Consider the following 288,358-nt stretch of genomic DNA (forward strand, 5'->3'; position numbering starts at 1 on the left):
TTGCTATCAATGTCTTCTATAAAACTTACCAGTCAAGAACACTGTTTTATTAGCCACTGTTTCCACCTGCTTCTCAGGATCCACCTGTTGCAAAAGTGAAGCAGGAGCCTCTTCAAGTAATACTGTTCTTTCTAATTTTCAAGTGGGTGTATCATGTAACCCTTCTTAACAGGACTCTTACAAAGTCAAAGGTTTTTCTATAAAAACAAAAAAACAAAGTCAAAGGTAAAATAATGTAAGCAAGGCCTTTTTTCATCTAGAAAATCTGGTAACATGTAACAGAGCTGTTCAGATCAAGACCAGTGTCAAAATCACGTCCTGTCTAGCAGTCAACAAGGTTACATGGTATTCCAGCCATGGTGCTCAGAACATGTCAAGACAAAACCTCTTGACCACACATAGCTGCCACCAGTAAAAGACCTAATCTTTACAGTTGCCACTTTGATCATTTAAAAAACTGCATTAGAAAAGTCATTTTATATTAACATATACATGCAGCCACTAGACGATATTAACAGTAAGGGAAATTACCTGCTGGCGGTTCCCTTTGAACCTTTGGAACCCAACTCCCTTTGGAAGTTGAAAGTGAAAGTCGCTCAGTCCTGTCTGACTCTTTGTGACCCCATGAACTATACAGTCCATGGGATTCTTCAGGCCAGAATACTGGAGTGGGGAGCTGTTCCCTTCTCCAGGGGATCTTCCCAACCCAGGGATCAAACCCAGGTCTCCTCATTGCAGGCGGATTCTTTACCAACTGAGCTATGAAGGAAGCCCTTAGGGCTACACGTTATAGTTCCCTAATTCCTCCACATAAAGTGACCTTTTCAAGACCTCAGTTTTCAGAGCTGAAGGTTTAGAGATGTTTTAGCTAAATTCTGCCCTTTGATGGGCTCCTAGCAGGTCAGGTTCTCTTCAAGGTTTCTGAGGAGGACTGCAGGCTACTTACGTGTGTTGTGATGGTCGTCTCTACAGAAAATATTGAGAGGCTGATAAATGATCCAGTTCTATTAAGAGCATCACTGAAGGCTGAGACATTAAGCTTCCCAGATCTTTCCACGTGGGCTCTTTTTTGCAGGCAGTGTAATAAGAAAGGTACCATGTGTTGATTCCAAGAGAGGCCCAGTCAGAGCTGCATGAATAGACAGCATTTTTCTGTCCTACCCGCTGAGTTTTTGCATATCTGTGTGAATTTGAGCCACAGTCTGTTCTTTGTGACTGACCATCTCCTGGGAAGCTAGGTCGGGGAAATACTTCCATAAAGGCCAATTTTACAGCATTTCAAAACACTTAAAGCCTTTTACCTGCTGTAGCAGAGTGCTGCATTTGACTAAGCTCTAGAGAAAAGAGGGCAAGGCTTTTCCTCATCAAGGAAAAATTTCCTGTGCGCTGATGAGTCATCTCCAAGGTACAGTCTCTGGGGAGAGCTTTCTGTATCCAGAGCCCACCTTGGGCTCAGCACGCACTGGGGCAGTGGCCCGACCAGTGCTATTAAGTGCAGATCTCTAAAAACAGATGTACTGTTGGGAGCATGCGGGTTGTTCATTTTCTTTTGTACTTCGTGTTCTAAAAGACTTCTTAAGCAGCTTGTACTTGGAATTATTTTATCAAAGTAGAGACGAGGGAAAGATGGTTTTGGTAACTTGAGAAGCCTTGATTATCTACTGAGCTGAGGGCTATTGTAGCCAAGTAAGGTCCACCCAGCCAGGTCCAGCTATATAGTTGGCAGAGCCCAGAGCCCAGCGAAAATGTTAGGCACCTTGTTCAAAAATTATTAAGAATTTCAAAATGGTGAGAGCAGGGCATTAAGCTCAGTGACTGCACAGGTAGCCTGCCTCTGAAGCTAGCCCTGCAGCGAGATCTCCCTTGTAAGCACCCTAGGAAGCTGATCTTTGAACAGTGGCAGTTGAAATGGTATATGGTGGGTTACATTAAAAACTGTGCGGTGTTGCCTAGCAACAGGCTAAGGGCCTGAATGGCTGACTTGCAAGTTGAGAAACACCAACTTGAAAGTCTAAATTTACAGAAATCTTCTAGCACTGATAATTTTCAAGAAAAAGTAAGACAGTGGGAGACAGAAACGGGGAGGGGAAGAAAGAACATATTTTTCCACTCTTACAACCCGGCAGCGTCTAGCTTGTCACTTTCCCTGTTCAATCTTCTAAGCAGATAACTCTTCATCAGTGAAGTAGAAGTGAGAAGGAAATTCCAGTTTTCTTAGAAGTATAAATAATAGTTTTCCTTAAAGGAGAAAGAAATGGCAACCCACTCCAATATTCTTGCCTGGATAATTCCATGAATTCCATGGACAGATTAGCCTGGCAGGCTACAGTCCATGGGGTCACAGAGAGTTGGACACAACTGAGCGACTAACACTTTAAAGGATGGTGGAAACATGAATTAATCAATGCATATTTTTGAGCACATTCCTTTGGCAACTCAAGGGTACAGTATAAGAAAATGGATTCACAGTTATGGAACATTTAATAGTAAGTACCTCCTATGCAGTAGATTCCAGAGATGAATCAGAGACCACTTTTATTTCTAAGAAACTTAAACAAGACTATGTGAGAACATGAAACTGAAATATAAGAAACCATTAGAGAGAAACATTACATTTTAAAGAGTATAGTCCATAATCTCTGCTTCTTCTCTCCTTGGTATTTTATAGGGTCCTTGTGCAGCAGAATCAGAACCAGCTCTCCTGATAGGGAGCAAACAGTTTGGGCTTTCGAGAAACAGTCACATTGCAATTGCATTCGATGACACCAAAGTTAAAAACCGGTATGATTTATTCTGAGATATTAGATAAGAACTGATAAATGGAAGTACTAAGCATGTGTTTATTCAAGTTTAATTAACTAGATTTATTAATATATGAGGTGAGATTTTTTAACTCACTGAGTACAGTAAAGAATAGAAATATATTTATCTGAGCCCAAGAAGCCCAGTTTAGAAACTCAGCAGACCTGGAAAGTCCTCACCTCTGAAAAGGTTTTGCTATGTTTTATGAAATGACTTCCCTGGTGACTCAGCTGGTAAAGAGTCTGCCTGCAATGCAGGAGACTAGGGTTTGATCCCTGAGTTGGAAAAATCCCCTGGAGAAGGGAATGGCTACCCACTCCAGTATTCTTGCCTGGAGAATTCCATGGACAGAGGAGCCTGGTGGACTACAGTTCATGGAGTTGCAAAGAGTCAGACACGACTGAGCGACTAAGCATGTGTGCATCCTTTATGAAAAGGCACCATGATCTGATGACACCCTATGCTAGAGTAAGAACGATATTATTCCTGTTTTATTTTGCATACTTTTATTTCACAGTCTCACCATTGAATTCGAAGTGCGAACTGAAGCTGAATCAGGCTTGCTCTTCTACATGGCTCGGATCAACCATGCTGATTTTGCTGCAGTTCAGCTGAGAAATGGATTGCCCTACTTCAGCTATGACTTGGGCAGTGGCAACACCAGCACTATGATCCCCACCAAAATCAATGATGGCCGGTGGCACAAGGTAATGGTCCCAGCATGCCAGCAGTGCCCGACAGCGGGGATACCGGGGGCAGCCATCAGCGTTCCCCGGGTCCCGCTACTGTTTTGCCAGTGCAGACCCTGACTCTGGTGCTACTGAAATGTGGCAGGGGCTAAAAATAAAGCAAGTGCCATATACAACTGCCCAACCTAGGAAAATGGGGTCAGGCCTGGATAGGTTTATAGTGGAACACTTACATGCCTCATCATGGTACCCCAAGATTCCATCATTGCTATATAGTTGTGGTTCCCAAACATCTGTCCACAAACGAGGGCCAGGCAATTGAAGACATCCCCAATACGCTAAGGTTTAGCACTTCGAGAAGGAAATGGCAACCCAGTCCAGTATTCTTGCCTGGAAAATTCTATGGACTGAGGAGCCCGGCGAGCTATAGTCCATGGGGTCACAAAGAGTCAGAGAGGACTGAGCAGGCGTGCATGCAAGTATTATTATGGGACAATGGAATGTGTTGATCATGAAGCTCTATGTATTCAATGTAAAGGAATAATATTTATTCTGAAATTCTATTTTCCCATTTTTAAGGGGCTAAAATGGCCTCTCTTTTATGAAATAATATTTGACCAACTCAAAAGCTAGCAACACTAAAATGAGCCTTAAAGCTCCCTTCTCCCGCTCCCACCCCTGCAGGTCTGGGCACACAGAGTTGAGAATCCGCCACACCGCGTTTAAAGTCCTCTAGGGCACTATTTCCACCAACAGTCATTTGGAACAACTTTTTAAATGTTGGCCTTACACCCAGAAGCTGGTACTGTTATGGGCACAGAAGGCTCATTTGCCAGCTTACTGTCCTCTTTGGCATGACTGCAAGTAGATAATATACTGCCTGATTAAAACAAAATTCACTCAGAATTTGTCTCTGCACCTGTTGTAGCCTATTAAGTAAAGCTTTCCTAGGTGGACCAATTAAAATTTTAGAGTAAGATATTATTAGCTATTGGATTTTACATATTAACATACTTGAACTTGTCATATCATATAGAAAGCCAAGGAACCTGAAAAAAAAATGATATAAACTCAAAGTCAACTAATGTGTTATCTAGAAATAAGAAATTTTCTAGGGAGCTTATGACTAGCAAATATTTTATGCAGGAGCTCTATTACAATTTATTATAATCTCTGGCTAATAGAATAATAAATATGATACTTGAGAAAGAGACATATTGTCAGGCCACAATGAGGCTGGGATTAAGAAAGATAGTTTAAATGCTCTAAGTAACCAAATGAAGGAGGGGTTTTATCCTAGAGGGTTTTTTAAAAATCATTTCCAAAGCCAGCATAGATAAGTGTAAAATAAGGTCTTCAATTACTCTAATCCTGATGTAGATTTGTTTTTAAACCATTGTTGTCCTCCAGCGTTTCACAGGGTTACATACTCCTTTTCCTAAATTCAGACTCAGGGATTTTATGCTCAAGCTAGTCTTCACACCATTTGCTTCACTCTGCCCCAGAAGATAAGTCACTCCACTGCTATAATTTCAGCCCCAGTCAGCTTTCCATCTTTCTCCCGACTTTGTACTAATCAGCGGCTGCAGAAACGTCAGTGCAACGTGGACACAGCGCCCATCCTCCAATTCTGCACAAGAAGTGCCTATTAAGCAGAGGGATGTAGCATATCTGAAATTGTGCTGGGGAGACCAGGCTTTGCTCAATCAAACTAATGCACTTTTGAAATTGGACATGAATTTTGCAGCCCACTTAATTCTTGACAGGACTCTCCAGGGGCAAGTTTCCTTACAACAAGCATACCTCTGGATGCATATGCTCACCCAGCAACTGTGGAAGGGTCTGCAATCCAAAACTCACCCAGAAAGACTGTGTACTCTTTTGGAGATGGTACTAATGGAAAACACAGACTTTGAGATATTCTTAATTCCACTTATTATCATGGGTTTAGCACATATTAGGCACTCAGTAAATTACTTCATTTTTTCCTAAGGAATACTCTGAAAGTTCTTATGTCTTATACTCTGCATATCTGAAATTATCTGTGAGTGAAATGAATGACTCCTCTTCTTTTGGTAGATTAAGATTATGCGAGTTAAGCAAGAAGGAACTATTTATGTAGATGATGCCTCCAACAGAACCATCAGTCCTAAGAAAGCTGATATTCTGGATGTTGTAGGAATGCTGTATGTTGGTGGGCTACCCATTAACTATACTACTCGAAGAATTGGTCCAGTAAGTATCTAATTTGTTTCCTTTGTTGCCTAAATAGATGCCTGAGTCATGAATGAATTTTGAATTATTAGATCACATTGACTCAGATAGATGAATAGAAAGTCATCTTTCCTGAAAAGTGACAATTTTTCTAGATAGATCTATGAGAGACAGTATTAAAAAACAGTGTGGACCCTGGAGCCAGACTCCCTCGGTTTGATTACATGCTTAACTGTTAAGTAGCTGTGTGCTCTCAAGCAAGTTACTTAATTTTTCTTTGACAAAGTCCCCTTTTATGTAAAATAGTATAATAATAATACCAAACAAACAAGGTCGCTGGAAAGATTAAATGAGATAGTATATTAAAAATGCTCAGAAGAATACCAAGTGTCTAGAAGGTACTAAGACAACAAAAGAGATGATAATGATGATATTGATGGTACTCTTTCAGGAATAGAGATTTAGCAAATCCTGAGAGATGCTGTATCTATCTTGTTCAATACTGGGTTCAGAATTTAAAGTTCCCAATTTTGTAAATCAATATTCACAGTAATTTTTTGCCAGACCACATATCCTGGTTTGCTTTGGAAAGCATTATTTTCTTTAAGAAAGGGATTAGTGTTTTTTTAAAAATGTGCTACACACACGTGTGGTTCATTTCTTTGCTCAGATTAGAACATGTGATGATGTGTGATTGTTCTTCATCAAAGACAGTTGTTCATGATAGTTACAATTCTCAGTGTTTAACTCCTCTTGTGGATAATCAGTATTCCTTTCCTTTCATAGCTACTGGCTATGATACCCAGGCTAATCAAAATGAGATTTTCTGAACACTCTCTTCTGAATGAGAGTGGCAAGAATAATTAACTTGCCTCCCTTAACCCAAATAAACTATAATGAAGCAGAGGATGACTGATTTATTTCTAAAGTCCCTAAACTTTGAACATTTCATGCAAGCTTTCAAGTTTCATGTATATGTGCATTTTCTTAGGAAAGTGTCCACTGTTTTCATTAGATTTTCACAAGGAAGAAGCACTGATCCAAACTTAATTATCTTTTTAAGTAGAATTTGAACACAGATTATGAAAAAAAAAAGTATATATAGTAAGGTTAATAAACTGTCACTCAAAACATGAAATAGAAACATTACTAATTACAAGTTACGATATCCAGAGGGGGCCCAGAGCTTTATCAAACCAGGCGTCCCACTAGAGATATAGTGTGCAGTATTTTAGAATATCAAAGCAGTCATGTTCCCCAGCTAGATGCAGCCTAGTAGAGAGGCAGGACATGGGATTCCTGCAGCCCTGCCCTGAAGCCTTCGGGGACAGGGCTGATCCAGGGAGTCTGGGGATGCCTCAGGCCAAACAGCTGATGATTGCTAACACAGAGCACCCTACCAGTGATTGCATTCCACATAAAGGCAGGCTTCTGCTAAAACCTGGCCTGTGTCTCTTCTGACCTGAACGTTTAGGTGACCTACAGCATTGACGGCTGTGTTAGAAATCTTCACATGGTGGAAGTGCCTGTGGATCTTGAACAGCCAACCTCCAGCTACCAAGTCGGGACGTGTTTTGCAAATGCTCAGAAAGGAACATATTTTGATGGAACAGGTTTTGCCAAAGCAGGTGAGGTGCTTCCATCTCCTTCCTGTTGAATATTAACTAGGTGCAAATATTGACTTCTGGTTTGTGTGGGAAGATAAAAGTCCCTGGGTTCCTAAACTAGCATCCTTTATTTAAACCAGAAATAAAAACTTGTAGGAGTAATTTTTTAAAATGCCTCTTAAAGATTAATGCATCAGATTCTAACAAAAACTAACAGAAGAAATAAAGTAAAAGGCTATTTGGAGAGTTTATTCTGTCTCTTTCCCTGGAAATCAATAATAGCAAAAAAAAAAAAAATGTAATTTTACAAGAAGGATCATATGTTTCTATTGTATAATGTATCTACTTTTCAGTTTTCCCCATCTGCCTTTCTTTCTGGAGATGAGATAGTATTTTTCTTTCTTTCTCTCTTCAGTTCCTTGCATGGTTCCATTTCTTGTTCTCCCCTTATGCACAGGGAAAGAAACCTTTCCCTTTCTTTTAGTATCTCCCTCTTTCCAGTGAGCATTTCTAGTCCAGATTTGGATCACTGACAGTGAATATACAATTTGGAAAGAAAAATATGAAATAACTTCTACATAATAACAAAAAAATCTGATATAACATACTTTGAGATACATTCAGTCCTATAGTTACCATAGGAACATGCATTTGTTTGTTAGGAAAAAAATTGAGTACATAATATGTAGCAGTTACATGGGAACAGAAATAATTAAGATGTCATTTCTTCTTTCAGGAATATATGATTAAGATTCTTCATGCTCAGAAATAAGAAAACAAGTTAAAAAAAAAAACTAGAAACTGTAGAAGACATACAAGCAAGGTTCTGGGGATATTTTAAAAAATGATTAAGTTAGGTTGAGAAAATCAGGAAAGGTTTTATGGAGGAATTGACATTTGAGGTTGGGTTTAAAAGATGAGTTGAAGATACATGCAAAGGTTGGAGATAGAAGAGCAGAGCTCTCCAATAAGTGAGAAACGTCCCCTATGCAGAGCAGAAAACAGAGAAACACAGAATGAGTTAAATATTGAAATGTTGGGGGTTATGTTAAACCCCAAGTTCCATGTTCTGTGAAAGCCCAAAGCTTTTCTCAAGTTTTCTACAAATTCAGATATCTGGCATTAGCTTGGTCAGATTAGATTCAGCTTCAGCTTCTGCAGTTAATATCCACAGATTGACTTGCCATCTTGTGTGGGCTCTTTGGGTTCCAGATCAGACTGGATTGGAAAATGTGCGACATCCCTAGTTTCTAATAACTCCTGCCATCACCTCAACATGTAGTGTAATACAAGCTATATAAGACTTGGGTGGTCAGAGGAGGTTACGTCACTGGAAAACATACAAGTTTAATTAAACCCTTGACATCTTTGTCCTTAGAAGCTCTCCAGTTGCCAGTATCTGGGGGTTCCATGGTTTCCTCACTCCCCCTGTCCTCTGCTGAGCTGCTTCACGTCACTCTTCTCTTTTCCTTATTTCTTCTTTTCTGGAACAGAAACACAATTGTTCTCTTTTTCAGGACAGTTCAGCTTCTTCTACCTTTCATTCTCAAAATCTGTTCTGAATCCACTTTTATTCATCCAAATCCATCAAGTTTCTCAGTAGGAAAAAAAAAGTATTTCATATAACAGGTGCCTCCCTTCATTGAAGATAACTGTGGTTACACATAGCCTTTATTTTTTGCTTAATAAATATGAGACCTGGAAAAAAATTTCATGAGTTTCTCCCTAATATTTCATGCAGGTGATATAGTCTAGCCTGATCTTAATGAATCACTTTGTTTCTAAGAAGCATGTCTTAAATACTTGCTAAAAGATGAAATAAACCAATGAATTAAATATGGAATATTACAAAGAAAAGGCTTAACTTGATAAACTAGAAAAGCCTATTTATGTCGAGAATCTTCTCCTTCAAAATTGCAATTGCTTTCTTTATAAATAAAATGTTTGGGGATATTTGAGCCTTTTCAGATTGTTGTGGAACCATTTAGAGTGCTGTAGCAAAACTTTCGGAGAAGGCAATGGCACCCCACTCCAGTACTCTTGCCTGGAGAATCCCATGGATAGAGGAGCCTGGTGGGCTGCAGTCCACGAGGTCGCTAAGAGTCAGACACGACTGAGCGACTTCACTTTTCACTTTCATGCATTGGAGAAGGAAATGGCAACCCACTCCAGTGTTCTTGCCTGGAGAATCCCCGGGACGGGGGAGCCTGGTGGGCTGCCATCTATGGGATGGCACACAACTGAAGTGACTTAGCAGTAGCAGTAAAACTTTAGTGAAAAATCATTGAAATGCTTGATTTCATTCAATAGCAAGACTTCTATCAGTCACACCTGGCTCTGAGATCTTCAGAGTCAATCTGAATGTACATTCATTCACTGATTCAACAAATGCATATTAAACCTCCACTCTGTGCGAGATACTATAAGCTTAGGAATAAAATGGTAAGCATTATAGACAAAGTTCTTGCCCTCACAGAATTTATAGTCTAGGAAGGAAGGCAGCCAAGAAAACAACTATGAGGTGTCGGTCATGTGAAAGTCTAGAACTTAAAATTGTCTAACACATGAATTGAAAGCTAGTAAAACCAATACACTGTATGAATTTGAATTAACAATTCCTAAACTTGAATACACATTTCTTTTAATTTTCATTTTACAGTTGATGGATTCAAAGTGGGATTGGACCTTCTTGTAGAATTTGAATTCCGCACAACTAGAACCACTGGAGTTCTTCTGGGAATCAGCAGCCAAAAAATGGATGGAATGGGTATTGAAATGATTGATGAAAAGGTGAGCATCATGTCTGCATATTTCTGCCTCTTCATGGTATTGTTGTTTACAAGTAGAAAGCTCTGTTTTGAAGCATTGCTCTGTTCTTTGTTGAGAGAAGGCTAATTTTATTCTTTTCATCCTTCTGGAGTATCTCATGTGTTCTGTGTTTTCAACATACTTATTCTGTGTTGTGGTTGTTCAGTCACAAAATTGTGTCTTCACGACCCCATGGACTGCAACATACCAGGATTCCCTGTCCCTCACAATCTCTCAGAGTTTGCTCAAGTTCATGTCCATTGCATTGGTGATGCTACCACAACCATCTCATCCTCTGTCACCCTCCTCTTCTTCTGCCTGCAGTCTTTCCCAGCATCAGGGTCTTTTCCTGAGCTACTCACATCAGGTGGCCAAAGTATGCTGGAGCTTCAGCATCAGTCCTTCCAGTGAATATTCAGGGTTGATCTCCTTTAGGATGGACTGGTTGGATCTCCTTGCAGTCCAAGGGACTCTCAGGAGTCTTCTCCAACACCACAGTTCAAAAGCATCAATTGGTGCTCCGCCTTTATGGTCCAGCTCTCACATTCATACATGACTACTGGAAAGAACATAGCCTTGACTATACAGACCTTTGTCAGCAAAGTGATGTCTTGGCTTTTTAACACACTGTCTATGTTTGTCATAGCTTTCCTGCCAAGAAGAGGAAATCTGCCACTGCTTCTATCTTTTCCTCTTCTATTTGCTATGAAGTGATGGGACCAGATGCCATGATCTTAGTTGGTTTTGGTTTTTTTATTTTAATACCTACTTTTAAGCTGGCTTTTCCACTCTTCTTCACCATCAAGAGGCTCTTTAATTCCTCTTCCCTTTCTGCCATTAGCATGGTATCATCTGCATATCTGGGTTTGTTGAAATTTCTCCTGGCAATCTTGACTCCAGCTTGTAACTCACCCAGCCTGGCATTTCACATGATGTGTTCTGTGTATAAGTTAAATAGGGTGACAATAAACAGCCTTGTCATACCCCTTTCTCAATCTAGAACCAGTCAGTTGTTCCATACAAGTTTCTAACTGATTCTTGACCCGCATACAGGTTTCTCCGGAGACAGGTAAGATGGTCTGATATTCCCATCTCTTTAACAGTTTCCCACAATTTCTTATGATCCACATAGTCAAAGGTTTTAACTTAGTCAGTGAAAGACTCAGGAGGCAGGTAAGATGGAATGGTATTCCTGTCTTTTAGGAGTTTTCCACAGTTTGTGTCAGTTTGCTCACCATGGATAATCTAATGCTAAACACCTTTTCTTTCCCTGCCTGCCTGTGACCAGTGACCTGCAGTGAGATGACAAGTTTACATGTACTTTGTGCTGTGATGCATAGGTGAAAAGAGAGAAGCAAAGTGAGAAATTACACAACTTTCCTATTTGATTCCTCAGCAGGAATCATACTTCATCCACGTTCACATTTCCACTCATAGGGTGCCATCCCTTCCCAAGAAGAAAAAACACATATTTCTCTGAAATATGCTTTTCTTTGCCTCTTCCCTCCTTCCTCTGTCTTGAAACCATCCTCAAGGCAGTAAAGCAAAAAGATGCAGGGCACAGAGGCAAACGGTGGGGAAAATAAGCAACACGTAATAGCTTGGCCAGATTTTCAAAACACAGTTTCACTGCATCTTGTTGGAGTAAGTCTTACTTCTTCACCTGCTTATTATAGAACCATGGTTCCCTTCAGCTCATCAGAGTATCAGGTTCCATCACGACCCACATGGATTTCTCACCAAGCTCTTTTTGTATGCAGAATTCCATTATTACGCATTCCACCGAATATAGTAAAATCTTAACTGATATCTACATCACTGTATAGTTGACAAACTTTTTACCTATTTACTTGCACTTTTAATCTTGTTTTCAAAGCCCTTGTTTCTATTTTTTAACCTTGTCAAATGTTTTGCCAAATTGACTGTATTTAATGTTCCAGTATGTTTCTTTTCTACATCAGCTTCAAAAGAATTCTGTCCTCTCAAGTTTCAGGGGCCATTCCATGTTACCAAAAACAGATTTTTCTCATTTAGACAAGAACTCCAGTCTAAGTTCCTAATTGTTAGGAATTTAACTGGCCTTCTGCCTCAAAGTCTTGTTGTAGTGGTTCCTAAAACATGGATCTTGCCCCAAAATGTAATTTATGTAACTCTCAATCGTGTATATAAAATAGATTCTGTGAAGGAAAAAATATACAATTAAAATATGAAAATCTTAAAAAAAAAAATCCCCTCAAATTAATTTATAAATCATCTTCCTAAGAACTCCCACCCTCTAAACAGATCTGTGGTAGGATTTTCCCCTATGTATACCATGTCTTTTTTGTTACCTGCCCTCAAATTGTATTTCACATTTTCAGAAAGCTGAGTTATTATCTGCTTCACACATCTTTCCTATTGCTCCCAACAATATCCACAAGCAAACAGCATAATTTGTGACTCCTGGTCATTAAATCTGTATTTTAATTTCTGTCAAGTTTTTTTTTTTAATTTAATATGCCTGAGTTACATTGATGTCAAACTATTGCATCTAATAACTTTCCTAGGGATCATTTCTACTTTGTGAATCACCATGATACCCTTCTAATGACACCATCTGTGACTGTTCAATATCCTACTTTCTAGCTCATGTTTCATGTGGACAATGGCGCCGGTCGATTCACAGCCATCTATGATGCCGGGATCCCAGGGCATTTGTGTGATGGACAGTGGCATAAAGTCACAGCCAACAAGATCAAACACCGCATCGAGCTGACAGTCGATGGGAACCAGGTGGAAGCCCAGAGCCCAAATCAAGCATCTACGTCTGCTGATACAAATGACCCTGTGTTTGTTGGCGGGTTCCCCGGTAAGTGTTGCCTACCCCACCAAGAATTTCTTTGCTCTATTTCGTTAGTGGTTTTGAACACATTTATATTCTATAAGTATGTCCAAGAATGTGTGCTTAAGTCTACTTGCATCCCAACTTTAGAATCTGCTCCAATAAATAACACCTTATCTGACATTTCCAGCATGTAAAATGAGCATTTTCCTTATATAAACCACATGGGACTGGACTTCTCATGATAGCCTCCAAACTTTCATTTGTGGGAAGTGGAGGCTAGAGGAAATGAATTTGGCTTATGAAAAATATGAGACATTTAACAGCAATCAGGGCCAGAAATGGTGTTCTGATTTTTAAAAAAATTAATATACCAGAGGAATCATAAAATGTTATGGAACTTATTTCCTTAAGTTCTGGAAATCATTGGGTTAAACATAGCTAATTTGCCCCTTTGGCTATTATAGAGTTTATATTACAAAGAAACCCAAGCAATAAATCTGCATTCAAAACTACCTCTCCAGCACATTAAATATAACCTTTGAACCAGAGTTACCTAAAGTGCCCATAAACAAGAGTGCTCAACTTGATGAGAAATAAGCCAAGAGCCTCTTAATAAAATACTGTAATAACACAGACTCCTGGAATGGTCTTTCAGTATTTTGGCAAGAGGAAACTTTGTCTACAGTTATATAGAGCTCCTCTCCTTAACAAACCAGCCAAAATGTATATTTAGCAGCAGTTGATGAAGGAAAGATACAGAAGTCATGGGGACCAATTCTGAGCTCCTCTTTTCAAAGTCGCTCCTGGCTTTTTGAAGATATCACCTTCTGGGACTTCTCTGGCAGTTCAGTGGTTAGGACTCCATACCTGCATTACAGAGGGCACAGGTTTGGTCCCTGCCCAGTTGGGGAACTAAGATCCCATATGTCATGTGGTACAGCCAAAAATAATAATTTTTTTTTGGAGGGGAAGAAAGGAAATATCTCCTTCTGCTTCAGTAAGGATAAACTCCACAGTATTATGAAAGAGATAATATACTTCTCCATTTACAGTCTACAAAATGGGATTTTAGTTAGCACCTAGAAGCCCTGCTAAAAGAAGGGATTGTCTCCTTGATAAGAGAAAGATTTTGTGTGTACTCATAACCAACTTAACCTTTGGGGATTTATTTTTATAATAGAAATAATAAAGTCACTATTAAAAGTCCATGTCCTAATTTAATATTTAAACTATTTCATCAGTTACTTTAGTTCATTAAATAAAATTTAATAATTTTAAGTCACTCCTGTAAACTTGTTCCTTCAAAACCAAATTTTTTGTTTGATGTCTTCAAATGCATCATTAATTGTAGATGTCCCCATATTTCAAGGGCTTCCCAGGTGGCGCTAGTGGTAAAGAACCCACCTGCCATGAATTCTGTCCCTAGATTGGGAATATCCCCTGGAGGAGGAAACAGCAACCCACTCTAGTGTTCTGGAAAAATTCCACGGACAGAGGAGCCTGACGGGCCAGACAAGACTGAGCAAACACTATATTTCATAACACATAGCTATAAAAAAGTTAATGTTTCTCTACCAGTTCAACTGTTGGCGAAGCTAAGAACAAAAGCACGTAACATTCTCATTGCACCTTAGGCAAACAGCTGACTGATATATCCTCTTAATATGTAATAAGTCACTTTAGTTTTGTCCTACTCTTTGTGACCCCATGGACTATAGCCCACCAGGCTCCTCTCTGCATGGACTTCTCCAGGTAAGAATACTGGAGTGGGTTGTCATGCCCTCTTCCAGGGAATCTTCCTGACCCAGGGATTGAACCCAAGCCTTTTATGTCTCCTGCGTTGGCAGGCAGGTTCTTTACCACTAATGCCACCTAGGAAACTCCACTCTTATCATAGTAGCTGCATTTCAAAATTGAGCTCTCTCTGCTTTGTTTTTCAGATGGCCTCACCCAGTTTGGCCTGACAACAAACATCCCTTTCCGAGGTTGCATCCGATCCCTGAAGCTTACCAAAGGCATGGGAAAGCCACTGGAGGTGAATTTTGCTAAGGCCCTGGAACTAAGGGGTGTTCAGCCTGTATCATGCCCAGCCAACTAATACAGATAAGTTCAACTCCAAGGAGGGTCCTCCAAAACAACCATTATCAAGTAAAACAAATACATTTTATTTACGTATGCTATCAAAACTAATTTGTGCATGCATGTTGAATGCTTTCTATATTCCAACGGTGCTAATTCAGATCCCAGACTGAATTTTAATTCAAGTTCTTTCTCAAGTCCATAACTATTAAACCATTTATTGCATTCTAAATAATTGCTTGTTTTGTGTGATTTGGAAGATAAAAGGCAACTGATCATAACTTGCTGTATTTGTAACATGCTCTGGAGTCATCTCAAGAAGAGCTCAGATGTAATTTGTGAAGGCAACAATTTTTTTTTTTTAGTTCTATTTTGAACATCTCTGGTGGCTCAGTAGTAAAGAATCCACCTGCCAATGCAGGAGACCTGGATTCAATCCTTGTGTTGGGAGGATCCCCTGGAGAAGAAAATGGCAACCCACTCCAGTATTCTTGCCTGGGAAATCCATGGGCAGAGGAGCCTGGTGGGCTACAGTCCATGGGGTTGCAAAGAGTTGGACACGACTGAGCAATTGAACAGCAACAAGTTAATACCTTTATCATCCTTTTCCCACAATGTCAGCTTTAGCTTTCTGTAGAAGTCACTAAAAGCAGCAGTGGATTTGGCGTGTGTGATTGGGAAGGGATCAGCTCCCTACTACCTATGTTTGTAAAAGCATTAGCAAATAATTTCCCTGATCCAGGTTCATTATTAGAGAGTTTAACTAGCCATATGAATGAATATCTTTTTATGCTGAAGGTAGAGAGTATAGATCAGATTCAGGCCAGAGAGCTTAATTACTTGATTTTCGTGTTTGATGATGATTTATAGGCTTTGGGGACACACCAGAACCAAGCTCCAGAATGACAATTAAGCACACATTTGATCCTACAGTATTGACACTCTCGGCTCTTTAGGTTTCCCGTGATTATCACCATCTATACAATCACAGAGGAATAATAGGAAAATGCATTTTACTTATGAGGAAACAATAAAGGCATACACCTTTGAGTCTTTTTTGAGTTGCAATTTAACCTCACAAATTCATTTCCTACAAAAATTTCTGTGTTCTTTTTTTTTTTTTTTTTTTTTTTTTTACTATTTCTATCATCTTCAAAAGGATCTATGAGAAGACAGGCCTAGATTTTACTCCTCAACTTAAGGAAATGTTTCATTTGCCATCTTCAATAGAAACAGAGATGAAATTGCTCAGTCGTGTCTGACTCTTTGCAACCCCATGGACTGTAGTCTGCCAGGCTCATCTGTCCATGGGGTTTTCCAGGCAAGAATACTGGAGTGGGTTGCCATTTCCTTCTCCAGGGTATCTTCCTGACCCAGGGATCAAAGTCAGATCTCCAGCATTGCAGGCAGACTCTTTACCCTCTGAGCCACCAGGGAAAATAGTTGTAGTCTGATAATGCCGAACATTTAAAAGAATAGGTTTTTCACACAGTGGTAATTTTAGCAAAGGAAAAATAATCCTCTTTGACAATGTTATCCACAGGGGAAAGGGAGGTGCTGTTTCTAATCAAGGAGATGGCTAATGCACTCAGCATTTCATCACTTACTGGCTGCTTGACACAATTTGTCCACACAACTTCATTCTAGAGCAATTCTCAGCCCTAGCTCTATTTTGGAATTACCAGTCAAACTTTCAGAGAATTAGTACCTAGTCCAGCGATTCTGATAGCCTTGAGCATGAGGATTTTTCAGAAGCTTCTCAGGCAATTCTGAAGTGCCATCAGGATTGAAAACCACTGTTCTAAAGAGAAAAGTTATTGACTATGCCAACAAAGAGTTGTGGAGTCATTTGAGAAACCTGCTATTAACTTTGTGTTGGCCATTTTCACACACACATAAAAATATATAATACTGAATGTAGAGACTACTCTGGTGGTCCAATGGTTGAGACTCAACCTGCCAATTCAGGGGAGATGGGTTTGATCCCTGGTTCAGCAACTGAGATCCGGAAACTAAGCCTGAGCATCTCTAGCCCACGTGCTGCAACAGGAAAAGCCACCACAATGAGAAGCCGGAGCATCACAGCTAGAGAGTAATCCCCTCTGCTGCAAGTAGGGGAAGCCTGCACATGGCAACGAAGACCCAGCACAGCCATGAAAAAATAATTTTTAAAAATACCAACTCTACTTAATGCCTTTGATCAACCTCTAAGCAATAAAATTATTTGAAAACCAATGTGTCTTGAAAGTGAAGATATTACTTCTATACAGAACACTGACATGACTGGAGGCTGATTCTGGATTGTCAATGGATAAGCAGGAATAAAGATGCTAGGCTATTGTATTAACAGCTAATGCCTTTCTTGAACCTTGAAACAAAAGATACATCAATTTGAAAGCAAAGGTACTTAATTGGCACTTCTATTGGAGTCAAGCCCGGCTGGAGTCAACTTGTAGGTAAGTGCCTTAGAAATGGGAGTTGGAAGGATCCTTTGAGATCAATAAATATAGTGATTTTTAACTCTAGCTATAAACATGAAAACTGCAATGGGTACTTGAAAAGAACTTCCTTGATGGTACAGTGGATAAGAATCTGCCTGCCAATGCAGGGGACACGGGTTCTATTCCTAGTACTGGAAGATTCCACATGCCACAGAGCAACTAAGCTTGTGTACCACAACTATTGAGCCCGCATGCTACAACTACTGAAATCCATGTGCTCTGCCACAAAAGAAGCCACTGCAAAGAGAAGCCTGTGCATTGCAACAGAGTAGCCCCCACTCATTGCAACTAGAAAAAAAACTCACTCCCAGCAATGAAGACCCAGTGCAACCAAAAAAATAAACTGGAAAGAAAAATCTGTTTAAAACAAAACTGACATCTAAGTATCACCTAGATCTTAAATGATAATCTCTGGGTAAGACCCTAGCACTGGCAGTTTTGAAACATCTCCACTTGTTTCTATAATGTGATTCTAAGGCTGAGAATTCCTAGTCTTCTACTGCCTCCATATTTTATGGGGAGGGACTGGAAGGAACCCTGGGAGACTTAGTGGTGTGCTCAGAGTCCCACATTAGTTAAGTTTCCCAAGTAGTCCCAAGAAAATCCATCAGGATCCAAAGAGCTTACACTGAATCAAGTGAAAAAGTGAAGATGTTAGTCACTCGGTTGTGTTTGACTGTTTGTGATCCATGGACCGTAGGCCACCAGGCTCCTCTGTCCATGGAATTCTTCAGGCAAGAATACTGGAGTGGGCAGTCACTCCCTTCTCCAGGGAATCTTCCCCACCCAGGGATCGAACCTGGGTCTCCTGCAATGCTGGGGATCAGGTAATGGATAAATTTGTCCACACAAAATCCACATTCCAAAGTGGCTCATGAATTTGTGTATACAAAGCTAGCCCAAATACTAAGATGAGAAATAAGGAAATGTTATGAAAGGGACAAGTTTCTCTACCATATTTTAAATTAATTTTCTACCTCAAAAAACAATTTTTATTCCAAAACAAGGTAAAATATATTTTTCACCCAACTTTATACCCTTAAAAATTTCCTCACCTCCTGCCACCTCTAGCAATCAAGAAGAAAGCAGAATACTTTTCATTTGATTTCTTTTCCAAACACCCATTCCTACCAGGTTGTCAACCTTCTTTAAAAAGGTGCTTTGCACTTTAGAAGAAAAACATTTGTGAGGGGAGTTTTATTGAAGTTGCCATGGTGAACACCACTGACAAAGGAAAGTAAGGAACAGAGCCGATTTCAGCCCCAAATCACCAGAACACTGGAAGACACTTAAAGCTTCAATTAGTGGTTTTAAAAATCATAACTATTTTCTTCTTTTTTGATTTAGCCTATTGTCTCCAGCTAGAGAACTCTTCTAGATTTTCCACTTAACAACAGAGAAAAAGACTACTTACACAAATTGAAAAGTCTCTTGATTTTATGTGCATTATTTACTGAATTATTTTGTATAGAAAATTGGTATCTACAATTAATGTGAAAACAAAACACAATAGTCAGTCTTGGCAAGTAGAGAGTGCTGTCTTCTTTTCCACTACCACTTACAAAGGACAGGACTTGCAATTTTTTTATCTGTTTTTCAATCTTTTCATCTGTGTTGAGTCGAGAGAAAGATGCGAACCTAGGCACTGTACTCGTTTGCTGGGCTGGCACTGGTAGATGGCTCAGACAAGGGCAAGCGAAGGTAAGGGGTGCCCCAGGCTGGGCCCTGAATTCCATTATTTTGGAGTTTTTCACTCACACGGTGGTGACTCAGATCACTATTTGGCACTCCTGCCCGTTTTCTAAGTGAACATGACATTTGGGCCACTACTTAAGTGAAAGTGTGGCAAGAACGATCTCCCTTCAAAATTCATGTGTTGAAGTTCTAACCCCCAGCACCTCAGAATATGACTGTATTTGGAAATAGGTTCTTTTAAGAGGGAATTAAGGTAAAATGAAGTCAAATGGATGGGCCATGATCTAACGTGACTGACCTGCTTAAGAAGAAGAAAATAGGACCCAGATGGGAATAGAGGGAAGACTGTGTGAAGACAGAGAGAAGAGGGCCATCTACAAGCCCAAGAGAGACCGCCAGGGAGGAAACAGCACTGCTGACATCTCAACTCAGACTTCGGGGTTCTCGGATTGTGAGAAAATTAGTATCTGTTGTTTAAGCCAGCCAGTCTGTGGTACTTTGCTATGGTAGTCCTAGCAAGCTATCACAGAATCTTTCTACAGACGCACATACATACACACATAGCTAAAGCATCAGTGCATTTCAGGTTCCCTGAAGAATGGCATGTGCATCAGAAAAATCAATTATTTTGAACAGTGACTATTATCACTTGTGTAAGCGAACAGAAAAAAATTAAAAGACTGAAAAATATAAAAGAATATTCACAGATTCCTCTGGTGGTACAGTGGATAAGAATTTGCCTGCCAGTGCAGGGGACACGGGTTTGATCCCTGGTCCTGGAAGATTCCACATGCCATGGAGCAGCTAAGCGCGTGCACCACAATTATTGAAGCCTGCACGCTCCAGGGCCCGTGAGCTACAGCTGATGGCCCCTGCACCACAGCTACTAAAGCTCACGCTCCGAGAGCCTGCGCTCCACGGCAAAAGAAGCGACGAGAAGCCCTGTAACCCCAGGAGGAAGTAGCCTCTGCTCGCCAGAGCTAGAGAAAGCCCGTGCACAGCAACGGAGGCCCAGCACAACAAAAATAAAAAATTCTGAAAACTCGTATCTAAAAAACAAAATATCCACAACATACTTCAATAGAGGAAGTTGGGTTATACATTCTTGGGGAATATTAGGATTAGCTACATAGTAATTATATAGCTATGTAGCTAATTTATAATTATATAAATCAAAGAAATAATGTCCTCCTCAATAAATTACTGAACTTTTCAGGAGAACAGGTTTTCTGGAGGGGCAGTTTGTCTATTCAGATTTAGAGAACTATTCCTTTACCCCTGAACAAATCAGAGCTCTGCTTTACTTGGGAAAGTTATCTCCCTGAAGCTCACTCCTTCTGCCCTGGCATCCCTAATGATGAAAAAGGTGGTGGCAGTGGGGAGGATAAGGAGATTCTGATATATGGACGTCATCAAAATGTTTATATAATTTATAACTGCAAGACCGACTAAAATCACTAAGGGAGTGAGTACAGAGGATTATGGACAGTACAACATTAAAAATAGTAATATATGTCAGAAAAATTATGTCAGAACTTGAAAATAGGCAAAAGAAATTGTAAAGTGTTCTTTCAGTGCAAAACTGGGGTTGGTTTTCTTTTCACTGGGCTATTTTACAGCTTTATCGGATCAAAGATTTCTTGTAGATTTTTGTCTAGTAGAGATGTAAATAATTTCTTTTGGTGGAAGAGATAACCCCAAAGGTAACAATTTTGTATCTAACTGAAAAATCTTATGCTTATATTGCTTTGTGTATGTGGGTGCTTGTGGATTCTCAAATGTTCTTTAGACCCGTTTTAGTATCTTACTGGTGTCCTCATTAATTAATGAGTTAAATGAAATTTTTGACATGGGTTCACATTATACTTGCCAGGGGGTCATAAACATCAAACCTTTTGAAAACTATACTGTAACAGGGGAGAATGAGGAACCAGCTAAACTGCCCAGCTTAATTAAAAAATAAAATCCAGGTTACACAATTTGTTCGTGTATGATTGAATTTTCTTAATTCTGTAACCCTGTCTCCATTGCTACATTTCTTGTGAAGTAACAAATGGTGGCAAGGATGTGGAGAAAAGGAAACCCTTGCACACTGTTGGTAGGAATAGCGCAGCCACTGTGGAAAACAGCATGGAATTTTCTCAAAAAACCAAAAACAGAACTATACATGACCCAGTAATTCCACTCCTGGGTATATATGTGGAAAAAAAACCAACACTAATTCAAAAAGATACAAACACCCCAACATTCATAGCAGCTTTATTTACAGTTGCCAAGATATGGAAGCAACCTAAATGTCCATCAATAGATGAATGGATAAAGATGTAGCATATGTGTGTCCACACATGTACAATGGAATATTGCTCAGCCACAAAAAAGAATGAAGTTTTGTCATCGGTAACAACATGGATGGACTTGGATGGTATTTTGCTAAGTGAAATAAGTCAGACAGAGAAAGACAAATGCTATATGATATATATGTAGAATCTAAAAAAAATATATATTGTAAAGAAATTATCCTCCAACTAATAAAAATAAATGAAAAAACTAAAAATAAAAATAAAAAAATATAACCCAGTGAACAGGAAATAAATATATAAGTAACAGAAAATCTGTTGATAAGTACCTTCTGTTTGGTCTCAGTATATAGAATGTACACTAATACTTTGAGATTTGAGTGTTATATCATTAAAAATGAGTCAAAACTGTGATCTGATATCTGCAGTTCTTATATTTTTGTGGTTTAAAATATCACTTGGTTCAGTTTGATTTTTTTTTGTTGTTTCTCAATGACAATTCCAAAGAGGAATTTTTATACTACTACACATAGGCACTTCTCAAAAATAATTCATTGCTCCTGAGAATAGGTTAGTCCCAGTAAATAAAAAGTAAATGATATAATTTAACAATTTATTTTCACTTATAAATTGGTTTCTAATGTATTAGAGATAATTATGCATTATATAAAAATTTTTATCAGATGAATATAAATTATACATCTCATGATGCAGATTTGCAGAAATTAATTGCATAACAGTCAAAACATCAAGGCACCCAGAATTGCTCTGTCGGGTCGTAAACCACTGAACAGCTGAATCAGGATAATATTTATCTGGTTTTATTCACTGCCATGTACTGCCACTAGATGTGCTCCAATGGGCTTTCAACTGTGTAGTTAAGGGAAATGTTTTAACAATCATTTTATTTTGTATAATGTCCTTTTAAGTGGAAACAGAAATATTTGCTATTTTGCTTTAGCGAAGACAAAACCCTTTTTAGTTCAATCATAAAACCCTGGGGCTAAAAACTCCTAGTATGTAAGTACCACTTTAGCAATAATTTTCAAGTTATATTATTGAGACACATCAGTGGACCATGAGGTCAAATTACAGGGTTATAAAGGAGCAACTTATATAATAAAGTTGAGTGGAATAGAACAAAACAGAACTGACAAAATCCAGCTGAATTGTACAGGTAAGTTGTTTTGTAAAACTTGTTTTATATATGTGTGTATGTGTATATGCTGGGTCATAATGTATATTGTATTGTGCTTAATCGCTCAGTCATATCCAACTCTTTGTGACCCCATGAACTGTATAGCCCACCAGGCTCCTCTGTCCATGGGGATTCTCCAGTCAAGAATACTGGAGTGGGTTGCCATGCCCTCCTGCAGGGGGTCTTCCCGACCTAGCGATGGAGGCCAGGTCCCCCACTTTGCAGCCGGATTCTTGACCATCTGAGCCACGAGATAAGCCTGTATATGGTATTAACATATACAAAGTGTAACTATTTCTGTAGGTTACAAGTTTAGAAATTTTAAGTAGCAATGATCAGAAATAATAAAATGAGAGAATAAAATGGGGACAGAGGAATGGGGATAATTAAGGAATTGTTTTCAGGAAGATTAGAATAACAAATCTGTAGAAATTGCTAATCTAAAAATAGTGTTTTAAGCCAATGTAATGTATACTATTAAACTGAATTCGTAAACTGCATTAGAACATGTTTAAAAGTGAGGGTTAATAAATAGCTTCCCAGATGTGATTCACTGCTTCTACCAGATGCCAAGAGGTTCAGTTGTATCCATAAGCTCATCTCTGAAAAGATGTGGTAACAAAAAGTAAGGGTCATGGGAGAACAAAGCTCTTAAAGGAATAATTGAACAGGAAAATTTTACAGGGACCAAAGACATTAGGATCCATCCCATTAAGATGAAGAGTTATTTTTTTGAATTAAAATTTTGCAAAAGTCCCATTTCCTTAGAAGATCTGAAAAGTAAAAACCTAATGAAATTTTTTAAAAAGGCCAAATAATAATAAAAATCAACCTTTCAATTAAGAATATTGCTTAGTACCCATTTCTAAACAACTACATTGAGGTACAGACTAATGAAAGTTATACAACTGTGAGAGCTCATATGTAATAACATATTGGGGAAGATAGTATAGTCTATTGTATAGGCTTTTTAAATTCTTCTGAAGGTACATTTGCTGAATTTATTGGGTTGAAGAAGACATCTGTATCCAATCTATCCCCTTCACTTTTGGGGACCTATCCTTCCTACGATCCCTACAGAAGAAATGGGTGCTGGTTTGGGGTAATTCATCAGTTAATCCCATCCCATTCTCCTCCCTATGTTGACTGGGGTAATAAGGAAATCCAGTGAGAATGAAATGGCCCATTTGAAAACAGACACCTCTCTCCTGAGCTGAGGCAGAAGGCTGTGACATCTGGGACTGTTGCATCCAATTTGCCACCACGCAGGGAGAACCCAGATCTGCCCAGAGAGCACAGGGCGGAATTTAGGGATGAGGCTAACATTGAAAAGAGCAGAATGGAGAAACCATATCGTCAGTGAGTAAAACCTCATCTAAAGGCTGTCATAACTCTGGTCTTTTCAGCTACATATAGCAGGATGATTTTCTGTTGTTTAGCCAACTATCAGAGTTTTCTCTCACTTGCAACCATCAATTCTAACAGACATGCCAACTACGTGCTGGGCAAAACACAGTCTCCAAATTAATTTTCTCAACAGCCCCTCATGGCAGTGCTGTCATCATCCCCATTTTAGGTATTTAAAAAAAAAAAAAGAGGCTTAAAATAATTAAGTGACTTGTCCGAAGTCACCCAGCCAGAAGTCTTGGAGCTATCAATTTTAAATTGAAAATATTCGCATTAGGTTTAATACTGTCTGAAAGCAAAGTCCTAGATTATTATTTTTCTTATATTACTTAAAAAAAAAGTAGAACTTGCAGAATTAAATTTGATTTGAAATGTAGTTATTGTGAGCCTGGGGGTGTTCTCACTGAGAAAAGAGATAAAAGTTATCATTCCTGATCTTTCCACAAATATTTTCAACTCCTAAAATATGCAGGCACTGTTGAGATGAGAAGCATATATCTTATCCAAGTTTCTGCAGTGCATAAGTATATCCGTCAAACCAGCCAAATCAACACAGGGGTGTATGTTATCAGAATATAAGGGGGTTTTGTTGAACCCAGGAAAGGAATAGAGACCTGGCCCCTCATAAGCATGTGCAAACAAGGACTAAAGACCCCCAGGTTCCGCATCAGCTATTCTGCCCTCATCTCTACTCCCCACTGTGCGGTCACTTCATTCTTACCTCTCTCCGGATGGGATACCTTGCAGTGGCTGCCTATAAAAAGACAACTTCTGATTGCAGAAGTCATTTTCAAGGACTCCCACAGGAAGCACTAGCTGCTCTTGATCCAAATTTTAAATTTCCTAAACAGAAAGTATGATTGGCTGAGCATGACTCCAGTGTTGAATACTTACGATCAAATCAGTGTGGTTGTGGAAAGAATCAGACAGAACAAATATACCTGTATAACCCTCCCTAGCGGCAGAGAGGTGGGGGTGGTCCCAGAGAAAAGGAATGTTGACTCATAGAAACACAAAAGACTGGCTAGAGCATCACAGCAAGACAAAAACAAGCCAAAGTCAGTGCTAACTCTAGAGTACATAGAGATTCAGGGGAGAAGGGGTGAGGTGGGGCCACTACGAGAGGTTTTGAGACCCTGGTGAAATTCTGACTCTGATCCAACTTCTGATCACCAACTCCGCACCCAGTTCCAGGGTATAGGGTTTTCCCCCATATCACCAGCAGGGTGTCCTACAACTGAATCAGTTCTAACACTATCTACCTGGAGATAGTGTCAGATCCCACAGGTTAAAGCCTCAGCCACACAAGACTACTCCTACCCCCTTAAAATGCCAGCCGCCAAGTCCAGGCCCTCACCTATGACCCAGAGGTTCCAACCACCTTCTCCTTGGGTTCAATTAATTTGCTAGAGTGACCCACAGAACTCAGACAAATACTTTACTTACTAGATTATCAGTTTATTATAAGAGGATATAATTCAGGGACAGATGGAAGAGATGCATAGGACATGGATGGGATAAGAGTTATGAAGCCTACATGTTCTCTGAACATGCCACACTCCCCAAATCTCCTAGGCTTCACCAACCTGGAAGCTCTGAATCCCCATCAACCCCATCATTTTACATTTTTAGTAGAGGCTTCATTACATAGTCATGATTGATTAAATCGCTGGCCATTGGCTAGTGACTCAGTCTCAGGCAAGGATGGTGCATATGAGACTGAAGTTTCATCTACGGTTATACCACCCTGAACATGCCCTATCTCGTCTGATCTCGGAAGCTAAGCAGGGTTGGGTGGTTAGTACTTAGATGGGAGACTGGAGTTTCTCTAGGCAACCTGCTCCAATCTCTATCCCAAGCTGCTCTCCACCCTCAACCCCCTCCAAAGTCATCTCATTAACAAAAGACCCTTTTTTATTGCTCTCACAACTGAGAGATTCCAAGGGTTTTAGGAGCTCTGTGCCAGAAATGGACAAAGACCAAATGTGTATTATATTTCTTACCATAAATCACTGTATCCCAGACTTGAATTTGGCCTTAAAGGACTTCCAGAAAAGAAAAGGTAATCCAAACAGGGAGATCTGAAACCTAGACTCTAGAAAGTGATCTGATGAATGACAGTATCATATTTTGATAAAGTATGTAACAACAGACATTGGAAAAAAAAATGAATTGGCATGCTGAAACTACAGCATTTTTTATATTCCCAAAGAGAATTTTACAATGTCTCTTAGAATCCGTCAAAAAGTTAGATGATAAATGAATTTCTCAACCAAGTATTTGCTTTGAAAGTTTTATTGTCACAACCAAAAACTATTTAGCCATTGATTAAATGTTTTTAAAATTCTTCTTTTTCTCCCTGCCTTTAAAGAACTTCACCTGCCTAATAAATCTAAATGACTCTGTAATTTAAAGGTTTACTCAAAATGTTTGGTTTATGTTTATTGCAGTCTACATAGTGCAAATATGAAAAAAATCTAATTATCTTAATGGAAGATCTATAATTGATTCAATCTAATATATTTCTGAAAGATTAATAAAGTACTTTTCTCGTGGTAATAAGTTCAGTGTCTGACTCTTTGTGACCCCATGGACAGCAGCACGCCAGGCTTCCCTGTCCATCACCAACTCCCAGAGCACAAGACAGATATTAAAAACCTGTCTCAAGGATGGATAGTAATCCCGTGACCTCTTTCTCATTATGAGCAAATGCTTGATGAACACATACAAGTGGATATGGTCACTGGACCCATAGCCTTCTCTACTGAATTAAAGTAGATTGTTTTCCCAGTCAAATGGAATAAAAATGGTCAAACTTGTATATTGACCTTCATTTATGATTTCTAGATCAAACATTCTAAAAATGAGGTAGTTAGATTCATAGGGTGACAAATTATTAAATGGCTTTTCCACCCTTTCCCTTTTCTCTTACTCTGATTACTTTCCATTTCTCTGCCTTTCCACTATGTCACCCTTTCTTTTAAAAAAACTAATCTTGATGAATGCCAGTTTAAGATCAATAGACATAACTATTAAAAATAAGAAAAAGAAAAGCTTATCACTCTTCTCATCCAGAACCTGTTACTGAGTGCCTCCTCTGTGGAACACATTGGCTAGGTGCTGGAGACCCTATGTTGAATAAAATGGATGGAATCCCCCATCTCTTCCAATCTTTCTGTGAACCTGAAGTTGCTCTAAAAATTGTCCATTAAAATAAAATTTGGGTTCTGCCAGTAAGAAACATGAGACAGAGATGTATAAGTGGCTAATAGTATCTTTAATTAGTGAGGGACATAACCATGCTTCTTTTTGGACAAACTGAATTTGAGATACGAAGAAGCACATGAATATGTCAGGCTGGCAGTTAGAGGTGTGAATCTGACACTTAAAAAAAAAAAAAATAGCAAAATCTCCTAAGGAGAAAGGAGAGAAAGAAAGAAAAACAGAGAGACTCAGGCCCAGGCTTGAACTACCACATTTATAGGTTGGACATGGAGGAGGTGATGTCAACAAGGCAGAATGAGAAGGAGCAGAAAAAGATTTCAGGAAAATGTGATGTCAGAGGAAAGTGCCCGGCAGGCCAGCGGTTAGGACGCTGTGATCTCACTGCCAAGGCCCTGGGTTCAGCTCCTGCTTGGGGAACTGAAATCCCACAAGCTGCATGGAGCAGCCAATGTGATGTCAAAAAGAGAAGAGAATGTTTCAAGATGCAGCTACTGTTGAATGTGTTTTTTGAAAGACAGAATATAGTCTTTAGGTAGACAATGTGGGCTTCCCTGGTGGCTCAGAGGTTAAAACGTCTGCCTGCAGTGCGGGAGACCCGGGTTCAATCCCTGGGTCAGGAAGATCCCCTGGAGAAGGAAATGGCAACCCACTCTAGTATCCTTGCCTGGAAAATCCCATGGATGGAGGAGCCTGGCAGGCTACAGTCCATGGGGTTGCAAAGAGTCAGACACAACTGAGTGACTTCACTTTCACTTTTAGACAACGTGATGACCTCAACAAGAGCTGTTTCTGTAGACTGGTGAAGGAAGAAATGGTTTGAACAGTGAATGGAAAACAAGAATTAAAGAGAGCTTTTATGAACATTAAATATTTCTTATTTTTCTGTAAAGTGATTTCGTGTCAGCCCAATGATTTGCATATAATTTTGCCTCTCACCAAAGAAGTAAAAGAACATTAAACTATTTGAACACATGTGTACCAACACAATTCTGATAAAAGATACTGGTTCATTAAACAAGCTTTTATGACTCCAAAAAAGGTACTGTATCTCAGAGAGATAGGCTTCCCAGGTGGCACAGTGGTAAAGAATCTGCCTGTCAATGCAGAAGACTCAGATTCGATCCCTGGGTTGGGAAGATCCCCTGGAGAAGGAAATGGTAAACCCACTCCAGTATTCTTGCTGGGAAAATCCTATGGACAGAGGAGCCTGGTGGGTTACAGTCCACAGAACTGCAGAGTCAGACACGACTCAGCACGCACACACAGAATGCTTCCAAGTTGCTACAGCTTAAGTAATTCAGTTAAATCACTCTCCAGCCACTCTCTTATATACGTAACCGAGTAGAATAAAAGCAAACAAGATAAAACATCAAAATACAAGATAAAAATGTAGGTAATGTAATAGAATCCAGCAGACACAAGGATTGTGTTGAATAAACTGCAAGCGCAGCTAACCACAACCTCCTCGCCATCTCCCGCCTCCCCCCCACACACAAAGTTAGGCAGGGCCATTTAAGATGAGGCTGCTGCAAAAAGCAGAAAGGCCACTGACACCGCTTTGCAAGCTGAGCTTCTACAGGCAAGAACACTTGGCAGTTAACTTCTAAACTCTGATAGGAACACAAAATCCAACAAAAATTTCTGTGGATAAATCCAGAAACCATAAATAAAATGGACTTTATAAGCAAAGGCCTTACCTGACATCATTTCCATTCCTTCTTGTTTCACTTCAATAGTAAGGTAATTTCCCAGGGAAGGAGATGAAGTGGATGCAGGGGGCAGCTTGGGGTACGGGGGCAACTGCAAAGTTCCTGCTTCGTGGGCAGCATTCAGAAGGCTGTGTCAACCAAAACCAGCAAGAGTGAGATGAGAAGACAGAGTGGAAAGGAAATATTTGATGGCAACATTTACTCTGAGGGCTATTTTGGAAGTATTCAAATATAACTAACATGTGTCAGATATTACAGACTCAGAAGTGAAGGAGAGACATTAAAAAAGTAGAACCATAACCTACCTGAAAGGCAGATGAGAGTTTGGTTCCTACCACTTAGGTGTCTGATTTTAGATAAATCACTTAAACAATTTGAGCCTCATTTGTCTCAACTGTAAATAAAAATAATAATACTTACCGGACCCTCGGGCTTTGGTTTTGTGTCTCTGCCTCCTTTCGTCCTGCATTATGTTGAATAAATAATTCTCTTATTTCCTTCTGGCTATGCAGTAATAATTTTTAATCTGTCTTAATTTTTAAAATGTAAGGTTAATTCTTTAACCTCAAAATATTCAACTCAAACTCTAAAGCTGATTTAGCAAAAAGAATAGCCTGAAAGAACTTGGAATGTTCCATCTTCATCCTTTCCACTTTTTCAGTTACTTTTGTATAGTGTTTTATTTCTACCTTGCTTTTAAATTCACCAAAATAGGTTGCTGCTGTTTTTCTGTTGTTGTTTTGTTTTCTTAAATAGATATTTCAGTTTAAAAACTTTTCTTTGTTTACACTTCTTCGTGGCTTTCAGCTCTTCCTTCTGGATTCTTTTGTCTGGTTTTCTTGCTGAGGAATATTATTTAAGCACTTCAGTGAAAGTCGACTTCTTAATTTTTAAATATCTGGAAATGTTTTTGTTTCTTAATCCTGAATGACAGCTTGGGGTATAGAATTCTATGTTAACATTTTCGCTCAGCACTTTGAGGACACAACTTCATTGTCCTCCTGTATCAGTTGTCACTGACGGGAAGTCTGTTTCTATTCTTATTGACATCTTTCTAAGTTTTCTGTTTTCTCTAATAATTTTTAAACTGTTCTGTAGTTTCACTGTAATGTACTTAGGTGAAGATTTGGTTTCTTTGTGCTGTTCAGAACCTCATGTACTTTTTAATCTAAAACTAGTTTTCTTGGAATTGAAGCAAATTCTCTAACATATCTCTTTTTTTTTTCTCCTTTATTTTTATTAGTTGGAGGCTAATTACTTTACAATATTGTAGTGGTTTTTGCCATACATTGACATGAATCAGCCATGGATTTACATGTGTTCCCCATCCTGCACCCCCCTCCCACCTCCCTCCCCATCCCTTCCCTCTGGGTCTTCCCAGTGCACCAGCCCTGAGCACCCTGTCTCATGCATCCCACCTGGACTGGTGATCTGTTTCACACTTGATAATACACATGTTTCAATGCTATTCTCTCAGAACATCCCACCCTCGCCTTCTCCCATAGAGTCCAAAAGTCTGTTCTGTACATCTGCATCTCTTTTTCTGTCTTGCACATAGGGTTATCGTTACCATCTTTCTAAATTCCATATACATGCATTAGTATACTGTATTGGTGTTTATCTTTCTGGCTTACTTCACTCTGTATAATGGGCTCCAGTTTCATCCATCTCATTAGAACTGATTCAAATGTGTTCTTTTTAATGGCTGAGTAATATTCCATGGTGTATATGTACCACAGCTTCCTTATCCATTCATCTGCTGATGGCCATCTAGGTTGCTTCCATGTCCTGGTTATTATAAACAGTGCTGCGATGAACATTGGGGTGCACGTGTCTCTTTCAGATCTGGTTTCCTCGGTGTGTATGCCCAGAAGTGGGACTGCTGGGTAACATATCTCTTTAAATACCACCTATTCCAAATTCTCCTATTCTCTCCACTTGAATCCTACTTAAATTGGAATTTCTCTTTTTATCTTCCACAGCTCAACCCATCTTTCATACTTCCAGGTTTTGGGAACCTGCAATTTGCACAACCTGGGAGTTTTTAAGAAAAAAAAATACAAAGTATGAATAGAAAATTAAACACAAATTGAATATTTATAATGAAAAAAAGTCACACAAAGTCTAAATCAAAACAAATACTACAATACAAACCCAATAAGCTCTGGGAAAATATAATTTGTATGTGAACTGCTAGAATATCTCTGTAATAATTATCCTTCATTTTTGGCTGCACATTGTTTTATGACAATAATTATGTAATATCTTTTTCAGGTGAAGGAATAGAAGGATATTTTGGTTTGTTGTTCTCTAGTTTGTTTCTTATTTGTTTTTAAAAAGGTTCCTTTTAGGGCCACAACTCATCATTAGTAATATCTGTGTTTAGGATTGTTGTCATATATGGGGGAAATGGCTAGCACATTTCCTTCATATGTAAACTGGAAGACCGCCATCTGACTCTACATATAGAAGTCTTGTTTCTTCTTCATCATCCTTACTGTTTTAGTGCCATGGGCTAGAGGATATTTTTCTATCATAAAATCATCTCTGGTTCTGTTTTTCAGTGACACGATGCTAGATACTTTGTCCCACTGGGGGTAGAAGTAATCCTGGAATGAGGGATGCCTGCAGTAACTCAGCTAGAAAGAGAGGTTACTGCAAACTACACAAATGTATCCCATCAAACACAAACCAAATATTCCCAAGTCGACTTTCTCAAAAATGTACGTAACTACCCAATATGAGGAAAGTGTGCCAGAGGTCTGATTGGAATGGAAAGACATAGCAGCATTAACCAACTGCAGTTTAAAATCATACTTTTTTGGACTTCCCCAGTGATACAGTGGATAAGAATCTGCCTGCCAATGCAAGGGACACGGGTTTGATCCCTGGTCCAGGACAGTTCCACACGCTACGGAGCAACTAAGTCTGGGCACCACATCTACTGAGCCAACTCCAGAAGCCTGAGCCCCGAGAGACTGTGCTCTGTAGGGAGACAGTCCTCCACAGTGAGCCACCCTGCAGCGGAGAGCGGCCCCCGCTCACCACGGCTAGAGGAAGGCCCTGGGCAGCTACGAAGACCCAGCACAACCTAAATAAGTGTTTATTTTCAAATCTCACTTTTTAAAATTTTACTGAAACATATAATAAAATGAACACGTTACTGAGGAGAGGCATATTGCTGGAAGGGGCAAGAGAAGGGCCTAGACATAAGCATCATTATTTCATTTACAATGAATTTTCATTTCATTGTAAATCCAGTAAATCTGTCTCTATACTCTCCCCATTTCTTTCTCTCTTTCCCACTGTATTCTGGCTCCTTCAGGTTCTATTTTGCATTTCATGAATTTCCTTTTCAATGAAGTTAGTCTACCATGTATCCCATCTGCTCGTTTTTCATTTCAATGACTTATTTCTGAAATTTTTATTTTGTTGTTCATTTCACCTTCCTGTAATTAAAATAATATCCAATTCTGGTCTTATGTATTCAACTTCTTCTTCTCAATCTGTAAGCCTGTTAAAGATACTTATATTTTTATTCTAAATATATATAATTCCTTGAGAGGAACACTCCCAATTTATGATCCAGAGAGCATTGGGAATGCTCCCAATTTATGATTAATGCTCCCAATAGTCTCAGGGTGGTAGAGTGCCTTGTGTGTTTTTTAGTTTCTGATTGATTGCTTATCATGATGAGAGTCTTAGGTTTAGGAAGTCATCCCTATCGGGCAGTTTCCCATTTCCCTTTATGACTAGAGCCCAGGTCTGGCATTCTGCCATGTAGGAGGCCTACAACCTCAACACCGTATCTGCTACTGGTATTAAAACCACATCCCGTTGTTGCAAAAAGATGTGGGTCAATTTGCTCATTCAGCAAATGGCAGATTTGGGAGGTAAATGCTATCTTCCTGTAGCTTGAAGTAGGTAGCAGCTGATACCACACAAACATACATATGCCACACAGGTATAACCTCGATAACACACGGTGTATCACAAAGCAAGGAAGTCATGAGCCAAATGCTGCTCCCCAGACTCCTGAAAAAGAGAAGGCACACCTTTATTAGCAGCGAGTAAAAAAATAACTACATGCTGTGGTCTTTGCCTTACTGCACCTTGCATGAGAACCTTGCTCCAATACAGAAATGATCTTCTCATAGAAGAACTACCTAGACTTATAGTCAGTTCAGGGGTGGATCCCCCAGGAACTGGAGGAACATAGGGCCAGTGATGCTATAGACCTGAAGCACTGTAGTAACTGTAGAAGTCTTCGGAGATACCTGGATTTTTACACCTTGAACTTATACAATGTTTCTAACCAAACATCTATCTTGAACATGACTCATTTCACCAAGATATGCTTCTAATGTCCCTTAAACTAATAACAATCTCTCTGATGAAGATTTTGAGAATAATTGAAGTGCTAAGCAGCCAGCTTTAACAGTGTGGATTCCTGGTGAATGTACTTCAAAGACTAACCATTATCTATCTCTGTATTTATCAGCTTCAGTCTTTCATGTTGCAGAAAAGTATCTTCATAAACTGGAAAGATAGATACCAGCAGCTCCCAGTATCACATCCAAACAAATTTCTGCCTGATTTCAGTTTGAGAACTCCAGTGTACAATGCCCCTCTTAAATATGATTTTCAGAACCAAATGACCTAATGTAAATCAAACATCATCGGGGAAAACATGACTCCAACCACTTTCCACGTGGCATTGGTGGTAAAGAATCGGCTTGCCAAAGCAGGAGAAGAAAGACGCGGGTTTGATCTCTGACTGGTTTGATCTCCTTGCAGTCCAAGGAACTCTCAACAGTCTTCTCCAGCACCACAATTCAAAAGCATCAATTCTTCAGTGCTCAGTCTTTTTTATGGCCCAACACTCACATCTGTACCTTACTACTGGCAAAAACATAGCTTTGACTATATAGACCTTTGTTGGTGAAGTGATGTCTTTGCTTTTTAATATGCTTTGCAGGTTTTTCATAGCTTCCCTCCAAGGAGAGTTTTCCAGGCAAGACTACTAGAGTGGGTAGCCATTCCCTTCTCTGTGGGATCTTCCCCACCCAGGGATCAAACCCAGGTCTCCTGCATCGTAGGTAGGCAGATTCTTCACCATCTGAGCCATCACAGAAGCTCTCTCTCTATATGTGTGTGTGTGTGTGTGTGTGTGTGTGTGTGTGTCCCTTTTTACATTTAATCTTACAACTTTCCCTCCACAATGTCCAAGGTTTTTTTTAGACTATTTATTCTGCCATCTGGGTGAACAGATGGATGGATGGATAAAAGATCCAACATTACTCCACTCAGTAGACCATATTTTACAGTCAGCAAACTACGCTGTCCTAAAACTATTTCAAGCTCTGGATCCTGCTTCTATTATTTCCCTATCATTGCCCCACTTTCTCTCTTTTTTGGATACTGCAAGCAGTCACCACTAGCAGCCCCGGAAATTGCAACCAAAAGAAAAGCTTACCATGAAGAAATAGTAATTTATGAAGTAGTACCCTGGTGGCCTGGACTATTACAGGTTCCCAATGAGTCTAACTCCCTTTGGGGGAGCAGTTTGTGCAGTAGTGGAAGCTGATTCAACACATTTCTGATTCTGCCTCCTCTCCTGGCACTGAGCATGCTGTAACCAACTCTGCTAAGTGATTAAGTTTCATGGCACATGCGATGATAGTACAGCAAGACTCTAGCAAAACAACAAAAATTAGAGGTAGCTAGGGAAAGCAAACAATTATGGAAAAGTTAAGGATCAGAGAGAGGCACTTCCTAAGGCAGAAAATTCTTCCTGTTTCAGGCTGGAGTCTAGGGGAACAAAACGTGATGGCCTATTGTACAAACGTCCAATTTTTTTTGTTTTTTAAAGTTTTTTTTTTAACTTTTTATTTTGTATTGCAATATAGTCAACTAACAATGTTGTGGTCAGTTGTCTAATAGCAATGGGCTTTGGTCAATACTAGCCTGGGAATGTTGTACCAGGCAACTAATTAGTTATTAATCTTTAAGCAGTCCTGTCATTCTCTGCCAAATGATCATAGCAATAATAGTTATTATTATGAAAGCCTTATAGCAATGAGCTTTTAAATATCAGCACGCTTTAATTCCTACCAAAATAAGACATGATAAGAGATATAATAACAGATTACTTATCTCTCAGAATTTCTTGAAGGATACTGTTATCCAGTTGGATATCTGAGATGATAATATCTATTAAATGAATTATCTCCCTAGAGAGAAGTTTAATGGATGCTTAAGACTTGATTCTTTTGTTCAACTTTTTTCTCCAAACCTTACACACAGGTTTCCTATGTGTATATTTAAATTCTAGAATTTGTTATATTCCCCTTTATATAATTGCCCCAAACCAAAAATGGATATAAAACCTACCAGACTTCTCTTTTGATTGTCTTCACTCTTGTTTATGTCCCTTCAATGTCTCCGAAACCTCCGTCATTCCAAACTTTCATTTTATTTTCATTTTATATTCATTTATTCGTATAAGGAAGATCTGTTTCTTGGTTTCCTGGTGGTGTTTAATCCATACTTTCTCTTAATAAAATGAATATTTAGAATAGAAACCATTGCAGAGTGAAAATTGCTGACAAGACCACAAACATCACTAAGTCCAGAAAAATAACCATTATGAACTGCCTGGAAATCATCACGATCCTTTCTTCTTTTTTTAGCTGTCTACATTTTGATCGCTTTCTTGGTAAAATACATATAGCATCTAATTTACCATGTTGTTAGATGCAAAAGACTACCATTTCTCCAATGCCACGCGCTGATAATTTTGAACAGCTCCCTTATAGGTCCATTTTCATGTTTGAAAGGTGCTAGCCAAATGACTCACTAAACAAAGAAGAAATTGCTTCTTCTGCTTTCATTGTGGACTACCTTCTTTATGACTCTCCAGGAGTCATGAAAGCAAGGAGGGTGGACAAGTCAATCACTGTGGGTAGATCAGAGAATCCCAGTTCACGTGGAACTATCATCTCCAGCTCTGACTGCCTCCTTGCTATCCTTTCTGAGCACTGAAGTATGCCGTCTGCTTGTGCAAATGTCTTATTGGGGTAGTTACTACTCGCGGTTTCCCTGATAGCTCAGTTGGAAAAGAATCTGCCTGGAATGCAGGAGACCCCGGTTCAATTCCCGGGTTGGGAAGCCCCACTGCAGAAGGGATAGACTCTACTGTACTGCTTTGTGAGCAAGTGAGTCTGTTGGAGCAGCGTGCATAGAGGGGGAACCTTTAGCTCAGAAAATAACAAACCAGCAAATCTACTCAAATCCGTTGAAGAAGTAATCTCTTCCCCAAGTAGGTGAAGAAGTATAGGTTCTGATTTGATTTCAATTGCTGAGAATCCTATTAAAAAGACCAGATTTCAGCTTTTCTGTGTTAAGACAAAGTGCCTTTTCTTTTGTGTTAAGAAATATACACAGAAAATAAATACAAAAACTATGTTGACCTAAATAACTTATTTGCCTTGTGGTCTATAGATGTGATTTGAAGGAGCTGATAAAGAAACTAGAGCTCCTTAGAGACTTCCATGTAATTACAAAGGAAACACTCCAGAAAACTAAAACAGCAAATATATTTAAGGTAATTCCCTGTAAATAGACTTTGGCCGCCACCATCCATTTTATTATTGCTTTTCTAAATTGCTTTCTTGCTGTTCTCTACCAGAGCCTCAGATCAATCTCTACGTATTGTTGTGAAGACTTGTCCAAAGTAATGACACCTGGCACAGAGCTGGAATTATTTTATGTGTGAGGCATGTTATGCCATGTACTAAGTCTTTTTCTTCATTGAGAGACTTTGAGTCTCCTACTGTGGGCTTTAAGCACAAAAGAGGGCGCCTTGCAGCAAATGTTTTAGTTTAAATAGAATTTCCCCAGAAAGCAAAGGGCACAGGGTCACCCTCATTAAGGGAATGAGAGGTGGTGGGGAGACATCCAGAGTGAGGTATGTGATCGATTTATTACCTCTTGGCTCCAAACTCACCTTTCTTTCCATTCTGCAATAGTGGAACTGAAGTCTATGCACCTCTCTCCACTGATAGCTAGCTGTCCCACTGTTCAACGCTATCGGGGGAGGGATGCTGGAGGAAGAAGAGGTTTCTCAGCCTGGTCCACTATGTTCAGCTTAGTTAGGCTCCTTCAGGGTGAGTGATTTTTTTCACCAAGGCCTAGAGCCAGCAGCATGTGGCCTCTATCTACAGCAGCTTCCCCAGCAAACTCTGTCCGGGAGATATCATAGCCGAGGGTCCAATATGGTGCATCTCAGCCATCATCTCAGAGACTGGCTTCTCAGCACACTAAGCCCTGACCTCCGGGAGTTTCCTAGCGGAGAGCCACTATCCAGCACCTTTTTGTGAACTGTTGATGGGCCTGGCATCTCCCTTTAACAGCATCCCCAGTCCCCCACAGCCTGCAGAGTTCTGAGGCCCTGCATCTCCTGAGGAGGCCCAACTCAGCACCTGGGCTGACAGCGTCTCCTATATTCACTATTCTTGCGTTTGTTAGCATTCTTGTGGCTTGAATTAGCCAATGGCTCATTCCTGGCAATTCTTTATGTTAAGCTTCCTCAATTTGTTGGTGTATTTTCTGTCTCCTGTTGGATGAATCCCTGACACAGCCTCTCAGTGGGAAGAAAGAGAAAGAGTTTGGCAGTGCTGCACAGACAGCAGAGTTGCTTCATCCCTGACTTTTCTCCCGTCTTCCTAACAACATCCTCGCCCCCAGTGGGTGCTCTCTACTGTGATATTGGCTTAAATCTACCAAATGCTGGCCCTCTAAAGGCTCCCCCTCCCTCACTCCCAGAGTTGCCCCAAATCTCTGCCCATCTTAGACACCTCTAAGGGATGTGAATAAGAAGAAATCACTTTAATTTCTACACAAATTGTACTGTGGTAATAGCAGTAACCTGACCTTTAAAAAAAATTCACAAGTTGATATTTTGCAGCAAATACTTGCATAAAATTCTGACTTGATCAATACTGCAAACTGGCAAGTTAGTGAAAGTCTTGGAAAATCATGATGAGAAACAGCAAGAATTTGTTCATCATGTGAAGGTCAATCAGGAATTTCTGAATGCACTGGACAGTATCACAACCACAGTGGCTTGATTTTGACACTATAATCCATCTCCACTATGGCACACAGAAAATCAGTGTTCATTAAATAATTTTCCAGTGCATGACCAGAGCAGTGACAAATTGACTTCCCATGATGACTGTAAATAAAGGAAACGCACTCTAAGACTCTAGTCTAGTGTACTGTAGTTGTCTATAGGTAAGTTAGACATTAAAGTTAGAGGATCTGAAAGAAGCACTAGCTATTTCTTTGATCTGATTTTTCTACTGACCTTATTCTGTTGGATCCAATAGAAACAGGCTCCAAATATTCCTCTAGCTGTAGGTTACTTTAATCTCAGCAAGTGATTCATCTGAAAAATTAAAATCTGAGCATAAAATATGAAAGAAATTACGGATTCATGGCCAGATTCTATTCCACAAGTATTCTGCAAAAGGTGCAAAGTCGCATTTTTATATTCGAGATGCTTTCACTTCATGAGTATGGCATAAAACCCAGTTCCTGAAGTCAGTACTGATATTATACTGAGGCTCAGTTTTGATACCGCACAGGCCCAAAGTACAGGGTCCAACCTGACATAATTGCAAAGCACACCATTTACAGAGGACACACGCAAGAGCCCATGGAGTTGCAAGAGGACTATGATAGTCTCGCAGAGGGGCTGATGGTAACTGAAGCAAAAGGCACAGGCTAGGGCTGAGAGGGAGGAGGTGCTGTGGCCTGAAACAGGGGTACAGGACAGGAGGAAGCAGCTGCAGCTGAGAAAGGTTAGGACAGAGGAGGTTCTGCCTTGGCTCCTCAAGTCAATTCACTTAAAAAATGAAGACTGGTTATTCCCCAATTTTTTGGCCCTCTGAATAATCTCATTCATGCTTAGATTAGCAGTGGACGGGTATATGGTCCTCCTTCCGTGAATCTACCCCCAAGACTCCATTTCCACAAGAGCCTCTGGACAGATTTGTTCAGTTAGCTTGTCTAATTCCACCCCCTTTCTGGGAGAGTTGCACAAAACAGCCACTCGATGTCCTCCCAACAAATGACCTTTCTCCAGCATGGAGAATGGAATGTGGTAGGAACAGATATAACAGCTCACAAGAATCACAGCCTCTGATCAAAGAGGCACTTCTTCCTGAGGTCTGGTTGATTCTTGCCCTGTCTTCTCAAAAATCTACTCTCTCCTATCACAACTTCCCATTCTTTCATTCAGCTGACCTAATATCTGTTCCCATTAAATAATAATTCCCCATTTTCCCCTTTTCCCCAGCCCCTGCAATCACCATTCTATTTTCTGATCGTACTGTATTTCCCAGCCCATTCACTCTCTACTCCCCTAAATGACTTTTTTCATACCTACTCACTTCTTAGACCCCCAGTACATCCTCATTCTCAACTGATAATCTTGATTTCTACTTTCCACTGGGAAAATGGAAGCATCCAGGGAAGAACTTCTCAGTGTCCTACCGCCACCACCTACAGTTGCCAGTGTCGGTACTCAACATCCTTTGAGGTCTCTCCTAGTACTACAAAAGAACCCCACGTACACAGCCATATACCAGCTGCTTGTTTTGTGAACTGCATCCTTTTCCTTCTGCAAAACGAAAAGAAAAACAACCTTCCCTTGACCCCACATCTCCTGTCAGCCATTAACCCGTGTCTCTGCTCTTCTTTATAAGCAAAACTCTCTGAAAGTATTTTCAGATTTTTTTTCCAGTTCTCTTCCCCATCTCTCTTAAACCTTCTTCAATCCTACTTTCCCCCTGCCATTCTATCAAATCCACTTTCCCCGATCACCAAGGATAGCCATGTTGCTAAATTCAACAGTTAACTGTCAGTTGTCCTCCTCCTTGTTAACATTTGCTAGGTTCTATCTGAAACTCAACATTCAAAACTTGAAGACCATGGCATCTGGTCCTATCACTTCGTGGCAAATAGATAGGAAAACGTGAACACAGATTCACATTTCATTTTCTTGGGTTCCAAAATCAGTACAGATGTTGGCTTCAGTCATGAAATTAAAAGACGCTTGCTCCTTGGAAGAATACCTATGACAAACCTAGACAGTGTATTAAAAAGCAGAGACATCACTTTGCTAGCAAAGGTTCATATAGTCAAAACTATGGTTTTTCCAGTAGTCATGTATGGATGTGAGAGTTGGACCATAAAGAAGGCTGAGTGCTGAAGAATTGAAGCTTTTGAACTGTGGTGCTGGAGAAGGCTCTTGAGAGTCCCTTGGACTGCAAGGATATCAAACCAGTCAATCCTAAAGGAAATCTACCCTGAATATTTATTGAAAGGACTGGTGCTGAAGCTGAAGCCCCATATTTTGGTCTCCTATGCAAAGAACTGACTCATTGGAAAAGATCCTGATGCTGGGTAAAATTGAGGGCAAGAGGAGGAGTGGGCAACAGATGACAAGATTGTTGGATGGCATCACTGACTCAATGGACATGAGTCTGAGCGAACTGAAGGAGATGGTGAAGGACAGGGAAGCCTGGTGTGCTGCAGTCCATGGGGTCGCAAAGAGTCAGACATGACTTAGCAACTGAACAACAACAATAAACCTGATACAGTGATATAACTGGTGATTCCCTCCTACCTAATACAATTTTTTCACTTAGCTGGTTTGTTTTTAATTTTTTCACTTCGCTTTTGGATGCCACACTCTCTGGGTTTCCCTGCTATCTCTTGGCTCCATTTTCCTTGACTTCTTAAAAGCTGAAGTGCACTGGCTGTGTTTCTGGCTCTCATCTCTTTTAAATATGAATTTTATGCTCATAATTTCTATGATCATATGCAATCTCCTGCCTCTAAAGATGGTGATGACTCTCAAGTTTACCCTCCAACCCAGACCTCTCTCCTGAACTTCAGATGCACTTTTCTTAACTGCCTAACTAATATCTCCCCTTGGAAGCCAATAGATATCTCAAATGTAACATAACCCAGAGTAAAACATACAATATCTACTACTCTCTATTCCCAGCCTTCTCTTCCTGAAGTCTTCCCCATCTTAAATGATGGCAAACATATCCATCTACATTCTCAAGCCAAAATCTTTGGAACCATTAGTGAATCTTGTAATTCCCGCATACTTCACAGCCAAGCCATCAGAAAATCCTATTTGTTCTGCCTTCAAAATAAACTCAGAGTTGCGTTTTGTCTGTGAATCTCTGCCACTGCGTATGTGACAGCTGCGATGCTTACCTAGAGCTTCCTCCTGACAGCTTCTCTCCTTCAACCTTGGTATTTTCAAAATAATAGAAAAAGAGAGAGAGCTAATGAATAAAAGGGCATGGTGTGGGTGTGAAACTATAATTGCTTTTCAGAAAGCCTTTGTTTTCAAGGAAGTCATGCTTAGAAACACAAACACTTAAGAAGAGAAATTAGAAACAAAGATCACATATAAAGGTTTAGCATTATGTTCTGAACATGATCTATCACGTTCAGTGCTTAATGAAGGCTAATTGACACAAATACTACTATCTTATAATACTAAAGTAGTAATACTACTATTTACTCTAGGGCTTCTCTGGTGGCTTAGACGGTAAAGTGTCTGCCTACAGTGTGGGAGACCCGGGTTTGATCCCTGGGTTGGGAAGATCCCCTGGGGAAGGAAACAGCAACCCACTCCAGTACTCTTGCCTGGAAAATCCTATGGACGGAGGAGCCTGGTAGGCTTCAGTCCATGAGGTCGCAAAGAGTCAGACACAACTGAGCGACTTCACTTTCACTTTCTATTTACTCTTTACAACAATCCTATCATTCAATCCATCTTGACGTCCTTGTAGGCGGAGACTGCTCTGCATCCCCAAAGGCTAGCACACACTGCTTGCCTAGGAGATGTTTGTTGAACTGGTTGACTCACTGACATAGGCTTATTATCCTCATTTTATAGATAACAAAAGTAAGACTCAATGATTTGGTCAATATCGTCAAATCAATAATTGGGAGTAGGCTGTTTTCTAATGTCTAAGTTAGTGTTCTCCCAAATATTAGATCTAAGGCTTAAGATTAGGTTTCTTGTTTCTTACAATAGAACAATTTTTTATGGAAATTTTGATTGCTACTGTTAGGTAGTTAGAATAGGAAACAGGAGTCCAGAATGGCGGTAGCTAAAAGACAAGGGAGGGAAAAGCCCGCAAAAATAGAGCGAAGGAAGGTCAAAGGGAGGTCCGAGGACAGAGGACCGGAGTGAGGATCTCAGGTAGAACAAACAGCACTCCTGGCTAGCCCAATTTACATAGGGCAGGCCCAGGGGGGAGGAAAAAACACGTAAAAACAGGAGCCAAAGGGCCAGGCTCTCTTTTGTCTTTGCATCTTTGGGTTGGCATGCCCTCACACCCCGAGGATGTATTTTCCTGCTATTTTCTAAATAAAACTGAGCTGTAACATGGAGCTTCAACACTGATCTGTCTAAGAGCTATAACACGGTCTGTCCAAGAGCTGTGACACGCCAAGGGCTTGAATGTCTGTCGCTTCAAATTTTTGTTGAGATGAGACAGAACCAAGGAGATTACACTCGCCTGACACTACCATTATCTTCTTCCACTGTCTTTCAACTTAACCTAAGAAACATTAGTTTTCCATTATTTTCAGTTGGAGATAAACCTAGGAAACACAGTAAAATAGGTGTAGACTTCTTGGTGACTGTAAGTGCCATGAAATGCCCACTTCATTATTTTAGGAATATTCTACTTTAAATAGAATAAATAGTAGCTTGCTATTGAGCCTCAGTTTCTTCTCTGTAATATGAAGTTCATATTATCAGCCTCATTTGGCTATTGCATTGAATCAATGAGAATACACATAAAGTACTGTGTTGGGCATATAAACTGTGCTGGCTACTGGCATTGTAACTCTGAATTGGATTTTAGCTATCCAGTGCTAACACAAAATTACAAAAATGCTTCTTAAAAGGAAATAGGGTTTCAATTACATCTAACACAAGTTGTTTAAAAAACCAATAAAACATTGACATAAACATTGACATAATCACACTGGGACAAGGACCTGGCCTCTGCACTGTCAGATTAGGTAAAGAAAACATGTCTGTAAATACCTCCTGGTAAAGGAAGTAAGAGATGACCATGAGCTCAGAGAGAACTTGGATCTCAGATTTCAATAATAGTGAAACAAGGAGAAACCAGATCACCACTGGGAATTTTGGCTGCCAAAGACTAAATATTTTGAAAATGAACAATGCTGAGGGTTCTCAGAAATGCTTCTTTTGTGTCACCAAGCGATGAGTTTTAATAATATTGTGTATAGAAGCACAGACTTAGGCAAGACTAGTGGGTTCAAGTCCTGGCTCTGTCACTTACTAGGTTTACAATTGGGAAAGTTATTTTAACTCTGAGTCTAGGCTACTCTTTCTGAAAGTCGAGATAATTATAGAAATATCTGACACATGAGTCTTAAGAATTTAATGAGAAAAGGTTTACAAAGTGCTAACACAGTGCATGGCACAAATTAAGTACCCAAATGTTTGTTATTGTTAGTATTAATTGTTGTAGCCTTTTTTTTTTTTTCTTATATGTTTATCAATCCAATATCTTTCAAGGAATTGCAAGTAGCATCCTGAAGGGTGAGGGAAAAAGGAAAGAGGCCATCAGGGAAACAGCACAGGGAATGTGAGGGTCAATACCAAGTCATCTATACCAAAGACATATTCGCCTATGACTCAAGCAAGGATTGACCTGGGTGAGCAATGAGCAGGCTAAGAGCAGGACAAGGAAGAAGTAGGCAGGAGCCAAGGGGAGAGAGAATGACAGTTTTGCTGCACCAGGAGAAGCTCGTCTGAAATGCCAGGCTCACTATCAGCAGGAATAAATGAGAACACTGCTCTCTGAGCTGCAGCTGCCCTCTAAGCAAACACACAGGCACATTAACCCTCTTTCCATGAAAGGTGGGAAAAAGCTGTTTGCAGCCTTCTCCAGAAGGTATTGTCAGAGTATGAAAAAAGACTGCTCTTGTCAATAAACACAACTCTGAAGACAATCTCAGATATTACCAAGACAGCCCATGTTGTTGAGCCCTCCCAGTGGATTTGGACAGCCAGAGTTTGTAAGTTGCATATGATCAAGAAAAAAAAAAAATAGATAATACAATTTTCCAAAAGCCAAAGGGAAAGCTCAGATCCAGGACAGGCAAATGAAGAGGTTGGGGGTGGCACTGAAAGTTCCCAATCACTAATTACAATTGCTTCTCCTGGCAACCAGCTCCATCCCTTGCTGAGTTCCAAATCACCTCATTAACATAACAAAAGATACCTTTATTGCTCTCATTATTAGGGAATTCCAAGGTTTTTAGGAGCTCTGTACCAGAAATGGAAATGAAGACAAAATTCATATTTTCTTACCATAAATCACAATATCACAACGATATTACTGAATTAAGAGTTGACAAAGCAATTAAGCCTCATGCATATTGTCACAGAAAGGCAAATAGTCAGGAGTGATCACTTACTTGTGAGCTACAGGGCCTCCAGGTACTAAGCATGACAGGCTTTGCATGGCCGCCTGCTGACCCCATTCAGGGCCTTCTCATGAGATCTCCTTTAAGACACCGCCAACCGGAAGCATTTAGGAAAGGTCAAAGGGAGACACCACGTGTCTGACCACCTCCCAGGATCCTTCTTGCTGGCCTCCATCTTGACTGAGCAATGTGTGTACTACCAGGAAGGACCTCGAGTCAGAATGATTGGCCAAAGACAGCCCGGAAACTATTCCCATCACCATAAAACCCACGACTGCAAGCCACAAGACAGCGTACTTCTCCTGGGTTCCCTTCCCCTCCTGCTCTCTGCCCAGGCGCCCTTTCCCAATAAAATCTCTTGCTTTGCCAGCACATGTCTCCTCGGACAATTCTTTTCCAAGTGTTAGACAAGAGCTCACTCTTGGGTCCCTGGGAGGGGTCCTCCTTCCTACAACATTCTTGCCTGGAGAATCCCAGGGACAGAGGAGCCTGGCAGGCTACAGTCCACAAGGTCACAAAGGGTTGGACATGACTGAAGCGACATGGCATGCACACACACGAGGCCACCAGAAGGGGGAGCTCTCACGCCTGAGGACAACAGCAGAGCCCAACAAGAAGACGTCCTTTTTTCTTGCTGGCAAGAGCTCAGCTAATGCAACTGTCAAAACGTAGCCAAAAATAAAAAAGCCACTGTACTTCCAAATCTCGGTTCCTCAATGGACTCTTTGCTGTAACCCTCTCAACTTATTCTTTCCCCTCTTTAAAAGAGTTCTCCACTCCATTTTCATTGGGAACTCGTTTGGGGTTCACCAGGATTGAGAATCCTGAATTACATTTTTTTTTTTTAAATATTCATTTATTTATTTGGCTACAACCGCTCTTAGATACCTTATGCAGAGTCTTTGATATTTTTATCTTTGTTGCAGCACACAGGAGCTTTAATTGCAATATATGGGGTCTGAATTATAATGCTTTGTTGAGCCCTAATAAAACCCATTTTTGCTGGAGAAACAACTGGCAGTCTATTGGGTTTCTTTAGGTCAACAATAACCAACATTCAGTGGGCACCTACCATATGTGAATTACCATATTAAACACCGCAGATACCAGATGAAAAAAGACTCTATTCTCAATGTAGAGACGATCTCATTCTTAGACACATTACCTACTGTAACAGTTTGATGCTCACTTCATGTTCAGATCTATGACTTATGATTTCGCCTCTCAGTCTTCACATTCACATTGAAGCATCATAAACTCTTCCAGCTGACAGCATCCCACAGGCCATCGCGGCAAGTCTTACTCTGGACTTGCTCTGGTTCCATTAAAACAGCATGATCACCACTGCCATCATCATAACTAATGTTCATAAAATGATGGGTACACCTTGAAGAGTTTATTCACATAACATACCTCACTTACTTGTATGCAGACTTCTCATGTGGGTTTGTTTACCAAAGCTCCACAGGGTGCCGTCTCTGTGGTTTTTTAGTATCTCTTTTGGTAAGTCTAAATGCTTAGTACCTTTTACTCACAACAGGTCACAGGGTCTTTGTCTCCATGGAACAACCTACAAAACGTCTAACCAAGCTTCTAATATAGGTTCATCTTAGTAATATATTTTACGTCTTAAATTTGAATTTAATGCTTCCCTCAAATCCTTGACTTTGTACTTATCATCCTTAAAAAGTACCTGCTACCTTTGCACCCATTCGGAGATTTGCAAGTTTGTCTTACAGTCTGAGCTCAGATGCCAAAAGATCCTTCTAGGCTGAGTGTATGTTGTCCTGGGACTGAAAGGTGTTTTTTTTTCTTTAATTTTTATTCACCAACCATAAGATCTCTGGAATCTTAGTCACTGAATTTCTCTACCTATATAGGTTTATTTTTCTTACTCTTTATTATTGCCTTCACATGTAGTTTCCTAGCCAAATGACTAACAGTTACATCAAAATCATACTTATAAGAATCTTGTACTTACGTACACTTGGTATAGAAGTTTGAAAACCACTTTTTCATCTCCAATACACATATAAGTTTACCTCCACCCAAATGCCTCTTCATCTTAACTTTGACAATACATGCAACAAAAGCTTTAAATATTCTTACACTCTCTGAGTCAGTAATAATTTTTCTGGCATACTTCTTAGAAACTGACAAAATGAATTACCAAAACAGTTGGGTGCCAAATCCATATACAAGTCAGATTGTTTCAAATTGTTTGCTTTCAATAAATGTAAGAAGGACCTATTAGTTGGTAGATCTTTACAAATAATCTGTTAATAGACCATTATGATTTTTGGCATGTGATACCCCTGGGAAAGGGAGTGGCTACCAACTCCAGTATTCTTGCTTAGAGAATTCCACGGACAGAGGAACATGCGGGGCTACAGTCTATAGTGTTGCAAAGAGTTGGACGAAGCAACTAACGTTTTTCAACAAACTTTTAAGGGAGTTAAAAAACTATCACTATTATAACTAATTTTTTTAAATTCCAATTTATATTTGTATGTAAACAGCTTCTCTGTTCATATATATATATATATATTTGAAAAATAGAAGATGCTAAATTTATTAGGGATAAGCAATATCTATACATAGATAATTAAGCTGAGAAAAAGCTAAAACTCCTTTTCTCATTAAGAGCCCCACTTTCAATAAAACAAACTTTGTATTTATCATCAAATTTTATGATATATTTTTGTTGTTGGATCAGCTATAACTTCAGTATATATAATTTTTTGTTGCAGAGAAATGCATTAATCTGTACCATTGACTAGATTACTTTAGGATAAATTTGTAAGGAGAAAGTACAATGGAAATAGAGGTTCAAAGAAAAAACAGAACACTTTAAAGTATCTTACCATTAATGTAGACATTTTAAGCAGTTCTTAAAATAGATAACAGGGTATCAAGTCACTATGGTATTAAAATTCCTCTTGAAACATTTTATTATAATGTCCTTTGCAGTTATTTACACTTATGAAAGATTTTGCATTTTAATTAAAAATATGCAAGACATTTTTTAATTCTATAGTATTTCAAACAAATACACAGTTTGTAAAAATTATTTTAGAAGGTGTGTGAATAAAAAAATTTGGAGAATTACAAGCACTTCAGTATATGCTGTTTACCTCTCCATAATCCGAATTTGGAAACAAATCTTATAACACTTGTCCTAAATCTTGTCTTACATAGCATCATATTTTCCACTTTATCTAATATATATTCCTCAGCTTTTGCTAGATACATTAAAGTGGGGAGAGCAATGACTCTTATTATACACGGCAATGCAGAAAGGCAGGGAGAGACTCCGAACCAAGGGTATTTTTGACAGAGCTGCTAATGCGGAAGAAGCTTTACTGTACCAGTGTCATCAGTCCCTTTAAGACGAGCTTCCACACACACTTACTTTAACACCATTTGATTTTAAACTTGGGAAAGAATCTTAAATTTAAAAATCATCAAAATTAAACAAAATTAATAATCTCTCTCAAGGACTGGAAAAGTCCTTGGGGAATTTTTCATCTTTCAATCAGTTTTCTTTTTTCTTTTTATTTAGCTTTTTGAACATATAGTGTTTTAAAGTTTTTAACTACTAATTCTATTCATCTGTAGTATTTCTTTTCCTTTTAAAATTTTTTTATTGAAGGATAATTGCTTTACGGAATTTTGTTGTTTTCTGTTAAACCTCAACATGAATCTCATACATGTATCCCTTCCCTTTTGAACCTCCCTCCCATCTCCTGCCCCATCCCACCCCTCTAAATTGATAGAATCCATTTGAATTTCCTGAGCCATATAGTAAATTTCCATTGGCTATCTATTTTACATACAGTAATGTAAGTTTCCATGTCACTCTTTTCATACATCTCACTCTCTCCACCCCCCCCCATGTCCATAAGTCTGTTCTTTATGTCTGTTTCTCCATTGCTGCCCTGTAAATAAATTCTTCAGTACCATTCTTCTAGATTCCGTATGTATGTGTTAGAATACAATATTTATCTTTCTGACTCACTTCACTCTGTATAATAGGTTCTAGGTTCATCCACCTCATCTGAACTGCCTCAAATGTGTTCCATTTTACGACTCTGAATGGAATATTATGGAGTAATATTCCATTGTGTATATGTACCACCACTTCTTTATCTCCATACCGTCTTCCACAGTGGCTGTATCAATTTACATTCCCACCAACAGTGTAAGAGTGTTCCCTTTTCTCCACATCCTCTCCAGCATTTACTGTTTGTAGACTTTTTGATGATGGCCATTCTGACCAGTATGAGGTGATATATCTCATTGTAGTTTTGATTTGCATTTCTCTAATAATGAGCAATGTTGAGCATCTTTTCATCTGTTTGTTAGCCATCTGTATGTCTTCTTTGGAGAAATGTCTGTTTAAGTCTTTTTCCCACTTTTTGATTGGGTTGTTTGTTTTTCTGGCATTGAGTTATATGACCTGCTTGTATATTTTGGAAATGAATTGTTTCATTTGCTATTATTTTCTCCCATTCTGAGGGATGTCTTTTCACCTTGCTTATAGTTTCCTTTGCTGTGCGAAAGCTTTTAACTTTAATCAGGTCCCACTTGTTTACTTTTGTTTTTATTTCCGTTACTCTAGGAGGTGGGTCACAGAGGATCTTGCTTTGGTTTATGTCATCAAGTGTTCTGCCTATGTTTTCCTCTAAGAGTAATAGTTTCTGGTCTTACATTTAGGTCTTTAATCCATTTTGAATTTATCTTTGTGTGTGGTATTAGGAAGTGTTCTAATTTCATTCTTTTCATGTAGATGTCCAGTTTTCCCAGCACCATTTATTGAAGGGGCTGTCTTTGCCTCCTTGTATATTTCTGCCTCCTTTGTCAAAAATAAGGTACCCATAGGTGCATGGGTTTATTTCTGGACTTTCTTTCTTGTTCCATTGGTCTGTATTTTTGTTTTTGTGCCACTACCATACTGTCTTGATGACTGTAGCTTTGTAGTATAATCTGAAGTCAGGAAGGTTGATTCCTCCAACTCCATTCTTCTTTCTCAAGACTGCTTTGGCTATTTGGGGTCTTTTGTGTTTCCATGTGAATTGTGAAATTTTTTGTTCTAGGTCTGTGAAAAATGCCATTGGTAATTTGAGAGGGGTCACATTGAATCTGTAGATTACATTTATTAGTATAGTCATTTTCACAATGTTGATTCTTCCTATCCAGGAACATGGAATATCTCTCCATCTGTTTATGTCATCTTTGATTTCTTTCATTAGTGTCTTATAATTTTCTGTGTACAGTTCTTTAGTCTCATTCAGTTAAGTCACTCAGTCGTGTCCAACTCTTTGCGACCCCATGAACTGTAGCACGCCAGGCCTCCCTGTCCATCACCAACTCCTGGAGTCTACCCAAACCCATGTCCATCGAGTCAGTGATGCCATCCAACCATCTCATCCTCTGTCGTCCCCTTCTCCTCCTGCCTTCAGTCTTTCCCAGCATCAGGGGCTGTTCAAATGAGTCAGCTCATCACATCAGGTGGCCAAAGTATTGGAGTCTCAGCTTCAACATCAGTCCTTCCAATGAACACCCAGGACTGATCTCCTTTAGGATGGACTGGTTGGATCTCCTTGCAGTCCAAGGGACTCTCAAGAGTCTTCTCCAACACCACAGTTCAAAAGCATCAATTCTTTGGTGCTCAGCTTTCTTGATAGTCCAACTCTCACAGCCATACATGACCACTGGAAAAACCATAGCCCTGACTAGACAGACCTTTGTTGAGAAAGTAATGTCTCTGCTTTTTAATATGCTGTCTAGGTTGGTCATAACCTTCCTTCCAAGAAGTAAGCATCTTTTAATTTCATGGCTGCAATCACCATCTGCAGTAATTTTGGAACCCAGAAAAAAAAAGTCTGCCACTGTTTTCCCATCTATTTGCCATGAAGTGATGGGACTGGATGCCATGATCTTAGTTTTCTGAATGTTGAGCTTTAAGCCAACTTTTTCACTCTCCTCTTTCATTTAGTCTCGTTCAGTTTTCTTCAAAAGTCATTCAATTATTTTTGAGTAATATTTTAGATAAGAAGGATCAAGAAGCTCTTGAACTAAGTATAGAAATATAGATAACATCAGAATTAGAAAATTATATGTGAAAACTATTTTATGATCAAGTTTTCTCTGTAAAATATGAAAGAAAAAGGAAACTTTGATAAAAAGTCTTCCTTTTCCCCCTTGTCTTAACTATCCCAACTAAATTCAGCAGCTTCCAAGTGCTGGCGATAGTGGTGATTTACTTGTTAAGTCATGTCTGACTCTTATGACCCCACAGACTGTAGCCCGCCAGGCTCCTCTGTCCATGGGATTCCCCAGGCAAGAACACTGTAATAGGCTGCCATTTTCTTCTCCACGGGATCTTTCCTGACCCAGGGGTCGAACTGGTGTGTCCTGCATTGCAGGTGGATTCTTTACTGACTGAGCCACCAGGGGAGACAGCTTCCAAGTCCTATTTACATCCAATCTTGGTCTCAGGGGTTCCCTGGTGGCTCAGTGGTAAAGAATCTACCACCTGCAATGCGAGAGGTGCCAGTTCGATCCCTGGGTCAGGGAAGATCCCCTGGAGAAGGAAATGGCAACCCACTCCAGTATTCTTGCCTTGGAAATCCCATGGAGAGAGGAGCCTGGTGAGCTGTAGTCCATTGGGTCACAAAAGAATCAGACAGGACTTAGCAATTAAACAACAACAATTTGGTCTCTATGAATCCATCTGGCTTACTTCTCTCAATTATTCAACATAGTTGACCACTCCCTCCTTACTAGACCAGCTGCATTCCCTGATGTCAATGACTTTCCCCCTCTGACACTACTACTGTGGTTTGAATGCTCTTCCTTAAGACCCTTTAAGTGGGAGATATACCCCAAAGCAGCCTCTCTTGTCCATATACCCTCAGGGACTATATATTCCTATGGTTTTACTATCACCTTCGTGCACACTTTCTAAATATACACCTTCTAAATGTGTTTAGATTCTTCACACACCTCAGCATTTCCTCATTTTCTCTCCCTTCCACACCCATAATACATACCTCTCTCTTGTCCCAACCCCTTCATCCCAAATTGGTACTTACCTTGTTCTAGGACTCAATATAAAGCACCACCATCTCCTCCTAAGGATCTTTTGGAGACCTCTCTCCTCCCCATACAATGGAATCAACAAGTCCTCTTGACCCAAACTCTGCAACATCAATATAACCCATTCTCATCCACTGTCATTGCCATAGGGCTAACTCTGAATCTTATCCCTTCAAGCTTGGATCAATCTGTGGTATCCTAACTGAGCTTTCAGCTTAGATAACCCTTTTCTCTATGCCCCCCAGTACGTTTTATCTACAAATAAAGTATTTAGTAGCATCCATTTCTGCCTCCCTCAAATCAGAGAGTCATTTTCTGAGACTACCTCCCCTAACACCAGCCTGTATTAATACTACCCACAAATCTAATCTCCTGTGGAAGATCATCATACCCTATGATTGGTTTTTACATCACCACAATAAAAACCATAGTGCCCTATGAACAAGCCCTTTGGAAAGCAAAGGAAAGAAAAAGAGTAACAAATAGTTATATTTCTTACTGAAGCTTTAAATTATTCCTTATCATAATAACATCTTCACTGAATTCATAGTATGCTTTAAGGCATTATCTACTAATGTCTAATAATTTCTTAATGATGAAGGATATGAATTCCTTCCCTCTCAATATGAAGACAAGAATGAGGATGAATGAAGCATGTTCATAGAATGTGTCTCAAGATTCCCGGACAAAACTGATACACAATCTCTCAATAGTTAATCCTTCTCTTTCTCAGTAGAGTTCTTAGAAGAAATGCTGAATACAAACTGTGTGACACAAGCAATCAAAGGCAAGATGCACCGAGACTTCACCCACAGAAACGAGCATTTTAAAGCCACAAGTACTGATGAAATCACTTCCCTTAAAAAAAAAAAACTTGTAACAAGGCTGCTGTCAGGTGAAAAAAGAACATTTTAACTGATTGTTCAGAATTGTGCCATTCTTCATAGCTTTCCTTAGGAAATTCCCTTCCTGGGAAATTCCTTGTTCACTTTGGCCCTGGCCAGAGGGGATCATGACTTAGGCAGAGATGACATGAAAACTGTCATTTTGTGAAGGAGCTGCAACAGAAGACAGAACTGAGCTGCCTCGGGGCAATGAGGGGTGAACATCAAGAGCAGTAAGGACAGCGGAGGGGGACTGCTTCTTCTGAAAGCTTACCTGAGTGCCTTCGGTTAGGAAATCAAGACTTGAAATCCCAAGGTAAAAAGCTAGCTTGTGTCAAAGCCAGAGTGTCTTGGCTTTAGCAGGAAAGACCACAGAAGCAGCTTTTATTGCAACCAACCTGGTTCTCTTACACAGTATGCAGGTATGTGTGAAAAAGCCAGTGGAACCTCTCAAAGACATCTTAAGTCTTAAGGAGTTTTAAAAAATAACTACATGGAGGGAAGTGCGTTCTAGTATTTCACATGAAACCCTTTCTAGCAGATCCAAGTTATCCCAGACAATACTTTAGGTCAGAAGAGGAGAAAAACCAACCAAACAAAAAACAAGCAACAACAACAAAACCACCCCCTCCCTCCAAAAAAAAAAGACCCTAAATGCCAAATCCAGATTTTAAGATATGAGACTAACTGGAATAGAAGGAAAATTCTTATTGCTATATTTATTAAATATGAAATTTGAGAAGTCACAGACTCAGGAAAGTAAAGACAATTTAGTGGGACCTCTGTCTGCTAGACCAGGGATTGCCAACTGAAGACGCCCATGACCATCCCAGGAGTGAAAAGGAACCAAGTATGGAAAATACATCGAACAAGAGTTTGCCTTCTTCCTGGGCCTCCTGGCCTGAGAGGCAGGGAGAGAACTCTGTCCCTATGTCAGTTTGTTTTTAAAGTTAAGCTGACCTCACTTGAACCAAGGAAAAGAAGTTCTGAAATTATTTCTGTGCTCTTTACAGTGCTCCATATGCCCTGAGGAAGAGTTACTGCTACTGATTTCTTTTTTTTTTTTGCCACACCACGCCACTTGCAAAGATCTTAGTCTCCAGACCAGAGATTGAAAGCACTGAGTCCTGCGCTGAGTTGCTCAGTCATGTCCGACTGTTTGTGAGCCCCTGGACTGTAGCCTGCCAGGCTCCCCTCTCCATGGGGATTCTCCAGGCAAGGATACTGGAGTGGGTTGCCATGCCCTTCTCCAGGGGATCTTCCCAAACTAGGAAGACCAACCACTAGGAATTCCCTAACCACTGAGAACCATCAGGGAATTCCCTCCTGCTCTCTTTTCAGTTTTCAGTTCAGGGCTCAGTCGTCTCTGACTCTGAGACCCCATGGACTGCAGCACGCCAGGCTTCCCTATCCATCACCAACTCCCAGAGCTTACTCAAACTCATGTCCATCCAGTCAGGGATGTCATCCAACCATCTCATCCTCTGTCGTCTTCAATCTTTTCCCAGCATCGGGGTCTTTTCAAAGGAGTCCGTTCTTCACATAAGGTGGCCAAAGTATTGGAGTTTCAGCTTCAGCATCAGTCCTTCCAAAGAACATTCAGGACTGATTTCCTTTAGGATGGACTGGTTGGATCTCCTTGCAGTCCAAGGGACTCTCAAGAGTCTTCTCTAACACCACAGTTCAAAAGCATCAATTCTTCAGTGCTCAGCTTTCTTTATAGTCCAACTCACATCCATACATGACCACTGGAAAAACCATCGCTTTGACTAGATGGACTTTGTTGGCAAAGTTGTCTCTGATTTTTAATATGCCGTCTAGGTGGGTCATCACTTTTCTTCCAAGGAGCAAGTGTCTTTTAATTTCATGGCTGAAATCACCATCTGCAGTGATTTTGGAGCCCAAGAAAATAAAGTCTCTCACTGTTTCCATTGTTTCCCCATCTATTTGCCATGAAGTGATGGGACTGGATGCCATGATCTTAGTTTTCTGAATGTTGAGCTTTAAGCCAACTTTTTCACTCTCCTCTTTCATCAAAAGGCTCTTTAGTTCTTCTTCACTTTCTGCCATAAGGCCTGTGTCATCTGCATATCTGAGGTTATTACTTCTCCCAGCAATCTGGATTCCAGCTTGTGCTTCTTCCAGCCCAGCGTTTCTCATGATGTACTCTGCATGTAAGTTAAATAAGCAGGGTGACAATATACAGCCTTGACATACTCCTTTCCTGATTTGGAACCAGTCTGTTGTTCCATGTCCAGTTCTAACTGCTGCTTCCTGACCTGCATACAGATTTCTCAGGAGGCAGGTCAGGTGGCCTGGTATTGCCATCTCTTGAAGAATTTTGCACAGTTTGTTGTGATCCACATAGTCAAATGCTTTGGCATAGTCAATAAAGCAGAAGTAGATGTTTTTCTGGAACTCTTGTGCTTTTTTGATGATCCACCAGATGTTGGCAACTTGATCTCTGGTTCCTCTGCCTTTTCTAAATCCAGCTTGAACATCATGAAGTTCACGGTTCACCTACTGTTGAAGCCTGGCTTGGAGAATTTTGAGCATTACTTTGCTAGTGTGTGAGATGAGTGCAATTGTGTGGTAGTTTGAACATCCTTTGGCATTGCCTTTCTTTGGGATTGGAATGAAAACTGACCTTTTCCAGTCCTGTGGCCACTGCTGGCATATTGGGTGCAGCACTTTCACAGCATCATCTTTTAGTATTTGAAATAGCTCGGTTGGAATCCCATCACCTGTACTAGCTTTTGTTGATGTTTGCTCTTGCCATCTCTTGCTTGACTACTTCCAATTTGCCTTGATTCATGGACCTAACATTCCAGGTTCCTGTGCAATATTGTTCTTTACAGCACTAGACTTTACTTCCATCATCAGTCTCATCCACAACTAGGTGTTGTTTTTGCCTTTGCTCCTTCTCTTCATTCTTTCTGGAGTTATTTCTCCACTGATCTCCAGTAGCATACTGGGCCTACTGACCTGGGGAGTTCATCTTTCAGTATCCTATCTTTTTGCCTTTTCATACTGTTCATGGGGTTCTCAAGGCAAGAATACTGAAGTGGTTTGCCATTCCCTTCTCTAGTGGACCACATTTTGTCCGAACTCTCCACCATGACCTGTCCGTCTTGGGTGGCCGTACACAGCATGGCTCATAGTATCATTGAGTTAGACAAGGCTGTGGTCCATGTGATCAGGCACATCATAATGTCTTGATAATTCAATGATTCCTTCTTTTTTTTCCTGGTTCCTTCTCCTTTTTCTCACCTCTAATATTGGGTAGCTCCAAGGCTCACCTCTTGGTGATTTTGTCTACTACATGCACACTCACGGCCTTGGCAATCCCATGTAAGTTCATGGTTCAATCCCATTTACAAGCCAGTAACTCCAACCCAGACCTCTCTCCTGAATTTCAGCACAGGTAACTGCCTACTTGACACTGCCACTTGGATGTCCAAAAGGTACCTCACATTCAACACATCCACAATGCATTCCTGAATCCTTCCTCCCTCAAAATGCCTGACTTCACCTTCCCTATTGATGTTGTTGGAAAGTGCATTCTTCCTACTGCTCACATCAGAACTCTTGTGCTTATGCTTGATTGAAAATGCACTCTCTCTCTCATACTAGAAATCCTTTAGGCTCTACCTTCACAAGTTTATGCAGAACCTGACCACTTCTTCTCACTCCGCAGCTACTGCCCTCAGCAACAGTGCCTTGATTCACTCTCAAAAATGTTTTGATTTGAATGAATTATGGTCACCCTAATATAAGGCCCTCAAAGGTCTCACTCCCCAGCCCACCCCAGTGTTACCTCCATTACTTTCAGGGGCTCTCATTACATTCCAGCCATGATGGCCTCCTTGCTAATCTTTGGTGAATTAGGCACATTTCTGCCTTTGGACCTTTGTCCTGGGTATTCCCTGTCTGGACTGCTTTCTTCCAGATATCCGTGTGGCAAGTTCCTCACATCTTTTTAAGCCTCTGCTCAGTTTTTAAATGTTCAGTGAGACCCCCAGTTTACTATTGGAATGAGCCTATTCCTCCATTGTTGTATTTACCCTGCTCTTCATTTTTCTGCCTCTATTGTACTTACAACCTTTCAACATACTATATAATTTTATTTATAACTGTCCCTTTGATCAGCAGAGGACACGTTCCAGGACTCTGGAAGATAGAAAAATCATAAATGCTCAAGTATTATACATTATATAAAACGGTGCAGTATTTGCATATAACCTATGTATAGTCTCCCATATATTGAGTTGTCTCTACAACACATAATACCTTCTACAATGTAAATGCTATGTAAATATCAATAGCTGCCAGAGCTTGGCAAATTTTCAAGTTTTGCTTTTTGAAACTTTCTGGATTCTTTTTTTCCCAAATATTTTTGACCCACAGAACCTCTAGATTTGGAGGGCTGACTGTATTTATCGATTCATTTGTCTCCTTTCATTAGAATGGAAGCACCTTGACAGCAGAGCTCGTCTCCTCACTGATGTGCCTCAAGGGTAGACCCTGCCTGGCACATATATGTAGGTACTCAGTAAATGAAGAAACAAACACGCATATACTAAAGACATTGGTCATTATGTCCCTCTTTATAATTTCCCGGTTCGTTGTCTTCCTCTTATTATGATCCTTCCGCTTGAAACAGACATTGACAAAACATTTAACTGTGGCTCAGAAACCACCCCACCCCTCCACTCAACAAGGACAAAAGCAGACTAACAGACTGAACATGAAAACCCTGGCATTAATCACTATTTACAATTTTCACAGTGATCCAAGAGATCCATGCTGTTCTTACCTAATTGTCTTGCAGATACCTGGCACTGAGTCTTTACCTCCTATCATGAACTCAGGTTCACTTTCAAAACTTCCCATAGTTGAGCTGCAAAGGAATTCCTGACCAAGAGTGCCACCTACTGATCAATAGGTGAGAAACCAGGACAATGAGGTAAAAAGTACAATGCAGTATGCAGTCTAACTTGAAAAGTAGGAAAAGACAGGAATGAAAAATCCCATCAAGTCAGTAAAATAAATTGCTTTTCCTAAAGAGTGTTAGCCAGGAGTTAACTCTGAATTCTACAGCAGGAGTAAGTAAATATTGTTCAATTGTAAAGAATCATAATAACCAGAGGGTTATTATTATCATAATAACCAGAGAAGAGGAAACATCTCCAAAATATTAACAGGGCAACTAGTTTTCTACAAATAACAGCAAATTTTCACCAGTAACTTAAGAGTTATGATATTTGAGATGCAAAGCAAATACATCTGTTGTTTTAATTCCCCCTCACATACAAATAAAAGCTAATCTAAGGAATTTTCTGTGGTGCAGTAAGAGTCTGCCTTCCAATGTAGGGGGTGTGGGTTCAACCCCTGGTTGGGCAGCTAAGATCCCACACGCCTTGGGGTCAAAAAACCAACACATAAAACAGAAGAAATATTGTAACAAATTCAGGAAAGACTTAAAAAGAAAAAAGAAAATCTAATCTAACTTGAGATTTAAAATTCACTAGAAAAAAATTACAGAAAAAGCATTTGAGATAATGCCAGAGCAGTTATATTGGAGGCTATACACTACACTTATTTTTTGGAGGGGGGAGGTCTTATTTCCCTGGCCAGGGATTGAAACTGTGACCTCTGCACTGGAAGTGCAAAGTCTTAACCACTAGACCATGAGGAAAGTCCCCGAGGCTATACATTATAAAGTTTCTCCTCTTTAAAAGTGTAGATAGACATTTCCTTGGTTATTTAAATGCAATATTGTTCAGTGTCAGTGAACACAGGTCATGAATTCTAAGAAGGGCTCAAAAAATAAATTGGCATTTTCATGTTTATTTGCCAATATCCGGTACTTCTTCATTATCAAAAGCCTCTCTGTCTCCTCTGTCTCCCGGTTTCCTGCCACGAGTACTATTTGTGATGACAATTGGTTGACATACGCCCTAGGAAGCCATTTATTTAAATCATTTATTCACTCCTAACTTACATTCTAAGCACTTGATTTTGCTTTTATACTGTCTTCATTAAACAAAAATGTTAATAAAATATCTCACTGAGAAATTAATATTTGTTGTTGCTGTTCAGTCTTAGCGAAGCTAAGTCATATATGACTCTTTGCGACCCCACAGACTGCATCACACCAGGCTCCGCTCCCTCGTCCTCCACTATCTCCTGTAGCTTGCTCAAATTCATGTCCACTGAGTCAGTGAAGCTATCTAACCACCTCATTCTCTGCCACTCACTCCTCCTCCTGCCCTCAATCTTTCCCAGCATCAGGGTCTTTTCCAATGAATCAGCTCTTTGCATCAAGAAGCCAAAGTGTTGGAGTTTCAGCTTCAGCATCAGTCCTTCCAATAAATATTCAGGCTTGATTTCTTTTAGGACTGACTGGTTTGATCTTGCAGTCCAATGGACTCTCAAGAGTGTTCTCCAACACCACAGTTCGAGAGCATCAATTCTTTGACACTCAGTCTTCTTATGGACCAACTCCCACATCCGTACATGATTACTGGAAAAACCATAGTTTTGACTATAAGAATCTCTGTCAACAAAGTGATGTCTTTGCTTTTTAATATGCTGTATAGGTTTACATTGTCAAAAATCAGAAAGAAAATAATAATAGGGTATTTTTAAAAACCCTAAAGAATAGAAATTTCATAAGGAAAAACCTAAGGAATGAAACAAGTTTACACCTCCCATGTGTCTTCCCACTTTAAAAATTACACAAGAGCAGTAAATAGGAGAAATAAAAGAGCAGAAGTGGCTTTTAACCAAAACAAAAATAGCCCATTATTATACTCATGAACAGATCAGGTTAAACATAATAAATTCCAAGAGAAGATAATTTAGAAAAATGCATTTAATTATAAAAAAAATTTTTAAATAAAAAAGCAATGGCACAAATCATCACAAAGGTATTTAAGTGATCATATCCACAGGCTGCTCTTAATTAAAAATTAAAAATTTGACGGTTCTCATTAGCAGCATTTTCCCCTCCTAATTAGAGTGACATCAAGAGCTTCTGAGAATGCACAATGTTTCCTAAAGTCCTACTAAAAAGTATCATAAACACAGTTTGTGCAACATTCATGTACATCACTTTTATTCACTACACTCTAAACTCATAAAATATGGAACATTTCTCTCTCACTTCATTCCTCTTATTTACAGTATGGAGGTTCATCTCTTATCATAATATGGTTTGTGCATTAAAATCTCTGGGAATGGTCTTCCCACAGCATTTTAATAAATTTGCTCTGACTAAAATAAGTACACCAGAAAAAGCTTGTTCATATGATGGTGTCATACTCAGAAGAATAATTCTTCCTGCAACTCATTTATGAGTAAAAAGAAAAAAAAAAAAGATTCCTCTTTCAGCAGAACACATTCTCAACAATGACGGGATCACACCACTGCACGTATTTGTGCTGCTAATACGACAATAGGGAAAGCCAGCTACGACTTTTTAAATTTCATTTAGGAGACTACAGCATACACGAAATGATCTTCCACTCTCTCATTATCCATAATCCAGTTATTCCACATGGATATATTTTATTTATTCTGAGTACGTAAGTCTCAAACAGTGCAGTAATAATTGGCAGTTTCTGACAGTTCTATTTTCTTGATATTGGATACAGTTCTGAGCACATATGTCAGCTGAACTGAAAAAAAATGCAAGTCTCTTCATGTGATACAGCAGTAAGAAGTGGGATGCCACTGTCTGAACAAATGACTCAAAGAGATGAATATTAATGTACGATAGAGACAGAAATATTGCTGAACTCAGTCTGTTTCCAGAGGTACTATCTTCACATCTTGCCATACCTGATCCCGGTTACCTTTCCAGTTGAAAAACAAACCCATCTGGGGGAAGGCAGGCGTCAGGAGGAGAGAAGGGTGAAAATCCACATTATTATTGTATACATCGTTTCAGAACAGAAAGAGAGCAGGAACAGAGTATATTTTCATATTAAAAAAGGATGTCGCATCTGGACACATTCCATGGAGTGGATGAAAATAGCCTGCAAGCTAATTAAGCGCCTTTCTTCTCACTCCAGAGATTTTTTTCTAATGTGAATAATAATAACTAACATAATCTGGCAGCAGCACAAATCTAGAACTTATTAAGGCTCAGTGTGTGACTATTCAAGAGTAGGGTATATCTGAACAATAAGAGTCCCACCATTTATTTTGTTTACACTCTTGACCCAGCAAGTATGATTAAGGGAGACCTTATGTCTATCTTCAGCTTAAATCTTCTATGACGGCTTTGACTTTATAACCCACTCAGCACTGGGGTTGAGCTGATATAAGTCCTTCATGTAAGTGTCGTCATCGAGGCAGCGTTCCCCTGGGAAAGAGATGTTACATCAGTTTAATACAGTGAGTGGGCAGATGGAGAGGCAATTTTAAATTTAAGCCTCATGGTTTAACTCTGGAGTCTTACACTTTGAAACAGTTATCATTTTTTCCCACCTCCCATAATATTAGCTCCCATAATAAGGCTTGGGCCAATAATGGAAAAATTAATTGAGTAATCCTTCTTCAAATGCGGCTCAGAGGTTAAAGCGTCTGCCTGCAATGCGGGAGACCTGGGTTCGATCCCTGGGTCAGGAAGATCCCCTGGAGAAGGAAATGGCACCCCATTCCAGTATTCTTGCCTGGAAAATCCCATGGACAGAGGAGCCTGGTGGACTACAGTCCACGGGGTTGCAAAGAGTCGGATATGACTGAGCAACTTCACTTTCACTTTCTCCAAATGCATAGGGTTCAAATGAAGTTAGGAAGCTGAAAATACTGTCTGTGATGGGCTTTTAAATGGTTCCTTAAAAGTTTATTCACCTTTATTAAGTAAGAAACCATGCTTAATTCCCAATATCTAATAGCAAAATGCTCAAATATACTAATACTTGATTAACAGAGTTAACAATCCAGATTTCTAGTAGAACTGTGGTTTATTTAAATTTTTGAAGGAAACTTCATATTCTTGTATTCAAGTTTCAATATTTACTAAAATTTTTTAAGTCCTAGAAAAGAATTCTACAAAACTTATCTTAAGGTATTTTCAATGACTATTTTGAATTTATTTGTTGACAATTTCACTCTTACCATTTGAAGGATCAAAAAAAGAAGGAAGTTTTACTTTAAATTTTAATAAGATGAGTACAACCTATTGATAGTTATAAGTGGGCAAATAAAATATAAGACATGGTCAAAACTAATCCATTTATCCTATTTCTATTTTATAAGGTACCAATGTGTGTATGTATACATATGTGTATTATGTAGTAGGCAATCAATAGTGGCAAAATAACTTCTGCTTTCACTAAACAATACCCAATACTATACCATAATAAAAGTATCATCTTGGTCTTAAATAAGCTCACTCCCTTTATTAAGATGTGCTCTCAGCACACACACACAAAAAAAGAGGTTTTGAAAAAATTCATTGACCATTTCAGCAGTTATTCCTATTTTAGGGAACTTGCCTTCGGCTCAGGGTCCACACAGAAGGAGCTCTAAAGAGCCAGAACAGAAGGGCCACACCATAAAAAAAAAAATCTCATCAACTATAATACTCATCAGCTGTCTACAGAGTGTTATATTTTACTTCAAATTCCCTTTTCTCTCCCGAAGATATAAAAAACAACCACTGGCAATGTCAAATAAGCATATGGAACAAAAGATTTTTAAAAAAATGTGCTTACCAATATTTCCTCCGATTTCATACAAAAAAACTTCCCCATTCTTGAGAGTCTGGGCAACTCCACTAGTAGGGACAAAACAAACTCATTAGTTGCATCATCAGACAGCTTGCAAGTAAACCACTTTAATGTGCTTGGGGAATTCTAGCTTGTATGGGAAATTCATAACTTAGACATACTGTAATTATCTACACGTTTGTATTTTCCCATCTGTTAAATGTGTTAAACAGTAATAAAAATGTCACACCTGTAAATTAAAATAAACAAATGGAATCGTACATCCAAAGGTGAAATAATAAATCAGTACCTAAATTTGTAAAGTTAAAAAGAAAAGTAACATTTTAGCTGTCTGTAAAATTATTAATATGGTCATCTATTTTGCATAGGGGCCAAAAAAGTCCTCATGAAACTCTAAGGAGAAATGTCTGCACATTGCATTTATTCAATAGTATTTCTCACAGGTTTGCTGTGCTGACCACTCTAATAGTGTACAAGATGAATATAAAGAATACAGCATAGTTCATAAGCCTCCCTGTGCTAACTGTTCCAATATGGGAGGTAAATGCTCTCAAAATAGAACCAAATACTCATTATGATGACTTTACAAGTAGAATGCATCTACAGGTTTACACTCTTCAAAGAATAAAGTCTCCAGAACATTAGGTTTAAACAGTGGCAAAATTAAGTGCTTTACAAAAATCTCTATTATCTAGAAAACTTGCCAAAACCAGATTCAGAGCTCTAGAAAATCTGATTTAATATGCCTAGATCAAGCCCTAGAATCTGGTTTTCAAACAGTCTCTGGTAGACTCTGATGCACAGCAGGGTTTGTGAACCACTCAGAGAGACACTGAGGACAGACTCCCTGGAACTGACAAGAGAAAACCAGGGCTGACTTTTCCCGAAACCATTAGAAAGATGTGATGCAGCAGAAGCTCTCCTAACCCACCATTCATGGCTCCTCTCGTTACCCAGCTCCATCTTATCTGCTGTCCACAGCACCCTGACCACTCAGGGCTACGGGCGTTCTCAAGCTTACGATACTCCCTGTTGAGCCATATCCTGACCAAGAGACAACTCACCTTGCTTCCAAACTGGTGTATGCTTATTTTTGAAATTAAATAATTTAATAATTACAGTTTCATTTTTAATATAGCATATAACCTGATAAACTATAATAAGAGTCATTATTTTTATGAAAACCAAGTGGAATGTTTTGGGAGACTAGAAAAAAATCTAGTCAGGTTATTGTTCTCAGATTGCTTCTCCAATATTTATACTCTTATTTTAGTTTAAAGAAACCTAAACTAGATTTCCTGGTATACATTAGCTTTCACTTAATACTAATCAACAAATCCATAATTAAAGAAAAGGCAACAGCTATTACCAAAGACTGGTGAATGAATGTGTAATTTATTGCATGTTTACTTTATGTCACTTGTGTGTTCTTGGCTTCAGTAGAGAAAGCAGGGGAGGAAAAGGATGGAGGGAAGTGGGGTTTCCCATTGTCCCTATACAAGTGGAAGGCAAAGAAGGAGGGCACAGTCATGGAAGAAAAGATACATGTAAGTATTTATTGAAAGCATCACTTATTAGATGGCCCAGACAGATAATGCTGTGTGCTTCACGGTCATTTTCCTACTTAATTATCACACGTCTTTAAGTAGGTCCACGTTTACAATGAGGACCTGAGACTTACAGAGATGATAAAAACTAGCCTAACATAAAACAGGAAAATCTGGTATTTGGATCTGTATTATCTGGTCCCAGCATCCCCAAGCATAAAAGAAAGGGCTGAGGACTGGAAGGAGAAAAGGCAAATGGACCAAGGAGTTTGTTAGACTTCCCTTTGGGTGGAGCAGGATGGGGAAAGGAGAGGAGGTAGAAGAAAGGATTCGGCTTTAGTGGGTAGCAAGTGTTTGCTTAATAAAAGCACCACAAGCAGTAAATCCAAATAGACAAAGGGCAATTGTCACAAAACTAGTACTTTCTTATAAGAATATGTCTACCATTATCCTCCATTACCAAAAACTCTGGGAGTTGGTGATGGACAGGAAGGCCTGGTGCGCTGTGATTCATGGGGTCGCAAAGAGTCGGACATGACTGAGCAACTGAACTGAACTGAACCAGTATCCTACTCTACCCTAACTATAAAAGTCACAGTGGAATGCATCATACAACTTTAGAGTCACACCTCGTATTACCTACAAGTAGAGAAGCACAACTGCAGACTAAATTGAGCATCTGGGTCCTGCAAGTAAACACTGCATAAATTAAACTATGTCCAGCCTGGAAGAGCCACTTATATCTGAAGTCTGGCCAGACCTTCAGGTACACGCTTTGGGAGAGGATGGGAAGCCATTCCCGGTGGGGAGAATGGCATCTACTTGGTCAGTTCAGGGAACAGAGAGGAAGTGGATTGATTTCCTCGAGGCAGAGAGACTTTATAGGGAGCAAAGACATCCAAGAAACCCCAACTGCTCCCAGGACCTAATCCCACTCCCCCAAATTCCAACTGGTCCAGGAATTAATCTCCTCAAAGTCCATCTACTGCCAGACTCTACATCAGTGGTCCCCAGACCCATGATGACCTCTTGGTTCCCGAGCCAGTAAAGAGAGGGATTAAAGAACTTCCTTTGGGGACAAACCCCAGATTTAGAATTCAGCTCCAACACCCAGGTGACATGTGACCGTGAAAGTCTCAAGTTTTCTTATCAGTAAAATGGAGGTAATGATAGTACTTCCCTCAGAGTGTGGTTGAGAGGGGAATTTAAGCCCAGAATTACCAATAAGCCTCTCTTTTATTTCATCACCATCTGTTAACTATACAGGCTCATGTTTTCTTCCAATTTACAAACCACAAGGGAAGACACTTTAAAATATTTTTTATACCCTTTCCAACATCTAGCAGAGGGCCATAGACACAGCAGAGACATATTAAATACATGCAGTTCTGTATTAAAACTGGAGAAGTTTTGACAGAAAACTTGAATGAAAGAATGAAGAGATTAAATTCTATGGGAGATGAAATCAGTATAAAGAAGCTAAACAGCTAATGCCTCTGAGGTCTCTGTCTTTAAAAAAAAAAAAGTTAGATTTGTTTATTTCAATAAGTGGAAATGAGAAAGGAGAGCATTAAAATATAATTTTAGCTAAAAATAAGAACTTGAACACTGAAATAGCCATACCCTGTTCGAACCTCCAAAATTCAAGAAAAGACATCTCAAACATGTCTCAAAAAGTGTGTATCGGGGAGGTGGAAGGGAGGTTTGAGAGGGAGGGGACACATGTACACTGATGGCTGATTCACACTTTGTTATACGGTGGAAACCAATACAACATTGGAAAGCAATTGTCCTCCAGCTTAAAAGGGATGCCAATGTCTTCCCTTTGGACTCCTCCTGCCTCATCAGCCCCTAACAGAGGGGAAGACTTGGTGGTCTCTACTGAGGATGGGGTGCCTGGTCCTGTGACTTCAGAACTCCACGGGCCAGTTGTCCCCTCTGAATTCTTTATACCTTCTGTCTTAAAATTTAAGCATTTCTTTGTATTCATTATATTTCATTGAAAAAGTTGTATCTTTTGTTTTAATCCCACTGTATCCCAATGAGTGGTTTTCCTAACAGACTACACATAGTAATTAACCTCCAATCACCATATTCTGGAAAGAATACTGAGTAATGTCATGCGCCAAGTCCATTGCAGACACAGTGAAGGAATGCTCAGACCTCCTGCCTGCAACAGACTCAACTTGAACACAAACTACACACAATGAACTCGACTCATTCCAACATTATTATTTTTAAGTCTCCTTTTTTCTTCTGCTAACATTTTAAGCCCTTCACACCAGCCATCGTTTAAAAAAAAAAACAAACAAAAAAAAAGGAAGACAAAAAAGAAAAAAAGAGGGGAGGGAGAGAGAGCAAGTGAGTGATACCATGGAATAATTAAAACAAAACAGGCCTCTACCTTTCTTGGCTGAGAAACCTGGCAAGTACATCACTGGCTTTGAGTTCTTCAGTTAGCTGTATTGCCATGGAAACTTTCGAGAGATGGGGAGCTTGTACTCGAATCACTCCCTGAGGAACGTCAGCCTGCAAAGCAATAATGACACTGGAACAAAGCTGGCAGCAGCTGGAACGTGTAACTCTGTACAATGCATTATACGGTAAGTGTGCTTAACTACTATGCATTTTACTTCACTACATAAAAACCTTAACTACTGTATAATGTCATTTACTAAATTACATCAAACCTCAAATATCCTCTTAATGGTGATAGGGGAACTTTATAATGCCTGTGCAGTAATGCTTAATTATTTTTAAAGATGTAAAGAATGACAGCAATAACCATTACTGCCATATTAAATGCTGATTTCTGAGTATTATCTACTGGAGGGTGCTTCTTCATGTAGCAATTTATGAAATTGAATCAGAATGAAGTTACTTTGCGGGCTATTGCAATGTATGCATTAAAAAAAAAAAACCTTCCTGCACATTCACAAAACTTCACAAAAATTCTGTCCCTGAGAGTATTAAAATAAATGAAACATTCCCAATACCTTTGTATTGTGTCAGCTGCTCACTCGGTTGATAAGGACTCACTGTGACTGCACACTTTGAACCTGAGAAGACTCATTCTAAATCCTGTGCCCACAGATGTTAAGAACATTTTATGTATTTGGGAGGCTATCAAAGAAAGATTTTGAGGATCATAATATCAAAACATCAACTATGGCATTCAAAAATATTAGGCTTAATTAACCTAATGGTTCCGCTAAAATAAATATTAACTTATTATTTATAACCATATGTTCTTGAACAAACCTTAGACCAAACAGCATGCACAAATTATGTTTAAACATAACGCTTTAAACACTACAAATACCCTGTTTAATTCAACCGGAATTTACTAAGCATCTACTGAGTACCGCATTGTGCTACTGGTGCTTAGCAAATTTATTTACTTAGCCAGTAAATAAATAAGACACAAGTCCTTTGGTGTACAATATAATTTTTGTGCTCACAGAATCATTTTTTAATGTATATGGTCTTGAATTTTTTTAACAAAGTATAAATATACCATACGTGGAATTAATGTGATACTTTCCAACATGTAACAAAAATAAGATGATTTTTAGATAAGGTTGCATAAAAACATAGGTGTCCTCAAAAGATATAAGATTGCTTCTCAGCAACATCTGAGATGTAGTATGGGAATAACAAAGAAAAGTGATACGGCACAGGACTATCAAAGGAGCAAAGGATTGTGTATGACGACAATGGTATTGTTCCCCCAAACGAATCCCAAACACCCATTTCACCCATAGAGACAGGCTGCGCCCTCATCTAACCACTCAGTGAAGCCCTAAAGGGTGCACGCCCCTCCAAGCCACACAAAGACAAATCGCGTGGGGTTGCCCACTGGCCATCCAGCTGGGGATGGACTGCATTCCTAGCACCCTGGCCTGAGTCCTCTCCCTGGGGATGCTGTGTCAGTCCATCCCTGATCCCAGCCTGTGCCTGGACCCCTCAACTCCTGCTCAATTTCTCCCATCCAGCCTGGACCCCTGCCTTGGTTTGTTGACTTCCAGCTTCTGGGGCTTGTAGTTTAACCTGATACCTTACCGAGTCTCTGACCTCCACCTCACCTCTCATTTACAAGGCTAATTTGCCGTTTTCCTTGATTCTATGACACATTTTTTCATCTGTAGTATTTTGGAAAATGAGCAGATTCTTACAATGATGGGGGCATTTCATGTGGTACTGTTGCCATCCTTTTCCAAAGCAGTTATTCAACCAATGAAGCATCTTATAACTCAAGGATTATGCTATACCCACTTCTCCCTTGGGGTTCATCTCTAGCTTCTATCCTGCTACGGTGATTTTGCCTGCTGGCCTGGCCTCAACTCCTGGCCTCACCTCCTCATAGGAGGTGAGAAACAATAAGCTAGGCCTGATAACTTGAATGTTGGAGTGATAACTCTAAGAGCAACAGCCGGAAGTACTGAGTCTGCATTCATAAAATCCAACTGACCGTGCCTACTCAGTGAAAAAAAATATTGGTATTTTGGTTTCTGTTAGTTTATTATTACCGTACTATAGGAGAGTCCTAAATGGCAGCTTAGGGTTTGTAGATCAGCATCTACTTTATGCTGATTTAAAAGTTAGGAAATTCCACTCAAGTCATAGTGCCAACTATCCTGACAAAGAGGGTTTCTTTGGTGAAAGTCATAGTCGCAGAAATTATTTCCATAATTACATCTTCTATAACCCTAGACTATCAAAAATGGCAGGAAAACCTATACTGACATTTAAAGTGAAGTAAGATGATATGATTAAGTTTTTAAATATAGAAGGTCCTACAATAAATGAGTTATAAAATCAAAATGACCCAGAAAAATAATAAATTTGCCACAGAGAGTTCAGGAATATAGCAACCTTCCTCTGCTCCCTGCCTCTCCCCACTATTCCTTGTGGCATATTCCATTCTTTGGATAAAAAAATGACAGTCAAAATTTGTTGAAAATACCCATGATTTCCTGTATTTATGTACATTCTCCTCCCCTTCTGAAATATCCCCTGGTATCCATCCATTTTTCAAGGTCAAGCTCACATACCTCAAACCCTGTGGAACACTCCATAGATGGTTTCTGACTCCACAGAATCAAAAGGAATTTCCTCTTTCCATCGAAATTCCCACTGAATCTCTTTTATAATGGAGATCCTAATTTATGACACTTGTATTCTAGTTACATGCCACACATCTGAGTCACATCTGTAGCCATTTATCAATGTTTATTGATTAAATGAGTCACTCAAAAATATTTTTCACTAGGGACTTCCCTTGGGGGGCCAGTGGTTAAAACTCTATGCTCCCAATTCAGGGGGCATGGGTTTGATCCCACGTCAGGGAATTAAGATCCTGCATGCACATAGTGCAGAAAAAGAAAAAGTCTCACTCAAAATCATATGCTAATAGAAGTAAAATTTCTCCAGAATAAAACTATAGCAATGAGCACTTTCCTTAATAGCAAAAAATAGTCTTAAGAATATTGTCTAAAAGAAAAAAGTTAAGTTGCCTCTGTCTACCACATGATACTACTATTCCCCTCCCTACTGAGAAAAGACAGGGAGGGAAAAAGAACAGAGGAAAGGAGTTAAAGATGCTACAAGGGATAATTCAGTTATCTGGTCCTGCAGACAGTAGCCAACATTAGCATGAGCCTGCCTGGGAACGCAGTCACTTTCCCCCCAAGGCATCCCATGAACAGCTGAAGACCCCTAATGATAGGACCACGGCTACACTTCCCCAATGAATTCAGGGATCATACTGTGGAGAGTATGGCCAAGTTTTCTTGCAAAATACAACAGTATGATCAGGATGGTGTGAGAAGTTGTACCCGACAGACAGCACCTATCTCTCACGGGCATCCAGGCTCTCTTTGACTGTTAGTTTAGAAGGAAGAGGCCCAGGAGCCAGCATCTGAAGGCACTTGAGAGTTCTCAAGTGTATGTGACAAGTCAGGTAATTGCTGTATTTTGGTTTTGCCAGTATATGGGAAGTAGCTTGTGTATAGGTTGCTTACGGCTATGAAATTAAACATTTCCTACACTTTCCCTCAAGTGTGTGTGTGTATGTGTGTGTGTTCATGGGAGGGAGGGAGAGACGGAATTCTCAAGAGTGTTTATTTCCATGGTAATACATCTCATCCAAATTCTCACTACACTACAATAAAAAGATTGTGAGCCTCACTCAATTTGAATCTATTCTGCTCTTTATTGTTGGAAGAGAAATGAGCTTAACTGATACATGTAATAGTTAAAAATGAAGCGTTTAAAAGTTGTTTCTGGAAAGTTTTTCCTGGTATCTTGACACGGATAGAAAAATGGTATTTACTAAAGATGACAAACAGTAAATGATGTCAAAGTTCTCATTTAAATAGTGCACAGCAATTACTATCAAGCTCCAGAATCATGGTGTATCAAATACTAATGATGTTAGTATACTAATTACACTGAGCTGCCACGCTTTGAATGGACACAACATGCCTGATCATTGGAGAAGGAAATGGCACCCCACTCCAGTGTTCTTGCCTGGAAAATCCCAGGGACGGGACCCTGGGGGGCTGCCGTCTATGGGGTCGCACAGAGTCGGACACCACTGAAGCGACTTAGCAGCAGCAGCGGCATCCTGATCATTAAGCCAAACTGTTTGCTCTTAGCTCGAGCCACAATAAGAACTAAACCTGTGAGCAGTAGAATCTTTGTAACCTTCCTAGTTCACATTTTGTTTGTCTAAGCAGCTGACTCTGTCCCTTACTTCTTAGAATTCGTTTGGTGTGCTTGTGAGGTGAAGTTTTATAATGCACAGAAAGACTGGAAAAGAGCATTATTTGACTAACATGTGATTAAAAATTAGTCACAAAGGATTTTACAACTTACAAAACATTAGTTAATTTCTTACGTATGCAAAGGCTGTTAAAATAGAGAAAATAATCTCATATGGTCCTCACATGTTCTACATATTGAAGTCAAGTATATTTTTAAAAACAGGATTTTATTTCTTACTATTTGATAAAATAAACAATGATTTTAGCATTTTTTTCAAAAGGTCTAGACAAATACTGTGTTGATCATATTTTTATACCCTAGAGATTAGAAATTTAATGCCAGACCCTTAGAAGAAACATTGATTTCCTTTCTTAAATTAAAAGATAATTTAAATGTAAAGATGACATCTTTTAATACTACCCCCCCCCCAAAAAAAAACACACAAAACCCCTCTGTCTTCAAAAGGGCAAATTGGAAATACAACTTTCTCAAAACAAGGCCAGATATAATATGTATTTTGGAAAATTTAACAAGGACATTTTAGCAGGGTATCTTCAACTAAAATGACATATTTATCACTTTAGTCTGATTGGAGGTGGAGATACAAAAATCATTCTCTGTTATCTTAAACTGTCTAATTTTAATTGGGCTTTTGTAACCCATATGCTTAAACTTTTATCCACCTGACAGACACAGAGAATTTTAAAGAAAGGTCTGAAATAAGTTCTATCATTAATAAGCACTTAATTGACAATGAAATAAATTCTGATATTTTTCACTTTTAATATGGTATTTTTTTAGGCACTATAAAAAATCAGAGAACATCTGAAAGAAATAAGATTTTATGCTTGATACTGTGATTTGATTTTCCATCTGGGTCCCCCCAAGTAGAGCTGGACACTATTTCTAGACCCAAAGCAGACGCTTGAAACAATACCTGTGACAATGCTCTGGGTCTGAGCTGTTACATGAAACCACAAATGGGATTCTGAACAGAGTTGTGATTAGACACACAAGCTCAGCCGTGAATGACCCAGAGTCGACACCACACTGCTGCCAGCTCCAGGATTCTTCTGAAATGGCAGAAGATGAGAGTAACAGATTTCTTTGTGTCCAAAACCCCAGAAATGTCACAAGATCATTTTGGAACTTGTAGCAAGTCATGTAAACTCTAGAGCTCAAGTTCCTCAACTGTTAATTAAGGGTGTGACCAGCAGATCATCCTGAGTTAACACTGAAACTCAACCTCAGGGAAGAAAATTTTTGTTTCCTCTATAATGATGGCAGATGGAATGAGCAGCTTGCCTTATTTCACAGAATCTCACAGAGCCCTGCTCTGTGCTCATGCTCTCTCATAAATGCAGAGTTTCCTTTTACTTTTAGAGGTATACTTGACTGATAGAAGAAAAATCACACAGATCTAAGTCCACAGTGGACTTGAAGCCTGTGTGATTCAGCAATTCATAACCAGATGCTCATCAAAGTTGCCCAAGATCCTTTTTAAACAGAGATGCAAAATAAGGTAATTACAGGTGAAATGATGAAAGGTCTGTGATTTCTCTAAAAATACTCAAAGGAAAAATGGTGTGGAAGACAAGATGGAACAAGATATAAAAATGTGTTTGATGGTTGGTGATAGGTTGATGGAAGTTCACATACTATTCTATTTTTGTGTATGTTAGAAAAATCCCATAATAAAATTAAATATATATGCACACAAACACATGTACACCAAATGGGGGGAAATTACCCTGACAGTTTTTTTTTAAAACCCTGACAGTTTTTTAATACAAGACACATGTGCATGCCCTGTGCTGAGAGATTCTGATTCACAGGGTCCAGGAAGTGGCCTAGTCAGGATTTTTTGCTATTTACTTTTTTAAAAAAATAATCCTACAGAGGCCCCTACTGCATACTTCTGGCTAAGCACCATTAAGCTGTTCTTACTCTCATTTTATAGAAGAAATTGAGACCCAGAGAGAAAGTGATTTGCCATTAACGTCTCATTAATGGCAAAGCTAGGGCTATATCAAGCCATGTGACTTCTGGTGCTCGATGCAGTGTGTTTATATATATATGCACATGTGTGTGTCTGTGTGTGTGTGTGTGTATGGTATCAATCCTAACTCAAGTTGAAGGTAATCAGAAAATGGTTCTTTTCAAGTGGTCGATAATTATGTTATTTTTCACCAAGTGTTTCCTCCTGTTGTAATTAATAGATAAGTCTCCTTAGTACTTGGAAATTCACATTTGTACCAAACAATTAATATGCTGCAGCCATTATAAACATTGGTCTTGCTAAGTAGATTGAGTGTGTCCCTTACAATCTGGTTCAGACTATTAATCCACCTAGTCCAGCATATCTTAACAACAGGAATACCTTGCTATATACAGTTAGCATTAACAGTATACAGAGGGCTTTAAAAAATATATATATTACCTTGATAAATTTTCATTGTCTACAATCTCTCATCTTTCGCTTTCCAGTCCCTAGCAATCATGGATTCTTCTACCAACAGTCACTGACAATGCTTTGGGGAAAGTCACAACTAACCTTTCAAATGCAAAATCCAGATGATCTCTTATCCAAGGCTAACCTTATTCAACCTCTCTGTAGCATTTGATACTATGCCCCAGGGCAGCTACAACACAACCTTCAACTTTTTCTTACTTCCTATTACTTCCTGGCCTCTTCTACCAGTTCCTTTTCCATGGCCCACTATTTGAATATTTGCATTTTTGCTTTTTTATTTTCTTTTTCATTTCTTACCCCATGTACCCACTTGTGTAACAAGAATCACTCTATGGCTTCAAGTACAGTCTCTATGTTGGTCCCAAGTGCATGTCTCCAGTTCTGTCCATCCCCCTGAGCTTCAGGCCCATGTAGGCAACTTTTACATAGGCATGTCAACCCCAAATGCCAAAAACTGACTACCCCAGAGTCTGTTCCTTTTGTTGGATGTTTTATCTTAATGGCAAAGTCTCCCAAGGTAAAATCAGCAAGTTGTTCTAGATTCCTTCTTCTTCCACATTCCTCACATCCAATCAGTTTTACCATCTCACTGATAAGGGTCTTATAGGCTCACAGTCAAAAGTCACCTCCCAAAGCTGGGACTTAGCTCAGCCCAAGCCTGTTTTTAAAGCTATATATTAAACATATGTAATAATGGCAGTAAAACATGTTCATTTTATTACTACACCTAAGCCCAGGATTTGGGATACCTACATATATATATGGGTGTGTGTGCATCCGTCTCAGAATTTTTCTGTGCTCTGTGGGTAAGGGAGGCTAACAGTAAAGAGACCTGGATTTAAAGTCCTATAGACTTGGTTTCAAATTCCAGCTCCACAACTTCCTATCTAGATAACCTTAAGTAAATTATTTACGCTTGCTAAGCCTCACTTTCCTGATCTGTTAAAAAAATGAGACTATTTTAAGAGTAAACTCCAACTAAACCGCAGCAGCAAACTGCAAGGAATACTAAACAGAATGTGGGTAAAATGTTTAGCAGCATACCCGACCTCTGATAAGCATTCGAAATGATGATAATTATTATCCCTTACAAATATAGCAATAAACGATTCACTGCTTTGTAATTTCTTCCTTCAACATATTACAAATATCTTCCAATGTCATATACACACTTTTCCACTTTCATGTATTTCATTAAATAGATACGTCATAACATATTTAACTGATCACCTCTCTCCTTTTGGATTATTTCTAATTTTGACCCATACAAAGAAAAAGGCAATGAACTTAAGCATAATTATTTGCATGTTTTTGAGGATTTTGCCACATGCTCTCCAGAGAGATTTGACCAATTTATTTATATCTACTCCAGTTAACAATGAACTTAGCTGGCATCTCCTACCTAATCTTCTCTCACATTCTTACCACATATCCTTCACCTGCCAAGCATAACAGCTGCTCTAAAACAAATACAGTCATGTTATCTCCTGGGGGGGTCACAACTTTCAGCAGTCCCCCACCATATACACAATAGAAGCCCAGCTCACCCTGGAGCCCCATTCCTACTTTCTTTCTATCCCTGCCCCTCCGTGCACCTCACTGGCCAGGATGACTTAATTTTCCCTCCAAACACCCCCAGTCATCCTCACTTAGATATCCAACACACACCTTCCACTCAACAGACCCTAAACTGAAATTGTGATCTTCCCTAAGTGTCAATCCCATTCTTCCAATTTCTTAGGCCAAAAACTTCTAAATTATTCTTGATTTTTTTCTTTTCTTTTCTTTTTTTTTTTTACAACTCATCATTTCAGCATCAAGATATCCCAGTGGCAGAACCCCTTGGCAGTCAGTGGTTAGGACTCTGCGCGTCTACGACAAGGAGCACAGGTTTGATCTTTGGTTGGGGAACCAAGGCCCCGCATGATGTGTGGTGTGGCCAAAAAAAGAAAAAATAAATAAATAAATAAAAATCCCAGTGGTCTAACTTCAAAAAATATCCAGCATTTTACCACCTCTCAACCTCCTGGTCGGTCACTCAGATTATGACATGAACCTCTTAGAAGGTCTCCCTAGTCTACCTTCACTCTCCTAGAGTCTGTTTTCAAAACAACAGACCAAGGGATCATTTTAAAATAGATTTTCAAGCCTTTCTTCAAAAGCCTGAAATGATTGTGCTTCACCCGGGGCAAATCCAGATTCCTAACAATAGCCTACGAGGCCCTGCATAATCTGGTCCCACTGACTGCATTTCGTACACTGTCCCCCTTGCGGGCTCCACTCCACTCCAATCACTCCCTGCCAGTCCTCAAGTGCCTTCAGGCTTTCGTGCAGTCTATGCCTCTGCGTGGAAAGTGCTGCCTAAAGTACAGACCCAGCTTACTGCCCTGACCTCCTGCACATCATCCCCTGAATGCACAACACCCAGCCCACCCAACTTAACACTGCAAGACGCTCCCCCCTCCCGATTCCTCTTTCTGCCCTATTCTTTTTATTATTTTAGGTGCATTTAACCACATACTAACATTTGATATAATTTATTTATTATATTTTAATTTTAAAATTTAAGCTGCATAAGAGCAGCGAGCTTCATCTGTTTTGTTCATATAATGTATTTTGAGTGCCTAGAACAGTGTCTGGCACATAACAGGCACACATCCAAGAATTTTTTAACAAATAAAACATCCCAAGCAGTTTCATTCAAATGATTTGGGTGGAGAGCCAAGACACACAAACCAACATGAAAAATCTGGAGTGGGCAAGGGGGGGTAGTTTATGGAAACATAGATGGTCCGTGTTCGTGGTGTCTCAGATGGTAAAGAGTCTGCCTACAATAGAGGTTCGGCCCCTGGGTTGGGAAGGTCCCCTGGAGAAGAGAATGGCTACTCACTCCAGTATTCTTGCCTGGAGAATTCCATGGACAGAGGAGCCTGACAGGCTACAGTCCATGGGGTTGTAAAGAGTTGGACATGACTGGGTGACCAACACACACATGTTCCACCCAAATGAATAGCTGCTGCTCAGATCCAAGCAATTGCTACTCTGCAGGAAACAGATTCCCCTGGGGCCAGGAAACATGAGGATGCTCCCACTTCCAATATGTCCAGTTAAGATGGATGTCCAGACTTTCAGGTTAAAATGTTTTAAAATGCAGGCAACTGATGGGACTTAGATAGAAAATGGACTAATTGGTAACTCGCCACATAACCATAGTACTTGACATTATCTTGTACTTTGTTGTTCTGTAATTGTTTCCCAATATTTTTTCTCCTTAATAACATGACAGTAGCTTGAAAAAAAAATTCTGGCAATTGATGAAATTATTTCAACCAAAACGACAAGCTAAATGACCTCTACTGTGGGCCATGATCACCTGTGGACGACCACTCTGCCCCTTGATGTCCACTTCCTGCTTGTAGCCCAGGGTCTTTTGGTCAGGCTCCATCACACACTTTTAGCATCTCTGAGCTCCACTCTCCTGCATCCTTCTCTTGCTCTCTATGGGAGAGCACCAGCCCCATCTCTCCCTGAAGACCTAACAGGGAGTGGGGGCTTGGCACCAAGGAGGCATTTACTAGTATTTTGTCAGCAGAATCGCTGAATTTCTCAGAAGAGAAAATCAAAACTCAAAGATTAAGTGACAGCTGATGCATGATGAAACAGAGTTAAATCCCATGCCTTAAACTGACAACATAGCTTTTAACTAGTGCAGACATGATTCCCAGGCCAGCTCTTATCTAGTTAACCCAAAGGTGTTCCCTGGCGGCTCAGCTAGAAAAGTGCCTACAAGGCAGGAGACCCAGGCTCGATCCCTGGGCTGGGAAGATGTGGAGAAGGGAATGGTTACCCACTCCAGTATTCTTGCCTGGAGAATTCCATGAACAGAGGAGCCTGGCAGGCTACAGTCCATGGGGTCTCAAAGAGTTGGACATGACTGAGCGACTAATACTTTCACACTTCACACAACTAAAAGAAATCCAAGTTAATGCTATTTTTCTATAAATGGCCAAATCATTTAAACATTTCATCTCCAAAAAATTAACATTTTAATTTCTGTCTAAAAGAATTCTTAAAAAGGTACAGCACCAAGTCCGTTTTCTTAAACTGTTCCTCAGAGTATGACATTATAACTGTCTCATTAAATATTAGAAAGACAAGAGTATAAAGTCACCTAAATTAATGTGAATAAGCAGGACTACAAAAAAAAAAAAAAGATGTTCGCGTATTCATGTCCTTAGAAGTAACAAAACATTCTAAGTTAAATAAGAATGATATCTTAAAAATCCTTTCTAACCTGTATCATTTCTCAAAAAATACCACAGTATGTACAACTCCCATTTATTAAACTTTACATTTTTAAGATACTACAAATTGACCCAAAAAAGTTTAATGTCAAGAAAATGCTATTTTTAAGAATGAGACCTATAAATCAATAAAGGAGAAAAAACATTTTTTTGTGTGATTACTGGATCCCTAAGTAGGCCAAAGCAGGAAAATCAGACAAAGGCTGGTAAGTGCATTTCCATGTTATTCCACAAGATGTCAGCATGTAACTGAGGAACCTCAATGGTGGGGCTGGTGGTGGAAGGGTGTCTTCACCATAAATAGAACAATAGAAACCCTCGCATTTCATGTTCTTAAGTTAGAGCTTTCATAACTCACTTCTAAATGTGTTTTCATGTACATTTCATTATTTTAGCCCAGTTCTTGATATTCTTACAGAAGTTTATGATTACTAATATTTAGATATCCCCTCTAAAAATATTTTAATTTTCTGGGTTCCAACATAACTCTTTCCAGATTTGTATGACCCCATTAAGACTCTTTGAAGACTTACTGAAGTCCAGGGAGGATCTTAGGTACAACACCAATACTGACCTATTTGTTTTTGAGGGTTAGTTATTTTTCCCCATTTTACAGATGAGAAAAGTGAAGAAAAGGTCAGTGGTTCACACAAGGTACTCTTTAGCCATTAAACGTTACAGCTTGTGGACAACTGCTATCTCCAGTGTCCACGTGGGTGGGTGAGGGTGAGCGTGTGATGAGACATTCCTTTCTTGTTATCTTCCTTTGCTCTTTATCAACAAACTCACATGCTGAGTCACCAAGACCTGTGCAACTATCCCTACTTAATAGTACTAATGAGCATAGTTACCCTTATTAATGCTTTTAACCTCTAAACAATACCAGAGCTTAGCAAGTGTGCAGAAAGTCATCCTATAAAACATTTAAAACTCTCTGTTGTATATATGATATTAAAAGCAGTTCTGCAATCTGCATAAATACATATATCTTCAAATTGTTTCTTACATCATTTGCACTCTTATCTTGTTTTTCATATTTTTCTCGATCATAAGCCATTTTCTTCAGCAATTTCTTCATGGCTTTTTTATCTTTTCTATGATTTTCCGTGTTTTGCTTCCTCACTTGGTTGACAATAAACTTGGGAATCTATGGAGAAACGAAATTAAGTTTGGGGAGGAAAAAGAAGTAGCAACATTGCCAACTATGGAAATAATTATATTTCTCATCTTTGGAGAGAAGCAAAGGTTTTATCCATTTGATAAGACTATGCGATCCATTAAATCTATGGGGGAAAAATGGATTGCACTACTCACCACGTGTTCAGAGCCTCTGAGTGATGCAGGTCACCACCCACTGTCTGAGGTTCAGAGAGGCCATTTCCTATGCCAAGACTGGAGACTGCCTGGGGTGACTGACCTCAACACTGGGCTCCTCTGTGTGTGGGCTTCCCTGCTGGCTCAGGGGTAACGGATCTACCTGCAATGCAGGAGACCCGGGTTCGGTCCCTGGGTTGGGAGGACCCCCTGGAGAAGGGAATGCCTGAGGTAACTGGCATGAGGGGTCACCACCTCAATGGTTGGCCCCTTTAGGGGCTACCTATCTATACCCTTACCTCTTTAACCTATAGACCTCTTCTAAAAGCTAACCAGCTAGCCTCTCCTGTCAGAAGAGAAAGAAAAACTCACCAAGAGCTGATGGATGCCTAACAAAAATCCAGGAAAAAATAATCCTCAGAAATTCCATTAGCAAAAATAATATATTTTAGAAGTTACCAAATTGAAACAATAAAATCATGTTGGCATTTTAAGAAATGAGATGTAAAACATTAGTTTTTTTTTTTTTTAAACTGCATTTGAAATCACCTATATTGGTTATTTTGCAGAGACTATAACAATATAAAAATAATAAAGACTTCAAGATCTAGATATTATCACTCATTAACAGAGCTTGAAAATATATACTTACTGTCCACAGGAGTTTTTGATACTTAATCAGTAAGTGCATGATATTAGCTATCCCGGCTGCCATTACAAATTCTCTCTGTTCGCCGGACTTCAAACCCAATGTGTGATACATGAAGAGATTTGGGGCCATGACCATTGCTACATTCATGACTGTCATCTTATTTTTCTCTTTATTGTCTACGACTCTTTGGAGAAATTCAAGCAGGGCCTGAAACAGAAATGACTCTTTGAGATCTGTGTCATACATGAAGATAAGTGATTAAAGCACTGTAGCACATGAGATTTTTATTTACTTAAAAAAAAATAACTAAGTTGAACATAACCACAGTCAGCTGGCCACATCCAGTGAGCCTTGTCCTTAAAGCTGCTCCATGGGTTAACACAGCCTGAGGTGGTGCTGTGTGTCTGCTAAGGACTATGGCCCCGGGGAATGATGCAAGAGATACATATCTGAGCTGCCAGTGGGGAGAGGAATGAAGCATCAGACCGCGTACCTAGCAAGCCACGGAGCACTGAAAAATAGTTAAAATATCAAACAAATATTCACTCGCTGCAGGAAGTGCTGTATTTTATCCCCAGGAATTAAAATTTTAAAAAAGAAAAGAAAAACCTTAAAAGGATTCATTCAATCTCAGTTGCATTTGTTTTTAAGGGATTCAGTAGCTGGCTGACATGAAATCCAAAAAGAATGGAGGCTCTGATGGGGAGGAGGAGGAATAGCTAAAGACAAAAAGAAGAGAATTAAAAAAGAAAAAAAATGAAAAGAAGCTTTACACCAGACCAAGCTAGTTTATGCTCCGTTTGATGCCACCCACTTCCCACCTCTATCACCAATACTTAAGTCTCCTCTGAGCTTCTCCTCCACAACAACCACAGGCAGCTTAGACCACCCTTCTGCCAGGACAGAAAGCTTCCACTTCTTCTGTGAGTCAGTTTTGGTCTAAACCATTAACAACAATAACTGCACAGATAGTCAATGATATCTATGAGCAAGGTATTGTTTTAAGAACTTCACAGGCATCATTTCACTTAATCCTGGTTGGAAATCGAAGCTGTAATGATTTCCATCATACAGATGAGAAAACATGTAGCATGTAAGAGAATGGATGTAACTTATCTGATGTCATAGAGTGAGCAAATGGGGGAGAAGTAACTCAATTGCCTATCTATCTGGCTTTGTTTCTGAACTCTTAACTATTAAAAGAAGCATGTTTTCATATTTAGCGTAAAATTCCTACATAAAAAAGGCCAAATAAACTATGCCAAAATGGAAAAATAACAACAACAAAAAACTGTTCTTCTCTCACAAGATTTTTAGGGAAAAAAGATTCCTATAAGCTCTAAAAGCTTGATCTTGAATCCAGTTGAGCTCTTATATAGACTGTCAAAGTCTGAAACAAACTAAAGGCACAGCCTTACTATCTAACAATGAGACTCATGTATCTAATTTTTGATCCAGTGCTCAGAAAGTTAAACTGTAATACAAGAATAAGGTTATGTAGAAACAATACCGTCTCAAATGAGGACAAAAGATTAATTGGTAAGGTTTGGAAAAAATATTTAATTTTGTTCCAGAGACCAGAATAATTATTCAGGGAACAGTGTCTTTCTTTACAAGCATAAAGTACAGAGTTTAGGTAATAAACCACTTAAAGGTAGTATGCATAATGCAATAAAGTTAATCAAAATACTACTATCAGGATATTAGAATGTTATGTGTGTAGATATAAAACTAATAAAATGTTAGCCTAGGCTTTGCTGAAAGAACTTCATCTTTGGATGTATTGTCTTTACATCTGATTTATAAGAGCTGCCTTTTCTTAAAAGTATCTATCACCAGGACTTCCCTGGGTCCAGTGGTTAAGACTCCATGCTTCCAATGTAGGGGGTACAGGTTCGATCCCTAGTCAGAGAACTAAGATCCCACATGTGGCATAGTAAAGCCAAAAAAAAAAAGTATCTATCACCAGTCTGGTGTTATATAAATGTCACTGGGCCCATTCTCTGAAAACTCAGTTTGAGTCTCAGTACAGTTGGTTACTAATTAGCTAATTAGTAAATTAGCTCTGTGTGATCTTAGGGTAACCCTTTTGGCATCCCGTTCCTTAATTTCTTCTCATTCATAAAATGGGAATACTAATTTCCTAGCCTGCCAAGATTAAGCAACAAAATAGATACAATGAATTTGCTGAAACTACAAAAAAGATAAATGCTTGTCAATATTAACATGGATTCCCCACTGTTAGCATTGGTCTTTGTTATTCCTCCAAGTCAAAGGTAGGTTTGATCACTAGTCCAAATGCACAGAATCCAAGGTTAAAAAAAAAAATCCTGGTCAACAAATTGCCTAAAGACATCTGTTGCCTTAGATTTAAACTAAGACATAGGGTTTAATATGGTCCGTCCAAACCCTTAGATGTGTTGTAGAAATAGTCTATACAAGTCATGTACATGATCCTATCCCTCTAAATGGCAATAGAAAGAGTGGCAAAATTGGAAAAATTGAGGAAGTTTGCATTAAGCTTCCTGAAATCACCTTGTGATCAAGTTTCCCTTCTCTTTTAGAGAACTAAATTTAAATGGTTTATTCTCTTCTATGCATGCTATACTTGTTTCAGCATTATTGTTATTAGAAATGTTGTTGAAACCTTTACCAGATCTGGCTAATTAAACTACTAAAGCTTAAGTAAATTAGTAAAATTGTTTGGCAATTTCCAATTTTTTACCCCAAGAAAGTATTTTCCACTTATTTATACAATTGTGCTCCAGTAACTTCATGTCCTAAAAGTAAAACTAAACCTTTAAAAAAAAAAAATACACTCTTAAACAGATTTTGTCTTAAAAGAATGTGTCTGGGGTTTAAAGGCAAAATCCAAGAATGAGTTCTGGGCCAACCTTGCCCAATAGTAACTTTCCTCCACTACTAGTTGAACTCTTTTGAAAGTAGGCATATTTTAAGTAACTCATGTGTCTTTCGATTTCCATCTTATATTGGCCATTCACAAGGCCATCACACAGATAAGCACCTTTATGTGAATCAGAAAAAAGACGGACTAAATTCCTCCTTCTGGGTAGTTGATGTCCTGTGGCAAGGGCATGGCTGACAAGCAGGGAACAGACTGAAAAATCAGTCCCCACTTCGTCCTGGGCCCGATGTCCCTGTTTCAGCCACAGTCTACCCACCCATACACAGCAGCCCCCACACGTGGTGCTTCAAAACACCCCCTTCCTGGACCTGGCCTCTTTCTCCAAAACCAAACCAAACCTAACCTAACCAGCCTTCTCAGCTACTCACAGAGTTAATCAGTGAAGTGGAAGATTATTTTCTGACTTAGTAAAGGGAACAACTCATTGGAAGTTCTCTTGCAGAGATGTAATGTTTTATTCCAGTAATCCTCATCAACTGCTTCGGCCAGAAAAGTTGAGTATTGACATTTATTCCAAGGGCATGGAATTTGCTCACCTGGTTTCAGTTCAAGGAGTCTTAGTGAAGTTCAGAAAAACATTTCCAAGGTTTACCAACTGGTTTTGTTTTCTCAATAGGAAATTTTTTGACATGATTCTTTTTCATTTTAAAGATAAGGAACTATAGGGGCAAATGGGCAAGGGTTGCACCCTTACTTGTATAAAAAACTTTTTTAAGGTAACAGTAAAACATAAGGTAGATGTGCTTTCTAAATTACATTAAAAAATGTTTTTCTAAGAGTTTATAATTAAACCTTTTCTAACTACTCTAAAATTTTTTTGCCATTAAGGAAAACTAATCAATGTAGAACAATCCACTGATTATTATGAAAGGCTCTGATGATACATATTAAAGGGTATTTAATCATATGACTCTCAGACCAAATCACTGTAAAATGATGATACAGATTAGAAACTCAGGGTAAGCCCTTAGAGAAATGACTAGAATTTGAGTTGGTTTATCTTTTGGCTAATCAAACATTTCAAGTTCATCATTAAGACTTATTTCAAACTCTACTGCTTGGAACTACAAACACATGTAACATCTTTAGGCAGTAATGGGTTATATTTGGTGAGCTTTAGGAGTTCCTTTTTAAACATTCAATTTTTACCTTACTAGTACATGCTCACTAAATAAAACTGGAAAAAACAGGAATAATAGAAAGAAGAAAAAACTAAAATACATTCATGTTTTTATTAACAAATGAACCTCAATCACCAGTAGAAGATATGTTATAGTTGAAAAAAAGACAAAAAAAAAAACCCAACTTAATGATACTATTAACATGACTAACCTGGGTAATAAATTAATTAATTTAAAATAAATTAAATAAAAATTAATTAAGTTAAAGACTTTCATCATCTCTCCTTAAAAATAGGTCTTCACTTTATAGACAACTACTAACATTTCCACAATAACATTATTTTGTTTTGCCACAAATAATGAAAAATGACTCTTAGTTCTGAGGGATATTTAGCGTAAATGAAACCAGCTGACCTTGAGTGTGTCTCTGTTTGCATCGGGCAGGAGAATGACAAGAAGGTTCAAAGCCTGTAGTTGTTGCTTCCTGGTTGGAAGATCTGCAGACAGATTAAATACATCTGAATTGTTGTCTTTACCAAATACTTCTCTTTACTTTCTTTTTCTGTTTTGCAAGAAAAAAGTTATTTGGCATAAACGTCACTGTGAAATGTGAGACACAGTGAGTGAGCAGTAAGCCTTGTTGAGAGTGTGGGGGGACCAGGAGAAGCAGCTGGTAAAGCAGAGCTTCCTCTCTCGGAATGCTCACTTCCAACTGTGAGCGTGTGACGGCGGCCTTGTGTTTGCAGACACACAACAGTACTTCGGAAATAATTTTAACTTCCGCATGATAATTACTCCCCAATGAAAAGGCAGAGGAGATTGGACCTTTTATAATACAGTGTCAGAGTGCACCTATAACAGTGAAGCTTCTCATGGTGAGTGAACAAATTATGTGGTGTACATGGTTAAAAGCCTATCAATTCCAACAGGAATATGTAAAACAGCCTGGAACACAATAAGTGTTTGATAAATATTTGTGGAATGAATAAGAAAACCAATCAGCAATGAGAGAGTTGAAGAGATACATTATTATTATTGATATTTCCTATTTTCAGTACCCCCATCCCAATAAGTAATAGTTGTGGATATCTGGAATCAGATAAATTTGGTCCTTTAATCCATATCTAAGGAGTATATATGGAAAATAGCACAACTTAACCATTAAAAAAATATTTTAAATGACAATTTCAGTCATATTTCCCTAAAAATTCTGAATAAATGTTATGATATGGGATAAGCCATGGGAAACATCTCAATATGACATGCTTTAAGAATAGCTTGGAACATAATGGAATAATATTCAGTCATTAAAAAAAAAAATCTGGCCATTTTCAACAACATGGATGAACCCTGAGTGCATTATGCTAAGTGAAATAAGATGGAGAAAGACAAATATCTTATGATCTCATTTATATATTGAATCTAAAACAAAAACAAAATAGCTCACATATATACAGAGAACAGATTGGTGAAACAATCTGGACCACCATAGGTATCGGGGTCAGGCGGGGAAATGGCTAAAGGCAGACAAAAGGTACACACTTCCAATTACAAAATAAGTAAGTCTCAGGGAAATAATGTAAGCGTAGCAACTATGGCTTTCCAGGTGGCTCAGTGGTAAAGAATTCACCTGCCAATGCAGGAGCCGCAAGAGACACAGGTCTGTTCCCTGGGTCAGGAAGAGCCCCTGGAGGAGGGCATGGCAATCCTCTCCTTGTATTCTTGCCTGCAGAATCCCTTGGACAGAGGGGTCTGGAGGACCACAGTCCATAGCGTAGCAAAGAGTAAGACACAACTGAGAGACTATGCATCAGACTGTGCGTGGCAACTATAGTTAATAATACTATATTTCATAAAGTTACTAAGAGTAGATCTTTAAAGTTCTCATTACAAGAAAACATGTTTCTACAATTATGAATGGTTACAGATGTTAAGTAGACATTATGATGATCACTTTGCAATGCATGCAAATAACAAATATTGTACATGTGAAACTACTATAATATTATATGTCAATATACTTCAATTAAAAAAAAAGAATAGCCTGGAAAAGGTCTGGTCGACACTGCAGTTCAGCGTAATCATCACTAGTGCTTCTCTTTCACTCTTAAAAGTGCCCCAATCTGGAACTTAAAGTATGGCTTGGTCACTAAAATGTGGTGACAGCATTTTCCCTTTTTGGATGGTCTTTATGACTAAAAGGGATAATTATGCCAGTGCATGAACCTCATCAGGTCTCTCTGTTCACTGGAAAGGAATTGAGAACTATTCAAGATGTTAATTTGGAGTCTGCCCAAGACCACAAAATGGAAAGGCATAAGAAATCTGCTGCCCCCCAACCAATGAAGCAGTCAAATGATTTGTTGCATGTTTCTGCATGACAATTTCAGAAGTTAATTTTTCAGGAAATAATCACAGACTCTGTCACATCTCCTTGTGCTTTTATGATAACTGTTAATCCATAGCTTCTCCAGTAAGTGTTGCTTTTAACACTTGGCAAGAAAAATGTATCAGAGGGCTTACGTGATTCATTCTATTAAAAAAGAAGTATGACGTTTCCAGCTTTTAATATGAAAATACGTACACTGTATTGCTTAAAGGGCATGCAATTAGTCCGTACCTGAAAAGATACGGATACATCTGCTATCTATTTACTCTTAGATGTATATTTATAAAGGAAAAGAAAACATCGAGTGGCATTTTATTACTCACACCAAATGAGTCAGTGTGTCTACCCAAATACATCTGGTTATGTTCTTCACAAAAAGCAAAATGCCATTAAAGCAATTAATATGGATGGCGCTGACCCAGGGATTGCTTCAAAGAGGGGTGGCACTTACTCTGGACAGCCTGGAAAGCTTTGAGATATTCTACACTGAGCAGCGGCTGGGGCAGCTCCCGGATGAAGAGCTTCAGCAGGCTGGCGGCATCATGCTGCTTGACACTTTCCCAATTAAAAGTCCCTTCATAGAACTTAGCTTCTAGTTCTTGGCAAAGATTCTGAAAGGCAGAAGAGAGAAAGGGGGGAAAAAAAAAAAGCTACCAGTAAGTTGATTTTTTTTTCCCTTGCTGAGACTGATATACTTCCCACTTCAGAAGAGGTTCTACCCTTTTGTGGCTTTTTATTATTTGCTTTTTTAATATTTATTTATTAATTTGGCTGCATGAGGTCTTTCGTTGCGGTGTGAAGGCTCTCTAATTGTGGCTGGCAAGCTTAGTTGCCCACGACATGGGGGATATCTTAGTTCCGCAACCTGTGTCCTCTGCATTGCAAGGCTGGTTCTTAACGACCAGGCCACCAGGGAAGTCCCAAGATGTTATTTTTTTGAAAAGACATCTGAAACTACTGAAAGCCAACACTTCTCTATTACTCAGAAAAATATTCCTTCTCCTACCCCAAGTATAATTCATCAATGAAAATGATACCTAAGGTCTAGAATTTCAAAACTTAACACATTTTCCAGGATAGGCAACAAACATTAAGCAGTAGAGGCTGAAATAAGAGAACAGTCAAAACAGACTTTACACTTGGGGGCTTTACTTAGATACTATAGTTTTTCACCAACTTTTAAAAATTTATTTAAAGAAAAAGTCTGTGCTTTATTTAGAAGTACATTATACAACAAAATACTTAATCAATCCATCTATGGACCTAAAGCAAAAGGCCACCTCTGATTAGTCACCTCTGGGAAATGGAAAACCAAATTCCGTAGCGAATGAGGTACGAAAATATACCCCATCCTAAACATGTACGCTGTCAGTGACCCAGCCATCCTGCTGCCAGCTGCAAAAAACAGCTGGAGTCCTTGTGGAATTAGAAGTACCTAATTCATTTACCTCAAGGACTCCACAAAATCTGCCAGACAAATTATTAATAATAAATCAATTTTGTTTCATAATTACTATTTTCTATATGCTTTTTCACTGTGGCATAAATCCTATTATGTTAGAAACCCTTCCAAGTTTCTGTCACTCCCCTCTAATATTTGAAACTGTTCTCCCAAGAAACGTTCTTTGTTTTTCCTGTAAGGTGAATTTATTACATTTTCTCTTCCCAACACAATTCCATCCTCTACCCTAATTATTTTTTGTAATTGGTGAAATACACAAAGGTAAACCTAGAAATGGGGGGAGAGGAAGGTGGAAGGAGAGAGGGATGAAAGAAGCGAGGGGGGAAGGAGGTGGGGAGGAAGGGTGGGAAGGAAAGAAGGCCTGCGGAAGAGGGAGAAATGGGGCGAGAGAACGAAGAAGAGGGAAAGGAGAGGAAAGAGAAGAGGAGGAGAAGAAGACAGAGGGGGAGGGAGAGTCCAAGAAATTTGGTGGGGAAGGGAGAAGAATGACAACTCTAAATTTTGCAAGTCATCTTTACTTTATGCACAAAACAGAGAACAGCTGCTATATCATTCAGTCTGTGATAACAGGCTGTGTTGAGCCAGTTGAATCTACTTTATTGACCTTCTAAGAGGTTACATATAGTTGAATTCACGCCTCTGCCAGAAATCTGGTCAAAATGTGAAATCCACATTACATCCATCCTTGTGTACTAAAGTAAACATGTTTATGACTCTGCTGAGTTGGCCATCACATTCTGCTAATGCGGGACATGAACAATGACCTGGGAACCCGTGTTCTTGCTAAGATGGGTAGAATGGAGTCGTGTAGCTGGCTTCTATAGGACTCTTCCTCTGTTAGAGAATGTATTTCTCCACAGGACTCATCTCCCAATCACACACACTGTCCCTGATTGACTGGTGGTGAAACCGCCACAGGTGTCAGCAAATGAAGTGAGACAGTGGACATGTATCAAAATTACAAGAGCACCTGAACAGTTTTGGGGACCTCTGTGCATCAGAGATCAGACACAGGGGATGCAAGTTGAATGACATTTGTGAGCAGGGTATATATCAGTTCAGTTCAGTCGCTCAGTAGAGTCTGACTCTTTGGGACCCCATGAACTGCAGCATGCCAGGCCTCCCTGTCCATCACCAACTCCTGGAGTCTACCCAAATCCATGTCCATTGAGTTGGTGATGCCATCCAGCCATCTCATCCTCTGTCATCCCCTTCTCCTGCCCTCAATCTTTCCCAGCATCAGGGTCTTTTCCAATGAGTCAGCTCTTCGCATCAGGTGGCCAAAATATTGAAGTTTCAGCTTCAGCATCAGTCCTTCCAACGAACACCCAGGACTGATCTCCTTTAGGATGGACTGCTTGGATCTCCTTGCAGTTCAAGGGACTCTCAGGAGTCTTCTCCAACACCACAGTTCAAAAGCATAAATTTTTCGGCACTCAGCTTTCTTTATACTCCAACTCTCACATCCATACATGACCACTGGAAAAACCATAGCTCAGCTTTCTTTATACTCCAACTCTCACATCCATACATGACCACTGGAAAAACCATAGCCTTGACTAGACGGACCTTTGTTGGCAAAGTAATGTCTCTGCTTTTTAACATGCTGTCTAGGTTGGTCATAACTTGCCTGCTAAGGAGTAAGCGTCTTTCAATTGCATGGCTGCAGTCATCATTGGCAGTGATTTTGGAGCCCCCCAAAATAAAGTTGACATTGTTTCCACTGTTTCCCCATCTATTTGTCATGAAGTGATGGGACCAGTGGCCAAGATCTTAGTTTTCTGAATGCTGAGCTTTAAGCCAACTTTTTCACTCTCCTCTTTCACTTTCATCAAGAGGCTCTTTAGTTCTTCTTCACTTTCTGCCATAAGGGTGGTGTCATCTGCATATCTGAGGTTATTGATATTTCTCCTGGCAATCTTGATTCCAGATTGTGCTTCATCCAGCCCAGCATTTCTCATGATTTATCAGGTTACTCAAATCCAATTAAACTGAGATCACAATGTGGTAAGAGCCATGTAAGCCAAAACTAGTGCTTTAAACTGAAGAAGCTTATCAAAATCAGCAAGTGATGCAAACGGTGGAATCTTTGCACACACCTGGCACTGTCACGGCCACAGTGTACACCCACCAAGAGTCACTTCTTCCTGATCTAGCTCAAAACAGCTCATACAGAATACATCTTTCAGAGATGAACAGGGAATATCTCTTCCCTTTATCCTATTTTTTCTTGGATTTACAAATTCAGGAAGACAAAAATATTGGATGTGGTCAGTGACTTGTGTTACCTTTTTAGAGCCAGAGCTGAATTTGGAGGATAAGGGTTAAGGAGGTTGTTAAAGACTGATAACCAAAAAATTCCCCAGATAAGTTTTCCAGATAGAGCTACAATTCCAATTATGAAGTCCCCATAAAATGCAAATCACTGGAGAGGCACATTCCATCTACATCATCCGCAGGGTAATTCTACTTAGACCAAGCATTCATTGGATCTGGATTCCCCAGAGCAGGAGTCAGGAACAGAGAAAGGAGGAGGACACACAGTATCCTAGGAAAGTGGGAAGGAAATGTCATCTTGAGAAAAAAGCAAGAAGGGGAGTGAGAAAGGGGGTTTCAACTGGAAAGCCTGGGAATCCCCCTGACTCTTTCACAAGCTGGACTCAGGCTACCCTTGGGTCCAGTGAGCCAAGGAACTGGGACAGCCAGGAGGGGTTAAGACAATCTCATTTTGCCAGCTCGCTAAGACTGATCATGTACGGAGACTAATGTCAAGTCCCCGACTCTGTCTACCCGGTGGAGTTTACCATCCTGCCCTTTAAAAAAGAAAAGGAAATAAATCTCACGCTGTTACTCATGCAGACCATCAGCAGTCCCCTCTTAGTGTTTTGACCCATCATGTTCTCTTTCCATCAGCAGGACAGAGCTGCTCTTATCTTCTGCTTGTTTACTTTTGTCCCTATTTTATATCTGCACAGTCGGAGAGTAAAATCATTTGCCTCTTTATTTATCACAGTATTGTTACTGGTAATAGGGTGATTTTGGGGAAAAAAGTCAAAATTTACAATCAGAAGAGACTGTAGAAAAGCTAATATAAACTGAATGTTAGGATGTTTTTGTGTTTTTTCATCTTCTAAAATGGGAAGAAAGAGTGGGGAGGACAACTGAGCTTTGCAGATGCAAAAAGTTTAATTAAACAAAGTTATTTACATGAGTAGAACCAAAAAATCACCTTGATTCGAACAGCAGCTCCAGGGATTCTTAAGAGACCTTCGGTTTCCAAACCTCCCTCTTCAATGCGAGAAATCAACTGTGTAGAAACAGAAGGACATTCTGATTTTGGCATTCTTAATAGGTACAGTCTCAAATTTAACATCTCCTTCATACATAAATAAAAACTGAATACAGTGACATGTTAACTGGATTTCACTAAGTTTTGAATGGTATGGCACAATCACTACTCATCTTTAAGCCAATATATCCACAAACTTTAGTTGTAATTTGGAAAAAGTTGGGTCCTTTGGAACAAAAGTATATAACTTCACACAACACCTGCAATATCCTAGATAGAGACTGACCCATGTTCATGGTTTCAAAGTAACTAAGACAATCCATTTCTTCTGCTTTTTCAGAAACATACATTCTGCAATCAAATACATCTTATGAAATTACAGTATTTGCATATGTACACCTCCTTTTCAGTTTGTTCAAAGAAAAATTTGTTTATGAGATGAAGGAAAAAAAACTGCTTGCAAATATTCATTTTTAGGCTTTAAGCTTTTGGTGGTAAACTTAAAAAAACAGTTCTGGTACGGGTCTATATCATACCTGATGAATACACACAGATCTCTAAGTTTCTTTTTTGTTTGTTTTAATAAGGCAGAAACCCACAAGAAGAAGAAAATGGAGAAATTTCAATGACATAACACTGGAAGCTAGGAAGTGGTTAGTTTCTTAGCAGAGATTTTCAATTGGAATATGCATTCCCTGGGCAGTACACAAAAGCTTTTTAGGGGGTACTTGACTATTTTAGCTTCCCTTGTGGCTCAGCTGGTAAAGAACCTGCCTGCAATGTGGGAGACCTGGATCCAATCCCAGGGTTGGGAAGATACCCTGGAGAAGGAAAAGGCTACTCACTCCAGTATTCTGGCCTGGAGAATTCCATGGACCAAGAAGCCTGGCGGACTACAGTCCATGGGGCTGCGTGATTGAGTGACTTTCACTTTTCACTGACTATTTTAAAGAAATAGTGAAAAGTGAAAGTAGCATCATATAGGCCTTCCTTACCATCCATTCCCCTCCTTTCACAATAGCCTTCTTCTAAAAGACAAACCCACTTTTCTCTCAGCCCCAAACTTACTATAATACCCTCTGCATACCCTGAGGCACAACATCTTCCAGAGTGTCCAAACAGTATAAAATTTTAATTTTTTTTTCCAGAGAAATCTCCTTAATGATTTACCAAGGCTTTATAAATAACATAAAGCTTACTATTTTCCCCATGCTTATAAAAATGTCTATTAGGAGCAAAGCATGGCATCATGAGTGAAGTCTTTGACCTTTATCTAGATGTCCTGAAATAAGATTTATTGTAGCACATAGATACTGGAAGAGGAGACAATTGTTCCTCCATGACCCCACCTCTTAGGTCCCTGGATTATGGCCAAAGTCTGTACTAATTCTGAGTTTGTCAGGTAAGAACAAAGCAAAGAGTAGTCTCCCAAGTATTTATTAGTGACTGAAAACAGAAGCACTGAATTTCAAAAATTCAACTGGAATGATTTTCAAGACATTTTTCAAGTTACACTGGATAAAAACTCCTGGGAAAAAAAACTTTAAATGAATTATTTTAGATTAGATGAACATTATCCAATAAAGTATTTAAAACTAAATATATCAAATAATACCCATGCAACATTTATTTAACATACAAGCAATTTGTTGTATTTCATCTTACAAAATGTTTAAAATATTCTATTAACAAAAAATAAAATTGCATGCCAGTAGCTGGATCAAATTAGTTTTTAGCAGTAAGACAAATTTTGCTTTTATTAAATACACAGGCAAAACTGATGATTTCTAAATAACTGAATGAGAATAATTTTTACATTTTTATATTTTAATGCTTTTTATTATTCTCTAATGCTGAATACTAGCATTCAATAGAGAATGTATATATATACTGTCATTTTTCTCATTATTTCTCACTTTGAAAATAACATATTTTAGCTACATTCTATTGTCATTGTTAAAATACAAATAATACTTTATTATGAAAATATGATTTACTAATTTGCCAGAATTTTGCCATAGATAAAAGTTCAGAATATTTCTATTTCTCCAGTGCTTTTGGGAATAGGGTTTAAACAGTGTGTTTCTAAGGTGTGGGGTGGGGGGGTGGAGTGGCATGGGGAACCAGATACAATTTATAGATATTAAATAAGCTTTGTTAAAGCCTCTTTTGAGGTACATTTCTCAATAACTGAGAAAATATAATCTGTTAAGACTGATAATAAAAATTTTTGCAAATCAGTGGTTTTCAATTATTTCCTTTCAATAAAATTAAGGGAATACCTAACTGCATTGTCAGCTGATAAAATAAAAAGATACTTTTTGGGATAGATGACAGTGATTTATTTGCTTATCATTCAGAGGGGATACAAATAGATGAGTGTTACCTAATAGAAAGCTCTGTATATTCTTTTATTTTTTCTATGAACCCAAAATCTTTAAGGCTCTTATCCAAAGACTTCAAACTGGTGGGTAGTCTGAGTCTCTGAAAAGTTTGAAGAGACCAAAACTGTAAACTAACTAAATACGAAAACAATGTCAAGAGAAAATGATAGGGGGCCGGATGCAATCCTGAGCCTGACCAGCAGGCAACACTGACTTCCGTTGGGACCAACGCCTGCTCTCCGCTGATGAGATAGTGAATCTGATGTGTCAAGTGGGCTGGGCTACAGTACCCAGCTATGTCGTCAAACACCAGTCTAGGTGTTGCTGTGAAGGTGTTTTTTAGATGCGATGAACGTTTCACCTGTAGACTCTGAGGAAAGCACTCCTTTCCGTACAGTGGGTGGGCCTCATCCAGTCAGCTGAAGGCTGAATCCAGACTGAGGTTCCCCAAAGCAGCATAACTCTGCCTCAGGACGGCAGCACCGAAACCCCACGGGAGCTTCCGCCTGCAGAGTTTGGACTCGACCCTGAAATGTTAACCCTCGCCTGTGTTTCCAGCTTGCTGTACATAATTCAGACTTGACAGGCCCCACAATTGCAGAAGCTAATTCTTTAACATATAATAAATCTCTCTCTCTCCTTCCGCCCCTGGCCCCAAAAGAGAGACAGATGCTCAATAAATATTACTGAATAAGAGAATGAAGGAAAGCATGTGGGTGTGTGCATGTGGTTGCATGTGTCTCTTTCTCTCTCCCCCTCCCCAACACACACTCATTCCTTCATTCACTTAATAATATTTATTGAGCATCTCTCTCTGAGAGAGAGAGAGAAAGAGAACTCTCGTACTGGTGCTGTTTCCCTGAATAGCCCCAATACACTGGGAAAGGGTTCTACTGAGATCCATGCCTTGTCCATCTGCATAAGTAACTCGCACCATTTACTGCCATTAAAACAACTTGAATCTATGGTCTCCATTTATAAGCATCTCTCTGGTTATCACAGACACCATGAACAACTATCCACAAAGACACAGGTTCTGCAGGCAATGACTAGAGGAACCTGGTGAGTAGAACAAACTGTCTACAACAAAGTCCAGCAGGAGAAACACTGAGACACAGGTTTGGATGTAATGGTGAGACTATGAGGAATGAAGAAATCAGAGCTTAGTATTAATAGGCAAGATAGTAAATGACTGGCTTAGAATAATGGAAGAATTGGTGCCAAGTAGATTAAGCTTAAGTATTAAATGGCTTTGTTGAGCCAAACAACCGAGAACATTACTACTGCCATTTTTGCTACCCATGAATTTTCAAAAGCTGAGATGCCTGAGCTGTTGCAAAATCTGCATCTTGGGTAGCCCACAACTGATGCGACTAGCCTTCCTCAGGGGTATTCCCTGTCTTTTATCCAATGTAATCTGTGTTTCTGAACAATGATGGCTCAGAGGTTAGACTGAAATTTTTATATTGTCATAGATAACCTCCTTATGAATAATTGAGTGTTGACTACACAAGTGACTTTATAGTTTAGCAATCATTTTCTAATTCTACTTTATGGTTTCTTTGCCTACTTTGGAAGAAGGCACTAGTAAATTAAATTGGACATCCTCACTGTAAATAGGAAAGCTTGGGAAATACATACAGGCATAAAATATTCATGAGGATTCAATTCCCTAGAAATTTACCAGCAGTCCCCACTCCTATGTATTATAGAATTGAAATCTCAATTATACAAAGCCAGCTAATATAAGACAGGACAATGATGCCAGGTAATCACAGTTACAAGAAATAACACTGAAAGCATCACCATGAAATAAAAATTATGAGCCCTTGAAACAAATCTGTTTTCTGAATAGAAAAACCAAAGCATAAAATAAAAGAGCATATCAATTGGAAAACTATATTATAATAGTATGAATGCAAAAACAAAAACAAAACGCCATTATCTCAAGTATGCTGTCTCTATGCTGACCCATTTGGGCCTACTTACTTTTTGAAATATCAAGGGTATTCGAGTTCCTGGTATCTTCTTCTGATCTTGTTCTAACAATACTGTCAATGGGACACAAAAAAGGCCAGAATCTGCAAAAACAACAACAAAATCTCTTCACTTTCATTAACCTATGAAATATTAATGCAAAAATGTTAAAGCACCAGATTCCTGATGCTGTCATTCAATCAGACAACTATATCGAGCACCTAAGCGGGTGACATTGTCTATCAATTAGGTAAACACAACTTAATTGGAAGATTTTGGCTCCACCTTATAGAGCAATCTAGCAAGCAAAGACAACTAAACTAATGATTATAGATCATCACCAAAATAATTAGAAAAGTATAAACTGTTACAAAAGAGAAATAGAGGGCTGTGGGAATAGGCAAAATATGCAAATAATAAACTAAATGTAATCAAATTAAAAGTTCTCGCTTAAAGTAAATACCACTCATCTCTTCCATACCTAACTGACATTCAACATTCTATAATATAGCAAAGTATAAATATTTGCTTTTTGGAAAATCAGCCAAGATTATGAGCTTGCTCTACAAATGTTCTTCTTTAGAGAACATAGTAGATACTTGGTCTTTGTGAATTTAAATTTGTTGTTTTATATATTTGGGAATAACTCCAGAAGACATGACAGATAATAACTTATAATCTTTCTAAATTAAAATTATACGCTTTCAGTCTGATGTGAGCATAGCTTCTACCCAGCACCTCCTACCCCACACTTATCAATGAGTGAATAGTTACAACAAAAAAGTGTAGCACACATCATCGGGGAGATATAAATCATTTGTGAAAAAAAAAAGGGGGATTATCCCGTGATATGAAAACAGACATTGGAAATTGTGACATTCAGAAGAATGTCAGTAACATAGTAAATAACTTTTAGTTTAGGAATTAAGAAAAGCATAATCTGTAAGCATGTCAAATTCTAGTTTATAACATAAATATCTTAGATACAAAAATATAAAAAAGGTGGAAAGAAAATCTATTATATTAATAGTGGTACTTTTAATGAGAATGGCTTAATATTTCTCTGTCTGGTAGGAGGCAATCCTGAGATAAAATTAAAAGACCTCTCTAAGTCACTCTGAAAGTCTTGAACATTGAGTCACAACAATTTTTTTCCCATAATTATTTAAATTAAATTTTTATTTTGTATCTGGAGAAGACTCTGTGATGAGCTTTTGAAAAAGCATCTGAAGTCTTTATCCATAATGGACTTGTGGAAAACCAGAACTATTTGACTCAGAAATTCACCATCACAAGCCTTAAGCTAAAATACTCACTCAAAGGAACTAAACACAGAATGGGGTCTTCTGGGGCCCAGCATGGCAGAGAGGACTTGAGGGAAGGTACACTTCAGTCCTACAGAGAAATTGCCTCTAAAACTTACATCTTGTCTTGCTAACGTTACCATAGCAACTCAATAATCCCCATTCTTGGTTTTTCTTTAAGAGATATCTTTAAAGTTAAATGAGATGTCAGAGATTCCTACATAGTAAAGCTTTATCAACAGAAAATTATCTGGATTTTCAGATGAATAAAATCTTGGAAAAAAAACAAGAACTGAGGAGGTGTTTGTTTTCTATTATATTATTAAAAAACAGTCTATTTATATAATGGGGAAAGCAAGCTGATTACAAAGAAAAAAAAAAACTATGCATACCCAAGAGATGCACAATTTAGGGATATTATATGCCAAAATCATGTTATTGTCTTCAAAGAGGGAAGAATATTTTTTGCAAAAGAGTTAAAAGTAGATTGTAAATGAACAAACAGACATACTACTGCCTGTGCATTTGCTATCAAATAAATAAAGCAAAAATAATTGATCAGGATTAACCATATTAAAGTCAGTTGTCAAGATCCAGTCTTAGAAATAAATATATGTACCAAATGTTGTTTTTAAATACAGCTTTCAAAGGAGAGAGCATTTAAGAATCCTTGACCAGAATTTCCTTTTCTTTCCATGGTAATTAAATATTTGATTATGCCTTTATCTTCTATAATCTAGGAGACAGATTTATCAAATTACAAAAATTTTGGAAAGAATGTTTTAGAATCCAAACTTTAGATGTATTCATGTGAGGATTACAGGCAATTTGTTATGTATGCATTTCCCACACCCCAGAAAGGATACCTCTAAAAAGCCAAGCTCATTCTTACTAGCTCAGGAGTAAATCCAGCTAATTTTGTTTCAAAATTACCTTTTGTTTTGATTTTCACAGCTTTCTGTTGTTTCAGTTCAATACCCAAGACATCATAGAGGGCAGTCAGCTCAATTAGGGCCAAATGGCAAACTTTCTTCATGTCCTGGGGCGCTAGGTCACCAATCCTGGTGGTGCCTGTTTTGTCCTTTGGCACTCTGTAAGTCTAAAATAAACACCATTAATACAGTAAAGGTTTACAGGACCTAACCCCTTTTTAATGAAAGATAACAAAATTATAACTATGAAAAGAATTCATTCTCAAAGTGGTGACAATGAAAGCCATGGAAGAATTTCTCCAGCCAGAATGAAGAGCAATCCTGTCTTAATGATGATCCCAAACCTGCAGGGAGTCAATATGTGAAGTATGACAGGCCGCAGAAGCAGACCATGCACTAGGAATGTGACTATCAGTGGCCAAGAGGACAAGAAAGACAGTAAAACCAAAAGAGAAAACAAACAAGTTAACTGACCTTTAAGAGCCAAGAAAAATGACAAGTCAAGACAAGCTGTGAGGAGGAAGACAGAGGAGGTGAGGGAAGAGTGGGAGGAACCACAAGTGCGCCCGGTACCGTTCATCTGCACTGCTTATTAACTGTCTCATGTATATAGTGTGGCGTTGTGTTGATATAATATTGTATATTCAGATATATGATACCCAAATAAGGCAGGTACAAAAGGACCGTGCAGCACTGGGGGGAAGGGGAGAGCAGAGGGGAAACCAAAAGCAGGGACTTTAGAGCCTCCATCTACCAGCCATCTAACTGCCAACTCGCTGTGTGTGACTTCTGGCAATTCTATAACCACTCCTTTTTGTAAAATGGACATGCAAAAGCCATATCCTAAAGTAGCAGTTTTCAAAGTGTGGTCCAGGGAGCCATATAGGTACCCAATACTCTTTAAGGAATCTAAAGAGGTCAACTTCCACTTCCAGATGTTCAAGCTGGATTTAGAAAAGGCAGAGGAACCAGAGATCAAATTGCCAATATCTGCTGGATCATTGAAAAAGCAAGAGAATACCAGAAAAACATCTACTTTTGCTTCATTGATTATGCCAAACCCTTTGACTGTGTAGATCACAATAAACTGTGGAAAATTCTTCAAGAGATGGGAATACCAGACCACCTGACCTGCCTCCTGAGAAATCTGTATGCAGGTCAAGAAGCAACAGTTAGAACTGGACGTGGAACAACAGACTGGTTTCAAATCGGGAAAGAAGTACGTCAAGGCTGTATATTGTCACCCTGCTTATTTAACTTTTATGCAGAGTACATCATATGAAATGCAGGGCTGGATGAAGCACAAGCTGGAATCAAAATTGCCAGGAGAAATATCAATACCTCAGATACGTAGATGACATTACCCTTATGTCAGAAAGCAAAGGAGAACTAAAGAGCCTCCTGATGAAAGTGGGAGAGAGAGTGAAAAAGTTGACTTAAAACTCAACATTCAGAAAACAAAGATCATGGCATCCAATCCCATCCCTTCATGGCAAATAGATGGGGAAACAATGGAAACAGTGAGAGACTTTATTTTTCTGGGCTCCAAAATCACTGCAGATGGTGACTGCAGCCGTGAAATTAAAAGACGCTTGCTCCTTGGAAGAAAAGCTATCACCAACCTAGACAGCATATTAAAAAGCAGAGATGTTACTTTGCCAACAAAGGTCTGTCTAGTCAAAGTTATGGTTTTTCCAGTAGTTATGTATAGATTTGAGAGTTGGACTATAAAGAAAGCTGAGCGCTGAAGAATTGATGCCTTTGAACTGTGGTGTTGCAGAAGACTCTTGAGAGTCCCTTGGACTGCAAGGAGATCAAATTGGTCAATCCTAAAGGAAATCAGCCCTTAACATTCATTGGAAGGACTGATGCCGAAGCTGAAACTCCAATACTTTGGCCACCTGATGTGAAGAACTGACTCATTGGAAAAGTGCCTGATGCTGGAAAAGACTGAAGCCGGGAGGAGATGAGATGGCTGGATGGCATCACCAACTCGATGGACATATGTTTGAGTAAACTCCAGGCGTTGGTGATGGACAGGGAGGCCTGGTGTGCTGCAGTCCATGGGGTTTGCAAAGAGTTGGACAGGACTGAGCGACTGAACTGACTGAAGAGGTCAACACTATTTTAATAACACTGAGACATTATCTGCCTTTTTCACTCTTATTCTCTTACAGTATACAGTGGAGTTTTTCAGAAGAAATGTGGTATTGCCAACAGACTGAACACAGAAGCAAATATGAGAATCCAAATGATATCAACTCAAGCCAGACATTAGAGAGTTGCTAAAATGTAAAATGCCAGTACAGTATATTAATGCATATATATGGAATTTAGAAAGACGGTAACGATGACCCTATATGTGAGACAGCAAAAGTGACAGAGATATAAAGAACAGACTTTTGGACTCTGTGGGAGAAGCGAGGCTGGGATGATCTGAGAGAACAGCATTGAAACATGTATATTGCTGCTGCTGCTAAGTCACTTCAGTCGTGTCCGACTCTGTGCAACCCCATAGACGGCAGCCCACCAGGCTCCCGTCCCTGGGATTCTCCAGGCAAGAACACGGGAGTGGGTTGCCATTTCTTTCTCCAATGCATGAAAGTGAAAAGTGGAAGTGAAGTCGCTCAGTTGTGTCCGACTCGCAGCGACCCCACAGACTGCAGCCCACCAGGCTCCTCCATCCATAGGATTTTCCAGGCAAGAGTACTGGAGTGGGGTGCCACTGCCTTCTCCAAACATGTATATTACCATATGTGAAATAGATCGTCAGTCCAAGCTTGAGGCATGAAACACGGCACTCAAAGCCAGTGCGCTGGGACAACTCTGAGGGATGGGATGGGAAGGAAGCTGGGAGGGGAGTTCAGGATGAGGGACACAGGTACACCCATGGCTGGTTCATGTCAATGTCTGGCAAAAACCACTACAATATTGTAAAGTAGTTAGCCTCCAATTAAAATAAATAAGTTTAAAAATTAAATTAATTAAAAACAAACAAAAATTTGTTTTGGAAAAATGACTATTTTTAATAAAGATATTATTTATGTTCCCCATAATATTATATTTTAAATGGATTAATAGTTTAAATTTTTTTCAATTTTCATTTCTAATATGGGCTTCCTTGGTGGCTCAGATGGTAAAGAAACTGACTGCCATTTGTTTTGGAAAATACAACTTTTTCATAAAAATGTTATTTATGTTTACCATAATAATAAATTTTAAATGGATTAATAGTTTAAATTTTTCTATTTTAATTTATATCATGGTAAATATCCATAGATATAACTGATATAAAGAAAAGCACCCCCTGTTCCTCCCCACTACACAGACAGTATTTTTAATTATTCATCAAGAGAAACTATTCCCTAGACTACTTATTTATATTTCAGCAGTCAGTGACCAACTTCCACAGAACTCAATCCAAAGAAATTCTTTACATTCCAAAATCACTTTGTACCAGCCTTCTTCATCTCCTCAGAGTCTTCCAAGGAATCGCAGCTTCTGTAGAAATCTGTTTATGCCTTCTTTCTTAGGCCAGCCAGGGCACAGAGAGCTGCGGCCTACAGGGAGACAGTGAATGCTCCCACAATACGGAATCACAGATTCCTGGCCAGAAGGCCATGCCAAAGCACTGCAAAGGTGTGGCAGTTATTCTCCTCAACACCAACATCTGTCCTGACTGATTAGACAAAAGCTTTCTGAGGTCCTCAATAATTTTTTTAAGAGTCTAAAGGGGTTATAGGACCAAAATGTTTGACAGTTACCATCCTAGAACATTTCCTAAAACCTACAACTTTTGGCAATTAAGCAGCTAATTCCTTTCAAGCAAATTCAACTCTAAGAGAATCTTCTATAGTTCGCTGTGGAACCTTTGACAGAACTTTCTTCAGAATCTGCTATATTCTCAAGAGAGTCCACTATAGGAGAAAAGAGATAATTCTTCTATTTTTGTGACACATTTTCCCCATAAAAACATTAAAAGAACAACAGTAGATATTATTCATATGCAACCTTAGTGAATTTTCAGCATAATTTCCAAGGTCAATAGTACAGTGCATAGGAGCTGAGAACATGCCGACAGATATCACGGTTTTTCTTTTAACTATTACTGCAAGGTAAGACAAAAATGGTAATACTCATTTTGATAAATAGTTTTTCATTTTATCCTGCAAAAGTTCCAATAAAACAAGTATTATTACAGGATATTCTACGTGGGGAAACTGAGGCTCATTAAGAGTCTAAAGTGAAGTGAAAGTGTTGGTGCTTAGTTGTTCGGATTCTGTGAAACCCCAGGGACTGCAGCCCTCCAGGCTCCTCTGCCCATGGGATTTCCCAGGTAAGAATACTGGAGTGGGTTGCTATTCCCTTCTCCAGGAGACCTTCCTGAACCAGGGATCAAACCCAGGTCTCCAGCATTGCAGGCAGATTCTTTACTGTCTGAGCCAATGTCCACACAGCCAGTGACATAAGGAGGCAAATTCATATTTTTTAAATCCTAAATTCAGTAGTCATCCTATTCTGCTCCATTTTCCTGAGCATACGGTTCATACCCCACAATAGGCAGGAGGAATCAAGGTTGACCAGTATTGATGCAGGACAAGAAACCCCCAAGGACAGGTTAAGACCTGTCTTAACCACCTCTGTGTGCCCACTGTCCCACAGCCCTGATACATTGCAGGAGTTCTGTCTCCGTGTATTCAATGAAGATAAACACCCAACAGGGAGAAAAGCAGAGAATCAAGCTCAGGGAGGGGTGGGGTCACTGGCTTGATGCTCCCCCAATTTCCTGTGATTTATACTGAGCTTCATTTTCAAATCACACAAAACTCTCCCCGTTTTCTTCTTGCCTGGTCCAGAGTTCTGCTAATTGCTTTGTTTTCTGAAGGACTGAACCAATACTATTTACCAAGCATTTATTTTAAAAAAGAAAAAAAAGTCCTACATACTTCATTAAAATCAGTTGCATCTGGTCTAATAAGCCAAATACATATAATATAATTATTTAAAGCAGTACCCAAGGTAAATGTTTAAAGAAACCTGAAATATTATTCGTTCAAACATTCAATTTACCTAGCAATATGTCATGAGCTTTATTTATTTATTTATTTAACAATGTACTTAATGAAAGGAGTTAGTTCTTTATCCCAATGTTTAATTCATAGCAGGAGTTTTAAATATTTATGAAGTTTCATGTCATTTTTGTTTAGTTAATAGACTGGATGGTTCAGTTCATTGGCTAAGAGAAGGCAGTGCAATTTCAGCAAAAGGAAAGCTCTTTACCTTTTGAAAAATGTGCTTTTAAAAGGGGAGTGAAACAAAATTTTTCAAAACACATAAGGTCTTGGCTCCCATGTGTCACCATAAATTAATCAGGCAGCTCTCCCTGGGTGTGCCCCTCTTCTGTAAGCTTTGAAATATGAGGGGCCCGTTAGAAACCTTACCAGTAATGACATACTTGACTTTTTCACTCATCAAGTCACTCTAGCCTCAACTGGGAAAGCAAGAGAATCTACTCTTACTTGGTCAATTTCCACAGATGACTTCTTATCACCTGCTAGGAAATTCATTTCTTACCTAAGATTTTTCCATTGGTAAAATGTGTATTTCACTCACTATCAACCTAAAGAACCTAAAACTTTTCTAGATAAATGAAATTTTAGGAAACTTTCATATTTACAGTTTTTAAAAAGAATTTTTAATGACAAGGAATAATCATAATTAAAACTTTTCTTGACAATTCAGTATCATGATCCTACAGCCATCTCACACATTTGTGCACAAATGTGTGTCTGTCTTAGGTTCTCACTCTCCTTACTCTGTCCCAAACTAACATTTCTTTTACTGTCCTTCTGCTTCCTCCAGAGACGTTTCATTTTCTAGCAAACTCCCAACTTGGGCCTCCACGCAAGCCTGCGACCTTCAGTATTCAAAGAGCTTTGTTACAAGACAAGCAAAGTCACCATAAAACGTGAATTTATTTGAATTAAACATAATTCAGTAAGAATCCAAAATACACTGAATAAAGACAAGAACTAGTACAGGCCTCACCACAGTTATCATTTCAATACTATGATCTTAAAAATTCCTAAATAAACTCTTATTGATTTTAGTCTGCCAAGATAGGATAAAGGAGTGCTATTAAATTTCTACTGTATAGATGGACTTGACATACCAGAATCTTATTCATGTAACCTCCCACGCTATCCTGAAGTTGTCAGTAGCACCAAAACAAGGACACTTAAACTCACGTCTAAGTTAAATGGACATATACCTTTAGGGCACATGTCATCAGGATCTTCCAGAAAAATTCCAGCTTCAAAACATTAGGCAGTTAAGCCAAGACTTACCATGCACCTCCTAATCTCTCTAACTTGCTACTTTGTATGAAAGTAAGAATCGTAATATCTATCTCATAGAGCTCACTTGATAAATGAGCAAAGTAATTACACAGCATACTTTCTAAGATATTATGGGTACATGAAACACAATATGTAATAGCTAATTTTCATCCTAACACACATTAAAGTTATAAAACCTGATCTCCAAATTTGAGGAGAAATTTGAATCTGCTGTGAGAGGTCATAGAGAATTAACAAAGACTGCTCAATGACGTAAAAAAAAAAAAAAAAAAGAAGCAAATACAAAATGAGGTCAACAAAGAACAATGTATTACATAAAACCCACTGCTTATTCACAGAAGCAGGAAACCATGGAGTAGAAATGGAAATTAAAGTTTTATCTGCTTAGACTCTCACCTCAGAGTGAGGAATATAAATATTTACCTCACCAACCATGTTTATGACTTATAGAAAGCTTATAGCATACACACGCTTTCCAGAAGATATACAAATAAGTAAATGGTTGTATAGATAAACTGATGCATATATACATAAATAAATGCATGGATACATTGACAATAATTATCAAAAGTGTTGAAAATTCTGAAAGAGATGGGAATACCAGACCACCTGACCTGCCTCTTGAGAAACCTGTATGCAGGTCAGGAAGTAACAGTTAGAACTGGACATGGAACAACAGACTGGTTCCAAATAGGAAAAGGAGTACGTCAAGGCTGTATATTGTCACCCTGCTTATTTAACTTATATGCAGAGTACATCATGAGAAACTCTGGGCTGGAAGAAGCACAAGCTGGAATTAAGATTGCCGGGAGAAACATCAATAACCTCAGATATGCAGATGACACCATCCTTATGGCAGAAAGTGAAGAACTAAAGAGCTTCTTGATGAAACTGAAAGAGGAGAGTGAAAAAGTTGGCTTAAAGCTCAACATTCAGAAAACTAAGATCATGGCATCCGGTCCCATCACTTCATGGCAAATAGATGGGGAAATAGTGGCCAACTTTATTTTTTTGGGCTCCAAAATAACTGCGGATGGTGACTACAGACATGAAATTAAAAGACGCAAAAAAAAATCTTTTTAAATAAAAAATAAAAGACGCTTACTCCTTGGAAGGGAAGTTATGACCAATCTAGACAGCATATTAAAAAGCAGATACATTACTTTGCCAACAAACGTCAATTAAGGCTATGGTTTTTCCAGTAGTCATATATGGATGTGAGAGTTGGACTATAAAGAAAGCTGAGCACCGAAGAACTGATGCTTTTGAGCTGTGGTGTTAGAGAAGACTCTTGAGAGTCTCTTGGACTGCAAGAAGATCCAACCAGTCCATCCTAAAGGAGATCAGTCCTGGGTGTTCGAAGGACTGATGTTGAAACTGAAACTCCAATACTTTGGCCACCTGATGCGAAGAGCTGACTCATTGGAAAAGACCCTGATGCTGGGAAAGATTGAGGGCAGGAGGAGAAGGGGATGACAGTGGATGAGATGGTTGGATGGCATCACCGACTCAATGGACGTGAGTTTGAGTAAACTCCAGAAGTTGGTGATGGACAGGGAGGCCTGGCGTGCTACGGTTCATGGGGTCCCAAAGAGTCGGACACGACTGAGCGACTGAACTCAACGGCATCTTAACAGCTTAAAAAACGATTTTATATATTTTATTAATGTAAGTTTGAAAACAGGAAAGTGCTAACAGTAAAGCTAGATATTGAGCTAGACCCCAAAGGATGGGTTAAGGATGATAAACACAGAACAACAGAGGGGTAGAAATGGGAAGGTCACTTTAAGCTTGAGGCAAAACATGAATAAAATCTAGAAAGTAGGTGAGCAAAAATCAGTCTGTTAGCAGAGAATAAAGTGAGAGAGGAAGTTTTGTCTTTAAGTTTCTGAAGTAGAAATGAATTCATTTTATATTCCACTGTTTGAATCAACAACTTAAAAGTCAACAGTGTCTTTATCTTGTTTAATTAGACTACTTTCACTTAAACTCCCTTCCATCTGTTGAGAAGACCATCACTGTCATTTACTTATCTGTCACACAGTGTGGCATGTGGGATCTTAGTTCCCAGATCAGTGATCAAACCTGCAGTGGAGAAGACTATCACTTGCAAAAGATACTTTTGCTAAGGATGGTCTGGGAGCCTGATTTATCTCTTTAGGCCACATGACGCAAATGCCTTTACTTTTCCCACTAAGCATGAAAATAGATCCTTAAAAATTTTTGATAAAGCCTGAAAACAATCTAGAAACCCATTGTCAGATGACTGGTTGAATAAATTGTGACAGAGCTTCATAACATGGTACAACGTAAAAATAAAAAAGAATGAAAGATATTTCTCTATACTACTGTGGAGTGATCTCCAGGACATGCTGCTAAGTCATAAGTAAATAATCAAGAGTGTATCTATCTAAGAATGGAAGGATAAGCCATCAAATTAAAATAAAAAGGAACTGACCTGTAAGGCAAATTAACCTGTAAAGGGGAGGGAGAGAAGAAGGTGATGGCTCAAGAATGGAAGTGAGACTTCTAATACACCTTGTTTTTAATTATGACCTTGGACCACTTAGATAATTTACATGTTTACAAAACACAATTAAGTTTCAACAAAGCAATCCCTAAACATTCAATATAAAATGAAATTAACCAACCGGGTATACAGTGAGTGGCATAACCATATGGAGAATAACTATCCTAAACAATCTGAAGCAGACTAATTTGATTATTACAGTCCTTTTGGGATAAAACCCTAAGGATACAACCAACTGAGAAAAAGAAAACAAGTTTAAACTATTTTTTGGTTATCATATTGTTGATAGCAGTGTTAGTATTTCTATTCTGAGAATGCTGTGCAATAATAAAGGATAAAACACACAGGCAACTTTGTGATATTCTAATTATATTATCTGCTGTATCCTCAGAACCACTATTCTCAGCATGGAAGAAAGAAGATACAGATGTACTTTTGTCTTCTGTAAAGGCTTTAAGCAATAACCAACTCAGAGAAGGGAACGTTCCTAGTGTCCTGAACACAGTAACAAAAGTATATTTCTACTAAGTAGAATCAGTGTTTCTTGAGGAAATAGATAATTCTAGGTTTGGATCTATGAAGTGATGGGACTAGATGCCATGATCTTAGTTTTTTGAATGTTGAGTTTCAAGCAAGCTTTTTCTCTCTCCTCTTTTCACCCCCATCAAGAGGCTCATTAGTTCCTCTTCACTTTCTGCCACTAGAGTGGTATCATCTGCATATCTGAGGTTGTTGATCTTCCTCCCAGCAATCTTGATGCTAACTTTTGATTCATCCAGCCTGGCATTTCGCATGTTGAACTCTGCATAGATGCTAAATAAGCAAAATGACAATATACAGCCTTGTCATCCTCTTCTCCCAATTTGGAACCAGTCCATTGTTCCGTGTTCAATTCTAATTGTTGCTTCTTGACCTGCATACAGGTTTCTCAGGAGACAGGTAAGGTGTTGTGATATTCCTATCTCTTAGTCAATGAAATAGAAGTATATGCTTTTCTAGAATTTTCTTGCTTTTTCCATGATCCAACAAATGTTGGCAATTTGATCTCTGATTCCTCTGCCTGTTCAAAACCCAGCTTGTACATCTGGGAGTTCTCAGTTCACATGCTGCTGAAGCCAAGCTAGAAGGATTTTGAACATTACTTTGCTAGCATGTGAAATGAGTGCAATTGTGTCATAGTTAGAACATTCTTTGGCATTGCCCGTCTTTGGGATTGGAATGAAAACTGCCTTTTTCCAGGACTGTGTCCACTTGTGACACATTTGTTAACATATTGAGTACAGCACTTTAACAGCATCATCTTTTAAAATTTTAAATAGTTCAGCTGGAATTCTGTCACCTCCACTAATCTTGTCCATAGTAATGCTTCCTAAGGCCCACCTGACTTCAACTCTAGGATGTCTGGCTCTAGGTAAGTGATGGCATCATCATGGTTATCGAGGTCATTAAGACCTTTCTTACGTAGTTCTTCTGTGTATTCTTCTCTTCTGCTAGGCCCTTACCATTTCTGTTCTTTATCAGGCCCACTCTTGCATGAAATGTTCCCTTTATATCTCCAATTTTCTTAAAGAGATCTCTAGTCTTATCCATTCAACTGTTTTCCTCTATTTCTTTGCATTGTTCATTTAAGAAGGCCTTTTTATTTCTCCTTGCTATTCTCTGGAACTCTGCATTCAGTTGGGTATGTCTTTCCCTTTTTCCTGTGCCTTTTGCTTGTCTTCTTTCCTCAGCTATTTGTTAAGCTTGCTCAGACAACCACATTAAAAACAACACAAAACTAAGACCATGGCATCCAGTCCCACCACTTCATGGCAAAATAGATGGGGAAAAAGTGGAAGCAATAACAGATTTTCTTTTCTTGGCTCCAAAATCACTGTGGACAGTGACTGCAGCCACGAAATTAAAAGGGATTTGCTCCTTGGAAGGAGAGCTAGGACAAGCCCTAAATAGCATATTAAAAAGCAGAGATAACACTTTGCCAACAAAGATCCATATAGTCAAAGCTATGGTTTTTCCAGTAGTCATGTACAGATGTGAGAACTGGACCATAAAGAAGGCTGAGCACTGAAGAGTTGGTGCTTTCAAACTGTGGTGCTAGAGAAGATTCCTGAGTCCCTTGGACAACAAGGAGATCAAACCAGTCAGTCTTAAAAGAAATCAACCCTGGATATTCATTGGAAGGACTGATGCTGAAGCTTCAATACTTTGACCACCTGATGTGAAGAGCTGACTCACTGGAAAAGACCCTGACAAGCCAGTAAAGATTGAAGATGAAAGAAGAAGGGGCGGCAGAGGAGGAGATGGTTAGATGGTATCGCCGACTCGTGCACATGAATTTGAGCTAACAGAGGAGGACAGGGGAGCCTGGTGTGCTACAGTCCATGAGGTCACAAAGAGCTGGACACAATTCTGTGACTGAACAACAAGAACAACAACATGTCTCGAGCAAAAAATATGCTGAAACATATGAGAAATTATCTCTAGGGTCATATCACACATGTATAAACGTGAGTTAAGATATTATTTTTACAAAGAAAATTAAAATGACACTAGTTGGTCATTAATGAAAGGTACTAGGGAATCTAAGAAAAGAAGAAGAAAAGAAAACTGGTAAATGAAAGAAGTAACCCTTGAGAAAGTGAAGTTTTTCTTAAGAGAGATATTCAAATTAATAAACGAAAAAAGAAATTAGAACATGATTTTATAACCATTAATAAATGGAGATAAGCACTGATCAGCAGCCACTGCTAATTTCACAAACAAGAAAGACAGAGATATTGTATCTCTTGCTACATGATCACAAGAAGTAATCTTGACCAAAAAAAAAAAAAAGAGCATGAATCTGATAAATCTAGAGTCAACCAATCTTCAAGAAAGAGAAGGACATGGGAACAGAATTAGAAACTTAATAAGCAGGTTTCTTCAACAAATAAATTCTGAGAGGAGGAGAATGGGAGGAAAGAAGTAAAAAAGGATAGGGGAAAAGATCTTAATGAAGAGATAGAGGGAGGCAGAGACAGAGATACACTGACAGGAGGAGGAAGGAAGGGAGGGAGTAAAAGCTTCTTGAAAGGCACTTTCAACCAAGTCAACCAACTGCAATGCATGAACCTGATTTGGATTCTGATTCAAACACACTGCAAAGAAAAAAAATTATGAAATTTGCAATACAATATGAAATTTAATATTCAGATATTTGAAATTAAGAATTGCTAGCATTTTAAATGGTACAATAATAGCAATATGAATTAAAAAGTAACCTTTTATGTTATAGGGAACTGCTTGGGGGTGTACACAGGACAGAACTAGTCATGGGCTAGTGAATGTTGGGGCTTGGTGGGGGGTTCATTATACTATGCCTATAGCTTTTATGTATGTGAAGTCTTACAAAATAAGTAAGTGTATTTTTAAAAAATATAAGACATTAGGTATCAATGAGAACACTCAGTACACAGAGGTTGGTTTCTAAATACAATATGCTTCTGAAAAAACAAGGGTTCCTTGAAGAAATAGATTCTTCCTAATCTGAGGGGAGAAAAGTACAAAGTGAGCCTAGAACATCTTGTTCCAGAAAGCAGAGGAGTAAAACGAGGAGTACATGTTAAAATGGCAAAGGAACCAGCTTGAAGGGCTGCCTTTGGTCAAACCTGGGTAAATTTAAACGTCAAAGAAAAACAGTAATGATTTATTAAACACTGAATGAAAAAAGGAAACTTCTGCTCAGTGACATTCAAAAACAAAAAGAGAAAAGGGAGGAAAAGCAACTATCACAGAAGACTGCCAGCCAGTCATACAGAGGGAATAATACAATGAGAAAAATCACTGTTTCTCTAACACTAGTCTATTTTTTCAGGTAAGGATTACAAATGCATGGTAAAGCCACTGGATGATAGGTTATTACTGGCAGATAGGCTATTCATTCGGTTTCAAGGATCACAAATTAGCATTAGTTACCAACAGGAAAAGGTATTTTTACAATGAGGACAGAAGGTGATACTTCCATTCCCAATAAGAGGGCTATCTGACATCACACACCTCTTCTGATGATGCGATGGGAGGCATAAACAATCTAGGCATCTAGGTTTGCCAAAACTGTTGAACTTGAATTCAGTCATCAAAAACAGACAAAATCAGAAATTTGATTTGGACTCTTTAAAATATACAGAAAAATCAGAGGATCTAATCTAAATTTAAGAAACCAAAAAGATATGACATCAAACACAACCTATAACCCTTGTTTGAATCCCAGGTAGAGTGAGGGAGAAGCCATTAGGACAATATTGTGACAACTGGGAAATTTTTAATACGGTCATATATTAAAATATAATTGTTTTAATGATCAAGGTCTTAAGCAAAACAACTGCTTTGTTTAGTATGGCCTTGTTAGGCTTAAAAAAAAAAAGTGAGTGTATATGGCACGACCTATACATAGGTAGATACAGAAAGTAATGAAAGGTGAGTGGTAGTTGCTTAGCTGTGTATGACTCTTTGCTACCCCATGGACTGGAGCCCGCCAGGCTCCTCTGTCCATGGAATTCTCCAGGCAAGAATACTGGAGTGGGTTGCCATGCCCTCCTTCAGGGGATCTTCCCGACCCAGGGATCAAACCCAGGTCTCCCGCATTGCAGGTAGACTCTTTACCAGCTGAGCTACCCGGGAAGCCCAAGAAAGAGTAAAAGTTGTACAATGTTATAATAACCGGTGAATGGGATCTACAGGGAGGCTGTAGGGGTGTATTCTATACTATTCTTTCAACTTTTCTAGGGACTTAAATTTTTCAAAATAAACAGCTGATGAAAAATGTAATCCGATAGTGACATCTGAATAGTGTGCTACATACCAGTAACATGGCATCGTCACCTTTGCTCCTCTGGATCTTCTCTCTGGAGCTCTCTTTCTGACTGACAGCTTGTTCTGCAAATGATACCTCCAGGTTGATGTCTGTTTCAGAGGCAGGTGCCCCTTCGGGCACCAGTGGGGTTAGCTCCTTTCCACCAACACCTAGGTGAGATGCCTGGTCTGGGAACAAAATAAAAGACTTCATTCCTGTGTTTTGGTTACTTCTTTAAAAAAAAAAAAAAAAAAAAACAACTTCTAACACATCAACTGTATAAACCTTTAGGAAAAGTACTACTTACTGTAAGCAATAATTCACCCTTCTTTCCATAGTAAAACATATACTCAAGGAATCCTAACAATGGCACATGGGGGACGGAGGAGGCAAGGTGGGGACCAGAAAGCCGGAATCGTGGAATTTCTCTCTGAGGTCACAGTTCTTAGATTGAGTCCAATTGGAAAACATTTCCTGGATGATCTCAAGCTCTGAATGAAAAACTCATAACAACTTACTAAACTTAATTGTTGTTTTGTATTATACTGGGAGATAAAAATTTAGTAAACTTAATCATTGTTTTACTTTATACTCAGAAATGAGAAGAGAAGGTGGTTAGTTTTACTCTCTTAAAACCCTGGTGGCTCAGACAGTAAAGAATCCACCTGCAATGCAGGAGACCTGGGTTTGATCCCTGGGTCGGGAAGATCCCCTGGAGGAGGGGATGGCAACCCCCTCCAGGATTCTTGCCTGGAGAATCCCATGGACAGAGGAGCCTGGCAGGGTAGCGTCCACAGGGTCACACAGAGTTGGACATGACTGAACAAAGGTTTTTAAAACTATGATATACCATTTAACTTCCTCACAGTGGAACAGATTCCTGAATGTTTTCTTTCACGCCCTGCATGTCCTTTCTGGAATGCTATCTATCTATCATAGCAAAAATTCCAGGCACCAAGAATGTTCACAGTGGGAGTCAGTTCTGGAGGTACTGGTTCAGGAATCAGATTATTATAGGGATTATAACAGTTCTTACAACTATAAATCTAGTCAAATGAGTTCCAGGTATTTACATCGACACTTTAAAAAAAATTTAACATTTTTTTTTTCCTTGCTTTATTTGCTGTTAATCCTCCATGGGGGGGAAAAAATTAACACTTGAAAACTTCTTTGCTGAAAACATCAGGTTTAAGCTCAGAAGAAAATACTCCTAAATTTGGCTATTTGGTAAGTTTTTGCTATTAACACAACTCACACTAGAAAAGCACCAGGCATCAATGACAGGATTACTGTCATTTTCTCACTGTGACCTTTAATTCATGGTGAGCGGCTCTAGATTACATCAGTAAGCTTATGTGCGACATTCAAATGCTTATATACTAACACAACAAGGTGATAGAAGGTAAGTTAATTTTTAAATTTAATAAATGTTATATATACACATTTACTATTAAAAGTCTGATGCCTTCAGAAAATATTTTTATTACCTTCTATGTATTTTCTATATTTATAGTCATTTAAATAAAAAACACAAAAATTATTTTACTCAAAAGAAAATAAGAATAAATCTAAATCTAGCCTTTTTCACTCCCACTTAATAAGCAGGGCGGGCTGCATGCGTGTAGGACTTTCCCAGTGCTTGGTATGGGCCCTGCGGGTTTAACGCTCTGCTGTTGCCTTCTTGAAATTTGAACGAGAAGCTCTACATTTTCAGTTTGCACTAAGCCTTGCAAATTATATAGTTGGCCTGGGTCACATCTCAGAGTTAAGAAAGTAAGAAAGAACTGACCTATGTCAAGTCCAAAAATAAGAGTAAATTTGGAGCTCTGATTGTATTCATCTGTTCCTAACTATGCTACATTATGCTTTTTCAACAGCCTCTGACAATTTTGTTTAAAACTAAGGATAACTAGACCTCTCTCTGATTAATTTTTAAAGTATTAACTTAAATGTCAAAGCACAATTTGAGTTTTATTTTCCCACTGGTTTATACTACTTTATGTTTTACTGTGAATATGTATGTTGGTTTCCTAGGAAACCATTCTGAGAGGAAAAAACTGATTAGCCATTTTCTTAAATTAGAAGCTACCTTTCCAAAACCTGAGTGTTTATGAACAAGCATGTTAAATGGACTCCCTGTTCTTAAAAGCCCCACATCAGACCTACAATAAACACTGCCTCCCCCACCACACACAAATAAATGTTCTGTGCCGAATTCAAAACTGAGGAGAAAAATTATAATCAAGTTAGAATACGTTTAAAACATATGAATTTCCTCCAAATATTAGCAAAAACAAAAAGCACAAAATAGAGAAGGATTAAGGATTAAATGACAACTCCAGTTAAGGCAGATAGCAGGAAAAAGAGTTTCAGGATGATATAAGAAATGGATGGTTAATTCGCTAATAAAAGCATTTATGAATTAATCATTTACTCTCCCTGGTGGCTCTGGGTAAAGCGTCTGCCTGCAATGTGGGAGACCTGGGTTCGATCCCTGGGTCAGGAAGATCCCTTGGAGAAGGAAATGGCAACCTACTCCAGTAATCTTGCCTGGAGAATCCCATGGACGGAGGAGCCTGGTAGGCTACAGTCCACAGGGTTGCAAAGAGTCGATACGACTGAGCGACTTCACTTTCACTTTCTCAAGGAGAAACGTTAATGGAGAATGCTGAGATAAACCTTTTGGCTCTTCAAGCCCTGAAGGGTAAATAATACAGTTTTAATCTATTTTCTCCTTTGGTTTTTAAAGTGGACAATAGCACCAAGTTACAACTACTTTAAAAAACTCAAAGTTTTTCAACTGTCCAAAATAAATCCATGTCTCTATTTAAAAAAATAATTTTGCTTCCTCCATGGAACTCAAAAAAAGAAAATATATATTACATGAAAGTTTTAAAACTTATTTGGGCATTATTAACACTTCTAAATGTATGTATTAAACATGGGTCTTTCAAATACATAATGTTGTGCAATTTGGTGAGAAGATTGATACGCAGCAGTAGATAAATGAATTTGAAATGCAACAACCCTGGCAACGTTAAAATATTATAATTTTCATTTAGAATAAGTAATTTTCATAGAACATGCATAAAAGCCCAAGTGTAGAGAAAACATTTAAAATAGACTATGTAGTTCTGGTTTTCATATTTCTAGTGGAAAGAGCTCCACTTTTGAACTTCAGACAATATTTTCCATGCATTTCATTCAGAACCTTTCAATGTTTGCATAACGCTGGGGAATGCGCTGGCTAGCAAAAGAGCTCGGCATTGCCCAGAACAGGTGCAGCAGTAAATCCTCAGTGGCTCGGATGGCGTCATACACATTATCTTATTATTCTTACTGGAGGCTCTCTGCCCACATCATAGGATTCCAGCAAAAGCAGATGTAAATCAGGCAGCAAGCTTGTCACATTCCAGCCGGCTGCCGCAAGCTAGGCTGGAAAAAGCTGCTACAATGAGCCCGTCTTCCAGAACGTCTGTTTACATAGGCTATATCGCATCTCTGGCAAAGGAGGAAAACACCAAGAAAGGACAATGTCTCCTCAGTATTCATTCAGCAACTGCCAGTCGCTCTTCCCCAAAGCCCAAAACATACTGACACTGGCACAAAAGATCCATCTGTCTCTCTTGACAACCCAGCTCTCTGCCCAGCCAGCAAGGGCTATTCCAGCCTGCCTGCCATTCCAGGGTCAGCAGGCACACAGGCCTAGGGAAACACCCAGTCGTTTTAAACTGATATACTTATGTAACTGAAGAAATTTCCACAGAATAGTAAAAAGCAGGGGCTTTTATGAATACAAATATAAATATATAGACTCATGTGTCTATATATGCACATATATGTGTCTACATATGCACATATATATACATATACACACACACATACATATATACACACATATTATGTGTGTGTATCTATTGAAGGCAGGGGTACAGGAGAGAAGTTCTGAGATAAAAGCATGGAAGGAAAGATAAAGATATCAGATGCTCCAAGACTCCAAAATGTCCCAAAGTGACAAATTTTCTTTTCTTGGCCTCCGAAGTCACTGCAAATGGTGACTTTGTAGCCATGAAGTTAAAAGACGCTTGCTCTTTGGAAGGAGAGCTATGACAAACCTAGACAGTGTATTAAAAAGCAGAGACATCACTTTGCTAACAAAGGTCCATCTAGTCAAAGCTATGGTTTTTCTGGTAGTCATGTATGGATGTGAGAGCTGGATCATAAGGCAGGCTGAATGCCGAAGAATTGATGCTTTCGAACTGTGGTGCTGGAGAAGACTCTTGAGAGTCCCTTGGACTGCAAGGAGATCCAACCAGTCCATCCTAAAGAAAATCAACCCTGAATATTCTTTGGAAGGACTGATGCTGAAGCTCCAATACTTTGGCCACCTGATGTAAAGGGCCAACTTGTTGGAAAAGACCCTGATGCTGGGAAAGATTGAAGGCAGGAGGAGAAGGAGGCAACAGAGGACAACCATGGGCAAAAATTTGAGCTAACTCTGGGAGATAATGAAGGACAGAGGAGCCTGGGGTGCTGCAGTCTATGGGGTCACAAAGAGTTGGACGTGACTTAGCAAATGAATAACAACAGTAATTTTGGACAAACATTTGATTTTTATTGGAAGGTTGGGAACACTTGCTAGGCCTCCGCAGTCTTCCTGACACTCTTCCTTCACTAGTTCCAATCCAAACATGACACTAATAATGCCATGAACACCCCAGGTGCTGGGTATTAAGAACATAAACAAAAGCAAAGTCCCAATCGGGACTCAGGCAGCCATTAACCATCTTTGTTATATTATTTAAGTAGCAACACATTAAGGCTTAATCTATGACCTTAATTTAGAACATTTTTCCTTTTTGTAAATCCATTAAATAGCTTTAAATTCTTTCTTGTTAAGTACTAATAAATCCTTACTATTTATTTTCAACCATGCCTTGAATTTCTAATCCATTTCTGAAATAACAGATACAGAAAAAGGAATGAAATGGAGAATTATAATCAACTTCCGCCCTCTCCCACCCTCAGATCTTAATTTAAAATCTTTCTAAACTTTCTTAAAAGCAATCCATTTATGAGCTAAGAACTTAAGATTTGAAAACAAAGTTCCAAATTCACTGGCTCCCCTTACTAGCTGTATTGCCTTGGGGAAGTGACTTTGTATCTCAAAACCTTACTTCTCTCATCTGTCTAACGGGTTAAGAATAATATTTACTACAGAGCATTCTTGAGTATATTAAATTAGGCAAATGTCTCTGCATAGCACCTGGCACATGGTAAACATTCAAGAAAACTGACTATGTATAGAAACGTTAAAATAGATATAGACAAGTATTTTTAAAAACTCAAAAGTCAACTATAAGCTCAGTCTTATGTAATTATCTTCTTGGGTACTTGATATTTCAATTGAATTTGCTTACTAGAATTGAAGACGAATGTTTCTAACGGTCTTATCTATTTGTTATACTAATAAATGAGAAAATACAAGAGAACGGGTCCAACTTACCATCTTTTCCTCGGTATTTGTTTTCATCTGTTCTGACTGATTGTGATTCTGTGCCATCTGGAGCCTAAAGATAGAAAATGGGCCATTTATTCATTTCCCACTCACAACCAGAGAAATGGTATGGTAAATAACTCTATTACTAACCTGTAGAGCACAAGATGTGTATTCAGACTTATACCACAGAAATAAAAGGACTACGGTTACAATTAACAAGCAACCAGCCAACAAATATGTGATCACCCACAACATACAAGGCATACGATTAAGCTCTGTGGAAATACAGGCAATATCAAGTGTCCCCACCAACAGGAACACCATTAAGACATCTCAAAAAGTTAATATCCATTAACAAATGAGTAGATAAATAAAATGCGAGCCACCCACACAATGGAATGTTATTTGACAATCAAACGAAAGTAAAGAAAGCACAGATGCATGGGACAACGTGGATGAGCCGTGAAAACATGACGTGATGTGAAAGTCACCAGGACCATATCCTGTGTGGTTCCACTTCTACGCAACCTTCAGAACAGGCAAGTCACAGAGACAAAGATCAGTGGTTGCCTAGGTGTAAGGAGGGGAAAACAAGGAATGACTGCTACGGGTATGGGGTTTCTTTTGGAGATGATGGACATGTGCCAAAATGACTGTGGTGATGGTTGCATATATATAACTACACTAAAAACCTCTGCATTGTAAACTTTAAATGGGTGAACTGGATGGTATGTGAATTCCCTCTCAATGACACGGCTATAAAATAAAATTATAAACTGACATATAGGTAAAAAATAGAATACTTCACTTTTTAAAAAATAAAAGCTAGTAATAAATGTGAGAGAAATTACAACTAATTTGCCAAGCAGGTAATAAGAGCTTAGATAGTCAAAAGAACTCCTCTTTCGAGGGGTTGGGACAGTGACACCCAAAGAAATGAAGCCTTCCAAGGGTTTATGGGCACAGTAAGATGCAGCTAGAGCCTCTCACCAGCGTGGCCACACAGCACTTCCTCCTCGCCAATGAGGCTCTAGGAGGAAGCAGGAAGGGGAGCCCAGGTCAATCATACACAGAGGTCTATCGGAACGAATTGTTTTTTAAAATACTCATTCTAGCGACTGTCACTTCAGTACAAAAGAAGGGCGCCTCTGTAGTCCCCTCCCCACACATCGCAGCTCAAGTGGTAGCAGAGAAGGACTCCCCTCTCCACCTGCAATCTAAGGAGGGCCAGAAGAGCATCAGGGCAGGCACGTGCAGGCGCTCTCCTTAGACTCTGCAGGACAGTACCCAGCGACTATAATCACAGAGGGACACGGCAGAGCAAGGCCACCTTCCTCCCTCTCCCACGAGCCTGCAGAAGGCTGGCCCTCCACGGCACAGTGAGTAACTCTGATCTCACATGTGAACACGGATTTCGGAGCATGTGGTTGAAATTGTTTTCCTAAGCAATTGAAGATGACAGTGCAGATGGTATTCATTTCTGCATTTTATTTCCTAGTGTCAGCAAGGGCTTCGTGAGGAAGCATTTAACACGGAAGAGCTGAATATGGACAGTCATCGCTCAGTATCTGTGGGAGATCGGTTAAAGGACACCGCCACCCCATGCATACCAACACGGGAGGATGCTCCAGTCCCTGACAAAGAATGGCAGAGCACAGTCAGCCCTCCCTATCCACAGGTGCAGAAGCCGGGGATATGGAGGACATACTACGTTTACTTGAGAATAGAAGAAATGCAAGTAAAGATGGCTGGCCCATGTTTACTTGAGGATTGGAGGACATATTTCTAACGGGTGGTCATATTTCAATTAAAGGCAGAAAGAGTAAGTTAACATTATTTTAATTCACTTGTGCTGTTTCTCGCTGTTTCTCTGACTCCATCAGCTGATACAATCCACCAATTACCTTGAATCAAACTATGTGATTCAGACATTAGCAAGGATTTACTAAAAAATGTTGCTTCTAGCACTGAGAAGCAACATCCTCTTCAAGACTGGCAGGAATCCCACGGAGGATGGTTTGCTGAGGCTCAGTTCTCTGTCCCCTCCCACTTTTGGCTTCCTCTTAACTCCCTCAGGGAGGGCTCTTTAATTGGGAGGGAAATGCCAATAACACTAGATTTCCTTATTATTCATTTTTTTTCTGCTGTAAAAAAGCAGTCTAGTCCTTCAACCCCAGTGGATGTTCCAAATAACAAATGGGTGGCACGCAAGTGTCTAACTGCCTCACAGCAGCAACAGATCTATCTGGAGCAATCCTGTGACCCCAAAACTCCCATAAAATGGACTGGATTTGATCTACAATTGACCATGCAAACAGAGTAGCAATCTGCAACTATGCAGGATTTCTTAGAAGAATTAAATGTTTACAAAAAGCCAAAAAACCCTCTATATGACAGAAAGATACCTTAAATGTGTCTTCTTATTCCCAAAATTTTTAAAAAAGACTTTTGTTACCCTTTCTTTATAGTGTAAATACAATCTCATGTATTCACTGGGGCTACTTAATATCAGAATTATATATGTAAACCCAAATGTAGTAGGATGTATAGTGGTTAAAAGCACATATTTAGAGTCTGACAAACTTGGGTTTACTATCTATGGGACCATTGAGCAAGTTACTTGAAGTCTATGAGCCTCGGCGGTAGTATAGAAGTGAAACCTCACTCATAGGACAGCTCTAAGAATGAAAAGAAATAAGGCGTGGAAAGCAGTAAGTGTTCAGCGGTGGTAGCTACTGCTCTAACGATTGCTATGATCATCACTACAACCCTCACTTAAGATCCCTTCTGACTGTTCTTACTCCATCCACCCCACTGGGTCTTCTGGACCAGAGCTATGCTAACTGTCATCTGAGAAGAGTTCAACGTGTAAACCAACTTTGACCCTAAAAACACCATTAAGTTCAGCTGACCTTTTTTTCTCTTTGTAGCATGACTGTTTCTTGCCAGAGCAGATATTAATTTTCATTTTGGGAAGCTCTTTAGGTCCTCATGGGCACTCCATAAACAACCTACCAAATGGCTATCCTGAATAACACTGTTCTAGACCATTCAGGTCTCCGACTGGTACCATGCTTTCTCAGACAACCATCAGCCCCAGATCTGCACCAGACTCCCAACAGCTTCCACTAATAAATTCATCATCGTGGCAAATATCTATTCCAATCCTCTACATCCTAGGCACTAGACACAAAGGGGAAGTTATTTCATGTTCAGGGTTCCTGTTTTATAATTCAGCTGCAATTAGCTTCCTTGCATTCCACTTCCATTCATCCCCATGTGAGTCTTTAAAAAAAGCAAATTTTCCTACAAGAGTAATGTGGAAAAAAGAACCTCCTGCCTCTGACTTTCTCTAAGTAACAACTAACAGTCACACTGTCCAGGGGGTTGGGGCACTCCCAAAGCTCCAAGGACACTGAATGCAAGGACTGTCACAGAGAATTTTAACTTGTTTCATTTTTTTCCCCATCAGCAGGTAACTCGGAGAAGGCAATGGCAACCCACTCCAGTGCTCTTGCCTGGAAAATCCCAAGGATGGAGGAGCCTGGTAGGCTGCAGTCCATGGGGTCACGAAGAGTCAGACACGACTGAGTGACTTCACTTTCACTTTTCACTTTCATGCATTGGAGAAAGAAATGGCAGCCCACTCCAGTGTTCCTGCCTGGAGAATCCCAGGGACGGGGGAGCCTGGTGGGCTGCCATCTATGGGTCACACAGAGTCGGACACAACTGAAGTGACTTAGCAGCAGCAGCAGCAGGTAACTTCTAGAAGGACAGGGATCGAATCCCTCTTGATCACGGCCAGCATGGAGCTTCTGTGCCTTACATATGAAAAGTCAAAGTGAAAGTCGCTCAGTCATGTCCAACTCTGTGTGACCTCCATCCACTATAGAGTCCATGGAATTCTCCCGGCCAGAATACTGGAGTGGGTAGCCTTTCCCTTCTCCAGGGGATCTTCCCAACCCAGGGATCAAACCCAGGTCTCCAGCATTGAAGGCAGATTCTTTACCAGCTGAGTCATCAGGGAAGCCCAAGAATACTGGAGTGGGTATCTTATCCTTCCTCCAGTGGATCTTCCCGACCCAGGAATTGAACCAGGGTCTCCTGTATTGCAGGAGATTCTTTACCAGCTAAGCCACGGTGGCTTTACATAAACATGCCCATTAAGTTTATAACGATACGAATTTAACTGGATGCATTCAACTGAGTCTGAACCATTATTCCTCTACGTTACTGAGAAAGAAAACCTACCTCCTTTTCTTTTGACCCTGTCTGTTGAGCAAATATGTCTCTGACGTCAGGGACCTGGTACTGTTTGTTTTTTTTCCTCAAGGTCTGGGAGACTGTCTCTACTCGTTTCTGAACAGCTGCCGCCTGCGTCCGGGTCAGCGTTGATAAAAACACCATGCTCTCTTGGGGATCTCCAGCAGCCTCTCCAAAGAGATTGGACAAACCGGCCTCCTTAAGCCACTCTTCTTCCAACTCTCCCTCTGAGAAAGCAGAGAAAAAATGGCATTTAAATCACAAAATAGGAGAACTTCTACATTTTTAAAAACTGTTTTAAAAACTCTTACTGAAACTCTTGTACCATAACCCAACCACAGTGCTAAGAATCATTATCTGAAACTTGGACCACTGCCATAAACTCTAGCCATAAAGATATCAAGTTTTAGATCCATTTCATATATACTCAATTAAAATTTTTAAATGACTTCACATGTGATTAACCTCTATAACTTCCCTGCAGATTAACTAGGGGAAGATAATACTGTTCCCTTTCCAGAGATGAGCAAGCAATGAAAAGATAACTTACTTCCATCAAGTTACAGAAGGAAGTCGATGCTGGGGATGGCCATTAAAGCCCTGTTTCTTGGCTTACATTCAGCACTATCCCAGAGTTCGACTCTAATTGATGGAAAGGCTTATTTTCTCTGCTCTCTGTAGCTGACAGTGTGGCAAAGAAGTAAAAAGCATCTGGACATCAGGAACTAATCAATTTCAAATTAATTTTTTAACCGCCTAGTCAGCATACCAGAGTCCTGCTTTTCTTTCTTTACAATTTTTTTTTTAAAAAACAAACTATTTTCAGGGAAAAAAAAAGTAGATTATAGGAAACTAATTAAACAACTGAATCAATTCAAAACACTGAAAGGGAGTAACCAGTACAGCAAATATTGTGTAAGATCTATTGGCAATTCAAGACTTTCCTGATGGTCTAGGCTCCTAATGCAGAGGGCGAGGGTTCAGTCCCTGGTCAGGGGACTAAGATCCCACTTGCTGTGAGGCATGACCAAAAAAAAATTTATTGATGACTGTAGAAAAACTGAAGGACAACCAGAATGGATTTACTCCAAGCTCCACATTTAGAGAGGACATCGAAAAACCAAGGACTTGGGACACAAAAGGTCTGTCCATACTCCACTCCTGCACCTTGATGGCCACATCACTTTGGTCAAGTCACTTAGCCTCAAGCTGACTCTGTTTTCTCATCTTTTACAGATGAGATAACCAAATGTGAGCATATCACATGGAGAGAACTTCGCAGAGCTCCATTATAGCCCACAGCACAAGATGGAGCACTGACCAGCGTGCCTGTCTATAGCTTCTCTACTATCGAGACTCCATGTGGGCAGAAATAAAGTATCAAAAACCTTGACGTCAAGAAACATAAGGCAGTGAGGGGTATTCTGCCTTCCAGGCAACAAAAACTGTTCACTGACATAAAAACTCACCATGATTATTAAAGATATTAAAGTAGAACTCAGTATAAATAAATGATCAGAAAAAGCTGATACTGCCATAAGGGAAGACCCAAGATTACAATACAGAGTGGCTTGTTCCATTAAAAAGTAGAGGTAAAATTCAATTTAAAGTCCAAGAAAAGGCATGGGTGTGTATAAACACTCCCAATTCTTGATAATCACATCATGAGCAACATTTTCTGAATCCACGTTATCCTTGGAGAGTTATGATGTAGCTGACACACAGCTGTGTATCAGGATTGAGGGCTTCTTTCCGCACAATGTTTTCTCCTTACTAACCAGGCCACCGGTATGCTGCTGTCATCTTGAAACATTGATCAGAAAGGTTGAAAGATACTATTATTACAAATAAGCTTAACTGGATTGGTAAAGTGAGAAAGAATGAGAGTAAAATGAAAGAGAACCCAAATGAAAGAATGAGCTGGCTATCATTTTCTTTTACAAAATCAATGGGTTAAATTAAGGAAAATCTCCAACTTTCCTCTTTCAAGTATTAATGGTTGCTTTTTTTCCCCCAAGCAATGTTATAGCAAAGGAGAAAAACCTATGCAGATTTTAGTACTAAACAACTTGATGCTAAGTCATTTAGCATCATTAAGAAGTCTTCTGTTGAAAAACAGGTCACTTCTAGCTGTGGGTCCCAAGGTACTGACCGTGGCTCCTTTTTGGAATCTGTATCAGCCTGTACATCAAAGATACACTTACAAACTTATGGTCGGCACAAGGCATGGAAAGAAAGCTAATATAATAGGTGCCAGAGTTAGACATGATAAACCTAGTGTCTACTTGAATTTAACATTGATTTTTTTTTAAAAAAAAAAGCATGAAATTTAAGAGGGGGAGAAAAGTAAATTTTTCCATGCTTCTTTCAGAATATCAAGTACAACAGTGGAGACTGTGGGAAATGCAGATAGAGAGGACAGCAATTATGAACAAAATATGAGAAGTAAATAGGGAGGCTAAAAATGCTAATACCATCTTCCACTTTCACTTGTCGAAATCTCTACCCTAAACTTAGCTGGCTAAACTGTGGCACTGTTGCCAGTCTAGAAGACAACAGTTTGAAAGCTAAGATGACCAAGACTAGGACAGATTTGCAATCCACCACCAAGGACTGATTTATGTAAATCTTTTTCCTTCTAGAAAAAAGTTATTTGTCTAGTAACAAGATAACTATAACCATCCTCAATCATTTGAAAAGCTGTCATGCAAACAACAGAGCAGATTTGTTCTGCTCTTCCACAGAAGGTAGATTGACAATAAATGAGTCAAAGGTAGTGTGGAACAGATTGTAAATCAATAAAATAAAGAACATCAAAACAGCTCAAGCTGGCTGAACAATGGAAAAATATCAACATCATCAGCATCTCTACTCACTTGAGGCCAAACAACCGTGGGGCTAGGATACCACAAATGGAACTTAAAGAGACGTTAGATGATTTCAAAGATCAAGTCCAGCCCTAAGAGTCTATGATACAGTAAGCTTAGCCAATAAGAGTATAGCCATATCCAAAACTCAGTGAATTTACTTATATCATTTATATTTGGCAGCGGCATCTATAATTTGCCACAATTAAGTCATTTTTAAGTTGAAAGGCAACTACCATTTTTTTTTTCCTGGTTTTTCTCATTTTAATTTCTTTCTTCCTATGTATTCATTTCCCATCAATACATACAAAATAAACTAAGAAAAAGTTTTATTAATTTCATTATTACCATCAGGCTCTTTGACAATGACCACCTGTTGATCATCTTGTCTGTTCTCATGAGATTTCTTGATATTTTCTAGTTCAGTCCAATAAGCTTCCATACAGAGTTCATCCAAAGAATCCTGGGAACCTGATCGATCAAATGGAGGTCTTTCTGTGACTTTGGTGACTTCCTGGTTCATAGTATACTGGCCATATCTTCTACTGTAAAGTCAGAAGAAAACACGGTTCATTTTAGCACATGAGGAAGCAGCACTGTTTCTACAATATCATAACACCAAGCTGGAGAACTCGGAGACTCAGGTTCTCCTTAACAAAACCAAAGAGATGCTTGCTCTGAAACTGTTTACCTTGAGAGGCTACTGATTATAACACGCCTGTAGAATGAAAAGTTTCATTCTCTACAGAAAACTTTGGCAATGAACAAACAGCTATGTGATAAATATTTTTCCATTTCCCTTTCACTTAAATTATTTTAAGGCTCCTTTAAACCTAAAACTTTGTTCTTAGAAAGCAACAGGCTAAATCTTGATTAAAGGTTAATAAAATTGGGGTTGAATGTACACTGTATTTCATATTTATCATTGATAATTATAAATCAAACTCAGTCAACCTTTAGACAGCAAATATCTGCAAACAATGAATGAGGTACCGTTTGAATTTTCCTTTTATTTTTTGGAACCAAAACAAAAAAAGGATAGTATATTAAGTTTACTGTTACACCCTATTTTAGAAAGCAACATTTAATCTTTACACTTATAAATGTACCTGTTACTTACATATATTTTAAAAAGTGGTAAAATGCACTTATTGGCAATTCTGAATAAGTTGAGAATTACCTCTTAAACATTTAGCTTATAAATATAATCTATGAAGAAGGGATACGTGAATATGGTGGTTTTTTAATAACTTCAACTATATTTTTTCTTTATAAATCATATCCTACCTACTACCAAAATTGAATTAAAAGGCCTAAAAATAAAAACCCATATAGAAGAGAAATACTGAATTGTTTCATGATTGTTTGTATTGAGATAGAAGAGGAAAAGCCTTATTACTTGAAGGGGGAAATTTTTCAGCTATGTTTTTCCCCTTTATATTCAATAATTTTTTAGAAATACAATTTGAGTAGAGATAATAATTGGTTAACAAGTATTTTGTTATTCTAATTTCAAATCACTTTTTTAATCTCCCAAGAGGACATTAGGAAGTGATACACTCTTTCGAGACTGGTTTTACTAACTGCACATACAGAAAATAAAAAGAAATGCAATAAAATGAAATTCTTTAATAGTGTGTGAATATTTTCACATTAAAACTGGCTTCTCCCATAATTATTTAAAACAGTAGGATTTAATATGGCATAAGGAAGAAGGTCACTAAACTCTAATGCAATCTACCCAGTAGTTTAATTCCAACTCACTTCTCAGAAAAAGTCAAAGAAGTTAATTACTTATTGCTACAAATAAATGTAATATAACTGACTTAACTGTAATATGCTAATTGGCCAGTTTTAGCCCTGTAAAAATGGTTCTCTCTGCCTTGATTACACATTTTTATTACTGGAACAACTCCTATCATCTCGCCCCAGTAGCAGTCCTGGGGTGGTGGTGTGGGGGGGGGGAGGGCGGTGGTGTTAAATGAGGGCCAACAAGAGGAAGTCTAGACGTGTTTGTGTGAATCTCTTTCCTCTAGCCTCCATTGTGTATTGTTTGCCTCCCCATCCCTTAATTCAGAGACACTTCCTCCCTCCCTGCCCCAACTCCTGTTTACATCCTTATATCCCACTCTGGTCCCTTCTCTCACCCCGTGGCCATGATACCATCAGCGTTCTCCATGTAGGGTTTACACTTCTGATTCTTAAATTAAAATGCAAATGAAAATGCTCTCTTTCTCTTAGAAATGAAAAGTAAACTATATTTCTTACTTCTGTGATCACCAGCTCAACTGATCTTTGGTTCATAATCCTTAATCCTGCTTTATCATCAGGACTAGCTCAAACTAATTTTATAGAGTATCTGCCAAATTCACTTTTGATTTCATGTCAGGTATATGGATGCCCTTCCTTGCTTTTGTTTTACCTCTCATTTTAAGATTGTCTACTATATTCCTATTTTCTACAACCTTAGCCCCATGATGAGAACTGCGGAATGTATGAAGTATAATGACTAATGCCAAATAATGTGTTTTATCTGCTCACAGGAAAGAGGTGCTGTTGAACGAAAAGTACATTAAGCCTTTCGCTTCTGAAGGAATGTGTTTATTCTGGCAGGAATTTTCCAGTAAATTTCCATTAAGATAGCATGTGCAGAAAAATGCAAGGGCATTGAGCAATAGCACTGTTACGTAAATAAACCTTCTATATCAAGGCCTGCTTTTAAAACATGCATAAAGCAAAAATCTAATCATTTAGTGCTGGTGAACCAACTCAATATTTTGACTCTGCTAAGATTCAAAAGCTGAAAAGGTTTGTTGTAATAACCTGAAGATACTGAGTCATGGAAAGGGAAGATTTTATTTATTTATTTTTTGGATCACTGGCAAATTTTGCAAGAAAACAATTTCTTTTTTAAATATTAGGGGATGAAGTATAGGAAGGAGGCAAGCATCCTGTGAGAGTCCCCTCCTTAATCAGCTGCTGAATATCTTACATGTTTTCTAAAAATGTGACTGAACATTCTTTATTTACAGTTTACATCAATAAACATGTCATGTCACTGGTTTTCTTCTTAGATTATTCTCACTTTTGTAGTTCAGACAGGCCACAGCTAAAAGCCTGTCCCTTCTTAAAACTGTCCTGGTGACAGGCCAGTTAACCGGTTTCCTCTCTTCTGTTTTTAGCAGTATGCTTTTACGACACCATGTTCATTCTGCAAATTGAACTCAAACACATAAAAGCAACATCTGCTAGACATAATCAAGTATGGAGCAGAGATATTCTGTATTTCCAAAAGATCCCAACCAACTCATGGTGCTCAAATCAGAGAAACACACAGTTTGCCCCACCACAGGCAACTACCAATTATCTCCACCTGACCCACTGCCAATGCTAATCCTCTTTTCATCCTTCCTCACTCCCACCCAGAATCCCATGTGCTAAATATCCCATGAACACTCTTCTCCAACTCCCCCACTTCTCATCTTTTTACAACTAGAACTACAGAACTAGACACTCCTCTAAAAGAAGCTGCTTCTTAGCCTGCTGGACAAGGCATTACATTACAGTATTATCACTTGGGCTCTTTTTCCCTGGGCACTAACATACCGGCAAATACTCAACTTTACAGGCCCCCGCTGTCCCCTGGGCCATCATGGTGTGTTATCCTCTCGCAGGATGTCCTCATGCTGTGTTGAAAAAAATTGGGGATCTGTTTCCTTGTATTTTCCCCAGGTGTATTTTCTCCCATCTTTCTGTAATTTCTGTTTTTTTTTTTTTCTACTTGGTGAGTGAATTTCAAACGTACTGACATCATTCAGGGTATTAGCGATAGCTGTTACTTATTTTGTCATAGAAATCTTAAACTGATCTGACAGAAGTTGTCCTCCAGAAGGAGGCAGACTTTACCACGCACTTCGCTGTGGTCCACTAGAAGAACACTCATGATCCATCCCAGCGCCGCTGCAGTCAGTGAAATGATGGGGAAACATACAGGACTGGGAGTCCTAAGCACTAAATGATTCCAGCTTTACTTAACTTTCTTTCATGATCCCTGGAGGAAATCACTCCTCTGATTCTAACTTGCTGCTATCTATAAAATGGAAAGAATACCAATAGCCTTGACGACTTTGTTGTAAGTCATCAAATAAGAGCTTCCCTGGTGTCTCAGCAGTAAAGAATCCGCCTGCCAATGCAGGTGATGTGGGTTCGCTTCCTGGGTGGGAAAGATCCCCTGGAGAAGGAAATGGCAACCCACTCCAGCTTTCCTGCCCGGAAAATCCCATGGACAGAGAAGTGTGGCAGGCTACAGTCCATGGGGTCACAAATGCATTGGTTACGACCTAGCAACTAAACAAAACAACATTAAATAAGAATTCCTACTGAGGAACGACCTTAGAGGTAACCAAGGAGAAGGCACTCAAGTTAGTATTATTGCTAACTTCTGTGTAACTGCTAACTACAGATAATTGCCTCTCCCACAGTTTAATAAAGTCACCTTTGCCCTCTTCTAAGGGTCAGAGAAACTGCTTATCCTCTAAGGATGGTCATTCTTAAACCTCTGGTCTCAGGACTCCTTTACACACTTCCTAATTTTCAAGGGTTTCCAAAGAGTTTTGGAGATAGATTATATTCATTGATATGTACACTATTAGATCTTAAAACTTAAAAAAAAACTTTAAATACTAATTCATTTAATAAGAAATAATCTTATATTTAAGATGTTATTTAAGAAAACATCATAAATAACATTGGGGGGAGAGTTGGGGAGAAGCCCTATATTTAAAAAAAAAATAGATAAGTAGCACTGTTTTACATTTTTGAAACTGTTTTTAAGGTTTAGTTTAACAGAAGACATATGGATTCTCCCATCTCCCTCTGCATTTACTCTTTTGCGATATTCTAAGTCATGTAGTTTCTGGGAAACACCACTGTATTCTCAGGAAAGCATCAGAATGAACAAGGCCAGTTAACAGCGAGGGTTATTATGAAAACCCTTTGAAGGGTCTCGAGAGCTTCAGGGGTTCCACGGCCACACTTTGAAAACCACTGCTCCAGGATTTCTCAAAAACACCTAATGGATCTGAGAAAGCACTTTTCAATCCTGCGGGCAATGTTCCAGAAAGCCCTACTGAAAGAAACAGACATGCTTTCCCAGTGACCCTTGACCTACTTCTTTCTTTATTTTAGTTTAGTTTTACGGCCTTTCATCAAAACTGGGACTTACTCCAATGATATATTCATATTTAATTCATACTACAATGACAAAGAATAAAAGCATATTTAAAAACCCCTGCCTCGCCAATGTCTTCCATCATCCACTTTTATCCATTAGGCACAATGGGCAGAAATTCTAAGCTTCCCCTTTTGGCCAGTGTATTTGAAAATAGGTATTTTCTTTAACGCTCCTTTGCCATCTGTACGTCTTCCTATAATCATCTCAAGGCATTTATTTAGAACTAGGACACTTCTTTGCACTCATTTAACTACATGATCCAATCTCCACTTTGTGCACTCCACCCCATCAACAGTCATATACTGCTAAACGTCACATCCAATCTGTCTCTCAGTCCTGCTCCTTCTAGAAACATTTTTATGGCTCAAAGTCTGCTTTCTTGAAGTCCTTTGATGCTAGAATTTGGTTTTATATTCTTACAAGATCCTTTCTAAAAGAAGTATACTCTCTTTCATGCTTCTTATTCTACTTTCACTTCCAACACAGGAAAAGAAGGGACTGGGTTGAGAGATATGAGGATAAGGCTATTTTTGTTTTGTTTTGGTTTGGGTTTTTTTTTTGTTCTGTTTTTAAGGCGCCAAAAAAAAAGTTCTTATTGAGATCATGACTTATTAACCATGATGACCAAGTATATTTTAGATAAAGCCATATTTATTGAAGTATAAGCTTTAGAATGTTACTGGACATTAGAGATTTAAACCTATCCCATCATTTTCTAGATGAGGTAATGAGTTGCCAGGGCTAAATCTTCTTCAAAATCTCAGCAAAGTGATGGTGGAACCAAAATTGGTGTTCTCATTTCTTCTTCTGCAGTCACTATACCACTGGAAAGGGTAGAATTTACTTTTTTTCACATCCAACGTTCCAGTCTGTGAGTTTGTATTGCACATAGCAAAACCAAAAGTGATCTTGTTGACACAGCCTATAATTAATGTTTTTAAATGACCACTATACTTATCTAGAGAAGAATACATTTAACAATCAAATCACACCTCTTTAAAATGCTTGAGAAACCTTTTCCAATGCATTTTCTAAAATGTGATTTGTGCCATGCTGGGGCACGACTTCAAATATACTTTTTTTTTTTTTTTTAAAAAAAGCTTTGTTTCAAAGATGTTTAAAATGTTTTAAACATTCACTCTGTATCTACATTACCTCTAGGCTGGGGTGGGGAGGAGTGCTTCTGATGTGTAGATTTTTCTCTTTTATTTTATCAGTGATATTAAAGAAGTAATCACTGCCATCTGAGACGGTGAAGCTATTAATAGGCCATAATGGCCTTGTCCATCAGACTACATTGAATTTGAGTGACTAGGAAGAACTGCAGCCTATGAATGACCCATGTCATTTCTTTTTCCCTGTGAACTGAATGCCTACTATTGTTTAGTTGAAAGCAGTAATTATTAGAAGTGGCTCTGACACCGGGAAGAAAGAACACTGACAATGCTTTAAGGCGGGAGGAAGTTGATTAGGAAGCAATCCCTCTCTGGCCTTTCTTTTCCCACTCCCAGACAGCCTTCAGAGCCCAGGAGAGAAGTTCCTCACATCTTCTTCCTGACCCAACTGCTACAGTTTTAGAAACACAATAATTTTTACAATCCAAGTAAGCTTACGTTTCTCCTTTGCACATTTTAACCCTTTCATTTGGGGGAGTAGGGTGGGGGGCCGTAGTAGTTGTATTAATCCTAGTGTAAATCACTCAGTTGAGTCCAACTCTTTGCGACCCCATGGACTGTAGCACCCACTCTGTCCATGGGGTTCTCCAGGCAAGAATACTGGAGTGGGTTGCCATTCCCTTCTCCAGGGGATCTTCCTGACCCAGGGATTGGATCCAGGTCTTTTGCACTGCAGGCAGATTTTTAACCATCAGGGAAGCCCATGGGGTGGAAGGATAGAGCTAAAATTTACTCATTCTTTCTTTCAGCTTTTTCTTTAAAAATAAAAATCACTTAACATCTGCATAGCACACTGCTCTAGTCACCACAGAGCGTCCACCCAACTTTGACACATAGCAAAACAATGAATAAATGAACTGATGATGCACCATTTACCCAACACTGCCCAAGTCAAGCTGGGAAGAGAAGCACATTAGTAAGGTTGCTGAGAGAAAGCTTGGAAAACTTGGCTTTATCACTTTTACCAAAAAACTATGGTAGAACCAACCCATATGTGAAAATCACTAACAGAATAAGGCTATAGGCGGCAGCCAGAACCACGGGGTCTAGTAGAAAGGAAGGAGAAAAGGTATGAGACAGAAAGGCATGTGGAAAGCATCATGAGGCAACAGAGTAAGCTGGAAAAACTCCCTTCCCTTTTAAGTAGAGACACAGGTTATGTAAAAGGGAAATCATGGGCAAACACCAACCACCAGACATAGGACTTTCCTATTTTTGAGGGCTTCTTCTCAGTAGATGTGAGATCCTCTTTGTCTGAGCTCCCCCAATCTCTCTCAAGAGGCAGTTTTTCCTTCCTCCACTAGAGACACGACTCAACCAATAGCCAAATGGAGCCAGGGAGGGATCTTAACGTCAAAGTCATTTTCCAAGACGAGGCTGGAGAGACCTGAAGTGGGACTTTAACTTGATCTTGGAAGACTGGTTCAAAAACATGGGACTGAGTTTGCATATGCACGCCGCTCAATCTCAATTCTCCATCACCAGGATGTGTGTCTACCTGACACTGGGGTGCAATGACACAGCTCAAGTCCAGAACTCTGGCCTCTCCGCGTTCTGGTTCGTTGTGAAACATCTGGAGGTACAACACCACTCATTTGGTGGCTCTCCAGTTGGATCTGTTCTCCAGCTGTCATATCTTGGGACCTTTTTCCACGGGGGCTGGAATAAAGACAGACATTTCCTTGCTCCTTCAGTCTCCCCCCAGCCCTGACCACAACTCAGACTGTGTTACCGTTCCTTGGGGCAAATATCTACAAAGTTCTTTCTGGTTTTTTTTTTTTTTTTTTTTGCTGCTGTTGTTTTTTCATCTGGGTGTCCCTGGGTTTAGCCAACCATTTACCATAGCAGATGCTTGGGAACTGTTTGATTACTGAATTATCGCTGCCTCTGAAACAACATCCTCCTTTAAATTTCTAAGGTGTTTCTTATTTAATTGCACAAAACTACAAAGGAATAAAACAGGGACATGAAAAGTAGACAATAAAGAAATTAGTCATCAGGAAACCCTAAAAGGTAATTAATAGGTAATTGTTCTATGCCACTGTAACTCTTGAGTGTTTAATTTGAAAGTAGGCTTCCTTATATGAAACATATAAAACAGCCAGTTTCCTTATCAGACTGTACCTGATATTAAGTCACAAATAAGCACCGGCATACAGTTTCTTAAGCACACATTCCCTGGTTCCATCCTGTCAACTTAATCGCTAAAACAAATACTGCAGAGTGTTGGGCACCTTATCAGAGATGTCTGTTCAACCAACCTGCTCAAGTCTGTGCTGTCAGAGAGGTTAGAAGTGATACTGACACTAGGCAAAGGTGGAATTTTCCAGTTCCTCACCGAACCAGCAGCCCAGACAACTCTCAAAATGGGCCTCTGGTTCATGACCTCTGCTTCAGCACTGCCCCTAACACGCTTCAGGCCCTGCTGTGTGGTTCACCTTTCCTTCCTCAGGATTTCACTTCCTCTCTGCCACTATCCACGCACCTCCACGTCAACCTCTGCCCAAATAACCATTTCCACAAATTCAGATCAATAATTTAGATTACCTCCACAGCCCATCCTGGGACCCCCCCCCCCCTCTCCCCAGACTGTTTGCCACAGTCCTCCTGGATTTGCCTGGAGCCCACTCCCACGGGTCCCTAGGCTCCACAGGCTAGTCTTTCGTGAGCCGGAGTCTGGTTCTCTCACAACTGTCTCTGTCTCTCTCACAACTGTCTCACAACTGTTCTCTCACAACTGTCTAATGCCTGATTCTTTTCTCACAAAAGTTGTGAGGCTTCAAAGGTAGCTATTAGCACCCAAAACTGTCACCAATCTTATAGCTATTTATTTTTCATTGCTCTTGAAAAACCAAATTTTTGCCTTTTGGGTTTCAAAGACGTGCTTTTTTCTTTCTGAGGAGTCTATCAAGTTCTCAACATGTTCTCAGAGGTAAAAGACCAAAGTCTTCCCATCTTCTCTAATATGCTTGAACTCCTCATTCAAAAGTCCCCTATCATGCCCTCCATTAGCTTAGAATCTCAACATTACAGTTAACCACATGCCTTAAAAATACATTAAAGCAAATGGGTAAATTTTCACCAATGTGCAACTCTCTCACATACAAAACTTAACAATATACTTCAAGATCTAGGATCCAGGATAGATGTTTAACTGTTGGCCAGCACACTCATTCTGGGCATTGACTGACTATAGACTGACAAATTACAATTTTCTGATAAATTTTCTGATAAATTATCCAATTCATAAAGTAAGCTGCTACTGATTCATAAAGCCTGCCATCATACATTGCTGCTGTTTTAGTCACCCAGTCATGTCTGACTCTTTTGTGACTGCCAGACTCTTCTGCCCATGGTATTTTCCAAGAATACTGGAGTGGGTTGCTATTTCCTTCTCCAGGGGGTCTTCCTGACCCAGGGATCAAACCTGCATCTCCTTCACTGGCAGATGGATTCTTTACCATGAGCCACCTGAGAAGCCCGCACCATCACATAGGTACTAACAAAACATTTGTTGCTGTAACACAAAACTGTGAACACTAATATTTTAGAATACTGTTGGATAATGGTTTCACTTATTTCTATGGGCCACTCTCTTGCCTTTCTATAAGACTTTATATACATATTAACATTAATTTTCCTATGCCAATAAAAACATGGACACAAGGCAAGACTGGATTTAAAAAAAACACCTTTTGATAATAACTGAAGCTAAATGCATGGGCATATACTGTGGAAAAGATGGGGGCACTATTATTCAACTCTTATCAGTCCTTTGTGATTGTCTGTTACAACAAGGTTGGGAAATCATTTATCTCAGTGGGGCCACAGTGGCATAAAACCAAGCTTCCACCAATCAGCATAAGGACCGCTATAGACAAAGACTGAAAAAAGTGTTCAAAGTGGAAGGAGGTCTGCGTTTATGCTACACAATAAAGAGGGAGAAGACACGTATTTCTACATCATTTCCAAGTCACGCCGGTGAACAGTAACAGCAGGACAATTTAAAACAGCAGTAACTGCGTGGCAAATGCCTGGGTAGGAGAGAGAAAGCTGCTTCATTAAGGCTGCAAAGTGTGATTTTATGGATAGCTCCAAACGACCCTCAAAGGCTATAATGTCAACTGGTGAGTTCTGAAGGCCAGGAAGTATTTTCATAAGCCAGGTACTACAAGTCAGCTGTACCAAGGAGATGGAAGGGGGTGGTGAAGAAATAATTTCCAGCTCTTGAAATAATTTAGCCAACCTTAGAAATAATTCATCTGTAACATTTTCCACTAACTGTTTTCAGAAGTCAGTTACAAAGTAGACTATGTGAATATTACAGGATTTTTTTTCCCTTTTTCAATGAGATTATCTGAGATCACCTTTTTCTTAGTATGCTTTAGAATCTAAGCTGACTCAACATAAGAGAGATATGAACACAAGTAGCCTCAAAAAGACATGAAATATAAAATAAAATATGGAAACTAAAGGCAATTTCTAATAGTAAAATGTTGCCTGAGGGGTGGGGGCTTTAAAACTAATTTTTGAGAGACCAAAACTAATTTTTGTGAGACCAAAAATCTCACAAAAACAAATGTTTTTAGTCCAAGTTGCTGAGCTCTGTTCAGAGGACAGGAACAAGGTCCAAAAGACAGAGAGACCTAAGGTGACCGTGAGGAATGGGCAAGGGCTTTCTGGGAAAAATTACAGGAACCTGCAGAAGGGAAAGAAAAAATACAAATAAGAAAACATAACTAGGACTTCCCTGGTGGTCCAGAGGTTAAGAATCCATCCACCTGCCAGTGCAGAGGACGTGGATTCGATCCCTGATCAGGGAGATTCCACATGGCGCTGGGTCACGAAGCCCGTGTTCCACAACTACCGAGCCCACACCCTAGAGCCTGGGTCTGCAACAAGAGAAACCACAGCCTGAGAGACCCCATGCACCACAACCAGAGAGCAGCCCCTGCTCACTGCAACTAGGGAAAACCCACGCACAGCAGCAAAGACCCAGCACAGCCAAAAATAAAGGAATAAATTTAAAAAAGAAAAAGAAAACCTAACCAATGTGATTCCCACATCATCCAGCACAGTTATAGGCACACAGAGCTCTGGTAAATCAAGTTCTGGGAGGATTAAATCCTCCAAGCTGGATTTACACTTATGCACCTGTCCTGGTTGAATTCCTCTCCTGGTCCTCTTAGGAAGTCTGAGAGTCTCCAGCTCATCATCAGGCTTATGCAAGCCTACTCTCAACCTGTTACTTACATGGGGCAGCAATATTCCCACTTCACCAAAAGTAACATGGCATCTGGTTCCAAAATGCCATTCCTTGTGGGAATTTGAAACCAGCTAAGAAATTCACAAGAGTTCCCTCCCTAGCCATGGCCAAGGCTGTTGGCGTTCTATAAAAAGCTGATGAAAAACCACAGTCCAGCTCAAGGACTCCAGCCTCCCACTGCTCTCTACTGTTGACCCCACTACTCCATACATGGATTCTCCTTTCTGCCCAGTCCCTACAAAGAAACAATCCAGACTGAGTGGCCATCTGCTGAGCTGCCCTCTCGAATGAATCCCATACACTGCACAGGCCACGGTTCCCAGGAATTCACATCCTGGCCATGTGTGTCACCCATGCCCCTTCTTGCCAGGACAGAGAGGTGGAAGAAAGAGCTGTCATTTCAGGAAGCTAACACTGCAGAAGAGGTCAGCAAGAGGGTCACTGACTACAGAATGAGCCTCTTGAGACAGAACAGAATCTGAGTAAGTTCTACAAGGAGAAGAATAAAAGAATGTAGTGCCCCTAAGGCAGAAGGTGGTATTTATGCAGGGCACCTAGGGCCTGGTAGCCAGGGAGGATGATGGGATCAAAGACAGACTTCCTTTACTATCTTGTCCCAGTAGGTTAGAAAGATCTAGGCCATCAGACACTGCACAGTAACCATCCAAGACTCAGAATTTTTCTAGTTTTTTTTTCAACTTAGATGTTTGAGGGCCAACTATTAAGTGTCCTCACCTCATAAAGGACTTTAGTTATTTGCTGAAGATGGTTCTATAAAGTAAATACACAGCTCTTACTAGAAACACTTGTGAAACTCTAAGCATATGCCAACCAATCTAATACAGGAATGTAAATTTCTTAATCCAATAGCTTTGTGAATAGAAAGTTTCACTGAAGAATACCTACATTCAATCTTTGGTCTTCATTATGCTATTGCCTACCTGCTAAATTACTTTAGCTGGGTCCAACTCCGTGCAACCCCATGAATTGTAGACTGTCATGCTCCTCTATCCATGGAGTTTTCCAGGAAAGAATACTGGAGTGGTTTGCCATTTCCTCCTCCAGGGGATCTTCCCCACCCAGGGATCGAACCCAAGTCTCTAATGTCTTCTGCATTGGCAGGTGGGTTCTTTTACACTGTGGCACCAGGGAAGCCTACTTAATCTACATAATTAATTATATTTTCCATTCAAGTAATAAAGTGAACATTGGAAAGAACAGTGGAACTGGAATTAGGTCAACACTTCAATGTTTTGGTGGAATGATGCTATAGAACTTGAGTTCTCACTTGATAATAAACAGATAACCAAGTTGTGATTCATACATTCATTCAACAAATACTGGCTCCTCATTAGCTGCAAGGTATTATGCAAGTTGAAGGTTTCCCAGGTGGCACTAGTGGTAAAGAACCCACCAACAATGTAGAAGACATAAGAGACATGGGCTCAACCCCTGGGTTGGGAAGATCCCCAGAGGAGGACATGGCAACCCACTCCACTATTCTTGCATGGAGAACCCCACGAGAATCCCTCCTCCACAGAGGAGCCTGGGGGGCTATAGTCCATAGGGTCACAAAGGGTTGGACACAACCGAAGTGATTTGGCATGCACATATACAAGTTGAAGTCCAAAGCAGTACAGGGCCTCAACTCTGATCCCTAAGAGTTTACATGGCATTAGAATAGATAAAACACATAGGAAAATAATAGTCCAGGGAACACTGACTCCATGCAAATGAGCAGTGCAGACAGCAGGTGCTGCAAGTTCAGCCCAGTTAGAGGCAGACAAAGATGCAGGGAAGTATACAAAACGTGTGTATCACAACAAGAGGCAAGAAGAAGGGAGATTCCAGGCTCTCGCTCTCCCTCATTCTAATTTTATAAAGCTCTCCCCAGAGCCAACAGTGTCTTCCTGTTATTTGATTCAACTTTACTTCCCTCCAATTTAAGCCCATTTCCTCCAAGCAAATAAAGAATTAATCAGTGTCCTCTTTATATTAACCCCTTAGCTGAGAAGTTTTAAGTCAGTCTTTTACTATACCTTGAATTGTCCAATGAATAACGTTCATTTACCTTTTCCTCCCAAATTTTAAAAAGCAATGTCTTAGAAATATACGCTATAGTACACATTTTTGGTGGTATCTGAATCATGATACAGGTACCTGTATATAACCTTTGTACCCGTATATAACCTTTGGGCCTTTTCCAGATTGATTCTTGATCTGCAAGTGAAACCAAGCAAGTACCAAAAAAGGCCCAGTTGGGTGGTCCTTGGCACAGATACCTAAGTAAGAAATGTAGTCATAAATGTTTCTCCTTCCTAACTGAGGACATAAACACTGCTTTGAATTGCCTCCCATGGATGGTTCTGCTTTCCTTCTTAAAAAGCCTTTGCTAATGATTTGCATTAATATTATGCTAATAAAAGTAAGGGGATGCTAACTAATTCAGTCTCTTCAGTAGTAACTAAAGATCAGAAAAAGATGTAATTTGCATATCTTCATGAACTGGCATTTAACTACGTGTCGCCATTTCTGAAGAAAAATAATAACGTTGGGCCAGCCGGGGCAGAAGTAATTCTTCCGGTAGAACCACCTCAAACCCAAGCATTTCAAGAGATGTTTGGCTTGAATCTCAGATGACATGGATGAACGTTCAAACACAGGGCAACCATCTGCATATAAATACATTTCAGTTCCTCTCTGCAGAAGGAACTCATTTACTGTTGAAGGCCATTCACTTCCACTTCTGAGTGCTTATTCCTCAAAAAGCTTCCAAGTGTTGTGGGAACAATGATTAAAAGAGGATCTTTCCATCTGTGCATTAGGCTGCAAGACAGCTCCTGCTGCAGAAATAGCTTTTGCATAATTCATTGTGCCATTTTCAACCCTAATCAGTGAATTGCAAGAAGCTATGGAGTGAGCACAGAGGGAAGAGAGACTGACATTTTATTGACTGCCTCCCTAAGCGGTCACCCCATCCTCACTTTGGGCTGCTACTTCCATGAGTCATGGTATAAATGCCCTCACTTTATCTCCAACAGCTTAATACCCCATCCTCCCATTTCAAGTGCTGTCATCATTGTTTGTCCATACTATTGTCCCAGGAAAGAGTGTTTTTTAGGCTATTATTACAGGAAAGTGTATGGGAAAAAAGATTCTACTGGAAGTCAGAAGAAATCAGCCTTTCTCCAGCCCTACCGTTCACTGTGTAAGCAAGCATGACATGAAATTCACCCTACAACAAGAATACCTCAATTCTATCCTTCAATTAACAATAAATACATTTTAAAAAAGAAAAATAAAGAATACCGCAAGTCTTTTCTAAATCTAAAAATTATATAAGTCTAATCTGTTCACACTGATGTTTTCATGTATAAAGTCTGAATTTAACCAGTCACTTTGACTTAGAGTTGCTCCCCTAACCCCACAACCCACCTACCCACACTGAGCAATTTGTGAGATCTCAATTCCCTGACCAGGGATTGAACCTAACTGAAGCACCAAATCCTAACCACTAGACCACCAGAGAACTCCCAAAGTTGCCTTTTTTAAGGAAGGAGAAAATAAGATTATGGAAATGAACCTCTCTGTGTTCCCCACTTATCCCTTCCCCTCAACTATAGAAACTCCGATAAATAAATTACCTGGCAATCCATTTAAGAATGTACTGGAAAAGGATCCTATGGCTATAGAAAATTAGAAAAACAAGTGCTTTAGACATCTCAAGTTAAAAAGAAAAAAAAAAAGCTTTTATAGAATCCTTAAGCTTTAAACACTGAATAATGAAGCAGAAGATTTTTATTATGGTAAGGAATGTATGTGATTTTAAACCAGCAAAATTTTCAAGAAACCATGCCTGGTGATGATAGGGTTAAAGATGTGGATTTTATAGCGCAAATTTTAGAGTAAACTTTCTAATTTTCTATTTCTTACTACTCCATATATCACAGTAAATAAAGAAATAAACATTCTGAGTTTTTATTGATAGCTGACGTATACTAAAGTTACTGAGATTTAGTTTGGTAGTTCAGTAAGAATTGAAAGAATCATCTCAAAAGACACTACAAATTGAAAAACTGAATTCAGCAGTAGTATTTTCACATAAATGATTTTTTTTTTAAATCAACAACTCATAATTGAAAACTTAACCCTAAACCTTAAATACTTGACAGAATATTAAAAAGCATAATTAGAGGGAGGGAGGGGCAGGAAACCTGAGTTGTTCTGAATGTGACAATAAATTGTTATTTTACAGTAGTGCTGTCTAATTGAAATAAAAGGCAAGCCACAGTAGCAATTTAAAATTTTCTAGCAGTCACATTAAAAAACAAAAAGCAAACAGGTAAAGTTAATTTTGATGGTGTACTTTAGCCCAATATACCCAAAGTATTATTGCAATGTGTCATTAACATAAAAATTGTTAATGAAATCTTTTGCTTTTTTTTCCATTTTGAATCTTCAAACTCCTGTAACTTATGCCAGTATCCCAGCACAGTTTGGACCAACCACATTTCAAGCGCTCAGTCACCACAGACAGCGCGTGGCTATGGTATGGACAGCGCCGCTGCAGAAAGGATGAGGCAGTGGGCAGGTTTTCCTCATACACCCAAATATATACAAGTGAAATATCTCTCTCCTACTCCCAACACACAAAATTTCACGTCTGTCTGACTACAGAATATTTGCTTTTTCAGTGACTCAGCAAACACTTAGGGAAAACCTACTTTATTCCACACTATGCTAAATAATGGGATGTAGGTGTTATTTCAGACAAGGCAAGCCTAGGATTTGGTAGACAACAAAGACCCATGCAATGAACTCCAAAACAATAGTGCAAGTGGGGACTGCCATGGGAGCAGAGATCAGAAGAAGTCACAAGCTTTAAGGAAGAGACTTGGCCAAGGTGTTCAGAGAAGAGTGATATGAGCTGGAGTGTGCAGCTTGAGCAATATTCTGCTAGGTAGAATGTGATGAGAAAGGCATTCAAGGCAGTGACCACCATAAAAGCAAAGACACACTGTGAGCTTGGGGAACTGTGACTGGACTGACATAGACAGACTATACTGGCTTCCAGGGAAGTGAAACCAGTTGGGAGGCGAGGGGATGGTGTTAGGCATTGGGGGCAAGAAAGGGCCACAGCCAAACTGTACTGAACCTTGACTGTCATACTGAGACACTTGGAATGTGACAGGGGAAGGTCTTTCAACAAGCAAATGTCACTCCAAATTAATGTTTAAGAAACATACTTTTAAGAAAAATAAATAGTGAGACAGCCTGGAGCTGTGATGCTCTGGAATAAGGGGATTTCCGAGAGATAAGGATCTGAACCCAGAGGCACTGCTAGAAACAAAAGTGAAAGAGCAAATTCAGGAAGCTTTTTTCAGGTAGACGCAAATGACCTTAGTGACCAGTTAGACGAAGAGGATGGAGGACACAGAAGAAAGCAAAATGATTCCAGTGTGTTCTTGGCCAGGCAAACAGATAACATCATTAACTGGGAGCGAGAATGTAGAACACAGAACAGGTTGGACAAAGAATGTGATGGGTTCACTTTGGACCTGCTAAATTTGAGTTAGAGATTCTTGGGTGACATCATATACCTACAGCTCATACCCATCTTATCCAAGATCCATTTGTCTTTACCTCTGTGCCTTAATTAATGACCCTTTGGGTGTGAAGTGTGTTTCCAGGACTAGCAGCATTAGCATCAAGTTTGTCGGAAAAGCACAATCTCAACCCGTACCCCAGTGTGAATCCCAATGTGCATTTTACCAAGATTCCCAGGTGACTTTTACAGACATTCAAATTAGGAAAGAACTGCTGCAAGGATTTGAAAATCTAGATTAGGAGCTCCTAAAAGAGGTACTGACTGAAGGCAGGATAATTGGAGAAGTCATCAGCATATAGATGAGAAGTTAAAACTACAGGAGTGGAAGAGAGCTTATTCCCTGAAAACAAAGAACTTTAAACAGGATAGACAAGTCCGTGTGTTGAGGAGAGCGCTGTATGTTTCTAATTAAAGAATCAGCCTGAAGGTACACAGTGATTCTCTCTTGCTAAGTACATCAAATAAAAACTAAACAAGAAGAAGAGGAAGAAGAGAAAACGGAAACAAAACCTTTAAAACAGTGAAAGAACCATAGAGGTGAATCTGCATTAAAGCTATAAAGAACTTCTATTTATGATTAAGATACACACACATTAATGTTCCTTAATATTCAGGGATGTTTGTTGAGCAACAAATTGGTTGAAAAACAAATGTGATATGAGTGGACACAGAATTCACTGGAGCTTTTGGGGCCACTGCTTGCCGGAGAAGGACCGAGAGCCTGGGGCAGAATCAGAAGGCCTGGATGCTAGGCTGGCTTCACCTCAGGCTGGCATCTGCCCTCTACGCACCACTCGGCTGTGTAATGCAAGGGCTTAAGAACAAGACACTCTCTTCCAAGATTTCCAGCTATGACTGGCTATGTGGGGAGGTGAAGTTCATTTGTCGCCTCCAAAGACTCCCTGACAACAGCATGAAGAATGTTCTGTTTCCCACCCTCGGCCCATCCCTGCCACCTCATCCCATCAGCTCACCCAGCAAACAACTTTGCTGAAGTTTTGTTCAGAATCAAACAGCTGTTTAGAGCTGGTTTCAAGTCCACCAAGCAGATCTTCTGTGTACTCTGTTTCCCAGGCAACGCTGACGTCGCTGCCCGCTGTTGCCACAGACGGGATCAGCACACCCAGGCCTGCAAGCAGGAAAGTCCCTCTCAAGCCCCATGCAGACTGCTGCTCCCTGAGGCAGAAGACCCTCTGGAGGCTTCTTGCTAGATTCCAAGCCATTGACAGTCAGTGTGCATAATTACCATTCCATGTAAAAGCCTTACCATATATACTTATAAAATTTGGTTTTACTGCAGGTCACAGAAGCAAAGATGGGAATACAAGCTGGGCTTTTATGTGGGGGACTGTGCATCTGAATACAAATACCGCAGAAGACGAAAGTGCCGAAGATAAGGACTGGATGCTCTTTCAGTAGCCAGTGCAGCCCAGTGCGAAGGGCCACAGGGTATGATGCCTGCTTCTTGCCTCCCTGAACAAATACTCAGAGTGAACCCGCACTCTCCTTTTAAAGTGGAGGCAATTTGTCTATTGTCATCCTCCTGCCTTAATTAGACTCCAGCATGGATCTGGAGAGACATCTTTGTTCTCCCAGTGCAGAGGTCCTTCACAGTAACCTATAAAAGCTACTGAAACATCATCTTCTATAATAAACTCTTCCCTTCACTGCAAAGTGGCATCGGATGATCTTTGAGATGGATAACCAAGTCCACATGTGCAAGTGGTCTTTCTGTTTCACTGTGCAAGGGCTCCCAGGCATGTCTACCCAGCCACATGGCCAAAAGTGAGCTCTGCTAACATCGGGTCCTACAGCTCACACCCATCTCACACAAGATTCATCTGGCTTCACCTCTGCTGTAATCAGCTGGTACTGATCAAACATTGAGAGTTCACACCCACACTGTCCCTCACATCAAGGTTCAAATAACCTTGCCAGTTTTTAATTCCAACACATCTCAGTTCTTACCAAGAAATTTAAAAGCCCTTAATCTGCTGGGAAAGGGGGGAAATTCACATGCTGTGTTTCAAATGTACATGTTAATAAAATTTGATTTTCATTATCTATGCCACATGGTTGCTACATGACAAGAATAAAAGGAGAAAAAGAAAAGAAGGAGTATTTAATAATTTGCCAGAATAACAATCACAACAGCAAGACTATGAGATAGTCTCCATTATTATCCCCATTTTAAGGATGAGGAAACTGAGGATTGAAGAAATAAATCAAAATGAGAAGGAAAGCCAGCATGCAATCTATGCCACTGGCCCCAGAATCCATGCTCTACATGGCAGAAGCCTGTGAAACCTGTCCTCAGAAACAGCGATTCAAGTTACGATGGAGTCTGGCGCAGAAATGACCCTATAGATCATTAAGCAAATCATTCTCAACCTGCCTCAGCTTCCCAGCTGGCACGTGAGCGGGACCACGGCAAATCCCCGGCTATTATCAACACGCTTAAAGACGCAGGCGATAAACTCAAACCATCCAAGTCTTCTCTGCCTCTCTTCGTTCTGACAGCACTGGTTTTTTGTCATCACTGCTGATTTGTTTTAGAAGCAAAGATAAAGAGCTGGGTTTAAATCCTGCATGAAATCCTCGGGATTCTTTGTTTCCCTAGGCCTTATAAAATCCAGCCCTTAATTATTCAAACATGAATACAGCAGAGTAGAAAACCAGGTGATTTGCCCAGTGACACAGAGGTACAGTAACTACAGATACACAGTCCTGCCAAATCGCCAAGAAGATTTCCTGATCCTCAGTCAGTAAACAGCATAACCAAGTACTCTGCATAAGGACAGATGGTATTATGACAGAGAAACACATTACTCTTCAACTTTATCAGCAGGGTAATAAAGATGGGCAATAAATACTCCTTTTATTGATAATTATTTTCCCTCTGTGAACTTTGACAGCCCAACCCACTGATCCTTGGGCTAGTCTAAAGAACAATTAACCACAGAGACACCACTTTGCATATTCTCCTACACAGCCCCACTTACTGAAACTTACTCCTTTGGAAAGAAAAGAGCTATTAACACTAAAACTTTAGCAGTTACAAACTGGGAGCCTGCAGGCAAGATCTGGCTGACAGAAATGTTCTGTTTGGCCAGCAGGGTATTTCCAACATTTTTAGATTGGTTTACCACCTTTTTCTCTTGTAACATGTTTCCCTGGGCAGGCAGTTTGCCAGAGTTCCCATCGGCAGCTTGACTGTTATGCTATCTGCTGGTCCCTGTGGGCATCTGGTTTGCAGTCTCTGCTTTACTGCATTAATATTATGGCATTAAAATAACAGGGCCCACTATTTCACACCCGTCACCTATGACCGATACCTGAATGCTGCATCAAAATCGGGCTCACTTTATAAAGAAAAAAGTGAATGCAGAAGGGTACCGAGGGCTACGACTGAACTGGGAGACTGGGCATCCTGATTCTGGTCCCTTCTCCATCAGTAAATAGTGGAATTACTTTGATCGTGTCACCTATTCTCAAGGGATCAGAGTCATTTCCTCATTCGTAAAACAGGGAAGTTGGCTGGCTACTTAAGATTTTTTTTGCTAACTCAAAAAACCTGTGCACTATCTCTTTCCTCAATCACGTACAAATACAGGAATCTTCCCAGATTAGCAAAGGTCTTTAGCAAAGGGGGGATTTTAGGCATCACATAGACTAGAATTTATATGTGGTTCCATCAATTGCCATGAGATTTTAGGCCAGTTATAAAACTCTGAGGGCCTCAGTGTGAGGACTTACTCAGGTACCTTCTAAATTCTGAAGATCCATGAGTGAGCAAAAAAAAAAGACCCTGTTCTCATGAAGCCTACATTCTAACGGTGAGGAGAGAGAAAATAAAAATTTGTATAATCTGTCAGGTGATAAGAAGGGCTATGAAAATAAATTAAGTGGGTTAGGAGGATGAGGGAGGAGAGGTCAAGTGATTAGAGACGGGAGGAGACGATCTGACAAGACACTGGGACAGTGACCTGAAAGAAGTAGGGACAGGGATGGTCTAGCCATGTAGACACCTGGGTATAGGCTGCTCCAGGCAGAATACCCAGGAGTCGTAAAAATTAAATGAGGTGACAAGCAGAACTTCTGACAGAAGCTTTGTGATAAGTGGCTTTCCTCCCTACCTTCTCCCTCACCATGTCCCTCCTAAAAAACATGTGTATGGTCTTCAGGATCTCCTGTCTGCCTTGATATCAGTCCCAAATATCTCAAAGCAAAGAAGACCAGGGGTAAGAAAAACCTTACCTCTAACCAACATTCTAAGCAATGACAACCCATATCTGTCAAATTCTACTTTTGATACTCAGGTAAGACAGGCAAACCCTTCCTCAACTGTGCTTTCAGGAAAATCTTTTCATAACAAAGTACTCCAAAATATATTGTTGTTTTTGTTCAGTCGCTAAATTGTGTCTGACTCATTGTGACCCCACGGTCACATTGCATTGTGACCCCACGGACTGCATTCACTAACTCCCGAAGTTTGCTCCAACCCATGTCCGTTGAGTCGGTGATGCCATTCAGCCATCTGCACAGGAAGCTGATGGTAATGACCTGCACTCCTCAGAAGGTGAGAGGGAGCGCACAGATGCTAAGACCACAGTCTCCGGGTCGGAAAGCCTGGATCACACTCCAGCTCTCTGCTTACTGCCCGTGTGATCCTGGTCAAGTTACTTAGCGTCTCTGAATCTCAAGTGTTTCAGCTGTAATTGACGGCCAACATTATCTCCATCCTGAGTTGTGTGCGACCCGAATGTCACCTGAAATTCTCCTGGCACAAAGAAAGGTGCCCGATGATACATGTGTATTTCTATCAGAGCTACCGATAGCAAGTTATAAGACACCGGCTCTGACCACACAGAAGAGAATGGCATTAAACATCAGGCAGTGGGTGGCTCCTGAAGTGTCCACAGCCAAATGTAATGCCCCCAGTCGTGCTGCGGGCTGGCCCAGGGACACTGTGCGGGAGCAGACCACACAGCTCCCGGCGCCCAGGCAGCACCAGGCCCTGCGTCCCCCGGCACAGCTCAGACAGTGAGGAGCTTCCCAAAGCAGACAGGAGCTCAGACGCCCGCAGCCGAAAGAGGGACAGGGGCTCTACTGCAGACCACCATCACTACAGCAGGGGTGAGGGCTGCCGAGGCCCCGACCCTCGTGCAACCAAAGATCTGCATCTAACTCACAGCCAGCTCTCCACATCTGTGCTTCCTCCGCATCCATGGTTCTGTTTCCTCGGGTTCAACTGCAGACCAGGCAGTATTCACCATTGAAAAAAATGTGAAGTGGACCCAACTCAAACCCATGTTGTTTGAGGGCTGCCTGTACAAACATCCTTTGGGGCATCTACCAGTTTCCTCATGCTTATTCCCTCCTGGAGGCTCCCTGCCCTGGGAAACTTTCTCCCCAGCTCCACAGCCTGCTTCCTCCCTGTTCCCGCTAATTCTCATTACAAGGCACCTCATTACAGATTGATTTACACACCCTAACTATACATACTCATATACAAACAGACAGAAATCCTTTGGAGCATACACAAGGTAGAGATTAAAAACAAATGCATATATGGTTATAAATAACCCTGCTTGGTTCTCTAATCATTTTATGTGTGTATATCTCAACCCACAAATGAGGTTATAATTCCTTCTTGACAGGGAGCACCATCCTTTTCTCTCCTGTTAGAAGCCTGTTTCCTGTTCTATGCCAATGCTTAATACCTCTTCCTTTAAAGCTGGGATGATGCATAGTTTTTATATTGGGGGTCAAATATCTAATTCATCTACAAATATTCCTTTCTTTTTTTTTCATAGTAGTTACTCAAGAAAGGAGGATTATGAGTCCATCAACAGCAACAAGTACAACACTGTGAGTGTCTCAAGTCCAGAGAAATAAACCACTCACACACAGGGCTGCAGCGTCAGCTGTTGGCTCCTAGAGAGCAGGGCCCAGTCCTTCCCCCTCCAGAAACTCTGTGCTCCATCCACTCATCTTTATGTATAACGGGCATTTTATAAACAGCAACAGGGGGAATAAAGTAAAATAATATGTACCCAGTGTTAACGTAACTATCTTCAGGCACTGGTTTTATAGGAGATTTATGAGGCTTTTTAATGTGTGCCTTTTGATATTAACTACCTTTTCTAGAGGGAACAGATATTATAAAAGTCTTGCCAAATGTACTCAACATCTCATCAAAATTTTAGGGTCTCAATCCCCATTATGAACCCCAAATAGAAGTTACATTAACAACTTGATTTTCACTTGGCTTAACCTCTATCTTTCAAACTTGTCTAATTTTTCTCCTCAGGCGTCTCAGTCATGTCTGACTCTTGGCGACCCCATGAACTGCAGCCTGCAGGCTCCTCTGCCAATGGAATTTTCCAGGCAAGAATACTGGAATGGGTTTCCATTCCCTTCTCCAAGGGATCTTCCCGACCCAGGGATAGAACCCGGTTCTCCTGCATTGGCAGGCAGATTCTTCACCATCTGAGCCACCAGGGAAGCTCAAGCAATAATGCCTCCAATAAAGCACTGTTTTCTAGACTGAGACAAAGACAGTTTTTATGACAAGTCCTCTTTGATTTAACTCCAAAATATGACCTCAGAATTTCATGTGTGAACATAGCATTAATATTGGAGGTCAAGTTCAAACTATTTCTGGTCTAAAAACCAATTTAACAACATCAAAACAGGAAGTAAGCCTAAAAATGGAGAAGGAGACAGCAGCCCACTCCAGGGTTCTTGTCTGGGATTCCGTGGACAGAGGAGCCTGGCAGGCTGCAGTCCCCGGGGTCTCAACGAGTCAGACACGACTTAGCAACTACACCAACACCACCACATCTAACAAATTTCACATTCTAGTTTAAAAGGATGTCTTATTATTGTGACATTCACACGTTTTCATACGGCAGGTGGCTGTAATCGCTTCAGTTTTCATATTTTCAATATGAACCTTGCTATATTAGATAAGCTAACAAGTAGAAGATAAAACTACTCTCCAATTAGAAGCTGAAGAGGCAACAGTGTGACTATTGAAATAAAAAGAAAGGTCACATATCATGGGTCACTTTTTTCTCGTACTCTGAGAGAGGACTTTCGCACAAATGATAGATGATGGCACTGCGTCATGATGTAAAAGCAAAATTAGCTTCCAGAAGAGAGGGACAGACACATGGGTGGGTAGGTAAATTGTTTGAAAAGCCTCTTCTACCATCTACTTTCCGTCAAAAAGAGGATCACCCAGATGCAGCTTCAAAAAATCAGTGGTAATTCCCCCTGCCCTCCTCTGTGGACTGCGTGGACAGCACACCCTCCCATCTGCCTGCACCCACGCTCCCCGGCAAGGACCCATCATGGGCCTTTCCCTCAGACAGATTTCAGCTTCTCAGGCTTTCATGAACTCACAAGAAGTGGCTGATTTCCACCGATTCCCAACCCAATGCTGTCAGTTTTTAACACTTCTCAGTACAGAAAACCTGCCTCTTCAGGTGGAGCTGTAGTATTTTAGAGATGTCAGGAGTGAAAAACCTGGGGAATCATTTAGGGAAGCGGTGCTTGACCTTAACAGACTTGCCCTTAACATAATACTTTGTCATCTCCACCGTTAACCATCCTGAAGTGAAATTCTGATCATTTATCTCTACACCATTTTAAGATACGTGTGTCTGCCTATGACCTTTATCATAATCTTGAGGAACAAAGGAAAATAATTTTCAAAATTATGCATTTCAATAAGCGGATTAATGCTCAGACACTATAAGACACAAGGAAGTGGTCAACTGCTTCCTTCTACTTATCACTTCTAATGAGTGACTTTAGATTTGGAGAAAAACAAGATCAGAAAACTTGGCTCATAAGAAAAACAGAAAACAAGAGAACAAAGAGACAGGTGGTAGAAGGAATTAAAAGCTTGAGTTAAGATAAGCAGAGATGAGACGTTTATATGACATCCTCCAGGAATGCCCACTGGGTCATTCTAAAGACACGAAGGACACCACATAATTCTTTGTTTGGCAGGCCTGTCCTAAAACTGCAGGACATCTGACACAACTGGAACCTACCTGGCAAACAATGAAACAACATAACACACTCCCACGAATTTCCAAAACGCCCTCTGGAGAGCAATACTGCCCCCACTGAGAAGTCCTGACAAAGTTCAACTGCTCCCCTCATTCTGGCTTTGAGAACACAGAGGCCCTGAGAGGTGAAGTGATTACACTCCCAGCAGGCTACTGACAACGACACAGCTGGTTTCAGAATGAGACTTATAATCCACACACTCATACCCCATCCCTACTCCTAAATCAGATTTTTCACTCCCGCCCTCTGCAATCATCATCACCCTTAAAATTGAAACACCTGAGTCATGCTGATCCCACACCTCCTGTATTCTTCCCTAATCATGTATGCTGACTTCTTCCCACTGCACACCGAGTCCCGTTAGCATGGTCTGAGCCTTATTAACTCACATCACAAGAAACACGCACTGTGTTTCCCTTCTGGAACCATAACCAACATCCTGACTGTCTCTGGGACCTTCCAGTTCCCAACCAGCCGTTATATCAGTCCCTCCCTCCCCGCACCTCATTCTTTCAGCATCCAGAATGCTTCCCACACTGCTCCCTTGGCGCTGCCCATCATAAGTCTGCTAAATCTTGGTTTAATGCCCCACTGTCAGCTTTTTCCTTAATCCTTGCTGCACAGATGTGTAGGTGTGTTAAATTTCATATCTAAGCAGACCTGTGTTATTTCATATTCATCACCTACAATATAATTCTATTCAATGTAGTTTCTTCCAGCTACTTAAGAAGTTATCTTTCAATGGCTGTTCCAAATCTGCTGAGTCAATCCCTGATTCAACCCACATATTCTGCTTTTATAATGATTGGGCAATAAATTATGAGGATGCCCCCTTCCAATGACATCTCTGTTCATGCTATAGGTCCAAGCAGACTGTCCTCGTTTTGAAAAAGTAATTTTTATCCTTCCTCCAAAATCTGGCTCCTGTTAAAATCCTCAACAAAGCTTTCAAGCTCCTGGCCCATATTGATCTCTGAATTCTCAAATTATTAAACAGAAATGAAAGTAATTTTTAGATGACCTAGCCAAATCATTTTACTTTATACATGAAGAAACTGAGATTCAGAGAAGCAAAGAAATAGTCTCTGGGCATATAACTGGTCACAAACAAGGCTACAACTCAGGTCTCCCCCTTCCTGCCCTGTCAGTTAATTTGCTAATATTTACAGATGTTTCCAAAAAATCAGTTAAAAAAAAAAAAAAGAGAGAGAGAGAAAAGAAAAAAAGAAAAAACCTCCTCTTAAAAAACACACTTTTGTGTTTTCATTAGGATAATTCTACATTCCTTCATATTGTCATTCATTCAGTATGTAAAAATAGAAATGTTTTATTTGCAATGTATTTTCACACTAAATGGAAATTTAATGCAAATATTCAGTTCCTATTTTGCTTGTTCATTTCAGGTTTATTTCAGTTAATAACCATCTCCAGTTTGCTTTCTAGGCAACACAACCTTGCCAAAAATTCCTAAATGGGGCCACAAAATAATCATCTCAAATGAAGCTTTTTAACTTTTATAGCCTATTTCCGTTTCAAGCCAGGTTTACTTCACAAGTGGTTTTCGTTTTTATTTTATGACTATATAAAAGGACAAAGTAAAATTACAATATTTAGTCTGAAATCATTTCCTAAACTTCTGAGCAGTGCCTTCCATGCCTCAACTATTGTTAATTAGTCAGCAATGATTCACACACCCTTTAAGCACATGCTGTCCTCTTGCAATTTCTCAGTCCTCAATCATTTAGGTGGTGAATCCACTGTGAGGTGACTAATGTATTAAATCATCAGATTACATTATTTCTATTCTTTTCATAAACTTATTTTTACTACCGGCTTCTTTTACATTAATATACCATCAGTTGACTCTTTAATGTTATCTCTCTTTTTAATGGTATCTGAAGAGACCAAAGTCAATATCCAAAAGACCAACTCCTTTCACACCCGCAGGTACACATTACTATCCTGAATGCGTTTCACCAGCCTTGAAAAGCTGATGTTTCTATCCTTTGAAGAAACTCTCTCCTTTGAAGTTATTTTATGCTCTATTTTAAACACAATCAAAATGTGGAAAAGAAAAGTGGATATTCTCCCAAAGCCACTCAACTGAATGACAAAATAGGGAAAGGTTTCAAAAATACTGGCTCATATTTCATTTTCTTAATCTCTAGACCCATAGAGTAACTTACACACACACACAGCTTCCTCTTTGAGAAAGCTGTTAGTCACCAATCTGTTTTTAGCTAGTTCCCAACTCTGCCTCAAGCTTTTAATCTTGCCTTCATCATTAAGGAGATACACCTTAAGTATTTTATAAACTGTCTAAAAATTTCAATTAGCTATTTTTATCTCCATGAAAATTGTTCAGTAAAATTCTCATTAATACAACCATTCAACATTGAAGGAAAAAAGTGTAAGATGTTAGCTAGGCAGCTGGCACACAAGAGGATCTATAACACATGTATGTAACTTACAAGAGAGGGGGCAGACTGCCTGCCTGCATAACTAACTATCTAATCTTGAAGATGGCACTTCTATCTCTGGCCTACTTTCTTCCCTGTGAATCAGGGAGTAAAGAATGCAAACACAGTATCTGTTTAAGTTTTTACTATTTATGATCCTAGGAAATTACAAAAAATATATCGACATCTTTCTATAACATGACTAAATGAAGAAAATATGCTTCCTTAAACATATGTATTTATCCTGTTTATTTAACTTAGAAGCAGAGTACATCATGTGAAATGCTGGGCTGGATGAAGCACAAGCTGGAATCAAGATCATCTAGAGAAACAGCAACAACCTCAGATATGCAGACGATACGACCCTTAGGGCAGAAAGAGAAGAGGAACTAAAGAGCCTCTTGATGAGGGTGAAAGAGGAGAATGAAAAAGTTGGCTTGAAACTCAACATTCAAAAACAAAAATCATGGCATCCAGTCCCATCACATCATGGAAAGTGGAGGGGGAAAAAGTGGAAGCAGTGACAGATTTTATTTTCTTGGGCTCCAAAATCACTGTAGGCAGTGACTCAGCCATGAAATTAAAAGACACCTGCTCCTTGGAGGGAAGGCTATGATAAACCTAGAGAGAGTATTAAAAAGCAAAGACGTCACTTTGCCAACAAAGGTCTGTATAGCTAAAGCCATGGTTTTTCCAGTGGTCATGTATGGATGTGAGAGTTGGACCATAAAGAAGGCTTAATGCCAAAGAATTGATGGTTTTGAACTGTGGCGCTGGAAAGGGCTCTTGAGAGTCCCTTGGACTGCAAGGAGATCAAACCAGTCCATCCTAAAGGAAATCAACCCTAAATATTCATTGGAAGAACTGATGCTGAAGCTCTAATACTTGACCACTTGATGCAAATAGCTGACTCATTGGAAAAGACCCTGATGCTGGGAGAGATTGAAGGAAAAAAGAGAAGAGGGCAACAGAGGATGAGATGGTTGGATGGCATCATCAACACCATGGACAAGAATTTGAGCAAACTCTGGGAGATCGTGAAGGACAGAGGAGCCTGGTGTGCTGCGGTCCATGGGGTTGCAAAGAGTAGAACACGACTTAGTGAATGAACAACAGCAACAAAATATACATTGCCTAAGAGTTAATGGCAACCCACTCCGGTATTCTTGCCTGGAAAATCCCATGGATGGAGGAACCTGGTAGGCTACAGTCCACGGGCTCACAAAGAGTCAGACACAACTGAGTGACTTCACTAAGAGCCAAACTATGAATTCCTTCTGTTTATAACATCAGCTCACTATCACATATTGTTTGGCCAACTGAATCTGTAAATAATTTACGTTTTATTTTCATAAGGTGTTGCTTCTACTTTTCATTTTTAAAATGTTGACAAAATGCTAGTAAGAGAGTAAAACAGCCAAGAAAGAATAACAATCACAATGATACCAGCTGCTTGTACTCACGGAGCTGTCGCCGTCAGTCAGGAGCTCATTTAAAACATCTGCACAGGTGCTCTTGCATTTACTCCTTGTAACAACTTTATCTACTGATTTGTCAGTTGAGAAACAGAGGGACAGAGTGGTTAAGTAACTTGACAAGGTTACATCATAGGTTGGAGAGCTGGATCTGGATGCCGGACAAGGCAACTTCGGCTTAATTGGGAGGTTAACGCCTTCACTTTACTGCCTCTTGATAAGAGGCTGAGTGACAAAATGAAGGTTAGTTCAGTTCAACACTAACCAGATACATTCCGCTGGAACTCACTTTCCATGCCTATTGATACTATGAGAATACTATTCATAGTATGAGATTTGGCATTCCCATATCTGGTGCTTGGGCTTCCCTTGTGGCTCAGCTGGTAAAGAATCTGCCTGCAATGCGAGAGACCTGGGTTCGATCCCTGGGTTGGGAAGATCCCCAGGAGAAGGGAACAGCTACCCACTCCAGTATTCTGGCCTGGAGAATTCCATGGGGTCGCAAAGACTCGGACATGACTGAGGGACTTTCACAATCTGGTGCTATAATCTAGAAAATCCATATAAGTATTTACACAGACATCTAAAAAGATTGGTATTTCTCTCTGGAGCATCTCTTACAGCATAGTCATCTGCCTTCTGCCCTACTTCTCAGGAATGAATCTATGACCAAGCAAATAGCCTTGGTTCCCAGCCATAAGAGCTATGAGAAGGTATTTCAGAAAGAAAAGAAATAGAGGCTTAATTGCTCTTCCCCACCCCTTGCTCCTTGGACGAGGTGTGTCATCAATTCTCCTCCCTCTGTCCCTCGCCTACCTGAGCTGCCAATCAAACAGCCCTCAATTCCAGACCAACACCCACTCCAACTTCAACCAAGAGCCACTTCACCCCGCCCTACTCCACCCCACTCTGACAACTGAAGGCGCAACTGTGTCCTGTGGAAGAACTGACTAATACGTGGCCAGGGATCATTTTAAATGCCAGCTCTTATTTCTGCAGAAAGTGTAAAGCCGATGCACTGAAAAAAGCTTGCTTAGAGTCACTGGGTTCAGGCTCTTGACCTAGCACATCAAGTGCTTGACCCTGATTCTTGTCTGGCTGTCTTCTAGAAGAGGCTGCAGATGGGTGAGAAAAGAAGGAGCAAATGGGGAGAGCAGGTGCGGCCAAGCTTCTCCACAGCTCGTGCAGTTGGTCAGTGTTCCGGGTTAGAAGGGAAAGCAATAAATCTATGGCAAACACAGTCACTGTCTTCTTCCAAGTGGTAAGGACAGCTGCTTTTGTTTTCTGATCACTCCTAAAGGTTAAATGCCCCCCAGGAGCTGCAGAGGGGGCAGCAGGTCAAACTCCACCACTAGCACCTTCATCACTCAGTAATCCTTTAAATACAGCTAAAGGTACTAATCACTGAATCTTCATAGCTACCTGAAACCACCACACTCCAAAACCAACCACTCACTGTCTAAGAAAGGTGTGAGTGCCATGCACACCGCATGGTTTATGAGCTTCCGTGTCCTTAGCATGGCTACAGTTAGAACTCAGGCTAAAAACATCCCTTTTCCATCCCTGTTCATGAAGATGGAATGAAAACATTCTACTCAGTCATATATAAGTACTACACTTTGTAGAACTCCAACATTAGATAGCTGCAATAATAGTCTTGCGGCAGGCAATTAACAAAGCTCATCAGGGATTACAGGCTCTGGTCCTCCCACCACTAGTGGGATGTGAGAAACCTTCAACAGCCACTAAACACCCTCAGTGACTCTGTTCTTGGGTCCATCACCAGCTAGCTGTGGGTTTACCTCCCCTGACTTCCATCTCCTCACACTGTAAAACAGAGTTCAGACCAAATGACACTTGGATTCCCTTAACCACAAAAATCTGTGATTACAAGGGGAAAGTATTATCCTTGACAGTGACCTACAAATCAGTGATCTGTGATTACAAGGGGAAAGTATTATCCTTGACAGTGACCTACAAATCAGTGATATAATCTGGAAAAAAAAAAATGAAGAGCTGCTTATACATTTAAAAAACAAAAAGAGGAAAAAAGGATATTTGGGGATAACACCATGAATTTTTATATCGTTGAACCTAAGAAAGCAAATCACAAAAAAAAAAAAAAGAAAGAAAGAAAGAAAGAAAGAAAGCAAATCACAGGCCTGATCTAAAACTGCAAATTAGTGTCAGGGACCTAGCACCAAAGGTCAAATTTAAATAAAAAATTACTACTGTTGATATATAGTCTTCACAGACTTTTGCTGCTGTTGTTCATAAAGACCATACTTGATGATTATGAGTAGCTAGCTTTAAGCAGCTTGAGAACTCTTACTTTCATGAAGCATGAAAACAGAATTCTGGCTCTGAAAGAAATAAGGCACCATATTCAAGCCAGTTAGATTCTCCCTCTCGGTTAGGTTAGACTTCGGTGTGCTATCTGTTAAACTCCTGGAGCTGTCCTAAAATTGAATGTTGATGCTTGGGGAATATTCAACGGCAGACATGAAATAACAGTGATTAAAATATTTCTCAGAATTTTACCACTGATGCCCTTGTTCTTGCAAAAATGTAGGCTCTCATATATTACCATTCTTACCATCAGCCAGAATTTAAACTTCCCACACAGTAATACTAATACCATCAAAGCTATTAATAATCTTAATATGTGAAAGGAAAGGAGGATGCAAGACAGAATAGCTGAAACGTCAAAAATATAACTTATGCAAATGGCACAATTTCATTCTTTTTTTTTTTTTACAGCTGAGTAATATTCCATTGTATATATTGTAGAAAAAACTTTTGACACAATTAGGCATACAATCACAATTTTTTTTTAATATTCAGCAAGAAATGAACTCCTAGAATCTGCCTGCAATGCATGAGACTCAGGTTCAATCCCTAGGTCAGGAAAATCCCCTGGAGAAAGGAATGGCAACCCACTCCAGTATTCTTGCCTAGAGAATGTCCATGGACAGAGGAGACTGGTAGGCTACACAGTTCACGGAGTCACAAAGAGTTGGTCACGATTGAGCAACTAACACACACACACACCCCAAAAAAATCTAGAAAACGTGATTCTTCATGGTGAAATATTAAAGTTTTTTCTGAGAAAAAATTGAAAATTAATAAATAAATGAAACTTATGTATTGAGTGCCATCCATGTTTTCTTTACTGTGTTTGCTTCAGGCAAAGTATAATTAAACCCATTGGTACAAAAAAAAAAAGGTGATTATGTGCCTATATGAATATGAACTCACCCTGAGGCCCACCTTCAAACTGGGGTTTTTTCAAACTGTGTCCCACTGAAGCCCAGGGACCCAGACAGGTAAACCCCTCTGGGTCTCTGAGCAATGTGTACACAAATCACATAATGAAATTTTACTTTACATCTCTGCACATGTTGCTGCTGCAGCTACTAAGTCGCTTTAGTCATGTCCGACCCTGTGCGACCCCATAGACAGCAGCCCACCAGGCTCCCCCATCCCTGGGATTCTCCAGCAAGAACACTGGAGTGGGTTGCCATTTCCTTCTCCAATGTATGCAAGTGAAAAGTGAAAGGGAAGTCGCTCAGTCGTGTCCGACTCTTAGCGACCTCACGGGATGCAGCCTACCAGGCTCCTTCGTCCATGGGATTTTCCAGGCAAGAGTACTGGAGTGGGGTGCCATTGCCTTCTCCTCTCTGCACACATTTGAACCTAAATGTACCATTGATGAGGAAGGTGTAGTTCTCCATTCATCTTTCCCTAAATCCAGGGTGACACATTGTTGCTCAAGTAAAGCCATACAGATAAAGACATCGGTCAGTCATATCCAACACACCTGGCCCCACCAAGCGCAGGAGCCATGGGTTAAGTTCATGCAACCTACAAATACTTCTCAATGACCTACTTGGCCCAGCCTCTCTCCTAGACACTGGGGATACAGTGAGCAGACAGGCATAAATCCCTGTCCTTGCAGAGACATTACAACCAAATAAATACATAGTTTAGAAAGAAAAGCAGATATAAAAGGTAGCCAGGGAAACTGTGAAAACCTTAGTATGGATCATATACTAGACTATAATTATCTTTGGTGTGATAATAGCATATTACAGTGGTTTTCAAACTTGCCTGCACACTGGAATCACCTGGGAACTTAAAAAAAAAAAAAAACACACACTGATGCCTATGACCCATCCAGGAATTGAGATGTAATTAGTCTGGTGTATAATCTGACCTCTGGAATTTTAAACTTTTTTTTAAATTAAAACTTTGAATCCAGATGTAAGATTTATGTGTATCCATTACCCATTTTAAAACAATCCTAAGTACTTAACTTTTTTTGTAATAAAAGCTGCGGAAACAAAATCAATCATCTAGTTCACTTGATTATCTTAGGATGTTGTCCTGAGTATGAAATTCAACAATTTACAAGCAGAAAACTACTTTCAGATAATGGGCAATGTTTCAGAATTCACCAAGTGAATTTTAATTTTAGCTTGATATAATTGCTTTACTACAAACTTTTTGTTTCAATGTTTTAAAACCATCCTATCTTTAAAAGAGCAGTGCCTCACTGACAATGTTTTGAATATCCACTGCTTCTAAAGAATGCTACAGGCATAGGATTCGTTAGGGTTTTATCTACACTGATCCTAAAAACATGAAGTACATTTTAAAAATAAATCCTTAATATAACTTGATTTGTCTCAATTTACCTCTCTTTCCTAAAGATGTAACAAAACGTTTCAATTAATATACAGTCTATTCCAATGCCATCTGTCATCTGGACAGTTATCATTCAAAAGGGAAACTATAGTTACTATTCATTATTTGTATCTCCCCAACTTTGGGTGTTTTTCTTTTTTTTTTTCTTTTCTGCCTAACAAGAATACACATACATACACAAACAGAGATAATATGAAAGAGAGAAGGCAGGAGGGGCGGGGGAGCGGCTGATATAGCTGGAAAAGAAGACTGAAGCGCTAATTAGAAAGATACTCACACTTAAGCATGTACTCATCTGGAAAATACTTACTAAGAACCTACTATGTGCCAAGCAATGTGCAAACAATTATAAACAAGCCAAACAGAATTCCAAATTGATAGTCACGTTGGGAATACAGACAAGCAAACATGACACAATCAGAGCACTGCTTTTGCAAAGTTAATCTGATGATGAGGATTAAAACCAACTAGATCAGGTTTGCTTTCAAAGTGGATATTATACGTAAGTAATAAAAGGGGATTCTTTCTAAAAATTAAATCTGCCGGTATAGTCCTGACCGAGTTGCTTTCCACTTATATTCTCTTTCACGTGGTTGCTAATTACTACAAACTTGGTGGCTTAAAGTAACAGCAATTTACTCTCTCACAATTCTGCAGACTAGACACTCAAAATCAGGATTGCTGGGGTCAAGGTGTCAATGGAGACAAACTCTCACCAGAGCCTCTGGGGGATCCATTCCCTGCTCTTCCAGCTTGGGACAAGCTTCTTTTGCTCATGACCTCACTGACTCCAATCTCTGCCTCCATTTTCACCTGGGTGTGCGGGTGTGTGTGGGAGTGTGTGATCTTCCTCTTTCATAAGGACCATTATGATTGCATGTGGGGCCCAGCTGAATAATCTGGGATAAACTCCCATCCCAAGATCCTTCACTTAACTGCATCTCCAAAGACCCTTTTTCTAAATGGGATTCACATATTAAGATTCACAGATTCCAGCGATTAAGATGTAAACCTCTGGAAGCCATCACCAAAGCCATGACCTACCAAGAAACCTTAAGAGGAGCAACGCACAACAGGAAAAACTTGACTAAACCAGAGCATTGACAGAGCTGCTCCCAGCACAGCTGTCCGACAAAGTGACCTGCTTCTGTACAGACTCCTAAGTGCAAGGTGCTTTACTCCTCAGCTACATTTATGTTTATGGTGAGATGAGAAAGCACCACGCAGATTGAAAGTAATATCAGCTTTTTCCCTCTCTTCTGCCTCCTCAGCTATAACCTCAAATACCCTTACGAAACAACTCCTGTGATTTTCACTCACCCATTTTGGAACCCTGACTTGACTTCTCCACATACTGAATCTGCAAAGAAAGAGCTCAGAAAAGTTCAGTAAGCCAGGCCATCATGGCACCAGTTCTCAGGAGTCTTCAGGACCAGGGGCAAAGCTGAAGCCTGGTCTGGTGGAACTCTCGAGCTGGAACCTCTCTGATCGCTAGAACAGGAAGGCTGACATGACATGTACCCTGGGGTCACTCTGCGTGTGTGAGCACATGCACACTCAGTCATTCAGCTGTGTTTGACTCTTTGTGACCCCATGGACTGTAGCCTGCCAGACTCCTCCGTCCACAGGATTTCCCAGGCAAGAACACTGCAGAGGGTTGCCCTTTCCTCCTCCAGGGGATCTTCCCAATCTGAGAATGAACCTGTGTCTCCTGCTTGGCAGGCAGATTCTTTACCACTGAGCCAGCAGGGAAGCCCTGGGGTCACTCTACTCGCTCATTTTTCCCTAGTTACAAAAGTAAGTCTTGATCAGAGACGCTAAGAAATCTAAGACCAAAACTGCATGGATAAGAAGGATGGTGCAGAGAAGCTGAAAATTTCCAAATCGCTGAGGAGCCATTCTGCCTTCTAAGCTTCAGCAATTGCTATAACTGAGGCTCGGCCAAGTCACTGCCTTCCGGGCCAAGCTAGTTGAGTAGAATCAAAATCCTGACTTGTCTCAACCTCTAGTGACCCTGATGCGAAGAATGTCTACTTTCCCATAATCCACTAAGCAGTGATCCTTAGCTGAAATTCTTACTCGGAAGTATTTTTTTTAAATGTATTTTCTGTTTCATTTTGTTTGGGTTGTTTTCTTCAGATGTATTTCTTAATACTGTTAACATATAGGAGCATCCTCTAAAAATGAAAACATCCTAATATAGAAAATTTAAATAAAGCAAAAACTGCTTATATATAAGCTCCATCTACTTTCTTCTCACTCCAGACCTGAAACTAGTGTATAAATACAATCCTCAGCCTCTCGAGGAAGAATGAAAATAGCACCTCATAAGCTATGATGCCATTACAAATATATTTCCATTTTATTTGAGCTATTAACATTGTTTGCTTTTATAGACAGAATAAATAAAACAATTCAGGATTAACCTGGCAGCTTAGTGGTAAAGAAACCCCCTGCCAATGTAGGAGACACAGGTTTGATCCCTGATTCAAGAACATCCCACATGCCACAGAGCAACTAAGCCTGTACACCAAAACTATCGACCCTGTGCTCTAGAACCTGGGGGCCACAATTACGGAGCCCATGTGCTATAATGACTGAAGCCCTCTTCCCCTAGAGCTCACGCTCTGCAATGAGAAGCCGCCACAACGAGAAGCCCCACACACGACAATCACAGAGCGGCCCCCACTCGACCCAACTAGAGAAAAGCCCACAAACCAGTGAAGATCTAGCATAGCCAAATATAAATAAAATTAGTTTAAAATATATAATAAATATATAATAAAACAATTCATTTCATTATTGCATTGGCTTAAAATACAACATGAAGCCAAATGTCAAATGAATAACAAACTAAAATCTACAGGATATTAGTCAAAGGCTGTCTGATGCAGGACAAGTCCTGTGGCACAATCCAAAAACACAAAACACCGAATTTCACCTTCAGTTTTCCAAGAGCATGGTAAGCAAGCCCACAGGAAGGCAGTCTATTATCTCCTCTTCCTCATTCATGGCTTGCCTTTGGTAGCAAATATTCCAGACAGCTACATAATCCACCTATTGTTTCTTCTCCACTGTCTTACCATTCAATCTCCTTCCACTTTAGTGAAAAACCTGTATTCGCCTATAGAAATGATTTTAACCTACTCAATGCAAAATCCAACCATTGCACCAACAGAATGCATCATAATTACACAATCATAGAATATTTTAAAGATTCGGTATTTGAAAGCAGACACTGCCTCAGCCCTATCATACTTTCTGAACAAAAGTCCTATCACTCCTCTCCCTCAGTTCAGTTCAGTCACTCAGTCGTATATGACTCTTTGTGACCCCACGGACTGCAGCATGCCAGCCTTCCCTGTCCATCTCAGGGAGCCTACTCAAACTCATGTGCATTGAGTCGGTGATGCCATCCAACCATCTCATCCTCTGTCATCCCCTTCTCCTCCTGCTTCAATCTTTCCCAGCATCAGGATATTTTCCAGTGAGTCAGTTCTTCGCATCAGGTGGCCAAAGTATTGGAGTTTTCAGTTTCAGCATCAGTCCTTCCAATGAATATTCAAGACTGATTTCCTTTAGGATGGACTGGTTGGATCTCCCTGCAGTCCAAGGGACTCTCAAGAGTCTTCCCCAACACCACAGTTCAAAAGCATCAATTCTTCTGCACTCAGCTTTCTTAATAGTCCAACTCTCACATCCATACATGACCACAGGAAAAACCATAGCTATCACTAGATGGACTTCTGTTGGCAAAGTAATGTCTCTGCTTTTAAATATGCTGTCTAGGTTGGTCATAACTTTTCTTCCAAGGAGCAAGCATCTTTTAATTTCATGGCTGCAGTCACCATCTGCAGTGATTTTGCAGCCAAAAAAAAAATAAAGTCTCTCACTGTTTCCATTGTTTCCCCATCTATTTGCCATGAAGTGATGGGACCAGATGCCATGGTCTTAGTTTTTTGAATGTTGAGTTTTAAGCCAACTTTTTCACTCTTTCACTTTCACCAAGAGGCTCTTTAGTTCTTCTTTGCTTTCTGCCATAAGGGTGGTGTCATCTGCCTATCTGAGGTTATTGATATTTCTCCCAGCAACCTTGATTCCAGCTTGTGCTTCATGCAGTCTAGCATTTCACATGATGTACTCTGCATATAAGTTAAATAAGCAGGGTGACAATATACAGCCTTGACATACTCCTTTCCCAACTTGGAACCAGTCTGTTGTTCCATGTCCAGTTCTAACTGTTGCTTCTTGACCCACATACGGATTTCTCAGGAGGCAGGTAAGGTGGTCTGGTATTCCCATCTCTTTAGGAATTTTCCACAGCTTGTAGTGATCGACACAGTCAAAGGCTTTGGCATAGTCAATAAAGCAGAAGTAGATGTTTCTCTGGAACTCTCTTGCTTTTTCGATGATTCAGCAGATGTTGGCAATTTGATCTCTGGTTCCTCTGCCTTTTCTAAATCCAGCTTGAACATCTGGAAGTTCATGGTTCATGTACTGTTGAAGCCTGGCTTGGAGATATTTCAGCATTACTTTGCTAGAGTGTGAGATGAGTGCAATTGTGCGGTAGTTTGAACATTCTTTGGCATGGCCTTTCTTTGAAACTGGAATGAAAACTGACCTTTTCCAGTCCTGTGGCCACTGCTGAGTCTTCCAAATTTGCTGGCCTACTGAGTGTAGCACTTGCACAGCACCATCTTTTAGGATTTGAAATAGCTCAACTGGAATTCCATCACCTCCACTAGCTTTGTTCATACTGATGCTTTCTAAGGCCCACTTGACTTTGTATTCCTGGATGTCTGGCTCTAGGTGAGTGATCACACCATCATGGTTATCTGGGTCATGAAGATCTTTTTTGTATAGTTCTTCTTTGTAGCCTTGCCACCTCTTCTTAATATCTTCTGCTTCTGTTAGGTCCATACCATTTCTGTCCTTTCTTGTGCCCATCTTGGCATGAAATGTTCCCTTGGTATCTCTAATTTTCTTGAAGAGATCTCTAGTCTCTCTACAACCCCAATGTTGGCTGAAGCCAGAAGAGGATGAGATTAGTGTCTGTGAGTGTGATGGCACACTAGGACACAGAAGAGAGAGCTCCACCTTAGAATATAAGGGCTTCCCTTGTGGCTCAGATGGTAAAGAATCTGCCTGCAATGCAGGAGACTGGGTTTGATCCGTAGGTTGGGAACATACCCTGGAGAAGCAAACGGCAACCCAACTCTACTATTCTTGCCTGGGAAATCAAATGGACAGAGGAGCTTGGTGGGCTACAGTCCATGGGGTCGCAATGAGTTGGGCATGAATGAGCGACTAACACACATCTTAGAATATAAAACCACCCATGCAAGCTCTCTTTGCCAGGCCAGCACACTGACATGACCACAGAAGCACATTTCATGTGGTCTCAGGCTAGCTCTCTTTTTAGCTCAGTCCCCAAAGCAAAAGAAGAGGTCTTTAAAACCAAGTATCAGCCCAAGAGGAATCTACTCCATGCTGTCACCAACATGGGTTGCCAATGAGATATCCTTGTGAACAACTGGATGCCATTTTCTATAGTTGTTGAAACATGGATTTCTGATGCTGGTGTTACAGAATCAAATTCTTCATTCTGTTGGGTAAAAATAAACTAAAACCCTGGAAATATAAAAAAGACCATCCTGTTCCTAAACACTGTCACATAATCAGCCATTATTTGTTGACTATGCACAGCATGCCAGGCACTAACTAGATGTTGAGATTCAAGGATAAAGAAAATAACAGGCTCAATGCTTTCATGTTCATTATTCTAAGATGGATACAATACCATAGAATATTACGGTTAATATTCTTCTCATCTGTAGCTAAGAAGAAGGGACTACACAATAAAACACAAATAGAAAGTATTTTTTTCCCCTAAATTAGCACACATTTTTATCAAAGAAAAACATACTCATAATAATGCACTCTTATCAAAGGACACAGCTTGCTAATATTACTATCTCTTACTGGCTGTCCTATTCTTTATCTCTCCTCCTCCTGCTACTTTTTCTCTTTTTCACTGCTACAGCTTTAAGTAGTTATTCCCAGACTTACATATTAGGGGAAAAATAATTTTTTTTTAATTTGGGGTGGAGAGTATCAATACAGAGTTGCAACTTTTTATAAGCCAACTAAGAGCAATTTTTAAAAAATAGAAACTATATCTACTTGCACTAACTTTATTTCACTAAAGACATTTGATCACATAAAACAATATGCGATCCTTTCACATCCTTTCACATCTGACTGGAAGTGTGAATTATAGAGCAAGAACTCCAAATGACAAACAGGAGGAAAGAAGAACCCTTGTGGTTAAAAAAATATAGTGGAGGATAGAGGATGGAAATGGAAAAGACTTTGCTTACTTCACAATTTTCACTAGGGCCAGTCCAGTTTACTTTGAACAAGGCAATAAGAAGGACCAAGGTGTGTCTTTGCCTGGCATGAGGTGCCAGGCAAAGTGGATGAGGTGAAAGGATGCATGGAGGATCTGAAACCACGGCAGAGACAACCAGGAAGTAATAGAGAAGTGGCATCGTCATGGGGGGAGTCCTGCTAAGGTTAGGATGCGGGGAAAACACTTGAGAGAAAATTTCTTTTTAAAGTGTGGATTGAACACAGAAGCAGCTCAAGGTCCAGAAACAGACACTGGACTGCAGGAGATGGCTGATGCGGGGGAGGGCAGCAGTTGAAAAAGTACAGATCTGGGAAACTTCAAGGAGAAGAAAAAAAAACCAAGCTCAGTAACAGGCTCCGTGAGGAAGCCTGGGGACAGCGATGTCAGCGATGACTCAGATGTCACGAGTGGAGAGCAGACAGGCCAGTAGGAACATTGCCAGTGACACCGAGGAAGTAAGGGAGGAAATGATGCAGGAGATCACTAAGAAACACTATAAATAGTTACATAGCTGTGGTTTCTGCAGCAAAAAATGCATGTGCAAGATACCCTGTGTTCCACACCTTGGTTAAATTCTAACTCAGAGAATAACGACACATTAATGACCCGCACGATTGCTGTAAGACAGCATGTCTAGGAATGTGTGTGTAAGGAAAAAAAAAAAAATAGAGGGAAAGTAAATTTAAACAGTGGCTGGCTCTGGAGCAGTAGACAACGTGACCTTTATTTCCTTCTTTGCACTCTTAATTCATTTTTCCAGATTTCCTCTCAGGAGAATGCTATTTTTGTTGGTAAAATTTGGGTGATTTCATAATTGAGCATGTTAGCACGTTGTGTTAGTTTGTAGGCTTCATGGAGCCACAGGCAACACACACAAAACATGTCCACCTACTTTAAGAATTATGGAGACTTTAGCACACCAAGGGAACTCCAAATCAGGGTTCACATACCCACTGAAGTCAACATGAATCGTCCTGGTCTGCCATCTGGGGACTTTTCACATTTAACATGTATCAGAAGCAGAGGGCTTCCCTGGTGGCTCAGAGGCTAAAGCAATGTGGGAGACCTGGGTTCGATCCCTGGGTCAGGAAGATCCCCTGGAGAAGAAAATGGCAACCCACTCCAGTATTCTTGCCTGGAGAATCCCATAGACAGAGGAGCCTGGTGGGCTACAGTCCACGGGGTTGCAAAGAGTCGGACACGATTGGTCTCACTTCAGCTAAAGTTAATCATGAAAGCCAGGAAATGTCAGCCCATTATGCAACCAAAAGCCTCCCAATGCCAAGAACTACTATTGCAAGGAATTTTTCACAAAGGTCTGTAAAAAGTACTTCTTAGAGAAGTGCAGAGGATATATGCATGAAGATTTTCTAGTGTTAAATAAGGTACTTTATTGTCTTAGAGAAGTGGGATGGGTACTTTCAAAGTAAACTGGGCAAATCCAACGTGCAAGGAATTAAAGAACAGTCACCATTCCTGTCTCTAACTCGCTGTGGACAGTGGACACAGGGCAGCCTTTAAGAGAATAAACTCTGGAAAGCAGGCTGCCAGGATTTTGAACCCAGCTCTGTTCTAGTGCCTTCCTAGCATGTCATCTTGAGCATATTTCTGAGTCTTAATTTCTTCCATCATAAAAGAGAGACAAAATTATACCTATCCTCACAGTATTGTTAAGTGTAGAGGAGTTAAAATTCACACGTAGGATATTGTAAAGCAGTAGAACAGCACTAGGTAAATACAGGATACTATTATTTTTTTATTTATAATAAATACTGTTGAAAAAGCTCAGCCGTCTCAAACACCATAATTAAACGCAACCATAAACTGTGCTAGTCATGCTGGTGATCATTGGATACCGTTCTGCCATATTCAAAAATACAAAGTTGCTTTTTTCCTTCTCACTTCCTCTTATTCCCTCCTGACCTACATTCAAAGATTAACAGAGCAGATAATAGAGTTCCTCAAAAATAATAACACCCCAAAACTGAGAAGCCTGGATGTCTCCTGTGTCATGCTCCGCCCTGCTCAATCCCTTTCCTAGGAAACCAAGGAAACATCTTTACTCAACAATCCTGTGTGTTGGCAACAACTTTCAAAATCAAAAAACAAGTTGGCTCACTATTAAAAAAAAAAAGTCTGTGCTAAAGAAAAATTAAGTAAATATATTTTTGCAAAAAGCTCTAATAACTAACTCTCCTGTGGAGCAATGCAGCCTCTGAGAATGCAACTCTTCAGTACTTCTTTAAGTCACCTCTCGAGAGAATGAATCTTCCCCAACAGGACTGTCCATTTGTATACCAAGTGCAAGCACAAACTGAAATACTAACTCCCACTAGAGCCAACCCCACTACTAGTGGTTGGCTCTGTCATTTACACTTGCCCTCTGCAGGCTGGCCTGTTCATGTCCTAGAGAGCTTATCTCTTCTCAGCCATTCACATGAGGCTCCCTGAGCACTCCATGCATGATTATTAGGGGGCCCTAGAAAGCCCACCCCATCTCCAAATGTGGCCAATGACAGTAGCTTCTCTGCCAATAAGATGCCAGGCCAAAGATTCCCTGTTAGGTAAGTTGACAAGTGCCAAAGGCTTACCCAGAGTTCCCTTGGCTCTTCACAGGGAGCTAAGTGTCTTCCAAGCTGAGTCTTTTTCCTGGGATATTAAGAAAACCAAACACCTGGAAACGGGCTGAGAGCCTCCACAATCCTCAGAATTGCAACCACAGAAGTATTTATACAGACTTGTGGTTTTCTCTAGATTTACATTTCTTTCAGAAGTCAAGGCAGTCACCAAGTCAACTTTCACTAAACTGTCTCCCTAAAAACCTATTCTTTATAAGCACAGAGATTCATCACTTCAGGACTATCAGCTGCAGGCACTGGGCAGGTATTCCCTGCTCTTGTCAGAGCCTGGCTTCTACACATTGTATCTTTAGGACTTGCAATTCTGGTTCAAGGGTCTCAGAAACTGTAAACAACCACAGTTTCCAACTGTCCAAGTTGATAGACAATACAAATGTTAGTTCTGAAAATACTAGGGGTCTGAAGACCTACTGACAGAGCTTGTTGCTGTTCTGACTCTTTGTGACCCCGTGGACTGTAGCCCACCAGGTTCCTCTGACCATGAGATGTCCCAGGCAAGAATACTGGACTGGGTAGCCATTTCCAACTCCAAGAGATCTTTCCGACCAAAGGATCAAACATGTGTCTCCTGCATTGTAGGTGAATTCTTTACCGCTGAGCCACCGGAGAAGATAATTAGCTGAACCTTATCCCACAAAGTGTTTTTTTGACTGCCTGGGGCTGAAAAGCCGTTACTTCTTTCCTCTCCTCAGGGACCAAGTAGGACTTATGAGGACACTCAAGCTCAGGCTCAAAGCCTACCAAAGCAGCTAGAGCCTGAGACTGTTTCTTTCCTTCTCTTTTCTGAATACGGGAAAGAGATGGGCCAGAACCTTTGTTCGAGGAAGTCAGACTTCACTATAGGAAATAAACCTACAGGTAATGACTCCTATTTCACGCAAAAGGCCATACTTTCTTCTTCCCTACATCTCACCTCTGTTGCTCATCTCCTCATCTCTTCATTGCACTTTGTCTATCTCTGGATTCATTCACGGGCCTCCCTGGTGGCCCAATGGTAAAGAATCCGCCTGCAATGTGGGAGACCTGGGTTCAATCCCTGGGTTGAGAAGATCCCCTAGAGGAGGGCATGGCAACCCACTCCGGTGTTCGTGCCTGGAGAATCCCATGGACAAAGGAGCCTGGCGATCTACAGTCCATGGGGTGACAAAGAGTCAGAGCTAAGCTCCTAATGGGACAGAAAGGGGAGGAGACTGTCTAAGATGGCGTAAGAGGTTCAGTAGCAACCAAACTTTTTTTTTTTTTTCCGGTTATTCGCAATGCTCTTGTGTGCTTTACGTGGTTTACCACATTTAATCCTCATACCACCAGTGAAACACAGAAAGGTTTAGTAACTTGCCCAAGGTCACATAACTACTAAGCCTTGGGTCCAACGTATGAAACCACGCTGCCTCCTAAGCCAGAGCTCCCTCTTTTCCCCACAGCACTATTCCATCACCCCAGTCCCAGTTCAGAGGACCCAGGGGTCTATGACGGAGTCATCAGCTGTTCTGAAAAGGGGGCTGATTACATGCAGCTGAAAGAACTCCCAACTCCTCAGTCAAGGCTGACCTTTAAAGCTTGCCACAGAGTGACCTCAACCTCCCCTTCTTGCTTTTCTTTCTGCCTCTCCTCAAGCGGCCTGTCCTCTAACGAAATGAGAAATGAGAATCCTCATAAAATCAACCCCCATCTGAACCTTCCTCTCCTCAAAATGCATCTCCCTTCTTCCCCTAAAGCCGAATCCTACCCAATCACTCCAACAAGATGAAACCTTGTTAGGGAAGTTGACAGGTGCCAGAGGCTTATCCAGAGTTCCCCTGGCTCCTCACAGGGCGTGAGGAGTGCTCCCCTCACTAAGCTGTGACTAAGAAGTGCTCTCCCATCCTTAGTCAAAAAGAGGATGTCCTTCCTCTGCAGACATTCAGAGCGGGGTTATTGGTTCCTTTGTTTGTTTTAACCTCTGTTAAAGTGATTGTAACTTTCTCTAGTGATTACAACATGTGACACAGCTCGGCATCCTCAGCAGAAACTTGAAAACCCCTTATAGGGGTTTATCTCGGAAGAGTACAGTGTACCCAGCAGAGGAGAGAACCCAGTTTCTATTCAACAAACTTCACAGCAGAGTTAACATAGTACAATTTTTTGGTGTTTGTTTTTAAGGATGTCTCAACACTGGCAGCTGCTACACTGGGTAATAAAAACAAATGGAGCTGCTACTAGTGACAATAATTCCATCTTCTGGAGATTCAGTAAACTGATTCTAAGTGTGCTCCATCTGAGTACTATCTAATATAAAAATCTCTATTTTCTTCCTATCTCCTAAGGCTCTCAATGTCACAAGGTCAAGAAGAGGAAGATTCTAAGTTAATTCTTCAACATCCAAAAAATGTTTTTGCTGTTACTCTTCTTTGTCTGGAATTTATTGAACAAACACAACCAAGGGGGCTAACTTTAAGTTTCTAGAGGAATTAATTGTTTGTTATCACTAATGATGGCTCCTGAGCCTGGCCTCTGAGCCCTCCTCAGCAGCTTAATGACAAATTTATCAATCTCTAGCACTAGGACAAACCTGACAGTGAAAGGCAATAATTCTCCTCTCAGATGTAGATGGGAACTCCCCACCCCATCCCGCCTCCGGCCCTCACCCTCCTCCCCAGGAAGGACAGAGGTGAGGCTATTGTTTTTGCATTTGAAAACATCACCAGAGTATCTTTCCTTGAAAGATATAAGAATGATAATCCACTTGCATATTATTTTGCATTAAGATGTCCTTTTGGATTAACTTCAAAAATCATTGCAAGTGTGAATGTACATAAATCTTTTTCTACTTCTCTTTCTCATCGCTTGGAAAAATCATACATTTTTCCATGTGTTTTTCATGAGGACCTGAGAAAACAGCATCGCTGGAAAAACAGGTATTTCTCTACCTTCCTCACTCCTGTCATCCCAGCCTTCAAATTTTCATTCTGAATTCTGAAACTACACAGGTCTGACCATTTAAGTCAACTTGCCATTCAATTTTAAAAGGGAGCTAGACAATTTGTTTTTAAAAGAATTACATAAATTTAAATTATTACTCTAATGCTAATAACAAGCAAACATACCAGATTGCTTTGGCTAAAGAGTTAAATTAACAACATTTTATTAATTACAAAACCAATACAAATTTCCTGCCCATGTAAACCCATATGTGTATATGGAATTATCTATATGGACATTATAAGTAAAAATTAACCAAATGGCTAATTCATATAGTACTAAAATTACCTTCCTATACATGCAATGTAAAAATGCATAAAATCACAGCCGAACTGAATACATGCTTATCAGATATATTACTATAAATGCTATACTTAAAATGGAAAACTCTTAAATATATGACATGGATTTAGCAAAAGTGGTAGATTTTAACCTCAGCTCAAATTACCTGTCATTACATACAACATATAAAATTGTCTGAGTATAAAACTATTTATGTTCTAAATATAATAAGATGACAATTCAGATAGTAAAGAAATAGTTGATTGTTTAAAAACACAGTGTAACAGTGCATTATATCTTGGTCATTTATAGATGGGGGCTCAATTTAAGTTGTTCTTTGATGAGCAACATAAGGCATGTTATAGCAGTGCACAAAATCCTTGCAATTTAACAGGTTGTTCAGTTCTGAACTGGGTTCATTAATAACAAGGAGATGGGAGAAGCAGCAGGAAGTCTGTGAGGCAGGGAGGAAGGAGTGACTAACCCAGAAATGGTCACCTGCAACACAAACACACCAAAACTTTCCCTAACTCAGTTCTCAATAAAGGATGACAGGCTTCCAGCACACCTTTTCAACATGGGGCCCTTAGAACCCTGAGGAACTCCTCTCAAAGAGCAAGATGGCAAGGATGGGATGGGGGAGAGGCAGGAGAAGACACCGAGTCAGGCAGACCCTTTGCTTCAGCCGTCTCCATGGAAGATCAATCTAACCTGCGATGAATTTGTCCATTTGCACATTTTGCTTAGGAAGCTAGTTCTTCCTAATGAAATTCACTCTTTTGAGCATGCCTTCAAAATACCTGGACTATCAGCAATTCAGGTGGAAATCTAAAGGCCAATTCTCCCCCAAGCTTTAAAATCAGGGGCCAAGTTTTCACAGGACACATTTTTCTAGAGATATTTTGTTAAAAAATAAAAGGTATGCCTGAAGAGGTGCTTCCCTGGCCACCTCCCCAGGAAGCGGAATTGAGGGGATGTGAACTACCCCATCACAACGGTGCAAAGAAATGGTCTCTGGTTCCCAAAAGGCTGCTGCGAGGCTGCATACACACCTCCCCATGTCCAAGAGCTCTAGTGACCACGCTCCACTCTTGGTCAGCCCACAGCGCCTTCTGGGCTCTTGACTCACTGGAAAAGACCCCGATGCTGGGGAAAATTGAGGGCAAGAGGAAAAGGGGGTGACAGAGGATGAAATAGTTGGATGGCATCACTGACTCAATAGACATGAGTTTGAGCAAACTCCGGGAGACGGTGAAGGACAGAGAAGCCTGGCGTGCTGCAGTTCATGGGGTCACAAAGAGTCAGACCTGACTTAGCAACTGAACAACAGGCCACTTTGCCTCCCCAGGCTGCCAACACCGCTGTAAGGTGACTGGAGCAGTCGTCCAATCGTCCTTTACTTCCATCACTGCTCTCCTCCTCCTCCAGGCCCAGGTCCATTTTTCTGTTCTTGATCCTGAAGCCCAGGGACTACATCGTTCCCTTGACTGAGACCTCTGGAACCACTGGCCTGAGACGACGATTGGGCAGCCTGGGCCTTCTCTGTTAAATGTTTACATTGTAAAACATTTAATTTTCTGCAAAACATGTCCTCCCATCCTTCCTTCTCCCCAAAGGACTGTCCATGGAGCTAAGCCTGCGTGAGCAGGCTCCTTCATCGAGGCTGCCCCATCACCTGTGGTTAACCTGGCAGCACAGGTTCATCTTTTCCTTCCCCTCTCCTGGTCCTTCCTGCACTGGGACTGCAGACTTGGCTGCTTGGGAAGATCGCTCCATGCAAACCATGTGCCTGGGTCCAGAGAAAGGATACCAAGTCAAGTAGCTTAAAAAGGCAGAGGATCTTGGGAGACGAGCGGATTTCTCTGGGTGACGTCTGCACGCCTTCCTGTGTGGCAAAGCAGCCCAGGGATGGCATCCTAGGAAAGCAGGACAGCTCTGGGCAGACAGAGAATTCTATTTTGGCCAAGATTAGCAGTTTGTGGCAGCAGGACATTTACGGGAACATGTCATACAGGGACAGCCTGGCCTGCAATTCAACTATTTATAAGACAGGTCTAGGTTTAGGACCAAGAATAAGGTACTCCCCAATGTCTGGCTTTCGGACCAGTTTCTAATTACTTTGCCTAAAAGCAAGGAAGCTCCAGAAAGAGCTGTGGTGGAGTTGATCACTTGGTAAGTAGTTATAAACTAAGAAAATCTACTGACATTTGCTGTGAAAAATCTCCATGGCTAGAAGATAATTCTACATATATGCTGTTCAGTCAGTCACTCACCACCTTCTTAAATATTTTCAGTAATTTAATCAAAAGCGCTTTTGACACACCAAATAGGTCATTTTATTTTGAGACTTTCAGGTCTGTGGTAGGCCAAGATTTTAATGGCCCTGCATCCCCGTGAAGTGTTTGGATGACTTTAATAAGTGAAAAGGAGATGCTCGGTAGCAACTGCGACATGCCCAGACTTTGAGAGCTGAAGAGAACAGTACACTTGGATTTCAGAGGACAGTTCTCAGGCAACAGAAACGGTATTGAGACCACCTAGATGGCTGGGGAAGACAGAGACGATATAGCTTCACAGTTGTCTTACTGTCCTATTTTTCTAGGACTAAGGAAAATCTGATTATCAGAACTTTATTGAAAAATACAGCCACGTAATGGCAAGGACAGTTGGTGATGATGGCAGTATTTTATACACATCGTGTTAGCGTTTCATGCTGGTTAGGGAGATCTTCAATGCTTTTGAAGACAGTTTCCAGTTTACAAAGACCCACTGATGGAGAGAAAGGAGAGGCCCCAGCCTGGGGCTTTCTCTACATTACCTACAGGAACCCCTACATCCCCCCGGCTCCCACAGCCCCCACCACAGCACCATAGGCTCGGGCCGCTGCTCTGGAAGACCCAGCTCTGGATCTGCCCCAGAAGGCAGCTTGCCGTTTCAACTGAGTCTCAAGTGTCATTCAGACACAAGTGCTTGGAAGAGAGAAAAACAACAATGGCCCTTCCTTACTCTACAGCAGTTAGTAATGAAAATGACCAAGGTTCCAACCAGGACTGATGTGTACACATGGTGTTCAATCTCCAGCCAGCTATCTCATGTATTTATGTGAACTTTCTCTGTCTTAGGATGTGGATGGTTATTCTCACTTTATGAGATTAAACAAGTCCATTTTAAAGGGCTCTGAACACAGAGTGTACTCAATAAATATTTGTTTTTCTTTTCCTCTGTGATACAATTGGCCCCAGTTATGTGAAGAGCTGACCACAAGAGGCCAGAAGACACCTCAAAGAAGGCCACACAAAATTACTTGCTTAAATGGTAGAATTTACTAAAACTATTTACGACTTCATTGCAGTAAATGGTATCACGGGGTTTTGAAAGTAGCTAAGGTTATCTTCCAAAGTGCCTATTTTACTACCAAGCAAATTGCTGAAAATTCAGATTCACATAAGCTTCTCTTAACAGCAAAGAGAACAAGAGTTTTACTATAAACACACAAACCACCAGACAACAAAACGTTCTGTTGTAATTTAACTTGCTTTGCATATACTTCCAGAAGCCATATTCGGTTTACAGAAGTTGGAAACTAATCATTTTTATGAACAGCACAGTGAAGACCCTGACAGCAGATTGCTTGGGTTCAAATCCTAGTCCTGCCAAACTTAGCTCTAGGCCCTCAAGTGAGGTTTGTTGCTCCCTGCCTTTATTTCTCCTTGTGTAAATTAGGAGTGATATCACCTGCGTGCTTGGGTTGTTAACCTGTCTATAAAGTACTGGCAGCAATCCTTACCTTAAAAAAAAACAAACAAAAAAAAAACACTGACATTGTCCTCTTCTTTCAAATAGAGAAAATGTGTAACACATCTACCCCAGACCCTCAACCCGTTTTTGAAAACAAAACACACAGCAAAACTCCCATACGTAACTAACAGACTATCATGTTGAAAGTAAAATGCTGAAAATGCTGCTTACTGAGACCAACCATTAGTAAGACCAAGTGTTGTGTCTAGCTGGCGACATGGCATATGACCTCTTGGCTGACAATGAGTGTGGTTTTCAAGATGTCCATGTCATACTAAAAATGTAACTCAAGCTATTTCCCCCACATTTGGGTTTAATATGTCATTATTGGGTTTGGAGGCATACATATAAATTTTCCCTATAAAAACATGAGCTAAAAATATTGTATTAAAAGATGTGCATGCTATAAAGCTTGGGTATTAAAAAAGCAATAAACATTCTTACTGTGGAAGTATGTTCACCAAGAGGAGCTTTAAAAGGGCATGCTTTTATTGATAAAACAGTGCCCACATAAGGGTAATTTTTAAAAATCCATTATACTATTACCAATACCAGTACTACCACAACAAATAAAGCCCAAAATATGTTCCTAACTCTAAACTATACAATTTTTCAACATGTTTCCACTTATAAAGAAACAATAATATTTGGGGATTTTACAAATTGTGTTCCCTGGAACATTGGTAACAAGTGGCTTTTTTATTTTTTTGTTTTGAAGTCTCCTTGGTGCAATCAATTTAAAATATGATTCCTGCTACAAGTTTTTTTTTTTTTTTAGAAATTCATGATACTAACTGAAATATATGCTATAAGGCATCTTGCATAAACTTGACTTACACCTAAGTATTAGACCACGAAATACTTTCTTCTTTCTTAATGGAACATCTAGTAATAATATTCCACACGATATGGGAAAAAGAAATCTATCACTTAGACTTATTTACTGAAGGATTTTTGTTTTAAGCAAATTAACAAAGTACTGTTTTTTTCCTGAAATGCGTAAAAAACCTATTAGAATAAGCCTTTAATTTCAACGACACATAGCCTGGCCTTGGCTCCCAAGATAAGGCTACCAACTAAGCTCAAAAGGGGTCAGTCTCTTTTCTTTGCCTGAAAAACAGAGATGATATGATTCCAATCTATAGTATGTATGTGTGCTCAGGCACTAAGTCATATCTGATTCTTCGTAACCCCATCGACTTTAGCCTAAGGACTCCTGACTATAGCCAGGCTCTGCTGTCTATGGCATTTCCCAGGCAATATTACTGGAGTGGGTTGCCATTTCCATCTCCAGGTATTGGGACAGGAAAAATTTATTTCTCCAATGACCCTAAAATCTTAGGAACTAAGTGAGCTGATAAAACATTACCATCATTGCTATAGACAAATAACTAAAATTTACACAGCAAGTTCTCACAAAACAGTGGCAGCTCTAAGCTGGGGATACAAAGTATTTTTAAAGAAATGCTTCCTTGGTGGCTCAGCCGGTAAAGAATCTGACTGCAATGCAGGAGACTCGGGTTCAATCCCTGGAGAAGGATCCCACTCCAGTATTCTTGCCTACAGAATTTCATAGACAGAGGCGCCTGGTGGCTATAGTCCATGGGGTCGCAAAGAATCGGACATGACTGAGCAAATGTTTCAATTTAGTTTCATACATATTCTAATCATTAAGCACAGTTTTAAAAAAATTTCCCCTATATAAGGAAAAAACACCCTCTGCCCTCCAGATTTCAGAGAGTGTTCTAGCCACTTATTTTCCTCTTTGCTTTGAAGGACACCTTGGAGAAGGAAGTGGCAACCCACTCCAATATTCTTGCCTGGAGAATCCCATGGACAGAGAAGCCTAGAGGGCTACAGTCTGTGGGATCGCAGAGTCGGACATGAGTGAGCGACTAACACTCTGAAGAAGTGTGGTGAGAGGCAAATACGGTGTAATAATTGGTATAGTAAAGCAACGTTTCTGAACAAGAAAGAAAGGAAGTTCTACAGTGATGCTATTTAGGTACGCTGACAAGCAGTGATAAGAATTACTGGACGACTGCTAAATTTAACTAACGTTCTGGGAGGAGAAAAAGCAAGCAACTCAAATACTGGCAATTAATTTTTATACAGCCTCTGGGATGGTTTCCATATGTACTATGTGATCTCAAAAATATTATGTACTCCAAAATACTACATCTGTATCCAACAGTCCCTTAGAGTAAATATCACTGGATATAAACAAACAAGGGCCTTTGGCAACTCTGCTGCTATCAAATAGAGGGAACATGTTTCTCACAAGGAAGAAGATCTCATTTCTTAGGACTATTCTTTCCAAATTCAAATCCACTTGTGCCTAAAATCAAATTTAGAACCTTTTGTGAAAAACGTTTTTCAGAATCAATTTTTTTTTTTTTTTTTGGTGGAAAGGAGAAAAGTCTCTATATTAAATGTTTTGCAAACATAAAACTCAGCCTTTCCAAAATATAAAATATCAATCAATGCACAAATACAGTTGAATTCCTAGGATATACAGGGTACTGAATCCATCTAGTACTTAGGATAAAGAAAAATTAGGCCTAAGCTTAAGGCATTTATGCTCTTGATGAGTAAAAAAACTTTTCCAACATAAATTTACCTAATAAAGCAAGGCAGAACGGTAAGTGTGCATACGATGTGCACGTACTAGTAGAAAATTTTAAAGTCAAGCTCCACGGAAGAGGTTTCTGTCTACAAGAGCAGTTGGCCTAAGGCCAGAAAAAGCAGGTAGGAGATGCAGAGAGACTGGAATGATAACTGAGTAGCTTATTGCCAAATATGACCTTGTTACCCAGCTGAGTAAGCCTCTCCTTCACCGAGAGGAGGTGAAACCTGTACCTCCATGCTCTTAAATTCGAGATGGGCTATGATTCATCAGCCCACAGAATATGGGCAAGCGGAACTGAGTAACTTCTGAGGCTAGGCCCTAAGAAGCCAATGCTCACTCGGGTAGGCCAACAAGAGTGTAGGAAGTCTGACTCCTCTGATTCTGCCATGCTGTGAGGAAGCCCAAGCCAGTCATTCAGAGAAGCTGCAAAAGGAGAAAGAAGACCCAGCAGCACAGATGTCAAAGCTATGCACAAAGAAGCCTCTGATGACCCCCACGCCTTAGCCCACATTGCTTGATGGATCCCAAGAAAGAACTTGATTGTGATCCTCCAGAACCAAGAGAAAACTCATAAGTCACTAAGTTTTGGGTAGTATATTACACAGCAACAGACAATTGAAACAACCACCTTGACCTGCAGGGTAGGGGTCACATACAAGGGTACCTGGGTCAGATCCAAACTGCAGATCAGATTTTGAGGGGGTTTACTCTGTATTTTTAAAATTCTAGCTAACACTTTCTAATTAAACCTACATTTTTCTGCCTGTATTTTCCAATCATCTGCTTCACTTATTATACAATCTGCCAGGCCACTATTGATTTTTAAGTATATAAACCTTTTTTCTAAAAAATGGGAAGCAAAGGATTAATAGGGCTTCCCTGATGGTTCAGACAGTAAAGAATCTGCCTGCAATGCAGGAGACCCAGGTTCAATCCCTGGGTCAGGAAGATCCCCTGGATAAGGGAATGGCTGGCTACTCACTCCTGCCTGGAAAATTCCTTGGACAGAGAAGCCTGACAGGCTACAGTCTATGGGGTTGCAAAGAGTAAGACATGACTGAGCAACGAACAATGAAGGATTAATATACTTATACATTTACCTAAATATATCCAGTCTGATGACATTATGTAATTACACTATATTCCAGAATGATTCAAAAATGCTATAATTAAAAGCATTTTAGCCTGGAGATATTAAAGCATATATATCCCCATTTTAACAATCAATGATTTACTTAAAAAAAAAAAAGACATCATACAAACTTACTTCTACTTTGACCTAAATAACTTCTATCAGATGATGGACAATAGCTTTGACAGCATTATTTGGACCAGAAAGAAATGAAAAGACACTCACTTAGTAACTCTAGTCTAAACATTAATTATAGAATAGGTTGATCGAGTTACATGTTTCTATACCACCTATAAATAGACAAAGCTCCTTTCAACTTTCAGTTCCCAACTCACCTTGTCCTACTCAAACCAAATCTTAATTACTCAGTAACAAATTTCTGTGAAGTCATAGCTCAAAAAAGAGAACCACAGCATGGCTTCCTAAATATGATACTGAAAATGTTTCAGAATCCATCTGAACTATATTGCAAGCTCCCTCAGAGTAGCAATTCTTACATTCATTTTATTCTAGGCTTATCATATATACTCAGCAAAGATCTTCAGTTTTTTAATAAAATACATATTAAGATTTTTTGAATAATTTAAATTTTAAGACATTCTACATTTACATATTTTTAAAGCCTTTCTGAATTACCCAAATCTTGTTCTAGGTAGGATTTCAATTTTATGCTGCTCATCAAGAATAAATAATTCTTACTATTTTTTTCAAAATACATAGATGATATCTGAGAGACATTAGCATTCAGAGATAAACCAGATCTCTACAGCCAAACCACCCAAACTTCAAAAATTCTAGCTAGTGTGGATTCCATTAATTTTCTACACAGCTTCCCTTTTACAGCAGCATGCTATTAAAGCATTTCCCATTTTAAGTTAATTACATTTTATAGTTCTAATCTGATTCAACTAGAGACAGAACAACATATATCAATTTCCACATTTCTAAATCTTCCCAAGAAATGACAAATCTCGGCTAGTGGCTGCTCCCTAATGGAGGACAGGTACATGTTCAGGGTATGCAGCACTCCCGTGCACCTTGAGAAGTGCACTGTACTACACAAAGACAAACCTAAAGGCAGCAGAAAAAACATCTCTTTCACGTCTCAACGAACAGATCCTAAAAGGCAGCAAAAAACATCATCCCCAACTTACGTGAAGGTTTTACTTAGGTTTGAAACATGTTATTGGGAACTCAGGACACATTCTCCCATAGCAACAATGCCACAAATATATGGTGTTTTGAGTTTTCCAACTGGCGAAAAGAACTCTATGAATCCAGAAAAGGCACAACTGGAGCTCTATGGGATTTGATTACCATCTATGATGCTACTTTTCTGCCTATGGAAGATGGCTTCTGCATAACTCCGTGGACTGCACCTCCCTCCTCTCTCCAGCTCACCATCTCTTTCCTTCCTCCAGGTTCTCCCACCCCACCACTGAAGTCCCCAGCCTCTTAGAGGTGGAAGCAGAATAGCCTACTCTGTGAGCCACTCATAAGCAGGAGCTACCGAGTTAACAGCAACTTGAAAGGCAGATGTGAGACGGATTTGAGAAGAACTGGCTGAGGGGACAGCTTCCTAGGCTAGGCCCAGTGCACAGTGAGCATTTAAAGTAATGTATTATGTATGAGCCAGAGGAAGAGAAAAATCAGTAGTCTTTAAATGTGTGCACTATCTGGGAAACGGGGTGTAGCTCAGTGGTAACTGGGTGAGGATCTGGGCTGCGGGTATCACACCCTCAGTGTAGCTCTGCTCCATGAAATATCACTGCTTGGTTATAAGATCAAGAGTTGTTCAGAAAGTACACAGGTACATTTTAAGGGGGAAAAGTGTAAACATTACCCTGTCTTCAAATATTTTAGCTATGGTGATATATTGGGGCTTTTACCTACAAGTATTCAAATAACCTAAAGTCAATTTGGTCTTTGAGGAACATTAGCAAATAACTGTTCCTTGCTCTACATGAGATGATTTTCCACATTCTTAAGAGTAACAAATGATTTAGAAATTTATATCCACCCAAACTACAAAAAGTTGTTTAAAACAGTCACCTGGGCCTAACAAGGGTTCAGTACCCTTTAAGCCCTTTTTTTAAGATAGGTATTCTTAGTATTTCTTAAAATTAATATAATCTGATATCTTTATAAATATCTTAAACTTATTCCAAAATACTATTTCTCAAATTAAGAAATTATACTGCATATGTATTAAAGCAAACATTCTTTTCCCAAACCACTTACAACTCAGTTTCAAAGATGCTTTCTAGCAGTATTTCCAGATTAATTCACCAACATCTGCGACAGAAAGTAAAAGCGTTAGTCCCTCAGTCATATCCAACTCTCTGCGACCCCATGGACTGTAGCCGCCAGGCTCCTCTGTCCCCTGTATCATCATAGACAGTCACTGTACTTTAGAACACTCTTAAGAATGTTACACATACTAACACATTCAAACCGCATAACTCTTGAATTATGTATTAATATGCCCAGCTTGCAGAAGGAAAAGAAAAAACTGAGGCTCTATGACATTAAACAACTTGCCCAAGATCACACAGCTATTAAATGACAGAACCAGGACTCTGACCAAGACAGTCTAGTTCCAAAGTCTATTCATGTAATCACTACACCCTACTCCTCTTACACTCATTCAAATTTTTATTACCTGCCTAGAGTAGGTCAAGCCCTTTGCTAAATCCAAGTAAAGAGACAAAATGAGCAAGGAACTTACATTTTAATCTAATACACAGCAAAAAAGGAAAGTGCCAATTAAAGCAAAAAGTTCAGTATGACAATTCTGGTTAAGTGAATTGTCCTGGGAAAAGTTTTGAAAATGATTCAGCAATAATATTCCTGATGTGTACATTTTTTTTAATGCTTTCAAAAGCTACACAGTTGATCTTTATAATTAACATTGTGAAGCAGAACATTATCGCACTCATTTCATAAATGAGGAATCAAATCAAATTCTAAACAGCTTAGCAAAGATGCCAAGTTACCTTTGAAGGGAAGCTGCCCCATTGACAGAATCTGCTTCTCTAAAAAGACCCCAGATGGTCAAATCATAGGCTTCCAGGGACAGCTGAAAAAAAAATGAACTGGGCAAAACTGATCCCCGTTCAAATATTTGAAATTAGCTCATACACAATGAGAAATAAGATCTGAGAGGGCGACACACGTGGGGCATCCATTAAAAGAGGCAAGCTCAAGCTCCAAATATGATTATAAAGCCAGTGTACAGAAAAGAATAGAGTCCCAAAAAGACAGCAACTTATCATGTGACCAGTCCTGAGGGAAGAAGACATGGTCTTTTCCTTATGACCCAGATGCCTGCAATAAACCTCTTTTTCCCTAGAGACAGAAGTGTTCTTTGCAAAAGCAACTACCGAAAGAGCATATGTCAAAGGAATGACATGTCACCGTTTTTTTTCCAACACAAAAATTCAGATGTTTGGTGGACTTGAGTAACAACTCCAGATGTAGTAACTGACCATGCAGATCTCTATGGTTTCTGTTTACTTCTTTCAAAAAAGGGGATAAACTTGGCCAGTTCCCAGCAACAAATGCAGAAGTCAAAAGAATGTGTCTTCAGAATTATGCGCACATCGTCCCATCTGCTCCCTCTGCCCTAATCCACCCAACACCTTGACTTGTCCCTATCTGTGCTTTGCGTTCAGACTCTCTTGTGACCCCATGGACTACAGCCTGCTAGGCTCCTCTACTTATGGGATTTCTCAAGCAAGAAGACAGTGAGTTGCCATTTCCTCCTCCAGGGCATCTTCCCCACCCAGGGATCTATAGTGTCTCCTGCATCTCCTGCATTGAAGGTGGGTTCTTCACTGAAAAGACTGGGAAAGCCCAGTCCCCTCCTGTAAGAAAACTTCTTACTTTCTATCTCCTCTTATCAAAAGTAAAACAAAGTCATTAAATATCAGTATTGACTAAAACTTTGACAACAAGCCATTTTATCTTGGAGTATTTGTATGAAATGAAAGGTTTAGGTCAGGAAAGAAATTACCCAGAGGGGAGAGTTCAGGAAGGGACTGGCATCATACCCTGTCTAGGACACCTTCTTCGCCAAACCAAGCTTGGAGGCCACGCTGCTAACCCTTCCCACGCCCACCCTCCACCGCACCACCACCGAAGCCACAGCCTGGAGGCCTCAAGTTTCTGCTGTTGCAAGCTTTCTCACAGGCCACCACTAGGGAACAAGTAGAGAGGCTTCTCCAGACCTCTGGGTAGCGTTCAAACAAGATCTAGGAGAGCAGAGGCTGCCAGAGTGAGACCTTACAGGTCCACAGCCAGGGAACTCGCTCCACACAAGTGTAGCCTCGGCCTCTAGGATGCCCGGTCCTTTTTCTAACCTGTAAATGATACTCAGGTGTACAGACAATGAGGAATTTTAAAACAAGAGAAAAAGGTAATTCATTTTGGTGGGCCAATTATTATTAAAAACTCTTTAGGTCTAATTGCCAGGCAATCCAGAAGCCATCATGAGCACTGTTAAATGCATCAGTCTTTGTGAGTTCGTTTTGCGGCAACACTCTCAAAAACATGAGAAATACTAAGAATTTAAAAGAGCAACCATAAACCTTGAAAAGCATTAGCCTCGCTCAGAAAAGAGAGATGAGGGTAAACGGTGAAAAACGTTAAGTGTGCCACTGAAGTCGAGGAAAGTTTTCAGCAGGTTCCTTTCTTTTTTTTTTAAAGGTGGGGTTCTTGAGATTTATAAATCCTTATACTTGAAAGACATACACCTAGTATAAATCCCATGAAGATACTTTAAAGAGACCTACAAAAATCAGAGACCTCACAGACAAGGGCAGTTAGAAGGCAAATACCACACAATTCTAGATGAAGGCAAGACCTGTCTAGTTAGAATACTGGATGTATCTTTTAACAACTCAAGAGAAAATTACGAGTAGGACTTTTAAATGACACAGTAAAAAAAAAACAGTTTTTAGAAAGCACTCTTACACCAGGAAATGGAGGACTAGATTGATCTAGAAAACAATTATCCATATGGGCAGGTTAAAAATGCATTTGGTCACTAACTCCTGCAAAATCAGAATGACAAATCACCCTTAAATGCTAAAGTTGAGGAAAATAGTCCACATATTACATAATTTCATTATAAAAACTCTTCACCATTTCGTCACCAAAAATATATAATTTCAAATAATACATAAATTCAAAAGGAAAGAACTCTATCTGTGGTATCATACTTTTTTAATGTTATAAATTCAACTTGAAAGACAAGAAGGTGGCAGTCCTCTTTAATTTGGCACACAGGAAGCAGTAATTCTTTTTTTTTTTTTTTTTTTTGGAAGCAGTAATTCTTAAAGGAGGAGGACAGAAGCATGGAGGCAGCAATTAGTCCCGCTGCCAAAAGAGGACCCACCCACATTCCAGCCTGCCATAAAAGTCAATGTTTGCAGACCTCAGCGTGGCCCATCAATGCCCCAAGGCAGGCCTGTTAAAAGTGGCTGTCACTAGTTCAAATTGTAAATGTTGCTTTGGATCAAAAGGACATCTCCAAGGTCTTTTAAACTTCCAAGGCCTGAACTTTTACATCATTAATTGCTGGTTATCTCATTTTTAGTTAAGCACATGGATCATGCCCATGTTTCTTAACACGTGACAAAATAATATTTGTAAAAATACTTCTAAAATGAAAAAGAATATATTCTACACCACAAAGCTCAATACGTTCTTTTTCTGTATCTACTGTGAAAAAAAGCAGAGGTTAGCCATAAACTCTTCCCTGTTCTATGGGCTTTACACGGATCTTCCCACTTAATCCTCCCTGTGAAGTGAGTACTAACATGAAGTTCAATTTACAAGACAGTTAAATAATCTTTCTAAGGCCAGGCTGCTAATGACTGGCAGAATTGGGATTCAACCCCATGCAGCCTGGCCCCCATACCCAGAGTTTCAGGGTTTATGTCACTGTGACCTAGGGTCTCTTGGTTCTGCCTGCCCCACACCAATGGCAAATGGCTTCAACAAAACAAAATCTTTCATGACGAACACCATACATGTACTCATGGAAGACATAAAAATATCTCATATGATAACTAGAGTCAGAGGTTCAGTAAGAAGAAAAATACGACTGACGTTAATATTTATCAAATACCAGCAAAAACTGATAAGAAGCAAACAGAACAAACAGCGCTTCTTAAAATGACAGGAAAGTCAAGGGAGAACAGTAAGGATAGCCAAAATGCAGTATTTTTTGAAAAACTGCTTTGCAAAAGTAAACATTAAAAACCTACTTGAAAATTAACAAGTAAATAAAGTCTTATAAATATAGCTACTCATAAAAAGTAGTTTCCTCTGGAAACATTTGACTATGTACAACTCGGTCAGAACAACTAGTATTAGCATATTTCTTCAAATTCTAATGTTTTCAAGAAGAAACATAACCCAAAAAATTGAAAGCAGGATTCTGTAACTATTTGAAAGACTCTAACGAGGACGGGCTTCTTAGGTGGCACAGTGGTAAAGAATCACCTGCCAATGCAGGAGACGCAAGAGATGTGGGTTCGATCCCTGGGTTGGGAAGATCCTCTGGAGTAGGAAATGGCAACCCACTCCAGTATTCTTGTCTGGAAAATTCCATGGACAGAGGAGCCTGGTGGACTACAGCTCAGGGGGTCGCAAAGAGTCGGACATGACTGAGCACACACACACAGCAAAAACAAGTGTAGCAAGAATTCCTTAATCAAATAAACAATGACTACATCCTGATAAAGAGGGATAATGGAATGGAGGCAATTTTAGACTAACAGATAACTTACAAAATTAGCTCCTTACTATCTCAGCTTTCCCAAAGACCAAAAGAACATTAAAAAAAAAAAAAAAAAAAGGATTTGGTAACATAGGTCTACAATTCACTTTCTATAAATATCCTAAATCATATACATAATCCTTTATACTTATCAAATGGCATATAATGAGTTCATCTAATTGAACTTTTGAATAAGTAGCTCATTAAAGTGCATATTATTTAGAGACAAAGTCTTACAAAAAGCCAAATTAGACTTCTGTGCTGCCTTCAACAACTGTTAAATAGGTGGACGGGAACATAGAGTCTACTGTCTCTTTTTCAGAGGTTTTGTTTTATTTTGGTTTGGTTTGATTTTTGAAGTGCTTTTCAAAGTAGGCATTACCTTGCACCTTGGGGCAACTTGCCAGGGCTTAAAGTACAAGCTGAGCACCCCAGCCAGAGCCAAAGCCCTGTGTCCTGCCTCTCCTTCAACATCATCTTCAACGGATCACCCCTGACACCATTCCTCTCTCAAATCCCTCCTCCCTCCACCTACCCCAACTGCAATATCTCAACCCTTCCAAACTAAAGAAGATGCCTCCCAGAGAAACACTGAGCTTATCTGATATATTAGTTCATGTGCTTAAGGGTAAAAGCAAAAAAAGGACTGTCCCTTTTCTCGACTTTCCTCCCAGCCCTAAAACAAAGGCTCCCATCTTCTGCAGCAGAGGACTCTGATTCAGTGGTGGGAACTGGCGCCAGTGTGGGCAAGCAATATGGCAGCTGGTGGCGGGGGAGGGGGGGACCTGCAAAACAGATCTCCTGCTGCCACCCCATGGACAGCACTCACTCTGAGCAGCTACCCACCCTGCAGCCTCTTGACTTCGCTCTAACCTAAGCTGAATATGGGGGATTCCCTGGTGGCTGGGTGGTAAAGAATCCAGCTGCCAAAGCAGGAGCTGCAGGTTCCATCCTTGGGTCAGGAAGATCCTCTGGAGAAGGAAATGGCAACCCACTCCAGTATTCTTACCTGGAGAATCCCATGGACAGAGGAGCCTGGCAGGCTACAGTCCATGGGGTCTCTGAATTCGGACACAACTGAGGGACAACAAGGCTGAGAATGACGCATCCGTTCCTCTCTTTTGTTCCCTCAATCCACACAAGTATAGGTCACTTAAGTATAGGTCACCCACAACAGGCAGCTAAGCTCCAAACACAGGATAAAGTCTCCGTATCTCAATAGGCAAAGCCCTAGAAAAGATCTTGCAAAAAAGCCTAATTCCTGGGGTTTGAGTCAAGGTAAAAATGGGAGGTCAGGCCTCAGTGTCCCTAATGTTCTTTTCACTCAAGATCCAAAATTCAGCTCACATCCTCAGGCCATCCCAGAGTAAAGTCTCTGGAGAATGTGCTAAGTCTGCACAATTGTGGCAATTTGGATTGTCAAGTGGAGTCCAAGTTACGGACAATGAGGGGTTGGCATTGCTGTCTGCTTACTGCTGAAAGGTTACTATCCCCTTAGTGCACTACAAAAAAAAAAAAAAGGTTGAAAACACATTATGAGCTCTCAGACAAAATAGTTAAAAAGACAGAAAATAACACACCCAAAGCACAAGCAGCAAATCCCTTTTATCTTTGGAAATGAATTAATTCAACAGAAAACATATGGTGGCTGCTATGTAAGGAATAATTCTGGTCAGCCTGGGAATCTAAGGCAGAGTGTTACAGCCATTCCTTTGATTTTTATTCCCCTCCCCCATATCTGGGGATTTTAAAACAAATGAAAGAAGGCATTATTCCAGCTTAAGGCCTAAGCATAAGTCACAAAAGAACAAAGAAGGTTTTATTATCACATTAAACATCAAGGAGGAAATGTGCTTACTGATAATTAGTGTCCTACCCTATCAGGTTAGCATTTGCTGTTTGCAAGCTACTGGGCCAATATTTACAATTTATATCTAATACGGAGGTAAAAATGTTCAGCTAGTGAGAAGGTCATTAAGGAAAGGTAAGGGGGAAAAAAAACTTGAAAAAACACAACAAAGTACACACAGAGAAAGGTACTCTTTGGGCGTCAGTGGTCTATGGAATATTCTCCCCCTCCACCTATAAAGTGAGTTAACATTAACCACAGGTCACTCTGGTAGCAGAGAACTACTTCCCGACAAAACCCTTCTGAAAGCTCCCCCCAATAACAACAAGAACAGATCTACATACACCAAAGAATGTGAAACACTGCCACAGGCCAGTGTCTGGGGCTCTCTGCCTAAGAAGTTTGCTTTCAGCCAGAAGAGAGGGGAAAAAAAAAACACACTGTAACAACAGATTGTACAATGAACAGCCCTCCTGCTTGTTGGCCCTGTTCCCAAGCAGCAGTTTCAGTGGCTGGGCCTTGGGCCCATTCAAGAATTCCATCTCACAGGAAGTGTTTCAAATATAGTTATTTGATCTTTCAGTATTTGCAAATGCACCTGCTGAGCGAGGAGCCTGACAGCCATCGCCCCAGTTCCTTCCTATCCGTCTTCACCAGTCACTGTAGAGGCGGTCTCGGACTCGAACTAGGTGAGATGTAAAGTCCAGAAAGCCCCAGTTAAACACTTCTGCTGCCGCACGAGCTTAGGCGCGACCTGCAGCTGTCGCTTGCTTTCTACCCACACCAACTTCCCTGTCACTTTCTTCCCGGAGGAGCAGGTAAGGGCGTTTTGTTTTGTTCTCTGGCTTTCGAGTGCCCAGGCTTACCTCGAGGCGGCTTCCTCCCCGCCCTTGCCATGGCTCCCCCCCAGGGCCTGGTCCTTGCCGCTGGGGTGGTAGGCAGTGAGCACAACTGCCTGGGAATTGGAGAGCCAGCTCATGGTGAGAGAAGGGACATAATTTCTGCGATCCTGACACAGAGCAGGGAATGAAGTTCGTGGCTCGCCGGGTCACTCGGCTCATTAGCATGCGCCGGCTCCGCCCACCGAGGCCGGCGATTCACACGGGAGGGGCGGGGCCTCTGGGCGCGGGGCCGCGCCTGTCCAATGGGGAGGCGGTGACTCAGCCCGGGCCCCGCCCCGGGGCCAGCCCGGTCCCAGAGGCCGGATTAGAGGCGGGTGGAAGGGGCTCCTTGTTGCCCCCTCCCCCAAGTTATTCTCATCTGAGGAAACTGCCAGGTTGTAGCCGCCTCTCATCCTTGTAAGCACAAGTCCGTCTTGGTTAGGAAACAATGAATTGCCGCAGAGCCTTTTTTTTTTTCTTTCCCTTTCTTAATCCCTGTTTCCATCAGATAATTTCTGCTACTTCATGTAACACGAAGTGAAGTGAAGTGAAGTGAAGTGGCTCAGTCGTGTCCGACTCTTTGCGACCCCATGGACTGTAGCCCGCCAGGCTCCTCTGTCCATGGGATTTTTCAGGCAAGAGCACTGGAGTGCCGGTTGCCATTTCCTTCTCCAGGGGACCTTCCCGACCCAGGGATCGAACCCCGGTCTCCCGCATTGTAGGCAGAGGCATTTACTGTCTCAGCCACCAGGGAAGAGCCCATGTAACACGAGTAAGGGCTTTTATTAACCCCTTCACGTCAGCGTTAAAATTAACCACAGCAAAACCCAATGAACCTGCCCCGCCAAACAACGCCATACACGTGACGAGAGAGGCTACCTCTTGTGTCCGGTTAAAAATGTCCTCATTAAAAAGACGGGCACCTGGAATGTCACCTTCTTTCACATAAAAGCCAACGCCAAGTTTCCCTTTTGCTTTTATTTATTTTTTTTTAAATTTTATTATTTTTATTTTTTTTTTATTATTTTTTTTTTTTCCAGTGGGTTTTGTCATACATTGATATGAATCAGCCATGGCCCTTTTGCTTTTAATAAAATACCCTTCAGTTCCAAAAAGAGATGCATCTACCAGAAGTGTTAAATAGCATTGTTGAGAATTTTTTTAAAAAAGTACTTACTATTTGTTGAGCACCTACTATATGCAAGGCTCTCTCTGTGACAGGTGTTGTACATGTACTGTCTCATTCAACTCAGTTAAATTCTCTCTCTCCCTCCTGCCCCTCTTTCTCTCAGACCTTGTCTCTCCACCAGTGGGCCGATGCTCCCCTGGTGTCTCAGTGGTAAAGAATCTGCCTGCCAGGGCAGCAGACACAAGGACAATCACTAGGTCAGGAGGATCCCCCAGAGAAGGAAATGGCACCCACTCCAGTATTCTTGCCTGGGAAATCCCATGGACAGAGAGGAGCCTGGGGTCCATGGGGTCACAAAGAGTTGGACACGACTGAGCGAGTGTACAACTAAGATAACAATTGTTCTATGCCAGAGCTAGATTTGCACAGAATTCAAGGCTGAAATCCATTCTTTTTAACCACTATCCTGTTCTTTGCCCTGTAGATAAGGAAACAAATGCAAAAGTTACGAAAAAGGTAAGATTTTTCTGTCCTTTCTCCTCTAAAAATAAATTCTGTTCTCTTCTATATATCTAGTAGCCTGAAGTGGGTTTTGTTGTTCATTTTCATGTCTATTAGTATTTGTATTCAAACTTTCTTATAAATAAGTTGTCAGCTTCATCATTCCACAAAAATACTGTTTATACTCGTTATTATTTAAAATGATCATGAGAAATAAGTACTTTATTCATACTTACACATCTTAAAGTACCAAAACATTTTTTTATTATTTTTTTAAATCGTCTTTGGTAACTACTGTGAACTTCCACTTATAAGTCTTCCTTAAAAAGTTTATTATAGCTCCCTCCCTCCCCTCTCTCCATAACTACTTGGTCAATGTTTGCACAAATGCCTCCATCAGGCTCTACCTATTGTCTTGCTCCCGCCTCGAAATTACCTGGCACATTATTATCACACCCAAGCACGAGCCCAAATAATGTTGCTCCACACTTAAAAACTTCCACTGGTTCCTCACTGTTAACAGAACCAGTTCCAAACGTTTGAGAAGAGTACGTTCTTGCTCCCTTACTCACACAGGTCTTGCCATGGCTTCTGCCAGACGCCACTCTCTCTGGTCCCACTGTCATCCCTTTCTGTCCCTTCTATATCTAACTTAATCCTTGCACACAGTGGGCCTTCAGTGACTGCTGACCGGTAAAGAACTGAATGAATTTCGTATGTCCTTAGAAAGTACACTAGTTTTTGCTGTTGTTAAAATTGGTAAATTAGACAAACGATCCTCATGCTTATAGCAGTATGAACCTATGATGCAATGTTTATTAGTTCAGGCAAGAAAAACACAGGAAGGCAAAAGGGAAATTGATTGTATGAGCTCCTTTTAATTCTTTATGTGGAAAAATGAGTAATGTTCCCACATTCACCCTTCTTTCTTATGTAGCTCCTCTGAGATGCAAGAAAAATCCAGGAATCCCTACCTTCTGCATTATTGGTAGGCCATATATTCTAGAGGCTTCCCAGATGGTGCTAGTGGTAAAAACAAAAACAAAAACCTCCTGCCAATGCGGGAGACATAAGAGATGTGGGCTCAATTCCTGGGTCTAGAAGATCCCCTGGAGGAGGACACGGCAACCCACTCCAGAATTCCTGCCTGGAGAATCCCATGGACAGAGGAGCCTGGTGGGCTGCAGTCGATGGGGTCTCAAAGAGTCGGACACGACTGAAGAGGCTTAGCACACATGCGTTGTTGATCGGTCTCTCCATCATGTTCGGCTCTTTGTGACCCCAGCATGGACTGAGGCACACTAAGCTTGCCTGTCCTTCGCTATCTCCCAGAGCTTGCTCAAACTCATGTCCATTGAGTCAATGATGCCATCCAACCATTTCATCTTCTGTTACCCACTTCTCCTCCCACCTTCAATCTTTCCCAGCATCAGGGTCTTTTCCAATGAGTTGGCTCTTGCCATCAGGTGGCCAGAGTATTGGAGCTTCAGCATCAGTCCTTCTAATGAATATTCACAGTTGATTTCCTTTAGGATTGACTGGTTTGATTCCTTGCTGTTCAAAGGTCTCTCAAGAGTCTTCTCCAGTGCCACAGTTTGAAAGTTTGCTTCTCTATTTTTATCTCCATCACTCCATCCTTTCTTTCCTTTCTTTCCCTGGACTTTTTTTTTTTTTTAACATATTTTTCTACTTTTCCTTCTTCTTTCACTGTCTCCTCAGTCTGTCAGTGTAACACATGCCCATCGAGTGCCCTGAACACTACCAACTCTTATGAGACCATTTATGATAAAGGGGCCTTTTGTCTGGTTTTAACCAAAATGATGATTAAGTTATATCTTTACCTAATCATAGGCTCTCCATTTGTTTAATAACAAGTAAATCACAATGTGTAAATCAAATCGTAACTACTAGCTCAAAATAATACTTGAGTTCATAGGGTATGCGTGTGTTCAGTCATCCAGTCCAGTCTGACTCTTTGTGACCCCATGGACTGTAGCCCGCCAGCCTCCTCTGTCCATGGGATTTTCCAGGCAAGAATGCTGGAGTGGGCTGCCATTTGCTCATCCAGGCAGTCTTTCCAACTCAGGGACTCAGCTCTCATCTCCTCATCTCTGCTTGGAGACAGATTCTTTGCCACTGAGCAAGCCGAAATAACAGTAGCCAAGTTTCTTAACTTTGTGAGGCATAAAATAAAACGTGGTACAAATTGATATACATAGTTTGGGTACATAAAATTTGAATCCTCTTAAGTTAACTTTCAGTTACAAGGAATCTTCTGGACTCCTCCCCCTCTCCTCCTAATAAGCCCTGCTGTTACTGATCTGAGAATGTTTCCTGTAACAGGGAGACAGCTTGTGCCCTCCTGGTGTACTTAACTTCAAATATAGGCTCAAGTAGATGAAGAACAATTTTCAGAATTTTCTTATGACCATCACAGAAGCAAATCTCACTACCAAGATGCTCTCTTGAAAGGCTTTTTGTTTTACACCTAAAAGCCTACCAAGAATTAGCTAGTCTGTCCCTCATACCCTTCCTCACAGAGACACATTTTATGGAAAAAAATAAATAAATAAATAGAAGTATTATTTTACTCTCTTCTTTAACCACTTTTAAATAAATGCTAAGAACCTAACATCCTTGAAGATGTTACTATTCCAAGCTATTGATTGCATGCCAAAGTCCTTCCTGTTATGAAACATCTCACAAAATAATTAACAACATCAAGATGGTTGCAACATTCATTTCATTCATTCCCTTCAAATGGGATGTACTAGATGACTTAGGGAGGAAAAAGGAAGCTGTAATTTATGTACCCTAATCGGTTGTGAAAAATAGGGTGGAGATAGTACTGCAGCCTGAGATAATTTGACAGTCATGTTAAAAAATAATGAATAAAATTCTTAGCTTCAATGATAGTAGTATCAAGAAATTTATTAACAGGTTTTCATATTCTAATTTAGGAGCCTCGTTAGTAGTATGGAGTTATATTTGCAGGGTACCAAAACTGCAACAGATCAACATATTTATATAATTTTTCCTTAATTGGTCTCTGTCATTTTAAATGGAATTAACCAAGGAGAATGTTTATATTCAAACAAACACTGTAAGATAATTGGAAGCCTTCTTTATGGTCCAACTCTTATATCCGTACATGATTATCAGAAAAACCATAGCTTTGACTATACGGACCTTTGTTAGCAAAGTGATGTCTCTGCTTTTTAATACACTGTCTAGGTTTGTCATGGCTCTTCTGCCAAGGAGCAAGCGTCTTTTAATTTCATGGCTGCAGCACCATCAGCAGTGATTTTGAAGCCCCCCAAAATAGAGTTCACTACCAATAAATAACAATAAAATAACACAGAGTGATGTGAAAACTGACCTTTCAACAGGTAAAGCTAAACTCAATTTCCAATATTATAACAAGAACTTGGATAACTTAATCATCAACTGAAGTTAAAGTTTTACATAGGTGATAAAACCTAGATTCCTACAACAGAATTAACTAATGAAGAGGGAGTGTTCGAATACCTCCCACCTTATGTCTTATCAAGCTTTTGTATGAATAATTCTGTAAGCTTGCAAGTGAGCCAGTTCTTATTGAGGAGCTGTGACTGAAAATTATTCCATACACAGAATCGAAACCTACTCCCTTGGAAACTGCCTTCATTATTACTAGTTCTGTTGCTGGAGTAACAAGGAAAAAGCCTTCTCTCTCTCTCTCTGGACAGCTCTAAAAAGTTCTCATTATTCTCAAAGGTATTTTCTTAAGGATTCCTCCAGGGGAAAAAATACTAGTCATGCCTGGGATGATTTCTAACTGCTTTTGCCAGAGGCTACTTTAGGTTTCCTGGCAAACACCTGGAAAAAAGTCCTACAGCTAAAAGCTTACTACCAATAAATGATGATGTTGTTCAGTCACTAAGTCATATCTGACTCTCTGAGACCCCACTGCTTCCCTGTCCTTCACCATCTCCCGGAGTTTGCTCAAACTCATGTCCATCGAGTCGGCGATGCCATCCAGCCATCTCATCCTCTGTCGCCTCCTCCTCCTGCCCTCAGTCTCTCCTAGCATCAGGATCTTTTCCAGTGAGTCAGCTCTTCGCATCGGGTGGTCAGAGTATTGGAGCTTCAGCATCAGTCCTTCCAATGAATATGCAGGGTGATTTCCTTTAGGATTGATTGGCTTGATCTTTCAGTCCAAGGGACTCTCAAGAGTCTTCTCCAGCACCACAGTTGAAAAGCATCAATTCTTTGGCTCTCAGCCTTCCTTATTGTCCAACTCTCACATCCATACATGACTACTGGAAAAACCATAGCTTTGACTATACAGATCTTTGTTAGCAAAGTGATGTCTCTGTTTTTTAATAAGCTGTCTAGGTTTGTCATAGCTTTTCTTCCAAGAAGCAAGCATCTTTCAATTTCATAGCTGCAGTCACCATCCCCAGTGATTTTGGAGACAAGAGTATAAAAAGCTTACCACCAATAAATAATACCTCATGTTTGAGCACTTGCTTTTTGCTAGACATGGTACACATAGTCTCTCATTTAATTGGCACAAGTCTGAGAAATCAACATTAGAATTCTTCCCACTTTGAGAGGAAGAATGTGAGGTCACTCCATTAGTAAGTGGCAGAACCAGGACATGTAAGACTGAGTTTATAGGACCATTGAACCTGAGCTCTGAAACATTATAAAGGTCACAGCTGTTCTGCAACTGACTTTTGTTTATGAAAAAGTCTACGTGGATAATCAATGAGGTAGAATAATCTACAGCACATCTGAAGTGTTAAAGCAAATGGAACACTGATGTAAAGGAAGTGCTTTGGAGAGGAACATTAAATTAGCCTTAAACACATTAGTTTTGTTTGCTGTGTTTTTTTTTCTTCTGGAATTTCTATGTCAAATTACTAGGGGAGTGTGGCATAGTATACAGCCTACTGTACAAGGTCATCATTATTATGTCATTATATCTAAAATTGTTTCTGCTCATAGAACTGAAGGGAAAGTCCTCTGGCCATTATGATTATAAACATCTTTTTCTTTTAATTAAAAAAAAAGTTTTTTAAACACCAGGTAAAGACAGGTCATAAACTTAGGTTTATGAACCCTAAGTTCAGTTCAGTTGCTCAGTCGTGTCCGGCTCTTTGCGACCCCATGGACTGCAGCACGCCAGGCCTCCCTGTCCATCGCTAACTCCCGGAGCTTACTCAAACTCATGTCCATTGAGTCGGTGATGCCATCCAACCATCTCATACTCTGTCATCCCCTTCTCCTCCCGCCTTCAAATCTCTCCCAGCATCAGGGTCTTTTCCAATGAGTCAGTTCTTCGCATCAGGTGGCCAAAGTACTGGAGTTTCAGCTTCGGCATGAGTCCTTCCAATGAAAATTTAGGACCGATTTCCTTTAGGATGGACTGGTTGGATCTCCTTGCAGTCCAAGGGACTCTAAAGCATATAGAATTTCTTAGATACGGGGCTTTGGAAGGGGCTTGGCAAGAGCAAGACTGGAGGGTTAACTTCATTTAGCTTCATGATAAATCCACCTCCAGGGCTTCCCAGGTGGCTCAATGGTAAAGAATCCTTCTGCCAATGTAGGAGATTTGGGTTTGATCCCTGATTTGGGAAGAGTCCCTGAAGAAGGAAATGGCAACCCACTCTAGTATCCTTGCCTGGGAAATTGCATGGACAGAGGAGCCTGGCAGGCTACAGTTCCTGGGGTGCAAAGAGTTGGACATAATTTAGCAACAAAGAAACAAACTCCACCTCCTGCCAAAACTAAATTGGAAATTACCTGCTCTAAGTAAAAGCACTGATCTTCAACTTTCCTTTGGTTTTCTCTTCATTGCTAAATACATTGGGACCCGTGTTGCAAAACACTTGCATTTAAAAGCACCAAGTCAGGGAGACTAAAGTGTATTTTGGAGGTAGGTACATTCTGGAATGGTCGTATTTTGCTTATGCACAAAGATTCACTTTGAAATATCTAAAAGTATAGCAGTGCTTAGGTTTGCCCTAGTACAAAAGCCTCATTCTGAAGTAGATTGCAAAGAATGCTTATCTCCTTGTCAAGTAAAAGAAGTCATGATGATTGGGAAAGATTTGGGAAGTTGAATATTGAAGGAAAGCACTATAGTTCTATTAAAGTTTAGTTTTTATTTTAAGTAAAATAAGTTTTCATTTTATTTATCAAAGTTTTAGAGAGGTCCTAGAGTAGTGATACTATTTTTATTGACCAAAATACTTGCTAAAACTGTGAAGATATTATCAAAGAAGAATTTCTATTTTATAAGCACTTTGGGAAATCTCTAAGGTTAGAAATGTCTCCAAAGAAAAGGGAACCTCCTGCAGTGTTGGTGGGAATGTAAATTGGTGCAACCACTATGGAGAACAGTATAGAAGTTCCTTAAAAAATTAAAAATAGAGCTACCATGTGACCCTGCAATCCCATTCCTGGGCACATATCTGGAGAAAAACATGATCCAAAAGGATACAGACAGGCCAATGTTCACTGAAGCACTGTTTACAGTAGCCAAGACATGGGAACAACCTAAATGTCCATCAACAGAGGAATGGATAAAGAAGATGTGGTACATTTATACAATGGAATATTACACAGTCATTCAAAAGAATGAAATAAGGCCATCTGCAGTAACACGGATGGATCTACAGACTGTCATACTGAGTGAAGTACATCAGACAGATAAGGAGAAATATTGTATGGCACCCCTTTTATGTGGAATCTAAAAAGAAATGACACAAATGAACTTACTTACAAAACAGAAAGAGACTCACAGACTTAGAAACTGAACTAAGTGGGGAAGGGATAGTTAGGGAATTTGTGATGGCCATGTGCACACTGCTGTATTTAAAATGGATAACCAGCAAGGACATACTGCATACCACATGGAACTCTGCTCCATGTTATGTGGCAGCCTGGATGGCAGGAGGGTTTGGGGATAGTGGATATGTATATGTATGGCTGAGTCCCTTTAATGTTCACCTGGAACTATAACAACATTGTTAACTGGCTATACCGCAGTACAAAATAAAAAGATCAAAAAAAAAAAAAAAAGAAAGAAAGAAAGAAATGTCTCCAAAATGGTATAAAATAATTTTACTGGGGGAAAATAAGTCTCATTAATCAGCTTATAGAAGGAGCACCTAGAATGTAGGGCAATACCTCTGGTTTTGCTTTCTGGTATGAAGAAATTAGACTCATGTAATCATGGATCAGTGCTCCCTACACATGCACACACTGGCAGCAAAAACTATTCTAGAACCATGCAAATTGTCAACATCATCAGGCCACTAACTTTTCAAAAGGGGGGTGTCAGTAAATAATAGAAAAATATTAGCTGCTCTTTGATACACAGGGCTTCAGTAGTTTTCTAAAGAATGTCTAGCTATGTTTCGACTATTTCATGGAAAAGATTTTGTTTTGTTTTGTTTTCTATTTTTAAAGAGAAAAGGGAAACCTTCAAGATAATCTCACAGAGGAGTTTAATCAGGGAGTTGGCTCATTTAAAAGTAATTATTTCTGGCCAGTTGAATGAGTAAATCTTTTCAAGTTGTAGAACAAGCAGAGTTGCTTTGGCCCAGCAGCCATCATGCTCATAGAGGTCAGAAACTGAAATACTAGACAAATTTCTGGATGCCATAATTGAATGCTAACATAGAGAAAGACAACTACCTCTCAATTTCTCGGCAAGCAAACATCTCAGGAGAACTCTTTCTCAAGTTTGCTTCTACTCAGGTGAATGAGAGAGTAATAGTTCTTGACTTCCTAACAGGACTTCAACTCAGGGTCTCCTGGGATTCTTGATGGGCCAGTCTTGCCATAAGCCTGTGTCTAGCAGAGCAAGTCATATGAATTTTAATTTTCTACACTTCTACTACAAGGCTTTGAGAACTAGTGTTTTCAGGAATTGTTATCAAAATAAAATCAAAGGAATTGTATATAAAAAATATAAGTGCATTACTTGGTAGAGAAGCAGTCTTTGTATTAAAATTTATTTGGGGAAGAATTTGCTTTGTTTCTTGTTTGACCAGTTGGGATTTTGTTTTTGCTTTTAGGAAATAATTTTTTTTTTTTTTTTTTCAAATAAGTGAACCCTAGTTCTTGGTTTAAAAATAGTTTATACCATATTCCCTCAATTTTAAGAAACAGATTTTAACATTTTTAAAGCTACCTTAAAATAAGTTTTTTATGGTGACAATACTTTTATTTTAAAAAAACCTACTAACTTGATTTGTTTTACATTTAATATAATCTATAATTATTGAAATATTGTCTTTGCAAAATATGGTATAATATACAATCTTCATTGGATATTATGAATTTTCTTCATTGGTTATAATTTACTTATTTCACTAGAAATTTATTTCACTGTGAGAGAATACATCTCCAATGAAATAAATTATTTTTAAAAATTTAAGCATAATTGTTTATAATAATTTTGTTTTGAACCAGCACCCATATGCCTTTAGAATTCTCAATAAGCTTCCAAAAAGGATGAAGAACCATTACTCTACACATTACTAAAAAGGATTTCCACCCAAATGTTAATTGAGAAACTTTTCCTCACATAATATCCTAGCCCTAAAATTGTCTGTGCTCCTGAAATATTGCTCTGAAAATATCTTAAAAAGTTATTTGCCTTCATTCTGTTTAATAATTTGGCTAGCTGGCTTGTTACAAAGGCTCAAAGAACATAGCTATAATCATGAGGATTTTGGCTCTCCAAAATTTTAAAGCAGACTCAAAATGAGTCTGTTTTGAGGTTGGCCAGAGGTTAAGTATATCTACTCCAAACTACTTCTGGTACAGAAGCAGCTACTAAGGAATAAAAGGCTAGACAAAAGCTGGCAAGCAGATGGTTACAGTCAGGACTTTTAACAGTTGAGGAAAACACCATATCCGGCCTCCAGAATATGTACTTCCTTGCAGTGTAAGCTGCTCAGGTTCAAGGATTGCCTCAACACACAGTTCCTGGATCAGTCAAAATGTCAATTATAAGAACAGACATCTGGTTCTTGTGAATCACTCCTAAACTGTGTCTTTAAAATTTCTATTCCCCCTCCATACTCTCCCTAAAATCCGTAAGGTTCTCTACAATTCAAAGGGAGAAAGAATTTGAATTACACTACATAAAGGAAAAAATATATTATTTTCCATTATCAACCTATCTTCCTGCTAACTATGTCTCAGTTTTGCATTTTTCTTTAAAGTCTGTAAGATACATATTTTTTCTTTCCCAATAATGAAATTATGTGTTTAATATTAGATATGTCACATTCCTGCAGGTAAAGATTAATAAGTAACAATAAATATAATAAAATTTCTTCCAGTCATCATCCTTCCAAGCATGTCACAATACATTTTATATATACATCCAATATCCACAAACACTGTAAACTAGATATATTCATAAAGAACAGCTTTTATCGCAAAGCGGCATGACAAAAGAAAAGCAGGAATGACAGAAGAAAAGCAGGAAGAGAGTGTGTCAAAGGTAGATTATTCTTTTGGTTTCCAAACACACTTTATATCACATTGCCTCTTCCTCTGAATTTTTAAATTTTTTTTCCAGAAAGTGAATATAACCTTCAAAGACTTGAATTTAAATCACACTCTCTGATGTTCTGGGAAATTTATACCACTGTAGTTATCAAGTATTCAAATCAAGGCAGCAGAGCCACATTTTTTATAACATTTACAACATTTTTTATTTTTTATAACAAAACTGAGACATGTATCAGAATTCTCCTTCCTGCCAGTCTGCCCCTCTCAAAAGTAATACTTGCAACGATCATCAAAATAAAGCTGTGATGGACAAGTAAATACATCACTTAGAGAAAACAAAGTGAAATGGGCAGAACACTAAAGGGCTTTTCCTTCGAGAGAGACAGCCACCCTATTATAAGCATTCATATATTAGAAGGTAATCAAAAGAAACCAGAGGCATCATCAAACACGCTCGAAGACTTTTTCAAAGGTGTCAGTCCACAGCAGATGTTCTACCACCTCCATGGGAACTAGAGGCACAAAACGAGCCCCCAGAGACTCCTCACCTGTCCCAAGAACAGTTACCAGATACCAGCAATGGCCAGCGGGAGCACTTTGAGGAAGACTAGCAGGACTGCCTCTAAATAGTTCTCCACCAGCCCGTGGTTTCACCACTGAAGTCACATGCAGGGTTATATTGCACAACCACTGGCCCCCTTCAGACAGATAAGCTAAGGCAGTCAGACACAGCTCAGTTCCAGTTCACTCTTAGGTCGGGTGGACAAATGCATATGTATTTACAATATCAAGCATTGTACAGTAAATAAAAAAATAAACAAAGGCATACCCAAATGCTAAGAGAACAACTCATAGGAGGTAAATAATTCCAAGACCTATTAAGGTGGCGAGGAAGAAGGCACCATTATGGTGCACGTGTACTTTTCCCCCAGGCTTGCTGCCTTAAATGTTGATTATTTTACAATCAAAGAAAATGCTATTGACATACATCAAGTCCTAACAGCCCACTAGGGCTCCAGTGAGGGTGGGCAAAGCATAGCTTCTTACAAGGAAAGAGAACAAAAGAGGCAAAGGTTCTGGATGACCGCTTATACAAAGTCAAGGAGTGTTCACAGCAAATCACTGTAAAGAATGCAAACGGGGAAAGGGAGACAGGAGAGGAAGACTAAGCATAAAAGTATGTAAATGCCTACCAGATGTTTGGGGACTTCCAGGACCTTGCAAATAGTCCACATTCCATAGGCAATGGGGAATAATCAAAGGTTACTGAAAGAATGATGTAATCACCTGTCCTAGAAGGAAGGACTTATGGTAGCTGTAAATAGCATGGATGAGAGGGAAAAGATGGAAGGAGATCCAGTGGGTCATCACAGTAGAGTTTCTCAGTTAGGACAGTGCAGTATCGTTACAACAGGGCAGATCTGCCTCCTCTTCACGTCCGTTCTCAAACCATGCCACCTACAGAAGTGGTGATGCGCAGGCTGCAGACTCCTAGGAACCGGGAGATATGGGGAAACGGGAATAGACGAGAAAGGGGTTCTAACCTAGATGAATGGAGGTCAGATTTTAGACACAGATGATTAAACACAAAGTTGTTTTAGAAGACAGCTGACATTTCCCCACAGCCGGAAGGCCTCAAGAAGCACACGGTTATGAAATACCTGGTGACAGCTAGTAGGTGAGGAAAAGCTTTGGGTCTCAACCCAGCTCTCCCACAAGAGAACTGGTCGCCCAAAGGGTTTATTCTTGTGCCTGCCTCATTGGTGAGGAGCAGCATTTACCCATTTCTTAAAGATGCTTCATTTCTGCACTGGAAGTCCACTTAGATCCGTTAAACTTCAAAACTGCTTCAGACAATGAGAGTCTTTCATTTTTATTTCTTTAGTTTATTTTAGGCTGCACCAGGTCTCTCTGGCTGCATGTCGCCTTGCTCATTGCGGTGGCTTCTCTTGTTGTAGAGTATGGGCCCTAGGTACGTGGACTTCAGTGGTTGTGGTGCACAGACTTTGCCCCACGGCGTGTGGAATCTTCCTGGAACAGGGATCAAACCAGTGTTCCCCGCACTGGCAGGCAGATTCTTATCCACTGAGCCACCAGAGAGGTCCCCAGACAGTGAAAGTTTTCAATCAAGAGTGAGGGATTAAAAAGGGAGAGAATAGGACTTCCCTGGTGGTCCACAGATTAAGACTCCCAGCTTCCAATACAGGAGACTCAGGTTTGATCCCTCGGCAGGGAACTAAGATCTCACATGCTCTGTAGTGCAGCAAAAAAATAAAATGAATTTTTTTAAAAAAGAGTCTTGCTTTCATTGCAGCCTAACTTAAAAAAAAAAAAAGAAGAAAGATGGAAAGGTGAATTTTCTGAGCAACTATCAAGTTTCAGGCACTTGCTAGGCCCTTTCAAATATTTTTCTCTTAATCTGCCATCTATAGGGGCACTAAAGCTTTAATATGCATCAGTGCTTTGTCCCTAATCATAGAGCTTGCTAAAGTGGGTTAGGCTCACTCAGAAACCTGATTGCCATTTCAAATGAAAAGCACATCATTTTCATTTAATTTTGGTAAAGTTTTATTATTAAACCAAATCAATTTCCTTGTTATTTGATTCATTCGCAGCTTAATTTTAAAAATGTGATTACCAAATAGAAAAAAAGGCTGAGGCTAAATTAAAAAAAAAAAAAAACAAAAAAAAAACTTTTAATTGAAAAATTTCAGGCCGAACTGAGAAAACACAAAAGCAATTTCCACAGCATCTACCAGTGATTCCACCCTGGATCTTTGAGGCCTGAAGGTCTAATATCCATTGGCTATTAGTCTATTGGTCTATCACAGTAGAATCCTGATAACTTGTTTTGGGTTTTGCAGTAAGCTCCAAGGTCCTAGTGCTGGCTGATCTTTAATTTCAGTCTAACCTCATAGGTTTGCTCTATCCAAATAAAGGAATAGTGTGAATTGCTTTATGAATCACAGTATTTTTGAACATGTGGTTTATACCATCTTGAACCAGTTTTCTGGTGAACAATGAGATGAGGAAAACATCTGCCTCAGAAATTGCGAGGCCAGGTGATAGCACATCCTCTTCCCTCTTCCTTTTCCTCCTCTTTAAATAGAGGCCCATCCTTGTTTACAGGATGAGGGCAAGAGCTAAAATCCTTTCCAGAAAGGATACAGTGTGTGATACTGTTATTAAGGTATTGTGTAAAACTGTTACACAGGCTGCCTAAGGAAATTTATCAACAAAAAACTAGCTAAGCTCTCCCCGAAGAGAAGTCGAATGGAGCGCTGGGGGATGGGAAAGTCAGAAACTCCAGGGAGGGCTCTCTCCTAGCTCACCTGTGCTGCTAAGCCTGTCTCTCTGAACCAGGAAAGTGGAAGTTACATGTTCCTACCTAACAGGGCTGGTCTAAAGCACACGTAAGCTGGTGAAGGGGGCTGAGAGAAAAAAGGAGGAACTCGCTGAATTTGCTCATTAAATTATTAATTTATTATTAATAAATTTAAAAATGAGCAAAATAAATTAATTTTATTATTAATAAATTTTAAAATGAGCAAAATAATAGTTTATTTTGCTCATTAAATTATCTATTAATAACAGATCCCTAATATGAATGCTTTATTCCCATCACATAGATGAGAGCACTGTGGCTCAAAGACTAATGACAGGGCAAGCTCTTCGCTCAGATTTTCAAAAAAAGGCAGGACCAGGATTCACAATAAAATCCCTTTGATATAAAATCCATGCTCTTTCCATTATTCCATTATTCTTCTATACACATGGCAGCACATGCATTATCAAGGTGAGCTTATATATTATTTTTACAGCTTACCGAATCTAAGAAACATATCCCTTTTTAGACTTGCCATTCATTATCTGCAAACCATTAGCAAAGAAAAACACTGCTGATATTATGAAAAGCGCCAACTGTAAGCTGCATCAGAATTTCAGTGATATTCAAATGTGAATGAAACAAATACACATCTTAGAGAAAATACAGAAGTAGAATGACCAAGTAGAACCAATTTTTTAATTTCACCAAAAAGTCAGAAATTTGATTCTTGTAAGATTTGCCAAGTATTTCAAAACTTCAATACATGATTGCTGTTTAATCACTAAGTCGTGTCCGACTCCATAGCCCTTCAGGCTCCTGTGTCCATGGGATTTCCCAGGCAAGAACACTGGAGTGGGCTGCCATTTCCTTCTCCAGGGGATCCTCCTGATCCGGGGATCGAACCCAGGTCTCCTGCAGTGGCAGATGGATTCTTTACCACTGAGCCGCCAGGGTAGCCCTCAATACATGATACTGATACATTTATTCAGTCAATAAATTACACATTCATTTAACTACTGTGTACTTAGCACTGCCTCAACCCTCAAGACCATGTTATCAAAAAACAAGAATCAAGTTGCCAAACATGTTACTGGAAAACAACAATGTTATCAACAACATCAATCCAGTGCGTGCTCTGGGCATGAAAGAAGACTGCAAAGAGGGCGCGCAAAGCACTACCAGTCCCTGCTTCCCACAGTTACTCTCTGTCTTAGAGATGACTGCCTTCAAATGCAAAGCTCCCGTCGTTAAGATGAAAACCCCTATTCTAGATGTCTTCATTTGGTCATCTGTTTATCCTACTTCGTCTTTAAAAAGAAGGCTGTGGCCTTTCAGAGTAGCACAGAAGTCCTTACAAGCGGGCACAGTTCAAATGGAACCTGCCCCCGCCTGGCCTAGAGTGGTCCAGACTTTGCATGTCACCTCCTGGTGACATGTCAACCCATCACATTCCCGGCTTGGTTTCTGGGCTCCTGGAAACATCTCTTGGTTGACCCACACACCCCAGCACTGTCATGAGCCAGTCCTGTTGGAATGAGATTCCACGTTCTCTAGGAGTACACACGAGTATACACTTCCTACCCAGGGAAGCCCTAGAAACCATCTGATGTGCCCTGGGTAACTCGGCAAAGACATAGGCTTACTCTTTTTTTTTTTTTGGCCACATCATGCAGCTTGCAAATCTTAGTTCCCAGACCAGGGATGGAACCTGGGCCACCAAAGAAAAAGCACTGAGTCCTAACCACTGGGCCACCTGTGAACTCCTGGACACGGTTTACTTCCTCTCAGATTTCTGTTCTTTGCAAGAACCAGTGAACAATGACAGATTTCAGGTAGAAATACCTGAAATTCCTTGGAGAAATTCCTTGGAGAAGAAATTCCTTGGAGAAGGAAATGGCAACCCACTCCAGTATTCTTGCCTAGAGAATCCTGTGGACAGAGGAGCCTGGTGGGCTGCTGTCCATAGGGTCGAATAGAGTCAGACATAACTGAAGCGACTTAGCATGCATGCTTGCATTGGAGAAGGAAATGGCAACCCACTCCAGGGTCCTTGCCTGGAGAATCCCAGAGACGGAGGAGCCTGGTGGGCTGCCATCTATGGGGTCACACAGGGTCGGACACAACTGAAGCGATGTAGCAGCAGCAGCACAGTCATTCCTTTCTTAACATCAAAGCAAATTACCTGTTCTATTAATTGAAATAGCATGCTTTAAATTAATTAATACAAGAAAATTGCTAGCTACCTTTTTTTAACTGAAGTATAGCTGACTTACAACATTATATTAGTTTCAGGTATACAACATAGTGATCCAACATTTTGATAAATTACACAGTTATGATAAAATATTGGCTATATTTCCTATGCTGTACATTAGCCTTGTGATTCACTTATTTTATAACTAGCAGTTTTTTCCTCTTAATCCCCTTCACCTATTTTACCCTTCCCTCCACCCCCACCCTCCTCTGGCCCCACTATTTTTGTTCTCTGTATCTGTAGCCTATTTCTGTTTCACTGTAATTAGCTTTTTTTAGATTTCACATATGAATGATAACACACAGTATTTCTCTTTTTCTGTCTGACTTATTTCACTAAGCATAATACTTTCCAGGTCCATCCATGCTGTTGCAAATGGCAAGATTTGTTTTCTTTTTAATCTAACTAAATACCTTTGGATAGTTGTGGAATTCTTAACTATTCATTTCCTGAATTAATGTTAAGGTCACTAGATTGGCCTGAAAATATCATTCATGGCATAATTATTGTGAGTTCGTTGGTTTATTTTTCTATGAGAATACGTTCCTTGGCCACTTATCAACTTATTCATTTGGCAAATACTTTTGCCTTGCACTTACTACTGCCAGGCAATATATTAGCTGATGGTAATAAATTGATATATAAGAATGAAATAAAGAACTTACTAAAAGCTATTGGGCCCAAATTCTTAGATTTCCCCCCATTAAAAATAAGTGAATTTAGTAGATGCCAATTACATGCTACTCTGTGCTATTTTACTTCTTCTCAATCAATCCTCATTTCTTTGTCTCTGACAAATGAGGGAACTGAAAGATTAGTTAGAAAGAGTAAGTCATTTACAAGAAAGAGGACCACCAGGGCTCACATTTGAACTCACATCTCCTGACTTTAAATCAATCATACAGTCTTTTTACTAAGGCATATTGTTTATGCCATTTGCCAAAAGGAATACTATGGTGCAGTTGGAAGTTCCAATCTCAAGCAGATTTGTGTTCAGTTTGAGCTCTGTTGTTCTCTTAATGGAAACTTGGAGCAAAAATTACTAGCAGTTGAGCACAGAACCAGAGCTCTAGTCCTCTGAACACTATTATGTTTTATGATTAAATATACAATTTCACGTTTATTTTCATTTGACAGAGAAGTACCATGTTCCCATAAATTAACCATACAAATGCTCTGCACCCTTCTGTGGTTAGCATGTCTTACTCTTTCAAGGGAAAAGGTAAGCTACTAATATTTCTCAGCCCTTGTATGTGTTCAAGTTATAACACACTCACTGGAATCTCATTATAACAAATTCTAGGTTCATAAAGGATTGTTCCAAAGGTGACTTAATCTTCCACCAAGACAATACTTGGTGCCAACGAGTAAATCCCCTTGACCAGAGTCAGCTGTGTAGCAAAGCATATGCCCTACTTGCTCACTTTCTTCTCTCTCTGTATCCTGTCCCATGATAAGAGGGATTTGAGGCTGTTTCCCGCCCCACCCCCCAGGCATTTTAGTTAAAAGTTTACTGCTAAGACATGTACTTTGCCTAGCATTTTAAAGAGTGAGAGCCTTTATGTCTCACAATGATATTCTAGGCATTAACTTAGATCTCCCTTGGACATTCATTCTAAAGAAAGGCTGAATTACTGAAGTATGAACAACACGCCAATGTGTGATCACTCCACCAACAACATGTTCCCACAGTATATGAAAAAGTGAAAAATGAAAGCGTTAGTTGCTCAGTTGTATCTGACTCTTTGCGACCCCATGGACCGTAGCCCACCAGGCTCCTCTGTCCATGGGGATTCTCTAGGCAAGCATACTGGATTGGGTTGCCATGGCCTCCTCCAGGAGATCTTACCAACCCAGGGATCGAACCCAGGTCTACCACATTGCAGGCATATTCTTTACCATCTGAGCCATCAGGAAAGCCCAGGCCTGCTCCTCTATTCTACGTCTCAACTTCTTATACCGAAGTTATTTCTGATAACTCAACCCCCAACACACACACACACACACACACACACACACACACACACACACGAAGACTCTAGGATTATATGGTCCTTAAGTCTCTATGCTCTGAATATAATGTCTGGACATAGTCACTTTTCAGTATTTATTGACTGAATATGCTGAAGTATCCATGTTAAAGCCACTGGGTCTGGCCAAGGACACAAGCGAAAGCTTCAAGAGTCCTTCCCCACAGGTGAGGGTGGGTAGATCAGTGAACACCCTAAGAACAGCATAATCAAAAACTGCAGTAGATTTGAATCTCTGCTAGAATAGTTTCTTGGCTGATAAGATAAATGTTGTGGTAAGAATAAGCTACTCCACTGAATCAGTCATTGTTAATACAGCCCTATATCACCGGCGAAGCAATGTCAACTATGCATTCTGAAATAGGAAGGAAAAATATCGTTTTCACTCTATTCTTTTACCTCCCCTTTCCTAAAGAAACCAGAATCACTATCACACTAGAATCGACCAATTTTTCAACCTGCCTTTATTTTGTGGAGCATCAGAATATGCATGAGAAAAATGCACCAAGAGAAGAGCACAAAGTCTGTAATTCTCCCCACAGCACAGCATTAAACTACCACTGGCATCACTAATCAACAACTATAATTAAGCCTAATTATAAATTACAAGTATCTAATTTTAGAAGACCTTTGCTTTATAAAGCCTAGACATTAGAGATGCTGTTAACTTAGCTACTTCAAATTATTCCAGAGCCAGAAACATCCTTTATTCATTGGTGCCTCATGAATCTGGCCTGAAAACATTCCAATGGTCAGGATCCTTTCCTCAGGTCTGTAAGGACCAGGGGCAGCAGTCCACTTGCTGTTGTGAGTTGAGCATCTCTGAGAAGGCAGCTGCATGCTACCCACTCAAATCTCTCTTCTACTTACCCCTGTAACATCCCTGCAGTTTTCTGATTTTCTTTTACTTGCTCCCCTGTAGTCCTATTGTGATTTTTGATGTGAATAATCTCAGGACAATTTAGCAAAGACTGGAGTGAGGGAGAGCCCTGAAATGGAAAAGTATCTGAAAAGAAAGAAATAAGTTGAGCATAGGATACATAAAGATCCAAGTGGTGCTAGTGGTAAGAACCTGCCTGCCAATGCAGGAGACATAAGAGAATGTGGGTTCAATCCCTGGGTTGGGAAGATCCCTTGGAGTAGAAAACGGCAACCTATTCCAGTATATTTTTGTTTTTTCTTTTGTATTGGGGTATAGCCAATTTAGGGCTGCCCTGGTAGCTCAGATGGTAAAGCGTCTGCCTACAATGCGGGAGACCCAGGTTCAATCCCTGGGTCGGGAAGATGCCCTGGAGAAGGAAATGGCAACCCACTCCAGTGTTCTTGCCTGGAAAATCCCATGGACTGAGGAGCCTGGTAGGCTACAGCCCATGGGGTCGCAGAGTCGGACACAACTGAGCGACTTCAAAGGAAAGGATAGCCAATTTACAACGTTGTGATAGTTTCAGGTGAACAACGAAGGGATTCAGCCATACATACACATATACCCACTTCAGTATTCTTGCCTAGAGAATTCCATGGACAGGGGAGCCTGGTGGGCTACAGTCCATAGGGTCGCAAAGAGTTGGATGCAACTGAGGAACCTAACACTTTCACTTTTCATAGAATACATACTAGCTCATGGCAAAGTACTTAAGCCCCTTGCGGCCAGCCTTAAAGCACCATCATTTAAGTTTTGGTTGGGCTTTGAATATTTCCAAGTAGAATTTAAATGACCAAAGTATTATCTTTGCCAGGTATAAGGACTGGCACAAAAGAAAGCCACTGCAGTCATGAGGGATGCCAGGCCCAGTGAAGTTCTGCTGGGTTTTCTGATTTGTAAAATGATGGGCTGCACAGCGCATGGGAACTCATGCTCCCTCTAGCCGCAACGTGATCACGTTGTGAATGTCCCTGACGGTGTGATGGACCACACTTCCCACATTGGCAGGTTAGATGGATATGATGGTAACAGCTCCTACCTGATTCAAGGCCCAGGGTCCCCAAATTCCTGACCTCTAGAGATACTAGAGGGCTAAGAGTGGCAAGCAGCAAGCCAAATAAGGGCAGGGGATGTTTGCCCCTCTGTCTAGCACTTCAAAAGCCTTTCATAGGAAACTGAAGACCATTAAGGGGAGCTACAAATCAGCAGCTTTAGCCATGAGGGTTGCGAATTCTTTCTCTTGGAACACAGCTGGTGGTGGTGACATTGAGCCATTCCTGACAATCCCAGGATGCTGAACATGGATCAAGGACAATGGCCAGTAGGTCTGGTCTTCCTGTTGAGAGAAAGGGGACACAGCAGGAACTTGCTTTGGAAAAGGAAGCTGGTAGGAGGGGGTTATCTTACTGTTTAGACTTTATCTCAAAGGATAGCAGAAGCGTGTATCGCGTGACAGTGCTTTGATCTTGACCTGCCTTTTGAAGACAGTCGTCAGATCATCTGCCATGCCCACTCCCCTGCCCACAGGCCCGAGAAAAAGAACAGCTGTCCCTGAGCATGGACAGCCATGCCCTACAGCATTCCACATCCAGGTGGAGCGAGCTAATGACCCACCCCAGTATCTGTGTTAGAAAAGAACCCTGGCTTCGGGAGAGCTGGCTTCCAGAACAGACGAGCAATTAACTGTGCCTTTGCGCACAGTACCTTTCCTATAGCTCAGTTTCCTCACCATATAAAGAAATGCAGGAGACCCGGGTTCAATCCCTGGGTCTGGAAGATCCCTTAGAGAAGGACATGACAACCCACTTCAGTATTCTTTTCTGACAAATTCCATAGACAGAGCAAATTCCATAGACAGAGGAGCCTGGCAGACTACAGTCCATGGGGTCACAGAGTCGGACACAACTGAGGGACTAAACCACCACCACCAAAGGAAAGGTTAGTGAGATCACAGGGATCACTTACTTTCAGGGATTCTGTGATAATGATATAAATCATCTACGTATTATAGTTTTTTTTTTTGGTCATGTGGCTTGCAGGATCTTAGTTCCCTGACCAGGAATCAAACCAGGGCCCCTAAGTCCTAACCACTGAACTGCCAAGGAATTCCTGATAGTAGGGTGCATGGCATAATAAAAGGTAGTAAGTGTTTTTCCCACATTCTCTACTTTAATTCTTCCAACAATATGTGATGACAGTTTTATTCACGCTTTATAGGTAAAACGTAACAAAACAAGCTAAGGTGCAAGGATAGGATTTACCAATGGTTCTATCCTGCTTATACCTTTTTATGTCTTTTTAGTAAAAATTTGTGCTTTGTTTAAAAATATATATATCACACAGATTTGCAATGGGCAAATCCTCCAAAATTCACGTAAAACCAGATTAAAAATAAAATGAAATAGAATTTTTATAGCTATTCTATTTTATAATTGATAACTTTGCTTTATACTGTTTCTTAAACTGCCAAATCAAGTGAATAGATTCATTATTTTCAACACAATATTGCATAAATCTGAATGATTTCTCTGACAAGTCTCTGGGAAGATGGATGACTGTCGTCCTCAAATCAAACGCAGCCTTAAGAGAATGGTTGTTCTAGGTCTGGGGCCTCGTGTTAAAAATGCCTTCACCAGGAGTGACTCCAGAGCCAAATGCTTTCCATCCACAAGTCACTTCCATCAAGCATTAATACAGAGAGGCAATATTCTTACCATTTGTCAGAATGAGGTGAACTTTTAGCTTTAATTTGGTTGCCACCTGCTGGCTAAAAAGACAAAAATCTCTCTACAGCAAAGGCAGCCTGGGAACCCAGGACAAATGGAAACAAATGAATTCTCTATTATGACTAAAGCAAGTTTGGATGACATCAGATTATCTTCTAAACCAGAAGAGGTGAGTATTTAATGTCTCTTTTCTTTTCCAGGTACTGTTAGGTCTTCAGATACACTATTACATGTAATCAGCTCCAAATGACTGACTGACCTAAGTATGAATAACACCATTTTAAGTGGCTTCAGGCTCCACAACCAAAAAGCAGCCATGAATTCAAAACCAGTTCTCACCCAGACATCAGCTTTTCTTCATCAACGTATACCCTTTCCATTAACCATGGTTCTTCTCAGTCGTGTCTGAACAACCTTTATTTGTGCTAAGTTGCTTCAGTAGTGTCTGACTCATTAAAATGAGAAAATAGGTTATCTTAATTTAACAGCTCTCCTGATTTCTTTCATCTTCCAATTGCTGTTCAATAGCTCTCAGTCATATCCAACTCTTTGCGGCCTCATGGACTGTCGCCGCCAGGCTCCATGATGGGATTCTCCAGGCAAGAATCCTGGAGCGGGTTGCCATTTCCTTCTCCAGAGGATCTTCCCGACCCAGGAATCGCGGTCCCTCTCTTATGTCTCCAGCACTGGCAGGTGGGTTCTTTACCACTTCCACCCTCTGGGAAGCTCTCGATCTTTATTATTTAATTTTGGTTACTCTGGGTCTCCCCTGCCGCACACGGGCTTTCTCGAACTGCGGCGAGTGGGGGCTGCTCTTCACCGGGATGCCCAGGCTTCCCACCGTGGCGGCGTCTCTCCCCGCGGAGCACAGGCTCCGCAGGTGCGGTGAGCAGGCTTAGCTGCTCTGCGGCGTGTGGAGTCTTCCCTGACCAGGGACGACCCGTGTGCCCTGCATTCGCAGGCAGAGCCTTATCCACCGTTCTACCCAGGAAGTCCTTTCCAAGTAATCTTACCCTGCAGAGAAGAGGCTTAGGAGCCGAGCTACAACTCACCACGGGCAGTCTCAAAGCTTTCGTGACAGTTCACAGGTTAAGCAGAGACAAGTCAGATAAATACTTCATGCATTTGGCAGGAAGGGCACCAGTGATGAGCAAGAATGACAATACTGGGAGAATCATCAATAAAAGCAATTTCAGGTGATCAGAGAAAATAATGCATTTTACAGTAAAATTTCAGGGCTTCTCTGGTGGCTCCGTGGTAAAGAATCCACCTGCCAATGTAGGAGACGTGGGGTCAATCCCTGATCTCGGAAGAGCACACATGCCGCAGAGCAACCAAGCCTGTAAACCGCAACCGCTGAGCCTGTGCGCTAGAGCCGCAGCTACGGAAGCCCATGCTCCGGGGGGTCCGTGCTCTGCAACAAGAGAAGCCACCACAAGAGGCCTAGGCGCCAGGACGAAGAGTAGCCCTGCTCACCGCAACTAGAGAAAGCCCACTCTCAACAAAGATCCAGCACAACCGAATTTCAAACCTTTAGGAAACACTCACCAGCGAATCATCTCTTCATGGTGTACCACACGCCCACGTGGTACCACATGCCCACGCAGCGCCGCACACCCACGCGGTACTGCACGCCCACGTGGCACAGACACAGCCCAGACCCTGGTATCAAGAAGCTCGCGATCTAGTTGGCCAGACACCAATATAAAAGCAAGCTTCAATACTCAGAGCCCCTTTCTCTCCTCTCTTAAGAGGCACTACCATTGAAAAGAACAAAGGCTGGTGTTTGAGTTATAACTCTGTACTAGACACTGTTCTAAGTTAGTTAATATATGTAAAGTGCTTAATCTTCATATAATGGTATGAGATAACTACCATCTGTTATCCATCACACAGGGGTAAGCAATTTGCCTAAAACCACACTGATCTCTTCAGTGATTAAACTGGTGGTGTTCAAACCCACAAACTTGGCTCCACAGCTCAGATACATAAAGACCAGGCCATACAGCCTGTAAGAGAAGCATCATCACCGACTCAATGGACATGATTATGAGCAAACTCTAGGAGATAGTAAAGGCCAGGGAAGCCTCGCAGGCTACAGTCCACCGGGCTGGAAAGAGTCAGACATGACTGAACGACAAGAGAAGATGAGTGCCCTGGTGTCAAAGAAGAGGAACAGGAAGGACAGGTAACTTAGCAGATGTTGCACATCAAGTAGCCAGAAGTGGAACATTTTCTCCCACCATCAGTCCTGTTCTTAACTACCACCATCATGTTGCTTCTGAAAATAACAAAAATTATACAACAAGCATGAAAAATACTCATCTATATCACTTAAGGAAGTTGAAGTTCAGGCTATTGGGGACAGAACCTTTAGCAGTGATGACTACAGAGTAGGCTTATTCCCACTGAGGCTGCTTGGAGGCTTTGAGTTACTTCCAGACCCATCCACCTGTGAACTAACTCCTCTTTTACCTTGGATGCTCAGCTTCCAAAAGAGGCCTGGCACAAAACACCAGTTCTGCAGGTGAAGAGAGTGACTAACTCGACCTCTCAGCCCCTATGCCCTGAGGAGCCATGTCAACTTCCATCTATAGAATGCACACGGTTCATCAAGTTAGAATGATCATCAGTTTCTGAGGCAAATTCAAAGGGCAGTTTTACATTCTGTAGCCAATTGGAAAGAAATGAGAATTAGAATCAACTCTGTACACCCTATGGAATTAACACCGACACAAAATCATTATCCTCAGATGAAGTTTTACCTAGAAGTTTTAGGAGGAATCACATTATTTAATAACCACATCTCACATTCATCTAAAACAGTTATAATTCGAAGATACAATTACTACTTACCACAAATCAAACAAAATATTGACACTAAGTAGTGTGTGAATAATGAGATAAACAGACCTGGAAGTCAGCCTGTCCAGAATGAGAAAGACACAAAATCATGGCTAATAGTCACCCATGAGTAGATCTAAAAATTTGACAGAATTTTTTTTTCTTTCTTTTTATTCCATTTATCAGGACATTAATGCCTATATAGCTCAAAGCTTTTCTTTTTTTTTCACCATAGAATGATGTGTCTGTTTTCCTTTAAGAGGGCTCTGAAAAGAAGAAAAAGAAAAATGTAAGTGGAGAAAGGAAAAGCATACACTGTGAAATGCAGGTGAACCCACAGAGAATTTTACACGTGAGTTATAATTTTCATTGTCCTAAAATACTTTATAATCATTGCTAGTAGCTTAAAGATAGATACATCATGCTGTGTCCCTGAGCTAAATAAACTATTTGTTTTAAGCTCTAATATCACATTTCAAGAAAAATGTGCATCTAGAGAGATTCAGGATGGTATGAAACTCCCAAAATATATCATATGAGAAAAAAATAGAAGGAAATAGGGATGCTTGTCCTCAGAAGGACAAAAACATTCAGAAATAGTAATAGCAGTCATTATGCTGTAACCTTAAGTTGACACAATGATATATGTCAATTTTATCCCAATAAAACTAAAAAATGATAATGGCATTTACTGAATCTGTATTATACACCAGGCATTGTGCTAAATAATTTATGTGCATTATCTCATTTAATCTTTACCTACCACCATATGAGGTAAGTAATACCTTTTATAGACAAAGAAACAAAGATTAGAAATACTCCCTGAAGATCATTAGTTGACAAATGGGGTAGGTAAAACCATTCTGAAGGTCTGCCTTACATCCAAGCCTAACATCTTACTCAATCTGCTACGGTGGCCTCCACTTAAGAGACAGCGAGCAGCCCAGCCTTGACTGTATAGGCCAGGGTTCTGAGACCACCTGCTGCCGCCACCGGGGAACATGACTTTGGTAAAATGTCATCTCAGTGCATCATTCTTCGGTCACGTACAAAAAGAATTGGGAGGACCACTAAATATGCTTATAGCTCAAATTACATAATTTCAAATATTTGAAAGTTTACCTAACAGAGAATGAATTTTGCATTGCTCTAGATGACAGAACTAGAATGAATGTGATTACTCGGAGACTGATTGTCTATAATATATGGATTATTTTGGCACTGCTCAAGAATAAGATGGAGATTTGAAGAAACAGAGAATATGTGAATGAAAATATAGATCTCAAAATTATGGTCTATGATACATGAATTTTTCTGGCATTGCTCAAGAATAAGATGGAGATTTGCAGAGGAAAATAAAATATGAATGAAAATATAGATCTCAAATTCATTCATTCATTGTTGAATACATATACATTTTAGCAGTATTTTGACATAATCCTAATGGTGGAATAGGGCCAAAAGTAGACTCAGAATTTAAGTTTTATAATAAAATTCTAAAATTATACTCTGTGTACCTTTGGTTATTTTTCCACCTATATTCAGGGCAGTGTCTTTCAAAAGAAAACTAGTCAAATTCTGAGTCCTCTAAACACTAAAATAATTTTAGTGATGTGAAATGGTTTAGACTATAATTTGACAGTGCTAATGAATAGTGTTTTGAAACATCTGCAGACAACAAAAATTTTCATGGTAACATTGTCAGAACAAGTTTTAGATGGCAAATATAATTATTTTTCTACAAAACTAAGATTGTGATTTTACAAAGATATAGACATTGATAGAAAACCCACGTTGCAGCCATTCTACTCTAAAAACTAAATCATCACATCTATAGAGATGATGTGCAGTCTGGATTTCTAGTCTCAGCTCCTCTCCATCTTTAATATGCCAGCCTTGCCTTTCTGGTTACCTGTTGGATATCTGTCTTTACTGGGCATTCCTTCAGCATCTTAACTCCATGTGCCCATGCCGTGAGTCTGTGGAGATTACAGAAAAGTGCCTCAAAGGACTTTTAAAAATGACAACAAGCAGTCTTCAGTCTGCTGATCCACACGAACCGAAAGGCTAGATCAGCTCTCAAGACAGCAGGATCCTGCCAGTGGGACAAGTTTATAACCCTATTAACATATCTAGAAAATAATCAAAGGAGTGAGGGAAGAGAGGCTGGAGCAGAGCAGGTGGTGCAGATAGATGCAGAGGAAACGGCAGTTTCTACCCAAATGATATTCAGGAGGCCAAGAGCCTCACCATGTGGGGTCATGGAGGCTGACTAGTCCTTTTCCATGCAAGAGACATCCCAAACCTAATGCATCTTCCAGCACCCCTTATTTTTGTTGACAAGCCTTTTGGCCTAGTTTGCCATGCTGGCCTGCCCAGGAGATACTGTGTTAATCAGACAAACTATTAAGAACTTCCTATTTCTGTGTCACTGGTCCCTAAAAATGTGCCAGTAAAACAGTTTCAGTTGACTTTATAGAGTATGAATTGATCATATCTACTAAATACTCCAGTTCCTGTGACAAGTCAAATACAACACACACAAAGAAAAATATACAAAAACAAAGCTCCATGCCTCTATGATTTAGGGCTTCCCTGGGTCCTGGGTAACTCAGCTGGTAAAGAATCAGCCTGCAATGCAGGAGACCCTGGTTTGATCCCTGGGTTGGCAAGATCCCTTGGAGGAGGGCATGACAACTCACCCCAGTATTCTGGCCTGGAGCACCCCCATGGACAGAAGAGCCTGGTGGGCTGCAGCCCATGGGGGTGCACAGAGTCAGACGCGACTGAGGCTAAGCACAGCACAGGTGGCGCTCGAGCTGGGGAAGTTGCCTGCCAATGCAGGAGACACAGGGACTCAGGTTCGATCCCCGGGTCAGGAAGATCCCCTGGAGAAGGAGATGGCAACCCACTCCAGTATTCTTGCCTGGGGAATCCCACGGACAGGAAGCCTGGCAGGCTACAGTTCATGGGGTCACAAAGAATCACACACAACTGAAGTTACTTAGCATGCACATGATTTATCACAATGCAAACATTCAAGTAAACAGTTAAGAAACAGGACGTTGCTAGCCCTCAGAAATCTTGCACCCTTTCCTTTTCAATCACCAATCCCTACTTCTTGAATCTATATGATGACCAATGCATTGCATTTTTGGGTAGAATGACCACCTAAATACATATTCTTAAAACCGTGGCTCAGCTTTACCTTATTTCTGAATTTTATGTGAATATAAAGTCACATAATACATATATTCTCTACTGCCTGGCATTCTTTCCTTATAATTTACGCTCACAAGGTTCATCCACATTGTTCAGATAAGTGTAATTTATTCATTTTTATTGATGGGTAGTGTTCCATTTTATGGAGAAACATAATTTATCCACTCTATAAATAAAAGTTAGGACTGTTTTCAATTTTTATCCATACAAATAAGGCCTACAAATATTCTTGCATGTCTCCTGTTTCACTTGTGAACACATTTCGATCGAGTTTACACCCAACAGTGGAAAGCTGGCTGGGACTTAAACTTTGCACCCTTGTACCTCTTTGTCAGTCTGGTAAAATCTCTGGACACTGTATCAGGAAAACATTTTTAAATATACATAAAATAAGCAGGATAACAAAAGAAATCAACCTCTTCAAAATATAGTTATCAAAATGTTACAGACAATTATGATGTTTTACCAATTGTTTCTTTACCAGTACATTCAATAGCAATATCTAATGATGGTTCCTACAACCTCCATAATTTAAAAGCAATGATAAGCACAAAGAGCTTTCCAAAGTATTTTCAACAATGGTTATATGATATGAAAATATCTTCCATATCTACTGGTGACAAAGTAACAGGTTTTCTAACATAACTGTAATGTATTGCCTACATTCTTAATTAAAAGAATCATTCAATTTCAGTGAGACATTAATGAAAGTAAGTTTGTCATTTTTTTCTGTCCAAGTTCAAAGACATACTGAACTCCACCCATTAAAGTATTCATGTTTCTGAACCATCTACTAAGAACCTCTGCTTCAGATTGTCAAATTAGAGATGAACCTGAATTCCAGAAAGTGCTAGGATGTTGTTCTCACTTCCAGCTTCCTGCCTCCTGCTTACTTCTCATGTGTTCTCCCCTTCCTGTTACTTCTGCTCTTTCTCATTCTTTTGTTACTGTTTAGTCACTAAGTTGTGTCCAGCTCTTTGTGACCCCACAGGACTGTAGCCCACCGGGCTCCTGTGTCCATAGGATTTCACAGGCAAGAACACTGGAGTGGGTTGCCATTTTCTCCTTCATGGAATCTTCCAACCCAGGGATTCAACCTATGCTTCGTGCATTGGCAGGCATATTCTTTACCACTGAGCCATGAAGGAGGCCCCTTTCTCACTCTATTTCATAACAAATTAATAATCATCTCGCTATTCCCCAAGTGCTTTTTCACCGAACTTTACTATCTTAGTAAATGATATAACCATTTTGTTAAGAAATATGACTGTTTCCTTCTTTAAATCCTTAACGGAATATGTTTCTCTTATGGCATTTATCATGCCTTTTACATTATGGATGTTTGGTATACTAGCCTTATCTACATTACTAGACATAAATTTGTATGAAGCTTTCATGCAGTATGAAAATAATTTCTCAAAAAATATTTGTTGAGATTATATAATTCACTTTGTATCTGAAAAACTTTATCCTCTAAAACTATATTCATCCTTGAGAAAGCAGCAGAGTGAGAGAAAAAAGTTTTGCCTCTGATATTTCCTTTTTATTACCTTACTCTGTCTTGAATAATCTAAACCTAGGTGAGACCCTTCATTTTATTTATATCAGCCAAAACCTGGAAACCATCAAATGCCCATTTACAGAAAAATGGACAAAGTGTGGTATTTCCATAATTAACCGTAAAAAAAATAAAGAAAAATTAGCTTCTGATAGAAGAACCAATACAGGTGAATCTCAAAAGAAACACATTATGAAAAAAGTCACATACAAAAAATCAGCCAGACACAAAAGCACACATGTATTTCATTTTAAACAGACAAAAATAATGTATGGTGATAGAAGTCAGAATAGTGGGACTATGGGAGCAGGATCTAAAAAGAGCACAGGAGAACTTTCCAGAATGATGGGTATACAGTTTATCTTAATCCAGATTGATGGGCACACAGGTGTATACATGAGTATCCATTCCAACTGTGAACTTAACGAGTTTACATTTTGCCATAGGTCAATTATGCCTCAAAAAGTTAAGGAAAAAAAGCAGCATTTTAGCTAAACAGTCTACTGCCATGTACTGAAGATAAAGCAGTAAATGAAACACTGAGATAAAGAGCAAAGTGAATGACATATTACAACTGCAATCTTCTTTTGACTAGAGTAGAATATATGGCTAAGTGACATAGTCTGAATGGCAACCTTACAGAAACACTGCTTGCTGACTTTCAGTTTTTATTACCCAGTTTCTTGTCTAGTGGCGCTAGTAGTAAAGAACCGGCTTGCCAGTGCAGGAGACTGAGAGACACGGGTTTGATCCCTGAGACAGGAAGATCCACTGGAGTAGGAAATGACAACCCACCCCAGAATTCTTGCCTGGGAAATCCCATGGACAGAAGAGCCTGGCGAGTTCCATCAGACACGACTGAAGTGACTTAACAGATGTCTTTATTAATACACATGCAGTAAGCATTCATTATAGAAGACAGAAACTCCAATAAGCACAAAAAAAAATTATCTATATAATCCAATCACAGAGGATATTTTCTTTTTATATTGGCCAAATAAATTATTTGTTCTATTATTGAGCTGTGTCCAAGTTTTAACAAGGAGTTTCTAAACATAAATTCCAGGATCCCCTTAACATTGAAAATATTCCATTCTAATCAATTCATCTTTCATTTGTAAAACAAAATGAACAACAAAACAAGAAACTCAACTGAGATATGTTTTATTGATGATTCAAGAAATAAAAGGAATATGGATCTATGCAATAATCACAAACTACATTTCACTCACATTAAAATATATAACTAAGTCTTCTGGGGCTCTTCAGCCTTGAGGATCCCTTATTTTGCTACTCATTCAGTCTTGTCCGACTCTTTGTGACCCCATGGACTGCAGCACACCAGGCTTCCCGGAGTCTGCTCAAACTCATGTCCACTGAGTCAGGGATGCCTTCCAACCATCTCATCCTCTGTCGCAAGCTTCTTCTCCTGCCCTCAATCTTTCTCAGCATCAGGGTTTTTTCCAATGAGTCAGCTCTTCATATCAGATGGCCAAAGTATTGAAGCTTCAGCTTCAGCACCAGTCCCTGATTTTAGTCTGGTTTTGGAAATGGTCATACATAGAGGATCCATAGACTTACAGAGAAAATGAGGTGGAAACAGACTCAGTCTAAATAATAAAGTATTCTAATGGGTTCCTAAGGATTATAGCAACATCTCCCACTGAAGGGTGGGGGAGAGGTCAGTTGTTCTATGATCAGTATATGTAGGAAACAGGCTGGGCCATTTCTTACCCTAGGGAAATAAGAATTTGCACAGTAACGTAACGCTCTCAGAAGTCCTCCCACAGAAAACACAAGACCTTGTTTTTTACTGAACATTTCCCTTTCTTCCCACTCTCTGCTCAAGGAACACCTGAGAAAAACTCAAACGAAGACCAGTCTTTGGAGACACCAGCAGACAGCTGATCAGGGCCCTTCAGGAGGGTCTCCATCAGAACGATAGCCCACCTCTATGTTCTTCCACAGACACACCTGTCTGCCACCACAGCAAGCGCGCTGCCATCCCCACACACACCTGTTGGATCACACACTCCACACCTCGGCACATGCTGTCTCCTCAGCAGAAATGCCCTGCTGACCTCTGGACTCCCTACTTATCCTTTACGCTGAGTAAAACACGCTCTGCGGAAGAAACTTGGGCAAACCTGCCTCCAGGGCTTCCATTCACATTCCAGTCTTCTTTATTCTAGACATTTCCTCAATATATTATAATTGTCTTCTTCTGTGGCTCCCTACACACAGGTCTAAGTGAGATCTCTAGAGGGTTTTTCCTGTGGGTCTTTTACGAAGGTAGACTGGCAGATGGGAGAGTCTCAACAAATAATGATTAAATGAATGAATAAGGTGGCTCAATAGTAAAAAAAAAAAAAAAACCGCCGCAACGCGGGAGACCCAGGTTCAATTCCTTGGTGGGCAAGATCCCCTAGAGAAGGGAATGGCACCCCATCCAGTGTTCTTACCTGAGAATTCCCATGGACAGAGGCGCCTGGTGGGCTACAGTTCATGGGTCACAAAGAGTGGGATGCTACTGAGCGACTAAGCAACAGGAAGATGAACCAAAGCAGAAGAGCCGTTAAATTAAGACACCATTTTCTTATTTTAATCCACAAATCTGTGGTGTTGGAATTCTTACTAAAAGTGTATTTCTGAATGACTCCAGATTTCTCCATTTGTTACCAGGTGAAAAAGCAAACGAACTTAATGTCCCTCAATTGTATACTTAAAAATGACTAAAATGATAAATTTTACAGTCCATGGGATCGCAAAGAGTCAGACATAACTAAGCAACTGAACTGAACTGATGTATATTTTGCCACAATTTAAAAAAGCAAATGGAAACAAATATTTAGAAGGTTTTTTCTTTCTTTTCTGGGGGGTTGGGGGCCATAGTAGAATAATATAATACCTATAATCTTTTTTAACCAATTTCCTTGAATAAACCAGCAATTTTAAAATGTGCTGAGCTGAAACTGAAAACTGACGGTAAAAAAAAAGTAAATAAGTGAAAAAAGTTATAAAAGATACATGTTTTTATTATGAAATTAACACACAAAGAGCCCCTTAATTAGAGAAAATAGAGAAGCATTGCTGCAAATGACACCCCTATTATTACCACTTAAATTGCAAGGGACAGCTTATAGCTCACAAGTGACTATAAAGTTAGTTAACTGGTTTTACAATAAAACATATCCAAATACCACATAAGAACTGTCTGTGAGAGAGATTTTTATGTGACTCATAAGCCTATTCCAAAAGATATCCCAGTAGAGGGGTTCCTGGAGGACTTTGATCCATGAGAGATGCTTGTAATAACAGATCCCTAAGGTGTTTACTCCCCATAAATTTTCTTCAAAGGGGACAACATCTCTGGTTTGTTTTAGAATAATCTGTAGTTGTAACTTTATAGGCAAGCTGCTTCTTTTTTCTAGATCCTCAATCAAAAGCTCTAGTATTTATAAGATATGCAGAAAAATCAACTACATTTAAACTTGATCCATCATTCACATGACTCATAAATACACAGACCAGTACATCCTGGTACTTTTGTTACCCTTTAAAAAAAAAAGCATTTTTTAAATGGACTTAACTAAGGTTTTCCAGGTTTCCTTTATAAGTAAAGAGATATGTAACTAGGATAAAAATAATCAATGAAGAAAATATTGATGTCTAAAACAGAAAAGGGCTTCCTGGTGGCTCAAATAGTAAAGAATCTGCCTGCAATGTGGGAGATCCCAGTTTGATCCCTGGGTATGGACGATCCCCTGGAGAAGGGAATGGCAACCCACTCCAGTATTCTTGCCTGGAGAATTCTATGGACAGAGGAGCCTGGCAGGCTACAGTCCACGGGGTTACAAAGAGTTGGACATGATTGAGCGCTAACACTTTCATTTAAAATAGAAAAGACATTTTTCTAGAAACAGTTACAGCATAGCAGGTAAACAGCATTAATAACTTTCTAAAACAAACACAAAACATTATCCCATATTTTTTTCTCTGTTCATATCTTACAGCTGCTGTTTTTGTTAATAAAATGTGAAAATATAAAGAAAAAAGTATTATTCATTTACTGGCAGGAGTATGATTTGGCAAGAGTCAATAAATTTAGTACTTTCTATCACTTTGCTTTTATCGAAACTAAGGCCAGGAATTTTTGTACTTTTAATCTTTACACCACAATCTGTTATAGGCTGCATTGAGTCAATGGATCTTTTTTTTTTTCTCCTGTATTTTTTGTAGGCTGTTAATCCAGGATGATAAATTAGAAGAAACCAGTTCATCTAGAGTGAGTGAGTAGAGCCAAGCAGCCATCAGCTGCTGCTTCTGCACCCCGCTGAGCAATTACTAAATAGCTGAGCTGCACAGACATTAACTGAACATCAATACACCTCTCACTTCCGTTTCTTGCTTCCTACTCCTTTAAAGATTTGAACCAAATAGATAAATTTTGCTGGTAACTAAATGACTAAGGAGAGGAGTACAAAGTAAAATCTATTTAAACAATTCTGCATGACTTGCCATGTCCTGTCATTGATTATGAAGGCATAATTTCCCCCAAATGAACAAAGCACAAAATGTCATTCTTTCACTGCAACCTGATCTACTACTAAGGTTGAGTGTTTAAATTCTGACACATGGACTCATTAAAATGATCTTCCAACCTTCTCACTGGACAGTTTTCTCTGCTTTGGCCCATGACTACCTTCCACAGGACACTAAACTCAAATTTCTGACTCACTGCTCTCTTGATTTCTTGGAGTTGACAGTGTCCCAGCTTCTCCCCAAATTTGACTTCTGACATGCCAGATTTAGATACCAACCAGTCTACCTTCTAGCTGACCTAAATTTGGACATTGACACTCCAAGCCTGCCACTCTGATTGTAATTTCTAGACTGGATAATCCACAAAATATGAAGTTACTCTACAGTAATGCTTCAAGGTAATTTGGGAGGTAGGAGAAGAGATCCATTTGCCACATCCAAAGACACAGACTAGATCAGAAGGACTCTGATTCAGAAAGTGACATTAAACCAAGGTAAAGATTGGATCTTGTTAGCAAATTATAAAACACACAAGAGATTAAACAGAGCTATAATATATGATCCACTGAATAAGGTTTATCATCAAAACATAAGTGAGGAGAAATTGGTTCCTGGTATCAGATTATTATATGTTATTTAAAGAACATTCTATATTATTTAAAGTATGCAAAGTAAGTGTGTTTGGTTGTTCTCAACAAACCTTGCTCATATAATCACAAATTTAAAACAATCTCTGGATAATATCATAGGGGTGAGGGTGATGGAGGGAGACACAACTGCATGTATGGTCTCTATAAGTGAAAGTGGAGTCGCTCAGTCGTGTCTGACTCTTTGCGACCCCGTGGACTGTAGCCCAGCAGGCTCCTCCGTCCATGGGATTCTCCAGGCAAGGATACTGGAGTGGGTTGCCATTTCCTTCTCCAGGGATCTTCCCAGCCCAGGGATCGAACCCGGGTCTCCCGCATTGCAGGCAGACGTTTTAACGTCTGAGCCACCAGGGAAGCAATTTCAGCAAAAATCAAACTTGCTCGGAGACTAGTTCTCTCAGCCCTGCATATAATCCACTGGTAAAAACAGAGTGTTTGAAATCTGTAGGTTTCTGTCTGGGCTACGGGAGCTCTTCTCTCACCATTTGAATTATATATGTTTACTAAGAATTAGGAAGCTATTCAGGCTAATTGGTCCTATTATCTTCATTAAGTAATTTAATTACATATCATTCAAACTAATAAAATATGAGTTCAAAAAGAATTGTGTCTATGAAAATTAAATGGAATGCCTTGGGAATATTTTTTAAATGCAACCTGCCAAGAAAAATGCTGTTGAACTGGGTGCAAGTAGGAAATGTATAAAAATCTAGCATTTTATGCTCATCTCCACAGAGGTTTCTAGCTCTAGGATTACAAGATTTTTATCTTTTATAAAAGAATACACCTCAAAATACTTTATGCCCATATGTTTTTATATGATTATATGAGCACAAAGACAGACATGGAAAGGTACACAGGTTATAAATATGGGTTTCCTGTTTTCATATCATTTTGTTTCGAAAGCAGTTATGGCCTGGGGGAGAGGTGAGGGAAGAAATGACTGTACATGAGAGAAAAAGTTACACAGCAAATAACATCATGGATAAAGAAAATCATGAAAGGATGCTCAGTGAAACAACAGTGGGGGTGATTTTGAAGAAATTTTAGTTATCATACATTTCTTTTATATTTGAGTATTTTACAGTGAGCAGGATTTTACATAACCACAAGAAAAATGCAACTTTTTTTTCATTTTGAATTTTTTTTTTTTTTACTATTAAAAAGAGACCATGGGACTAATTTTAAGGAATGATTAGACATTGTAGGGAAATGACTTCTGATCCTTGATGATCTGGTCTTAACCAGAGAGGAGAGACTGCAATGAACCACCCATGTCCCATCCAATTTCTATAATCAAAAGTTTCATTCTTCAAGGAGCCAAATGATCTGCTGATTTCAAACCTCTTAAACTCTCATTTGGCAATACTTGACCTTAACTCTACATTTTCTTCTCCATATTTGTTTGCATAATTTTAATAGAAAGTTAGAATTACTTTTTATATATCAACACCCCATAGGCCTACTTATAATTCCAAGTCAGTCTGCCTACTGGAGGATTTTCAATACTTATCTCTGGGCCAGTGCTTCATTCAAGCAGTGTTTGTCACAGGTTATAGTTTATTTGTTATGTGCAATGAATTAGCCTTTGGCTTCGCAATAGATAGGGAGCATCAGATCAGAAGGTGTTAATTGCAAGGGTTAGAAGACTTTAAATTCCAATGATACAGTCTCAACTGTACAAGGGAAAAAACCCTAAAGAAATCTTGATTTTTTTTTTAAAGTCTGCTTAACAGGAAGAACTTCATGGGGAACAAATTCTTTAAAAAGAAATAATGACCCTGCTATATTGCAAACTAATAATTCAACAAGATCTGAAACCTGAGACTTCCCAGATGGCTCAGTAGGCAAGGAATCTGCCTGCAATGCAGGAGAAAGAGGAGACTCAGGTTCGATCCCTGAGTCGGAATGATCCCCTGGAGGAGGAAATGGCCACCCACTCCAGTATTCTTGCCTGGAGAATCTGATGGACAGGGGAGCCTGGCAGGTTGCAGGCCCATGGGGTCACAAAGAGTCAGACACAACTGAGTGACTAAGCATTAAACCAGAGATCAAACTGCCAACATACACTGGATCACAAAAAAAGCAAGAGAATACCAGAGAAACATCTACTTCTGCTTCGTTGTCTATGCTAAAGCCTTTGACTGTGTGGAAAATTCTTCAAGAGGACAGAATAACAGACCACCTTACCTGCTTCCCGAGAAACCTGTATGCAAGTCAAGGAGCAACAGTTAAAACCAGACGTGGAACAACAGACTGGTTTCAAATTGGGAAAGGAGTATATCAAGGCTGTATATTGTCAGTGCAGTTCAGTTGCTCAGTCATGTCCGACTCTTTGTGACCCCATGGACTGCAGCACACCAGGCCTCCCTGTCCATCACCTCCTCCCGGAGTTCACTCAAACTCATGTCCATTGAGTTGGTGGTGCCACCCAACCATCTTATCCTCTGAGTCCCCTTCTCCTCCTGCCTTCAATCTTTCCCAGCATCAGAGTCTTTTCAAATGAGTCAGTTCTTCACATCAGGTGGCCAAAGTATTAGAGTTTCAGATTCAACATCAGTCCTTCCAATGAATATTCAGCACTGATTTCCTTTAGGATGGACTGGTTGTATCTCCCTGCAGTCCAAGGGACTCTCAAGAGTCTTCTCCAACACCACAGTTCAAAAGCATCAATTCTTCAGTGCTCAACTTTCTTTTTGTCCAACTCTTACATTCATACATGACTACTGGAAAAACCAGTTTTGACAAGACGGACTTCTGTTGGCCAAGTGATGTCTCTGCTTTTTATTTTTTTAATTTTTAATTTTTTGGTTTTTTTTTTTTTTTAATATAATATGCTGTCTAGGTTGGTCATAACTTTTCTTCCAAGGAGCAAGTGTCTTTCAATTTCATGGCTGCAGTCACCATCTGCAGGGATTTTGGAGCCCCAAAAAATTAAGTCCAAAATCCCAAAAAAATAAAGTTTGTCACTGTTTCCACTGTTTCCCATCTATTTGCCATGAAGTGATGGGACCGGATGCCATGATCTTAGTTTTCTCAATGTTGAGCTTTAAGCCAACTTTTTCAGTCTCTCTTCCACTTTCATCAAGAGGCTCTTTAGTTCTTCTTCACGTTTTGCCATAAGGGTGGTGTTATCTGCATATCTGAGGTTATTGATATTTCTCCCGGCCATCTTGATTCCAGCTTGTGCTTCTTCCAGCCCAGCGTTTCTCATGATGTACTCTGCATATAAGTTAAATAAGCAGGGTGACAATATACAGCCTTGACGTACTCCTTTTCCTATTTGGAACCAGTCTGTTGTTCCATGTCCAGTTCTAACTGTTGCTTCTTGACCTACATACAGATTTCTTAGGAGGCAGGTCAGGTGGTCTGGTATTCCTATCTCTTTAAGAATTTTCCACAGTTTGTTGTGATCCACACAACAGTTTTGGCATAGTCAATAAAGCAGAAGTAGATGTTTTTCTGGAACTCTTTTGCTTTTTGATGATCCAACGGATGTTGGCAATTTGATCTCTGGTTTCTCTGCTTTTTTAAATCCACCTTGAACATCTGGAAGTTCACAGTTCATGTACTGTTGAAGCCTGGCCTGGAGAATTTGGGTCATTACTTTGCTAGTGTGGGAGGTGAGTGCAATTGTGCTGTACTTTGAACATTCTTTGGCATTGCCTCTCTTTGGGATTGGAATGAAAACTGACCTTTTCCAGTCCTGTGGCCACTGCTGAGTTTTCCAAATTTGCTGACATATTGAGTGCAACAACTGCACAGCATCATCTTTTAGGATTTGAAATAGCTCAACTAGAATTCCATCACCTCCACTAGCTTTGTTCATAGTGATGCTTCCTAAGGCCCACTTGACTCTGCATTCTAGGATGTCTGGATCTAGGTGAGTGATCACACCATTGTGATTATCTGGGTTGTGAAGATCTTTTTTGTATAAGTTTTCTGTTTATTCTTGCCACCTCTTCTTAATATCTTCTGCTTCTGTTAGGTCCCTATCATTTCTGTCCTTTATTGAGCCCATCTTTGCATGAAATGTTCCCTTGGTATCTCTAATTCTCTTGAAGAGATCTCTAATCTTTCCCATTCTATTGTTTTCCTCTATTTCTTTGCATTGATCACTGAGGAAAGCTTTCTTATCTCTACTTGCTGTTCTTTGGAACTCTGCATTCAAATGGGTGTATTTTTCCTCTTCTCCTTTGCCTTTCACTTCCCTTCTTTTCACAACTATTTATAAGGCCTCCTCAGACAACCATTTTGCCTTTTGGCATTTCTGTTTCTTGGGGATGGTCTTGATCCCTGCCTCCTGTACAATGTCATGAACCTCTGTCCATAATTCTTTGGGCACTCTATCAGATTTAATCCCTTGAATCTATTTCTCACTTCCACTGTATAATCATGAGGGATTTGATTTAGGTCATACCTGAATGGTCTAGTGGTTTTCCCTACTTTCTTCAGGTTAAGTCTGAATTTGGCAATAAGGAGTTCATGATCTGGGCCACAGTCAGCTCCCGGTCTTGTTTTTGCTGACTGTGTAGAGCTTCTCCATCTTTGGCTGCAAAGAATATAATCAATCTGATTTCGGTGTCGACCATCTGGTGATGTCCATGTGTAGATTCTTCTCTTGTGTTGTTGGAAGAGGGTTTTTGCTATGACAAGTACATTTACTTGGCAAAATTCTGTTAGCCTTAGCCCTGCTTCATTCTGTACTCCAAGGCCAAATTTGCCTGTTACTCCAGGTACTTCTTGACTTCCTACGTTTGCATTACAGTCCCCTATGATGAAAAGGACATCTTTTTTGGGTGTTAGTTCTAGAACATCTTGTAGGTCTTCATAGAACCATTCAACTTCAGTTTCTTCAGCATTACTGGTCAGAGCATAGACTTGGATTACTGTGATATTGAATGGTTTGCCTTGGAAACAAACATATCATTCTATCGTTTTTTCCAAGTACTGCATTTCAGACTCTTTTGTGGACTCTGAGGGCTACTCCATTTCTTCTAAGGGATTCCCACCCACAGTAGTAGATATAATGGTCATCTGAGTTAAATTCACCCATTTCAGTCCATCTTAGTTCGCTGATTCCTAGAATGTTGACTTTCACTCTTGCCACCTCCTGTTTGACCACTTCCAATTTGCCTTGATTCACGGACCTAACACTCCAGGTTTCTATGCAATATTGCTCAGACTTTACTTCCATCACCAGTTAGCCTTTGCCCTGCTTCATTCTGTACTCAAAGGCCAAATTTGCCTGTTACACCAGTCACATCCACAGCTGGATGTTGCTATTGCTTTGGCTCTGTCTCTTCATTCTTTCTGGAGTTATTTCTCTACCAATCTTGATCTCTAGTAGCATATTGGGCACCTCCTCACCTGGGGAGTTCATCTTTCAGTGTCCTATCTTTCTGCCTTTTCATACTGTTCATGGGGTTCTCAAGGCAAGAATACTGAAGTGGTTTGCCATTTCCTTCTCCAGTGTGTATTGTCAGCTGCTTATTTAACTTCTATGTAGAGTACATCATGCAAAATGTTGGGCTGGATTGGAGAACAAGCTGGAATCAAGACTGTTGGGAGAAATTCCAATAACCTCAGATATGCAGATGATACCACCCTTATGGCAGAAAGGGAAGAGCCTCTTGATGAAGGTGAAGATGAGAGTGCAAAAACTGGCTTAAAACTCAACATTCAAAAAAACGAAGATCATGGCATCTGGTCCAATCACTTCATGGAAAATAGATGGGGAAACAATGGAAACAGTGACAGACTTTATTTTCTTGGGCGCCAAAATCACTACAGATGGTGACTGCAGCCATGAAATTTAGACTCCTGCTCCTTGGAAGAAAAGCTATGACCAACCTACACAGCATATTTAAAAGCAGAGATGTTACTTTGCATCTAGTTAAAGCTATAGTTTTCCTAGTAGTCGTGTATGGCTGTGAGAGTTGGACCATAAAGAAAGCTGAGCACTGAAGAATTGATGCTTTTGAACTGTGGTGTTGGAGAAGACTCTTAAGAGTCCCTTGGACTGCAAGGAGATCCAACCAGTCCATCCTAAAGGAGATCAGTCCTGGGTGTTCATTGGAAGAGCTGGTGCTGAGTTCCAATACTTTGGCGACCTGATGTGAAGGGCTGACTCATGGGAAATGGCTCTGATGTTGGGAAAGATTGAAAGCAGGAGGAGGAACGACAGAGGATGAGATGATTGGATGGCGTCACTGACTCAATGTACTTGAGTAAGCTCTGGGAGATGGTGAAGGACAGAGAAGCCTGGTGTGCTGCAGTCTATGCGGTCGCATGGAGTCGGACAAGAGTGAACAACTGAAGAACAAGTGAAGAACCCAGCTCTTCTTACTATGTTCCAGCAAATTCTCTGAAGATCTTAAGAAGTGAACAGTCACACATTCTTGAATACTTTGTTCTAGTCTCTTCCCTTTTCCAATCAATCTCATTCCTTAGGTTCCAGTACTGCTAAAAAAAAAAAAAAAAAAAAAAAAATTGGCCACCCTCTACACAGTCTATGCTTTCTTCTCTACTAATTGAATTATTTATGAGATGGGTTTACATTTACGGTGTGTCTCAAGTACTTGACCTAATATCTAACTCGCGTGTGTGTGTGTGTGTGTGTGTGTGTTAGTCACTCAGTCATGTGTGACTCTTGACCCCATTGGCTGTAGCCCACCAGGCTCCTCTGTCCATGAAATTCTCCAGGCAAGAATATTGGTGTGGGTTGCAAGTTCCTGCTCCAAGAGAGGAGCAATTCAGGCCCAAAGAAGTTACTGAACTTGTCTGTGTTTCTATATGGAGAGTAAGTGGTAAAACTGAAATTCAGACACATCTAAAGCCCCCTGGTTTCCCGGTGAGAGCAGGTACAACATGTCCAAGACAACGACATGAATTTTCCAACCCTCCATTTTTGCTAATAGCTCAGTTAATGAAAATCTACCTTTAGAGTAGATTCCATAAAATTAGGTGTACCTTGCAGTGGTTCCATCACCTTGGTTGGGATCTAGAACTGTCTATTAATGTCCCCAGGATTTGAAAATTAAAAACAGAGCATTCTTACGCTATTGTAGACTGACACCAACTTAGAGGTCCACTGCAAAAACTCATTCCATCTACTCAAGTTATAAGAATGGTGACCAAGAAGAAACCTTGCTCATGAAGTCCTATAGTTCATACCAGACTATAATGAAGCCACTTCCCGTTTTATTAAAAGTCATCTGGAGTTAGAAATCAGGAGTGCCTCTCAGCACTGCTGCCTTTGGCTTATGCAAGAGTCCTGACACTGATCCAGCCTGTCTCACTTCATGGCTGTCCTCATCTTGTCTTATTCACTTGGTTTTACTTTCACTTATACACAAACATACATACACCACACAAATACATCACTAGAAGTTATTACTGTATTTAATATTAATGTTAAGATCAAGTATTTTAAATCCAACCAGAAACACAATTATTTTTCACAAGGAAGAAAATATGGTTAATTCCATACATCTTTTCTCTTAAAAGCAATAATTAGATTATTCAGATGCTATACACACTGTAATACACAAAACCAGATCTTTAAGTCTCATGGTTTTGAAAGCAGTAATCAAACATGATATCATCTAGTTTGCAAATGATCTGCTTTCCAGTTTTCTTCTCTATATCTAGTTACTGCAAAGACAGACACCATGGTGTGGAAGTGGACTTATCAACTTGTGTGTCACGAATCCCAGGTTCTTGTTCTGGCTCAAACACTAACCTGTCATGTGACCATAAACAAATGCCTAACTTCTCTGGTCTTAATCTCCTTATACGTAAAAAGAAATAAGGATGAACAAATAACTTCTAAGACCTCTTCCAGTCTAACGAACCCCTCTCATTCTAGTTTCCACTTTGGACCCACTGGCCCAGCCTGTGACGATGCCTCTCTAAACTTTTTTACTGATACTAAGAAGTTGGTCGTTGTCCAGCACCATTCCATTAGAAAGAGACGATCACATTGTTATAAGACTGAGCAAACATCTGCGCTAATTCTTCCCCAATTTTATTGAGATGGAACTGACATATGTTGTATTAGAGGAACACAACAAAATTATTTGATATATATATATATACACACACACACAGAGTAAATGATCACCACAATTAGTTAAGAATAGCATCCACTGCCTCACATCATTATAGTTTTTTTTTCTTAAGATGAGAACCTTTAAGACCTCCTCTGTTGGCAACTTTAAGATATACAATACAGTATTAAGGATCAGGCTGCACACTATAGTTCTAGGACTTTTTAATCTTATACCCGGAAATTTGTACCTTTTGACCCCCCTCACCCATTTCCTTCGCCTCTAGCAACCACCAATATGGTCTGTTTCTATGAGTTCCATCTTTTTTAGATCCCACATAAAAGTGAGATCATACAGACGCAATAAATAAAGAACTGCGGAAGTAGGAGCGATGGAGTACTACCAAATTCTCTGTGAAATGAAATTTGTGGTTATTTGACTCTGTTGACAAAGGATGTTATTAGACTGTTCAGAATTACAAAGGAGGTTAGAAGGATTGTTAGATATTAAGCAGATTCTATTTCACAATAATTAACAAGGATAGAAGACTACGCAAGCTAAATCACATCAGAAATTTCCTTTGGCTCTTTTCAGCATGCCAGGAAGAATTTGAGTCACTTTTATTTCTTATCCTATCCCTGTGCCCCTGAAGGGCGAAGAAGAGCGTTAGTCATCTGCAATTAATTACTCATTGAATTTGTTAAGCCATGATCGTCTTTCCTTTTGAGCTTTCATCTAAGGATCTCTAAGAACTTTTGAATATTAATTATAACAACACTGTCCTGAAATAATTTTTGGCTTTGATTAAAATTGCATGCCCTACTTTTGATTACTCTCTTCAGGTGTGGAGCCTAAAAAAAAATTCTAGACAGTTAAAGCTTAGCAAGAGAGTAAGCACATCAAACCCCCCACCTCACCTCTTACAGATGAGGTTCTGAGACTACAGAGGTTAAGAGACTTGCTCGATTTCACCTAGCTCATCACAAAGCAGATTTAGCATACAATGAACCACATCCTGTTCTCTGAGGTTCCTTTGAGCTTGTGCCAATAACATATTTCATTATAATCTTCCACTCGTTCAGCCCTTAAATTACTAAAAAACTTTAATTTTATGGATGACTTTCTTAGACACAAGTCTAGCATGTTGGTGGGCGTGCCTCTGCTTCTGTATCATGGGTGATCTGGGAGCCTAAGCAAATATATTTTCCTTCCTGAGATTTATTTTTTTATATATCTGTCATCGTCTCAAAATTAATCAAGATTAGGTTAATCACCAATACATGAGAGTTGCATACAACTAGGGAGCTGAATAAAATGAACTGTGTTCAAATCTAAGAAAACAGCCCCTAAATATAAAAATTTTTTTTTCGCTCTATCTGGCTTAGTAACAATAGACTCTGAATTCAAGCATCATGTTACCTGCAAGGGATCACAATCACTCGTGAAACAGTTTTGTTTTTTTTTTAAAGTAACCTATGGCTTCCCTAGTGGTTCAGATGGTAAAGAATCTGCCTGCAGTGCTGGAGACTTGGGTTCAATTCCTGGGTCAGGAAGATTCCCTGAAGAGGGGAATAGCAACCCACTCCACTGTTCTTGCCTGGAAAATTCCATGGACAGAGGAGCCTGGCAGGCTACAGTCCATGGGATGGCAGAGTCATACACCACTGAGTGACTTAACACTTTCACTTCACTTTGACAGTAACTTCCCAGGTGGCACAGGTATAAAGACCCTGCTGGCCAAAGCACGAGACATAAGAGACGCAGGTTCGATCCCTGGGCAGAAAGATCCATGGGATGGGGAGAATCCCATGGACAGAGGAGCCTGGCAGGCTACAGTCCATGGGATGGCAGAGTCATACACCACTGAGTACTTCACTTTGACGGTAACTTCCCAGGTGGTACAGGTGTAAAGACCCTGATGGCCAAAGCAGGAGACATAAGAGACGCAGGTTCGATCCCTGGGCAGAAAGATTCATGGAAGGGGAGAATCCCATGGACAGAGGAGCCTGGTGGGCTGCAGCCCGTAGGGTCGCAAAGAGTCAGACATGACTGAAGCGACTTAGCACACACACAGGCAGGCGTGATGCTTCAGCCTCTCTGGGAAAGAGGTGGGAGGTGAGGAAGAGCGGCAAGCAGGGGAGGACCCTGGAGTATGACTGAGAAAGAAGAGAACATTGAGAAGGTATCTAAAGAATATTTCAATTAATTCACCATATGCCACAGGTCTGGCTCTCATGCCACGCTTTTCTCAAGGGAAGACCATCCTATCACGGTTCAAAGGATTAGACCAGGCTCCTCCCAGCAGTAGCCACGAGACCCTAAGCTTATTACTTTACTCCCTTAAGTGTCGTTTTTCCATCCATAAAATGAGGGTAATAAATGAACCCCTTCCCTGACAAACTGTTGGGAAAATTAAAAGAGATAACGCAAACAAGCGACTGCTGAGCACGCCATAAGCACACAATAGACTAACTCTTTGACTTGTTTCAAAACAAGTGACCTGTCTTTACATCAACTGGTGAGCGCCTAGTAGTTTATCTAGTTGTGAAGAGCAAAGAGACTCATGAGGCATTTCCTTAAGAATGCTATTTTTCTTCTCTCCTGAAAAGCTGTTTTTAAAAATTAACATAGGCTAGCATGGCCCTTTTACTTTTGGTTTTAATTTGAAAGTACAGGGCTTAAACAAATCTACCCACCATTATTTTTTATTTTTCAGAAACATTCAGAAAATGATATTAAATTACATTGCCCTGGGTTGCATTAGAGCTTCTCATCTGAATGCTTCATCCTTTATCTCCACCCTTGTAATTTCTTTCCTTTGTTTTCTACCTTTTGCTTTACTCTGTCTCACTAGGCTCTGTAATTCCTCAAAGCACAGATGATCAAAAAAGAAATGAAAAAAAAAATTGAAGTAATAGTTGAATATACACACAAACAGAATTAATAGAGCCCAAACTATGGAATTTTCATGACCTAAAGACAAATACTTCTAGAGAATAAATGTGCACCCTTTTTGGCTATTTTTTTCTTTGTGCATTGAATAATGTCACAAACACACATTCCTGATAACACATATTGCAATGTCCAAGAAAGCATAGAAATTCATTTTATATAGCTCCTAGGAATATTCCATGGCTATATCATCTCTTTCAGATATTCAGTTTAATTTTGCTGCGGTAGGGCCAGAATTACTTTATAGAAATGATGCCAGGACATCTGTATGGTTAATGTTCTGCTGAAAATAAAGAATTGGCTTTGGGCTTAGATTTATCCTGGTTCTACTCCAAATTGGAGACAAGGTAAAGTTTTATATCGGCAGAATATCAAGTCCGGTGTTCCTCAGGTTAGGTATCAGTTGCCTGAAATCAATGATTCACGTCAGAAAATAAATTCTATTCTAATTCAAAGTAAGGGTTGCATGCATCCTATAAATGGCTCCCAACTCTTTTGTTCTCATGCGCCATCTAGTGTTGCTTCAGGGAATATTTAGCTAAATTCGCATCCTGGCTGGAAAGATGAAAGGCTTATTCTGGAAAGAGAGCATCCAGTCAAGGCCTGGCCTCATTTTTCATATGAAGCAGAATCACTGCTTTCTGAAGGTAAAGCACAGATAATTAATATATTTCCTTATATATGGGATTATATATTATTCTGGATTAGTTGGGGGGGCGGGGGGGGGGACAATCTCCATAACACCCTGTTGACTTTATTTACTGCTCACATGTGTGTGTGAAAGCTGCTCAGTCGTGTCCAACTCTTTGTGACCCCATGGACTATACAGTTCATGAAATTCTCCAGGCCAGAATACTGCAGTGGGTGGCCTTTTCCTTCTCCAGGGGATCTTCCTAACCCAGGGATCGAACCCAGGTCTCCCACATTGCAGGTGGATTCTTTACCAGCTAAGCCAGAAGAGAAGCCCCTTACTGCTCATAATCATCATCATTTACTAACAGTATTAAGGGCAGAGAACTAAGGTATGCACAACATTCATTACAGAAACTTAAGTATACAGTGGCTTTGGAGTCAGACAAATAGCTGTGATTTGGAGAAAGTTACACACTCCACTCAGGGCTTCCCCAGTGGCTCAAATGGTAAAGTGTCTGCCCGCAATGAGGGAGACCTGGGTTCGATTCCTGGGTCAGGAAGATCCCCTGGAGAAGGAAATGGCAATCCACTCGAGTACTTTTGCCTGAAAAATTCCATGGATGGAGGAGGCTGGTGGGCTACAGTCCATGGGGTCGCAAATAGTCAGATGCGACTGAATAACTTCACTTTCCTTCTTTCTTTCTACATACTTCACTCAGACTCTGTTCCATCATCTATAAAATGGGCATCATAATATGTATCACCATCACTGTATCTCAGATGGATGTTTTTTTTTAAGAGAAGAAATATGTAAGGTCCCTATTATTCGAGTTTATGATGCATGTAAACAGTCAATTAATGGCAGCCACTTTTAATACTGTGTTGAACATTCCTATACAATGGAATTCCAAGGAGCCAATACTTGGGTGACTGCAAGGAGATCCAACCAGTCCATCCTAAAGGAAATCAGTCCTGAATATTCACTGGAAGGACTGATGCTGAAACCGAAGCTCCAATACTTTGGCCACCTGATGTGAAGAACTGACTCATTGGAAAAGACCCTGATGCTAGATTTACCCTACATTTACCAACAAGATTCATGAAGTGAAAATAGTTTTAAGTTCTAGAGTTTTCAGTATTTTAGACCACCTGATCTGATCACTCTCATTTTTTTAAACTTTTTATTTTGTACTGGAGTATAGCCAGTCAACAATATTATGATAGTTTCAGGTAGACAAAAAGGGACTCAGCCATACACATCATTGGAAAAGATCCTGATGCTGGGAAAGACTGAAGGCAGAAGGAGAAGGGGGAAACAGAGGATGAGATGGTTGGATGGCATCACCGACTCAATGCACGTGAATTTGAGCAAGCTCTGGGAGATGGTGAAGGACAGGGAAGCCTGGCATGCTGCAGTCCACGGGGTCACATAGAGTCAGACACAATTTAGCTACTGAATGACGACAATTCTTGGTTGGATCAGCACCTGTTCGGGCCAAACAAATGCAGATTTGTACAGTAACTGGAGCACCCTCGCTTTCTACTTACTAGCAACTCTCCTGTGATGCGTGTACCGTGTGAAGGGTGGGAGTGCTGACACGAGTCCCAGTAGGTGGGGCTGAAACCCCAGCTTCTCCACACAGAGCCCGGGGACCTCAGACTTCCCACTCGACCTCTCTGAGGGGAAGGTTCAACATCTGTCATGCAGGGATCATGATAAAATCTATCTCACTGGGGTTTTTCTTTTGTGGGGATTAAATGTGTTGATATATGTACTTGGCACATAGCAAATACTATATAATTTATCTGTTTAAGTATTAGCTGCAGTTTAAAGCAAAATAAAAGTCATCTATTTGGTCTAAGTATTAATAACACTTATAGAACTACTAATTGATATTTAAATAAACCTAAATTTTCAAGAAAGATTGCTACAATATAACAGTTGATTTTCATAATCAGAAAGAACTAGGAAAGCATCTATATTTTAAATGTTTCTAATACATATTGCCTAAAAATGCCAACTTTTGGAAAGATCCTTTTTCATAGAAGTATTTTAGTGTAGACAATAAAAACAATTCCACCTGATTTCTTTCCCTATGCTCCATACATTATAAAACTCACTTGTTTAATTCTACACATTCTTCTCTTAGCTTATTATAATGAAATATTTAACATTAAAAATGTCATCACTTTAACCATTTACTCATTAGCCAGTCTTGATTTCTGTATTTCAGTAAATATAAAATAAGGGGGAAGTCTGCCCAAAGTCAACATAAATGTTAGCAGACAAAAAACATCACCTGCTTAGTATTTTGTTTTTATCTTCCTCAAGCCAGCCAGACATATTTATTAGGAAAATGAAGACAATAATGTTAGTTTAACTTCTCACTGTTAGCACTCAATTAACACATCCAACAACCGGAAAGGAGCTACTTGCTATTATAGGACTGACATAATAGCACTGAAGTCAGCCTAAACCCTCCAAAATCGTCCTGTACAATCAAACTGTTCAATGGCCTGGCCAAGAAGGCGAATTCCACCTTGGTACCTAAGGCTAAGGGAACTGAGTTCTTGACAAGTTAACACATCAGTGTAGCAACTACATTTGGTATGGAAGGAAGAGAAGTTCACATCCCTGATCACCCACTGTGAGGTCCATAACCTTTCACACACACTATCACATTCTCGTCACAGCACTCATAACTCTGACATGTTTAGCAAAGGTCTCTCTTACCCTATCAGAATTCAGGTTCCATGACATCAAGAATTAACCCTTTCTGTCACCTCTGTAGCCTACCGCCTGACATAGTATCTGACACATAATAGATGCTGGGAAAATATATTTACTAAGTAATAAGGTCAATGCAAAGAAATAGTGGAGAACAATAGAATGGGAAAAACTGAGAGATCTCTTCAAGAAAATTAGAGATACCAAGGAACATTTCATGCAAAGATGGGCTCAAAAAAGGACAAAAATGGTATGGACCTGACAGAAGCAGAAGATAATAAGAAGAGGTGGCAAGAATACACAGAAGAACTGTACAAAAAAGATCTTCATGACACAGTTAATCATGATGGTGTGATCATTCACCAAGAGCCAGACATCCTTGAATGTGAAGTCAAGTGGGCCTTAGGAAATATCACTATGAACAAAGCTAGTGGAGGTGATGGAGTCCCAGTTGAGCTATTTCACATCCTAAAAGATGATGCTGTGAAACTGCTGCATTCAATATGTCAGCAAATTTGGAAAACTCAATAGTGGCCACAGGACTGGAAAATGTCAGTTTTCATTCCAATCCCAAAGAAAGGCAATGCCAAAGAATGCTCAAACTGCCGCACAATTGCACTCATCTCACACGCTAGTAAAGTAATGCTCAAAATTCTCCAAGCAAGCCTTCAGCAACACGTGAACCGTGAACTTCCAAATGTTCAAGCTGGTTTTAGAAAAGGCAGAGGAATGAGAGATCAAATTGCCAACATCCGCTGGATCATCGAAAAAGCAAGAGAGTTCCAGAAAAACATCTATTTCTGCTTTATTGACTATGCCAAAGCCTTTGACTGTGTGGATCACAATGAACGGTGGGGAAAATTCTAAAAGAGATAGGAATACCAGACCACCTGACCTGCCTCTTGAGAAACCTGTATGCAGATCAGGAAGCAACAGTTAGAACTGGACATGGAACAACAGACTGGTTCCAAATAGGAAAAGGAGTATGTCAAGGCTGTATATTGTCACCCTGCTTATTTAACTTATATGCAGAGGACATCATGAGAAACGCTGGGCTGGGTGAAGCACAAGCTGGAATCAAGGTGGCCAGGAGAAATATCAATAACCTCAGATATGCAGATGACATCACGCTTATGGCAGAAAGTGAAGAAGAACTAAAGAGCCTCTTGATGAAGGTGAAAGAAGAGAGTGAAAAAGTTGGCTTAAAGCTCAACATTGAGAAAACTAAGATCATGGCATCCGGTCCCATCACTTCATGGCAAATAGATGGGGAAACAGTGGAAAGAGTGTCAGACTTTATTTTTTGGGGCTCCAATATCATTGCAGATGGTGACTGTAGCCATGAAATTAAAAGACTCTTACTGTGCTCGCTTCGGCAGCACATATACTAAAATTGGAACAATACAGAGAAGATTAGCATGGCCCCTGCGCAAGGATGACACGCAAATTCGTGAAGCGTTCCATATTTTTGACATGATCCTCTACATAAAAGACTCTTACTCCTTGGAAGGAAAGTTATGATCAATCTAGATAGTATGTTAAGAAGCAGAGACATTACTTTGCCAACAAAGGTCCATCTAGTCAAGGCTATGGTTTTTCCAGTGGTCATGTATGGATGTGAGAGCTGGAGCATAAAGAAAGCTGAGTGCTGAAGAATTGATGCTTTTGAACTGTGGTGTTGGAGAAGACTCTTGAGAGTCCCTTGGACTGCAAGGAGATCCAACCAGTCCATCCTAAAGGAGATCAGTCCTGGGTGTTCATTGGAAGGACTGATGTTGAAGCTGAAACTCCAATATTTTGGCCACCTCATGTGAAGAGTTGACTCATTGGAAATGACCCTGATGCTGGGAAAAATTGAGGGCAGGAGGAGAAGGGGATGACAGAGGATGAGATGGTTGGATGGCATCACCGACTTGATGGACATGAGTTTGAGTAAACTCCGGGAGTTGGTGATGGACAGGGAGGCCTGGCGTGCTGCGGTTCACGGGGTCGCAAAAAGTCGGACACGACTGAGCGACTGAACTAACATAATAAAAATAAATCATGCAGGTAATTGAAATATTACTTTCTATTTCTGGATAATTTTTATCCCTTACTGTTAGCTGTTGTCTCACTTACCTCTCCGCCCACTACTTAGTGGACCTCAACTTTCCAGCAGGCTGTGGCAGGCTGGTGCTTTATGCTACTGCATGGTATGTAATGCCAACCTTCACCTCAGGCTTTGGGAGCATAAACCTCATAGATTCTCATAGTCCTTCCAATGGGTGTAGAAGTGATGGGAAAAATGGTAGCCCCATAGCTATCACATAGGATCATCTTGGGCTTGGGAGTGTTGTGCTAATTCTTAGCCTGGTTATACCCCACTATCCTCTAAATTATACTTGATGTCCTTGAAAAAGGCCTTTTTCTAGACAGTCTTGACAAGCCAGAAACCCACATCCACAGTTGGACACAGACCTACAGGCCTTGCAGAGTTCCCTGAGAAAAGATCGCAGTCCTTGCCATGTACGAGAGGACCGGAGGAGTTTTTTAAAGGCATAGATTCCTGGCCTTTATTCTCACGGAATTTTGATCCAGGAAGATGAAGAGAATCTGTGTTCATTAAAAGTTTAAAGAATTTTATTCACTGCCACTTCTACCCACCACTCAACCATCCACCTCACCATATCTGTAGTAGATTCACTTTGGGAACCCATTCATCTAAACCATATTCCTATCAGCAATGCAGCAAGCAACAAAAACTACTTTGTTTTGTTCTCAGAATAAAGGGGGCACTCATTCATTCATTCACTCATCTGTGCATCCAGCACAATGCTGAAAATTTGCAGGGAAACAAAAGATGAATAAGATACCATCCTGTTGCCAGGACTGACTGTGTTAGTTATGGGATGCAGCGCAGAATAAAAACACGGGGCCCCTTGTTCAGAAAATATTTATTAAGCGCTTCAAGACAGTGACGGCAGAGCATTAAACCAGCACATGGCCCATCTGAGCGTGGGCAAAGCATGTTCATTTTGGGAACCCACTGACCTAAACAACATTCCTATGAGCAAGACAAAAAGCAACAAGAAGTACTTTGTTTTGCTCTCAAAACAAGGAGAGCCCGCAGCAATGCTGACAACACTGGCCCTGCTTATGTATAAAAGAGAAATCTAGAACATTCCCACTTGAGAAATGAAATTCAAAAAATTAAGAAAGAGTCTTTATTTCACTCAATTTTTCTAGTTGAATAACTAGCCCTGACTCTTCCAATGATTGTACTCAAATAAGAACAACATAGAGTAATGAATTAACATCTTTTATTACTTTGGGTTTTTCCTGGGTGCTACTGCCTTCTAGAAGCTGTAACTATGAGTCCTTACAAATAAAAGCCCCCTTTGTAGAGCTGACTTGGGCGTAGCAAGTGACTTCCATGCCTTCATGAAAAGGAAAGAATAAAAGTTCTTCATTTCTACGTAACTCACAATAGTTCCTAAGTACTTCCTCATCTCCTAATGAAATGCAAAAAAAAAAAAAAAAAGTGAGAATTTTCACTCAAGACAGCTGACTTCAAACTTGAGTTAATTCAAATTCCTTTAACAAATGAGTTCTTCCATACGTTAGTACATGATTTTTATAAAGCTATTGGTCAAACTCATATTCTGACACTTCATGTTAGTAATCATCATGATTCCATATGCAGAGTTATGTAGTTGAAGTTGATGGCTATTTTGTTGTATGGATTTGGGGATCCATAAATTCAAATCTTTGCATTTATTCCTACCCTTTTAAGGTCAAAGAAATTTTTTTTAAGTGCAGACCAAAAACATGACCGCACTGCTCCCCCTTCCTAAACATAGGGCTTAGGAGTTCTTTGTGTGGCTCCTGATTGTTGAGGCAACTACATTAGCAGCCAAAGTGCCGAAGAATTGTTTCTTAGACATTTACTATTTCATGGTTGTTTTGCCTTATTTGTATTCTGACATAAGACTCAGCTTCAGAACATTACAAATAGCAATCAACGAAATTAAAATGAATACAGCGATATAGCATGCGGAAGAGGCAGTAGAGAGGAAACAAAATCTCTAAACAAAAGCACATACAGAGCAACAGGATTTTATTCTGTTTAAAAAAATACCTACCCAGATGGTAAGGGATGCTTTCTCCCTGAAAATGGAGGAGGAAAAGCCAGGAAAGAAGACCTCTTGGGCTATTTCTAGCCATTTTTAGAAGGCACTTGAACATTGAAACTTGCTGGAGTGAAACCGTGGAAGGATGGCAGAATGTGAGCTGTCCATGACCCCCCACCCAGTGCTGAAGGATAGCTGATTTACAATGTTGTGTTGCTCCCAGGTACGCAGCAAAATGATTCAGAGACACAGACAGATAGATAGTAGCTACACAGATATACTCTTTTCAGACTCTTTTCCGTGTAGGTTATTACAAAATACTGAGAATAGTTCCCTGTGCTACATTGAGTCCTTGTTGGTTATCCTCACTCACTCTAAGGGAAATTATCAAGTATAGAATCACAACGAATTTTACACAGTGAAAAAACCAAATTTACAAATACTTCCCAAAGTTAGTAAGAAAAAAGGAACTCTGCTGAATTGAGTGCCCTTTTTAGACTATAATTTTTCTGCAGTCCACCGACAAATATAATATACATATAATACTCCAGTTTAGTTTTACTTAAAACTAAGAAAGGAATGATATCTGGATGTAATTTTTTAGAACTTATTGTAAACAAAGTTTGTTGTCATCAAAACAGCTCGTGTACACCTTAGCCAGCAAAGCCCGCATGACAGTTCTAAAAGCAAGATGATTATTCTTCAGAATTACTCTTTTTAAAATACAAACTCTGGGGATTGATTTGTAAGTGTGGGGTGAGGCCTAGTATGTTTTATTTTTAAAATAAAAAATGTTAAACTCCCTAGATGGTTCTGAGATGCAACAGAGGCTCAGAATCCCAGCTCTGAACTAATGGTTCTGAAAGTGTGGTCCCCAGACCAGCAGCATCAGCAACATACAGATGGTTCTGAGATGCAACAGAGGCTCAGAATCACAGCTCTGAACTAATGGTTCTGAAAGTGTGGTCCCCAGACCAGCAGCATCAGCAACATACAGGAACCTGTCTCAATGCCGCTTCTGGATCATCAGCCAAGGCTACTGAATTAGGAGTTCACTCAGGGGAGGCAAAACACTCTGCAGTCCAACAAGCCCTCCAGGTGATTCTGATTCATGTTAAAGTTTTAAAATTGGCTTGGGTCAAAAGCATCTGTCTTGTGGTTAGTAAAACAAAGCTACCAGATCTTTCACCAGATTTGTTTTTATCGTTTCTACCTACAACACTAATCAAAATAAATCTCAGAAACATATTACTCCATATAAGGATCTAACATGGTCCCATCACTTCATGGCAAATAGATGGGGAAACAGTGGGAGACTTTATTTTTTTGGGCTCCAGAATCACTGCAGATGGTGATTCCAGCCATGAAATTAAAAGATGCTTACTCCTTGGGAAAAAGGTTATGACCAACCTAGACAACATATTAAAAAGCAGAGATGTTACTTTGCCAACAAAGGTCCGTCTAGTCAAAGCTATGGTTTTTCCAGTGGTCATGTATGGATGTGAGAGTTGGACTATAAAGAAAGATGAGTGCCAAAGAATTGATGCTTTTGAACCGTGGTGTTGGGGAAGACTCTTGAGAGTCCCTTGGACTGCAAGGAGATCCAACCAGTCCATCCTAAAGGAAATCAGTCCTGAATATTCATTGGAAGGACTGATGTTGAAGCTGAAACTCCAGTACTTTGAGCACCTGATGTGAAGAACTGACTCATTGGAAAAGACCCTGATGATGGGAAGGATTGAGCGCAGGAGGAGAAGGGGATGACAGAGGATGAGATGGCTGGATGGCATCACCGACTCAATGGGCATGAGTTTGGGTAGGCTCCAGGAGTTGGTGATGGACAGGGAGGCCTGGCGTTCTGCAGTCAATGGGGTCACAAAGAGTCAGACACGACTGAGCAACTGAACTGAACTGAAGGATCTAACAGCTGATACTTTGGAAAAGTCCCCTCAAGCAATGACTTCTGCCACCTGATCAGACTCTAGCTTCTTCCCCAATTACAGCAGGGATCAGAAATCCTCTGCTGTAAAGGCCAAGCAAATATTTAGCACAATAGGTCATATGGTCTCCCTCTCTCAATCACTCAAGTCTGCCAGTCACGTTACACAAATAAATGGGCATGGTTGTGCACCATTAAAACTTTATTTATGAAAATGAGTATCAGGACAGATTTGGCTCAAGAGCTGTACTTTACTGACCACTGGGTTTAAGAAGTGATGGCAGGCTAATAGAGAAAAAGCAAAATAAAATGCACACTCTCCCATAAGCACAAACTTATCCAGTCTGGAAGCTGCTTCCAGGTGAAGGACAGACTACAAGAAAAAGAAAAATTATGTATCTCATATATTCACCTATGCCTTATTCCCACAACAACCATTAATTAGGCGTATACTATAATATGTGCCTGGAACCAAACAAAGCCTTGACCCCCTAAAGACCCAAGTCCAACAGAAGAAAAAAAACAAAAATAGTTAGAAAGAATGCACTGTGGTATAGCCACAGACAATGGAATATTATTCATCACTAAAAAGAATGAGCTAGTAGGTCATGAAAAGACAATGGGAAAATAAATGCATATTACTAAATGAAGCCAATCTGAATAGACTACATACTGCATGATTCCAACTATATGACATTCTGCAAAAGGCAAAACTCTGCAAACAATAAAAACATCAGTGGTTCCCAGGGGCTGGGGGTAGGGAAGAGAAGAAAGGAATGAACAAGCAGAGCACAGAGTGCTTTTAGGGCAGTGAAAATACTCTGTATGATATCAATGATAGATACATGTCATCATGTGTTGTGTGACTTAGCTCAGCCACTAAGTCACGTCCAACTCTGTGACCCCATGAGTTGTGGCCCACCAGGCTTCTCTGTCCACGGAATTCTCCAGGTAAGAATACTTCAGTGGGTTGTCATTTCCTTCTCCCGGGGAGCTTCTCGACTCAGGGATCGAACCATGTCTCCTGAATTGACAGGCAGATGCTTTACCAACAAGCCACCTGGGAAGCTTGTGTTATCATACATTTATCCAACCAGTATAACACCAAGAGTGAACCTTGTTGTATGAATTCTGGGTGATTATGAGGTATCACTGTGGGTTCATCAGTTGTAACAAATGTTATCATTCTGGTAGGAGATGTTGATAATGGGGAAGGCTAGGTATGTAATAAATGGCTGTATCATCATCTCAATTTTGCTATGAACCTAACAGTACTCTAAAAGAAAGTCTATCTAAAACAAATAAAATAAAAATATACCCAGGGAATGAGAAAAGAGTATCTATTAGGACTATTGGTTGAGCAACCTTAAAAAGTAAACATGCCAGTTAGACATCTGATACTATATTTTTGTTCCAATCATGATGGTTCTATTCCAATAAGTCACACTCTCTGGCCCTTTAATTCACAGACCTAGGCCCACGGTTTCAGGATTAAGTAGACTAGTTGCCTAAGTGAACCCACAGGGCTGAAGAAAGAAGCCTAGTCTAAAGAAGGACCAAACTCTGTAGTAACAATAGTAATAATGACCCCAAACAGCATCCCGCTTTCACCCTCTCGAGTCTCTCACTTTGGAGGTGTCTCGCCACTAGACATTCATGGAGAGAGCAAGTCCGCATATTTTCATTCCTGTATCTTCAGGAACTAAATGCAGTATCTGGCAAGCAAAAGGCACACAATATTAAGTATTAACATGAAGTGGAAAACTACCAATAATTTTAGTGATCACAGAAAAAAAGAACAGTTGAAAATGTTAGTCACTCAGTCATGTCTGACTCTTTGCAACCCCATGGACTATAGCCCACCAGGGAAGCAACTGCTTTAATATTAATCAGGTTGTTGCAGGAGAAGCTAAGAAACAGACAAATTAGGTCTGGGTCTCCAGGAATGGATAAAACACACCACTTGGAGAAGATGGAGAAAGATATTACAGTAGAAGACACAGGAGATAAAGGCACAAGATTCATACCTTAAAGAAACAAAAGATCAACACAGCTAGATCATGGGATAAAACAGTGAGAAAAGGAAGGAGATAAATTTAGAAAGTGAGGGCAAATTGAGATGTACCTTGTACGTCTGAGAAATTCACAGATGATCTGGATGTGTGGAAACCATTGTATCATGTAATCTGGAAACCATCATGGTCAGGCACCTAAATTTTTTGAAAGCCCAAGTAGACCACTCTGGCTGTAGCACAAACAGAAGACCAAAGAGCAGAGTACAACAGAATGCTCAACAGAGCCGGTGAAAGATGCAAGGAGCTGATTGAACCAAAATAGTAACCAGCAGAACAGATGGGAGGGAAAGAGTTGAGAGGCTTTTCCTAACTTGCGTATACATTATTTCCTATCAGATGGAGAAGAAAGAGCTCAAAGAGATTCTCCCCTTTCCTACCTGGGAGACTTTAAAATAGATAGCGTTAGGAGTGACAGCCAGAGAAGCAAGCGTGGAACACAAAGATAAACCTCAGTCTCTTGGGTCCATGTTGAATTTCAGGCATTTGGGGAAAGATAGGGAAGTGTAGGTCTCAAATGTTTATTTAGTAGAGTAACCTACATGAAAACACTCAGTGTAAAAATACAATGCAAACAAGTACTAATATTTTTAACAAGTTTATGACGTGCTTGAGGAAGTGATTAAGATTGTGCATTTTCCTTCTCAGCATGCCCTGCCATCATCACTGCCCATTTGTGTGATAAATGGTAGTAGAAGCAGAGAATGGGCATTTAGTTCGGACTCTTTTTTTGAATGCTTTTAGCAGGTGACTTCTTAGAATTGAAGGTTTCTAAGAGATTCATCAGGTTAACTCTGCAATGGCTTACAACTGATATTGTAAATTGATATAAGCAAGCTTAAAATTGATATAAGCAAGATATTCAAATATAATAATATAAGCAACTTAAAGATGTAGGGAGAGGTGGGCTTCCCTGGTGGTCCAACGGTTAAGAATCTGCCTTGCAATGCAAGGGACAGCAGTTCAGTCCCTGGTCCGGGAAGATTCCACATGCAGAGCAACTAAGCTTCACACCACAGCTACCGAAGCCCACAGGCCCTAAAGCCACAGCAAGACAAACCCCTGCAATGAGAAGCCCAGGCACCACAACGAGACAAAGCCTGCGCACAACAAGAAGGACCCAGCACAGCCAAAAATTAGCCAATTTTTAAATGGTTTTTAAAAGAAGATGTAGAAGGAGGGAGTGAAAAAATGATGATTTGTCCCAAGAAATGCAGATATTCAGATGCTAACTAGGCTTGCACCTTCAAAAAGACATCAGCGTGACCTCCACTTCCCCATTCCCCACTCCCCACCTCCCCCACCCACATTGCTGAACTATTCCACAGAAAAGAATGTCACCGAGAATCAATACTATCCTAAAACCTTAGGATGTATCTATATTCCCAGGTTGAATTTCTAGAAATGACAACGTGAAAATTGCTGGCTGGGCTAAAAACTAACTATGCCCTTGAAGATGACAGACTCCCTGGGTTTTTTGGACACAAATATATCAACTCTAGAACTAGTTTGATATTGCTGGCTTCTTGCCCAGACTCCAGTTAATGTTTGAGTATTTCTAATCCTGTATAGGCACAATGTTCCTTTCCTTAAGTTGCTAAAACCAAAGCTAAGAGTCAGCCTAATTAATGGAAAATTCATGTATTAAATCAAAAGCAACCAGGGACAAGGATGAACATCTTTCAGGCTATACAAGATAGCTGATTAGCTCTTTTCAGACTGCTACAAAAAAAAATTTGATGAAGGGTAGATGAAAATGTTCTATATTATATTATTAAAATACATGTAGTCTCTCTATTAAAAAAAATACTTGGGGGTGTGTACTGATCTAGGTTTTAAGAATGAACAAAACAAGAGCTGTGTGCACGCTCAGTCTTGTCTGACTCTGAGACTCCACCGACTGCAGCCTGCCAGAGTCCTCTGTCCACGGGATCTCCCCAGGCGAGAATACTGGAGTGGGTTGTCATTTCCTCCTCCACTGCATCTTCCCGACCCAGGGATCAAACTCCCGTCTCCTGCGGCTCCTGCATTGGCAGCATTCTTTACTACTGAGCCCCTTGGGAAACACAAACAGCAGCTGAGCCTTGTTCAAATCCTAAACAGTAGTTGCTGCTACTGCTATTTAATCATGCAGTTGTGCCAGACATTTTGTGACCCTGTAGACTGGGGCCCACCAGGCTCCTCTGTCCATTGGATTTCCCAGGCAAGAATACTGGAGTGGGGCCATTTCCTTCTCCAGGGGATCTTCCCAACCCAGGGATTGAACCCAAGTCTCCTGCTTGGCAGACAGATTCTTTACCACTGAGCTACCTGGGAAGCCCCAAACACTAGTTGAGTCTGTGGTACATATACACCATGGAATATTACTCAGCTGTTAAAAAGAATTCATTTGAATCAGTTCTAATGAGATGGATGAAACTCATGGAGCCCATTATACAGAGTGAAGTAAGCCAGAAAGATAAAGAACATTACAGCATACTAACACATATATATGGAATTTAGAAAGATGGTAATGATAACCCTATATGCAAAACAGAAAAAGACACAGATGTACAGAACAGACTTTTGGACTCTGTGGGAGAAGGCAAGGGTGGGATGTTTTGAGAGAACAGCATGTATATTATCTAGAGTGAGACAGATCACCAGCCCAGGTGGGATGCATGAGACAAGTGCTCGGGCCTGGTGCACTGGGAAGACCCAGAGGAATCGGGTGGAGAGGGAGGTGGGAGGGGGGATCGGGATGGGGAATACATGTAACTCCATGGCTGATTCATGTCAATGTATGACAAAACCCACTGCAATGTTGTGAATTAGCCTCCAACTAATAAAAATAAATGGAAAAAAAAAAAAAAAGAAATAAAGGGGCAGATATAAGTTCTTCCTTAATAAAGGAAAAGAAAAGGAAAACATACACACCGGGACTGAAGTTCTAGTACTATTCTCTGTTAAAAGGGAAAATGAAATTTATATTTCGAGCATTGGCTTCAACCACTGTAAGGCAGTCCAAAAATCACATTTTCCTTTTTTCTGTCTCACATGGAAGAGACACCAGCAGTGGCCAGTGGGGCTGGGACAGCAGCAGAGGCCGCAGCACCGCCCTCACTTTGCACCTGAAGAGTTTTGCTCCTTCGTAATTGGACAAGAGGAGAAAGAAGCAGAGAAAGCAACAGAACTGTCTATCTCTCAAAACCCAAATGATGGAATGACCTTTTTTTTTCCTGTTTTCTTCTTCAGATTGATTGATCGTTAAGGTATCATTCTAGGCAACTGCTGATTGGAGTCCTTAGCATTAGAACAAACTTAATACCTAACTAGAACCAGAATGATCATTGCTGATAACGGGGGGTTGGGGGAACCTCCCAGAAACTATTCCACTGATAGAGACCAAGAACAGAGGCAGGCCTTAGGAGACAGTTTTTCCTCAGTAAAACCATAGGTCCTTGGGAGCTATAAAAATGATGCTTAAGTTAATTCCACTGAGGATCTCCTGGGCTGGGGATTTGGGAACTCAGCTGACATGAATAGCTAAAGATAAGAGATCAGACTATTACCATCAGCGCTCCCAGGCAGTTTTTGTCTTGGTACAGGTCTGCTGAGAGCTCACAACTCAGGGAGCTAAAGATGCATGGAGTTGGGATATTTACACCAAAATAGGAGGAAGGAATGGATTTCCCTCAGCTCCCAGGTTAATAATGAGACTTTAAAGAACTCTGTTCCTTCTGTAGAACCAAGTCTTTTGAGTGAATGCAGCTGGCTTCCAGTCCCTCCAGAATAAGATAGAAATAAACATTTAGGGCCTCCCAGGTGGAGCTGGGGTAATGAATCCGCCTTTCAAAGCAGGAGATGTAAGAAATGAGGGTTTGATCCCTGGGTCAGGAATACCTGCAGTAGGAAGTGGAAACCCACTCCAGTATGCGTGCCTGGAAAATTCCATGGACAAAGGAGCCTGGTGGGAGTCCATGGGGGCAGCAAAGAGTTAGACAGGGCTGAGCACAACATTTTAGCTCGGCACAAGGTTGAATCCTCACCCTTTCTTCCTAGAGTTTACTTGTTCATAGTTCAATGGGTCCACAGGAGAATGCATCACAAACACTCAACTATATTAAAAAAGACTTTATAAGCAACAATCTATCCAGAGACTAGCTTTTTTTTTTAGTCAAGCACTTACCACTCAATATCAAGTATTTACTGGTCTTCTCCGCTTTATCACTGCAAGATTTGTAATTTGAGGGTTTTAGTTTTGACAAGAAGAAGACGTCAAGGGATATCTCAGAGAAACAGCACATAGTTACTGTTTTGAATGACCCATTATCAATAGGGATTATTAAAAAGGATAAGATTAGGCAGGAAACAAAGAAATCTAATATTAGACTATAAAGAAAACATTTTTCTATCCCATTTGATTATAATCGCTATGTGTTAAGCAATACTTGTAGACCTACTACTAACTTATTAATTTGGGATTTACTTGGAAAAGTGATGCTTTCTCGCAAAACCTCCAACCAAATTAACAGTAACTGAAACTGTAGTTAATATTACATGGCATGTTGGTTTTTTCTTTGGTAGCACAGAGTTAAATACAGTTATCTGAATGCTCTTGGTTTATATTTGAAAACCTCCTCTATTTTTTTCTTTATATGAAGAGTCAGCTAAAGATGTTGACTCCACAGTTTTCATCAACAATGTTAATTTGCAACCACAAAACTACACTTTGACAGTGTTTCTTTACTTTTGAACTGACAATGCTGTGGAGACGCTCTCTCAATCAACACCCAAAGGACAGAAGGAGTGCTAATTTTTTGTTTTTCTTTAAATTTGTGGGCTCCTATTTCTCAAGAGTAACCCCCAACCACTTGTTTTTGTTTTCACAAATAACCAGGTAACTGCACACGGTATGCACATGTCCTCCAGGCAACTTAAGTTCAATGCTGCTCAAGACTGATGTTCAACTTTAATATTATTATCTTCTTAGCTGTAATTGAAATCATAACCATCCCGACAAGACTACCAATGAAAATATCCGTTTGCCTATATAGAAAGTAGCTCCCCTAGAATATCCCAGAAATCTTTAAAAAGGGGGGAAAAAAAAAGTACCTTAACCTGATCGTGCAAACTGAGGCTGAAATTTTACCAAGCAGGTCAGGGACAGGGTCAAGAATAACAGAGGTCAATAAAGAACACTAAAGCTTACTTTTAACCTCAACCCCAAAGGATTTTTATTTTATTTTATTCTTTCCAAAGGATTTTTTAAATCACACAAAAGCTCATTTTTCTCAGTCTTCGTTAGAAAACAAACTTTAGCAGTTAAAAGACCTTTCCCGGTGTGGGTTTCGGACCTAACACGTGCACAAAACAGAGAAAAGCACGCCAAGCCGCCTGCTTACCCGAGATGAAAGCAATGCACCAGTTTTGTCACGATTATAACCATCTTCCCGGCCAAGGGCGCGGAACGCCCGGGGGACGAGAAGTGAGGAGACAGCGACGAGGGGGAGCCGCCGCGGCGAGAGCCTTCCCGGGCGCTGCTTCCCCGACACACCGCCTCTCTCCAGCTCGGAAGAGCAGCGGCGCGCACCCTCCTTTCACCGGGAGCCGCGGCTTGTCATTTCCGCTGGATCACCCGGCAGCTGCTGCGGGCCGCGCGTGGAAGCGCGGGCGGGAGGACCAGGACCACGAGACTGCGCCGCGGGGCGGGCGGAGCGGCTGCCGCTGAGGCTCCGGCAGCCTCACGATGCGGGGCAGCGGAGGTCAGCTTTCCAGGAACCAGGATCAGCTGCCGCACGAGCCCCTCGCCCCGCCGAGCTCCCTGTGAGCCACAGCCGGCTGCCAGGGCGGAGCGGCCCCAGCTGTGGAGCGTGCTCGGCTCCGACGAGGGTCTTGCACGCGGTGACTTTTTTTGCCTGATCTGAGAATCAAGAGGTGGGCCAAAGGTGAGATTTAGTGGAGGTAATTTCTTGAATAGGGAGATGAACTCCTCCCCATCCTCCTTTGAAAGAAAGAAAGAAGGGAGGGAAGGGAGGGAGGCCTCCTAAGATGTTCTTTGCCAACAGAGTCAAATCCAGAGTGAGGGGGGTAGGGGGAAGGGAGGTGGGTTGGGGTATGGGAGGTGGGAGAGAGGGGGGTTGGGGGTGGGCAGATGAACACACTGTACTGCACTTAGCCCATTTTTTTGATGGGTAGGTTGATGGAGATGTTTGGATGGTATCAGTGATGTTTAGTCTTTATCGCTCTTCCTGCACCATTAGGTTGCCTCTGGGGTCAAGTACATGGTCTAGGGAGTGAAGGGGTTTTAATCCTAGCAAATCACTGATTATCTCAAGGATTAGGTGTGGAATTGCCTATGTTTGAAAATCTAGACAGCTGTGCTATGAATTAATTGATCTCTACACAAGTGAAATCTGCCTACAGATAATTACTTTAAAAACAAGCGTCTTATAAAGGTGCAATTTTAAAATTTAAATGTTAACTCGTATTATAATAACATTTTGAAATTTCAGTCTTTCAGATGGCAAGCTCAGTGAAAGCAGGGAATGTTGCTTATTGGTGAATCCTTTTACCTGGGCTTGGTGAATGGCAAATGCTCATAAATGCATGTGTGTGACAGTGAACTGTGGGTTTGTTAGTTAACCTGGCAATGGCACTTTCATGAAGGCTGAAGTTCTTGAATTTGGTGTGAATTTTATTCTAACTTGACCTCAGCTTTGCTTTTTTGGCCCAATGACATTAATTTTTGTCATAATTGTCCAAATGCATAAGCAAATTGGCTTTTAACTAGGATTTTCCTTTTGTGTTGTTGGGTGTTCTATTTTCCTCTCTTTCAGGCCAAGAGGAGTCAAATCCAGAGCATATTCTCTCTGCTACTATTGATATCAGGGACATTGACTCTCCATATTTGCAGATCACACCATTATTTAGTTTTGAAAAACTACTAGCCAGTCAGTTCTGGCTAGTAGACTAGCCAGTGGAGGGTGGAGGGTGAACCCCAGAGGATTTCATGGCTGAAGTGGAGCTATAACCTGAAAGTCTGGACAGGAAATAGGGCTGAGCTGGGAGTCAGATGTTTCTTGAATCCTTGGTGCAGCCTTGACCTACTGATCCAATCCCTTAGGTCAGGAAAATTCTTTCTCTCCCCTCCCACCTCCATATCTGTCTGTCTTCTTCTCCCTCTCTCTCTCTCCTTCTCTTTCCCTAGTCCTCCATTCTCTGACTACTTTCCACACTCCCTTTAAGAATCAGGTGTTGTTGGACTCTAGAGCCCTACCCCCTCACCCCTTGGACCCCCTCACCCCAAACCTCCAACTCCCTCACCCCTCCAACCCCTGACCCCACACTCAGCCCCCTCATGCTCCACCCTCAACTTCCCCCACTCCCACCTCTCCAAAGCATATTTTTATCTCACACTTTCTGGATTGTCTTTAACTGAATCAGGCCCTACCAGCTGTGAATTCCTTAAGATTAGGGACAACACTGGCTGTTTCCATCTATACAGTCATCTACATCTCCACAATTACTGGTCTTCACTTGTTTTCAGTTTAGATTAAGGCACAGGTGGGAGTCCTAATTGTGGTGACCAATTAGAAAATTGGTGGAGTTAATTTAGGGACATTTTCTAGGAGAAGTGATTCTAGTTGGATAAATTAAAATTTCAGTATAATATAACCAAATCAAATATTTCATAACTGGGAGGGAAGACATAGAGCTTTTTGTGCAGACCTGATACATACAAATAATCAGGGTAGGGCTGTTTATTTAATCCCTGCTTTGGCCACCTGATGCAGAGAGTCAACTCACTGGAAAAGACCCTGGTGCTGGGAAAGATTGAGGGCAGGAGGAGAAGGAGGTAACAGAGGATGAGATGGTTGGATGGCATCACTGACTCAGTGGACATGAGTTTGAGCAAACTCCAGGAGATGGTGAAGGACAGGGAAGCCTGGTGTGCTGCAGTCCACGGGGTTGCAAAGAGTCGGACACGACTGAGCAACTGAACAACAACAAATCCCTGCTTCTTGATCCCAAATAGAAACAGAAGAGGAAGCAATTATTCTCTTACCATGGGCCCTCTGGACCCACTCATTTTATTTCATAGCAAAGATTCCTTATACCGTCATCCTCATTCATCTCCTACAAATTTTTGCTATTCATTTTTTTCAGTAAAGCTGGTGCTCAGAGGTTATCTGAGGTATCCAAATCACCTGAGTCAAGAATTTGTCTTGATGACAAAATCATAGCCATAGTTTCTTTGGCACTTTATGCTCTTCCAGGCACAGCTAAATTCTTTACAAAAATCGCATTGCGTTGTCACATGAAGCATCTTTTAATAGTACTTACCACAATTTTATATTTTGAACTTACAGTGTCTAATAATATGTTTGCTGAGGAACAAAAGAAAACAGGCACAAATAATAATTGGTCATGGATATGGATAGAATATTATCATCTCTGATGATGGAACCAAGGCTCTGAGAGCTCAAGAAATAGAGCTATAGGTGGAATCAGGTTTGAAGTCCATGTGGTCAAGTGTCAGAGTTCATCAGAGCTTCACCAATGGAGACTGCAACCACTCTTCCAGAACCCTGAGCCTTGCTAAGATGGAGGAGCCCCAAAGGAAGCAGAAAGATTCCACCTTGAGAAGCTCAGAGTTGTAAAGAAGGCAACACTGTACAAAGTGAAGAGTGGAGATGGAAAATGTGGGTCTCTAGTGAGTATCATTGAACTGACCTGTTTACCCAATGCCTACCTTTACCTCTCCTATTGGAATGTGAGCTAGTGAAATATGTTTAAAGTCACTTTATTGTTTTTGATTATTTAAAAAAATTAATTTTAGGTTTTTTTACAATATTTTTTTTTCTTTGCCACATGTGGCATGTGAGATCTTAGCTCCCTGACTAGGAATCGAATCCTTCTTCCTGCAATGGAAGTACCGTGTCTTAACTGCTGGACACCAGAGAAGTCCATAAAGTCACTTTAAATTGGGTTTCCTTGTGGTCAAAAACCTCCTGAAATAAGCTTGTTTCAATTTCTTATTGAAAATGTTAAAATGATCAAGAATTAACTTGGTGTCTTAGCATAGCATGTGAGTACTTTCCATCACACTCAGCCATGCATTTTACATTCTGGCTGAGCTGGACTGCTTGCTCTGACCATATCCTCTGCTGTCCCGCAGTCCACTCTGCCTTCCTCCTGCTCTATCTCCTTAGCTCTTTTTGCCATATACTTGTGCTGTGGTGAGTCGCTCAGTTATGTGTCAGACACACGCTACCCCATGGGATTCTCCAGGGAAGAATACTGAAGTGGGTTGCTATGCCCTCCCAGAGGATCTTCCCAACCTAGGGTTCGAACCCTGGTCTCCTGCATTGCAGGTGGATCATTTACTGTCTGATCTCGCAGGGAAGCCCGTGCCATATACAGAAGTCTCTTCCTTACTGAATGATAAACTCCTTAAAGGCAGGAATTGGCCCCATCTTTGTGTTTCACTGTTGTGTTTCTTGTTGTAGGGTCCGTGTGGAGATTTGTCATGTTACTGAGCGGAATTCTACAAAGTGTGACCTCAAACTTTTGTGTTAGTAACTCCTTACCCAGGTAGCTCAGGCTTCCCCAGTGTCTTAATGGTAAAGAATCCCCCTGCCAATGCAGGAGATGTGGGTTTGATCCCTGGGTTGAGGTCAGGAAGATCCCCTGGATGTGGAAATGGCAACCCACTCCAGTATTCTTGCAGGAGAAATCCCATGGATGGAGGAGCCTGACAGGCTACAGTCCATGTGATCACAAGAGACATTTAATAACTAAACAGCAATAAACTCCTTATAAAATAACGAGGATAATGCCCTCCTCAATTCCATGAGAACTTGCTCTTGGAAGATATAAAATGCTATTCCGTGATTCATATTTTTTTTAATTTTTAATAATTTTAAAAAGAATTAACTTAGTCTTACTCCTATGGGTCTGTGTGTTTCCACACAGCAGTTCTATTCGATAACTTTAGAGTCCAGTGTCAGGTGATAAAGTTGAGCATTGGCTGTTTAACCCTCCATTTTCCTCAAATGTAAGGCCCACAGACAGTGGATTATCAAATTTTTGAGTTAAATTTATAAGGCACTTCAATTCTTGACTGGGAAAATAATTTTATCTTGCATGGTACATGATTTCCTCAACATTCATTTTTAGGAGAGATGTGTTGACCTAAAACAAACAGACTCCCAGATATTTCTCCAGGAAAGAAGGAATTTATTCAGTATCAGCAAGAATTGTTATGTATCATTGTTAATTTAGAGTCAATAATTATGGGTAAGATATAATAATAGTGTTTATAAGTTGGAGCCTGGCAAGGAGATGGAAACCCCAGAGTAATTGAAAAGGGAAAGCTTAATATGAAGAATTAGTCACTGTTTTCAGAGAAAACTAGTGAAAAGGGATCAAAAGAGCTCTAAAGGATACCCGGAGGCTGAAGAAGTATCCAAGGAAGGAGACTCTTCCCAAGACTGTGACTCATTTCTCTGTGAGGCAGTTGCTGCCCACTGGATAATGGAGAGGTTCCCTGAGTGCCCAGGCCAGAACGGGTCCATCCTCAGCAAGCCGAGGTCATGAACAGTCGGGGCTGGGGTTCCCGAGCTAGAAGGCTTCTGCAGTGATGCTAGTAGGCTCAGGCTAGCTGGTAGGACACGGCTGGTTGGGGTACCCTGCTGGGCGGCTACCTGGGGAAGCTGCTGTTGAACTGGCTGGGCAGCTGGTTGGATACTGGCTGGACTTACCAGAAAATTGCCAGGAAGTCACCTGCGAGAGGTGTTGAACTCTGGACACCCACAGAACCCAGCTGAATCCCGCCGTGAGGATGTGCCAATGAACTTGCAGATGTGTATGTAGCTGCAGAGACTATAGAACACTCCAGAAGTTGCTGCCTGGAGATGATAAGATGCCAGTAAACCAAGCTAGGATGACTCCAGAGCTCACCTACAAACTGCTTTGGGAGGTACTGCTGCAGTTACTGCTGGAAATGCTCTTGGGGCTGGAAAGACTTCTACAGGAGTGCTGCTGGAAGTCACTGGAGGTGAGCTCCACTGGATCTCCTGCATGTTAGCCCAACATTGCAGGAGAAAGCAGGCTGGAGTGCCCCAGGAACCAGGACGAGGCAGCCCCACCTCCTGCAGTGTCCCGCCAGCGCCCTCTGTTGACCAGCTTTAATGCCATGCCATCTGGAAAGAAATATTTCAGCATCACAAGCAGGCAAAGAACTGTGGATTTAGAGTTGAGAATCAATAAATTAATAACTGACTGGCACTGTGCTTTTATCAAAATCACTACTTTATATTAAAATTATCTCTTTATTCATTTGTCTCTTCCACTAGCAGCTGATATGCCAGGGTTTCAAAGGTCCTGTGCTTGCACTAGGACCCATCGGTTGGAACATAGTCCTGTAGTCACAACTTTCTGCAAAGTCAAGTGGGAAATGTAGCCGCTAACTAGAAGGGGCTTTTACTATCAAAAACAAGGAAGAATAGATACTGAAAGTTAGCCGTCTCTGCTATACTAAGATACTCTATTCAGAGATAATTAAAATGTTTACTCAGTTTTAAATACCTTTAGGAATATGTTGAATGTTCTGTAATAATAACATTGATTAATATTAGCTATAAAGTAGTGTTTACTATTCTGAATATGTTAAGTGCTTAGATAGAGGATCAATGTCAGCCCTCACAATTTCAGTTACCTTGTTTTACTAAATTGATATATAGGCTGCTAAAAAGATGATCATTCACCTTTAATAAACAAAGTGGTAGCTAATGTGCCAAGAAACAAGCAAACACATGAAAAAATGGGGAGAGGAAAATGAAGCAAAGGAGATTTCTGGAGAAACATCGCGGGGTAGGAGCAGAGGTCCAACACTTAAGTGAAAAGGCGAAAATTATTAAGCAACAGCAAAAAGAATACCAATGGCCTTGGAGGAAGGACAGTAACATCATTAATGTTTGAAAATGTCATCTGGGATGAACCAGAGATATGAAGAGCAGGGGCAGAGATGCAAGTTGAAATCATGCTGTGATGCACTCACTGAAAAGTAAAGTACTGACCGAAATAACCACAATTGAAAAGAAAGCATAAGATATTATATGACAATATTTTACAATACAGTACATATCACGGGTTAGATCCCTGGATCAGGAAACTTCCCCGGAGGAGGAAACGGCAACTCACTCCAGTATTGTTGCCTGGAAAATTCTGTGGATATAGGAGCCTGCCTGCAATGCGGGAGACTTGGGTTCGATCCCTGGGTCGGGAAGATCCCCTGGAGAAGGAAATGGCAACCCACTCCAGTATTCTTGCCTGGGAAATCCCACAGACGGAGGAGCCTGGTGGCCTACAGTCCACGGGGTCGCAAAGGGTCGGACATGACTGAGCTATTTCACTCACTCAGGAGCCTGGTGGGCTACAAGCCCACGGTGTTGCAAAGAGCCAGACACAACTGAGCATGCATGCATGTACGTTTTACAGTACTATGCAAACAAATTTGGAAAACTGAGTAAAATAGATGATCTTACAGAAATTTAAAAATAATTGACCCCAGAAGAGACGTAAAACCTAAACAGATGAGCAGCCTCATAAGAAACACGGGAAGTAATCAGAGAAACCTCAAATAATAAGTTGTTTTGTGGATGAGTTTTTTCAAATTTTCCTAGTACCGAGAATGTCAATGTAATTTAAATTGTTTCTGAGATAGAGAAAAAGGAAGGCATCTGTATCAGTCAAGGTTCTCCAGTGCCATACCAAAATATCATAGACAGAACGGCCTAACCAGCAGGAGGCTGGAAGGCAGAGACCCGGCTGCCAACAGGATCAGGTCTTGGTGAGGGCTCTCTCCCTAGTTTGCAGATAGCCCCCTTCTCACTGTGTCCTTACACCTTAAAGGGAGCAAGTTCTCTGGTGTCTCTTCTTATAAGGGCACTAATCTCATCATGAGGGCTCCACCCTCATGACCTCCTCTAAACCTAATTACTTTCCAAAGGCTTCATCTTCAAATACCATCAAATTGAGAGTTTGGTGCTTAAACATATGAATTTGGGGGGTGCAATTTCAATCCACAGCAATTTGTGTGTACATATTGAGAGAGAAAATATTAATGAAAAAATCCTAAAGAAAATAGTAACGTTGAATTTAACAGAGGCCAATATTAGGAAATATGTTTAATTCCAAGAGTAGATTGAAGGATGAAAAAATAAACGTGTGATTGTCACAGTAGAGCCTGGTAGAACCATCTTTTCTGGTGAGGGGGACTGAGAGAAGAGGACCTTAACCTGAGAACCTGGGAGAAATCCCTGAACTGAGGGATCTGGAGAAGAGGACTCCTTAATTTTATGTGTGACCAGACGCACATCAAGCTTACACTTGACCTGTGCATGTACAGAACAGACAAAAAGAAGCACAGCAGAGGCTTTGGGAACTGAATTATGATATAAAACAGTACCCAGTTCCCAGACTGGCACACAAAGGGTGCACGTGTGGGGCAGACAGACACAGCATAGCAAAGCTTTGAAAACTGAACTGACAATGGAACCACAGCCCACAGGTCGCAAGATGGAACTTTCAGTCTGAATGTTGACTGATTGCTAATATCAGTCAACATTCTCCATGGGGTTTTAACAGGATCCAGAGTCTCACAGCATAATATTCAAAATGCCCGTGGTACATTTGAATTTGCAAAAAATTACCAGAAAAATATGACCACAACTTAAAGGAAAAGCTAATCAACAGATGCCAACCCTGAATCAACCAGATGTTGGAATTATCAAAACTACTACTTAGGAATCAAAGACTGGAATAGTGATGTATGCAACAATGTGGATGAATCTCAGTTTTATATGTTACATGTAAAATAGGGTACGTTCTCTGTGATTCCATCTATATGGCAGTCTGTAAGAGGCAAAGCTACAGAGATGGTGAGCAGAGCAATGGTTGTCAGTGGTTAGGAGTATGGGAAAGGACTGACTATAAAGGAGGGGCAGGGTGGAATTTTCTGAGTAATGGAACTCTTCTCTTCCACCTTGTTGGCTGTTTGACTCCATGTATTTGTCAGTAAGTAGAATGAACTTCTTGTGTAAATTAAAAGTAAATATTAAAAATACTCTAAAAACTTATTCTTTCCTCCTTCTGAAGAATGATCTAACTACAACAATCCACCTATCTTACATGCTAATATTGCCCGGTATTTTCATATCACCTTGGTTTATAGCTATGAATTGGTAATCATATTTCTTATTCTTTTTTATATTCAACTTTTTTAAGATTTACCAATATGTAAAACATTTTTTTTCTTCTTACCTGTCCTTCCTTTCTGCAATTACTCTTCTCCCTGAAATAGAGATACTTCCCTTAATAGTTCATTCTGCAGCATTTAACTAAATTTTCTCATTATTATCCTAATAACCCTTTAAATTGGCCTCATGTTTGAATGATAACTTATCTGGATATAATATCTAGATTCTCAGTTATTTTCTTATGAATATTATAACCACATTATTTTATTGTCTTCTTGCAGCTATTGATGCTATTTATGGTGAGAGTTGGACCATAAAGAAGGCTGAGCACTGAAGAATTGATGCTTCTGAACTGTGGTGATGGAGAAGACTCTTGAGAGCCCCTTGGACTGCAAGAGATCAAACCAATCAATCCTAAAGGAAATCAACCCTGAGTATTCGTTGGAAGGACTGATGCTGAAACTGAAGCTCCAATCCTTTGGCCACCTGATGTGAAGAGCCGCCTCACCGGAAAAGACCCCGATGCTAGGAGAGACAGAGGGCAGGAGGAGAGTGGGGCGACAGAAGATGAGATGCTTGGATGGCATCACCAACTCAATGGACATGAATTTGAGCAAACTCTCGGGGATGGTGAAGTACGGGGAAACCTGGCGTCCGTGGGGTCTCAAAGAGTCAGACACAACTGAGCGACTGAACAACAGCAACAAATGCTACTTATAAGTCTGTACTTTTTTGTGCCTCATTGCTTAATGTCTCCTTTTTATTTCTGAGATTCAGTAGTCTAAGCATGTAGCTTTGCTATCCTCCAGACTTACTTGTTTTGACTTTCTATCTTAGTTTCCTAACTTTATTAAATTCTGGAGAGTTCTGTGTTTATGCATGCATGCTCAGTTGCTTCAGTTATGTCTGACTCTTTACGACCCCATGGACTGTAGCCCGCCAGGATCTTCTGTCCATGGGATTCTCCAGGCAAGATTAGTGAAGTTACCATTTCCTTCTCCAGGGGATCTTCCTGACCTAGGGATCGAACCCACGTCTTATGTGTCTCTTGCATTGGAAGGCAGGTTCTTTACCACTAGTGCCACCTGGGAAGCCCTCTTCTATGTTCATATCATTTGCAACATTTGCCTCTCTTCTATTCTCACTAATGTCTTCTCATGGTGTACCAGTTACGCATATGTTGAACCTTCTCACTCTATCCTGCATGTCTGTTCATTTCTTTTTCACATTATTTTTTTTTATCATATTGCCCATAGTTTTCTCAGTAAAATCTACCAATTCATTAACACCCTTTCTATATTCATATAATCTTAACATATTCAATAATTGTTAAATTCTAGTGACTATTTCTTTTGGAGAAGGAAATGGCAGCCTACTCCAGTATTCCTGCCTGGAGAATCCCCATGGATAGAAGAGCCTGGCAGGCTACAGTCCGTGGGGTCGCCAAGAGTCAGACACAACTTAGCAACTAAACCACCAACCACTATATTCAGTAACTTAAATTCTAGTGGCTGTATTTCTTTTCTACAAATTTCTTTTTTCTTTTGAAAATTTGCTTGGCAATTTTCGTAGTAACATATCTTTCTCATGTTCTTGTTTAGTGTATATACTTTAATTATTTAACGTGTTTATTTTATTGTTGTGTCTGATAATCTTGTTCTTGGAGGTGGGGTCCAGTCATACCTTTTTTCTCTGCTGATCTTTTTCATGGTAATTTTTTTCCATGTGTGTCTTAGAACTTTAGAATGTGAGCTTATCTTCCCAGGATTTATGTGTAGTAATCCTATGTAATTTGATTTAAGGTATCCTAGGATTGTAACTAGTCTAGGTCCATATTTATGTTGATTTATTGGTATGTAGCTCACAGACTTACAATGATATTGTCAATTCAAACTTCAAAATTGTGTGATCAGATCTATGATTATAAATTTACAACAAATTATTAACGTTTCTCAACAAAAGCCTTGGCTGAGACCAAAAGTTTTCCTTGTCACCTTCCTATGTTAGGGACAGATAACTTTTAGTTTACCTTTTCCATTTGTGTAAATAATTTCTAACTGCCTATCTTTTTGTAGGCTCAATTCCCTACATGCCATTTCAGCATGGATTTATGCTCAGTTAATTTCCAAGCCTCTGGTTCATCAGGATTCACAAACCTCTCTTTGAAAGACATTCTTTTTTTATTCAGTTTCCTTTCTTTCCTTTTTGTCCTCTGGAGACTCCCCCCATTTTCTTGTGAGTGTAGCTGTGTGTGTTAAAATGCTGTTTGCTGTCTTTCATTTATAGTTTCTGTAATTTTGCATTGAAAAGCTTTGCATTTACTGTCCTGTTTTCAGAAAACCTTTTCAAGGTGATATTAAACCACATTACTTTGTCTACAGCTTTACAAACTCTTTTAAAATATTTTGGTATTAATTTTGAAGATATTTTAATAGCTTCAAATCAGGACAACGTGGCTAGTAAATGGTTCATGTGAAAAGACTAAAACCCTAGGTTAATAAGCAATGTAGCATCTAGGATTTTTGCAACCGGTTTCTTTTAAAGAAAGCTGAATGGGGAAATGGTCAGAGTAATATGATTGTGTAAATAACTTGAATTCTTCTCAGGCAAAATCCTTTATTACGAGATCTTAATTCTCACAAGATAACTGTCTTAGAAATTTGAAGGTCTCGTGTGCAAATTAGTGGTTCTGGAAGTTTGCTGTTCATCAGTTCTTAGAGACATAAAAATGATTTACCTCAATGTTGGCAGGGCTGCAAGGAAAAGGGTAAATGCTTTTATGGCTGATGGTAATATAAATGGGTGCTATTTTTCTAACGATCAAGAATGTAATATATAACAAGATCTTAAAAATACATTTATATCATCTGACAAAAGAATGCTACTCCTGACTATATGTCTTTCTCCTATTTTCTTAGAAGTGTTCAGTAGTGTCTATGTGTAAAAATCAGAAATTTATATGCATTAAAAACATAAAATTCAGTAGAACCTAATTATTTTTATTAATACAATTGATGTAATTTTAAAATGAGTAAAATTATATCAATTTTATTAATAAAAATAATTAGGTTCTACTGAATTTTGTCTTTAATGCATTTATTATACATTGCTGATTTTTACACACAGATACCACTGAACACTTCTATGAAAATAAAATAAAGATATATAATTAAGGTGTAGGATTCTTTGGTCAGATGATATCAATGTATTTTTAAGATCTTGTTACATATTACCTTCTTGATGATTAGAAAAATGGCACCCATTTATATTACCATCAATCATAAAAACATTTATTAATAAAATTGGTGTAACTTTTAAATGAGTAGAACTTAAAAACATGACAACAATTGCAGCTAAAGTAAAAAAGGGAGGTAGTTTACTGGCCCTCATTATCATGACCTGGCCTTTTCCCTTTATTTATTTATTTTTTTCCCATTTATTTTTATTAGTTGGAGGCTAATTACTTTACAATATTGTAGTGGTTTTTGCCATACATTGACATGAATCAGCCATGGATTTACATGTGTTCCCCATCCCAATCCCCCCTCCCGCCTCCCTCCCCATCCCATTCCTCTGGGTCTTCCCGGTGCACCAGCCCTGAGCACGTGTCTCATGCATCCAACCTGGGCTGGCGATCTGTTTCACACTTGATAATATACATGTTTCGATGCTGTTCTCTCAGATCAGCCCACCCTCTCCTTCTCCCATAGAGCCCAAAAGTCTGTTCTGTACTTCTGTGTCTCTTTTTCTGTCTTGCATATAGGGTTATCGTTACCATCTTTCTAAATTCCATATATATGCATTAGTATACTGTATTGGTGTTTATCTTTCTGGCTTACTTCACTCTGTATAATGGGCTCCAGTTTTATCCATCTCATTAGAATCAGTTCTTAAAAAATTATGTAATCTGATTTCTATGATTTTTATTTGGCTGAAATGATAAGTATTAATATAACTGATTTATTGAACACTTACAAGATTAGCACATATCTCTATTCATTAACAGATGTTTAAATAAACTTCTCTAAAGTAGGTGAAATGAGATAACTATTTATTAAGGCATCATGTGCTCAACAGTAAACAAGGCAGTAGATAGTCATGATAAAGTAATAGAGTATAATAGCAACTGATATGTTGTTATGATTCCAAAGACAAATTGTCCTCAAACTGAGGTGACCTATGGTCCTATGTCAAGAATTGCCCTGCACCTACAGGTGAGAGTTCTCTGGTACCTCAGAGTGTCCTTCAAGTTACAATTTCTTCCCATCCAAATTCACGTGTAACAACAGGGAAGGAGAATGAATTTCACAAAGATATTTGGGGCACATTTCCTTCAGGCCCTTGAGAACTCTTACCTAGAATATGACTTGCAAATAAAGCACAGAAACACTGACTTGAGATGACTCAGTTTCTAGTAGTAATGAAGAGAATTCCCATCCAGAAGAAAACACAGTTGTAGCACTTTCTTTTCCTGCACGCACTGTATCGATGCTACCCTTCTAGGTGGGGATCCTTGTGTGGAGCAGTAGGGTACGTAATATGGTTACTATTAACACGACTGAACACACACACGTGATTACTGTCACTATTACTACTACTTTGTGCTGTGCTGAGCTGCTTCCGTTGTGTCCAACTCTGTGCGATCCCATGAACTGCAGACCCCCAGGCTCCTCTGTCCGTGGGATTCTCCAGGCAAGAGTACTGGAGTGGGTTGCCATGCCCTCCTCCAGGGGATCTTCCCGACGCTGGAGTACAACCCGCGCCTCTTACCTCTCCTGCATTGGCGGCGGGTTCTTTACCACTAGTGCCCCCTAGAAAGCCCTGCCAAGCTGCTACTACTATTGTTATAGTTATTGAGGTGTGCACTGAAATCCAGACTAACTAGCCTATCCCTGTCTGGGGTTTGAATCTGCAGTGGAGCTATAACACAGACGAAAGGAAGCCCCATGAGTCATTTCAGATACAGATGTCCCTGAGTTCTCACTAAAATGCATTATTAGTATCTGTTTCCAGGAGCACATATCTTCCTTCATAAATACTTTCCAGATGTGTTCCTCTTGTTTCTAATATAAAAATACACTCATTTCCAAAAAAAAAACCTATGAATAGTGTAACATTTTAACTAAAAACGATCTAGGACTACAATTCATTAAAAACTCAAAATGTAAAACCAGCTATAGACACAATCTGTAACTATCACACACCCCTCCAACTTAGATGTATGACCCTTTCTGCAGCAGAATGCAAATACTTAACCCATTCTGCATCTTGAGTCTCAGCACATTCTCTCTCCCCATCTAACAGACTTGCCATGCGTCCTGCAACTCTGTCCCTGTGCTTCTCGATCAGTTTCAGCTCTCCTGACTCAGAACTTTGGCACACCTTTATGTTTTTGTGTCAGAACCTTGTATTGATTTGTTATGTTCTCCTTGGAGTTACTCTTTCAAGTTCAGGCTAGCCCTCTACTATTCTTTCTCTAACCACAAGTGGCATTTGTTCATTCAGTAAACTGAAGGGCTAGTCTAACATCTATGTAAGAAGCCATCAAATGCACAGCTACATTCCGCATAGCTGGGCAACTGTTTCTTACCCACACAGGAAAAGACAGTGGGCTTGTTCCCATATCCAGGCATGGAAGTCTGGAAGAAGGTGTGACCTCTGAAAAATGGGCCAATTAGAAGATGTAAGCGGACTGGCTACTGAAGCTTGCAGGTTTTATTCTCCACTCCTGGGATTCGGAAAGCCATTTTTCAAAACCAGTGAAGATCATTTCTTATAAAACCTGTGAACTTTCCTTAAAATGTAGAGCTTGCAATCGCTTGAACAGGACAGAATAAGAACAGGTGCCCCCACCCCCATCCTCATCTTTCATGGCACAAGCAAAACTGGATAGAGCCTTAGCCTCCCAACCTCCAGGTCAGCACTCCTGTAAGCCACGTCGGCCCCATCTTGGTTTGCCCAGAGCGGTCATCTGGATCAGGGATTCTGATCCGCCCCAACTTTAAATGGAGCGCCTCCAGGCCCACGCAGAATCTAGCAGTGGTCCACTCCCAACTCTGGCTCGACTTCTTTTCTTGATTTCCTTTCTTCCTAAGGCAGGAAAGTGGAATGGTTTTCTTTAGGAAATTTCTGAGGCCTAGGGAAAATCCTAGAAATACCAACATCAGAGGTTCCACAATTAAGTGGCCCAGTCAGATCACCTGGTGATGAATCTCAGTTATCACACCTCACTCATGGACCCAGGGCTTCCAATCACCCCACCCCCTACAGTATGTACAGACAACTGGGTTAACAGGCATCTCAGAAGGCCCTCTAATATGGAAGATAGAGAGCAAAAAAAAGAAAGAAAAGCAGAAAGAAGCCACTTAGGAGAGAAATATATTTAATAGGAAGAAAGAAAAAAAGTCTATCATTAATATCTTCAACTGTGAATAGTTTTATATAGTTTTAATAACGTATAACATTGAATGCCAATCCAACATATCAAGCCAAAATTATGATACAACTCTATTGGGAAAAGGGTGGTTGACACACACATGTAGAGAGAGAGAGAGAAGGGAAAGGGAGTTAAGTCCTCACCCTTCCTAGTAGAAAGTCAATAGAAAATGCTTAAAATTGAAAAAAATGCAATAATACAGCTTATTATTTAGTAGCTAAATACCTGGGCTTCCCTGGTTGTTCAGTGGTAAAGAATCTGCCTGCCAATGCAGGTGATGCAGGTTCAATCCCTGGGTCAGGAAGACCCCCTGAAGGAGGAAATGTCAACCCACTCTAGTATTGGAGAATCCCCATGGACAGAAAGCCTTACAGGCTACAGTCCGTGGGGTTCCAAAGAGTCAGATACAACTTAGCTTCTGAGCACAAGCACCTAAATTATCAGCTAAAATTACTGATGGTTGCTCCCTCTAGGGAAATGAAGTAGGAGACCAGTGTTGTTTTTCTTAACAAATTTTGTGAAATCTTTTGCTACTTTATGTACATGTATAACCTCAACATTTTTTTTAATTAAAAAAAAAGAGATAAAAAGCAGCCAACAATGGCATATCATTTAGAAAACTTTTTTGAAGTCTATGCAAAAATGATGATGTCTTGAATTAGGATCATGGTAGAAGAAATTAAAAGAACTGGACAGATGGAACTATTTAATTGATTTCTAGCATTGTGATCAGAAAAGATGCTTTGATATGATTTCAACAGATAAACTATGAAGTTACAGGATCTGAAAATAACTTAGATGTGGATATCCAGTTGGAGAGCATGAGGCATCCAGGATGACCACTAGGTGTTTAGCTCGAGCTAGTGGACAGATGGTGCCATTTGCTGAAGGAGAGAATCAAGGGAGCAGAGCAAGTTTTAGGGGAGAAAATACTGAGTTCACTTTATTTATTGGTCATGCCACATGGCATGTGGGATCTTATTTCCCCAACCAGGTATCCAACCCATGCCCCCTATATTGGAAGCATGAAGTCTTAACCGCTGGACTTAAACCAAGGGAGTCCTGAGTTCACTTTTAGAATTGTTTCATTTAATTTGCTTATGTGCATGCTTTGTCACTCAGTCATGTCCAGCTGTTTATGACCCTGTGGACTGCAGCTCACCAGGCTCCTCTGTCCATGGGATCCTCCAGGCAAGAATACTGGAGTGGATTACTACTCCCTTCTCCAGGGGATCTTCCCGACCCAGGGATCAAGCCTGGGTCTCCTGCATTGCAGGTGGATTCTTTACCGTCTAAGCCACCAGGGAAGCCCCTATACATTTCCCCCCAAGAGCTAGGGCTGAAAAGTTATTTATATGATCTTCTGGAGCTCAAGACTCATAGTTAAGTTAGAAATTATAGACAAAAAATTGACAAAAAGTGATAAATAAGGCCATGGATATGTATTCTGTTTTCTTGCCCAATAACTCTTTCCCCTCCTTAGAGTTCTTGTGAGGACATGCATGTGTGTTGATTGGCACTCACTCTGCTCTAGCCCTACTGCAAGGCTAGGACCCAGACTGGCCCTCTAAGTAGCCTTTCACTCTGGCCACAGTGCTTTGGTTCGGGAAGAGAATGTAAACCGAGTTGAGTTTATCAGAACCCTTTTAGAAAAAGTGGAAATGGATAATAATGAATATTAATTTCTTTTCTTCTAGAATTCTGAGCCAGGAAAGTCTGGAGCTGCCTGTGGCTCTCTTGTCTATTCAAGGAGCCTGGCTGTGGATGAAAACAACATTGTGTAAATCAGGACAGATTCTTACTATGATTAGTCACCTTCTCGGACCGAGCCAAGTTTCATTCTCCGAATTCCCCACTTATATGAGCCAGTAGTTTCCCTTCCTAAGATGGTCTGGGTTGCCCTGACAGTGTCCTGTCTTGTGGGTGGACATGGATAAGGTGGTCATGTGAGAGAGTGAGGGGTAAATAGAGAAAATATCTGGATCTTCCAAGCCTGACAAGCCTATGAGAAGACGAGGAGCTGGCAGGAGAGACAAAGAAGAAACTGTTGAGTAGATAGAGGGGGAAAAAAAGGAAAGGAAAAGCCATGGCAATCATAAGACAGTGTTTCCAGAAGCAAAAAGGAGTCAACAGTATTAACGTTGCCCAAAGTCAATCAACACCTTGAAAAACTGGCTGACCTTGAAGATGTTGGTGACAGCAGTTTGGGGAAGTGAAACTTTGTGGAAATGGCTTGGGGGAATGTGTGGGAGTTGGAGAAATTGAATTAATAAATGGGGACAACTCATTCAAAAGTAGAGTTTGTTGAAGGAGAGAGATCACATAGAAATTACCAGGGGACAGGTCTAGGGAACATTTCTTTTTCCTTTTTCAGGGTTCTGTTCTCAGAAAAGAGAGGCATGAGTATAATTAAATACTGATGAAAAGGACCTAGTGAAAAGAGAGAAACTGAAGTAGCAAAGTCTAATAATTTATCATGGGGAATCTACAAGACATTGGGGAAATGTAGTCAGGAGCAGAGTAGCAGGATAAACATAGGAAGAGAGAAGGTGGTGATGCTGATGGGTAAGATGAAATTGACTTTATAGGCTTGGTTGAGAGAATTCCTATCATATGAGTTTATTTTCACTGTGAAATAAGAAGCACAGTTATCTGCTAAGAATGAGGAGATGTGGAAGATTTGACTGACTGAGGCAGGTAAGACCTGAAATAGTCACTGGGCCGACACGTGAGATAATACTGGATTGTTGGGAAGAGTTGAGGGCCCAGATCAGGTTGTGTCCAGGAATTTAAAGAGGCAAAGCCTGCAGAACTGAAGGAGTTTGTCAAGCAGTGAGGGGGCGGTGTGGGTGCGAGCAGTGGGGAAAGCTGGGTTTGGCTAGGATTTACATAGAACGGCAGTTCTGTCACTGTTTCCTGCAGAGTTTGGGAGAAAGTGATTTTGGGGGGCATAAAATTTCTTTCTTTAGAGAACAACCCATCTTTTTTTCTTACCCAAGGGTGTTTCAGGGAGAGTTGATGGAGCCTATTAATTGAACAGTGGCATGGAGAGTGGAGGGATACATTTCATATCAGGAATAATAAACATAGGTATTTATCAGGCAGGCTCAGTCGTAAAGAACCCGCCTGCCAGTGCAGGAAATGCAGGAGATGCGGGTTCAATCCCTGGGTTGGGAAGATCCCCGGAGTAGGAAATGACAACCCACTCCAGTATTCTTGCCTGGGAAATCCCATGGACAGAGGAGCCTGGTGGGCTACGGTCCATGGGGCCGCAAACCACTTAGTGACTGAACAACAGCAAAAAATTCAGGCAACGAGTAATTGATTATTCATCAACTAAACTAATCTTCATAAGACTCTAGGGTGTAGTTTTACTGAACCGATTTTATAGCTGAAGAAGCCAAGACTTGGAGGATTACTAACTTGTCTGAGGTCTCTCAGCAGGGAATGGCAGACAGACTGCTATTGTAATAGAAAAAACAAGATTTCTGGTGTGTCAGAGATACACGAAAACCCAGTCAAGCTCTTCTCGCTGTGGAAGAGCTACACATGTCATCATCTCTGGGCCTAAACACTCTGTGTGATGAGTGGTGTATCTCTGGGGACAGCAGCCCTCGGGGCAGTGAGGGCGGGGTCCAGACATCCCCGTAGGACTTGGGCCAGAAAGGCCCCTGTCCTGGGCCTGGCGCCTCGGAGGGCCACGAGTATCACAGACTTCTGTGAGCAATCCTGTGGGTACTTCTATCAACTTGCCATCTGTGTGGTGCTCCTTGCTGACATGGCAGAACCCACGATCCTAAACATCTGCTCTCGGAAGTCACGCTTTTCATCCTTGGAGAGACACTGCACTTTTCTCTCCTGTCTCCTCCAGACACATGCTGGCCGCCCCTGAATGCTGTCAGGATTTGGGGGTTGTGTCGCGGACACAGCTTCTGAGTGTAGGGAGGATTCTCCATGTGGAAGCAGGTAGAAACAGAAAATGCAAATTAACCTATTGTCAAAGCCTTCCTCTCAAATAAGATTCTTGCATCAGACTCTGGCAGAATGAAATTGCCCTTCCCAGTGGTATCACGCATCCGTGTTCTTATTCTCCTCGTCTTCTACATTCACTATTGCATGTGGCACCCAGGGAGCATTTTGTAGTATTAAACAGTCAGTATCACCCTCATATTTTTTTGTTTACATGTCTATATCTCCATTTACATAAATCTAGACAGAATATGAGTAAAGCATAATCTAAATTTTGTAATGACTAGATGAACATTAAAATCTGCAACTGCAAATAGTTCGGTTTTTGTGAAAGTATTTAATGAGATTTTATTAAATTGCCCCCAAATAAATAATTTCAGGCTCATTTAAATAATTTTATGTTAAAATTTTAATCAATCATTATAATTTTTTATTGTATCTTACTTTATATACCATTTTGAATATTTTAAAACATAACATTTTTGAAAACGTGTAGATAAAATGTTAATTTCCACTTTTAATGAACAAGGTCAAACTGAGTTTAATCTGAATATAATGATATTTTATTTCTTAGTCCTTTAGGTTAGTGAGAATGAATTCATATTTCTAGTATGCTAGAAATTGAAAATACAAAGTAGAGGTTAGGGAGAAAAAGGTGAAAAGCATGAAGAAATAGGAAAGGTTCAAAGAGGCAACTTGCTTAAGTTTTTAAAAACTCAAAACAATAAAAGTGAGATTTTATTGGCCATAACCCACATAAAATTTACAAACAGGATATTATGAATACTTTATTAAATAAGGGTTTAATTACTGACCAAAACACTGAAAATGAAATGAAATTATTCTATTAGGTTCACTTTAAACAAATCAAATCCCAGCAATAAATTAAGATTTAATGAAAACATTACTATAAGAGATGGTGAATATTATTGCATAAGGAACATGATGAAAATAAAATGTTTCATAAAATTTTCTTTACTAATGTTTAAATTTTGTAATATTTTTGTTTCATTCCCAAGTACGTGTATTGCAAATTTTATTAATTGTTTTGCTATTTTTCAGCTGGGTAGTTTTTCCAAATTTACATTAATTAAACGTAGTTTAGGACCTACAGTGACTCAGTTCAACATTGCTGTTAATAGAACACAAATTCTAAGAAAATCCTGATTTTAACAACCTAATTGGCATTTTGCTTCCTGAAATAAAGCCATGAGAAATAAATTGTATGGAATAATTATACAATGATGTATAATTATGGAGCATCTCCGTTGTATTACTTACTCAAACATCATCACCTCAGTCCACAAATCACCCAGACTTGTACAATAATAATAAAATCACATTTTCTTGAAGTCTTGTTCTCTTCAGGTACATAAAAGCTTGTTTTACACAGTGTGTACAAATTGTATTGTTATTAAGATATCTTTGTCAAGATGGGAGTAAACATTTTATTTAACAGTTTGATAGATTTTACTATTTAAATGTTGACTTATGTGGTATGTGGGCCTCCGTTTATATTCTTCCCACAGACCATTTAGTAATTAACCATGGACTTGAGACTGGTCAAAACTTGTTAAATCAGAACCTATTAACTTAACCACCTGTAGACTTAATTTAACCAAGGGATTCCAGAGAACTAGCTGACAACCACCCTGAAAACCCTGCTGGGATGGTTTGGAAAGCAACAGTGCAACCAAATTAACCTACGAGATTCAGCTGTGGTAGAAGAAATTGGAAAAGAAGGGCACATGTAAGGAAAATGATCTCCAAGTCACTGGCTCACACCAGAACCTTCATAAAATATTGTATAGAACCGGCAGAGATAGTTAAAAACTTCACCTGGGAAAGGTTTCGGCAAATTATTTTTGACTATATGAAAATCTAGAGTGATGATGAGTTGCTTATTTATTTTTGTTATATTTTCCCTAGAAAATGATAATGGTGCTACTGTATGGAAGCAATTGAATAAAGGATGCTCTATGTGACTTAGCGGCATCATCTTCTCACTGAAAAATACCTCAGCCTCATTCTATCTGTAATGAAAATAGACTATTTCTTTAGTGCATATAATGGAAAAAAATTACAGCTGTCAGAAATGATAGCCTAGACTACTCTTATAAAGCATTTCCTTAAAGCTGTAAATCACTGGTGTTAGTACAATCTTAAATTTTCTTCTCATTCTTTTTCTGTTCTTCCTGTTTACATTTCTCCCCTCATTTATTTCTTTATATTATCCTCCTTATAAGTGCTTATCCATGCTGTCATTTTGAGTAATGCTTCTCATTAAAAATTTTCACTTATTTTTCACATTTTGAACATATTAAGCCTCAAAAATCTGGGTCTTTGTGATACAGTGACTTCTGTTTAGATGTCCAACATGTTAGAGAAAAGGATACTTTAAGTTCTGACATTTGAGAAAGTTTTTACTTGTATTAAAACATATATGATAATACTTCATAGGATTTTTATTTTAACACTAACAAATGTAATAAGAAAGCGAAAATAGCAACAATGGTTGAGAGCACCGGTTTAGGTTGCACAGACCTCAGTTCAGTCTGAGCTCTCCATTTACTAGCTGTGCGACTTTGAAGAATTTTCTTAATCTGCATTAGCCTGAATTTCGTCATCTGCCAAGTGGGTATAATAATAGTTTCTATCTCACAGAGGTGTGAGAATAAAATGATCTATGTACTGTGCTTATAACTGTGTGAAGTACATAGGCAAGTTTGTCAACATTATTACTGATTCCACTGTTATTCTCATTTATTGTTATTAACTGCCTCTGACCTTCTTTTATGGGAGGAGAAAATGGCAACCCACTCCAGTACTCTTGCCTGGAGAACCCCATAGACAGGGAGGCTGGTGGGCTGCAGTCCATGGGGCCCCAAAGAATCAGACACGACTGATCCCACAGAGGGCCTTCTTTTATTAAATAAAGGAAGACGTACCCACAGGAGAACATTTAGATGGTGCAGAAGCATCAGTTGAAGAGCCTTCTTTTCTTGTGTCTGTTATTCCCCACCCCCTACCTCTATTAATGGTTTTTCTTCTGTTCTGCCCCCAAATTAGGTTGGGAACCAGCATATATACAGTCCTTTCTGAAACTACACAGGCAGATCAGACTTTGCACCCCATTTTGCTCTTTCATCATTTAATTTATCTTGTGTGTCTTTCTCTATGCACACCTATCTATCTCCCTCAGTCTTTATAATAACTGTGTCATGTCTCATCATATAAATGTACTATGAGTCATAAAACTGATCTTCTTTTGCAGTTTTTTTATCTTGCTGTTATGTCTGTAATAGTAAGTAGAATAACAGTAGAATTTCTCAATTGAAGCATGCAGGTGTTTTCTACTTTGATACATTTTGCCAAAATTACCCTCCCAAAAGTTTACACTAATTTACTTTAGTGATATGGATGCATTTGGATATGCTCCTGAAAGCATATATATAGTTATTTGATATATAGATTTTTTAAATTAAATTAACTAGAGATGTGACTTATGTTATAGCAGTTATATGACTTTCTTTGATCATTTTTGAAAGATGTAGACTTTCATATTTCAAACAATTTACAATCCAGAAGACGCATGTGTGCATATCCGTTTAGCGGAGGTCCACCTACGATAGACTGGACAATGCCCGCCCCCCAAAGATGTCCAGTGAGACTCATCTCAGACTTTTCACCTCCAGAACCAAGATATTGAATTTGTGTTGTTTTAAACAACTAAGTATGTGGTAATTTGTTACAGCAGTAAGAAGAAACTAATACATCAACCATATATCCCAAATGAGGATTCAGCTGTTCGGGCAGATACGCTGTATTGGAATATATGACAGCACAGCTTTAGAAAGCCAAAATCCTTGGGTACACAAAGTAGCAAAAAGTGGAGCTGGCCAGTCCACCCACCCTGTCCTCCCACTGTCCTGAAAACATCTTTGTGGAACTTTCAGCGTTCCAAGAGGTAAACTGAAAACTACTCCTTTAGAAAGTTAAATAAGCTTTCTTCTGTGATTTGAGAATGTGTTCATAAATTGGATCTTTTAAAACTGTATTTTTCAATTAGTAAGTAATTATCAGTATCTATTTAAGGTCGTTACTGTACTAGACTCCAGGATACAGCTATAAACGAGGCAGACTTATTCCTGCCCTCACAGGCTACAGTAGAGTAAGGAAAAGAGCCAATTCCAATAGAATGTGACAAATGCTTTGCTGGGAAGAGACTAGGGAGCTATGTGGATGCACAGAAGGGATACTGTCAGTGGTCTGATAAAGGCATAATAGAAATCTTCCTGAGGGAACATCCACGCTGAGATTAAGCAGAGTAAGAATGAGCCTGCGCAGCTGCCTAAGAAGGGGTGGGGTAAAGATGAGAGGTGTGGCATGCTGAGAGTCACTCTGTTAGAAAGGATGTGGTTTCTAAAGACCTGGTAGAGATAGATGAGGGTATATTTGGGAAACTAGCATGGATAAAGCACAAAATACAATGAAAAAATGGAAGGAAATGAGGTTGAAGTTCTTAAAGGGGTCTTGGTATTCCTGCAAGACATTTCCTCTTTATTCTCCTGTCCAGGCAGAGACACCCAGTAGGTCTGGAATGGAGCCCCATTCACATTTAGAACAGTTGCTCTGTACAGAACGTGGAGGACTAATGAGAAGTCACGCTGGAGGCTATTGCAGAAATCAAAGCTAGAGCCGTAACAGTGTGGAATGGCCTGGCCAGATCTTTAGGTCACATGCTTGACAGGGCTGGTGATGAGTGGGTCTGTGCAGTGGGGGCTGGCAAGAAGAGAGAGGAACCCAGAACACACCTGGATTCCTGCCTTGATGAGGAACACAGGCGGCTTTTGTCCTGCGGGTGATGAGTTCGAGCGCTTGTAGGACGTTCTTTTCTGTGCTTAGTCGCTCAGTTATTTCCAACTCTGTGACCCCATGGACGGGAGCCCGCCAGGCTCCTCTGTCCGTGGGAATTTTCCCAGGCAAGAATACTGAAGTCAGTTGCCATTTCTTCTTTCAGGGGATCTTCCCAACCCAGGAATTGAACCTGTATGTCCTGCATCTCCTGCTAGGTAGGCAGATTCTTCATTGGTGAGCCACCTGGGAAGCCCATAGAGAGGTCTAAAAAATAGGTGCATAAATAGTTATGGAGCCCCAGAAAGTAATATGGAATAGAGATGGAGATTTATGAGCTATTAGTTTATCAGTCAGTTCAGTCACTCACTCGTGTCTGACTCTTTGTGACCCCATGGACTGCAGCACGCCAGGCTTCCCTGTCCATCACCAGCTCCCAGAACTTGTTCAGACTCATGTCTGTCAAGTCAGTGATGCCATCCAGCTATCTTATCCTCTGTCATCACCTTCTCCTCCTGCCTTCAATCTTTCCCAGCATCAGGGTCTTTTCCAATGAGTCAGTTCTTCGCATAAGGTGGCCAAAGTGTTGGAGTTTCAGCTTCAGCATCAGTCCTTCCAATGAATATTCAGGACTGATTGCCTTTAGGATTGACTGGTTTGATCTTTTTGCAGTCCAAGGGACTCTCAAGAGTCTTCCCCAACACCACAGTTCAAAAGCAACAATTCTTCAGTGCTCAACTTTCTTTTTAGTCCAACTCTTACATCCATACATGACTACTGGAAAAACCATAGCTTTGACTATATGAACATTTGTTGGCAAAGTAATGTCTCTGCTTTTTAATATGCTGTCTAGGTTGGTCATAGCTTTTCTTCCAAGGAGCAATCATCTTTTAATTTCATGGCTGCAGTCACCATCTGCAGGGATTTTGGAGCCCCCAAAAAATAAAATCTCTCACTGTTTCCATTGTTTCCCCATCTATTTGCCATAAAGTGATGGGACCGGATGCCGTGATCTTAGTTTCCTCAATGTTGAGCTTTAAGCCAACTTTTTCACTCTCCTCTTCACTTTCATCAAGAGGATCTTTAGTTCTTCTTCGCTTTCTGCTATAAGGGTGGTGTCATCTGCGTATCTGAGGTTATTGATATTTCTCCCGGCAATTTTGATTCCAGCTTGTGCTTCATGCAGCCCAGCATTTCACATGATGCACTCTGCATATAAGTTAAATAAGCAGGGTGACAATATACATCCTTGACGTACTCCTTTCCCAATTTGGAACCAGTCTGTTGTTCCATGGCCAGTTTTAACTGTTGCTTCCTGACCTGCATACAGATTTCTCAGGAGGCAGGTCAGGTGGTCTGGTATTCCCATCTCTTTAAGAATTTTCCACAGTTTGTTGTGATCCACACAGTCAAAGGGTTTGGCATAATCAATGAAACAGAAGTAGATGTTTTTCTGAAACTCTCTTGCTTTTTTGATGATCCAACAGATGCTGGCAATTTGATCTCTGGTTCCTCTGCCTTTTTGAAATCCACCTTGAACATCTGGAAGTTCACAGTTCATGCACTGTTGAAGCCTGGCTAGGAGAATTTTGAGCATTACTTTGCTGGCTTGGGAGGTGAGTGCAATTGTGTGGTAGTTTGAGCATTCTTTGGCGTTGCCTTTCTTTGGGATTGGAATGAAAACTGACCTTTTCCAGTCCTGTGGCCACTGCTGAGTTTCCAAATTTGCTGGCGCTTTGAGTGCAACACTTACACAACATCATCTTTTAGGATTTGAAATAGGTCAACTGGAATTCCATCACTTCCATGAGCTTTGTACATGGTGATGCTTCCTAAGGCCCAGTTGACTTCGCATTTCAGGATGTCTGGCTCTAGGTGGATGAGCACACCATCGTGGTTATTAGCTTATACTTAGGTATAAAGCAGTGAGGTGTGTGAATAAAATCCCCCAGGCAGAGAATGTAGAGTGGGATGAGCGTTTAGGACAGGCCCACAAAGAAGTCAGTACTTATTCAAGGAATAACAGAAGAGGTGCCCACCATGACACTGATGAGGAACTGCTGGGGAAGGAACAGGCAAGGGTGCCAAGTATAAGGAAGTGGTTGGTAGGGCCCCTGCCAGGCCATGCCCCGTGTAGGGCTGAAATAAAATCATTGCTAAAAATGTCTCTTGAGTATTCCACTGAAGGAGGGCTCAAGTTTCTCTAGGATAATTTCAAGAGTGTGATGGGGGCAGAAGCGTGACCTGAATAGGCTGAAAAGTAACTGGGAACTGAGTCCAGTGAGAAGGAATGAAATTCAGAGCATAAGTGGAAGAATGAACTGCAGAGGTGGGAAAGAAAACTTGCTCCATTGCAATAGAAGGAAAGGAGAAAGGATGAGAGCACTTAAGTTTTCAATAAAGAAAATTTAGTCTCATCTTCAGCTGTTAGAGAATGATTTTCTGATATCTAAATTATAAGAAAGAGCAATTAGAAATCTTGAGTTGTCTCAAATGTCAGAACCAATGTCAGGACCAATGAGGAAACTAGAGAAAGATCAGGTTTGGCTTGACATCAAGAAGAACTTGTTAATGACAGTTCCCCAGAATGGAATGCTCTTGTTCGCAAATTGTGAGTTCCCTGTCATGGGTATGATTGAAATGAACACAGTCACTTCTGCGAGGAAGAGTAAAAAATGTAATGGGAGAGGGGATGGAGGAGAAAAGGATTGACGACATGTTTTTGAAAATCCCCTCCTGTTTTTCACATTCAGTTCTGTAAACCACAGCAAGCCTGCTATGTATTGAGTACTGTCTCTCAATTCCTTTTTCTTGGACTCTGCCCAATTACTGGTGGTAAAAATTTCATCCTTTAGACATTCAGCTTCCAGATTCAGAGACAGTTACAAGTATATCAGACCCAGAAACTGCATCACCTCCAGAATGGGGACTGGAATTAGTCTTCTGACCTATTTCTAGTTTCCAGGGTGTCTGAATGGAGATCCACAGGTCTCTAAAGGCCTGTGTCGCTAATCACCACAACTGTTCGTTATAACTGAACATCTTGTTTATTACTAAACACTTCCTATGTTCCAGGCACTAGTCGAGGTGATGAAAGGGTGAGGTTGAAAGTACATTTAATAAGGATGCAGATATTTGTCTGAAGTCAGTTCACTGACGTATTCTTCCCACACCTAAAGCAATGCCTGCCACAGTGCCGGTCTCAATAAATTTTTGTCCAGTGAATGACACAAACTCTGCCTGTAAGTTGCTTGAATCTAGCGTACATGACAAGCATCTTCATTGCCTCCTGTGATACAATGTGACAAGTACAGTTATAAGAAATCACACAGAACGCACAGGAAGGAGACGCCTTCCCCAGCCTAGGATTCTTGATTTGTGTTCCAGTTCCCAAATAGCATGGGGGCCTAGCCTGAACAGCTTGCCAACCTGTCACTCTTTGCTATTCCTCTAGACCTAAAAATGAACCATGTCATTCTACCCCAAACCGTTTTCTGGGACTTCTCTTTAATCAAGCCACAGACATCATGAGACCATGAGTGGCTACTGCTTCTGGTCAGAGGTGGGAACTTATATCTAGCACGTCAGAGTTCTTTAGAGAGAAGCCTGATAGTCCTAACTATTCCTTGTAAGTCACTCAGTCATGTCTGACTCTTTGCAATTCTATGCTCCTCTGTTCATAGAATTCTCCAGGCAAGAATACCAGAGTGGGTAGCTATTTCTTTCTCCAGGAGATCTTCTGGACCCGGGGATTGAACCCTGATCTCCTACACTGTAGGCAGATTCTTTACCATCTGAGCCACTGGGGAAGCCCATTGTTCTTGGTAGATATCATACTTTGGGCAGCTATACAAGTTCTTAGAGGCCAAGGCGCGCTGCCAAGACAGCATCTCTAGGGCAGGCCACTCTTCTGGCTCCTGTGCTGGTTACCTTAGAATCCAAGTATGACTCATACAAGTGTTCAAGCAAATTCTCTAGGAATCATTGCCTCTGCTAACGTACTACTACAATGCAAAATGCAGTCACAGGGAGAGGGAGGTGTGGGGGAAACGGCAGGAGTTTGAGCCCTAGACAGCTTCTTTGCCTCTTTCATATGACTTTGGAAAAGTTGCTTAAATCCTCTCATTCTCCACTCTCTCTCTCTATTCTTAAATAACTTTTCTCTACTTTGACATATCAGACTTATAGAAAAATGGCTGGTTGTGGGTCTCTGTGGTTCCAGAACTGGTACCCACCCACTGTTGGGTGAAGCTGGGTCCTGGGCCGAGTGTCAGCCTACAGGTGATGGGATCTGAGTCCTGGGGTCTCTGGTTGTAAGCTCTGGAATTCCAGGAGCTGGCTTCAGCCTGATGGTGGCTAGGGTTGGATCCCAAACACTGGGGCTACTGCCAGCCCACATGTAGGTGGGACTGAGTCCTGGGCCCTTGGTGGGTGGGGCTATGTCCTGGGAAATAATAGGGCAGCTGGTCTGCTGATAGGTGGGCTGTGTCCCCGTCCAGCTGGCTGCTTGGCCTGACACATTCCTAAACTGTTGCTGATTGGCTGGTGGGCAGAGACAGAACCTGGTGCTAATAAGCTAGAAGGAGGATTCCAAAATTACACTTACCAGCATTAGTGTTCTTGTGGCAGAACAAGCTCCCCCAAATGGCTGCCACCATTGTTTCTGTCCCCAGGGTGAGCTCCAGTCACCTCCTGTCTCTCCAAGAGGGTCTCCAAGATCAACAAATGGGTCTCACCCAGCCTCCTCCTAAATTATCGCATCTGCCCTCGGTCTTAGAATGTGTGAGATTATTGTGTGAGTCCTTCAGAAGTGGAGTCTCCATTTCTTACACCCCTCTGATTCTCCTGAAAGTAAGACCCACTGGCCTTCAAAGCCAAATGCTCTGGCGGTTCATTGTTCCAGTGCAGGACTCCCACGGTGGGGAACTTGATGTGAGGCTCTGACTCCTTGTTCATCAGGGAGAAACTCTGCGATTGTAATTATCCTTCCATTTGGGGTCAGCCATCTGGGGATATGGGTCTTGACTTGATATACATCTCTGCCCCTTATACCCATGTCACCGTAGTTCCTTCTTTATATCTTTGGCTGTAGAAGACGTTCTCTGCTAGTCTTCAGGTTGTTCTCACCAACAGTTGCTCTGTAAGTAGTTGCAGTTTTGGCGTGCCTGGGAGGAGGAGGTGAGCTCAGGTCTCCCTACTCGGCCACCATGGCCACTCCTTTATCTTCTTTGCTGCTAGTACAAAAGGGATTTTCTATACCATTGTGCTCTCATTTTATAAGTAACTGCCATTGATTTCTATGTTAGTTTTATGGCCTGCTACAGTAGTAACTTCTTTGACTGTTTGAGTTTTATTGTTGATTTTCTAGGGTTTTCCAGGTATAAGATCATAACATCTGCCCATAGAGATAATTCTATTTATTTTTTCCCACTGATTATGCCTCTAGTTTCTTCCGTTTAATTGCTTGGCTGACAGTGCCAGTACACCACTGATGCTAATGGAAATGACGGCTGACTTTGCTTTAGTGTCTTGCCATTAAGTAAGATATTGGCTTTAGAACTAAGGAATGTATATTTTGTCATGTTAAGAAAGTACCAGTTATTATAATCTTAAGTGTTTTTATTAGGAAGGGGTGTTGATCTTTTTCAAGGACATTTTCCAGCATATATGGAGATAATCATGTAGATAATTTTTCTTCTTACAGTTTTTAACATGACATAGTATAGTAATGAGGGCTTCCCAGGCAGCACAGTGGTAACGAATCTGCCTGCCAGTGCAGGAGATGAAAGAGACATGTGGTTGACCCCTGGGTCAGGAAGATCCCCCGGAGTAGGAAATGGCCTCCCACTCCAGTATTCTTGCCTGGGATATCCTATAGGCAGAGGAGCCTGGTGGGCTACAGTTGATGGGGTGGCAAAGGAGCTGGATTTTTCTATTTTTGAAATAACCTTGCATTCTGGAAATAAATCTTACTCGGTCATACTGTATTTTATAAAAAAGTGGAATAGATTGCTTTTGCTAATATTTACAACTTTGTATCAGTACTCATAAGTGACATTGAGTTGCAATTTTCTCTTTTTGTACTGTCTTTGTCAGGACTAACTATTGTTATGCCTGCTTCATAAACTATTACAATGTTTTCCTTCATTTTCAGTTAACATGTTAACAGTGGAGCGTTGGGGACAGTGTGATATCTGGAGCTTAGATAGTGCTTTTCAGCTCTCTAGCATAAAATGAAATAGTTATAATATGTCTGTCCCAGAAAGTTGTGCAATCAATTGAGTTGATGTATTTAAAAATGCTTTACAAATGGCACGTTACTAGTTATATGCTATTACAATTTAGATAAGAACAAGGGCTTCCCTGGTAGCTCAGCTGGTAAAAAAAATCCTCTTGCAATGCAGGAGACCCCGGTTTGGTTTCTGAGCCAGGAAGATCCCCTGGAGAAGGGACAGGCTACCCATCCAGTATTCATGGGCTTCGCTGGTGGCTCAGACAGTAAAGAATCCACCTGCAATGGGGGATACCTGGGTTCAATCCTTGGGTTGGGAAGATCCCCTAGAGGAGGGCATGGCAACCCACTCCAGTATTCTTGCCTGGAGAATCCCATGGACAAAGGAGCCTGGTGGCCACAGATCATGGGATCACAAAGACTTGAACAGGACTGAATGACTAAGCAGAGCACACAGATAAGAACAAAATGTGGGCAGAATGGGTAAATAAGTCAGCCTATATTGGGAAAAGGATAGATACATAAGAAGGTTTCATAGAAATTATCCTTTAGTTTCAAATAGGATATTTGAATAGGATAGTTTCAAATAAAGAATAGGATTTTATTGAAAATGTACTGAAGTAAATATTCCAGATAAAGGAAAGAGCATAAGTTAAGATTTAAAGCTTATGATTTTAAAACTTACTAATTTTGTGATATACATTCATGACCCACAGTTGACACTTTTACTTGTTAATCTGAGTTTTGGGGGAATATAGATGGGTGTTATTTGCATCTTAAGGTCAGGGAGGGCAGTGACTTCATAAGAAGTGACAGAGCCCAGCATAGGACCTGGAACAGTTGCTAAATAATTGGGGCATTTTCTGATGATACAAAGCCACAATAAATTTTTGTTTCTTTTGGACTTTTTCTGTTCCTCTGTTATTTTTGTGTATTATCTAATTAAACAATTATTACCAATGTATAGTGTTGTCTTGTATACCATATTGTCCATTCACTATTTCATTTATGTTTTTCTTTATCTGTGCAAATGGCAGCTCCTTTTAATAGGCAGAGTACACATTTGCAGTCTTGACTTCTTACTGACAGAATTTCATTCTTGTGTTCTGCTTCCTTCAAGTAGCTCATGAGTTTCAAGAGAAGCTGACACTCTTCCCACCCTCCTACCCTTAGACAGGAAGTGCTCAGATTGTGACAGGAAGTGCTCAGATTGTGACAGGAAGTGCTCAGATTGCCCTAAGCCAATCAGTGCATCCCATTGCCCTGGCCACAGTGACTGGCTCAGGACCCAGAGTGAGCTAGTAAGACTGGAGGCTTCTGGGAAAGAAACATCCTTGCTCTTTCCCACTGGATCTAACAAGGAATATGAGCAATCAAACAAGAAACACCAAAGGTGAAACCTGCCAAGAATGAACCTATGCAAGGGGACAGATTGGAAATTAGAAACAAACAAAATCTTGAGCTGTCATTTCATACCTCACTTGAAGTCACATTATCTTGGATTTTTCAAACACATAAATCAATAAATGTCTTTATTCTTAAGATCAGTTTCTGTCATTTTCAATCAAAGGTTCTCACTGATATAATTTATATAGTGCTTTATATATCTGATGTACTTCATTGGAAGTAAAGAGGTAGGCTAAAAATCATTAACTGAACTTCTGTGAAAACTATAATCATAGAGTATCTATTCATTTATTCATTCGGTACTCACTGAGCAGCTACAATGCCACTGTTATTCAGTTATTCATACAGAAATATTATAGAATTGAGTTACTATTAATATGGTCTTGGATTTATTTTTCCACAAGTGACCATTCATTCATTTACTCAACTCAAAAAATTGCTTTTGAGCATCCATTATGTGTTAGTGCAGTATTTCTCAGAGACCATTTCCCTGTGACTAGCAGGACTCATTTGTAGGAAGCACATCAGTTAATAAAGGTGAAACTATGGCTGATTCATGTTGATGTTTGGTAGAAAACAACACAATACTGTAAAGGAATTATCCTTCAATTAAAAATAAATAACTTTTAAAAAATAACTACAAAATGAATTCACATTACCAGTCCAAATGATAAAATCAAAACTTTGCACCACTTTCTCAGTCCTTTTCCCTATATAAATAAAAGCAGAAAAAAGAAAAATGAACACAGTGAGTTCAACTTTCATATAATTACCACATCAGAGTGTTTGGATTTTATAAGCAGTATGAAAAACAGCTGAGTTTAAAAATTATTACAACTCCTTATTATACAAAAATGTCCTATAAAAACTGGAAGTGTGTTTGAAACTGACTTCATAGAAAAAAGTACATCGGTCAGCAGCTCATTATATTCCACTCTTTGTATTCCACTCCTAGACACCATAACCACATGTCCAGGCAATTGGTATCAAGAATTTGATATGAATCACAGCACCATTCCTGCCATATATCTATACACCCATACATAATATGCAGCAATATTTGTGTGCACATTAAAAATCTACACAAGAGAATCAACAAGTACTTTTATTATTTTCACAAACATTTCTGAGATCTATTATGTTCACTTATCAAATTTCTATTAGTTTCTTTAAAGTGCTACATAGTATTTCACCTAATAATAATTTTTTAAAAATCAATGCTCAGTGATGGACATTCATGTTTCTTCAATTTACCTTACTATAAACAATGTTGCAGTTTACATTTTGTCCTTGTGCAGGAGTTTCTCTAGGGTACCCACGTGCAAGTTGACATGTGGGGCTCCTTTATCTTCCACAGGCATACGTCATAGATACTGCTTTCCAAAGAGGTTGTACCTACTGAATTCCTACCAGCAGTGTTTGAACAATCTCTTTTCTCTTCATCCTTGACAACATTTAGTATTGTCAGATGCACTTTCAATTGGAAATTTCCTAATCTCAAAGCACCTTTGACAAGTCCCCAAAATATAGTATCTGCAATGTAATCTGTCATGCCACTAGTTGCCTCAGTGTTCCTCTATTAGCCTATTTGTTATTTGTTGGTCGCTCAGTTGTGACAGAGAGAAGGCAATGACACCCCACTCCAGTACTCTTGCCTGGAAAATCCCATGGATGGAGGAGCCTGGTAGGCGGCAGTCCATGGGGTTGCTAAGAGTCGGACACGACTGAGCAACTTCACTTTCACTTTTCACTTTCATGCGTTGGAGAAGGAAATGGTAACCCACTCCAGTGTTCTTGCCTGGAAATTCCCAGGGACAGGGGAGCCTGGCAGGCTGCCGTCTGTGGGGTCGCACAGAATCGGACACGACTGAAGTGACTTAGCAGCAGCAGCAGCTGTTGTGTCAGACTCTGTGATACCACTGTCTGTAGCACACAAGTCTCCTCTGTCCATGGGATTTCCCAGGCAAGAATACTGGAGTGGGTTGCATTCCCTTCTCCTGACACCAACACATCGTACAAGTGAAAGTGAAAGTCCCTCAGTTGTGTCCAACTCTTTGCGAACCCATGGATTATACAGTCCATGGAATTCTCCAGGTCAGAATCCTGGAGTGGGTAGCCTTTCCCTTCTCCAAGAGATCTTCCCAACCTAGGAATCAAACCCAGGTCTCCCGCATTGCAGGTGGATTCTTTACCAGCTGAGCCACAAGGGAAGCCCCACATCGTACCTTACTAGACAATGTACACACGGTCTTTATGCATCATAGCTGGCATGACAATCTCTGGGTTTTCTATGCACTTTCTCCTTTCTTAAGGATGGATCTTTTTGCCCTAAGTAACTCAGCCTCAAACTCAGCCTGATGGGTTGAGTTAAAATACCTGCAGGTGAAACCAGTTTTTCCTTCGTAAACAAGGAGATGCTCCCATCTTGTCAAATATAGTAGCCACTAGTTTTAAATTTAAACTAATTAAAATTAAATTAAAATTCAGTGCCCCAGTCATGGTACCTACCTTTCAAGAGTACAGTAGGCATATGAAGCTAGTGGCTACTCTACAGGACAGTACAGATAAATGGAACACTTCCATCACTGTAGAAAGTTCTGTTGGATAGAGATACTCCAGAACACACAAAAAAGTATTTCCATTTTAGTAGCAAAATTTGGCCCTGAGAAGAGACTAGATTTCTTTTGGTGGGGTAAATATTTTGCAAAGTCATTTGGTATAGGTTAAAGTGATACCCTGAACTGACATAATTGGAAAACAAAGAATGGTTTTCCTTCAGGCAATGATAACTATTTTTTTAATAGTTTTTAAAAAGATTTTTTTTATATGGACCATTTTTAAAGACTGTATTGAATTTGCTACAATACTTGTTCTATTTTATGTTTTGCTCTCTTGGCCCTGAGGCATGTGGGATCTCAGCTCCCCGACCAGGGATCAAACCTGCGCCCCCTCCATTGGAAGGCAAAGTCTCAACCACTGGATCATCAGGGAAGTCCCAATGATTAGAATCTTGTTTATATTACTAGTATAAATTAGCCGCAGTCGGAATCTGATTTGCTGGGGACTTACAGTGTTTTTAGAGGCTGTGTAGAGACAATGTGAGGGAAGGAACAGAGACCTAGCCATTGCCAGCAACTAAAGAAGGAGGCCAGGATGTCTAGTGAGGAGGCAAGTAAGAGTGCTGGAGTGAGTGCAATCCAACCCTCTTCTCATCTCCTCCAAAAATCTTGTATAAAATACGCATTACTCACAGTGCTTTAAGAGGTGAAAATGTTTTTTGTTTGGTTTTTTTTTTTTTTTTCTGAGTCCACTTTCAACATGAGTACAATGAAGGTACAGTGTGTCCACTTATATTCAGTTTAACATTTTATTCCCTTGTTACTGGGTACTTTCTTTGTTCTGAGAGCAATCTATGCTTCTCTTTTCCTTTTGACTGGATCAGTAAAACAATCAATCCCAAGTGCCAGGGGAGTTTTCCAATGTGCAACTAATTTGAAGGATTGTAGCCAACTGCTCTGAAGCAAGAAAAAAAATGTATTTGCTTTTCCTCCCCATTTAATTGTGCCTCTGATATGTATGACACAACCCAGATACTGTTCTAGGAGCTGGTTACATAGCAGTGAACAAAACCATATCCCTGCCTTCAAATAGCTTAAAGTTCTCCTTTAATGCCCTACCATCTACCCAACAACAGCTGGTTAAAGATCAACAACTACTTAGGTGTGATGCTTTACCTGTGTGATACTTGAACATCCCTAGTGCCTAGGAGATGACGTGCGTCGTAAAATTATCATCTTATTAGGTGCATGTTAATAGTGGAAAAATGACAGTCCCTAAGGTGAAAGGGGTATGGTAAAATTGGTACTCATACTTTTGTTGGGTGAACACATTGGTTCAAACATTATAAATAGCAATTTGGAAATATTTTTCAATAATTAAAAGATATTCATGCCATATGGTCTAATAATTTCACATCCATTTTATCTGAGAATTCAAGGAGCTGCCTAATGTCTATCTACTTAATGTGAGAAAAAAGTATACAAAATTTAAACATCAGTAAAAAGGAACTGGCTAAATTAGTTGTACTGTATTTATATTATAGAGATATATACAGCCATTAAGAGCACAGTAAATATATTATTGTGATGATCAAATATGATACCAGCTTTGTGAAAATGGGCTAGATTAATAAGCTGATATTTTGTGCAGTTGTCATTTAAGATAGTTATTGGATAATATTTTCAGTTCCTTCCTGTTTGAAGTATTGAGCATATGCGGCAGGGTGAATATTCTTCACCAAGAAGAAAGTCAGATGGTAATTAACTCTGTTTTTAAAGATGATTTGGTTAGAAACCATTTTACTAAACCATCGGGAAAATTTAGATAGAATAAAGGCAAACTGAAAAGGAAGAGCTAAGGTAAGTGAGGCATAATACTTGGAAATACTTTATTGTCCTCTATTCAAAATGTGTAATACTCCCAAATTTTTGCATATTTTATGAGACCTTTTCTGCAGTAGAAATCTATAGAACATATTATCTTCACGTGAGCCAAGTTGCATTTCCTCCTTTTCCTGACAATTTTTACTAAAAGGATCTATGTATGCTTTTGTTATATATTATTTTACCTGGCGATTGAGGTATACAAAGTTTATAAAGCAACAACTTTAGGAAGTGCCTTTATTTTTTCCTTAAGAGTTGCTATAAAACCCACTGTCACAAAGTATATGTCTTCTCACTTCTATAGGGTGATCTCTGCAGCTTTAGAGGGATACCAAACAACTTTTGAATTTATCAATTCAGCTAGTAAGGTAAATCAGTTGAGCAAAACCCATAACATTTTAGATAGAAGTTTAATCTTTAGACTACAAATGTGAAAATAGTCCTCATATATATATTTTAGGATCACAGTCAACACAAGTAAAGATAGGTTCATTCACTTATGAAATAATTCTTTTAAGTAAAATGTTGTTTTAACATGTTAGAATTAATTTATACAATAACACTGTGGGGTATAATAACTTCAGAGCATATTTAGGGAATGGTTATACATAATACAAAAATATTACCATTCTTTAAACTATGAAAATAGTATCAATCTTGCCTGAAAAATATGCATTAAAATATAGGATAGGATTCTACCAACTTATGATTCTATATGGAATACTGGTAAAGTAAATTAAATGGGCATGACTCTTGACCTTTGAGAAATTTATATATATATATACAGCAATAAAAACCAAAGTGAATATATAGTTGATATGTCAGATGTATAGTATTTTTAAACTAAAACATGCATCCCAATCATATTTTAAATTTTTGTGTATTAAATGGTGTCATCTAATAGACAATAATAATTATTTTAATGAGTAGAAGAAGAAAACCAAAAAAACAAGAAACTTGTGATCAGGAGAAAAGAAAGAGAAAGATTAACATAATGGTAATTACCTGAGCAGATGGGTTCCTAATCCTAGAAATAAACATGCTAATTAAGTTATACTACAGAATGACAAGATTTTAAGGTCCTCTGAGTCTAGAGAGATTCTTATTCTAATTTACTAGTGTAACTTAATTCTCATTATATTAAAAAGTACTTAATCAACCAAATCTTTTTAAATTATCAAATTTACTTAGGCAGCTTTAATGTTTCTGTAAATTTCTTCCAAGTGTGAGTTAATATGGGGGCAGTCTTTTTCATCAGTATATTTATGGTTTGTTTGATATTTGCATTTTTCACAGAGCAAGATTCAGTTTTATGTATCACTGACAATACACTTTTCTTTGTGCTGTCAGTGGGGTTTTAACCAAGGAATCAAAGATCATAATGCTTACCCTTTCCTAGTTACTGTATCCTACCTTCCTTTAAGGATGAAATTTACAGCCCCTTGACTGATTTAAAGGAGTTACAGATTTTGATACTTCTATAACCAAACATTTTGAAGGAAATTAACAGGAAGCATGGGAATAATGGATGGAAAACAAAAATTTGTGTGAGTCAGTAAATGTGAAACAGAAGGAAGGGAGACAGTATCATTATTTTCATACTTACATATGCACAGGAAGCTTACATTATTTAACAAGTAACTGATCAACACAAGTAGTTTTTGGAAGGTTACCTGGAATATATACAATTAGCATGACGTTTCTTAGAGGTTGAATGCATGTCTTTAAGGAAGAAATAGACTTTTAGGATAAAAAGACCCATTTTGGAAAAAATTCTAGAGATAGCTTCCAATTGTTTCCCAAAATGTTTTTGTGGGAGTGTGTGTGTGTTGGGGGTGGGGGTTGGGGGACAAGGAGAGTTGTCATTTTCCTATCATTTTTCCTATGCTTACATTTTAGTTGTAATCATGCTATGCATTTCTTTTGTATATAGACATCTTTAGCTGTAGTAAAAAGTGGGAAATATTTGACATATAAATATGCCTTAAATATATACATTTTAGATATATAAATTTAACTCAGCTCAGTTTTAATACAATTCAACAAGCATTTATTGAATAACCATGATATAAAAACCATAGGATGACAGTACAGAGGTAGACAACCTTAAAAAATACATTGTTCAAACCGCTGAGACATTACTTCT

The 288,358-nt window shown here is 40.0% G+C and overlaps 2 protein-coding genes, 2 long non-coding RNA genes and 1 other non-coding gene across 5 annotated transcripts in view; 3 read left to right on the plus strand and 2 right to left on the minus strand.

Annotated features, from left to right (window-relative positions):
* LAMA2 (laminin subunit alpha 2) overlaps positions 1-15,258 on the plus strand; it is a 659,970-nt gene extending 644,712 nt beyond the window's left edge. Inside the window, exons 58-64 of the mRNA XM_061130198.1 lie at positions 2,669-2,781; positions 3,320-3,509; positions 5,571-5,726; positions 7,180-7,333; positions 9,972-10,102; positions 12,746-12,968; positions 14,885-15,258. Of these exons, the coding sequence (XP_060986181.1) occupies positions 2,669-2,781; positions 3,320-3,509; positions 5,571-5,726; positions 7,180-7,333; positions 9,972-10,102; positions 12,746-12,968; positions 14,885-15,042 (1,125 nt within the window). The 3' untranslated portion in view covers positions 15,043-15,258. The remainder of the gene's footprint in view (positions 1-2,668; positions 2,782-3,319; positions 3,510-5,570; positions 5,727-7,179; positions 7,334-9,971; positions 10,103-12,745; positions 12,969-14,884) is intronic.
* LOC133047144 (uncharacterized) overlaps positions 1-30,373 on the minus strand; it is a 32,303-nt gene extending 1,930 nt beyond the window's left edge. Inside the window, exons 1-2 of the long non-coding RNA XR_009690675.1 lie at positions 29,044-30,373; positions 30-197 (exon numbers count right to left, since the gene is read on the minus strand). This is a non-coding gene — a long non-coding RNA (uncharacterized LOC133047144). The remainder of the gene's footprint in view (positions 1-29; positions 198-29,043) is intronic.
* Positions 30,374-59,469: 29,096 nt separating this feature from the next.
* ARHGAP18 (Rho GTPase activating protein 18) lies at positions 59,470-187,093 on the minus strand. The gene is made up of 15 exons (XM_061129974.1): positions 186,906-187,093; positions 123,894-124,090; positions 120,667-120,905; positions 116,422-116,485; positions 110,925-111,103; positions 97,197-97,362; positions 94,972-95,063; positions 90,539-90,616; positions 86,299-86,458; positions 83,873-83,955; positions 79,412-79,618; positions 78,452-78,592; positions 66,305-66,429; positions 62,339-62,400; positions 59,470-60,981 (listed from the first exon to the last, which is right to left on the minus strand). The coding sequence occupies exons 1-15, from the start codon at positions 187,016-187,018 to the stop codon at positions 60,890-60,892; spliced, it is 1,998 nt and encodes a 665-aa protein (XP_060985957.1). The 5' UTR covers positions 187,019-187,093; the 3' UTR covers positions 59,470-60,889.
* A 50,779-nt stretch (positions 187,094-237,872) lies between these two features.
* LOC133047359 (U6 spliceosomal RNA) lies at positions 237,873-237,979 on the plus strand. The gene has a single exon (XR_009690725.1). It is a non-coding gene; the product is annotated as a U6 spliceosomal RNA (small nuclear RNA).
* A 12,486-nt stretch (positions 237,980-250,465) lies between these two features.
* LOC133046968 (uncharacterized) lies at positions 250,466-261,312 on the plus strand. The gene is made up of 3 exons (XR_009690625.1): positions 250,466-250,556; positions 252,981-253,324; positions 259,154-261,312. It is a non-coding gene; the product is annotated as an uncharacterized LOC133046968 (long non-coding RNA).
* The last annotated feature ends 27,046 nt before the right edge of the window (positions 261,313-288,358 follow it).

The sequence above is a fragment of the Dama dama genome, chromosome 26 (assembly GCF_033118175.1).
Source record: "Dama dama isolate Ldn47 chromosome 26, ASM3311817v1, whole genome shotgun sequence".
Taxonomy (NCBI): Eukaryota; Metazoa; Chordata; class Mammalia; order Artiodactyla; family Cervidae; genus Dama; species Dama dama.

What these genes read in the sequence shown, in the direction of transcription:
- ARHGAP18 (XM_061129974.1), bottom strand. Translation starts at nt 187,018, where the DNA reads ATGAGCTGGCTCTCCAATTCCCAGGCAGTTGTGCTCACTGCCTACCAC. An exon ending in CAAATACCGAGGAAAAGATG is followed by an intron (nt 111,104 to 116,421) that starts GTAAGTTGGACC and finishes TTTTGTTCCCAG; the next exon opens with ACCAGGCATCTCACCTAGGT. An exon ending in TGAAATCGGAGGAAATATTG is followed by an intron (nt 60,982 to 62,338) that starts GTAAGCACATTT and finishes TCTCTTTCCCAG; the next exon opens with GGGAACGCTGCCTCGATGAC.